Source organism: Pongo pygmaeus, chromosome 6 (genome assembly GCF_028885625.2).
Source record: "Pongo pygmaeus isolate AG05252 chromosome 6, NHGRI_mPonPyg2-v2.0_pri, whole genome shotgun sequence".
NCBI lineage: Eukaryota > Metazoa > Chordata > Mammalia > Primates > Hominidae > Pongo > Pongo pygmaeus.
The window spans coordinates 128067665-128314514 of NC_072379.2; the positions used below are offsets into that span (position 1 = coordinate 128067665).

A 246850-nucleotide genomic window follows, 5' to 3' on the forward strand; every position below is an offset into this window, starting at 1 on the left:
GCAGGAAAAACTGGCGGGCCTGGAGAATGGGGCAGAGATGGAATAGAAGTCCCCGTTGACTTCAGGCATCCCCTGTCTCTCCCATCCTAAGCCAGGAGAAAAGTCCGCTTCCTACAGACGACCTCAGACCAAGCAAGGTGCCCGCCGAGTCTCTCTTTGCAGGTCCGGCCCACTATTTCCACCCATCTCCTTCCCCCGGGCGCGGGGCGGCGGCAGGCGGGGTCACCAGATCCCCCCAGCCCGGGCCCCTCCAGGCGCCAGGGACGCTGACGCTCGCGCTCTTCCTCTCTCGCCTCCCCTCCCCACCTCTCCGCTCCTTCGTCCAGTCCCTCCCCCAGCCTCGGCGCAGGGGGGCCGGGCTTGGCTCCGCGAGGCCCGTGCATTCCAGAGAGCCCAGCGAGCTAGAGCAACAAAGGAGCCGGGTCGTCGGCGGGGAGAGTTCGGGGGGCTGCGGCGCGCTGGGGCGAAGGTGGCTGCTGGGCCGCGGGCTGGCGCGGGGGCGGAGCTGGAGCTTCACTCGCACCCCTGGCCCGCGTCTGGCCTCCCTCGCGGGGCGGGGAGTTGGCTTTAATGGTGGGAGAGGGAATGGGGCTGGGGATTGGGGGCCCCGGGGGCTCCCAGGGCTGAAGACAACTTGGATTGCGAGGCTAGGGCTTGGGGAGTCGTGCATCCCGGTCCAGGCCTCTGCAGCCCAACATGGGCCCCGGGTTCCAAAGTTTGCGAAGTTGGGCGCCGAGGGGCCGGGGCGCGCGGAGCGTCCGGGAGGGCCCGGGCCCGGATTCTCTGGGCGCACAGGTCGCCTGAGCCGCCTCCGCGGCCGCCGGGGTCGTGCGTGTGGCCGGGGGGCTCCGAGGAGCGGGCGGGGGCGCCGGGGCTTTTGCTGAGTTGGCGGGGTTGGCCATGGCCGCTGCCCGCCCCGCGCGGGGGCCGGAGCTCTCGCTCCTGGGGCTGCTGCTGCTGCTGCTGCTGCTGCTGCTGGGGGGCCCGGGCCGGGGGGCGGCCTCGAGCGGGAACGCGACCGGGCCTGGGCCTCGGAGCGCGGTCGGGAGCGCGAGGAGGAGCGCGGCGGTGACCGGCCCTCCGCCGCCACTGAGCCACTGCGGCCGGGCTGCCCCCTGCGAGCCGCTGCGCTACAACGTGTGCCTGGGCTCGGTGCTGCCCTACGGGGCCACCTCCACACTGCTGGCCGGAGACTCGGACTCCCAGGAGGAAGCGCACGGCAAGCTCGTGCTCTGGTCGGGTAAGTGCGGCGGAGCCGGGTCTGGGGGGCGGGAGGTGCTGCGGTAAGACGGGGGCACCCTTGGAAAGAACAGGCTCAGGCCTGAGTTTCGGAGAGGGCGGGGACAGCACCCGGGAGAGTTGGAGGGACAGAGCCCGAAACTTTGGGGGCAGGTTACGTGCAGGATGGGACCCTCGGTCATGGGAAAAGGAGGGCAAGGAAGTTGACGAAGCGGGTCACAAAGGGCCTGAGCTGGTGGGTGAGCAAAGGATGGCGGGGATGAGGGGCCCGTGAGGAGGTGGCTCTAAGCCACGGGAAAAGACGTTTTGTAAGAAGAGGAGATGCTCCACCTACTCTGAAAGCAGGGTGCCGGGGGATTCAAGGAGGTGTTCAAGACCCTGGGGAAATTGGAGTTGGAGAGGAAAAGGGGAGGGATGACGGTGGAAGAGGTTTAGGCATTTGGAGGGAAGGGTAGGGGGACATGATCGAGTGAAGTTTTGAAGGAAAAGAAACCTCCCTAGTGATGAATTATTAAAAGGTAACCAGAAAGTTCTGGAAATCTTGATTTGGGAGACAGAAAGGAAGCCTAGAGAACTGTGATCTTGTCTGGCTTTCACAGGAGATTTCATTCAGTTTGTGCATCTGAAAAACGGGCACTCTGACGCATGCAGGAGGTTATGAAGGAATAAGACCTTTCTAACAATTATTTGTGTGTTCTTTGGAAATTTTGTTACCGAGGCTGGTCAGGGCTGTGGAAGGACGCTTAAGTCTGGAGTGTTGAGAGCCTGTGGACACTTCCATGGTGGTTTGAAGTGGCACTTCACTGGAGTGGCAAAGTGTGAAAAACTGCACACTGCACACCGAACCCAAATGTCCTTCCTTAGCAGTGTGGAGTATACTCTCTCCCCACCTGTCACTTTTCTAGATGAGGCCTGGAGGGTGCTGGGGAAGGGAGCTGGCCTTATCAGCCCTCACTTCTAGCCAGTGTGATTCTAAAACTGTCCTTGGAAAAAGAAAACCAGGAGCCAGGAGCAGAACTGGGAGCCGCCCTCTTTTGACAGGGCTGGGGTACCCCCTGTCTTAGCTCTGCCCAGGGGGCAGGTGAGGGCCCTAATGTAGGGAGTGTATGTAGGCCAGCTGTCATTAACAAGTTCTCAGCCTTTGTCAGATGTTGGACAAGGCCATAAGGTTCCTGGCTTGGTTCAGATGCTGGAGGAGGAGCTTGGAGGATGGTATCCATGGTACCCATGAGGTAGAGCTGCATCCTTTGTGGGGATCAGGTTCTAAAGTCAGCACAGCACATTAGACAGAAATCGTGTGTAATCAACAGTGGCTTTGAAAACTCTGCAGATTACCATAGTGTAAGATCGATGTGGTTTTGCATATACACTCCTTTTACGATGTTTGCATACATGTTACATGTATACTCATATATAAGAATGGATATACATAGAAGATAATGATTGTAATTTTAAAGTTACATTCATGCAAAAGACTGAAAGAATAATAATAATAATAATAATAAAAAGAACACCAAAGTAAGATTAAGCAAGGTTGCTTTGAGCACCACCCGAAATGAGACTTGAGTTAAGGAGCCAGCTATGTGGAAAGTCCAAATCTCTCAGCACTAGAATCTCACCCAGTTCTGAGTTGCTCATGCTGTCAGAGGATAATCTTTCTGTCCCTCTCTTTATTGATTTTGCAAGGACCCATGGTTTAATTTTCCCAAGTTAAATGCATGTTTGATGTTGCCTCTGTGTAGTTACCATCAGATCAAGGAGGAAGGGTATGAACCTCTTTCCAGCCCATACTCTTGAGAGCAGCTGCTGAGCGGGCAGAAGTAGTTTAAGCCGGAACATGTACGAGTTATTACCATCTGCTGGTTGTGCAGGTTGAAATCTCACTATCTGTGCCTTTTGGCAGGGCAGGGTCCTACAGAGACACCAGCACTGAGCCCAGCACCGTTAGTTCCATTAGTTCACTATGAGTTCTTCTCTGTCACTAACCACCATCCCTCAGCTCATTCCTGTTTCCATATGTGTTCTGGTCGCACTCTTTCTGCTTGGGACTTGCAAGTGGGGCAGAAGCAGGTGTTGGCTTGAGCTGGGTAATGAGTAGGTAGAGTGAACCCGAGCCTCATGTGAGAATCACAGCCAGGTCAGCTGCTAGCCTCTGGCAAGTGATTTATCATGTCCTGAGTTAATGATCTTGATTTTGCATTAGACAGGGTCAGTGTTACCTGGCTCTTAGGGGTGTTTTTGTGGGTGAAGGATGAAGGTGATCTAGGTTGACTTCATCGGTAAACTCTTGAAGGTAGGAACTGGGTCTTCACATTTTTTCAAAGCCTCTGAGTACTGAGTACACAGCCATGCTTCTATTCATGCATTCAGTTATGTATTGAATGTTTGCTGTATGTCATATGCTGGGCATGTAAGGATGAAGAATACAGACATGATCCTCTGTCATCAAGAAGAAGACAGGCTGGGCGTGGTGCTCACAACTGTAATCTCAGCACTTTGGGAGGACGAGGTGGGAAGGTTGCTCAATCCCAGGAGTTTAAGACCAGCCTGAGACCTTGCCTCTAGAAAAAAAAAAAAAAAAAGAGGAAGACTTGCCTCTAAAAAAAAAAAAAAGATAATTCAACAGGCTTTAGAAATACCTGTGAAAGGTACTGTGGCATTTTAGGGTGCTGAAAAAGCACAAAGGACCCAAGGAACATCCCCAGAAGAACTGGCATTTAACCCATAACTTGACACATAAGCAGGAATTGCCTGGCCGAGGGAGAGTTGAGGTTTGAAGGGATAGGAAGAGGAAATAGCATGTACAAAGGTGTAGAGGTAGGAGGGCTTGGTGCTTTTGAAGAAAGTATAAGAGTTGCAGTAGAACTGGATCAAAGCATGTGAGGGGTGGAATTGTGAGAGACAAGACCTAAAGAATTAGAAAATGAAGGGATTTATACCTCATATTAAGTTTGGATGTTATCCAGGGGATGATAAGGAGCCATTGAAAGATTTTAAGCAAGGGAGAGATGTAATTGTCTTTGCATTTTAGCTGGATCTCTTTGGGTGTGGTGTGAAGAAGCCATAGGAGCAGGGAAAGCCTGGAGCCTGGCTTCTCGACCAGGGGATGTTGAAGTAGGCCAAGTAAGAGACGATGGCGGTCGGGACTGGGTAACAGGACAGAGGGAGTGGGCAGATCCCACTAACTTTCAGAGGTAGTGCTCTTAGGGCACTGATGAGTTAGATGTGGAGCCTCAGTGAGCGGGAGGCCTCAGGTTTCAGGCTTGGATGGAAGGTGGTGCCATTCCCTTTCACTAAGATAGAGAATGCTAGAGGAGGAAGAAGTTTAGGCAGGAGGTGTGGCTTTTATTTTGGCCGTGTGAATTAGAGATGCTCATTGGACATCTATGTGGAGATTCTTGGCAGATCTGGAAATAGGAATTGCTGGAGAGAGGTGGCCACTGTGTGCTTCCCCTGACTACTGAGGCTTTGGAAGGATGCCATTGACTGAGGAAGTTTATAGCTCAGGTTGGTCCAATTTCTAGGTCTGTATAGACCTCAGGTCTTTCCTCTGTCTTTCATCTCTCTGGCCTCAGGCTTCTTCAGTCACTTAGCATCTCTCCCCTTTACAGCTGGAAATGCCTCCTCCCGGGCGTTCCAAGCTGACCAGACAAACATAATGTCCAGGCTGTGGTCCACCTTAGGCCAAACCTGGTTTAGTAAGTGGGGCAAAAAAGCAGAGAGGCCTGCAGCTGGCAGTGGTGATAGGTCCCTGAGAGCCAGCACGTAGCCTCCTTAACCATTGCTGTGCTCTGTGTGGTACATAAGTGTGTGGCCCTGTCACCTTGCCCACGTGCAGGTAAGTAGGAGAGAGACAAAGGCTGGGAGGAATTTCTTGTTTGCCTCTCACACATTGAATTGAGGGCTGAGAGGAGGAATGTTTTTGGTGATGGTGGGTTATTTTCAGGGACAGATCAGGAAGAATTTCCTTAGGGCTGTTCCCAAACTTGGCTGGTAATCAGAGTCAGTTAAAAAGATATATATGGCCAGGCGCTGTGGCTCACGCCTGCAATCCCAGCACTTTGGGAGGCCGAGGTGGGGGGATCACGAGGTCAGGAGATCGAGACCATCCTGGCTAACACGGTGAAACGCTGTCTTTACTAAAAATACAAAAAAATTAGTTGAGCGTGGTGGCGGGCGCCTGTAGTCCCAGCTACTCGGGAGGCTGAGGCAGGAGAATGGCAGGAGAATGGCAGGAACCCGGGAGGCGGAGCTTGCAGTAAGCCGAGATCGCGCCGCTGCACTCCAGCCTGGGCGACAGAGCGAGACTCCTTCTCAAAAAAAAAAAAAAAAAAAAAAAAAAAAAAGATATATAAATATAGGCTGGGTGCAGTGGCTCACACCTGTAATCTCAGCACTTTGGGAGGTTGAGGTGGGAGGACTGCTTGAAGCCAGGAGTTAGAGACCAGCCTGGGCAACAAAGTGAGACCGCATCTCTAAAAAAAAAAAAATTAGCTGGACATGTTGGCACACACCTGTGGTCCCAGCTACACTGGAGGCTGAGGCAAAAGGATTGCTTGAACCCAAGAGGTTGAGGCTGCAGTGAGCCATGATCACACCACTGCACTCCAGACTGGGCAACAGAGCAAGACCCTGTCTCAAAAATACACACATATATATAGATATGTGTGTGTGTATACACACACACACATATATGTATAGGGAAAATATAAAATACAGAAAAGCATACATGGACCTAAGTCTTTTTTTAAAAAACATTATTTTTAATTAATTATTTGAGAAATGGGGTCTTGCTGTGTTGCCCAGGCTGGAGAGCAGTGGCTATTCAGAGGCTCACTCATTGTGCGCATGGTGCTTATGGTGCCTGGAATAGCTGGCACTACAGGCATGTGTTCTGTGCCAGTCCAAGTCTTCAATTTCGCTTCAGATCTTTAACTTTTTAATTGTGAAATATAACATGTACGCAGAAAACTGCATAAAACACAAAGGTACTGAATAACAAATAATTATAAAGTGACATCTGGGTCAATAACTAGAACATGGTCAGACCCCTGAAGCTCCCTCTGTGTCTTGTCTAGTCACATCCTCCTTCCCTTGCTCAAGAGGTTTTCAGTAATCACTTCCTTTTTTTCTCTATGGTTTTACCTCCTAGTTTTGGAATCCATAAGCAGTATATTTCGGCTTTGCATGTTTTTGAACTCTGTTCAAATGGAGTTTGTGCAAAATAATATGCTGTGCATATTATTTCTTGCTTCTTTTACTTTACATTATTATGTAAGATTCATCTATGTTATTGCAGCTTATTTCTTTTTTGTTTGTTTATTTTTTGTTTTTGTTTTTTTGAGACAGTCTCATTCTGTCACCTAGGCTAGAGTGCAGTGGCGTGATCTCGGCTCACTACAACCTCCACCTCCTGGGTTCAAACGATTCTCCTGCCTCCGCCTCTCAAGTAGCTGGGACCATAGGTGCACGCCACCGTGCCTGGCTAATTTTTGTATTTTTTAGTAGAGACAGGGTTTTCCCATGTTGGTCAGGCTGGCCTCAAACTCCTGACTTCAGGTAAGCCACCCGCCTCATACTGCAGCTTATTTCTTCATTGCTGAATAATATTCCATTATATGAGTATACCCCCAATTGTTTACCCATGTTATTGTCATCTCAAGTTTTTACCCACTGCAAATAACATTGCTGTGAGTAGTCTTTTATGTATATCCTGGTACAACTGGCACAAATTTCTCTAGGTATATGCTGAAGAAGTAGAATTGCTAGATAATAAGGCATGCATACTTCAGGCTTTTGCCAAACCATTTTTCAAAGTGGTTGTACCAACTTATACTCCCACTAGCTAGTAGAAAGTCAACATTGGTTCACATGATTCCCAACACTTGGTATTATCAGCCTTTTACATTTTTGCCAATCTAGTGGCTATATTGTGGCATATATTTGTGGTTTTAATTTGCACTTCCCTGATTACTAGTAAAGTTAAATGCCTTTTTAAATGCTTACTGGCCGTTAGGGTTTCTGCTTTTGGGAAGTGTCTGTTCAAATCTTTGACATATTTTTCTATAGGGGCTATCTGTCATTTTTGTAAGACTTGTAGGAGTTCTTTATATATGCTAGATATGAGTTTATAGGATTACAAAGGAAATCAATTATATTGACATAATAGTTATCAAATATAAAAATGCAAGTATGTGGGCTTATTTATTTATACAATAAATAAGATCTGGTGCAGGTGTAATAACAACTATAATATCAAAGTGATTATAAGCATTGACATTATTTCGAGATATCTGCAACAAAAATATCTGGTTTCCACTTGTGACAAAGCCACAGGTACTATTAACATTATGTACTGTGGGCCAGGCGTAGGCGTGGTGGCTCACACCTGTAATCCCAGCACTTTGGGAGGCCAAGATGGGCAGATCATGAGGTCAGGAAATCGAGACCATCCTGGCTAACATGGTGAAACACCATCTCTACTAAAAATACAAAAAATTAGCCAGGTGCGGTGGCGGGCGCCTGTAGTCCCAGCTACTCAGGAGGCTGAGGCAGGAGAATGGCGTGAACCCAGGAGGCAGAGCTTGCAGTGAGCCGAGATCGTGCCACTGCACTCCAGCCTGGGTGACAGAGCGAGACTCCCTCTCAAAACAAAAAAAAAGAAAAGAAAAAAGAACAAAAAAAATTATGTACTGTGATGTGTTGCTTACATTCATAATTGGAGGAAGGGCCAAATTTTAGTTAGGTGTAATTTTTTTCCCATTGAAATTCATGGGCCTCAGAATTTTTCCAAGAATCCTTTGTGAACCATAGGGTAAGAATGTTACTTACAGAATATCACTATCTAGTACAGAGTCTGAGCTGTTCTTGATCGTGTGTGTGTGTGTGTGTGTGTGTGTGTGTGTGTGTGTTTTAATAGAGACAGGGTCTGACCCTATTGTCCAGGCTGGTCTTGAACTCCTGGGCTCAAGCGATCCTCCTGCCTTGGCCTCCCAAAATGCTCCTTTGTGTTTTAATATAAAAATACTTGGTGATTTTTTACTGGGATTGCATTGACTATATAGATTAACTTGGAAAAAAAAAAAAAGAGACATCTTTACAATACCGAGTCTTCCAAACATTGAACATTTATATATTTCTATCTATTTAGATCTTTCATTTTCTCAATATTCTGCACAGATTTAAATACTTATTGTTTGTTAGACATTCCTAGGTACTTGATATTTTTGATAATGTTGTAAATGATGTCTTTAACATTTATTTCACTTTGTTTGTTGCTGACATATAGAAATAAAACTGGCTGGGCACAGTGGCTCACACCTGTAATCCCAGCACTTTGGGAGGCCGAGGTGGGGGGATCACGAGGTCAGGAGATTGAGACCATCCTGGCTAACATGGTGAAACCCCATCTCTACTGGTGGCAGGCACCTGTAGTCCCAGCTACTCAGGAGGCTGAGGCAGGAGAATGGCGTGAACCTGGGAGGCAGAGCTTGCAGTGAGCCGAGATTGCGCCACTGCAGTCCAGCCTGGGCAATACAGTGAGACTCCATCTCAAAAAAAAAAAAAAAAAAAGAAATAAAATTGATGCCTTTAACGTTTATTTCACTTTGTTGCTGATACATAGAAATAAAATTGATTGTAAATTCAGTAAACTTGCTAAATTTATTCTGTACACATAGTCATATAATTTGTGAGTAATGAGTTTTGTTTCTTTCTTTCCAAGTCTTATACCTTTTATTTATCTTTATTGCTTTACTGAAGGCTTCCAGTACATTGTTAAATAGACAAAACATCTTAATTCTTGACTTTTCTGGATTCTAAAAAGAAAGCTTTTCTACCCTTCACCATTAAATTTGATGTTTGGTATAGGTTTTTTATAATTACATTTTATCAGATTAAGAACGTTTTCTCTTATTTCGAATTTGCCAGTTATTCTTTTGATCATAGATGGATGTTGAATTTTATCAACTTTTATTTTGGAGACGGAGTGTCACTCTGTCACCGAGGCTGGAGTGCAGTGATGCGATCTCGGCTCACTGCAACCTCTGCCTCCCGGGTTCAAGCCATTCTCCTGCCTCAGCCTCCCAAGTATCTGGGACTACAGGCGCATGCCACCACACCCGGCTAATTTTTTGTATTTTTAGTAGAGATGGGGTTTCACCGTGTTAGCCAGGTCAATTTTCTGACCTCGTGATCCGCCCGCCTCAGCCTCCCAAAGTGCTAGGATTACAGGTGTGAGCCACTGCGCCCGGCTGAATTTTATCAACTTTTTTTTGCATCCATTGAGATGATCATATGATTTTTAAATCCTTTAACCTGTTAATGTAGTAAATTGCATTGATTGAATTTTCTAATATTAAACCAGCCTTAGAACAGTGGTACTCGACTAGTCATCAGAATCACACAAATAAAAAGTCTTTTTAAAAGTCTGGATCAGCCAGGCACGGTAACACCTGTATTCCTGTTTCTCTTTTTGTTTCATATTTTATTAAAATAAAAGAAGTAAAATAATACAGATAAAGCTGATATCCCCTCTCTTTCTCTTTTCGGTTTCATATCCTTCTTTTCTCTTCGGAAAGCTTCCCCATCCTAGTAATTTGTGTATTTCTTTATTTTGTTTTTAAGCTCAAGTTTTTTTTGTTTTAGTTTTTGTTTTTGTTTTTTTGTAGAGATGGGGTTTGGCCATATTGTCCAGGTTGGTCTCAAACTCCTGAACTTAAGTGATCCACCCACCTTGGGCCTCCCAAAATGCTAGGATTATAGGCCTGAGCCACCATGTCCAGCCTTAAGCTTAATTACTTTTAAAAAATAGGTTATACATGTACATGGCACAGAATTCAAAAGGAACAAGTTAAGTCCTACTTCTGCATCTAGCTACCCATTTTTCCTCTGCAGAAGTAACCACCAACACTGGTTTTTGTGTCCTTTTGGAAATATCCGACATCTGTCCAGATGTAGAGGTGCTCTTAGTCTCCCCTCTACCGCCCAACCAGTACCATGCTCTATAGACTGCTCTCCACTCAACTGAGTCCATGTAACATTACAACATTGGACATCATTCCATTTCAATGCACATCCTGTCATGCACCCCATAAGGAGATTTTGGTTAACAACGGACCACATGTGATGGTGTTCCCTTAAGATTATAATACCACATTTTTACTGTAGCCTTTCAATGTTTAGATACACCGATACTCACCATTGTGTTACAGTTGCCTGTAGTATTCAGTATAGCAACATGCTGTACAGGTTTGCAGCCTGGGAACCATAGGTTATACTGTATCGCCTAGGTGTGCAGTAGGCTATACCATCCAGGTTTGTGTAAGTACACTCTGTGATGTTCACACAAAGATGACATTGCCTGATGACACATTTCTCAGAAGATATCCTCATTGTTAAGCAACACGTGACTATAGCTCAACCCTGAAGAGTGTTCTATTATAATGGTGTACGTTATTTTACTTGGTTGGTCTCCTATTGATGGATATGGATTCAAGCTGTTTCTACTTTTTTGCTATTACAAAACAGTGCTGCAATGAATAATCTATATTATCTTTGTGAACATGTGAAGTAGAAGTACTAGTATAAAATTTTGGTAGATAATGCCAAAGTGATTTCCACAAGTGTTTACTAATTTTTATTCCTACCAACAAATATAAAAGTGCCAGTTTCTCCCCACACTCTTTATAGTACGGTATTTTCTTTTCTTTTGTTTTTTTTTTTTTTTTTGAGATGGAGTTTTGTTCTGTCACCCAGTCTGGAGTGCAATGGCGATCTCGGCTCACTGCAACGTCCACCTCCTGGATTCAAGCAATTCTCCTGCCTTAGCCTCCCAAGAAGCTGGGATTACAGGCACCCACCACCACACCTAGCTAATGTTTGTAGTTTTTTAGTAGAGACGGGTTTTCCCCATGTTGGCTAGGCTTGTGTAGAACTCCTGACCTCAGATGATCCATCCACCTCGGCCTCCCAAACTGTTGGGATTACAGGCGTGAGCCACCACCATGCCTAGCCTTCTTTATGTTTTTAAAGGCCATTAAATGGCTTTGAGTCCCGGAGTTCAAGACCAGCCTGAGCAACATGGTGAAACCTTGTCTTTACAGAAAAATACAAAAATTTGCCAGGTGTGGTGGTGTGAGCCTGTAGTCTTTGCTACTCAGGAGGTTGAGGTAGGAGGATTAACTGAGCCTGGGGAGCTCAAGGCTACAGTGAGCCGTGATTATGCCACTGTACTCCAGCCTGGGCAACTGTGAGACCCTGTCTCAAAAAATAAAAAAATAAAAAAAACATAAAGAGACGTTTGACCTCACTCTTAATAATACAAATGTGGAATAAACTACAACGAAATAGTCTTTTTTTAAACTTTTATACTTTTTTTTTGAGCTCGATATTATATATTTTTTTCTCATTAAAGGTTCAAAACCAAAATCGGTTTCTCTTTGCAGCAAATATACATTAAAATAGAGTCTCTGTACAGCCAAGGGCTCTGGGCCCTGGCTTGCCCCATGTCCCTGCGCCTCCCTGGCCAAACCCAAAAATAAATATAGTGTTATTGCTCTGCAGAGCATAGAGGCAGTGCTCTCCTACCCCCTGAGGAGGCTCACTGGGAGCTGATGGGGAAGCCCTGGCCACCCCAGGGGTCCAGGGGCTGGAGTCTGCTTGGAGTTATTGCTTCAAGGGCGGGCACTAATGCCCAATGCAAATGATGAGAGGAGGAGCTAATGGGGCATGGGCCTTTGCTCTCCAAGTTCCACTCTGCTCTGAAGAGGGGGTAGGATTAAGCAGCAGCAAAAGCATCACCCACTGGGAGACTGTGGCCTCCTTCCCCTTCCCTCCCTGAGATAGGTTTCTGCCTCCCACACATCCCGTGCAGCCCCTTATGGCTTCCGCAAGGCCCCCTACACTCTGGGGGCACGTTATGGCTTGCAAGGGGTAGCACTGTGCCCAGAGCCTGGACACACGTTCCCAGCTTCTGACACCCCCTAGGAGGGGGAGGAGAGGGCGTGGGGCCTGCTCCCAGGGGCTGATGGCATTGCCCTGGCCCTGCCAGCAGGTTGTGGCACTGCCCAGACCCCAGCTCCACCCCAGCCCTTGGGGCTGACCCCATGCTAGGCAGGTCCTGCCAGAACCCCCACCAGTCCCACCCCTTGCCTCAGTCCATCATGGCCTCGAGCATCTCCAAGAACAGCTTGTGCATGGGCACCTTGCCCTCCAGCTTCACCCCATAGAAATGGGCCAGCACTTTGCCCGCTGTCTGGTGGAGGAGCGGTAGCGCCAGCAGCAGCCTGCCCACCCGCCGCCGCTCAGCACCCCCTCCAGGGCCAGCCCGGCCCGCTTCGTACTCCAGCAGGGCCTCGTGCAGAGCTTCTCGCAGCTGCTCCACAGCCTCGGCATCTTCGATGTGCACAGAGTCTGAATTGGCAAGGGCCAGGGCCTTCAGTAGAACATACTCCTCTCGCTCCAGCCGCAGGGCCTGCAGCCGCCGCACTAGTTGCAGCAGGGCAGCCCCCAGTTCCCCCAGGCCAGCTGCCCGTGCCCCCTCTTCATCCAGGACTAAGTCCTCAGCGAAGGCCAGCTCATCCTGCAGTGGCAGTGAGCGCTGGGCCACACCCAGCACCAGCACCTCCATCCACACGCTCTGCAGTACTGACATCTGGTCAGACAGCGACAGCGATGAGAAGCCTGGGATGCTCTTGGCCCAGCTGATGGTGACCACGATCTCTCGGTCAAAGAGGTCACAGAGGGTAGCCACGGCTGGGAGGTGCCCATCAGGGCCTGCGGGGTCAGGCATGGCATAGAGCTTCTCAGGCTCAACCACCAGCAGATGAGACACCAGTGCATTCACTGGGGCTGTCTTCCGGGGACCTCCAGCGACTGCCAGGGGCCCAGCAGGGAAGGGGCCCGGGAAGGGCAGTGGGTCCACCTCCGGCCGCCGCTTGTACTTCTGCCGCCCACCCCGGACGCAGTCCAGGCGCACTCCCTCCTTGAGCATGCCCATCCCAGACGATGGGCGGCCAGGCAGAGACGCTCCTCACTTCCTAGACGGGGTGGCGGCGGGGCAGAGGCTGTAATCTTAGCACTTTGGGAGGCCAAGGCAGGCGGCTGGGAGGTGGAGGTTGTAAGGAGCCGAGATCACACCACTGCACTCCAGCCTGGGCAACATTGAGCATTGAGTGAGCGAGACTCCGTCCGCAATCCCAGCACCTCGGGAGGCCGAGGCGGGCAGATCACTGGAGGCCAGGAGCTGGAGACCAGCCCGGTCAACACGGCGAAACCCCGTCTCCACCAAAAATACAAAAACCAGTAAGGTGTGGCGGCGCGCACCTGCAATCCCAGGCACTCGGCAGGCTGCCGCAGGAGAATCACAGGAGCCCGAGGCAGGGAGGTTACAGCGAGCTGAGATCACGGCAGTACAGTCCAGCTTCGGCAACAGAGGGAGACCGAAGAAAGAAGGAGAAGGAGATGGAAGCAATAAGGGAGACGGGAGGGAGGGGGAGGGGGAGGGGGAGAGACTTTTATACTTTTTATCACTTAGTGATAAAGATCAAAACATTTGAAAATGTGATCTGTTATTTGTCTTTAGCCTGTGTGTCTATAGAATTATGCAATTTTTACTGATTTGGAGGAGCTTTATGCATATAAGGAAATTAGCTCTTGTGATAAGTATTGAAAATACATTTTTTCAGTGTCTTAATTTTCTTATGATTTTTGTATCAATTTTTCTGAAGTCTTTTGTTTAAATCTTTTATTTCATGATGTGTAGCCTTTGTGTCATTTCAGAAGGCCTTCTCCACTCCAAGGTTTAAAAAATCATTTCCTGGCCAGGCGTGATGGCTCACGCCTGTAATCCCAGCACTTTGGAAGGCCGAGGCGGGTGGATCACGAGGTCAGGAGATCGAGACCATCCTGGCTAACACGGTGAACCCCCGTCTCTACTAAAAATACAAAAAAAAAATTAGCCAGGCGTGGTGGCGGGCGCCTGTAGTCCCAGCTACTTGGGAGGCTGAGGCAGGAGAATGGCGTGAACCCAGGAGGCGGAGCTTGCAGTGAGCCGAGATCACATCACTGCACTCCAGCTTGGGCGACAGAGCGAGACTCCATCTCAAAAAAAAAAAAAAATCATTTCCCATCTTTTCTTCTAAAACTTTAATTTTTAGAAAAACAATGTAGTTATTTTTTTATCCATCTGGACTTTTATGTAAGAAATGGGGTAAAGCTCCACCTTATTTTTTCCCTAGATAATTTCTCAGTTGTACTTTAAGATTTATTTAATAATCTCTCTTTTTCCTGGGGAGTTTTATTTTTAAGGTATGAAATAATATTCACAATGAGGGAAAAAAAGGAATACAAATTACACATTTTTAAAACCTGATTGTTACCACAGATATAAAAAGATTGAGAAAAATTACAGTTTTTTTTGTTGTTGTTGTTTGTTTGTTTGTTTTAATGAGTCTTGCTCTATCACCCAGGCTGGAGTACACCAGCATGATCTTGACTCACTGCAACCTCCACCTCCTGGGTTCAAGCAATTCTTCTGCCTCAGCCTCCCAAGTAGCTGGGACTACAGGCGTGGACCACCACGCCTGGTTAATTTTTATATTTTTTAGTAGAGACAGGGTTTCACCATGTTGGCCAGGCTGGTCTCCAACTCCCGACCTCAAGTGATCTGCCTGCCTCAGCCTCTCAAAGTGCTGAGATTACAGGCATGAGCTACCGCACCTGGCTGACACAACCTTTATTTTTTTTATTTTTCGAGACGGAGCCTTGCTCTGTTGCCTAGGCTGGAGTGCAGTGGTGCCATCTCCGCTCACTGCAACCTCTGCCTCCCAGGTTCAAGTGATTCTCCTGCCTCAGCCTCCTGAGTAGCTGGGATTACAGGCATGCACCACCACATCCAGCTAATTTTTGTATTTTTAGTAGGGACAGGGTTTCACCATGTTGGCCAGGCTGGTCTCGGCTTGACCTCGTGATCCACCCGCCTCGGCCTCCCAAAGTTCTGGGATTACAGGCTTGAGCCACCATGCCCAGCCGACACAACCTTTTTATTAACTGCCTGATGTTTCTCTAAAACATTTTACTCGAGAGGTCCCCCCATTTTAAATATACTGTGCAATAAAAGTAAACATCCAGTAAAATTGACTTTTTCTTTGTTGTACGGTTCTAAGTTCAGACAAATGCATAGACTTACGTAACCAGCCACCACATTCAATTCAAGATAGAGAATCGTCCTTTAACCCCCATATATTCTCTCATGCTACTGTTTTGTAGGCAAATCCTGCCCTCACCCCAATCCCTGGCACCCACTGCTCTGTTTTCTGCAAGTACCCATGTGCTCAGAATTTCTGGTGACTGTTTTTGGGTTTTTCGTTTTTTGTTTTTTTGTTTTTGCGGCAGAGTCTCATTCTGTTGCCCAGGCTGGAGTGCAGTGGCGCCATCTCAGCCCACCGCAACCTCAACCTCCTAGGTTCAAGCGATTCTCTTGCCTCAGCCTCCCGAGTAGCTGGGATTACAGGCATATACCACCACGACCGGCTAATTTTGTATTTTTAGTAGAGACGGGGTTTCACCTTGCTGGCCAGGCTGGTCTTGAACTCCTAGCCTCGGGTGATCTGCCCGCCTTGGCTTCCCAAAGTGCTGGGATTACAGGTGTTAGCCACCGCGCCTGGCCAACTGGTGACTGAATTGAGTCAAGTGGGAACTGTTGCCTGAGGACATTGCTTCTTAACTGGCAGGAACTTGCTCTGCACCCTGGAATATACTCTGAAGGCTGGGAGCAGTCAGAGGCCTCAGACAAATAATCCTAAGAGCTAACATTTCCTGAGCGCTTACTACATGACAGGTACTGTGCCAAGGGCATTTAAAGCATTATATCACTTTTCACAGCAGTTCCATGAGGTAAATCTATCATCCCCATTTTACAGATGAGGCAACTGAGGCTAAAGATAAAGTACTTTGCCCAAGATCATACAGCCAGGAAAGAGTGGAGCCAAGATTTGGACCCAGGCTGGGCAATTGCCATGCACATGCCCCTTACCTCTCTACTATGTTGCCTTCCCCCGAAAAGAGTGGTTGCCTGTCTCTACCACCCCCAGCCTGGAAATGTGACCGGCACCCACGTTGGCTCTCACATCCTCATATTCTCTCCTAATGCAACTTCTTGCTTGGGAAATAGATATTGCTGAAGCAGGGTTGATTCAGGAAGGGCTTCTGTGATGGGCAGGGCGGACGACTAGGCTGGGGACGGGTGCTGGGAGATTGCCGCCTGTTTTCTGTCTTGCTGACAACATTTTTCCCCTCTCCGCACTGGACAGAGCCTCTTCTGTTCCTCTCCATCTGACTTCCTGCTTCCTCCTCTGGCTTTGGAGTGCCTGGCTCCTCTGACTACCTCTTCTTAAGCCCCCATCTCTTCTCTCTCTCACTCCGCTTGGTAAGAGGAACAAGGGTTCTGGGGTCTGGGCAAAGGGAAACATCTCCTGGTTCTAGCAAATGGGCCCCGTGAGGGTTGGGTGCACCCCTGAAAAGGTAAATCCACCCCAGGGAGCTCTACCAGAGGCATTACCACTCCCTAGCAGGGCATCTGGAAGTGGCAGTTATTTTCTTAAAACTTAAATGATAGTAAGCATACAGAATAGCGCACAGATCATGAGCTTGGTTTCCACAAGGTGAATACACTCATGTAATCAGTATCAGATCAGGAGATAGAATATTCCCAACATCCCATGTAACCAGTACCAGATTAAGAAATAAAACATTCCCAGCAGCCCAGAGGTTCCTCTCCAGGCTCTCTTCTAGTCACCGTCCCTAGAGTAGAGGGCTGGGGCATTTTTGTTTGTCACAATCACTTCTGGGTTCTACTGGCATTGAGTTGGCAGAGTCTAGTGTCTGTAATGCATGGGACAGTCCTACAGTATAAAGAACTGTCCTGCCCAGATGCACTGTTGAGAAACACTGTACCTGCCAGGTCTGACCAGTGATGGGCTGCAGTGTGGCAAAGGCCTGGAGGACGGGTGAAGCTGTGTCTGTGGGTCAGAGTGAGGAGGGGCCTTCACTGCGATGCTGTTGCCACCCCCAGGCCTCCGGAATGCCCCCCGCTGCTGGGCAGTGATCCAGCCCCTGCTGTGTGCTGTATACATGCCCAAGTGTGAGAATGACCGGGTGGAGCTGCCCAGCCGCACCCTCTGCCAGGCCACCCGAGGCCCCTGTGCCATCGTGGAGAGGGAGCGGGGCTGGCCTGACTTCCTGCGCTGCACTCCTGACCGCTTCCCTGAAGGCTGCACGGTGAGTGCTCTGTGAGACAAGGTCCAGGCTGTCTGGGTTGGGCAGGACTGGGTATAGGGCAGGGTCCAGTGGGGAGCAGGGGAGCCCAGGGCTTTGTCTCCTGGAGACCCTGAGCCTATAGCCATGGGGTCAACAGGCCACAGACTCAAACTGCAGCTCACTGGCTGGATCCATCTATTAGGGATTCTCTATTTATTTATCAATGATTACATGTTCAGCAAAATGTTTTGAGCACTGACTCTGTTGGGTGTTGTGGTGTTACGGGCATCACGGATGACAGGAGCCTATCAGGAAGTTTCTCATGTATGTTGGGAGTTAAGGCACGAGCATGTGAAACAGCTAGAGCCACCAAGACGGGACGTGAGCTAGTTCTGGGTGATGCAGGAGAGATCTTCAATGAAAATAATAACAGTAATAATGATGGTAATAATACTAATTAGTCCTGTTTACTATATGCCAAATACTATTATAATAAGCTCACACCTGTAATCCCAGCACTTTGGGAGGCCGAGGCGGGCAGATCACCTGAAGTCAGGAGTTCCAGACCAGCCTGGCCAACATGGCGAAACCCCGTCTCTACTAAAAATACAAACATAAGCCTGATGTCATGGTGTGCGCCTGTAGTCCCAGCTACTCGGGAGGCTGAGACACGAGAATCGCTTGAACCCGGGAGGTGGAAGTTGCAGTGAGCTGAGATCGTGCCACTGAACTCCAGCCTGGGCTACAGAGTGAGACTCTGTCTCAAAATAAATAAATAAATAAGCTGGCCAGACACAGTGGCTCATACCTGTAATCCCACCACTTTGGAAGGCCGAGGCGGGTGGATCACTTGATGAGGTCAGAAGTTCAAGACCAGCCTGACCAACATGGTGAAACTCCCCGTCTCTACTAAAAATACAAAAAATTAGCCAGATATGGTGGGTGGGCACCTGTATTCCCAGCTACTTGGGAGGCTGAGGCAGGAGAATCGCTTGAACCCAGAAGGCGGAGGTTGTAGTGAGCCGAGATTGTGCCATTGCACTCCAGCCTGGGCGACAGAGCCAGACTCTGTCTCTCTCTTTCTATATATATAATATGTGTTTATTCATTTAACCCTTAAACCATACCATAAGGTAAGTACTACCATCTTAGAAATGGGGAAACTGGCCGGGCGCAGTGGCTCACGCCCGTAATCCCAGCACTTTGGGAGGCCGAGGCGGTTGGATCATGAGGTCAGGAGTTCAAGACCAGCCTGGCCAACCTGGTGAAACCCCGTCTCTACTAAAAATACAAAAATTAGCCGGGTGTGGTGGTGGGCACCTGTAGTCCCAGCTACTCAGGAGGGTGAGGCAGGAGAATTGCCCGGGAGGCAGAGGTTGCAGTGAGCTGAGATCACGCCACTGCACTCCAGCCTGGGCGACAGAGCGAGACTGTCTAAAAAAAGAAGGAAAGAAAGAAAAAAAGAAAGAAAGAAGTGGGGAAACTGAGGTACAGAGAGGCCAAATAATTTGCCAAGCCAGCCCTGGGATTCAGGTCCCGGAAGTGTATCTCCAGCCACCCTGCCATGCTACCTGGATACCTTTCCCTAAACAAGAGGCTCGCCCCTGAGCTGCCTTGACACTGTCTTTTCCCATCCCTGGTGCCAGAACGAGGTGCAGAACATCAAGTTCAACAGTTCAGGCCAGTGCGAAGTGCCCTTGGTTCGGACAGACAACCCCAAGAGCTGGTACGAGGATGTGGAGGGCTGCGGTATCCAGTGCCAGAACCCGCTCTTCACCGAGGCTGAGCACCAGGACATGCACAGCTACATCGCGGCCTTCGGGGCCGTCACAGGCCTCTGCACGCTCTTCACCCTGGTCAGCCGCGGGAGGGCAGGCCCGGGGTGCCCTCAGCCTGGAACGTGGGAAGACAGCCAGAGGGAAGGGGGGCAAAGAGGTCTTGGTGGGGGTCCCCAGGGAAGGGTCATGATCAGAAGGGTCTGGGGCTCAGTTAAGGGTGTCTGTGTCAGCAGAATAACCCTAACCTCGCAGAACGGCCCACTTCTCTCTTCTAGGCCACATTCGTGGCTGACTGGCGGAACTCGAATCGCTACCCTGCTGTTATTCTCTTCTACGTCAATGCGTGCTTCTTTGTGGGCAGCATTGGCTGGCTGGCACAGTTCATGGATGGTGCCCGCCGGGAGATCGTCTGCCGTGCAGATGGCACCATGAGGCTTGGGGAGCCCACGTAGGTGTCTTGGGGACCCAGAGGTGAAGGTGCAGGGAGGAAGGCTGAAGTGTGCGTTTACCCCAAAGGGGGCAGGTGCATGTAAAACCAAGATCCAGGGCAGGATCTGGCTCTGCCTTACTGCATACTGCACACAAGGTCTCCAGTGTTAGGATCTTAGTTTCAGAATCAGGACCTTCATGGTTTGCATCGGCATGCCCAGCAGCCGAGGGTCTGGGCACGGTGGGGAGACCAGGTAGAGGGAGTACAGAGTGACCACCTTAAATGACACCTTACCTCTCTGCACAGCTCCAATGAGACTCTGTCCTGCGTCATCATCTTTGTCATCGTGTACTACGCCCTGATGGCTGGTGTGGTTTGGTTTGTGGTCCTCACCTATGCCTGGCACACTTCCTTCAAAGCCCTGGGCACCACCTACCAGCCTCTCTCGGGCAAGACCTCCTACTTCCACCTGCTCACCTGGTCACTCCCCTTTGTCCTCACTGTGGCAATCCTTGCTGTGGCGCAGGTATAGTGACTAGTAGGGACGGGAGACCCGGATAGGGTGAGTTTGAGGGAGGGGGCCAGTAACCCACCTTCTCTCCCACCCCTTCCTGCCGCAGGTGGATGGGGACTCTGTGAGTGGCATTTGTTTTGTGGGCTACAAGAACTACCGATACCGTGCAGGCTTCGTGCTGGCCCCAATCGGCCTGGTGCTCATCGTGGGAGGCTACTTCCTCATCCGAGGTGAGTGAAGACCAGGCCAGGACCAGTTGGGCAACAAAATGTACTGGGCACTTGCTGCCAGTACTGGGAGCTGCCAGCACGGGTGCCCCCATGCTGAGACCCCAGCTAGCTCCTATAGGGCCTTCACACAGAGTAGAAGGTGACCCCCTAGGCAGATGAAACACCGTGAGCACTTGCTGCGGGACAGCACCTTGGTACTGGCCAGAAAAATCCATCACTGTCTCCAGGGCCTTGGCCCAGGGCTCACAGCTTGTTTTTTTGTTTGTTTTTGTTTTTGAGACAGAATCTGGCTCTGTTGCCCAGGCTGGAGTGCAGTGGCACAATCTTGGCTCACTGCAACCTTCGCCTCCTGGGTTCAAGCGATTCTCCTGCCTCAGCCTCCCCCATAGCTGAAGTTACACGCACGCACCACCACGTCTGGCTAATTTTTGTATTTTTAGTAGAGACGGGGTTTCACCATGTTAGCCAGGCTGGTCTTGAACTCCTGACCTAAAGTGATCCACCACCTCAGCCTCCCAAAGTGCCGGGATTACAGGCATGAGCCACAGTGCCCAGCCTCACAGCTCGTTAGGTGGAGTTGGGCCAGGATCCAGCCCCAGTCAGCTCCTGTCCGGTGCACTTGTGTGATGAACACCCTGGGTAACCTACTCTGCCCACTTGGACCAACCTGGGTCCTTTGGCTATCTGTGTACACATTGATTCGATATGTACTGTCAGTCTTCTGGAGCTTGGTTTTCATCTTCTTTCTGCCCCCCGGCACACACAGCTCTCACAGCATGCTGTGGTCCCTAACTTTCCTGTCTCATGCTGCCATCCCACAGTAAGCCTCAGTATCTATTTAGCTCATTGTTGTTGGGTTTTCTTTGTAAACCTCAGTTTCCTCACCCTTAACTGCCAGCCTTCTGTTCAGCTGCCTGTTTCCCCTCTTTTTGACATAGTGTCTGGGCCTCTGATTTGTGCTTCGTTAATCATGCTATCCTGGTACGGTAATCACTAGCCACATGTGTTGAACTAGTCCAGGCTAGGTGCGGCGGCTCACTCCTGTAATCCCAGTACTTTGGGAGGCTGAGACGGATGGATCACTTGAGCTCGGAGTTCGAGACCAGCCTGAACAACATAGTGAGACCCCGTCTCTACAAAAAATACAAAAGTTGCCTGGGCAGGGTGGCACATGCCTGTGGTCCTAGCTATGTGAGAGGCTGAGGTGGGAGGCTTGCTTGAGCCCAGGAGGCTGAGGCTGCAGTGAGCCATGATCTTGCCACTGCACTCCAGCCTGGGTGACAGAGTGAGACCCTGTCTCAAAGAAAACAAGACAACAACAAAAAGAAACAAGTCCAAATTGAGATGTGTTGTAAAATGTGAAATACACACTGTATTAAAAAAAAAAACTTAGCGGGAAAAAAATGTAAAATATCTCATTAATAATTTGTTACATGGATTACATGTTGAAATGATTTTATTTTGAATATATTAGGTTTGTAAAATATATTGATATTAGTTTTGCCTGTTTCTTTTAACTTTTTTTAAGTGGGCACTAGAAACTTTGCCATATGTATGTGGCTCACATATTTCTATGGGAAGGCCGGCGTGGTGGCTCACACCTGTAATCCCAGCACTTTGGGAGGCCGAGGTGGGCAGATCACCTGAGTTCAGGAGTTCAAGACCATCCTGGCCAACATGGTGAAACCCCATCTTTACAAAAATACAAAAATTAGCCGGCATGATGGTGGGTGCCTGTGATCCCAGCTGCTTGGGAGGCTGAGGCGGGAGAATTGCTTGAACCTGGGAGGCGGAGTTTGCAATGAGCCGAGATCGCGCCATTGCACTCCAGCCTGGGCAACAGGGTTCCGTCTCAGAAAAAAAAAAAAATTATATGGATAGCGCTGCTCTTGCATCTGTTTTATGCCTTTCCCATCAGAACAGCTTTGATCTGCCTCCTTCCTCAGGGGCAGCTGGGCCACGACCGAGGCTCCCTCTTCTCAAGTGTCTGTCTAGGCTCTGCCCTGGTCTTCTCACCATTTCTCCAGTGTCTCTAGCTCCCCAGGCTTTCAGTCAGCACAGGGGTAATCAGACTTGGGACTCCAGAGCCTTAGGACCCTCCTCCCACTCACCCATCCTTCCCAGCAGGGCAGCTTCACCCCTGCTAATGTCTGAGGTCCCCCTTCTGTTCAGGAGTCATGACTCTGTTCTCCATCAAGAGCAACCACCCTGGGCTGCTGAGTGAGAAGGCTGCCAGCAAGATCAACGAGACCATGCTGCGCCTGGGTGAGTGGCCCCGGGGGACTTCGGTCTGAGGTCCTGGCCAGCCCAACACTGCACCCTCCTGGGGCTATGCGACCAGCAGGATGCATTAAGTCAGTGGGACAAGTTAGCCATGGGGACAAAGACAAGGGGTGTGTGTAGGTTGTAGTAGTAGTGGCAGCTCAAAAGAAGGGGGTCTACTCAAGGGGGGAAGAATTCAATCAGGTTCATGCTGGGACTGGTTCCTCCTGCCCACTACGTCCCACGTGGGCCCTCCCACGGTTGCTTCAAGTGCCCTTCTTACTTTATTTTAGAGAAAGCAGTTCTTGGACTGAGCCCAGCATGAGTTCATCCCAGCCCCAGCTGGGTGAACTTTAAGGCCTCAGTGGGGCAGACTCCCTCCTCCCCACTGCTGCTGCGGGACTGGGCTTGGTAACGTCCTGTCCTGCCCCTGTCCTCCACAGGCATTTTTGGCTTCCTGGCCTTTGGCTTTGTGCTCATTACCTTCAGCTGCCACTTCTACGACTTCTTCAACCAGGCTGAGTGGGAGCGCAGCTTCCGGGACTATGTGCTGTGAGTGAGGGGCATGGAGGCGGCAGTGTTGGGAGCTGGAGCCAAGGCCATAAGGACACCCACCTCCAACCACCAGGCAGCAGGGATTTGCCAGGTCCCTGTTGCACACAGCAGATTCAACGGATGGTGTCTGGGTGCATAAGGCATCAGTCTCTGTAGCTTCTCAAATGTGGCAAACAACCTTCGCATCCCTTCTCACCTCTGCCCTTCCCTCTCCACCCCCTTGGTTGCCCGGCTGGTGCATGTGTGACTGTCAAGCAGCCAGTTCAGCTTCATCTTCTCTGACCGACACTAAGTTGCCCTCTAATTCTGCGTGCTCTCCCACAGAGCCTGCTGTAGATCCCAGCACAGGATTAGTTACCTCTCTGTGATAGGTTAATGACCTGCTAATGTCGGCTAGTTTTGCCTGTGCTTTTTTGGGTCATAATGAGGATGGATTGGAGAGAGTAAGACATCTCTACTGCTGAGAGAAGCTCAGTACCCACTGTTACAAGGACTGTCGCTAAAATGGATGCTAGTCCAAGCCCTGACTGCTTCAGGCTCTTCCTTAAAGGTTCTGGCCTCCAGTCTGGGATGCTTTAAACCACAGTGATGCCTGCGTCTCTGCCCTAGAGATTCAATTTAATTGTCTGGGGTGGGGCCCAGGCATCAGTAGCTATTAAAAGCTCCCCAGTTGATTCTAATGAGCACCCAGGGTTGAGATCAGTGCTGTGGGGCTTAGCCCTTTCTAAAGTTTTTGGATTGATTGTCTGAGTCTCCCCAGTAGACTCAGAAAACCCCACCTGTAGTCCCAGCTACTTGGGAGGCTGAAGCAGGAGATTGCCTGAGCCCAGGAGTTGGAAGCTGCAGTGGGCTGTGAACATGCCACCACACTCCAGCCTGGGTGACAGAGCAAGATCCTGTCTCAAAAAAAGAGAGAGGAAAAGAAAGGAAAGCCTCACCTGTCTACGTTCCCTCACTGTAGGTGTCAGGCCAATGTGACCATCGGGCTGCCCACCAAGCAGCCCATCCCTGACTGTGAGATCAAGAATCGCCCGAGCCTTCTGGTGGAGAAGATCAACCTGTTTGCCATGTTTGGAACTGGCATCGCCATGAGCACCTGGGTCTGGACCAAGGCCACGCTGCTCATCTGGAGGCGTACCTGGTGCAGGTGGGCATGGCAGCCAGCCCCTCCTGCCCCGCCCGCCTCACCCTCAGCCTTGGGACCCCATCTTCAGGTTTGGTCGGGTCCTGCCTCTAGCACAGCCTTGGTCAGTGGTTCACCGCTGCCCCCTGGTGGCACCTCCTGTCCTTGGGTGGCCCGATGCCTGGGCCTGGGCCTGGGCTTGGGCCAAGGGCAGAGCCAGCTGCCATCGTCTTTTAAGAGCGGAGTGATTGGAGGGCTGGGCACACAGGAGCTCTGCATTCTGGCCCCACTTCTTTGCAGAGAAGGCCTCTACTCCTGAGTCCTTGAAGGACTTGAGGCCCTTGGGAGCCTCCTTCTCTGGAAAGAATGGCATCGCTGGCCCTTCCCAAGATTTGATGGGAAGCGGCTGCTTCTTCACGCTCCTTCCCTATCCCTTCTGCTTTCAGGTTGACTGGGCAGAGTGACGATGAGCCAAAGCGGATCAAGAAGAGCAAAATGATTGCCAAGGCCTTCTCCAAGCGGCACGAGCTCCTGCAGAACCCAGGCCAGGAGCTGTCCTTCAGCATGCACACTGTGTCCCATGATGGGCCCGTGGGTGAGCCTCACCCCTTCTCCACCAGAGCCGCCTGGCCCCGCGCTGCCCATGTGCTATTCTCTCCCAGCAGCTGGGGGCACACAGATTATTTGGAAGACCGACTGTGAGGAGCAAGGCGCTCCCTCCATCACTCACACATCCATTCTTCCCCCGGCCCCTCCCACCCTCTGGGGGGCTCTCCCCTCTCTGTTTCTGCCCCTGGGTCTGCTTGCTGGTGCTTGGGTTCCAAGAAGACTCCCCTCCCTCTCCCTTCTAAATTCTCCAGTTGCTCTCCCTGGGCAAGAGTAAGTCAGGGTTCCAAGAACTGGATTTCTGGCCTCCAGTTAGGCCCTTTGGGGACCTGAGGCCCTTCTCTTCAGATTCTGAAGGGGTAGAGATCACCGTGGTTACAGGGTGAGCTTTCTCTGGTGAGCAGGAGGGACTGGCTGTGGGAAGATGAATGGCACTGAGTATGGGAGGCACTGCCAGGGACTGGGAAGTCACTATTCCTTCTCCTTTCCTTCCTTCCATTCCCAAAGCGGGCTTGGCCTTTGACCTCAATGAGCCTTCAGCTGATGTCTCCTCTGCCTGGGCCCAGCATGTCACCAAGATGGTGGCTCGGAGAGGAGCCATACTGCCCCAGGATATTTCTGTCACCCCTGTGGCAACTCCAGGTATGAGAGTTCAAGCTTCTGGAGGAAGGTTGGGGGGGCACAGAGGCTGGGGGCTTCTGGGACTGGAGTACAGGGGCTGTCAGAGGAGGAGGAAGAGGAAGGAAAGGCCCCAGAGGATCTGAAGAGTGGGGCTGAGGTTCTAAGAGTCTAGAGACCTGGGCCCCAGAACTAACAGGTTAAGTGCTCCCAGGGGAGCGGGGGTGGCGTGGACAGAGCCAGGGCCCCAGGCTCGTGTTCTCTCTCCTCCTGTCAGTGCCCCCAGAGGAACAAGCCAACCTGTGGCTGGTTGAGGCAGAGATCTCCCCAGAGCTGCAGAAGCGCCTGGGCCGGAAGAAGAAGAGGAGGAAGAGGAAGAAGGAGGTGTGCCCACTGGCACCGCCCCCTGAGCTTCACCCCCCTGCCCCTGCCCCCAGTACCGTTCCTCGACTGCCTCAGCTGCCCCGGCAGAAATGCCTGGCGGCTGCAGGTGCCTGGGGAACTGGGGACTCTTGCCGACAGGGAGCGTGGACCCTGGTCTCCAACCCATTCTGCCCAGAGCCCAGTCCCCCTCAGGATCCATTTCTGCCCAGTGCACCGGCCCCCATGGCATGGGCTCATGGCCGCCGACAGGGCCTGGGGCCCATTCACTCCCGCACCAACCTGATGGACGCAGAACTCATGGATGCGGACTCGGACTTCTGAGCCTGCAGAGCAGGACCTGGAACAGGAAAGAGAGGAACCAATACCTTCAAGGCTCTTCTTCCTCACCGAGCATGCTTCTCTAGGATCCCGTCTTCCAGAGAACCTGTGGGCTGACTGCCCCCCCCCAGGAGAGTTCTGGATGTCTGGCTCAAAGCAGCAGGACTGTGGGAAAGAGCCTAACATCTCCACGGGGAGGCCTCACCCCAGGGACAGGGCCCTGGAGCTCAGGGTCCTTGTTTCTGCCCCACCAGCTGCAGCCTGGATGGCAGCATCTGCTCCATCGGGGCAGGGGGTATGCAGAGCTTGTGGTGGGGCAAGAATGGTGGAGGCAGAGGTGACAGTTCCCAAAGTGGGCTGTGGTGGCCAGGGAGGCAGCCTAGCCCATGTCTGGCAGATGAGGGCTGGCTGCTGTTTTCTGGGCTGATGGATGCCCTTTCCTGGCAATCTCAGTCCAAAAGTGTTGATTGTGTCATTAGTCCTTTGTCTAAGTAGGGCCAGGGCGCCATATTCCTCTCCTAGGTGTTTGTGGGGCTGGAAGGACCTGCTCCCACAGGGGCCATGTCCTCTCTTAATAGGTGGCCCTACCCCAAACCCATCTTTTGTTCTCCTGTATCCTCCTTCTTCTGTTCTATTTCAGTTCAGTTTCAGAGGTGCCAACCTCTTCGCGTTTCCTTTTTGTTGATGAGGACCCAGAGCTGCTGCATATACTCACCTCCAACCCCCTCCCCTCACTGCTGGGCCCCATCTATACAGGAGAGACTGGTTCAGCTCTAGGGCCTCAGCCTGGAGTGGGATAGGAGCAGTGAGTGACAAGGCCTCTGAAAGATGCATCATCTCTTCCTCACACCCATTCAGTGGGGGATGGGTCCTCTAGACTTGAGGGGCTACCCTGGGAAGCTGCTGTAGCTTCAGACAGGCAAGAAAGCTTCCTTCAACCTGCATAGCTGGTGGGTGAGGAGATTCCCACCTTCCATAGCCTCCAACCATGTTCCCAAGGCCCCACTTTCAAGAATCAGACAGCAGGAAGCCATAGATGCTGGCTGGGTTCCAGGTTATGGGGAGAAGAAATACAGTCAATAAAAGGTTTTTGTATAAACTCTTGGTGTGTTTTTCCTTTTTTTTTCTTTTTCTTTCTTTTTTTTTTTTTAATTGAGATAAAAGTCTCACTCTATCCCCCAGGCTGGAGTGCAGTGGCATGATCTCGGCTCACTGCAACCTCCGTCTCCTGGGTTCAAGCAATTCTCCTGCCTCAGCCTCCTGAGTAGCTGGGATTACAGGTGCCTGCCACCACACCCAGCTAATTTTCGTGTTTTTAGTAGAGAGGGGATTTCACCATGTTGGCCAGGCTGGTCTCGAACTCCTGACCTCAAGTGATCCACCTGCCTCAGGCTCCAAAGGGCTGGGATTACAAGTGTGAGTCACCGTGCCCAGCCAATGCGTTCTTTCTTCTATGGGCTCCGATCCTGGCCTCCTTACCTTGTCTTGGTCCTGATCTTTTTGGTCTTCCACATCTTCCCAAGGCTGCTCTGAAAGGCCAAGAGCTTGGTGCTAATGTGGCCACGGCTGACGGTCAGATGTCAGGCTGATGGTGCCCTCATGTGCTGGCTGTCTGCCTGAGCCAGTCGGCTCTATATGAACAAAAGCTCTTCTGTGACCACGGCTGCCTCGCTGAGCACTGATCACAAGATAATTGAGCACAGGCGTGCAGCTTCCCCTGGGGTGATGGTGTCTCCCTGACGGGAGTGGAGATGGGCAGGACTCCTCGAGGCATTCCTGGACCTCATCTCTGGGGGCCTCTTTCTTCTACCAGGGACGTCCATCGGGCTAGGCGCATTCTGATCCACAGCTTCCTCCCCTGGCCAGTCAGGGAAGCCTGTTAGCCCCACTTCCTCCAATGAGATAATGAGTAGAAGACTGGGAACTGGGGTGCAAGGGCTCAGGATTATGAGAGAAGGAGGTCTGTGTAGCAAAGGGGCTGGTGCCCACAGACTTGGCGGGTATTGTGGAGTACAGACCAGGCTTGTTTGGGGAGTACTCTTTTTTGTTATTGTTGAAATAGAGTCTAGCTCTATTGCCCATGCTGGAGTGCAGTGGCGCAATCTCAGCTCACTGCAACCTCCACCTCCTGGGTTCAAGCGTTTCTCCTGCCTCAGCCTCCCGAGTAGCTGGGATTACAGATGTGCGCCACCATGCCCAGCTAATTTTTGTGGGTTTTGTGTAAGTTTTTAAATTTTATTTATTTATTTATTTATTTTGAGAATGAGCCTCGCTCCGTCGCCCAGGCTGGAGTGCAGTGGTGCCATCTCAGCTCACTGCAACCTCTGCCTCCCTGGTAGTGATTCTCCTGCCTCAGCCCCCCAAGTAGCTGGGATTTCAGGTGCGCACTACCACACCCCACTAGTTTTTGCATTTTTAGTAGCTACAAGGTTTCTCCATGTTGGCCGGGCTGGTCCCAAACTCCTGACCTCAGGTAATTAGCCCGCCTTGGCCTCCTGAAGTGCTGGGATTATAGGTGTGGGCCACTACGCCCGGCCTAATTTTTTTTTTTTTTTTTTTTTTTTTTTGAGACAGAGTCTCGCTCTGTCACCCAGGCTGGAGTGCAGTGGCACAATCTTGGCTCATTGCAAGCTCCGCCTCCCCGTTTCATGCCATTCTTCTGCATCAGCCTCCCAAGTAGCTGGGACTACAGGCTCCCATCACCACGCCAGGCTAATTTTTTGTATTTTTAGTAGAGATGGGGTTTCACCTTGTTAGCCAGGATGGTCTCGATCTCCTGACCGCGTGATCTGCCCGCCTCAGCCTCCCAAAGTGCTGGGATTACAGGCGTGAGCCACTGTGGCTGGCCTAATTTTTGTATTTTTAGTAGAGATGGGGTTTCACCATGTTGGCCAGACTGGTCTCGAACTCTTGACGTCATGTGATCCACCCACCTCGGTCTCCCAAAGTGCTGGTATTAGAGGTGTGAGCCACTGCGCCCAGCCAGGAGTACTCTTTGAATGCTGCTCATGTGATGAGGACACTGCATTTTGACCATGGCCAGATTCCAGGAGAAAGGGAAAGGGAATACTAACCCACAGATTGTATTCCTAGGCACTTTACATGTGTATTAATAATAGTTAACTCTTGGCTGGGCACAGTGGCTCATGCCTGAAATCCCAGCACTTTGGGAGGCCGAGGCAGGAGGGCTGCTTGAGCCCAGAGTTTGAGACCAGCCTGGGCAACAAAGTGAGACCCCCATCTCTACAAAAAATTTAAAAATTAGCGGGGCGCAGTTGTGTGCCTGTGGTCCCAGTTCCTTGGGAGTCTGAGGTGGATCGCTTGAGCCCAGGAGCTGGAGGCTGCAGTGAGCTGTGATTGCATCACTGTACTCTAGCCTGGGCAACACAGCAAGACTCTGTCTCAGAAAAAAAAAAAAAAAAAAGCCAACTCTTAGTGGATGCTTGCTGGGTACTTCTCTAAGCACTTTGTGTATATTAATTAATCAAATCTCACAGATTCAGACCTGTGAGGCTCTGTTAACAGTCCTTAAGATACTGAGGCACAGAGAGGTTCAGTAGCTTGCCCAAGACCACACAGTAAGTGGAAATGCTGGCAGTGGTGCTCCACTGTCTCTTGTTTAATTCAGAGAATAGTAAACCAATCAGAGGAGCTCATTTTATGTGTTAGGTTAATGCAAAAGTCATTGCAGTTTTTGCCATTTTATTTTATTTTATTTTATTTTAAGTATTTTGAGACAGAGTTTCACTCTTGTTGCCCAGGCTGCAGTGCAATGGCATGATCTCGGCTCACCACAATCTCCACCTCCAGGGTTCAAGTGATTCTCCTGCCTCAGACTCCCAAGTAGCTGGGATTATAGGCATGTGCCACCACACCTGGCTAATTTTGTATTTTTAGTAGAGATAGGGTTTCTCCATGTTGGTCAGGCTGGTCTCAAACTCCCGACCTCAGGTGATCCACCCGCCTTGGCCTCCCAAAGTGCTGGGATTACAGGCGTAAGCCACTGCACCCAGCCAGTTTTTGCCATTTTAATTGGAAAATATAAGCTCAGTGAAGCAAAATGACTTGCTCGCAACCTCACGGCTAGTGAGTGACAGACACTAGGTCCAGGCTCTTCCTGTCTCCAGTGTCTAGGCTCTTTCCATGCTTAATCCCACCTTTGATTTTTCTCTCTATCCAGGTTTCCTGGTTCGTGTTCCCTCTGGCCATCCCACATCCTCTTACACCTGCTCTTCTTGTTCTTCCCGGCTGTTACTGCTTCCCTTAGCATTATTACAGCTATTTTTTAGCCTTTATCAACAACAGTATTTAAAATAATGAAAGTTATCAGTGCTGTTTAAGGATCTTTTCTGAAACAAAGGAGAGTGTTACAATGTTCTTCTTTTCATCTCCAAAGACAGTTGACTACTAGTTTTCCTCCCTCCTTCTATCCTTTCTTTAGTGGGATTACTTATGTAAAGGATGGGAGATGGGGTGAAAGGGGAGTTCAATCTGGGCCTTAAAAGCTGAGAAATAGGCCAGGCACCGTGGTTCACGTCTGTAATCCCAGCATTTTGGGAGGCTGAGGCGAGAGAATCACTTCAGTCCAGGAGTTTGAGACCAGGCTGGCCAACATGGCGAAACTGTGTCTCTACAAAAAATAAAAGCCAGACGTGGCGGTGCATGCCTATAGTCCCAGCTATTCGGGAGGCTGAGGTAGGAGGACTGCTTGAGCCCACGAGGGTCAAGGCTGGCCGAGAACGCACCACTGCACTCCAGCCTGGGTGCTGGGCTACAGCAAGCACCACCCTGTCTCCAAAAAAACAGCTGAGAAATGTGACCTTTGTGCAGAGACTCTGTGGCCACTAGGGGGCAATGTGAGCCCACCTTTGTGAATGCAGATGTCCAGCACCATGGACACTCCCACAACCAAGAAATCTTCCAGTAGTATCCCTATGGGAGCACCAATCTCAGGACTGAACAACAGTAACCACCCTTCTACCAAAAGCTCCTGAGTGAGATCCCCAAAGAAACCCCTCAGGATCCAAGGGGAGCCTGGTTTGCGGGACTCCCAGTTTGGGGGACTCCCTGCTATGCTGTTACCCTGAGAACACAGCTCCCCATGCGTGCCCCTCATCACAGGCTCTGCCCTCAGCTGCCTCATTGGGCCTCTTACCATTCTTTCAAATTCAGCTGGCCTTGCCTCTGTTGGTTCCAGCTTCCTTAAAGCAGTCTGTCCACTGCCCATCTTTGTTCCTCTGTCTGCTTTTTTTTTTTTTTTTTTCTGAGACAGGGTGTCACCCTGTTGCCCAGGCTGGAGTGTTGTTCCTCTGTCTGCTTTTTTTTTTTTTTTTTGAGACAGGATCTCACTCTATTGCCCAGGCTGGAGGGCAGTGATGCAATCTCGGCTCACTGCAGCCTCAATTTCCTGGGTCAGGCGATGCTCCTGCCTCAGCCTCCCAAGCTGCTGGGACTACAGGTGCACATCACCATGCCAGCCTAGTTTTATTTTTTGTAGAGATGGGGTCTCACTATGTTGTCCAGGCTGGTCTCAAACTTGGTCTTGGCCCAGGCGATCTTCTTGCCTTGGCCTTCCAAGGTGCTGAAATTGCAGGCATCAGCCACCGTGTTCAGCCTCTGCCTGCTTTTTTATTTTTATTTTTAGAGACAGAATCTTGCTCTGCTGCCCAGGTTGGAGTGCAGTGGTGCAATTGTAGCCCACTACAGCCTCAAACTCCTGGGCTCAAAGGATCCTCTGGCCTCCCAAGTAGCTACAACTACAGTCATGTACCATCATGCCAGACAAATGTTATTAAAAACAAATTTTTTTTAGAGACAGGGTCTGGTCATGTTGCCTATGCTGGTCTTGAACTCCTGGCATCAAAGTGATCTTTTGCCTTGGGCTCCCAAAGTGTGGGGATTATAGGCATGAGCCACTATGCCCAGCCTACTTTTGTTTTAAAGAAATTGAAACGATATAGAAAAGTACAAAGAACAATCTAATAAACACTCATATTCCCACCACTCAGAATTATCAACTTTTTATCATTTTATCATATTTGCTTCCGGTTTTTTTTTTTTTAAGAAAAGTATAACAGATTTAGCTAAAGTACCCTTTGACCAATACCCCACTCCACTCTCCCCGCTGCTCAAAAGGAAAGCAAGGCTGGGCGCAGTGGCTAGCACCTGTAATCACAGCACTTTGGGAGGCCAAGGTGGGTGAATCACTTGATGTCAGGAGTTTGAGACCAGCCTGGCCAACATGGTGAAACCCCATCTCTCCCAAAAATACAAAAATCAGCTGGGTGTGGTGGCCCACGCCTGTAATCCCAGCTACTCGGGAGGCTGAGGGAGGAGAATCACTTGAGCCTGGGAGGCGGAGGTTGCAGTGAGCCGAGATCCTGCCATTGCACTCCAGCCCGGGCAACAGTGTGAGACTCCATCTCAAAAAAAAAAAAAAAAAAACCCCAAAAAACGAAAAACCACAAAAAAACAGGCTGGGCACGGTGGCTCCTGCCTGTAACCCTAGCACTTTGGGAGGCCAAGGTGGGCAGATGGCCTGAGCTCAGAAGTTCGAGACCAGCCTGGGCAACATGGTAAAACCCTGTCTCTACTAAAATACGAAAAATTAGCTCGGCATGGTGGTGGGTGCCTTTAGTCCCAGCTACTTGGGAGGCTGAGGCAGGAGAATTGCTTGAACTTGGGAGGTGGAGGTTGCAGTGAGCCGAGATTGTGCCACTGCATTCCAGCCTAGGCAACAAGGGCGAGATTCCATCTCCAAAAAAAACCAACCAGAAGTTCGAGACCAGCCTGGGCAACATAACAAGAGCCCTACTCTACCAAAAACATTTTTTTTTAATTAGCCAGGTGTGGTGGTGCAAACCTGTAGTTCCAGTTACTTGGGAGGCTGAGGTGGGAGGACTGCTTGAGCCCAGGAGGCAGAGGTTGCAGTTAGCTATGATTATGCCACTGCACTCTGGCCTGGGCAGCAAGAGTGAGACTCTGTCTCGAAACAAAAAACCAAAGTTTTCTTCATATGTCTGGTGACTTTGGTTGTCTGTTCATACTTAAGAATGTGACACTAAATGGTTCATGGAAGCTCTGTGAACATGAGTATGGTCTTCAGGGCGCGTGATCTGGCTGGCTTATTTCCTTTGGAAACTCTCAATGTTAGTATCTTTGTTTTCTCTCTTGGACTGGTCAGATACCTCAGAGAAATTCTTCTTCTTTTTTTTTTTTTTTTTTTTTTTTTGAGACACAGTCTTGCTCTGTTGCCCAGGCTGGAGTGCCGTGGTGCAATCTCGGCTCACTGCAGTCTCTGCCTCCCAAGTTCAAGCAATTCTCCTGCCTCAGCCTCCTGAGTTGCTGGGATTACAGGCGTGTGCCACCACACCCAGCTAATTTTTGTATTTTAGTAAAGGTGGGATTTGACCATGTTAGTCAGGCTGGTCTCAAACTCCTGACCTCGTGATCTGCCCGCCTTGGCCTCCCAAGTGCTGGGATTACAGGTGTGAGCCACCGTGCCCGGCCAAGAAATTCTTCTTTAGTGGCCGGGCACGGTGGCTCAGGCTTGTAATCCCAGCAGTTTGGGAGGCCAAGGCGGGCAGATCATGAGGTCAGGAGATTGAGACCATCCTGGCTAACATGGTGAAACCCTGTCTCTACTAAAAATACAAAAAATTAGCCGGGTATGGTGGCACGTGCCTGTAGTCCCAGCTACTCAGGAGGCTGAAGCAGGAGAATTGCGCGAACCCGGGAGGCAGAGGTTGCAGTGAGCTGAGATCGTGCCACTGCACTCTAGCCTGGGCGATGGAGCGAGACTCCATCTCAAAAAAAAAAAAAAAAAAAAGAAGAAGAAGAAAAGAAATTCTTCTTTATACCAATGTCCTGCATGGAAGTTACATTCCTGCTTGCCAGCGTTCTGAAAGCTGAATGAGCCGGGTGAAGGAAGAAGACCTATAGTCCAAATATTTCATTAAATCGTTCCTAAACTGGTGCTTAATTACCCTGTTTCTAGTATGTAATTTGATTTTCAACTGTACCTGGTGTCCCTCAGCTACAAGGATGGCAGAAGCAGCAGGTATGTAGGGATGGAGTTGACAACAGGTTGAAGAGTGTCCTGATGGTTGGCCCCAATCAGTGGTGGTGACTGGAATAAAACAGGGTATCAGTTTCATTCCAGTGCTCTAACTCCTTATATTTTATAACCACATCACACTGAAGAATTAATTCATCCTCTCAGTAATCAATTCTAGTGGCAGGTAGGCAGCTGCTGCCTATGAGCTCCAACACATGCTAGGTGGCTGTACCGCAGCTCCCTTGAGCATTAGGGGGAAGAATGAAATCATTTACAGAGCTGCTAATCTCTGCTCCGACAGCTGGAGGATGAAGCTCTGGGCTGGTTTCTTTTTAACAGGAAGGAAATTCTGAAAGCCAGAATGTGAAGAAAAAGCTTAAGAATCTCTTGTGTCTTGTGAGCTCTGTGGAAATGGCAGTGCTCAGATGCCTTCCGACATGTACTGTGAGGCACAAATTTGGAGATCAGGAAATGAGAGCCTCCATTCAAGGCACGACAACCACACAGAGTGAACAGATTTCCAAAATAGTAGGACAGGAAAGAAGAAGATCGAGGCAGGTGATTTCTCTCCCTTCTCCTTCTTTTTTTTTTTGAGACAGAGTCTCGCTCTGTTGCCCAGGCTGGAGTGTAGTGGTGCAATCTCGGCTCACTGCAACCTCCACCTCCTAGGTTCAAACGATTCTCCTGCCTCAGCCTCCTGAGTAGCTGGAACTACAGGCAGAAGCCACCACGCCTGGCTAATTTTTGTATTTTTATTAGAGATGGGGTTTCACCACGTTGGCCAGGCTGGTCTCGAACTGCTGACCTCAAGTGGTCCACCTGCCTCGGCCTCCCAAAGTGTTGGGATTACAGGTGTGAGCCACCATGCCTGGCCTCCTTCCTTCTCCTTGCCAGGCAAAACACAGTGACACCAAAGACTAGATGTCTAAAGAGTAGCTGTCCAGTGGCTGCCTGGGTTGTTAGTCTCTGAAACAGCTGTAAACTGTGTGAACCCCTTTGCTCTTGTTTCTCTGAGAATAGAGAGGAACTCCCCCCCATAATCTGTCGCGAGTCAACTGCATTTTGTTTTTTAAAGTATTCTTTTTTTTTTTTAATGAGACGGAGTCTCGCTTTGTCGCCCAGGCTGGAGTGCAGTGGGGCGATCTCTGTTCACTGCAAGCTCTGCCTCCTGGGTTCACGCTATTCTCCTGCCTCAGCCTCCCGAGTAGCTGGGACTACAGGCGCCCGCCACCACGCCCGGCTTATTTTTGTATTTTTAGTACAGACGGGGTTTCACCGTGTTAGCCAGGATGGTCTCGATCTCCTGACCTCGTGATCCGCCTGCCTCGGCCTCCCAAAGTGCTGGGATTACAGGCTTTTTAAAGTATTCTTTACATAAAATCTTATGGCATGTGCAATTTTGTCTCTTGCTTCTTAGCTTAATGTTTTTATCATAAGCATTTATTCTGAAAGCCAGAATGCCTTGATCTTCTTTCCTGTGCTATTACGATTTTGGAAATCTTCACTTCGTGAAGTTGTCCTGCCTTGGAGTCTCTCATTTCCTGATCGCCAAATTTGTGCCTCACACTATGTATGGGAAGGCGTCTGAGCACTGCCATTTCCACAGAGCTCACAAGTGTACCAGACACAAGAGCTTCTTAGCTTCCTCTTCACATTTTGGCTTTCAGAGTAAAGAATGAAAAAGCGAAAACCTTGTTATTAAAAAAGTATTGGCAAACAATTTTCTTTCTTTCTTCCTTTTTTTCTGGGACGGCATCTCACTCCGTTGTCCAGGCTGGAGTGCCATGGCATGATCTTGGTTCACTGCAACCTCTGCCTCCCAGGTTCAAGCGATTCTCCTACCTCAGCCTCCCAAGTAGCTGGGATTTCAGGTGCCCGCCACCACGCCTGGCTAATTTTTGTATTTTTAGTAGAGACGGGGTTTCACCATATTGGCCAGGCTGGTCTTGAAGTCCTGACCTCAAGTGATCTGCCGGCCTTGGCCTCCCAAAGTGCTGGGATTACAGACGTCAACCACTATGCCCAGCTTGCAAACAATTTTCAAAGGCTGTAACAATTTCTCTATTTGTTGGACATTACTTTTAGACAGTTTTTCGTTATTAAAAAGGACGCTGCCGTCCATGTCTTTTTGCTTACATCCTCTAAGTGTAAAATTTAAAAATAATACAGAAAAGTACAAAGTAAAAATCACCTTAAATCCCATCACTTAGGAAATTAACTACTCATATTCACTATTCCTATCCCTCTATGCTGATACATGTATCTGAATTTCAGATTATTGCCCTAGTAGAATTATAGGTCAAATGGTTTGGCCTCGTTTAAAGCAACGTGTAATTCCTCAGCCTTGCATTTTGATCTAGTGATACCTAACTTCTTTGGGGAATGATCGTAGCTTCCAAACCCAGAATGTGCCAGAAAGCGCCACAGCAAGCAAGGTCCTACTTTATCCCTTCTGAAAACAAAGCCACTGAAGTTTGGAAGGGTGCTGAGTCCTCAATTTCACAAAGAAAAATCAAGCCACTTCCAGCCTGGAGCCGCCGCTTCTCCTTTAAATACCCGCCCACGTGATCGTAGACGTGCACACGCGGAGGAACTTCACGCTGTCAGGGCAACGAGCCATTCCTCTACCACTTCCCCTCCCCTAAGGCTTCTTGGCGTTCCCTACCCGGAAGTCACAACTCCTCTGGAGACTTTCTCTTCCTCATCCCCTCCGTCGAGTCACCTATCCTCACTCCTTTCTGTTAGTTGCTGGCCCTAGCGCTCCCTCTCCTCGCCTGAATCTCACTTTCCGGAGGAAAGGCTGAAAGGGACTACAACTCCCAGGGCACGCTGTGGGCCCCGCCCACGGGACGCGCAGTGTAGGTCGGGGCCTGAGGTCCCACGGTCTTCTCGCGGCGTGCGGCCGGGAGCAAACGCACTACAGGTTCCGTGGCGCCTCGCGCGAGGCCAGACAGGGCCGGGGTGGGGTGGGGCGGGGCGGGGCGGGGCTGGAGGGGCCGGGGCTGGCGGGCGGAGAAAGCGGGTGGGAGACGAGGCGATGGAGGGGAGGAGTGGAGGCATGGGGGAGGGAAGAGGAAGGGAGGTGGGAGGCGGGGCCGACCAAGAGCAGGAGCTGGAGTCTGAGCCGGTGGTTGCAGCGGAGGCGGTGATGTCGGTGCAGGTTGTGTCAGCCGCGGCTGCCGCCAAGGTGCCTGAGGTGGAGCTGAAGGACCTGAGCCCCTCCGAGGCGGAGTCGCAACTAGGACTGAGCACGGCCGCCGTGGGCGCCATGGCCCCCCCGGCGGGCGGTGGAGACCCTGAGGCTCCAGCTCCCGCCGCGGAGCGGCCCCCGGCCCCCGGCCCAGGCTCGGGGTCCGCCGCCGCTCTCAGCCCCGCCGCCGGGAAGGTGCCTCAGGCGTCGGCCATGAAGCGGAGCGACCCACATCACCAGCACCAGCGGCACCGCGACGGCGGCGAGGCCCTGGTCAGCCCCGACGGCACCGTCACCGAGGCGCCGCGCACAGTCAAGAAGGTACTGGGGCCGGGCTGCCTCTCTAGGAGAGGAAGGGAGGGGAGGGGAACTGCAGATCCTCTCGGCACGGCGGCACCACCCTCCACGCCCTCCTTTCTGATCGCAGGACCGGAGATACCCCTTGTCCCCTCAAACCCACTCCCTCAGAGATGCCCCCCAGCCGGCCCCTAGTGCTGGGAGCGGAGACTCCAGGAGGCACGGCCGTACTTCGCTCTGAATAACATGGAGGTAGCGCTCTCCCCTACTACTTGGAATAGGCAGCGGGAGGAGAGACACCTAATAGTACGTCCCGCGGCCCCAACACGCTCCCGGGTGTGATTTTCCAGCCTATCGGGGAGGAGACCTCGATGGTATAGAAAAACCTTACCGCTCACGGGAGTTCACCCAGCAATAAGGATGAAAAGATCTTTAATACTTGGATAACGAGTAAGGTGTAGTCACTTTGCATAGAAATCGTCAGAGTTGTCTGGTTTCCATACAGTTGATGACTTTCTGCCTTTCTGTGGCCAACCGTGTCCATACAGCAACACGATGCTGTGCCCTTCATTTCCAGCGACTGCGATCTTCTCTCTTCCCTGAATATGTAAAAGGGTAATGGAGAGATTCTCCTCACTCTTTCATGTTAAGAGCTTTGTCCTCCCTGCTGAGTGTAGTTGGTCACCAGGATTATTAGGCAGTGTATGAAGAGAATGAATGTGTTACTGGTTCCTTTATTATAATCTGCAAGTGATAGGAAGAAATGCTGCTACTTTTGGGAAAGACAATCTTTGTGGGGTTTTCGGTCTTAGGCGTCAGCTTCTTTCAGACAGTTTTGAGGCGGTCTCAGAATACCAAGAAGTAACTGCCTAGATGGATGATAGCCCTGTATTACCCGTACATTGTCTATCCATAGTTGTCTTTCTCTCTCAAAGCTTGTCTCTCTTTCTCTCTTAAAGCTGAATCAGCACAGAAAAACAGGGCAAGTATTGGAAAAGACAGAAGTGTGGATCATATAAAAAGGGCTTACAGCTTCAATTTCCTAGACACAGTATGGGCATAGGGATTAATGTTTTTTTAAATTGTTGTGAATGGTTTTTAATTGCTTAATCAGAACAGCAGCAAAGAGATGGGAAGTGTGCATTGGTCTTACTGTGTGGAACTCAGCTGAATTGGAACCTCGGATCCACCATAACTTTTTGTTGTCATAGCGTCATGATTAAGGTATAGCGGAGAATCCTTTCATCCTAACTATGCAAATTTAGGTGAGAAGTCAGAGGCAAGACTGAAAGAATTTCTGTAATGCTTTAGACAATGTCTTTGTCGTTTGCAGTATGAAACTCCTCTGGGAAGAATTAGAGTAGAAAGAGACAGCATCCTGCAGAAATGGGTTTAAAGAAGAAAAGTAAAGTAAAAAAGAGGCAGCAGTAGCACCAGTGCTGGGAGTACCTAGCTACGAGTCTGGAAATCCAGAGCGTACTTCTGAGTTGTTGAGATACTTTGTAACTTTGGTTAAGTCATTTTCTTGTCATTAAGACTGTTTTTGTCTAAAATTTGTAATTTGGTTAGATTTCTTTAGGCTAAAAGTGTTTAACAAATTGCTTTTAGAGCATGAGGTTTACAGTCAGGCAGATCTGGATTTGAAGCCTAGTACCCCCATTACTACGTTTTGGGTAATTTCCAAATTACACAAATCAGTTTCCTCTTCTATAAAATGAAAGTACTAATTATGATTGAGGATTAGAAATATTTGTAAAAGGTTTAGCATTGAGCTTGGCACATAGTCTTAAATGATATTCTTATTAATGCTTTTATTATTATGAATAATTGATTGTCTTTTATTCCTCCCATCATGGCTTAAGTGCAAGCCCCCAAGACCGCCTCTGACGTACACACAGTTCAATATATTCTGTATAAAGAAGTTAAAAAATCATGGCTCACGTCTGTAATCCCAGCACTTTGGAAAACCACGGCTGGCGGATTGCTTGAGCCCAGGAGTCGGAGACCAGTCCGGGCAACATGGTGAAAACCTTTCTCTCCAAAAAAAAAAAAAAAAAGAGCCGGGTGTGGTGGTGTGTGCATATAGTCCCAGCTACTCAGGAGGTCGGGGTGGGAGGATCACCTGAGCCCAGGAAGTTGAGCCTGCAGTGAGCTCTCTAGCCTGGGTGCTGGAGTGAGACCTTGTCTCAAAAAAAAAAAAGTTAAAAAATCAAAGACCAGCATACTGGAGTCTGTTTTTCTTAATTCTAGATGTGCTTCTTGACCACTTTCCTTGTTGTTGAACCATCTTCCTGTTTTTTCAGCACCAAATGTATGTTCCATGATTCTAGATATACTCAGCAGCCTCAAGGCTATTGGAAAGCAGGGCTGAGCTTGCCTTACAATGTTAATTGCACCAAAAAAACAACTTCTCTGCTGAAAGTTAAGCAGGTGAAGCTCTGGGCAAGGATACAGCTGGATGACGAAATTCAGGGCGTTGCTGAGCTGCTTTTCAGGTGCCCAATCTTTAACCTTCTTGGTATTGAATTGGCTAAATCAAAATAAGTGCCCAAGACTGCCCTTTCCCTAAGTTGAAAGTCATCTCACTAAGGGACTGCAGTGTGACATTTTGATTTGTTGAGCCTTTGTTGATTCTTAGATTGTCTATGTAAATAACCACTCTGACCTTGACTCCTTACTGTTTTTCTTATAGCATACGAAGGAACTGAGAATACTAGTATTGAAATAGCTGCCTTTGGCTGTGGAACTGGTGACTGTTGCATTTGTTTTGTAACTGTCATGTATAAACATTTATTTTAAGTCACATTTCCATAGATGGTTTCCCTTACTTCATTCGCGTATCATCAGTTTTCTTAGTTTTGTTACTCTGCTTAGCCACACAAGGGAAATAAACTTTTTACAAGAGCCAGAATTCCCAAGTGCAGTAGTTAATAAGAAGGAACATATGGTGTGCAGGTTACTCAGTCACATCTTATCTTTGGCACCTGCCTCCGTCCTGTAACTTGCGATGCTCTGGGAGCCAGATCATGTTATGTGGCCATGATATATTTAATTATAATGTCCTTTTTCATAAGTTGACATCAAGTGAACCCAGCAAGCCAAAAATCTCTGTAAGAAGTAATTTGGGAAATGAGAAGATAAGTTCCACAGGGAATGAGGTAGTACTAGTTGAAAGGGATTTCTTCCTTGTGTTCTTGAAAATGAGTGATAGGAGTGTTGGAGCACAGCAGGAAAAACAAGGCAGGAGAGGATTTATTTCAGAAATATTAAAACTTTCTGACAATAAGGCTGCAAGCCCAAGAACCTCAACTAGATTGTGCTTACATCAGTATCAGTAATGACCATGTTCAAACAGACTCTTTATTGCTTTTGGCAAACATATCCACCTTCCACTGGCTTTGTTGCTGTCAGGAGAGAATGAGTTGAGCCATGTTAGCACTTCTTGTCCTGAATTGTTTAAGCTCTTGATTTGGTTAATTATAGAGTACTAAAATGGAATGTTTTGGATAAAGACATGGGAATGTGGGAGCAGTATGACTCCTTTTGCCTGTTACAAGAGTACTGCTCTGAAAAGTGTTCAGTAAGGCAATTGGCAGTTGGTCTGTAATAATAGTTACCAATAATTAGCCTTTTTTTTTTTTTTTTTGAGACAGAGTTTTGCTCTTGGTGCCCAGGCTGGAGTGCAATGGTGCTATGTCAGCTCACCACAACCTCCCCCTCCCGGGTTCAAGCGATTCCCCTGCCTCAACCTCCCGAGTAGCTGGGATTACAGGCATGCACCACCATGCCTGGCTAATTTTCTATTTTCAGTAGAGATGAAATTTCTCCATGTTGGTCAGGCTGCTTTCAAACTCCCAACCTCAGGTGACCTGCCTGCCTCGGCCTCCCAAAGTGCTGGGATTACAGATGTGAGCCATTAGCCTTTTATGTGCCAGGAGTTGTCATAGGGGTTCTGTAATCCTCACAACAATACTATGAGATGTAGGTGGCATTATCTCCATTTTACAGATGCAGAAATGAGATCCCGGGAGGTTAAGTGCCTTGCCCAAGGTTGTACATCTAGAAAGTGTCAGAGGTAGAACTTAAATCCAGGGCTGTCCGTTTCCAAAGCCCATGTCCTTTTCATTATGCCACAGTGATTCTAACTTCTTAGATGCTGAGTTCTTGCTTTCTCCCGGAGGTCTTTTAGAATGCTAAGTGAACTCTAAGGCGTGTCTGTCTGGCTAAGGCTTAGGTCATCCCAAGACCAAAGTAAGGCAGGTCTGAGTCAGAGCTTTAGGAAGAGGATGGGAGAAAATTGTACAAATGTAGAACTTGAAAGAATTGTAAATTTAGAAGAGGAGAATAAAAGCATGTTATACAGAAAAGCATTTCAAGATCAATGATGCAGCTTCACACTAGTAATTTGCTGATAATCTGAGAAATTTATCCATATTTTTAAAGTTATAAACAAATTTGGAGTATCTGAGGAATATACCCTTTCTTCCTTTTCAGCTAACACTTTTTCCCTATTCTTTAAGCCTCACCATCTCTATGAGTCAATCTTTGATAAGAGCTTTTGAAAATTACAAAGGGAAGAATATTTCTAGTATATACCAGGCATTGTACTTAGAGCTTTACATATACTGTTTTATTTAATTCTTTTTTTTTTTTCTTCTTTTTGAGACCGAGTCTCGCTCTGTCGCCCAAGTTGGAGTGCAGTGGCGCGATCTCGGCTCACTGAAACCTCCGCCTCCGGGGTTCAAGCGATTCTCCTGTCTCGCCTTCCTGAGTAGCTGGGACTACAGGCGCGTGCCACCACACCCTGCTGATTTTTTAAATTTTTAGTAGAGAATGGGTTTCATCACCATGTTAGCCAGGATGGTCTCGATCTTATGACCTCGTGATCCGCCTGCCTCAGCCTCCCAAAGTGCTGGGATTATAGGCATGAACCACCACACCCGACTATTTAATTCTTTTAAGAGGCCTCGAAGATAGCTAATGTTCTCCTTGTTTTATTGAAGAAACTGAGTGTTGAAGAGATTAAGGAATTTGTCTCAAGGTTACACAGTAATGTAATGGAACTAACAGAGCCCTAAACTGTTGCTTTTCAATTTAAATAGTACTCTGTTTGAAACTCAGGATGAACCTTCTAAATCTTTTTTTTTTTTTTGAGATGGAGTCTTGCTTTGTTGCCCAGGCTGGAGTGCAGTGGTGCGGTCTTGGCTCACTGCAACTTCTGCCTCCCGGGTTCAAGTGATTCTTCTGCCTCAGCTTCCTGAGTAGCTGGGACTACAGGTGCACGCCACCACGTCCGGCTAATTTTTGTATTTTTAGTAGAGACGAGGTTTCACCATATTGGCCAGGCTGGTCGTGAACTTCTGACCTCGTGATCCGTCTGCCTCAGCCTCCCAAAGTGCTGGGATTACAGGCGTCAGCCACCACGCCTGGCCCTAAATCTTAATCTGTATTTTTTGGGTAGATTTTTTTGTTATTCCACTGACAGTTTCTTTTTATTTACTGCATGGTTGAAGGTCTTACCGTGTGTTTTTGTGAGCATTTATTTTCTGAGAAAGCAGCCTGAGGTGGGCGGATTATGAGGTCAAGAGATCAAGACCATCCTGGCCAACATGGTGAAACCCTGTCTCTACTAAAAATACAAAAAATTAGCTGGGCATGGTGGTGCACTCCTATAGTCCCAGCTACTCAGGAGGCTGAGGCAGGAGAATCACTTGAATGCTTGAATGCGGGAAGTGGAGGTTGCAGTGAGCCGAGATCACGCCACTGCACTTCAGCCTGGCGACAGAATGAGACTCTGTCTCAAAAAAAAAAAAAAAAAAAAAAAAAAAAGCTGCTTAGGAGCTGAAGTTGCAGTTGTGTGTTTGATGTCTTGAGGAAGACAATTACTACTACTACTACTAGTACTACTTACATTCTCAGTATCCAGTTAATTGAAGAAATGGATAGTTCATTAAAAAGGGAGAATGAGTTTATTATATCATTTCCTTGAAAATGATTCCCTCCCCCACAACGAGAGAAAAAAAGTTTGTTTTAATCTTTATTCAGACCCTTTGTCAAGTTTATAAAGAATATGCAGTTTGTTTCATGTTGGTTTTTGTTTAAATAATTTAGAGAGGTACAACTGAGGCAGATGGGAAGAGAACAATCTTGGCAGTTGCCCTGATCCACTGCCCTGCTGTCATGTTTAGGTGGTAGACACAATTAGAGGAGCTGAAATTCCATTCACCCAACAAGAGGTTTGGTAAACTTGATCAGATTTCTATGGAATTTGTAGGAGCTTTTTATAGTCTGAATGACCTATGGCCTGCGATTTGGTGAGAGCAGAGCAGAAAGCAGCAGTGGATTGATGTTTCTTCTGTAACAGTTCCCAACTCTAAAATTACTTTGATTAAATTAGATGATTATTTGTATGGGTTTCAGTCTCCCTTTTGCCCAGCTATATCTTGCAACAGTTCAGTTAGCTATTTCCCTCTTGGACACTTGCGCTAATAGCTGGTGATTTTCTTTTCCTTTTTTTTTTTTCAAGGTTCTATCAGTAGAAATCTATTGGTTTGGGGCACCTAGTTCTTAGCTTAGAACCTATATAAAGGAAGGGTATTTGAACTGCTGATTGAGTTTCTCTGAGTATAGGGCTTTAGCCTTTCTGAATGTTGCAAACCTGAGGCTAAAACTAGCTTCATCTTCCCTACACACAGTTACCTTCTACAGTGCTCCAAGGTGAAACTTTATCTATTGGCTACCTTTTCTTGGAAACTCTTCTCTTGGCTTCAGCGACACTTATAATTGCTACCATTTACTGAATACTTACTCCGTGTCAGGAATCTGTCTTAGCATTTAATCCTCATGACAACTTTATCAGATGAGTAGTACTGTCTTTATATTATGGATAAGAAAATATAGGCTCAAAGAGAGTAATTAACTTGTCCAAGGCTTTGTCAATGAAATGCTGGCCATAGCAATATTGGGCAGCTTTGCCTCTGTGCCAACACCCCTGCTGCTCTGACTAACTCCTACTGAAGTCTGCTTAAGCTGCTGCTAAGACCACTTTGGATCTCACAATCTAGCCTCTTTCAAGGGGAGGCCTAAACACCATGCCTCACATCCCTGTTTGTTTCAGTCACTACCCACCATCCGCCATCCGTTATCTTCCCAATACTAATTCCTTTACCACTCTCTTCATCCTTCAGCTGATTCAATCCCTCAAACTGTTCCACCATGTTCTTTACAATATCCCCCTCCTTAATCAGCAGATTCACATGTAGTATCAGTCTCTAGCAACAAGATCAAGTTACAAGGGCAACAGTGGCAAGTGTTAGCACTTAGTATCCAGAACCGTGATGGTACAAACCAAGCTGCAGCATCTCCTGCTTGACATTAGCAATTGCATCTTTGCCAACCCAGTTCTATAATTTTGAGTGGTGTTTTAGCTGTGTAGCACTTAAGTTCTTCACTGAAAAAGCGACCTCATATCCTTTCTGTAAATTCTTTTTCTGTTTAATTCAGCCATTGTTGACTTCTGCTGCTTGTAGAACTCGGAGTGATGTACGGGTTGAACCTAACCATCTACCTTCTTAGTTGCTGGCACTCATGGAGCTGAGAGTTGCTAGAGAAAATCAGCAAATCAGACAGATCGGTGTCACTAAAAATTTATAATCATCTATTTCATATGCATAATCAGCATTACCTAGCAATGTTATACATTTCTCTGGTTCACTTTCCAGCTCATTGCAAATTATTTCTTCATATTGTCTTTTTCTTTTTTCTTTTTTACTGAGACAAGGTCTCCCTCTCTCACCCAGGCTGGAGTGTAATGGTACAGTCACAGCTCACTGTAGCCTCAAACTCCCTGGTTCAAGCAATCCTCCTGTCTCAACCTCCTGAGTAGCCAGAACTACAGGTGTGCTACCATGCCTGGCTATTTTTTAATTTTTTTGTAGAGACTGTATCTTGCCATGTTGCTGGTCTCCAATTCCCGTGCTCAAGTGATCCTCCTGTCTCACCCTTCCAAAGTGCTAGGATTATAGGCATTAGCCACTGTGCCTAGCCTACTGTCTCTATTTCTTTTTCTCTTTTTTTGAGATGGAATCTTGCTCTGTCCCCAGGCTGGAGTGCAGTGGTGCGATCTCCGCTCACTGCAGCCTCCGCCTCCTGGGTTCAAGCGATTCTCCTGCCTCAGCCTCATGAGTAGCTGGGACTACAGGCAGGCACTACCACGCCCAGCTAATTTTTGTATTTTTAGTAGAGATGGGGTTTCACTGAGTTCGCCAGGATGGTCTCAATCTCCTGACCTTGTGATCCGCCCTCCTCAGCTTCCCAAAGTGCTGAGATTACAGGCATGAGCCAGCGTGCCCAGCTCTTATTTCTAATCTCTCATATTTTCTTCTTTTTTAACCAGTCATAGGCTTTATGCCTCATTATAAAAACCGAAGCTGCTGAATGGGAATTCCTTCATCCTTTTACCTCCCAAGTCTACAAGCCTACGTGCATCTGGGACTCGTCTTTTTCTCCTTCATTCTGTCAAGACCAATCCCTTCACAGGTGCTGTAATCATTCTTTTCTCCCCCTCCCCGCTTCCTCCTCCTTTCTTTTTCTTTCTTTCTTCTCTCTCTCTCTTTGTTTTCATTCTTTTTTCTTCAAGAGATGAAGTCTCACTCTGTAGCCCAGGCAGGAGTGCAGTAGTGTGGTCATAGCTCATTGCACCCTCAACCTCCTGAGCTCAATAGATCCTCCCTTCTCAGCCTCCCGAGTAGCTGGGACTATAGGTGTATGCCACCATACCTGGCTAATTTTTTTAAAACTTTCTTGTAGAGATGGGGTCTCTTTTTTTTTCCCCCTAGACGGAGTCTTACTCTGTCACCCAGGCTGGACTGCAGTGGCACTGTCTCGGCTCACTGCAACCTCCGCCTCCTGAGTTCAAGCAATTCTGCTGCCTTGGCCTCTCAAGTAGCTGGGATTACAGGTATCCACCACCGTGCCTGGCTAATTTTTGTATTTTTACTAGAGACGGGGTTTCACCATGTTGGCCAGGCTGGTCTGGAACTCCTGACCTTGTGATCTGCCCGCCTTGGCCTCCCAAAGTGCTGGGATTACAGGCGTGAGCCCACACCTGGCCAAGATGGGGTCTCTTGCTATGTTGCCTAGGCTGGTCTTGAACTCCCAGCTTCAAGTGATCCTTCCTTCTTGGCCTTTGAAAGTACTGGGATTATAAGCATGAGCCGCTGCACCCAGTCACATTTTAAAAACTTTTTGTAGAGATGGTGTCTCACTTTGTTGCCCAGGCTGGTCTCGAATTCCTGGCTTCAAGCAGTCCTTCTGCCTCACCCTCCCAAAGTGCTGGGATTACAGGTGTGAGCCACTGTGCCTGGCCTCTCCTGTCTTAAAGAATTTCTTCCTTTGGTTTATTTCATCTTTCTACTAGGTCTTTTCCTTCAGAATTGACACTTGCCCTACTGTCTCCCATTTTGAAAACCCTGTCCTTTGACCTGCATATTTTCTGTTGCTGTCATGTTTTTCTATTCTCTTTCACAGGCATGCTTCTTAAAGGAGTTTTCTGTACATGCTATATGTGCTTTTTTCCTCTCATGAACTCCTTAACTCACTCCTGCTGTACTATTCTGTTTAACCAAAACAAAACCCTCTTGCTAAAGTTGTTAATGTCCATTAGATTGGGAAGCATGGGGGTCTTTTTTTTCAGTCCTCATCTTCTTGGACCTCTTAGCAGCATTTGACATTGACTCCTTGTGAAACACTCTTTTCCCTTGGCTTCTGTGACACTGCTCTTTACTAGCTTCCATCTTATTTCTCTAGCTGCTCCTTCTCATTCTTCTTTTTTTTTTTTTTTGAGGCAGGTCTCACTGTGTTGCTCAGGCTGGAGTGCAATATAGTATGATCACTGTAAACTTGAACTCCTAGGCTCAAGAGAGTCTTCCACCTCTGATCCTAAAGGACTAGGATTACAGACATGTGCCACCTCATCCAGCCTCCTTCTCATTCTTCTTCTTTTTTTTGAGACAGGGTCTCACTGTGTCACCCAGGCTGGAGTGCGGTGGTACCATCATGGCTCACTGCAGCCTCAACTTCCCAGGCTCAAGCAATCCTCCCACCTCACCCTGTGGAGGAGCTGGGACTACAGGCACATGCCACCGTGCCCAACTGATTTTTGTATTTTTTGTAGAGATGGGGTTTCGCCATATTGCCCAGGCTGGTCATGAACTCCTGGGCTCAAGTGATCTGCCCACCTCAGCCTTCCAAAGTGAGTTTTATAATAACTTGTATATAAATAAAAGCATACTCTCTATACATTGTTTTGCAGGTTCCTTTTTTATTCAGTAGCACGTCTTAGAGCTCTTTCTGTGTCAGTACCTATAGATCTGTCTCATATTTTTTAACTGCTCAATTAATTTCCTAAGTCTATGTTGTTGCTTCTTAAACCATTCTTCCATTGATGCACATTTACCTTAACTTGTTTTTCTTTCTTTATACATGGTGCTGCAGTAACTATCTGTATGCATTTTTGTGTGTGTACATGTAGAAGTGTTTCTCTAGGATAGATATCTAAAATTTTAATTTTGGGATCAAAGATAGCCTTTTTTTTTTTTTTTTTTTTGAGAGTTTTTTGAGACTCTGTCACCTGGGCTGGAGTGCAGTGGCACGATCTCAGCTAACTGCAACCTCCACTTCCTGGGCTCAAGCAATCCTCCCATCTCAGCCTCCTGAGTTAGCTGGGACTACAGGCACACACTGCCACGCCCAGCTAATTTTTAATTTTAATTTTAATTTTTTTTGAGACAGTCTTGCTCTGTTGTCCAGGCTGGAGGGCAGTGGTGTGATCTCAGCTCACTGCAACCTCTGTCTTTCAGGTTCAAGTGATTCTCTTGCCTCAGCCTCCGGAGTAGCTGGGATTACAGGTGTGTGCCACCACCCCTAGCTAATTTTTGTATTTTTCATAGAAATGAGGTTTCACAGTGTTGCCCAGGATGGTCTTGAACTCCTGACCTCAGGTGATCCGCTTGCCTTGGCCTCCCAAAGTGCTGGGATTACAGGTGTGAGCCACTGTACCTGGCCCGGCTAATTTCTGTGTTTTTTGTAGAGATGGGGTTTTACCATATTGCCCATGTGGGTCTCAAACTCCTGGGCTCAAGCGATCTGCCCGCCTCAGCCTCCCAAAGAGGCATGAAACAGTGCTTGGCCATATTTTAAACTAAATGCAAAATGTCATGTTGTCTTTAAAAATGTAGTACCATTTTACATATCAGCTAACTATACACGAAACAACTCTTTCACCATACATTTACCAATACTGAGTATTTTTCCATCTTTGGGGGAAAGTCTTTTACTGGTCTTTTTATAATATCTGCATTCTTCTGACAGAATGAGGCTGAGAGTATTTTCATGCATATATTGGCAATTTATATTCTTTTTCTTGTAATTCCCTGTTCATATTCATTAACAAATTATTTATTGATTGACTACTATATGCCAAGTGCTGGGGATATAGCAGTGAACAAAACGGATAAAAATCTCTGCCTTTGTATTGGATATTTTTTTTCATGTTGGTTTTAGGAATTCTTTATATATTCTGGATATTAATTCTTTGTGTATATGTTGCAAATATTTTTTCCTACTCCATTTCTTGTTTCTTGTAACATTGTTTATGATTTTCAAAGTTTTTATAAACTTAGATTTACCAATTTTTTTCCTTTTTGGCTTAAACATTTTGTGTCTTAGAATTGCCTTTCCAACCTGAAATTTATAAACAACATCTATGTTTTCTTCACCTGTTTATATGGTTGTATTTATTATATTTTGGTCTTCAATCCATCTGGAATTAATTTTTGTTTGTAATGTAAAATAGGGACTATTTGTAATATAAGATAGCTCTATTTGTTTCCAAATAAAATATATTTTACCTTTTTCTGGTTTGTTCTCTGATTGTTTCTTTCTCTTTAACTTGCCTTCTTAACTGTTTTTCTTTCTTAACTTTTAGTTTACATGTAGAAGATACTTGTGATTGGAGACTGTGCCTATTTATTAATGCAAGTATGACACTTAAAAATTAGCGTCCTGATACTACTGATTTAGTGTTTACGGTGAATTATTCATAGAAATACTTGCTATTTTTGCAAATTTTTCTTTTGTTTAGTTGGTGTAGATTAGTTTATGTTTTGACAGAAATTGGAGCCCCAATGATATCTCAGATACATGTCCTATGCAGTGGTAGCCTACAGAGAAACTCATCTTCTGCATTATACTAAGTTAGAAAAATGTGATACTGTGTGGTCCTTTTCCAAAATGACACTTTATTATTATTAATATTATTATTCTGAGACAGAGTCTTGCTCTGTCGCCCAGGCTAGAGTGCAGTGGCACCACTGGGTCACTGCAACCTCCATCTCCCAGGTTCAAGCAACCCCAGCCTCCCAAGTGGCTGGGATTACAGGTGCCCGCCACCGCGCCCAGCTAATTTTTTTTGTAGTTTTTAGTAGACACAGGGTTTCACTATCTTGGCCAGGCTGGCCTTGAACTCCTGACCTTGTGATCCACCCGCCTCGGCCTCCCAAAGTGCTGGGATTACAGATGTGAGCCACCACACTTGGCCGAATTATTATTATTTTAAGGCCTTGTCAGGAATTGAGTATGTGTGATGAGGCTGTAGGATGAAAAATTTTTGCCCTGGTTAGGTAGATGTGGTCACCTATCTTTCAGAGTTGACATTAACTGCGTTAGCTTAAAGAGGAAATTCTTTTCCTGGAAGGCAAATAAAGATTCTCCTTCAACAAAGCTTTATTGGATATACAGCTCGACTGAGTCTAGTCTTGGGTCACTGAGCTCAGGGAGGTAGAAATGGAATAGGAATTGTACTACATTAATTCATGTCTTTCATTTCTATAAGGGAGAAAAGATGATTGGCCTAATGCTATTTTTTTTATGACCGATGCTGGACTGTATTAGAGAAGTAACTTGACTGCTTCTGGATATTTGCCTAATAATCTCCCTAATACATTGTGAGCTTCTTTTGTGCAAAAACCATTTATTTGTTGGGTGTCAAATACTGCTAAGTGCTAGAGTTATAAGTTAGCAAGATACCATTCTTGCCCTCCAGGAGAGGATAGGGAATACAGACACAGAAATAACTAAATACAGTGTAGTTTGATATAAGCAATATTGGAAACAGGAATTGTAGTTTGAAGAGGTCAGCATTGAAATTGAGGTGAAACCCAAGAGGTTTCACCATGTATAAGAACCTCTGTGGCCGGGTGCGGTGGCTCATGCTTGCAATCCCAGCACTTTGGGAGGCCGAAGCAGGCGATCACTTGAGTTTAGGAGTTTGAAACTAGCTTGACCAACACAGTGAAACCCTGTCTCTACTAAAAATACAGAAGTTAGTCAGGCGTGGTGGGACGGGTGCCTGTAATCCCAGCTGCTTGGGAGGCTGAGGCAGGAAAATCGCTTGAACCCAGGGGTGGAGGTGGCAGTGAGCTGAGATGGCACCACTGCACTCCAACCTGAGCAACAGAGCAAAACTCTGTCTCAAAAAAAAAGAACCTTTGTGAGGTTTCCTTGTTCCAGCTTTGCAAGTCTAGAAATTCACATTTTTATGCAATCAGGGGTCATTTACCTGTTAGGACTGGCTCAGAATAACCAAAATCATGGGAGACTCATATTTACAACAAAATGGTAACTCCTAATTTACAGTCATGTATAACACTCAAGCTAATCTGATAAACGTGTAAATCAGAGGATATTCTGGAAAATCTATATGGGAGGTCTAATTATAGTTAGAGACTGTTTTTATTAAGTTTGGAATCATTTAGATCCTTGCTATTCAAACTGGTCCTTGCTATTCAAACCAGAAGCATTGGTTATCACCTGGGAGCTTGTGAGATATGACCAATATCAGGTAACTCTGGCTCTGTACTAGCGTATACCTGTCAGAACCTCAATTTTGTATTCGTTGTTGAGTAGATGTTGGCTTAGCAATTAGTCTCATTTCATGTTTCTCATTTTTATTAATTTTTTTTTTTTTTTTTTAAGAGATGGGGGTCTTGCTTTGTTACCCAGGCTGGAGTGCAGTGGTGCTGGAGTGCAATGGTGTGATCATAGTTCACTGCAGCCTCAAACTCCTGGACTCAAGCAGTCCTCCTGCCTTAGCCTCCAGAGTAGCTTGGGATTACAGGCACAAGCCACTGTGCCCAGCTTCATGCTTCTCTTTTATGAAACCTCAGAGTAGAGAAGCAAGAAAATAATTTTAGGGTTTTATGGAAAGGTGGAAACTTACAGTAAAACCTGTTATAAAACTTATAACAAAATACTCAATAGACAAAAAGACATAGAAAAATAAACAGGCACAGATATATAGAGACAGACACACCGAGACCCAGAGGGAGAGTTACACACAGACTCCCTACACACAGAGACACTTCCCCCATGTATACATAACAGAACCCCTGCCCCACCGTGCCCAAGCCTCTACCCAGTCCCTTCCCACACACAGAGACCCCACACCCACAGAGAGAACACCACAGCCGGCCAGGCGCGGTGGCTCACGCCTGTAATCCTAGCACTTTGGGAGGCTGAGGCGGGTGGATCACCTGAGGTTGAGAGTTCGAGACCAGCTTGACCAACATGGAGAAACCCCGTCTCTACTAAAAATTCAAAATTGGCTGGGCACATGCCTGTAATCCCAGCTACTTGGGAGGCTGAGGCAGGAGAATCGCTTGAACCTGGGAGGTGGAAGTTGCGGTGAGCCGAGATCGCGCCATTGCACTCCAGCCTGGGCAACATGAGCAAAAAAAATTCCGCCTCAAAAAAAAAAAAAGAGAGAACCCCATGGCCATCTCCACAGAGAGTCTTCTTCATGTTCCTACAGAGACTCCCCACACAGACCACACACACCCTGAGACCCACCCACACACAAAAACACGGGCTCCCACAGAGAGAAATACATACACAGACACACACACTGACATCCAACAGGTAATGCTTAAAACTAAGGTTTTCATGGAGCGTGAATAGTGTTCTCCACAGTTGTTTTGAGGAGAAGGAGCAAGTGTTCTCTCAAAGGTACTTTTAACTGAGCCAGAAAATGAAGCAAAAACAGACGGGCTGCCATTGGGTCTGCAGAACAGGGAATGCTACAAAGCCAGTTTGATTTGGATTCCTGTTTCTGGAACTGCTTGTTCCTGGGCATTGTTTTCAGTTTGATGTACTCAGCATGCTTGGATGGAAAGTCATTCTCTTATTTTCTCTCAGGAGCTTGCATCCTAGATTGCTGGTTAAGCAGAGTTTTATGCTTAGTCTCCTTTGGCGCTAATTAACACACTCCCTTGGTGCTCCCTGAGTCTTATAAGTCTGCCCAGGATTGGAAGATCCAGAAACACTGTGCCCATGTGGAGGAACTCACACTGAGTCCTCTGTGGGTGCGTGGGACCGAGGAATGTAGGGGAAGATTATGTATTAGATATAGAAAGAGATGTAATTTTCATTTTTTTTAACCTGTGGGTCATTCATGGTATAGGTTTGCGTAGAGAGCTTGATGGAACTTAAGAATGACTCAGGAATTATTTAGTTGTAAATTAAATGATTTTTAAGCTACATTGATGTGGGCGGGGGATGGCACTTTGGATTATTTTGGTTGAGAGAGAACGCTGAAACTACATAGCCAGATTTCTTGTGACTCGGGCAGCATCTTCTGAGAATTATCTTGTTAGGAAAAAGGAGACTTGACACATGCAGCATGTTTGTGTATGTAAATACATGAAAGTTTCTATCACACCAAGGGAGCCAGACACCAGAGACATCAGAATAGTTTTATAAACGTTAAGTTCCAAAAAGAACTATTTTCTCTTGTTGCCTGGTACACGTATATGTATTCCTTTAACTAAACCTGTTTAATTTCAAACAGGCTAGGCATGGTGGCTCACGCCTGTCATCCCGGCACTTTGGGAGGCCGAGGCAGGCGGATCACCTGAGGTCAGGAGTTCGAGACCAGCCTGGCCAACATGGTGAAACCTTGTTTCTACTAAAAATATAAAAATTAGCTAGTTGTGGTGGTGTGCACCTGTAGTCCCAGCTACTTGGGAGGCTGAGGCAGGAGAATCACTTTAACTCGGGAGGCAGAGGTTGCAGTGAGCTGAGACTGGCCACTGTACCTCCAGTCTGGGTGACAGAGTGAGACTCCATCTCAAAAAAAATAATAAAATAAAATTTCATTTCAAACAGATGGAAGAGTCATGAGAAAAGTGTACTCATTATCCAGTTTAACAAATGTTTTCATTTTGCAAAATTTCTTTATTTTTTAAAGATGTAAAACATTGGATAAAATTGAAGACCCAGCTGGGCACAGCGGCTCACGTCTGTAATCCCTTTGAGAGGCCAAGGTGGGAGGATCAGTTGAGGCCAGAAGTTCAAGACCAGCGTAGGCAACATAGTGAGACCCTATCTCTATTTTTTTAAAAAACGGAGACCAAAAAAAAAAAAAAAGAACCCTGTGTATTCCTTCCCTATTCATTCTCCTTTATCCCTTCTCTCCTTCCCATAAGGCCCACAAAGGTAACTTTGTGTTTATAACTCCCCTTCAGGTTTTAGTACTTTTGCTATATATTCTTTATCAATATCAATTGTATGTCAGCAGATAATATATGGCATTATTTTGTTTATAAACTTTACATAAATGGTATTTATGTATTCTGCAGCCCTCTTTTTTACTTAACTTTAGAGTTTTAGCCAGTTTGATACATGTAGATTTTCTAATTGATTTGTCTTAACTACTGTGTGGTATTTCACATGTATGAATATACTACAGTTTACACATTCATCTCACTGTGTTACCCAGTCTGGTCTCAAACTCCTCCTGGACTCAAGCGATCCCTCCTGCTTTGGCTTCCTAAAGTGTTGGGATTCCAGGCAGGAGCCACCAAGCCTGGCCTTTTTTTTTTTTTTTTTTTTTTTAACTGAAATGAACAACCTTACTCATGTTTCCTTATGCACATGTGTGAGAGTTTCTCCACGGTGTATCTCTAGAAGCAAAATTGCTTATGGTGACTGGGTGCAGTGGCTCACGCCTGTAATCCCAGCACTTTGGGAGGCCAAGGGGGGCGGATCACGAGATCAGAAGTTTGAGACCAGTCTGACCAACATAGTGAAACCCCGTCTCTACTAAAAATACAAAAAATTAGCGGGGTGTGGCGGTGTGCGCCTGTAATCCTAGCTACTCTGGAGGCCGAGGCAGGAGAATCATGTGAACCCAGGAGGCAGAGGTTGCAGTGAGCTGAGATCGTGCCATTGCACTCCACCTGGGTGACAGTGCGAGACTCTGTCTCAAAAAAAAAAAAAAAACATTGCCTATGGTGTGTTAGCTTATATCAGCTTGACAAGATATTTCCAAATTGCTTTCTGAAGTGGCTTGATTCCTGTTTTCAAATCCTTACTAATATGTGGTGTAGTCAGACATTAAACTTCTGTCAGGTAGTATCTCTGTTGTTTTAATTTGCATTTCCTTGGGTAGTAGTGAGATTGAGTTTCTTCTAATATGTCTGTAGTTCATTTGGATTTCCTTTTTTCATATCCTTTCCCATTTTTCTGTTGGGATCCCAGTGGCGTTTTCTTATCGACTATATTGTTTCTTTTTTTTTTTGAGATGGAGTCTCACTCTGTCGCCCAGGCTGGAGTACAGTGGCATGATCTTGGCTCACTGCAACCTCTGAAGCCCGAGTTCAAGCAATTCTCCTGCCTCAGCCTCCTGAGTAGCTGGGATTACAGGCACCTGCCACTGTGCCCAGCTAATTTTTTTTGTATTTTTAGTAGAGATGGGGTTTCACCATCTTGGCCAGGCTGGTTTTGAACTCCTGACCTTGTGATCCACCTGCCTCGGCCTCCCAAAGTGCTGGGATTACAGGCGTGAGCCACCGTGCCCGGCCGACTATATTGTTTCTAATTCCTTATCAGATATGTGTGTGTGTTGAAAATATCTTTTGGCCTGTGGCTTGTGGCTTTACTTATGACTTTTATTAAAAAGTTAAACATTTTAATATAAAATTGATTTTTAAAAATCATTTGTCCTTTTTGACTCTTGTTTTAGAAACTTGTACCTATCCTGGGGTCATATTTTCAATATAGTCTTCTAAAATGTTTAGTTTTGTGTTTTCACAGTTATGTCTTTTGTTTGTTTTTGTTTTGTTTTGAGACGGAGTCTTGCTCTGTCGCCGAGGCTGGAGTGCAGTGGCACCATCTAGGCTCACTGCAAGCTCCACCTCCTGGGTTCACGCCATTCTCCTGCCTCAGCCTCCTGAGTAGCTGGGACTACAGGCGCCCACCACCACGCCTGGCTAATTTTTGTATTTTTAGTAGAGATGGGGTTTCACCGTGTAAGCCAGGATGGTCAGCCAGGATGGTCTCGATCTCCTGACCTCGTGATCCGCCTGCCTCAGCCTCCCAAAGTGCTGGGATTACAGGTATGAGCCACCGTGCCTGGCCTTCACAGTCATGTCTTTAATCCGATTGAAATTAATATTTCATATGGTATGAGATAGTGATCTAATTTTATTTTATTTTATTTTATTTATTATTTTTTTCTTTTTTTGTGCTTTTTTTAGGTGGGGGGACAGTATCTTGCTGTGTTGCCCAGGCTAGAGTGCAGTGGTGCAATCATGGTTCACTGCAGCCTTGAACTCCTGGACTCAAGTGATTCTTCAGCCTCAGCCTTCCCTGTAGCTGGGACTACAGGGTATGGGCCACCATGCCTGACTCATTTTTTTTTTTTTTTGTAGATACAGAGTCTTGCTATGTTGCCCAGGATGGTCTTGAATTCCTGGGCTCAAGCAATCCTTCAACCTTGGCCTTTCAAAATGCTGGAATTACAGGCATGAGCCAATGTACCTGGCCTTATTTTATTTTTCCGTATGGATAACCAATTGTCCCAGCCCTGTTTGTTGACTGAGGATGTCTTTTCTCTGTTGATATGTGTCATAGTCCACTCAGGTTGCTGTAACAAAAATACCATAGATAGGGAGGCTTATAAACAACAGAACTTGCTTTCTCACAGTTCTGGAGGCTGGGAGTCTGAGATCAAGCACCAGATTCAATGTCTGGTGTGGCCTAGGTAACTGGTTCATAGATGACAGTCTTTTTGCTGTGTCCTCACTTGGGGGAAGAGGGAAGGGAATTCTCTGGGACCCTCTTTTATGAGGGCACTAATCTCATTTATGAGGACTCCACCCTCATGACCTAATCACCTCCCAAAGGCCTCACCACCAAATACCATCACACTGGGGGTTAGATTTCAACATACGAATCTTTTGGGGGAACACAAACATTCAGTCTAGGGCAATATCTAATGCCGCCTTCTGATATCCAGATCCTTTCTGTTTCTGGATTCTCCCTTTTGTTTCACTGGTGTCTTTGTTGACGTCTTTACCAATTGCATGCTTTTTAAATTGTTAGAACTTTATAACAACTCTTGATATTTTGGTTGGGCAAGTTCTTACTAATGTATTCCTTATTTTAAACAGCAAGAGGTAAAATTTACATAGTGTAAAATCCACCCATTACAAATTACAATTCAATGATATATATTTGTAGAATATTCTTTTTTTTTTTTTTTTTAAACAGAGTCTCACTCTGTCAAAGGCTGCCCAGGCTGGAGTGCAGTGGCACAATCTCGGCTCACTGCAGTCTCCGCCTCCTGGGCTCAAGTGATTCTCTTACTTCAGCCTCCCAAGTAGCTGGGGTTATAGGCATGTACCACCATGCCCAGCTAATTTTTGTATTTTTGGTAGAGATGGGGTTTCACCATGTTGGTCAGGCTGGTCTCAAACTCGTGACCTCAGGTGATCGACCTGCCTCAGCCTCCCAAAGTGCTGGGATTACAGGCATGAGCCACTGCACCTGGCCAGAATATTCTGGTTATGGTAAAATGTATACATACAATTTACCGTTTTATACATTTTTAAGTGCATAGTTCAGTAGCATTAAGTACATTCACACTGTTGTGCAACCATCACTACTACTCATCTTCTGAAGTTTTTTCATCTTCCCAAACCAAAACTCCATACCCATTAAACATCAACTCTCTATTCCTTCCTCCCCCAGCCCCTGGAAATCACCATTCTATTCTCTTTTATGAATTCAACTTTTCTAGATACCTTATATAAGTAGACTCATACAGTGTTTTTCCTTATGTCTGGCTTATTTCGCTTAGCATAATATCTTCAAGGTTCATCCATGTTGTATCACATGTCAGAATTTCATTCATTTTTAAGGGTGAATAATATTCCATTTTACATATATATATATATATATATATATATATATATATATATATATATACCACATTTTGTTTATTCATTTGTTAATGAACAGTTGGGTTGATTCTGCCTTTTGGCTGTTGTGAATAATGCTTCTATGAACATTGGCATACAAATATCTGTTGAAGTCAATACTTTGAGTTGTGTTGGTTGTATACCCAGAAATGGAATTGCTGGGTTATCTGGTCATTTTATTTCTGACGTTTTGTGAAACTGTCATACTGTTTTCCATAGCGACTGCACTGTTTTACATTTCTACCATCAGTGTACAAGGATTCTAATTTTTATATATCGACAACACATTTCGTTTTTTGATCATAGCCATCCTAATAGGTGTGAAGTATGTTGAATTTGTTTTTTTTTTTGAGATGGAGTTTCACTCTTGTTGCCCAAGATGAGTGCAATGATGCGATCTTGGCTCACTGCAACCTCTGCCTCCCGGGTTCAAGTGATTCTCTTGCCTCAGCCTCCCGAGTAGCTGGGATTACAGGCATGCGCCACCACGCCCATCTAATTTTGTGTTTTTAGTAGAGACAGGGTTTCTCCATGTTGGTCAGGCTGGTGTTGAACTCCCGACCTAAGGTGATCCACCCGCCTCAGCCTCCCAAAGTGCTGGGATTACAGGCGTGAGCCACCGCACCCTGCCAAGTATGTACAATTTTAAAATCACCTCCACCATCCAGTTTCAGAACATTTTCATTTCCCCCAGAAGTCACTTTTGCCCATTTGTGGTCAGTCCCTGATCCCACCCTCTGCCCCAGGTAATTACTGATCAGCTTTCATTCTGTTTATTTTTATTTTTTTGAGACAGGATCTCACTCTGTCACTCTGGCTGGAGTGCCATGCCGTGAACTCGGCTCACTGTGGTCTTGATCTGCGCTCAATTGATCCTCTCATCTTACCTCCCAAGTAGCTGGGGCTATAGGTGCGTGCCACCGTGGCTGGCTAATTTTTGTATTTTTTGTAGAGATGGGATCTCATCTTGTTGCCCAGGCAAGTCTCAAACTCCTGGGCTCAAGTGATCCACCTGCCTCAGCTTCCCAAAGTGCTGGGACTATAGTTGTGAGCCACCATGCCCAGCCTGCTTTCTTTCTCTTTAGATTTGCCTTTTCTGGAAATTTCATATAAATTGAATTATACAATATGGGGTCTTTTGTGTGTGGCTTTTCCACTTGATTTAATGTTTTTGAGGTTCATTCATGTAGTAGGTTCATTCAGTAGTTCCTTTTTTATTGCTGAGTAGTATTTCATTATATGGCTATACCACATTTTATCAGTTTAGTAGTTGATGGACATTTAGATTATGTCATCTTTTAGCTATTTTGAATAATGCAGTTATGATTAATTATGGATAAATTATTTGGCAGACATATATTTTCATTTCTCTTGGGTAGATATCTAGGAGTGGAATGGCTGAGTTGTGTGTTACATTTATGTGTAATTATTTCATATAAATGTAACTGGCAAACTGTTTTCCAAAGCGATTGTATGATGTTAGATTCCCACCAGCAATGCATGAAGGTTTCATTTTCTCTACATCCTTGCCAATACTTGGCATTGTCAGTCTTTTTGAGGATAACCATCGAAGCAGTTGTATAGTGCTATGTCATTATGGTTTTAATTTGTGTTTTCTCATGACTAATGATGTTGAGCATGTGCTTATTAGCTATTTGTATATCTTTTTTGCTAAAATGACTGTTTACATCATTTTCCCATTTTTAATTGGGTTGTTTTATTATTGAGTTGTAGGAATTCTTTATACAGCATGTTCTGAATACAGAAGATTTTTCAGATATGTGATTTGCAAACATTTTCTCCTAGTCTGTGGCTTGTCTTTTCATTTTCCTGATGATGTGTTTTAAAGAGCTAATCTTTTTAATTTTGAAAAAGTCCAATTTACTACTTTTAAATAGATTGTATTTTTTTTGTTTGTTTTCCCCAAGACAAGGTCTCACTCTGTCGCCCAGTTTGGAGTGCAGTAGCATGATCATGGCTCACTGCAGCCTTGACTTCCCTGGGCTCAGATGATTCTCTCACCTCAGCCTCCTGAGTAGCTGGGAGTACAGGTGTGTGCCACCATGACCAGCTAATTTTTCTATTTTTTGTAGAGAAGGGGTTTTGCCATGTTGTCCAGGCTGGTCTTGAACTCCTGGGTTCAATCAGTCTGCCCACTTCTGCCTCCCAAAGTGCTGGGACTACAAGCATGAGCCACTGCACTTAGCCTTAGATTCTACTTTTGGTGGTATAACAAAGAAATCTTTGTGTAACTCAAGGTCACAAATTTTATCTCCTTTGTTTTCTTCTAATGGTTTTATAGTTTAGGTTTTGCATTTAGATTTTTGGGCTTGGGGTAAAATAAAGTCCCCATTTTTTCTCTTCGTATGGATATCCACTTATCCCGGCACCATTAGTTGAAAGGACTATCCTTTCCTCATTGAATTGCTGTGATACCTTTGTTGAAAATCAGCTGTCTGCAGATGTGGAGGTATGTTTCTAGACTTTCTTCTGTTCCATTGATCAGCTTGTCTGTCTTGATGCCAGTACAGCACTCCCCTGATTTTTGTAGCTTTTTTGTAAGTACAGTTATCCCTTGGTTTCCTTGGGGAATTGGTTCCAGGACCCTCATGGACATAAAAATCCTGGGATGCTCGAGTCCCTTATATAAAATCGCATAATATTACATATAACCTGTGCATATCCTCCCGTATACTTAAATCATTTCTAGATTACTTACACGTAATGTAATGTAAATGCTATGTAAACAGTTGTTACACTGTATTTTTTATTTGTATTACTTTTTATTGTTGCTATTTTTTCTTTTTTTCTTTTTTTTTTTTAAATATTTTTGATCTGAGGTTGGTTAAATCTGTGGATGCAGAACCCATGGATATGAGGGCTGACTGTTGGAATTGGGTAGTATAAATCCTGGATACTATTTTTTTTTTTTTTTTTTTTTTTCAGAATTATTTTGGGTATCCTAAGTCCTTTGAATTTCCACATAGATTTTAGGATAAGCTTGTCAATGTCTACAGAAAAAGCTTGCCAGGATTTTGATAGGGATTTCATTGAATCTGTAGGTCAGTTCGGGAGAATTCCCATCTTAATGGTACTGAGACTTCTAATTACATGAACATGGAACTTCTCTCCATTTATTTAGATCTTCTCTAGCTGCTCTTTAGCAGTATTTTGTACTTTACACTGTATAGGCTATTGTAAATGAAATTGTTTTCTTGATTTTACTTTCAGATTGTTTATTGCTAGCATAAACAATTGTAAAAATACAATTTTTTTTTTAATTGTGGTAAAGTTTACATAACAATAAACTTTTTTTTTTTTTGGAGACATGATCTCACTTCCTCACCCAGGCTGGAGTGCAGTGGCGCGATCTTGGCTCACTGCAGCCTCAACCTCCTGGGCTCAGGTGATCCTCCTACTGCAGCCCGCCGAGTAGTTGGGACTACAGGCAGGCAGCACTGTGCCTGGCTAATATTCGTATTTTTTGTAGAGACAAGATCTTGCCACGTTGTCCAGGCTAGTGTCGAACTCCTAGACTCAAGCGACCCTCCTGTCCTGCCCTCCCAAAGTGCTGGGATTACAGGCGTGAGCTGCTGCACCCAGCCCATTTTAACCATTTTAAAGTGTACAATTCATTGGCATTAAGTACATTCACAATATTACATGACCATTACCACTATCTATACCCAAAACTTTTTCATTGTCTCTAACAAAAACTATGTATTAAACGTTATCTTCTTTTTCCCGCTCCCCCAGCCCTTGGAAACCTCTATTCTATTTTCTGTCTCTATGAATTCGCCTATTCTGGGTACCTTTTCTTTTTCCTTTGGTGTCTGGCTTATTTTACTTAGTATGATGTTTTCAAGGTCCCTTCGTATTGTAGCCTGTATTAGAGTTTCATTCTTTTTAAGGCCAAGTAATATTCTATTGTTTATCCATTCATCTGTTGATGGATATTTGGGTTGTCTCTATATTCTTTTGGCTATTGGGAATAATGCTGTTACGATTATTGGTGTACAAGGCTGGATGCAGTGGCCCACACCTGTAATCCCAACTTCTGGGAGGCCAGTGTGGGAGTATTGCTTTGCTTGAGGCCAGAGGTTGAGACCAGCCTGGGCAACTTAGCAAGAATCCATCTCTTCCAAAAAAAAAAGTTAGCTGGGCATGGTGGTGTGCAATTGTAGTCCTAGTTACCTGGGAGGCTGAGTTCAAGGCCACAGTCAGCTATTATTGCACCACTGCACTCCAGCTGGGATGATAGAGTGAGACCCTGTCTCAAAAACAAGCAAACCAAAAAGTTGGTATGCAAATATCTGTTTTGAGTTCCTGCTTTCAATTCTTTTGGATATATACCTAGGAGTGGAATTGCTTGATTACAGTTGATTATTGTGTTGATCTTGTATTTGCAATTTTAATAAACTTGTGTATTACTCTATTAGTTTTTTGAAGATTCTTTAGGATTTTCTTTGTACAGGATCATGTTATCTACAAATGACCATTTTACTTCTTCTTGTCCAATGTATGTGCCTTTTAATTTCTTTTCTTTTCATATTACACTGTCTAGAACCTCCAGTACAATGTTGAATAGAAGTGGCAATAGTGGACATCTTTGCCTTGTTTCTGATTTTAGAGGACAAGTATTCAGTCTTTCATCATTAAGTGTAATGTTCACTGGTAGTTGGTAGGGCAAATTTCTCCTAATATATCCTTTATAATGTCTTAGTTTTGGCTGACTAAGGGACTGAATAAATTGGCATGTGTTAGTGAATATCACCTCTTGACATTTATATGTCTCTTAGCTATAAGATTAAAAATCCCTTTCTTCCTTCTAGAATGGAGCAACCCTTATGATACCCTGTAAGTTTCTACTTTGAGTCCTTCAGTTTTTGAATTGGTCAAATTACTCATCTGAATTTGCAGTTCATGGTCTGCCTGTCCATATTAAAGTCTAGGGTGTCTAGATTGTGACCAAAACCGGTGAAGCCTTTGTGTTTTCTGATGCTGTTTTAAAGTTTATTATAATTTTCCCTTCTATGGGGAAAGATTCTGTGCTGTTTTCTCTTAAAGTAAAATGTATGTTGTTGTGTGTTTTTAAATAGATGTAGTTTATTTTACAGTCCAAACCTGTTGTTTCATCTATTCCCATAAGATCCACAGGCAGCATCCTTCTCCATTTGGATGGGTACAGTGAGGTTTATATACCTTGATTGGTAAGCCTGTGTCTGATATTTTAAGTGCCTTATCCCTTAAATTGTAAACTCCACAGGACTTAGACCATGTGTGTCTTGTTCACTGTATTGTTAACAGCTGGCAGATAGTAAAGATTTTAAATAAAAGAGTGATTAAATCAGTTAGTTTTGTGATGCTTGTGTGAAGAGAAGTGATTAGTGTAAACTGGCTTTGCTTTAGGGTTTTCATTCTCTAAATTCTTGAAGCATTCTAGAGTAGGGATTGTTGTCTATTTAGTTTAAACAGGATATTTTTCCAGTTTCTTCTTAGTAATTAAGCTATTACCAGGTTTATTATTCTCTTACATGTGTGCATTTAAAAAATTTGAAACACATCTCACCTCCTTTACAGTTTGGTAAAGGCTGCCTTTGCCTCCCAAAGTGGTGAGATTACAGGTGTGCGCCACTGTGCCTGGCCAGCTGAAGTTTTTGATTCCCAGCCTTATTCTCTGTCTTTGCACCTCAGTGATGCTCCAGTAAGCATCATCTGTTTTTCTCAAACTGCTTGATATAATGGTAACTCATATAGTTTGATAATGAGGATATCTAAAAATGATTATTTCCAGTTCAAATACATCCATTAATCTGCACGCTTAATCCTAAATTTTTTCTTGTCACACTGCCTTCTGAGTTATTATAGTGGCTTATACATTTTATGGTTTCTAGAATCTTTTTGAGTGAGAATCGTTGAGAATATTTGTGTTTTTAATCTCTTCTGTTTATCAAGCTGATCTGCTTTTTGTTAATTATTTGGCTGGCTTTTAGTGGATCTTGCACAATTTAATGCTGGCACATAATAAGTTCATAATAAATGTTTCTGATTATCGAGCTGAGCCCCAGTCATGAACCATTGATTTCTAACATACTGTCTCCCTTTAGCAACCTGGTTACCTCTGCCCTTAAATGAACATAACCCCTGATGCCGTGACGTACATGGAGACTTTAGTATTAATTTTCCGTTCTTGTATGTAACACTCTTAGGTAGAGTCTCTGTCAGATGGCACTGATAATTAATCCTTTGGAAAGATCCCAAGGGCTTTCAGGCTCTCTGGCTAGATGTTAACAGGAACAGTGAGTAGTATATAGCAACATGATACTTGACAGTTTTAAAGCAACACTGGTTTTATTTAAGATCATCAGGTTAAACCAGCTAATACTCCTTTGGCTTAAAACCTACTTGTAGTTTTTACTATTTGGTATTCTCTTCTCAGAATTGTTCTTTATATATGTAGCAGAGGCTGCACGTGATGGCTCACCTCTGTAATCCCAGCACTTTGGGAGGGTGATGCAGGAGGATTGCTTGAGCACAGGAGTTTGAGACCAGCCTAAGCAACATAATGAGACCCTACCTTTCCAAAAAGTTAAAATATTGTCTGGGGGTGGTGGCACATGCCTGTAATCCCAGCCAGTTGGGAAGTTGAGGTGGGAGGATCACTTCAGCAAAGGGGTTTGAGGCTGCAGTGAGCTATGATCGTGCCACTGCACTCCAGCCGGGGTGACAAAGCAAGACCTTGTCTCTGACTGATTGATAGGTAGGTAGGTAGGTAGATAGATGATTGATTGATTGATAGATAAATAGATAGCAGAGATCATGACAAGTCTGTATCCCACTTGAAGATTAGGAGACTCAGCAGGCGGGCTCTTGGCTTAAAAAGAAGGCAAAGGTAGCTGGGCACGGTGGCTCATGCTTGTAATCCCAGCGCTTTGGGAGGCTGAGGCGGGCGGATCACGAGGTCAGGAGTTCAAGACCAGCCTGGCCAAGAGATGGTGAAACCCCGTCTCTACTAAAAATACAAAAAATTAGCCAGGCGTGGTGGCGGGCGCCTGTAATCCAAGCTACTGGGGAGGCTGAGGCAGAGAATTGCTTGAACCCAGGAGGTGGAGGTTGCAGTGAGCCGAGATCGCACCACTGCACTCCAGCCTGGGCGACAGAGCAAGACTCTGTTTAAAAAAAAAAAAAGAAGGCAAAGGTGATAGGTGTTTTGGGACTCACAGTCAGACTCATAAAGGCTTTGTCCCAATCTTGAGAAGAAGAAGGGACCCTTAGGAAGATTGGGACCTTGCCAAGACATAGCATGTAGCAGAGTATCAAAGAATACTCTTTTTAGAGCACTTACAAATATGAATTAATTCTTATGGTAGCACTGTGATAAGCAATTGTAGTTTACTAATGGCAAGACCAAATAAAGTGAAATTCAATTAATGTTTGTTAAATGACGTTAAGCACTATACTTAGTGCTTGTCCAAGGCTTCAGAGCTGTAAATGCAAATGGCAAACACTGAATTTTGCTAAGACAGCACCTCAGTTTCTCTGTCTGTAAATATAATCCCAGAGTTATAAGGTTGTAATTAAGAAATTATTTTTTATTTTTGAGACAGGATCTCACTCTATTGCCCTGGTTGGAGTGCAGTGGTTCAGACACAGCTCACTACAGCTTCGACCTTCTGGGCCCAAGTGATTCTTCTGCCTCAGCGTTCCAAAGTGCTGGAATTACAGGCATAAGCTGCTCTACCTGGTCAAAAAATATTCTTCTTGAATATTTAGAGATTAGAACGCAAACATTTCAAAATATACTTGTTTAGGTTTTCATGTTTCATGCATTTTCAAAGGAGTAAAGAGAATTATAGAAAAGAGAAACAAATGTAGTTTATAGTTATATCTTTTCTGCTTAAGTATTATGATTTAGTTAATCAAACACAAGGTAAAAAGCTGAACTTGAATTCTTGTTCTGTAGTACTTTAACCAAGTGTTTATTTCACAAAATCAAAATATGAGCGCTTGGTTTAAGTATTACAGAATAAGAATTCAAGTTCAGTTTTTTACCTGTCTTTGAGATGTTAGTATAACATCTAAATGAAGATGTCTTGCAGATAGTTAGAACTGGATTCATAGTGGAAGTGGGGAAGAAAGGATCAAGAAATAGCTTTAGAAGATATCAGAAAGGTCCCAATCATAATGGTAGCTATACTTTGATTGATAAGGATGACGAAGATGGCTAATTAGAGTACCTTAGGTACAAAGCACCATTAATGGACAGAAAGAAGAAAAGATATTAGCAAAATTACATTATTATCGTACAACAGCATAATTTTACCTTTGTGTAACTGCTTATACCTTTCAAACCAGTAACATCCATTATCTTACTTGATACTGAAATAGTTTGAAATAAAGCAGGTGGCTTCTTAGTACAACATGTTAATTTTAGAGAAACTAGCTAGTACTGTTTTTTCTAGAAACTCTGATTATAGTATAAAGACAAAACCTAGATACTTTACATTGAATTATTTTGTACTTGATTGGTACATTGTTAATATTTTTCAAAGAAATAGCAATTTTGTTGAACTAGAGCCAGGTCTCAATTTTCTGTCTGGCTTTCTTTGTGGCACCATACTCCTATAAAACCATCAATGCTCATTAAGCTGTGGATCACTTTGGCTTTTCTTAACTTGGCTAAAGCAGTGTTATCCACAAGTTTTATTTCAGAGAAGATAGAACTTTGTAAATAACCTGAAGGCACCTTTATAGCTACCCTTCTGTTGTCTCTGAGGGTAGGTCACAGGCTGTGATCGGAAAGAAGAAAAGTATTTCCGAGGTTTGAGAAAAAGTGGTGAGAATTTGAATAGTTTTTTGTGGAGTGTGAGCAACTGAATTAATCAGAAATGTGGTAGGATTTCTGAATTAATTAGAAAGTAAAGAATTAAATTTTCTAGTAGTAGCTACATTAAAAGTAAAAAGGGCTGGGCACGGTGGCTCCCAGCACTTTGGGAGGCCAAGGTGGGCGGATCATGAAGTCAGGAGTTCGAGACCAGCCTGACCAACATGGTGAAACCCCATCTCTACTAAAAATACAAAAATTAGCCGGGCGTGGTGGCACGTGCCTGTAATCCCAGCTACTCGGGAGGCTGAGGCAGGAGAATCGCTTGAACCTGGGGAGGTGGAGGTTGCAGTGAGCCGAGATCGCGCCATTGCACTCCAGCCTGGGTGGCAGAGCGAGAGTCTGTCTCAAAAAAAGAAAAAAAAGTAAAAAGAAACAAGTGAAATTGATTTTAATATCTTACACTTAACCCAGTAAATTAAAAAGTTATCATTTTATATTATCAATATATTAAGTATATTAAATTATATATTAAAAAGTTATTATTTTATATTATCAATATAATATAATAAAAAGTTATTTTATATTATCAATATAATATAATAAAAAGTTATTTTATATTATCAATATAAAAATTAAGATATCTTACTTTTTTAGTTTTGTACTTGAGTCTTTGAAATCTGGTGTATATTGTGTGTTGACAGTATATCTGAATTTGACTAGCCACATTTCAAGTGTTCAACAGTCATATGTGGTTAGTAACTATCTATTGGGCAGTGTGGGTCGAAAGTAATTAAAAATAAATTTTGAACTGCATAGACAACGTCATCTATTTACATGAATGTGTGTGTGTGTGTGTATGTGTGTGTGTGCGTGCGCACGCGCGTGTTTAGCAATTCTTAGGGTTAAGACAATTCATTTGATAGGCCTGGGTTGATGAACTCAACGGAAGTTGATGTGAATAAAAATGAAAGTGAGGGCTTGGCGCAGTGGTCCACGCCTGTAATCCCAGCACTTTGGGAGGCCGCGGTTGGGAGTTCAAGACCAGCCTGGCCAATGGTGAAACCCTGTCTCTACTAAAAAAAATACAAAAATTAGCTGGGCCTGGTGAGAGGCACCTGTAATCCCAGCTACTTGGGGGGCTGAAGCAGGAGAATTGCTTGGGCCTGGGAAGTGGAGGTTGCAATGAGCCGAGATTGCACCACTACACTCCAGCTTGGGTGACAGAGCAAGATTCTGTCTCAAAAAAAAAAAAAAGAAAGTGAGATTGAGTTCAAAGGGAAGTCATTGCTTGCAAGGAGGCAGTGCCAATACTAAACTTAATACCTCCGTCCTGTATAGACACATCCACTTTGTTGAATGGAAAGCTGGCCTCTTACTACCCTTCAACTACTTTATTTTTTCTGATGACTTGTAATAAATACCGTCTAACTGGAAGTCAGTGTGTTACAATTAGAATGTGAGGATTAGAAGAAACTAATATAGGTAGAACTAGGAAAAAATAATAGGTTAGAGTGATAAAGTAAAAATTTTAAGAATACATGCAATAGTATAAAAATCAAAAGATATAAAAAGATTATATATCAAATATAAAGCTCTTATCCTCTAGCCATCTGATTCCCTTCCTTGGGAGTAACTAGAATAGTTTCTTATGTCTTACTTATCTTTTAGGAGTAGCCTATGCATTTACAAGTGTATACATACTTTTTTGTCTTTCCTTGAATAAACCAATAAAATACTTATATCCTTTCGAAAATATACAAAAGGTAGCATACAACACACACCATTTTACATCTTGCTTCCCGCCCCCCCTCCGCCCCCCCGCCTTAATCTATCTTGGAGCTGCTTTGTTGTTTTTAAAGTCTATATAATATTTCATTGTATGGATGTACCATAATTTATGTAACCAGTTTTTTATTGATGGTTATTTAAATTGTTTTCAATATTTTGCCCTTACAATCAATACTGTAGTGAATATCTTTGGGTATATCTGTTGAACACATATGTGAATTATGTGGAATAAATTCTCATAAGTAGAATTTCTTGTTCAAAAGTTTTTTTTTAGTTGTATAAATATTGCCAGATGCAATAAAGGTTTTTACCAGTTAACACTTCCAACTAATAATGTGTGAATAAACTCTTTCTTAAATAAAACTGATTCTACAAACTGAGTCTTAGGAGAAAATAAAATTTATAAATAATAAAATTTTTATTGTGCTGTTGAATTGAAGAGGCATAGATAACCCCCTTTTGTCTTGACATGATCCTTTTGAGCAACCTCAGAGGAGCCCCTAGAGTTGCAGAGGCATAGACTGAAAACACCGATGACCAGCTCCCTTTATTTTATGTATGAAGAAGAGAGCTCTGAAGGGATGAAGCTGTTCCTCCAAGGCCACCCAAAAAACAGAAAAACATGAACTATAGAACCCTCAGATAGGAATAGGAATGGCTTCGAAATGTATCCAAGAGTGTTTTGTGTAACAGGTAAACCCCAATTAATTACTTTTTGAGAATCAAACCTTTTTAAGATAACATTTGCTGTTTGATTTTGTTTTAGTAAGCTTCATGGTTAGTGGAGCCTTGGCAGCCTAAGGGATCCTTGGAGTAGAAAAGGGAACTTGGTGGTCAGAGACAAGTAAGGGAGGAAGTCCTGCCTTCATGTTTCTGACGTGGTGACAACTGATATGAAGAGCAAAAGGGGCAAAGACTAGCAGAAGAGAATGAGGAGGTGGAGGGGCAAAAGGATCTCAAGTACCTACCCAGTGCCTGGTGCATGATGGCTGCTCAGTAATGCTAGTTCCTTACTGGTGGAAGTATGGACTGGTCTAACCATTTTGAAGGATGGTACTAAATCAGATTATGCATTATGTATACCTTGTAACCCAGCAACTTTTTTCTTGTATATATGTGTGAAAGAAGTTCTCACACAGGTTCATAAGGGGTCATTCATTTCAGTGTATTTGTTCTTGTGGAAAGTAATTTGTTGTCCATACCCTTTCCCCAATGATGTGTAAAATGTGATCATAGATTTATACCTCAGTTTGAAGTAATGGTCTAGATGTGCACATGGCAGCCTAAGGAGCTTAGAGACGTAGTGCTGAGTAACAGAAAGAAAAGGAATGAGATATGTAACACAATAGCATTTATATACATTTTAAAATGTGTGTAAGTAAAACATATTACATACTTTACAAGAAAACATGTTAACACATTAAACACATTATAGTGATTGCCTGTGTTGTGGATGATAGGAGTGGAATAAAAGAGAATAAGCAAATAAGAGTAAAAATACACAAATGTAAAACTTCATTTCTGTATTGAGGTGATCTTTAAAGCATCTGTTGGATAATTAGGAGGACACCTACAGATCAGTACCCCTGTGTCTCCCATTCTCCCATTATGGTTACCTTTGGGAGTAAAATTTCTGGTAATGAATTACCATTGGAATATTTTTTGTTGTTAATTTAACTGAAAGTAAATCAGATTCACGGTTCTCAATTTTTTTTTTTTTTGCCTTTAAAAGGAAAAAAAAAAAAGAAGAATCCCCCGTCCTTCACTTTTTCTGTTACTGTGTGTTTTGTTAGATTGTTGCTTAAATACAAAATACTAACCTTATGCCTAATTTAGGTACTACGTGTATACCAGCACTACATGATATCCTTCTTAGAAGATAATACTTAGTGACATTAATAATTCATTGGGAGACTTCTCCATGTTCTTTTAGATAATTGCCTTTTCTGATTAAAGCTTGGAATACCAATAGTTGGAATAAAGCAGTCACTTCTTTGATCTGTTACCCATTATAAAATTTATATTATTTATCTTGCTTTTTTTTTTTTACAAGAATCTCTGCTTATGGCAGATAAAAATACTGACTGACTTCCAGAGAGTTCCCTGAGATACCAGGTAAGATCTTGGATGGAATGGAGTGTAGGAAACAAACAGTTCCTATCGTAAGCAATTTTTGTTGCTAGAACAAAATACTTTTGTAGGTCATGAACTTTTGAGTAGCCTGAGTTTTGAGTTAGCCTCAATTAAGGTTTTTGGTTGTTTTACCACCCAGGATCCAGATTAGCAACTGGAGACAGGAGCTGTGGTGGAATTAAAGTAACCGTGGCAACCATTATAATGTAAATGAGCCTTCTTGGGCAGGAAGTTGAGAGCATGAGCACTTGTTAGGGCATTCCTTTATTACATCTACAACTAGAGCTGAGTAGCATTTTGCTATTTTAAAATCCTGCTCCTTGGACACCATCAAGTCCTGTGTTATTCCAACCTTCTTTTAGTTTTCTGAGAAACTAACACCAAACTAATATGTATATAAAATAGGAAATGAATCTCTGATGTGCTTATCCTCCTTCATTCACATTAAGACCTTTTTTTCGTTTAATAACATTACCTTTTCCCCACTGCTTCTGGCAATAACACTCAGCACCAAGTCTCTGATAAACAAAGAAGGCCACTTAGGTTTTGAGAGATGTGGTGTGTGCCTAGTATACTCTGATGGCCAAGATTTGGCTTATGGTGGAACAAGTGGTGCCAGGGCCACTTCTTAAGCAGCATAAGAGCGACAAATCTTTGGTCTCAAATCTTAATTTTTTGTATTAGTCTTTAAAATTTTAAATTATTTAAAAATTTTTTTCAATAAGTCTTTTGTACTCCTAACCTTTGAATTTCAAGTCATAAGATTCTAAGTTTTAGAGTATTAATGTAGGCTTACTCTTTGTGGATTTAGAGATTAGATGACTGGAGGAGAATAATAAAAGTGAAACTGAAGTAATTACCAAACTGAGGTTGAGTTCTAAGTTAAGTACTGTACTTGTTTACTACCCCACAATGAGTCCAGTGATTTTAACAACAAGGCTTGTAAGCGAGAAGCTTAAGGTTCCTATTCAAGGTTAACTATCGTTATGATGTTGGTGCTAGGAAAATAACTTCCCTCAACCTCAGTTTTTCTCTTTGTAAAGGAAGAGTGAAAACAACGACTCACTCTGTTGTGGGGACATATTTACAAAAGGAAATAAAATTTAACTAGTAGTGTGGTCAAGAATGTCAACTGAGGTTGGCCAGGCGAGGTAGCTCACATCTGTAATTCCAGTGCTTCGGGAGGTTGAGGCAGGTAGATCATCTGAGGTCAGGAGTTCGAGACCAGCCTGGCCAACATGGTGAAACCCTGTCTTTGCTAAAAATACAAAACTAGCTGGGCATGGTGGCATGTGCCTGTAATCCCAGCTACTTGGGAGACTGAGGCGGGAGAATCGCTTGAACCCGGGAGGCGGAGGTTGCAGTGAGCCGAGATCATGCCTTTGCCCTCCAGCCTGGGCAACGTGAGTGAAACTCCGTCTCAAAAAAAAAAAAAAAAAAAAAAGCTGATATAAGACAAATTCTGAATTTTAAGGTAATGTGCCTTAGTTATGCCTGCTTAGCTTGTGCCAGTTAAGGCTTTTTACTTTGATTTTAAGTTTCCTTCCTCCTACTTCATCCTTTTGTTGAGTTGTCATTCAGATCACAACAGATACTCTTGTATAACTGTCTTTGTTGGCTTAGTCTTCAGCAAGTGGGTTGATCTTGGACTTCAAATATTTGAGCATTTACTATATGCAAAGCTTGGAACTGGGTGCATAGGGAATCAATATAAAATGTATACAAGTGTGATTCCTGCCTTTCAATATACAATCATTCAAATACTTGTAGACAGTTCTGCTCTTACTTTTCCTACCCCAGATAGTCTCTTCCCCATGGAAATCATTCCTGCTTCTCTTTATCATTCTTCATATGATGTAGTCGGCCAGGCCATTACTACCATCCTGGCTATCAGCATTACTTGTAAGAGGTCATATTTCAAATTATAATTCTCAGGGTGTTGCTTGACGTGTTTCATATTTCAAATGATAATTCTCAGGGTGTTGCTTGACCTGTTTCGATTTTCTTCCTTGTTCAGGTCACTGTACTGTTATTTTATTAGCTATGAATTTGTATTAACTTTTAAGCTGTCAATTCAGGACAAAGGCCCACCTTGAGCTTACAGTCAACTGAACTCTCATCAACACATGTTAAAATTGGTTTCAATTTTTTTTGAGATGGAGTCTTGCCCTGTCACCCAGGCTGGAGTGCAGTGGCACGATCTAGGCTCACCGCAACCTCCGCCTCCTGGGTTCAAATGATTCTCCTGCCTCAGCCTCCCGAGTAGCTGGGATTACAGGCGTACGCCACCACCCTCGGCTAATTTTTTGTACCTTTAGTAGAGACAGTGTTTCACCATGTTGGCCAGGCTGGTCTCAAACTCCTGACCTTAAGTGATCTGCCCACCTCGGCCTTCCAAAGTGCTGGGATTACAGGCGTGAGCCACCATACCCAGCCTGAAATGGATTTCTTATTCGCCGTATACTTCTAAAAAATAAATGCATGTATATTTACCCTTGATAAATTTTATTTTGTATTTTCAGCCCATTGTTTCTGTATGTTCAGATATTTGATCTTTTATAATCTTTAATGGTATCTCTTATATCTTTAATGGTATTATTTAATCTTTATAGATGGGTTTAGATCACCAGAAAATTTGTAAGCTACCATTTAAATCTTCACAATATTGATAAACATCTACTAAGATAAGGCCAAATAGAGAGTTCTGTGGCAACTGTTAGTTACTTCTGTCCAGATTTACGTTAACAATTGATTAATAATCTTAGAATGGTTGTTCAACCAATTGTAAATCTATCACTTAACTAGCATAAGAAAGTTAATCTTGATTTCAGCAATATGTATTGGACCTGCTTTATGTTATTTCTCTGATCTCTTAGTCTAATACTTTTGTCAAAAGTAAAATGAGGTTAGCATGATTGTTTTTCTTGGTGAACCCCATTCTGACTTACTGTGTTCTCTGTACCCCTTCCCTACCCCACCGTAGGCTAACATAGGAAATCTTTGTTAAACCCTTAATCTATGATTTCAGAGAAAATTAACATTGAACTTTATTGTTTCTAGTCTTCTAGCTTCTCTTCCGTTTTTCATGAGAGATCATGGAGATCTTAGGCTGTAATTTATCTGGTCCTAGATATTTGCATTTACTAAAAGCTACTGGGTGCTCTTTTATTATCTTTTCTCCTATTTCAGGCTTCAGTTTCCTCTTAACCATTTGCATTCTCTTTTCAGTATGGAAAGTTACTCTGGATAAAGAAAATGCAAGCGAAATAAGAGTTAAATACGTTCGATTTTCTGTATTATTTTTTAACATGGTAGAAGGGCCTGTCTCATATTTTTGCATATAACATCACTGAAAAAAGACTATATATTTGCACTTTTCATAAGCTTATATTGATATTCTATTATGTGCCAGGCACTGCATTAGATTCTTGGGCTCCAAATATAAATAAGATATTTATATTTTATTTGTGTTCTCAAGGAGGTCACAATATAATTGGAGAGATACATATTTATATAAATATTTACTGTATAGCAAGAGCCGCTGGCCAGGATCAGAAAACATACTTTGAGGGTTAGAAAAATAAGACAGGGATTTATGCTGAATGAGGTGACGAAATGTACATTTTCAATAAGCTATAGGAGGAGTCATGAATATTTATGAAAGGAGAAACATGTACACACACAGTTGAGCTTCTTACCCCTTTATGGGTTGCATGTACAGAGAAAAGGCAGCATTAGCATGATCCAAGGGTGGAGTTTTTGAGCCTCTGGCCTCAAAAGGTGAAGCAGAGGACATGAAAAGCCTCACTGCGCATCCTCTGTAGACTGGCCAGAACCACTCCGTGGTTGGTGGTCTCCTATTAGGAAGGAATACTGGTTGGTGGTTGTGAGGAAACCACAAAAGGGAGGGGCAATGTCAGGAGATTGGTTTATATTAGCAGTGGAGCAAGTAAAAAGGCTGGTTTCTGTTTAACTCTTAGGAAAGAAGCCTAATGCTGGGCAGCAAGGGATGGGTATAATGAGGTGTGTCTGACCTTTCACCTGGTCATGGCTGGGAACTCAGATTTCAGGGTTTCTCTGGGGTCTCCTTGGCCAAGAGATGGTCACTTCAGTCAGTTGGGGGGCTTAGAATTTTATTTCTCAGGAGGAACAACATTCCTTTTTGTGAAGAATAGCATATAATAAGTTGACATGAAAATGGAGGCTAAAGGCTGACCTGATGTGTGTAGAAATCTTAAAGTAATCCAGGATGGTTGGAATATGGAATAGGAGTCCCAAGAAATGAGGCTGGAGGTGGGACCGTAACAGAAAGGGCCTTATATTCTTTGCTAGAATTTGGACTCCAGGAGGCACAGGAGTATCACCGAAGGATTTTAAGCTAGGGATGTGATCAAAACCAAGCCTGTCTAGTCAGTCCTTCCTTATTACATACTATATAATTAAGTTTAGTCTAAGTTATGTTGTGGTAACAAACAGTCCCATATTTTAGTGGCTTACAATAACAAGGATTTATTTTTTGCTCATACTGCATGTCCATTGTGTAGCTTTGTTCCAAGACTTAGGCTAGGTGCTCCTATCTGAGACATTTTCTCTTGTATTAGAGAGAAATAAGTCATGGTAGAACCACACCATTGCTCTGAAAGTTTCCGTTCAGAAGTGGGATATGTCATTTCCTCTTACTTCCCAGCGTCATTGGCTAAAGCAAGTCATGTGGCCAAACTTGATATCAACTGGACCGGTTGTCTAATTCTCCACCAGGAAGGAGCAGTGATTTTTGAATAATAATGGCATCTATTTACATGTATAAAATTTTATTTCTTTACTTTCCGGGATTACCTGGGAGCATCTGGTGACTGTGTTCCCAGTGACTTGAAGTAGCTTGAGGGAATAAAGCTAGTTGTAGGCAGAGAAACGAGAGACAAGAAAATGTCCTGGCAGCTTTAATTTGTTTCTCTTCTCCCTGGGGCTGTTCTGGTTCCTGAAATTTTCCTTTGTGTCTGTAAGCTAATAGGAGAGTGTCATGATCAGATGTGCATTTTAGCAAGATTACTTCAGATGCAATATGGAGAATGGGGAGAATGCATTCGAGTAAAAGCAGGAAGAACAGTTAGTGCCTTGTGTAGAAAGAATGATTAGTAATCTGTTTCAGATATAGAAGGACAAACTAAGGGCTTGGCAATAGAAATGTAGGATTCTTTTAGAGTTACCTCAGAGTCCTGGCTATTGTGGGGAGAAATAAAAGAGAAGGAAGAGAGTTATGTCCAGGTAAGGCATTTGAGTAGATGGTGGGGCCATTCACCAACATAAGGGGTAAAACAGGTCAGAGGAGAAGATATTTTATTTTATTTTATTTTTTATTTTTTTGAGACGGAGTCGTGCTCTGTCGCCTAGGCCGGAGTGCAGTGGCGCCATCTCGGCTTACTGCAAGCTCCACCTCCTGGCTTCACGCCATTCTCCTGCTTCAGCCTCCTAAGTAGCTGGGACTACAGGCACCCGCCACCATGCCCGGCTAATTTTTTGTATTTTTAGTAGAGATGGGGTTTCACTGTGTTAGCCAGGATGGTCTCAATCTCCTGACCTCGTGATTCACCCGCCTCAGCCTCCTAAAGTGCGGGATTACAGGCGTGAGCCACCGCGCCCGGCCAGGAGAAGATATTTTAGACGTTGAGTTTGAGGTGTCTGTGGAACATTTAAGTGGAGATGACTAGTAGGCAAATTGGATAAACTGGTATCGAGCTCACGGGATGTAAAGAGTGTTATTAAAATGATGGTTCATGGAATGTAAGGGTAAGAAATCACGGATAAGAAGGAAAGGAAAAAAGGAGATGACCGAGAGATTGAAGTAAAAGAATTAGCGAGCTAAAGTCTGTGAAATTATAGTAGAGAAAATTAAATAAGCAAGCTAAAAAGAAGTCAGAGAACAGGATACCCAAATTAGCCATTATGGAGATGTAACAGTTTCTAGTGGTGATAAGGTCTGGAATAATCTTGGTTGTGCTTAGCTGAGTTAGAATGGAGCAGAACGTCATTGAAGATGACATCAAGGAACTCGAAGGCTAAGGTCTTCATGGGCCACCCATGTGGATTGTTGCTTGTTCAGTGTGACAGAGTCTCCTAGTTGTCTACTCAATATCCAGTTTCTACTTCTTCCTTATTAGCAGAACACTAGGCAATATGCATTGGAAAAACTATACATAGAATTAAATTCAACTGCATATAACAGTAACCCCCAATAACAATGCCTTATATTGTATATGGGTTTATTTTTATTAAAAAATCAGCTTCGTTTCACATCTTTTACAGAATTTATGGTATTTATTAGATTCTAACTTGAGTAAGTTATATACATGATTTATTAAATCTGGTCAATTGTAATCCAGAATATATGTACTGTGCTTTATTTATAAAGAAATATAGAGATAAACATTTACAAGATTGGTATGATGGCTCCTCCACAGGGATTAGAGACCCAGACTCCTGTCATTTTTCTCTCCATTGTTCTTAGTATGCTGCTTCCATCATTAGGGATGCTTTCATGGCTTAAGATGACTGCTGGAGCTCAGGGCATTATTTCAACATTATATGAAGGAAGAAGGAGGAAGGGGAAAAAGGCAAAAAGGGCATCCCAGAAGCCCCACCCAACAACTTCTGCTTACATTTCATCTGATAAACTCAGGTTGATGGTGGGATTTAGGATGACTAGAATCTGAGAGAGGAATTTGATAGGTGGCAGTAACTAGGGAAAGAGATGAGAGAATTGAATGGCATGACCTTAAAGGGGCTGCTTTATTATAAGAGAGTGAAGAAGTAGTATTCTGGCAGAGTGTGGCAAGTGCACCGGTTCTGAGGCAGTGTGTGTGGGTGAAGGAAGTTTATCAGACATTTTTCAGGAATTAGCAAGGAGGCACATGCAGCTGGAGTAGAGTAAGCAAGGGGGGGAGAGTTGTGGAGATAAGGGTGGCAGGTAATGAGCCAGTGTCATGTATGGTGTTAATAGGTCATATTTAAGATTATGCTTTAACTTTTGCTTTAAATGAGATAGAAAACCATTGGAAGGTTTTGAGCAAAGAATGACAGGATCGTATTTAAGTTTTGAAAAGATCGCTCTGGCTGTAGGGTTGAGAATAGACTGAAGGGGTCAGCAGACCAGTTAGGAGGTTACTGCAATAACTAGAGAAGAGACGATAGTAGTTTGGAGCAGATAATAGTGGTGAAGATGAGAGAAGTGGCCAGATTCTGCATATATCTTAGTAGAGCAAAAAAGATATGCTAATGTGTTTGATGAGTGTTTGAAAGAGAAAAGTTTTGGATGACTTGAAAGTCTTTGTCCAGAACAACTGTAAATATAAAAGCAATAGGGAGAAGTTGTCCAAAATGAGGATAATTGTATTGGTACAGTGACCTTCTGTAGGTGTAGTCAGTGTCCTCCTGTTTTAGTATATTCCTGTTTCTTGTCTCTTTTTCTTTTTTCTCAGTGCACATTTAACTAGTTTTCAATATATTCGCTATTTTGCTCAGCCAACAAATGACTGTTAGCAATTACAAAGTTGTTTCAGCCTTTATCGGTTAGGCTTCTTCGGTTGCAAAACAAACCAAAATTGACTTTGTTCAATTGACTTAAGCAAAAAAGATGGATGAGAAGGAGGGAGGGGAAAGGATAATGGAGGTAAGTCACAGAATAAGGAAATGCTAAAGAATTACACCTTGGGGCTGGGCGTGGTGGCTCACACCTGTAATCCCAGTTACTCTGGAGGCTGAGTCAGGAGAATGGCTTGAACCCAGGAGGCAGAGAGGTTGCAGTGAGCCGAAATCTCGCAATTGCACTCCAGCCTGGGCAACAAGAGTGAAACTCCGTCCCCCGCCAAAAAAAAAATTACACCTTGGGAGAACCCTGAACTAAAGTATCTCACTGAGATCTAGGTAGCATAATGGACATAATGGTTTTTATCAGGGTAACGTCATCTGGACAAATCACTCATATAATTGAGTATCTAATTTAATAATGGTACTGAGCTAGATACTGAGGGCGGGGAATAGGAGGGGCAATCCAAAGCTGAATAAAATATAGTACATACCTTTAGAGGGTTATAATAGAGTAGAATTAATAAATCATGTCTGTCACTTATTCAAATTAGAACATAATAAATACCATAAATGCTACAAAAGATATTAAACAAAGATGATTAGATGATTTTGTATGACTGACCATAGCAATATTTAACATTTTAGATACAAATAGATTTTAAAGGAAAGATAAACATAAGAAAATGTCAGATAAATTTTTTTTTTTGCCCACTAAAACAACGCAAAATATTTATGTTGTGGAGACATAGTAAATTATGATACATTCATAGAGCGTAATACTAAGCAGCCATCAGAAATGATGTTGCACAAGCATGCCTAATGAGAAGGGGAAATGATCATTTTGTTTTAAGTGAAAACAAAAATCAGATTATGAAATCACACAAATAGAAAATCTGAAATTTAACATGAGTGGGGTGTGTGTATGAGAGAGAGAGAGAGTAGTACACCCTCCAAGTTACTGAGTTCACTCAAGGGGGGGGTGTGTGTGTGTGTGTGTGTGTGTGTGTGTGTGTGTGTGTGTGTGTGTGTGTGTGTGTGTGTGTGTGTGTGTGTGTGTGTGTGTGTGTGTGTGTGTGTGTGTGTGTGTGTGTGTGTGTGTGTGTGTGTGTGTGTGTGTGTGTGTGTGTGTGTGTGTGTACACCCTCCAATTTATTGAGTTCACTCAAGCCTTATTAGGAATTTTTTTTGAGACAGAGTTTCACTCTTGTCGCCCAGGCTGGAGTGCAGTGGCGTGATCTCAGCTCACTGCAAACTCCACCTCCCAGGTTCAAGCGAGTCTCCTGCCTCAGCCTCCCTAGTAGCTGGGATGATTACAGGTGCCTGTCACCATGCCTGGCTAATTTTTGTATTTTTAGTAGAGACAGGGCTTCTCCATGTTGTCCAAGCTGGTCTCGAACTCCTGACCTCAAGTGATCTGCCCACCTTGGCCTCCCAAGGTGCTGGGATTACAAGCATGAGCCACCGCGCCCCGCCCCAAGCCTTATTAGATTTGAATGTTAGTGTGAATAGTATATTGGAGGTGGAGGTGAGGCTAGTATTGAAAGTGAAGAGAGAATAGTCAGGCTATTGTAATTATCTAAGTAAGAGAGGATAAGGACCTGACCCTAAGATAGGAAGTAGAAAAGAGGGAATCTTGTGGGAGAGATGTTAAGATGATGGGATTGATAGAATTTGGTGACTGACTTCTGTATGTGTGTGGGAGTGGATGCTCTGTGTGATAACCGAGAGATGAGTTTCTAGTCTTATATGATTGGATAAATGGTCATACTCCTATTTATTTAACAGTACCTATAACATGGGAGTAGAAAGCTCTGAAAATGGCATATGATCTGTTTTAAGAAAAAAGAGGATGAGGGGAAATAGAGAGAGAGAGGAAAGTGAGGAATTTCTTTTGAAGACTTTTTGGACAAACTTGCTATTTTAGTTCACTCCTTTTTTACTCCTAGTTCTACTAGGAGTAAACGTAGTAGTTTAAACTAGTAATTAGTAATTTAGTAAATTTAAACTAATAATTTCCAAGTCTGAATTTTAACAGTCATGACTGATTTTTAAGCCTCTATGTTATCTTGAGGATCTTGTTTTTACCAGCTATACATTAAAGAAGCTCAGCTTTGAAAGAGCTTTGTGACATAACCAGGTTTTGGAAAGATCAAGGTATGAAAATGCTGTAACTTTGAAGGCAGCATTAGGGAGTTTGCTTGTACTTTCTTTTTTTGTTTTTGTTTTTGTTTTTTCAGACGGAGTCTTACTCTGTTGCCCAGGCTGGAGTGCAGTGGCATGATCTCGGCTCACCACAACCTCCACCTCCTGGATTCAAGTGATTCTCCTGCCTCAGCCTCCTGAGTAGCTGGGACTACAGGCACGGGCCACCATACCTGGCTAATTTTTGTATTTTTTTAGTAGAGATGAGGTTTCACTATGTTGGCCAGGCCAGTCTAAGGCCAGATCCTGACCTTAGGATCCACCCGCCTCAGCTTCCTAAAGTTTTGGGATTATAGGCATGAGCCTGCACCTGGCCGCTTGTGCTTTCTTGGGAACGACATTAATGCTGTGGTTGAATCTTTCCTTTGTTTAAACAAACCAGAAGTAAGATTTGAAGGCTGCTTGGTGGGCTGAATTTCTCTTTTGGTAGAATGTTTTAGCTTTTTGAAAATAAATAGACCTCTTTACTTTTTAAAAATAACTTTATTGAGATATAATTTCATACTACGAAGTTCACTCATTTAAAGCATACAATTCAGTGAGTGATTTTTTTTCATATTTACAGAGTGTATAACCATTACTGTAATTTAATTTTGGAACATTTTCATCATCCCAGAAAGAAACCTTGTAGTAATCATTCCCTAGGCAACCACGAATCTATTTTCTCTCTCTGGACATTTCATATAATTTGCCTATTCTGGACATTTCATATAAATGGGATCATAACCATATGTGTAGACCTTTTGGCTTTCAAAGTTTCTTTTTTTCCTAAATGATTCCTGGGTTTTTTTTTTTCACTTACTCTGTTGCCCAGTCTGAAGTGTGGTGGCACGATGATGGCCCAGTGCAGCCTGAACCTCCCAGGCTCAAGCCATCCTCCCACATCAGCCTACTGAGTCCTACTGGGACCACCATGGTGTGCACCACCATGCCTAATTTTTTTTTTTTTTTTTTTTGAGACAGAGTCTTGCTCTATTGGCCAGATTGGAGTGCAGTGGCACAATTTCAGCTCACTGCAACCTCCACCTCCTGGGTTCAAGTGATTCTCCTGCCTCAGCCTCCCGGGTAGCTGGGATTACAGGTGCACATTACCATGCCTTGCTAATTTTTTTTATTTTGAGTAGAGACGGGGTTTCACCATGCTAACCAGGCTGGTCTTGAACTCCTGAGCTCGTGATTCACCCATCTCAGTCTCTCAAAGTGTTGCGATTATAGGCATGAGCCACTGCGCCTGTTTTTTTTTTTTTTTTTAATAGAGATGGGGGTCTCACTATGTTGCCTAGGCTTGTCTTGGACTCCTAGGCTCAAGCAGCCCTCCTGCCTCAGCCTCTCAAAGTGTAGCCACCATGTCCGGCCATAAATGAGTTCTTTTTGTGTTCTGTAATTTTTAGAGTTCACCTTAAATTTTAGTGTCTATAGATTGATAAATTTGCTTGATACTTAATTCATGCTTATATCCTTCTTATCATTAAATGCATAATATATGTCAAATAAATAATTTGTAATGGATTTTTTATGGACATTAAAATATATTCTTTATTGATATTGTTCCAGTGTCTGACTTTCATTTATAATTTCTTATTACCATTTTTGCTCCTATCTACTACTCACTTTCTAGCTAAAGTGTTTATACTTACAGTGATGGAAAGTTTTTGACTCAGGCCTTCCTTATTCCTGCATATTATTAAATTTTACAGTGTTTGGTAGAAGCAAGGTCAAAAGTTTACTGAAAAGAAAATGAAGCCCATTAGGAGACTATTAGGTATATCTTAATATTTCCTTTCTCAGTTCCTTTAGATCCTTCCTCATTGTATTATCTGGGTCACACTGGTTGAGGGATTCTGCCTTCCTAATGTAATGTCAGTTGTGTTTAGAACTGCCTTGACATAGATACCTGCTTGATTGGTGTCCTCTTCCATTAGTCACCAGAGTACAGAGATACTCAGTTCCAATGGTAAAAATAGTATACATTCCTTTAGTTAGAATCTTCTTAGTGCAAATAACCTTGGACCTATGAGTCCTGTCCATGATAAAAGGCAGAACATTTTTCACTTTTTTCTTTGAGTTTCTCTTCCTGTGACCTCCCCCTCCTTGTTATATGTTTTACATTTGACAAAGGGGGAAAGACCACTCAAGATTCCTAGTCATATGCCAGATAAATATATAATAGACATTATTTTAAATCTATAGCTGAGCTTGTGAAAAAGTAAGGAAAATCTTTAGGGGCAAAAAAAATGATGAGGGCATTGAAAATCAGTGTTAAGTACATAAGCTAAAGCTACGGCTGCTCTGGGTGACTAAGAGACTTAGTTTTAACAACCACATGGGAATAAGAGACTTTTTTACTCCCCTGCAGAAAGCTAAGTTCCTCAAAGGGTTTCCACATTATTGAAAAGATGATCTAGAAAAAACATTGGCTCCATGGCGTCGAGAGATGTCAAGGAAGTTTGTCCACTCCGTGTGGGCTTTAGGTGAGAAAGGTTTCTCTGAGAATTTGTTACCTGGGCTTGTCTTCACATAGGTTCAGTTTAGAATGTTCCTCTTTTTCTGCAGTCCAGGAAACCCAAAGCCAAGAAATTAACATATTCTTGGCTTGAATCTGCCAAGTCCTATGTAGTCTTGAATCTGCAGCAGTCCTATGGCATCAGGCTGAAGCAAGTGCAAAACTTCTCTATAGGGATATCCTCAATCTAGGCCACATCAATTCTCACAGCTAAAGGTGCTCCAAAAAAAAAAAGTTTTGGCCGGGCGCGGTGGCTCATGCCTGTAATCCCAGCACTTTGGGAGGCCTAGGTGGGCGGATCACGAGGTCAGGAGATCGAGACCATCATGGCTAACACATTGAAACCCCGTTTCTACTAAAAATACAAAAAATTATCCAGGTGTCGTGGCAGGCACCTGTAGTCCCAGCTACTCAGGAGGCTGAGGCAGAAGAATGGCGTGAACCCAGGAGGTGGAGCTTGCAGTGAGCCGAGATGGTGCCACTGCACTCCAGCCTGGGCAACAGAGCGAGACTCTGTCTCCAAAAAAAAAAAAGAGTTTTAAAATAGACCTTCAAAAAATATAGTCACTGAAACTTAAAATTTGGTGGACAACATCAATGGTGGAATGGATACATTATGGTATATTCATATAACAGAATACTATTAAGCAATGGAAATGAATAAATTGCTGCTATGCATAAGATCATGGCTGAATAACAATAATGTTGAAGGAAGGAAGCCAGATATAAAATAATATATACTATGTAATTTTATTTATATAAAGCTAAAAACCCGGGTGCAGGTGACATTGGATTTTTGTCCTGGGTGATAGTTACATGGCTGTTTCACTCTGTTATAATTCATTGAATTTATAATTTGTATACTTCCTCCATTTAATAGAAAGCAGATAAGGAAAATGTAATAAATGTCATAGAAAAGATAGGATAAATAGAAAGCATAATAAAAGATGGTAGAGAGAAATCCAAATGCATCAGTAATCATACTGAACGTAAATGAATTACACTTATTGAAACAAAGACAGATTGTCTATTGTAGCATGTTTTCAAGATGGCTGATGTTATTTCCTTCCCTCCACGTATGCACCACCCCCATCTAGTGGTGGAGTTTATTCCTCTGTTCATACCAAATCTGGGCTGGCCTTAGTGACTTGTTTGGTGAAATGTGGCAGAGATAACATTCTGGGACTTTCAAGGCCAGGTCATGAAAAGTTTTGCAGCTTCCATTTAGGCCTCTTTGAACATTCTCTTTTGGATTGCTGTGCTATGGAACATTTAGTCTGGGAACGTAGCTGCCATGCTGTGAGGAGTCCAAGCCAGATGGAGAGGCTCAGCTGAGCTCCTAGCCAACAGCTAGCATCACCTTTCAGCTATGTGAGTGAGTAAAGGAATTATCTTGGACATTCCAGTTCCAGTAGGCATCATGTGGAGAAAAGTCCAGGCCCTAGGCATATGGCTCCCAGTCTAGTTATCCTCAATCAATGAAGCCACCTTACCTGAGGCCCCAGATGTTATAGAGCAGACATGAGCTGTTCCTGCTATACCCTGTCTGAATCAGAATTGTGAGTATAATAAAATGGTTGTAGTTTTATGCCACTAAGCTTTAGTGTAGTTTGTAGTGATAGATAATTGAAACCAAATTTGGTACCTTGAAATGAGGTGCTGCCAAAACCTACAATTTGCATTGGCTATGGAATTTGGTGAGGATTGAAGATGGAGGGACCTTGAGAAGACAGTGAAGACTTGAAACATAGTGAGAAAAGTGTTATTGGAGGCTGGGAAAAGAGTGAACCTTTGTTATGTAGTGATACAAGGTTTATTGGTACTGCCACATGTGGTTACATAGACCATAGAAAATGTATCTAATGACTTCAATATATCTAAAGAGATTTCTAGGCAGAATGTTGAAAAAAATGTTACCTAGTTTTTTTCTAAGTATGATAAGGTACAAATTGATAAATGAACTAAAAAATGAACTACTAAGTTTTAAAACAGAACTTAGAGGAAATATTTCTAACCCAGGAATGGTTGTGTTATTATAGAAAATAAAACTTTTTCTCATCTCTAGTTGCTTCAAATGGCCAATGACTTTTATTTATTACTACTATTATTATTATTATTATTATTATTTTGGGATAGTTTTTCTGTCGGTTAGGCTGGAGTGCAGTGGTGCTCACTGCAACCTCTGCCTCCCAGGATCAAGTGATTCTCCTGCCTCAACCTCCTAAGTAGCTGGGATTACAGGCGCCCACCATGATGCCCAGCTGTTTTTTTGTATTTTTGGTAGAGACGGGGTTTCACCATATCAGCCAGGCTGGTCTCAAACTCCTGAGCTCAAGTGATCCATCCACCTCAGCCTCCCAAAGTGCTGGGATTATAGGCATGAGCCACTGCGCCTAGCCTGACTAGTGACTTCTAAATAAATGGCTTGAGAGCAAAGATAAAATTCAAGATGCTACCAATAAAACATGGCCTCAAAGTAAAGATCTCAGTGATGCAACTGTAAATCCCTTTGCTAAGACTTTTTTTTTTTTTTTCTGAGATGGAGTTTCGCTCTTGTTGCCCAGGCTGGAGTGCAATGGCGTGATCTTGGCTCACCGCAACCTCTGCCTTCCTGGTTCAAGCGATTCTCCTGCCTCAACCTCCCTAGTATCTGGGATTACAGGCATGCATCACCACGCCTGGCTAATTTTGTATTTTTACTAGAGACGAGGTTTGTCCATGATGGTCAGGCTCGTCTTGAACTCCCGACCTCAGGTGATCCGCCCACCTCGGCCTCCCAAAGTGCTGGAATTATAGGCATGAGCCACTGTGCCTGGCCGACTTCAGAAAGATTAAAGACAGTTCCTCACAAAACCTTTCAATTAGATAACGGGATATCTAGAGGTCTTAAGGGAATACTTCTTAGGCTCACTATGTTAAACAATAGGGCTTCTAGGGATCTTAAGTGTGTTTTCATACAGTAGCCTCACATAAGACTTGCGATAGAAAAGGTGGATGTGGCTTTTGTCTGCTGGAGTGAATCCCAATAAGATTCATAGGAAATCCACAAGATTTTAAAGAAATTGTAATAATAAAAGAGGAACAGAGACAGTAGAAAGTGAAAATAGGCCTTTAGATTTCCAATCATCTATAGGCAGGAAACAAGCTAATAAGGCCACTCCATTGCAAAAATTAACTCATCTCTTATGTAAAAAGAAGGTTAACTCAGAAACTCGGAGGGTGGAGCCAAGGGTTGTGGAGAGTCATTCTCAAGGTGTAGGACTTAGCTGTAATAGAGGAACTGGTGATATGTGTCTGATTAGATTTCAGAATTGTTATGGGCCAGTAACTGTTATGTGTCTCCTGTTCCTTCTCCCTTTTTCCTCACATTTTGAATGAGAGTGTCTATTGTGGTTATCTTAAGTCAGTCTCACTATTGTATGTTTGTATGTTGGGTGTGTGGGAGCAGATAATTTGTTTCTTTAATTCAGATCAGGAGGAACTATACTGCAGTAGCTGTACCTGAGGAACTGCATCTGAGGAGCCTCAACCACATCTGGACCTGGTTTAGATATCGAGATTCTGGACATCAAGCTGATGCCATAATGAAATGAGACTTTTGAAGGTCTTAGAAGAGGGTGAGTGTATTTTGCATGTGGGAGGGCCTTGTTGGGGCCAGAGGGTGGTCTGTGGTAGCTTGTCTCCAAAGTGGCCACCACCAGTTTCTTCCCTTCTTGCCATTCAGTGGTGGAGTCTATTTCCCTTGTCCCCTTGAATCTGGGCTGGCTTTAGTGACTTGCTTAACCAACAAACTGTAACTTTCTGGGACTTCAGAGGCTAGGTCATGAAAAGCCTTGTGTCTTCTGCCTGTGCCCCTTGGAATCCTCTCTCTTGGACTGCTTGTGCATAGAACCCAGCCACCATGCTGTGAGAATCCCCAGCCAGATGGAGAGGACACATGTAGGCACTGGTTGATAGCCCCATTGAGCTACCAGCAAAGAGCCAGTATCAACTGTCAGCCTTAGGAGTGAGTGAAGGAACCATGTTGAATAATCCAGCCCTAGCAGACACCACCTGGAGAAGAGCCAAGGTTTCAGACTTATGGCCCATGTTAAGACATCTCAGCCATCTTCATCCTTTCAGGGCACCCCACCTGAGTTTCCCAGACGTCGTCAATCAGAGACAAGCTGTCTCTGCTGTGCCCTGCCAGAATTTGTGGCCCACAGAATCATGAGAATAATAAAATGATTATTGTTTAACACTACTAAGATTTAGAATAGTTTTTAAATTTAGCTGTAGATAACTGGAACATGGCCAGGCGCAGTGGCTTACATCTCTAATTCCAGAACTTTGGGAGGCTGAGGTGGGCGGATCACCTGAGGTCAGGAGTTTGAGACCAGCCTGGCCAACATGGTGAAACGCAGTCTCTACTAAAAATACAAAAATTAGCCGGGCATGGTGGTGTGCACCTGTAATGGTTGCAGGCGCCTGTAATCCCAGCTGCTCGGGAGGCTGAGGCAGGAGAATCTCATGAACCTGGGAGGCAGAGGTTGCAGTGAGCTGAGATTGTGCCACTGCACTCCAGCCTGGACGACACAGCAAGACCTTGTCTCCAAAAAAAAAAAAAAGATAACTGGAACATTGCCAAACTGAATAGAAAATAATCCAAGTCTATGCAGTTTGTAAGAAATACACTTAAGACATAAGGAATGAGAGAGACTGGAAATAAAGATATGGAAAAATCTATTCCAAAAGAAAGCTGGCATAGCAGGTTAATAATAGGCAAAACTGATATGAAGGCAAAAATCATTATTTGCGTTAAAAATTATCAGAAAAAAATTGTAAAAGAAGAATTAAGCAAGAAGCTATAATTCCAAATCAGTATGCATTTTATAGCATGGCCTTAAAATAGATAGATAGAATACAAAATATGTAGATAGAATATAGGAAGAAAATATATAGATACAAATATGAATAAATTTATAAATCTATAAAATGGAAAAATTTAACATGTCTTTTCTAGTAATTGATGGTCAAACAGACAAAAACAACTTGAGAAGATAACAGAAGATTTGAACAACCAACCAACAGGCTTCATGTTTTGGATATATACCAAGCCCCACACTTAATAGATGAGAATATACATTCTTTTTAGGGAGTTTTTAAAAAATTGAACACACACTGAATTCATAAGTCAAGTCTCAACAAAACCAATGAATGGATATTATGCAAACTATTCTCGTACTCAATTCATTTAAGATTGAAATTGAGCAAAAAGATAACCAAAATAATTTTATATATTTGGAAATTTAAAAGCATACTTCTAAGTAACTCATAGATCAAAGAAAAAATAATAATGGAAATTATAAGTAAAGCCGAATGGTAATATAAATACTGTGTATCAGAATTACGGGTTACAACTAAAGCAGCATTTAGAGAGAAATTTATATCATCACAAAGAAGATGAGGGTAAGAAAAACTAATTAAGAACATTAAAAAAGCCAAAGGGAAATTTACAGCCTTACACGCTTATATTAGAAAAAAAACAGAGTTCATTATTTATTAGTCTTAGTATTTGACTGACAAGTTATTTTTAAAAAGAAATGAATAAAAACCAGGAAAGAAGAAGGGAAGAATAAAAAAAAACAGCAGAACTGAATGAAATTGAAAACAGGCTGGGCACAGTGGCTCATGCCTATAATCCCAGCACTTTGGGAGGCTGAGGCAGGCAGATCACTTGAGGTCAGGAGTTCAAGACCAGCCTGGCCAACATGGTGAAATCCCGTCTCTACTAAAAGTATAAAAATGCCGTGCATGGTGGTGGGCACCTGTAATCGCAGCTACTTGGGAGGCTGAGGCATAAGAATTGCCTGAACCTGGAAGGCAGAGGTTGCAGTAAGTTGAGATCATGCCACTGCACTCCAGCCTGGGCAACTGTCTCAAAAAAAAAAAAAAAAAAAAAAGAGAAAAACCACAAAGATATAAAAGAATTAACAGCAACAAAAGTTGGTTTTCTAAAAAAAACGATTAAAATAAGACAAAGCCCTGCAAAGATTAATCAGCAAGATAGAGTGAAGATACAGATACCACTAAGATTGAACAAGAAGACATATCTACAAATACAGCATAGATTATGAAATAACAAATGTATTATTAACAAATCTACGGTGCTAAATTTTACAGCTGAGATAAAAAGAATAACGTTGTGAAAAATATATATAATTTACCAAAATTGACTCAAGGAGGAATACAAACCTGAAGAGACCTATAATCATTAAATATTTTGAATTAATAAGTAAAATACTACCTAATTGAAAAGAGGCACAGATGCAATTTTTACAATAGTTTTATAAAGGGGTATAATTGACATACAAAAAACTGCGGATATTTAAAGGTTACAACTTGGAAAGTTTTGACACATGTCTAAAACCATGAAACTATTGTTACAATGAAGATAAAGAACATATTTATTACCTCTAAAGTCTCTTTTTTTTTTTTTGAGATAGAGTCTCGCTCTGTCGCCCAGGCTAGATGGAGTGGTGCGACCTTAGCTCACTGCAACCTCCGCCTCCTGGGTTCAAGCAATTCTCCTGCCTCAGCCTTCTGAGTAGCTGGAATTACAGGCGCGCACCACCACACCCGGCTAATTTTTTTGTATTTTTAGTGGAGACAGGGTTTTGCCACGTTGCCCAGGCTGGTCTCGAACTCCTGAGCTCAGGCAGTCCACCCGCCTCGGCCTCCCAAAGTGCTAGGATTACAGGCATGAGCCACCGCGCCTGGCCTCTCCTGTCTTTACCACCCAGTTTCATCCCTAGGCAATCACCGATCTGCTTCATATAGTAATAGAGTCTGCATTTTCTAGGCTTTTAGTGGAATCAAGTAGTATGTACTCCTTGGGGAGAGGGGAGTGGGGTAGTTCTGGCTTCTTCCACTTAGCATCATTATTTTGAGATTTATTTATGTTGTTGATTGATCAAAGGTCTTTTTCATTGCTTAGTAGTACCATCGTATGGTTAGACCACATTTGATTTATTCATTCACCTGTTGACAGCCACTTGGGTTATTTCCAGTTTGAGGCTATTATAAATAATGCTTCTGTGAACATTTATTAGAGATATGTTTTTGTTCCTCGTTGTTAAATATCTGGAAGTGTAATGGTTGGATTATATAAGTATACGGTTTAATTTTTAAGAAACTGCCACACTGTTTTCCAAAGACGTTTTGCCGTTTTACATTCCCACCAGGTTTGAATTCCTCCACATCCTCATCAACATTTGGTATGGTCAGTCTTTATTTTTAGCCATTCTGATTAGCATAAAATAGTATTTCATTGTGGTTTTAATATACTTAAGTGACTAATGCTGAGAATCTTTTCATGTACTTTTTGTCATTTGTATGTCTCTTGTGGTAAAGTGTGTATTTAAATATTTTGACCATTTTATTTTATTTTTTATTTTTTTAGAGATGGAGTCTCCCTGTGTTGCCCAGGCTGGTCTCAAACTCCTGGGTACAAGTGATCCTCCTATATCAGTCTCCCAGTGTGTTGGGATTACAGGCGTGAGTCACCACATCCAGCCTCTTTTTACCATTTTTAATTAATTGGGTTGTTTATTTTCTAATTATTGAGCTTTGAGAGTTATTTATATATTCTAGATATAAGTCCTTTATCAGATAGATGATTTGCAAATATTTCCTCCCAGTCTGTGGCTTATTTTTTTTATTCTCTTCACAATGCCTTTCGAAAAGCAAAATCTTTGTATTTTCATGAAGCCCAATTTATCAATTTGCTCTTTTATGGCTTGTAGTTTTGGTGTCATATCTAAGAAATCTTTGTCCAACCCAAGATTAGAAGAGCTTTCTCTTATGTTTTCTTCTAGAAGCTTTATAATTCTGGTTTAACATTTTATACCAGTGGCCCATTTTGAGTTAATTTTTGTATATGGTACAAGGTTTGAATTGAAGGTCTTTTTTTTTTTTTTTTGCATATGAATATCTAATTGTTGCAGCATCATTTGTTGGTAAGACTCTTTTCTCCACTGAATTGCTCTTGCACCTTTGTTGAAAACCAGTTGTCTACAGATGTGTGGGTGTATTTTTGGACTTTCTTCTGTTCCATTGATCTGTTTGTCTAACTTGACACAACTACCACATTATTTTTATAGCTATCGTTTTTACAAGTCTGAAAAACTGATAGAGGTAGTCCTCCAGCTTTGTATTTCTTTTTCAAAGTTGTTTTGACTCTTCTGCGTCCTTTACATTTCCATGTGAATTTTAGAATCAGTTTGTCAGATTCTACAACAAAGCATCATACCATCTTGTGGCCATCTTTTATTTCTCTCAGAAGTGTTTGATAGTTTTTTTTTTTTCCCTGCCTCAGCCTCCCGAGTAGCTGGGATTACAGACGCACGCCACTAGACCTGGCTAATTTTTGTATTTTTAGTAGAGATGAGGTTCGGCATGTTGGCCAGGCTGGTCTTACACTCCCAACCTCAGGTGATCCCCCCACCCCGGCCTCCTGGCCAGTGTTTAATAGTTTTCAATAGGTCTTGCATATCTTTTGTCCAATGTATCGATCGATGTTTCATGTTCCATGTTTCATGTTTTTGTTATTACCCTGGAAAGGGGTCCTGATCTAGACCCCAAGAGAGGATTCTTGGATCTCATGCAAGAAAGAATTTGTGGTGAGTCCACAGAGTAAAGTGAATGCAAGTTTAAGAAAGTAAAGGAATAAAAGAATGGCTGCTTCATAAGCAGAGCAGCCCTGAGTGCTGCTGGTTGGCTATTTTTGTGGTTATTTCTTGATCATATATGCTCAACAAGGGGTAGATTATTCATTCATGAGTTTTGCAGGAAAAGGGGAGGCATTTCCCACAACTAAGGGGTCCCCTTCCTTTTAGGGTAACTTCTGATGTTGCCATGGTATTTGTAAACTGTCATGGCACTGGTGGGAGTGTCTTTTAGCATACTAATGCATTATCATTAGCATATAACCAGCAGTGAGGACAACCAGAGACACCTCTTGGTTTTGGTCAGCTTCTTTACCGCATCCTGTTTTATCAGCGGTGTCTTTGTTACCTGTGTGTTGTGCCAACCTCGTATCTCATCCTGTGACTAAGAATGCCTAGCTTCCTGGGAATGCAGCCCAGCAGGTCTCATTTTACCCAGCCTCTATTTAAGATGGAGTTGCCTTGGTTCTAATGCTTCTGACAATATGGTTGCTTTTTGCTAATATACAGAAATATCAATTGACTTTTATAAATTGATCTTATAGTCTTTAAGTTTGCCAAATTCTTTTTTTTTTTTTTTTTTGAGACAGTCTTGCTCTGTTGCCCAGGCTAGAGTACAGTGGCACGATCTCAGCTCACTGCAACCTCTGCCTCCTTTGTTCAAGCAGTTCTCCTGCCTCAGCCTCCCTAGTAGCTGGGATTGCAGGCGCCCACCACCATGTCCAGCTGATTTTTGTATTTTAGCAGACACGAGGTTTCACCATGTGGGCCAGGCTGGTCTGGAACTCCTGACGGGAAGCAATCTACCTGCCTTGGCCTCCCAAAGTGTTGGGATTACAAGCATGAGCCACCACGCTTGGCCCTAAATTTGCTAAATTCTTGTTTTAGTTCTAGTAGCTTTTTTGTAGATTCCATCAGATTTTCAACTGAGGCAGTTTTTTGTCAACTATGAGTAAAGACAGTTTTACGACTCGCTTTCTAGTCTAGATACTTTTTAAGTTCTTATTTTATTGTACTTTTCAGATCATCCCATACAATATTGAATAGAAGTGGTGAGAGTAGACACCAATAAGTATGATTGGTGACAGCTATGATATTAGCTGTTGTTTTTTTTCTAGATCTGCTTTATCATGTTGAGAAAGTTTCCTTGTATTCCTAGTTTTCTGACAGTTTTCATCAGGAATGTCTGGTGGATTTTGTCTAATGCATTTTCTGTATCTGTTGAAATGATCACATGATCTTTTTAATTTTGTTAACATGGTGAGTTACATTGATTCTTTTTTTTTTTTTTTTTTGAGACAGAGTCTCGCTCTGTCGCCCAGGCTGGAGTGCAGTGGCGCCATCTCGGCTCACTGCAACCTCTGCCTCCTGGGTTCAAGTGATTCTCCTACCTCAGCCTCCTGAGTAGCTGGGACTACAGGCGCCCGTCACCACGCCTGGCTAATTTTTTGTATTTTTAGTAGAGATGGGGTTTCACCATGTTACCCAGGATGGTCTCAATCTCCTGACCTCATGATCCGCCCACCTTGGCCTCCCAAAGTGCTGGGATTACAGGCATGAGCCACCACACCCGGCCCATTGATTCATTTTTAAATGTTAAACTCACCTTGTATTCTTAGGATAAATTTCACTTGATTGTGATGTATTCTTTTTATATATTGCTGGGCTTGGTTTGCTGAAATTTTTAAAATATTTTTTCATCTATGTTCATGAGAGTTATTAGTATGCAATTTTCTTTAGGTCTTTGCAAGGCTTTGGTATTAGGATAATGCTGACATCATAAAATGGGGTAGGAAATGTTTCTTCTTTTCAGTGTTCTAGAAGAGTTGTTATAGATTTCCTTCTGATCTTTATTTTCTTTCTTCTGGTTGCTTTGTGTTTTATTCTTCTGTTTCTAGATTTTTTTTTTTTTTTTTTTTTGAGACAGGGTCTTCCTCTGTCACCCAGGCTAGAGTGCAATGGCGTGATCTCAGCTCACTGCAAACTCTGCATCCTGGGCTCAAATGATCCTTCTGCCTCAGCCTCTGAAGTAGCTGGGACTACATGCCTGGCATCACCATCCCTGGCTAATTTTTGCGTTTTTTGTAGAGATAGGGTTTTGCCATGTTGTCCAGGCTGGTCTCGAACTCCTGTACTCAAGTGATCCGCCTGCCTTGGCATCGTAAAATGCTGAGATTACAGGCGTGAGCCACTGCGCCTGGCCATGTTTCTTGATTCTTGAAATGGAAGCTGAAGTCTTTTATTTGAGACCTTCTTTTATTAATAGGAGTGTTTGTGTTATACATTTCCTTTCGTGCTACTTTAGCAACGTTCCACAACTTTTGATGTATTTTCATTTTCATTCAGTTCAAAACACTTTCTAATTTCCCTTTTGATTTATTCTTTGACCCATCAGTTACTTAGGTGTGTATTACTTTACTTCCTGATATTTGGGAATTTTGCAGATATTTTCCTTTGTTGATTCCTAATTTAATTCCATTATGGTTAGAGAACATACTTTGTATGACTCTAATTCTTTTATATTTATTGAGGATTGATTTATGGCCTCAAATATGGCTTATCTTGGTAAATTTTTTATATGCACTGGAAAAATATTTGTCTATTATTGGTGCATTTTTCTTGTGTTTTTTGTTCTTATGGTTCATTTCGCATCTTAGATCTATGAGTTTATTGTCAATATCAAATTTGGAAAAATTTGGCCACTATTTCTGTAAATATCCCTGTTTTTCCTCTCTTTCCTTCTGGGAACTCTAGTTACATGTATATTAAACTGCTTAAAGTGTTCCCAGAATTCACTCATGGTCTCTTTATTCTTTTTCCACTCTGGTTTACTTTGGGTAGTTTTTATTATGTGTCTTCTAGTTCACTCATCTCTTATGTTTTGTCTGATCTGCCATCAGTCTTATCCAATGCATTTTTCATATTAGACATTATTCTTTTTGTCTGTAGAACTTGGATTTAGGCCTTATTTTCTTTCTCCCATGTTTCTACTTAGCTTTTTGAATATGGAATAACTTTTTTAATTCCCTTATCTGCTAATTCTAACATATATGTCAATTTTGTTAGCTTCAGTTGATTGATTTTTTTCTTCTTAATGGGTCGTATTTTCTTCTTTGCGTGTTTGATAAATTTGTGTGGATTATAAACATTGTGAATTTTACCTTTTTAGGTACTGGATTTTTTTTTATTTGTTCTGTGTCACAGTTAATTTATTAATACAGTTGAATCCTTTCCTTAAGATTTGTTTCAAAAACATAGAGAGAAGAGGGGGAGAAAAAAAAAAGATTTGTTAGGTGGAGCCAGAGCAGTTTTCCATCTAGGGTAGTTACTCCCCAAGATCCTTGAAATACTCTACCTCGTGCCCTGTTAATTATGGGGTTTTCCAGTTTGGCTGGTGGGAACAGGCATTGTTCTTGTTCTGTTTGAGTGCCAGTTAGTGTTCCCTCTACTTCTCTGAGTAGTTCCTACATGCACTCACTGGTCAGTACCCCACTGAGTACTTAAGAGGAGCCCACTGCAGAGCTCCAGGTGCTCCCAGCATGCAGCCCGTTTTCCAGCACTCCATCCTGCACACTCTCTGCCTTGGCCTTCCCAGTCTCTCAGCTTCATCTCTTCAACTAAGATAGCCCTGGGCTCTACTTGGGTTCCTCCTTCATTAAACTGCACCTTGGAAATATTCTCAAGGCAGTTAAGCAGAAGCATTCACAGAACTTACTTCACTTGTTTTCTGTCTCTCAGGGGTCGCTGTTCCTCATTGCCTAATGTGCAGTGTCTTTGAAACCATCGTTTCATGTATTTTCTCTGCTTTTTTTGTTTGTTTGTTTCAGGCAGGTAGGTAAATCTCATATTTGTTATTCTGTATTGGCTAGAAATGGAAGTCCATTATTTTAAATACTTCTTATGTGCTTGAAATGTTTCAGGATAAACATATACACTAAATGGATATATTTGCCAAAGATGAGGTACTGATAGAAATTTTCTAGACTTTAAAATTAAGTTTCACCTTCTTCTCTTCCATCATTTTGAGAGACTACAGTTTTATATTTTAAGTGTTTTTTGGTAATTGCTTGTGCTTTGCTTTTTATCTATAAAAAAATAGGTTTAATATGTTCTATGGTTATGTGAATCAAACAATATAGTACTTTTTGTACCACAGGCCCTGAGGTCTGAACTCAGCATCACTATCTTTTTTCATATTAGCTTCCAGGTAGCATCATGTGGTCATTTTTAAAATTTAAAACCAGTCTACCTATCTTGTTTGATTTGATCTTGTGACCTTAGGGAAGAAACCTACCCAGGAATAGAATAAAGAAACTTTTTACATCCTGAGGCTTTAAAAAACAAAATCAAAATCCAGCTATTTAAAAAATTTTAATATCTTTAAACCTTTCTACAATGGAGTCATTTTTTTAAAAGAAAGCACTGTCCTTTGCCTGATTAATGAATAATGTGAGTACTATTTTATTATAAATAATTGATTTCCAGGACTTCCTGGGGTAGGAAGAATGTGTCCTAGCTGAATAAATTAAGGGAAGTGATAAGGACTGAATTCTGTTAGTGGAGGTAATAAAGGAAAGAAAGGTATGAGGTTGGGGTTGACTGTGAGCAGAGAGTGATTCCATAGTTAAGATGAAGGGATTTGTTAGTCTTCTCAGAGAGGAAGGACAAGCGTGAGGAATAGGAAAATTTCACCTGTAGGTGGGATGGAAAAAGCTTGGAATAGTTGGCCGGGCATGGTGGCTCAACGCCTGTAATCCCAGCACTTTGGGAGGCTGAGGTGGGTGGATCACCTAAGGTCAGGAGTTCACGACCAGTCTGGCCAACATGGTGAAACCCCCATCTCTACTAAAAATAAAAAATAATCCAGGCATGGTGGCGTGTGCCTGTAATCCCAGCTGCTTGGTAGGCTGAGGCAGGAGAATCGCTGGAACCCAGGAGGCAGAGGTTGCAGTGAGCCAAGGAGCCAAGATCGCACCACTGTACTCCAGCCTAGATGACAGAGTTGAGACTCCGTCTCAAAAAAAAAAAAAAAAAAAAAAAAGCTTGGAATAGTTGTTTAGGGGCCATCCTGAGACAATGTGATTCTTACATATGGGAGTATGAAGATAAGGAATCTCTTGGAGAATTCTAGCTTGTGACTTTCACTCCTGCTTTCTCTTTCTTCTCTATGTTCAGTATGCAATTGTTGATTAATTGAAAAGGAGTGGAAATGAAAAAACTAAAAAAATTTTTTTTTCAAACTAGAAAAATATATTAAGAAATTGAAAATGAAATCATTAGTTTCTAGAGCTTTATTTTTGGCAAACTAGAATAATCCAAGTTTTATTTTACTAATTTTATAGAATTATAGCCCTAGGAAGGTAAGCAAATTTCTGTTTTCTGCTATGATATTTTTGTAAAGGTGAAATCTAGTTAAAATATCTTGGAGTATAAAAAATTAGAGAACATGGTACAGAAGAGGCCAGTGCTGCTCAGGGGTTAATAAGACTGGGACAGCCAGCTCTAGCTGTTAGCATATGTAGGTATTAATATACGAAAGGCCGTGAGCTACAGCCTTTGCTTTCTCTCCCATCTATGGCCTCCTTCGTGTATTTATGTATGTAGCCTCCCTGATGTGTGGATGTATGGATGTATTTACAGCTAGCATCAGCTATGGTTAGGGCTGCATTCTTTTCTTTCTCTCCCATCTGAGGCCTCCTGGAGTCATTCTTGCAAGAGTTCACACAAGTTTGTTGAACTGAATTAAACTTTAAGTTTTTGTTAGAAGAATTGGGCAGGGATCAGAGCATAGAGATTCCTGATGGAGAATCCATCAGGCAAGGAAATGAACAGCTCTTTGTGTCCTGAGATGACCAGCTTCTACCCAGACCAGGAAGGATTGTTTTGCCAGTCTTCCCATGGTGTCAGGGAACCAGGATCGAGGAGTCTAAATTTCAGTTTTGGCAAGTTGGAAAAGAAAAAAAGATACAAAAAAAGGAACTTAGGTTGAACTTACTGCCAATCTTTCCCCAGAGGGAAATGTTCTTCCTGACCTTGTAGAATCCATGTGATTAAAGTTCTTCATGTCCTTTTTAGAGTTCTGAGCAGTAATCCTCTATTTTCTTTTCTTTTCTTTCTCTCTCTCTTTTTTTTTTTTTTTTTTTTGAGATAGGGTCTGGCTCTGTCACCCAGGTTGCGGTGCAGTGGCACGATCTCAACCTCCACCTTGCTAACTGCAACCTTCACCTCCCAGGCTCAAGCGATCCTCCCACCTTGGTCTCTTGAGTAGCTGGGACTATAGGTGTGTGCCACCCCACCCAGCTAATTTTTGTATTTTGTGTAGAGACAGGGGTCTTTCTTTGTTGCCCAAGCTGGCCTCAAATTCCTGGGTTCAAGTAACCCGCCCACCTTGGCCTCCCAAAGTGCTGGGATTAGGGGCACGAACCACCGTGCCTGACCTAAATCCTCTATTTAAACCAGGACCACCTTCCTACCCCCAACCTCCACCAAAAAGGAATTTTAGTTATATCAAACCAACTAGTTTTAGGTCACAGTGTCTTTCTTTGGAGGGTGAAAATGAAAGAATTGAGGCTACACAATATAAAATAAATGGTAATGTGAGCATTAATTAGAATTATAGGTGTTTTAGAGCAGTAGTTCTCAAACTTTTTTGTCTCAGGGCCCTTTACACTCTGTATTTTTTATTTTTTTGTGTGTGAGATGGAGTCTTGCTCTGTTGCCCAGGCTGGAGTGCAGTGGCGCAATCTCAGCTCACTGCAACCTCTGCCTCCCAGGTTCAAGCTTCTCCCCATGAGACTTGCCTTGGCCTTTTCCTTTTTTCCCTTTACCTGGCTTTCAAAGACAAATATAAATATGAGAGGAGGGGAGTTAGGTTTTTTTTTTTTTTTTTTTGAGACAGGGTTTCACTCTCATCACCCAGGCTGGAGTGCAGTGGCATGCTTTCAGCTCACTACAACCTCCACCTCCTGGGCTCAAGTGATCCTCCTGCCTCAGCCTCCCGAGTAGCTGGGACCACAGGCACACGCCACCGTGCCTGGCTAATTGTATTTTTGGTAGAGATGGGTTTCACCATGTTGGTCAGGCTGGTCTCGAACTCCTGACCTCAAGTGACCCACCTGCCTTGGCCTCCCAGAGTGCTGGGATTACAGGGGTGAGCCACCACTTCCAGCTCCTTTACACTCTTAAAAATTAAGGATCCCAAAGAGTTTTTGTCTCTGTGGGTTATATCTATATCAATACTTACAATGTTAGGAATTAAACCTGATAATTTAAAAATATTGATTGACTGATTGATTTAAAATAACTATAAACCCACCATGTGTTATTATTTAAAATGGAGACATTTAATAATATTTAAATATTAATAAATTGAAAATAATCCCACTGTATGTTAACATAAGTAATATTTTCATGAAAAATAACTACATTTTCTAAAACAAAGACATTTAATGGGAAGAAAAACATTGTTTTATATTCCTGCAAATCTCTTTGATGGCCAAATTCATAAAAAACTGTTGGATTCTCGTATCTGCTTTTGCCTTATCTGATGTGTTGCCACACATCTTGTATTCTCTGGAAAACTCCACTGTACATTTATAAAATAATAAGAGTAAAAAGAACAAATACAATCTTAGTGTTATTATGCAAATACTTTTAACCTCAAGCACCCCCTCCAGGGATACCTCCAGTAGTTTCTGGACCATATTTTGAGACCACTGTTCCCAAACTGTTTATGTGTGAGAAAAGAGAAACACAAGAGTTATCACCATTACTTCTACGGCAGATTTTTCCTTGTGTTTAATCAGTACTGGCTGTTTAGCCTAATTAAGCAGTATAACATCCAGACTCCAGAATTGAAGTGGGTGGTATAGCTGAAAACTCCAAGCACTGTACTGGGAGTAAGTCTCAGTTTAATGTGCTTTTTAAAAGTAGTTGTTGTTCAGTGTTTTTGTAGGCTATTGCTAATCAGTGGGAGAGGAAAGTTAAGGCAGCTCTCTGGGAAAGAAAAACCAAGGAATTTTAGAGATTAAAAATGACCTTTAAAGATAATCTGGTCATCGAATTTTAGACTATTGGATTTGAAAGTCAGATGCTGAGCGGTCATCTAATCCAACCCTTAAGCTTTTTAGTGATTATAATTAGTACTTGTGATACACAGGCTAAGTTCTTTATGTAGAGCTCCTTCTCCCCACCCCACGTCATTTTGATGTTTACTGTTTCTTATAATAGAAAATGTCGATCATGTACTCCATTACTCACCTTCAACAATTGTGAATTCATGGCCACTTGTTTCACATATAGCCCTATCCACACCATCCACTCCCTGGATTATTGGATGCAAATTGAAGAATTTTATAGCTTCACCTGTAAACATATCACTGTATCTCTAAAGATAAAGACTTTAAATAACTTCACTTCCATTATCATGCTAAAAAATTAGTAATAATTTTCTAATAGCATAAAAACCCAATGTTCACATTTCCCCCATTGTGTTATTCATAAATGTATATTTTTTCAGTATGTTTGAATCAGGATGCAAATGAGTATCATATAGTGCAGTTTGTTGATTTGTCTCTTAACATTAGTCCTCTCTTCTCCCCTGCTTTTTGTTTTGCAGTTTTTTGTTGTAGAAATCAAGTCATTTGTGTTGCAGAATTTCCCTGAGTCTGAATTTTGCCGATTACATCTCTGTAGTGTCTTTTAAACATGTTCCTTTGTTTTTTGCAACTCCTGTAAATTGGTATTTATATTTATTTTAATTTAATTTAATTTAATTTAATTTTATTTTATTTTATTGAGACAGAGTCTCACATCGCTCAGGCTAGAGTGCAGTGGCGTGATCTCGGCTCACTGCACCCTCCACCTTCCAGGTTCAAGCGATTCTCCTCCTCAGCCTCCCGAATAGCTGGGATTACAGGGGCCCACCACCACGCCTGGCTAATTCTTGTATTTTGTAGAGACAGGGTCTTATCATATTGGCCAGGCTGGTCTCGAACTCCTGACCTCAAGTGATCTGCCTGCCTCAGCCTCCCAAAGTGCTGGGATTACAGGCGTGAGCCACTGCGCCCGGCAGTACTTCTATTTAGAAGAGTGCCCAGACTTCTTCATGAGTGGTGTTAAGTACTTCCATCAGAAGGTACATAAATGTCTGCTTGTCTTTTTTGTTTTAAAATTTTGTCTATTTATTATTATTATTATTTTTGAGACAAGGCCTTGTTCTGTCACCCCGGCTGGAGGTGCAGTAGCATGATCACAGCTCACTGCAGCTTCAACCTCCTGGACTCAATTGATCTTCCCACTTCAGCTTCCTGAGTAGGTGCGACTGCAGGCATGCACCACCACGCCTGGCTAATTTTTGTTTGTTTGTTTGTTTGTTTGTTTCTTTTGTAGAGATAGAGTTTTACCGTGTTGCCCAGGCTGGTCCTGAACTCCTGGGCTCAAGCCATCTGCCAGCCTTGGTCTTCCAAAGTGCTGGGATTACAGGTATAAGCCACCACAACGGGCCTATTTTAATTTTTATTTTACTTTTTTGAGTCAGGGTCTTGCTGTGTTGCCCAGGCTGGAGTGCAGTGGTACAATTACAGCTCACTGCAGCCTCAACCTCCTGGGTTCAAGTGATCCTCCTGCCTCAGCTTGCCTAATAGCTAGGAGCACAGGTGTGTGCCACAATGCCTAGCTAATTTTTAAATTTTTTTTGTAGAGATGGGGGTCTCACTATGTTGCCTAGGCTCGTCTTGAACTCCTGGGTTCAAGCAGTCCCTTGCCTTGGCCTCTCAAAGTGTTGAGATTGCGGGCGTGAGCCCCCTCGTCCAACCTGTCTGTTTTTGTGTGATGTTAGTAACTATTGATGATTTTTACTTAGATCCATTAAATCATTAAGAGCTATACAGTGATGATATTCCAATTCTATTATTCTTTCATTTATTCGCTGGAATACTTCTATAAAGAGAAAGCTCCCCTTTTCTAATCTTTGATTTACCCAGTGGTATAATACATATGGGAAAGTCAGGATGAATATTTCGTTCTTTCCCCTTGTTTGCCAATTTTCAGAATACTGTATTGGTTCACTAGCATTCCCCAATTAGGCATTGGTTTTGGTGGGGTTTTTTTGGTATCATAAACTCTTGGGTTTAAACATTTTTGAATATGTTTCAATTCATTGCATTTTTTTCCTTTTCTAGGGATTTTACTTATATATTTCTTCTTTCTTTCTTTTTTTTTTTTTTTTGAGACAGAGTCTTGCTCTGTTGCCCAGGCTGGAGTGCAGTGGTACAATCTCAGCTCACTGCAACCTCCACCTCTCAGGTTCAAGCGATTCTCCTGCCTCAGTCTCCTGAGTAGCTGGGATTACAGGCATGCACCACCTCGCCCAACTAATTTTGTATTTTTAGTAGAGACGGAGTTTCTCCATGTTGGTCAGGCTGGTCTTGAACTCCTGACCTCAGGTGATCCTCCCGCCTCGGCCTCCCAAAGTACTGGGATTACAGGCACCATGCCCAGTGGCATATATATTTCTTCTAATAAACTCAGCTTGATGATGAGGACGTGTCTTAGACATCTTTCTGTCCATGGTGCCTAGTGCATGGCTTTCAATAAATGTCGAATGAATGAGTTGATATTCTGAGCAGCATTTAAAAATAAGAGCTAGTGGCTGGGCACGGTGGCTCATGCCTGTAATCCCAGCACTTTGGGAGGCCGAGGTGGGCGGATCACGAGGTCAGGAGATGAGACCATCCTGGCCAACATGGTGAAACCCTGTCTCTACTAAAAATATAAAAATTAGCCGGGCGTGGTGGCGGGTGCCTTTAGTCCCAGCTACTTGGGAGGCTGAAGCAGGAGAATGGCGTGAACCCGGGAGGTGGAGCTTGCAGTGAGCTGAGATTGTGCCACTGCACTCCAGCCTGGGCAACAGAGTGAGACTCTGTCTCAAAAAAAAAAAAAAGTCAGTTTTGGAGGCATGACAGAGGAGCAAAGTCCAGTATTACTTTCCTGTGTGATCTGAAGAAAGGGCAGTATAACAGTGAAAAATAATACGGTTGCAGGTGAAAGAGAAACACGTTTTTTAAAAAGTGAATGTGGCCAGGCGCGGTGGCTTATGCCTGTAATCCCAGCACTTTGGGAGGCCGAGGCAGGTGGATCATGAGGTCAGGAGTTCGAGACCAGCCTGGCCAAGATGGTGAAACCCCATCTCTACTAAAAAATACAAAAATTAGCCGGGTGCAGTGGCGGGCGCCTGTAATCTCAGCTACTCGGGAGGCTGAGGCAGGAGAATCGCTTGAACCCGAGAGGTGGAGTTTGCAGTGAGCCAAGATCATGCCACTGCACTCTAGCCTGGGTGACAGAGCGAGACTCCATCTCAAAAAAAAAAAAGTTAATATTATTTAATTGCCGTTTGTTAACAGACATGGCATTGTTTCCACCATTGTTTCCAGTGGATCTTTTAATTATATTTATTAAAATATGAAAAAAGGAGTAATTCAGAGTCCTTGTCTTTACTTCACTTGCTGTAAGATAAGTAACATTTAAAAGCCACCTTTCCTCCCCTCAGGTTCTTTTCTCTTTTAATATAAACAGCAAAGAACATACATGTTTATGACAGACATGTTCTCCATAAGTTTATTCATTTATTCTACAAACCCCCAAAAAATTTTGCAGGGAAGTAAAACAAAACTAATTTAAGTACCCACAATATGTGAGGCACTGTTCTGAACATTTTTGCATGGATTATACATATCATTTATTCTTACCACAACTCTATAAAGTTGGTAGGATTATTATCATCGTCTCCTTTTTATAGATTAATTGAAGCACAGACATTAAGTAACTTACTGAGGGCATACAACTAGTGAATATTAGTGCTAGGATTCAAATCATGCATTATTTTACCGGAGCCTCTGCTGTTAAATTACTTTTAGAGACTTTACCTGAGACCTTTTTTTTTTTTTTTTTTTTTGCAGGATGGGGTGGTATTCATAAAAGAATTTTATAATCATGTGAATAATAAAATTTATTGCCACAAAGTCCTATTTTTTTTTTTTTTTTGAGACAGAGTCTCGCTCTGTCACCCAGGCTGGAGTGCAGTGGCGTGATCTCAGTTCACTGGAAGCTCCACCTCCCAGGTTCACGCCGTTCTTCCACCTCAGCCTCCCGAGTAGCTGGGACTACAGGCACCTGCCACCATGCCTGGAAAATTTTGTTTTTGTATTTTTAGTAGAGACGGGGTTTCACCATGTTAGCCAGGATGGTCTCAATCTCCTGACCTCATGATCCGCCCGCCTCAGCCTCCCAAAGTGCTGGGATTACAGGCGTGAGCCACTGCGCCCGGCCCAAAGTCTGTCATTTTATGATGACAAATATGGCTAAGTTTTTTTTAATGGAACTTTATTCCTCCAAAAAATGACTTTTAATTTTTCCCAGGGCATCATTTCATGGTTGGTATTAAGATAAACAATTGTGAAGTGTTGAAGAATTAAGTTCCTATTATTACTGTATTACTGTATTATGTATTACTGTAAAAAAAATTAGAATTCATAGAATTTGCAAATCTTGAACATTTTTAGTAGGACTACTGCTTGTAACAATTTGCTTACCGTCACTTTCCCTTTAATTAGATAATTATAACTTGTTTTGTGTGGTTATAAACAGGTTCATAACATTCTCATACATGAGTCCTAAAGAGGCAGCCATCCTAGTTTCTTCATCTGTCTTTGCTTCATTATCATGAATTTATGTGTGGATAAAGATAAAATAAGTCACAAGCACTATAATAATCAGCAGTGTCACAGCTGTGAGTATAGCATATGTAATAGAGCCCACTGGTTGTCCAAAATTCCTTGCTGACTAGGGCTATATATCATTCCTTTCTCTCCCACTCAGTTAAAGTTAAATGTGACACAAGAATGAAAATGATGTTAAGGCTGGGCACAGTGGCTCACGCCTGTAATCCTAGCACTTTGGGAGTCTGAGACAGGCAGATCACCTGAGGTCAGGAGTTCAAGACCAGCCAGGCCAACATGGTGAAACCCCATCTCTACTAAAAATACGAAAATTACCTGGGCATGGTGGCACACACCAGTAATCCCAGCTAGTTGGGAGGCTGAGGCAGGAGAATTGCTGGAACCCAGGAGGCAGAGGTTGCAATGAGCCGAGATCACGCCACTGTACTCCAGCCTGGGTGACAGAGTGAGATTCTGTCTTAAAAAAAAAAAAAACGAAGAAAGTAAGTTATGTTAATAGGGATTGAATTTACTTTAACTTATTCATTAGAAAGGAACTTAAATATTATTAGGAACAAATTATTTGGGACACAGTTTTATAGCTTCTAGACTGAGAAACATTACTCTTAAAAGCATATTGCTTTGGGGATGATAGAGGAATAAAAAATAAAAGCATATTGCTTACCCACTTTTAAAATTATTTATTTATTTATTAGAGATGAGGTCTCACTGTGTTGTCCAGGCTGGTCTCAAATTACCAGGCCCAAGCACTACTCCCACCTCTGCCTCCTGAGTAGCTGTGATTATAGGCACTTGCCACTGTGCCTGGCTTTCTCAAGTTCATCAGCGAAGACAGAGTTTTTGGGGTTTTTTTTGGTATCTTTCAAAGTATGGCACTGGGAAACTCTTTGTAATGGTTGCGGAAAAGGAATTTTTAAAAAAGGAAACTAAGAAATAATAAATGCTAAACTTATTGTAATAAGTTATAGTTGTTGGTTTTCCAAGACTAAGAGGTTAAAAGTACTCTTAAAGCACATAAAAGTTATATACAAATATATGTATACCCCTTCAACTAATAACCAGAGTCTGGCCTTGAAAATGTTCTAGTAGAAGCCATAGATTGATTGTAATGGAGTAAAACTGGCTGGACGCGGGAGGCCAAGACCGGCAGATCACTTGAGCCCAAGAGTTTGAGACCAGCCTGGGCAACATGGCAAAACCCCATCTCTACAAAAAATACAAAAAAATTAGCTGGGCATGGTGGCACATGCCTATAGTCCCAGTTACTAGTGGGGTGGGAGGACTGCTTGAATCCAGCTGGGCAACAGAGTGAACCCTTGCCTCAAACCCCCCCACCCCCCGAAAAAAAACCCAAAAACTTATTTGAGGAAACCCAATACACACATGACATTTTTTCAAACAAAAATGATAAAAATTGCAACAATTAATTTAAGTTCTTATAGGTCAGGGATCTAACATGTTCAAATTGTTCAAATATTTATAGCAGTAATCTCTTAACTGTCTTTTGGAATATAGTATAATTCCAGGAGAGAGATGGCTTAGTATGAATTTGTATATAGTATTGAGATTAAGACTTGGATGTGATTTGTTCCAAACTAATTTAGAGATTGTTAATTCACTTTTAGGAACTAATTTCGCAGTCAACGTGATTTTTTACTTATTGGTTGTGAAAAGTGCTTTATCTTATTTGGCTTGTTTGGTAGTAATGGAGAAAGATTATTTAGATTAATGTTTATATTATTTCACTTTGGATCTAACCAGTTATTTTGTGGGAAAAGAAACATTCTTCTCTTCTTTATTGGGAGACTGAATGGTGTATTCTAGCTGGCATTTAAATATATATTTAGTTGGTAGAACAATTACTTTGTGTACCTATGATGAATGTTATTTATTTGGACACATTTGCCTTTTCCTATTTTTTTCTTAATTGGTTTGACTGCATCTCTAAAAGCTCCCTTTAGATTGATGCCAAAAAATCCCACATGTCTGAGGGAAGTGCCAGGAAAGTGTTAATGCTTCAATTTCCTTGATTCTTATCCCTTAATTTTTAGGGGTCATTGAAATCAGAAGGGTTAGACTCTCTAGAGGCTGTTGGTCTGTTTAAGGACTATTCCAGGGAAGGAAATTAACACTTACATGCCTGTTAGTATTAGGAATTTGATGTGTTAACTCATTTAATTCTTAGAATTCTGTGAGGTAGATGGTATGTCAATTTTTCTGATACAGCAATTGAAGCCAGTTATCAATTTACCATAAGTCACACACCTGAAGTGGCAAGAGTGTAATCCGAATCCATATCGGTCTCTAAATATCTCTCTTTCTACTACACCATGTTAATCTATGTCCACCACAACACTGTAGCTGTTCATCTGAACAGGATATCTTCTATTAGCAAATATTTTAATAAGATGGGGCAGATATTGAGATTAGTAGACGTACTAAGGAGATTGCAATGAAATGTGATGTATAGAAAAATCCTGGGACTATAACTTCATAAATTAGAATTTTAGATCCACTATTAACATGTGTACCCTGGATAAGTCATATGTTGCCTTTGTTGTAGTTTTCCAGTCTGTAAAAATGAAGATATTAATAATATCTATTCTACCTTCCCAATGGGGTGTGTTGAATGTGTGTTTGCTGGCTTTGAAAATGATAAAACTTTACCAATGTAAAGTATTAAGTAATGTGGTTATGAGGAGTTGTGTAGCTTGATGGATTGGTACCATTCTTTTAACCAAGAAACAATTAGTTGATCTTGGCAGTAGGCCATTGGAACTCAAAGAAATAGCATCTGTCAATCACAGTCATTTCTTGGAAGGAAGAATTGAAAAATGGCACAGGAGTTATTCTCCTTGACCTCTTTCTCTGAAAGGAAATTTGGTTAGGCAAGCTGGTTTCATAATAGAGTTTCTCTCTTCTCTCTGGGGAATTGAAGCTGAGCAGCCAGACTGGTTCTGTGAAGCCAGAGCAATCTGGTTTTAAAGGATTTAACTAAATTCTCTATGATTAAGGTTTTCTGAGGGATGCGCATTGCTGAGCAGCAGCTTTAAAAATGTTACGTATGAGTCAGTCTGTGTCCCTAGACTGAGAACAGAGTAGTGGAACTGGTTTAAGTTCAGGGAATAGTCTTCAACAAGTTCATAGCATCTTGAAGAGAAGCCCAGACTCTGAAAGCTGAAAAAATAGGCAGTAGGAGACCATTGTATAGACTATAGAACTGAGACCCCATCTAGTCATTATTTGGTATTTCTCCACACCTTTGTTAGTGAGCTGACTCAAGTACTTTATAATATAGAAAAATAAAACTAAAGGTCAACAATCAACATATAGTAGGTGTGCAGTAAGGATATGAATATGTAATAAAAATGATTGTAAAATTATGCCTAATTATTGTCTTACAGTGAAGGCTGTGAATGGCCAGAGAAACTACTTAAAACATTTGAGTTTCTGAAACTACAGCCATCCTCAGAGGGTTAATGCATGCTCTAGTAGAACTCAAATGTCTCTAATTAGGAAGATCTTAATCCTTTATTCTTCCAACAGTTGCTGACTTGGCTGGGGGGTTGTTCGTATATATGCAGAATTAAAGCCACTGGTTTAAGTAATTTGGCCAAAGTCAGGATAAAAATAGATTAGTTTCTCTAAAGCTTCTCTGCGTTTGTACTGTTACCTTTATTTGCTAAATAGATTGTGGATAAATATATAGCTGATTTTAGATCTTGGAATCTTAGTACTTTAGACAGCCACTTGCCTTCGCTGCTTCAATCCCCATTCCAGTATGTGTTATTCCAACTCATTGGAGACTTTAGAAATGTGATTAGATGAGTCTCATTTTGGAGGAATCATGTAGGATTACCCCTATGATAGTTACTTAAAATTCTTATCACTATATTTAGGAGAAAACACATTTAGATGGAAGTAAAAAATCAAGGAAATAATAGGAAGAGTAGAAGAGAGGTTGCATAAAGGGAGCCAGTGAGTAACGTTTGTACACCTTAATATTCCATCAACCACAGACTTTTCTTCCAATTAAGTACTTTCCCAAAGAATCACAAACATCAAAGGAAGAAAGACAAAATTATTTTCTGGTGTTATATTGGCTTTCATTGGATTTAAATATTTTGGGGTCAGGTATGGTGGCTCACGCCTATAATCGCAGCACTTTGGGAGACTGAGGTGGGAGGATCACTCGAGCTGAGGGGTTCAAGACCAGCCTGGGCAACATACTGAGACCTCATCTCTACTAAAAAAAAATTAAAAAATTAGTTGGGTATGTAACACGTGCCTGTAGTCCCAGCTACTTGGGAGGCTGAGGTAGGAGGATCCCTTCAGCCCAGGAGTTCAAGGCTACAGTGAGCTATGATCATGTCATTGTACTCTATCCTGGGTGACAGAGTGAGACCCTGTCTCTAAAAAATAAAAATAAATTTAAAAATTTGGCTTCCTAGAATGGTCCATGCAGTTGATAGAGAGTAAATGCCTGGGGTTTATTAAAATGGAAAGGTTAGGATGCTTATACCTATTTTTCACATAATCTGGAAGGTAAAATAAGTAAAAATTTCAGGACATTCTGATACTAGGTAGTTTAAAATGATACTCAAATGGTTTCTGAAAATAGCCTTATAAAGGAGAATTAAACTAAATTGGCTAAGTTAGAGTCCTTACCCTTGCTTGGCGAGTTAGAGTTTTTGGAAGCTTAAAGTTTATGTTCTTTTTGAGATTTAATATATGTCAACCTTTCTGAAGTGGGTAGCCAACTTGTGAAGACTGTGTGTACACATGCACACTGACCTATTGTAGCCTTGGTACATTGTGTGACTTTAAGTAGGGTGATTGGGGATGTGAAAGGTAAAAGGATCATAGAGAGGTGGCTGCTCCAAAGAGGAGGAATTTCTGAAAACATCACTGTTTATTCCGATTACAAATTTTTTGTAGTGCTATGTCCCCTGGTTAATGATGGTGTCAGTGGTTGCCTGTGAGTCCTTTGCATTCTAGTATGCTTTGCTTTGAAGTAAACTTCATCTTAGGACCGGGCTGAGTTATGCATACTGCTGAAATTAAAGGTACTGAAAAAGCATAGGGTAGACAGGCCCCAAGGGAGAAGCAACTGTTGGGAGCTTTGGAAAGCTAGTGAACAGCTCCAGAGCACTGGTGCTTGGGGAGCAGAAGCGTCACATGTTGAGATAGGAAATTTAGAATGCCTTTGCTTGAGACCTAATTGGTCTCCTTCCTCCTGTAGACTGCTAGAAATTGCTATGTAGCTCTGGACTACGGGTCCCAAAGTTGGAACCACCATTCTATTCCTGTCATTTGTAGTATGGAAAAGTACCTTTTTTCTTGTTTATAAAATGAGAAAAATTTTTGAGAAGGATTTTTTTTTATGAGTGAAAGTATATGGTGTTTGATAGGGTAATTTAGAGCCGTAATCAAAATCATTACCTGGCCGGATGCAGTGGCTCATGCTTGTAATCCCAGCACTTTGGGAGGCCAAGGCATGGGAAGATCCTTTGAACCTGGGAGTCTGAGACCAGCCTGGACAACATAGGGAGAGCCAGTCTCTAAAAAAAATTAAAAATTAGCCCGACATGGTGGTGGACTAATCCACTAATAGTCTCAGCTACTCAGGAGTCTTAGGTGGGATGATTGCTTGAGCTGAGGAGGTTGAGGCTGCAGTGAGCCATGATCCTGCCCCTGCACTCCAGCTTGGGTGACAGTGAGATCCTGTCTCCAAATAAACAAATCATTACCTGCTGAAATAGTCATTCCCAGTTTATATAATCAGATAGCTAGAGGGTAACCGTAGACGAGAAGGCCTGTGGTTTAATTTGATAGGAAAGACGCTAACCTCATTGAGAGAAAACGATCAGAAAATATTCCTTTTCTAATGGCAAGAGAGGAAAAACTTGATTTATTTAAACATATAAATTAGGTTCATATTATATAGGGAATGGGGTATTCACCAGCCAGCCTATTTCTGATTCCTTAGTGAAATCTGATTTAGGAAATACAAGGTAGCCTGGTTTTATTGTTGAACTAGGGAAGGAAAAAATCACTTTATCTTATCTAGTTAACTAAATATTTCAAGGTAAGGATATGAAGATAGTTTAAATTTCCGTTACAACTGGTATCAAATTTTGCTTCTCTGCTTTGATTAGACACTGTCTCCACCTACTGGCCGCAATTCGCTTGACATTTCATGAGGACACCTGGTTTTTTGTTTTGTTTTCTTGAAACATGTAACCGCTATGGAAAGTACTTAGGCAGGGTTGTAATGACTAAAATACCTCTATGTAGCTTTTCCTAAAATTTCCAGAAGGGTTTTGGAGTTTTTTCCTAAACTTTGCTTGGGGGATAATGGAAAAGAAGCAATGTAAGGCCTTACAAGAACCAAACCAAAGCAGCACATTTGCAGTGTTTGTTTGATATTTGTCATTCTACCAAGTGAATTGTCTATTTTATGTATTATATTAAACTGTTTAAGCTTTGTTATTTATAATTAAGGTCATTATTTTCCAAATTGCTGTTGGTTTCACCTCTTTTGCCTATTTGGAAATAATTATCACAATCATTACTGAATTATACAATAAAATAAAACTTTTCTTGGTCTAAAGGTAAGCAAGCTTTTTCTGTAAAAGGTCAGATAGTAAGTATTTTAGGCTTTGCAGGCTATATGTTTTTTGTTGTAACTACTCAAACCTGTTATTGTAGCAAAAAAAGTAGCCATAGGCAATACATAAATGAATGAGTTCCAAAAAAACTTAATGGAAACCAAAAATTTGAATTTGATACAATTTCCATGTGCCGTGATATATTGTTCTTTTTTAAATTTTTTGACCTTTTTTTGGGGGAGATTCAGGGACAGACTGGAAATTTTTCAACCATTTAAAAATGTAGAAAGTATCGGGCATGGTAGCCCATGTCTGTAATCCCAGCGATTCGAGAGGCTGAGGTGGGAAGATCGCTTGAGGCTGGGAGTTTGAGAGCAGCCTGGGCACCATAGCAAGTCCCCTTCTCTACCAAAAAAAAAAAAAAAAAAAAAAAAAAAAAATTATCCGGGCATAGTGGCTCACCTGTAGTTTCAACTATTCAGGAGGCTGAGGTGGGAGAGTCCAACTTTTTTTTTTTTTTTTTTTTTTGAGACTGAGTCTCGCTCTGTCGCCCAGGCTGGCGCGATCTTGGCTCACTGCAAGCTCCGCCTTCTGGGTTCACGCCATTCTCCTGCCTCAGCCTCCCGAGTAGCTGGGACTACAGGCACCCGCCACCACGCCCTGCTAATTTTTTGTATTTTTAGTAGTGACGGGGTTTCACCGTGTTAGCTAGGATGGTGTTGATCTCCTGACCTCGTGATCCGCCCGCCTCGGCCTCCCAAAGTGCTGGGATTACAGGCATGAGCCACCACGCCCGGCCAGATTCCAACTTTTAGGAGTACTTCCATAACAAAGAAAACTTGTCAGAAGGGTGTTGTACCTGTTCCGTCTCATCACCAACCACATGGTATAGAAGTACAGAACTTTGTATATGTGGAAGATGATTCTTTACCCATACACGTAGGATCATGACCTGTTGTGGTTTGTTTATATACCCACGGTTTAGATAATTTAAGTTCAAAACACCGAAATAATTTTTTAAAGGAGAAGACTCTTTTTAAAATTTTTGAGACCAGCCTCGAATTTTATACATACAGGAGAAAACTTTAAACAATTTTTTTATTTATTTAAAATTTTTAATTTTTGTGGGTACATAGTAGGTGCATATATTTATGGAGTTTATGGAATATTTTGATACAGGCATATGATGCGCAATAATTACATCAAGATAAATGAGGGTATCTATCAACTCAAACATTTATTGTGTTACAATCCTATTATACTCTTTTAGTTATTTTAAAATGTACAATTAAATTATTATTGACTATAGTTACCCTGTTGTGCTATCAGATACCAGATCTTATTCATTCTTTCTGTTTTTTTGTACCCATTAGCCATCCCTGCCTCCCCCGCAACCTCCTCACTACCCTTCCCAACCTTTGGTAACCATCATTCTACTCTCTATCTCCATGAGTTCAATTCTTTTAATTTTTCTCTCCCAGAAATAGGTGAGAACATGCAAAGTTTGTCTTTCTGTGCCTGGCTTATTTCACTTAACATAAGGATATCTACTTTGATGCATGTTGTTGCAAATGACAGGATCTGATTCTTTTTTATGTCTGAATAGTACTCCATTGCTTATATGTACCACATTTAAAAAGATCTATTCGTCTGTTGATGGACACTTAGGTTGCTTCCAAATCTTGGCTGTTGTGAACAGTGCTACAGCAAACACGGGAGTGCAGATATCTCTTCAATATACTGACTTCCTTTCTTTTGAATATATACCCAACAGTGGGATTGCTGGATTATATGGTGGTTCTATTTTTAGTTTTTTGAGGAATCTCTAAATTGTTCTTCATAGTGTATGAGGGTTTCCTTTTCTCTCTATCCTCGCCAGCATTTGTTATTGCCTGTCTTTTGGATATACACCATTTCAGCTGTGGCAAGATATCTCATGGTAGTTTTTCTGTGTTTTTTTGAGATGGAGTCTCACTCTGTCGCCCAGGCTAGAGTGCAGTGGCACAATCTCAGCTCACTGCAATCTCCACCTCCTGGGTAAGGGATTCTCCTGCCTTGGCCTGCCAAGTAGTTGGGATTACAAACCTGACTAATTTTTGTATTTTTAGTGGAGATGGGGTTTCACCATGTTGGCCAGGCTGGTCTCGAACTCCTGACCTCAACTGATCTGCCCACCTTGGCCTCCCTAAGTGCTAGGATTATAGGTGTGAGCCACTGCACCCGGCCTTGAGCATCTTTTCATACACCTGTTTGCCATTTGTATGTCTTTTGAGAAATATCTATTCAGATCTTTTGCCAATTTTTTAATTCGATTATTAGATTTTGTTTCCATAGGGTTGTTTGAGCTCCTTATATGTTATGGTTATTAATCCTTTGTCAGATGGATAGTTTGCAAATATTTTCTCCCATTCTGTGGGTTGTGTCTTCACTTTGTTGGTTGTTTCCTTTGCTGTGTAGAAGCTTTTTAACTTGATGTGATCTGATTTGTTCATTTTTGCTTTGGTTCCTGTGCTTGTGGGGTATTTACTCAAGAAATCTTTGCCCACTCCAATGTCCTGGAGAGTTTCTCCAATGTTTTCTTTTGGTAGTTTCATAGTTTGAGGTCTTAGATTTAAATCTTTAATCTATTTTTATTTGATTTTTGTATATGTGAGACATAGAGGTCTAGTTTTATTCTTCTGCATATGGATATCCAGTTTTCCCAGCACCGTTTATTGAAGAGACTGTTCTTTCCCCAATGTATAGTTTTGGCATGTTTGTCGAAAATGAGGTCACTGTGGATGTATGGATTTGTTTCTGGGTTCTCTATTCTGTTCCATTTGTCTGTGTGTCTGTTTTTATGCCAGTACCATGCTGTTTTGGTTACTGTAGCTCTGTAGTATAATTTGAAGTCAGGTCATGTTATTCCTCCAGTTTTGTTCTTTTTGCCCAGGATAGCTTTGACTATTCTGTCACTTTTGTAGTTCTATATAAATTTTAGGATTTTTTTTTTTCTATTTCTGTGAAGAAGAAGAAGAAGTGTTATTACACTGATTCTGCTTTAGGTAGGATGGACATTTTTACAATACTGATTGTTCCAATCCATGGACATGGAATATCTTTTTCTTGGTGTGGGAGATATTCTTTTCAATGTCTTGCATCAGTGTTTTATAATTTTCATTGTAGTTATATTTCACTTATTTGGTTAAGTTAATTCCTAGGTATTTAATTTTATCTGTAGTTATTATAAATGGGGTTACTTCCTTGATTTCTTTTTTGGATTGCTTGCTGTTGTTATATAGAAATGCTAGTGACTTTTGTGTGTTGATTTTTCTGAATTTGCTTATCAGTTCTAATAGGTATTTGGTGGAGTCTTTAGGTTTTTCCAAATATAAGGTCATATCATCTACAAACAAGGATAATTTGACTTCTTCCTTTCCAGTTTGAGTGCCCTTTATTTCTTTCTCTTGACTCATTGCCCTAGCTAGGACTTCCAGTACTATATTGGATAATAGTGGTGAAAGTGGGCATTGTTGTCATGTTCTAAATCTTAGACGAAAGGCTTTCAGTTTTTCCTCATTTAGTATTGCTGTGGGTTGTTGTATATGTTTTATTATGCTGAGGTATGTTTCTTCTATACTCAGTTATTTTTAGGGTTTTTATCATGATGTTGAATTTTATCAAATGCTTTTTCAGCATCAGTTGAAATGATCATATGGTTCTTGTTCTTCACTCTGATGATAGGCTCACATTGATTGATTGGTGTATGTTGAACCATCCTTATATCCTTGGGATACATCCCACTTGATCATGATGAATGATCTTTTTAATATGTTGTTGAATTTTATTTGTTAGTATTTGTTGAGGATTTTTGCATAAATGTTCATCAGAGCCTGTAGTTTTATTTTTTTGGTGTGTCTTTGTCTGGTTTTAGTATCAGGGTAATACTGGTCTCATAGAATGAGTTTGGAAGTATTCCTTCCACCTCCATTTTCTGGAATTGTTTGAGTAAGATTGTTGTTAGTTCTTCTTTAAATGTTTGGTAAAATTCAGCAGTGAAGCCATTGGGTCCCGAGCTTTTCTTTGCTGGGATACTTCTTTTTTTTTTGAGACGGACTTTTACTCTTTGCCCAGGCTGGAGTGCAATGGTGTGATCTCGGCTAACTGCAACCTCTGCCTCCGGGGTTCAAGCGATTCTCCTGCTTCAGCCTCCCAAGTAGCTGTGATTATAGGCATCCGCCACCACGCCTGGTTAATTTTGTATTTTTAGTAGAGACCGGTTTCTCCATGTTGGTCAGGCTGGTCTCGAACTCCCAACCTCAGGTGATCCGCCTGCCTCGGCCTCCAAAAGTGCTGGGATTACAGGCATAAGCCACCATGCCCGGCCGACTGAGAGATTTTTAACTTTGACTTTGATCTTGCTACTTGTTATTGGTCTGTTTAGGTTTTAGATTTCTTCATGATTCAATTTTGGGAGGTTGTATGTGTCAAGAAATTTATTCATTTCTTCTAGGTTTTCCAATTTATTGGCATATAATTGCTCATAGTAGCCTCAAATGGTCCTTTGAGTTTCTACAGTATCAGCTGTAATGTCTTCTTCTTCATCTCTGATTTTATTTTGGTCTTCTTGTGTTTTTTCTTAGTCTGGCTAAAGGTTTGTCAATTTCGTTTTATCTCAAAGAAACAATTTTTTATTTTGTTGATATTTTGTATTGTTTTTTTCATTTCAACTTCATTTATTTCTCCTCTGATCTTTATTTCTTTTCTACTAACTTTGGGTTTGGTTGGGTCTTGCTTTTCTAGTTATTTAAGATGCATTGTTAGGCTATTTATTTGATGTGTTTCTACTTTTTTGATATAGGAACTTATAGCTATAAACTTCCCTCTTTGGCTGGGTGTGGTGGCTCACACCTGTAATCATAGCACTTTGGGAGGCTGAGGCGGGTGAATTGCCTGAGCTCAGGAGTTCCAGACCAGCCTAGGCAACACGGTGAAACCCTGTCTCTACTAAAAATACAAAAAATTAGTCAGGCATTGGTGGTGCATGCCTGTAATCCCAGCTACTCAGGAGGCTGAGGCACAAGACTCACTTGAACCCGGGAGCTGGAGGTTGCATTGAGCTGAGATCGTGCCACTGCACTCCAGCCTGGGTGACACAGCACAAGACTCTGTCTCAAAAAATAAAAAATAAAAAATAAATAAATAAATAAGCAAACTTCCCTCTTAGTACTGCCTTAGCTGTATCCCATAGGTTTGGGTATGTTATGTTTCCATTATCATTTATTTCAAGAAATTCCTTCATGTTTGTACCATTTCCAAAATTCTTGTTATTGATTTCTAGTTTTATTCCATTGTGGTCAGAAAATGCTTGATATTACTTCAGTTTTTTGAGTGTTTTAAGACTTGTCTTGTGACCTAACATATAATCTGTCCTTGAGAATGATCCATGTACTGAGGAGAAGAATGTGTATTTTGCAGCCATTGGATGAAATGTTCTGTAAATATCTATTAGGTCCATTTGGTTTGTTGTGCAGATTAAGTCCAGTGTTTCTTTGTTGATTTTCTGTCTGGATGATCTGTCCGATGCTGAAAATGGGATGTTGAAGTCTCTAGCTAGCTATTGTTTTGGAGTCTTATCTATTTAGCTTTAATAATACTTCCTTTATATATCTGGGTGCTCCAGTGTTGGGTACATATATATTTAAAATGGCTACATCTTCTTGCTGAATTAACCCCTTTATCATTATATAATGACCTTTTTCTGTCTCTTTTTATAGTTTTTGTCTTGAAATCTATTTTGTCTGATAGAAATACAGTTAGTCTTGCTCTTTTTTGGTTTCCATTGATATGGAATATTTTTTTCATCCTTTCATTTTCACTCTATATGTTTCTTTAAAGGTGAAGTGTGTTTCTTGTAGGCAACAGATAATTGAATCTTGCTTTTTTATCCATTCAGCCACTCTATATCTTTTGATTGGGGAGTTTAGTCCATTTACATTCAATGTTATTATTAATAAGTAGGGACTTACTTCTGCCATTTATTTGTTTTCTGGTTATTTTTTTGGTCTTCTCTTTCTTCTTTTCTTCCTTCCTATTTTCCTTTTAGTGGATGTGATTTTCTCTGGTGGTATGTTTTAATTTCTCCCTTTTTATTTTTTGTGTATCCACTATATGTTTTTAGATTTGTGGTAACCATGAAGTTTGCAAATAATATCTTATAACCCATTATTTTAAACTGATGACAACACTGATTGTATAAACAAGCAAGCAAAAAAACTAATAAAAACTTTATACTTATGCTGGGCACGGTGGCTCATGCCTGTAATCCCAGCATTTTGGGAAGCCGAGGTGGGCAGATCACGAGGTCAAGAGATTGAGACCATCTTGGTCAACATGGTGAAACCCCGTCTCTACTAAAAATACAAAAATTAGCTGAGCATGGTGGCGCGGGCCTGTAGTCCCAGCTACTTGGGAGGCTGAGGCAGGAGAATCGCTTGAATCCAGGAGGCAGAGGTTGCAGTGAACTGAAATCATGCCACTACACTCCAGTCTGGGTGACAGAGCGATAATCCGTCTCAAAAACAAACAAACAAAAAAACACTTTATACTTTAACTTCATATCCCCCACTTTCTAATTTTTTGTTGTTTCTATTTATATCTTATTGTACTGTGTCTTGAAAAGTTGTAGTTATTCTTTTTGATCAGTTCATCTTTCTTCTTGAAATATGAGTTTACACACCGCAATTACCTAAGTTCAAAAACACTTGAATCTGTGTTTTTCTATGTACTATTACCAGTGAGTTTTATACCTTCAGATGATTTCTTATTGATCATTAGCATCCTCTTCTTTCAGACTGAAGAACTCACTTTAGTGTTTCTTATAAGATAGGTCTGGTGTTGATGAAATCCTTTAGCTTTTGTATGTCTGGGAAAGTCTTTGTTTCTCCTTCATATTTGAAGCATATTTTCGCTGGATATACTGTTCTAGGGTAAAAGATTTTTCCTTCAACACTTTAAATATGTCATGCCACTCTCTCCTGGCCTGTAAGGTTTCCACTGAGAGGTCTGCTGGCAGATGTATTTGGAGCTCCATTGTATGTTGTTTCTTTTCTCTTCCTGCTTTTAGGATTCTTTTTCTATCTTTGACTTTTGAGAGTCTGGATATTAAATCCTTTGAGGTAGTCGTCTTTGGATTAAATCTGCTTGGTGTTCTATAACCTTCTTGTACTTGAATACTCATATCTTTCTCTAGGCTTGGGAAGTTCTCTATTGTTATCCCTTTGAATAAACTTTCTATGTCTGTCTCTACCTTCTCTTTAAGGCCAATAACTCTTATATTTGCCCTTTTGAGGCTATGTTCTAGATCTTGTCGGTGTGCCTTATTCTTTTGTATTTTTTTTTCTTTTGTCTCCTCTGGGTGTGTGTTTTCAAATAGCCTGTCTTCAGGCTCACAGTTCTTTCTTCTGCTTGAGCAATTCTGCTATTAAGAGACTCTGATGCATTCTTCAGTGTGTCAATTGCATTTTTCCACTACAGAATTTCTGCTTTATTCTTTTTTTAATTATTTCAATTTCATTGTTAAGTTTATCTGATAAGATTCTGAATTCTTTCTTATGTTATCTCGAATTTCTTTGAGTTTCCTCAAAACAGCTATTTTGAATTCTGTCTGAAAGGTCACATATCTCTGTCTCTCTGAGATTGGCCTCTGATGCCTAACTTAGTTTGTTTGGTCAGATCATGTTTTCCTCCTGGTCTTGATGCTTGTGGATGTTTGTCAGTGTCTGGGCATTGAAGAGTTGGGTATTCGTTGACTTCTTAGCAATCTGGGCTTATTTGTACCTGTGCTTCTTGGGAAGGCATTCCAGATATTCAAAGGGACTTGGGTGTTGAGATCTAAGTTTTTGGTCACTGCAGCCATATCTGCATTAAGTGGCACCCCGAACCCAGTAATGCTGTAGTTCTTACAGACTCGTAGAGGTATCACCTCGATGGTCTTGGGTAAGATCCAGATGCATTCTCTGGATTACCAGGCAGAGACTCTTGTTCTCTTACCTTACTTTCTTCCAAACAAACGGAGTCTCTCTCTGTCTCTGTGCTGAACTGCCTGGACCTAGGGGTGAGGTAACACAAGCAGCCCTGTGGTCACCAACACTGGGACTGCACTGGGTCAGTCCTGAAGCCAGTACAGCATTGAATCTTGTCCAGGGGGTGCTGTGACCACTACCTGCCTGCTGCATGTGTTCACTCAAGGCCCTAGGGCTCTACAGTCAGCAGGTAGTGAAGCCAGCTAGTCTTGTGCCTTTCCCTTCAGGGTGGCAAGTTCCCTTGGGCCCTGGGCAAGTCCAAGAGATGCTTTTCAGGAGCCAGGGCTTGGAGTTGAAAACCTTAGAAAGAAATCTACCTGGTGCCCTATTCCATTGCAGCTATGCTGGCAGTGAAACCACAAGACAAATCCTTCCTATTCTTCCCTACCCTTTCCCCAGGCAGAGGAGTCTCTTCCCATGTCCACCACTACCACAGGCCTATGAGTACCAGGGCACCACTGATGTTCACTTAAGGCCCAAGGGCTCTTCAGTCAGCTTGTGGTGAATGCTGCCAGGCCTAGAACTCACCCTTCAGGGCAGTGGGCTCCTCTCTGGCTCAGGGTAGGTCTAGAAATGCCATGCAAGAGCCAAGGCCTGGAATCAGGGACTCCAAGAGCCTGTTTGGTACTCTTCCCCACTTTGACTGAGCTGGTACCTAAGCTGCAAGACAAAGTCTCCTTTATTCTTTCTTCTCCATTTCTCAAGCAGAAGGATTCTCTCCTCATAGCCAACAGTTGTGAATTTGCTGGGAAGCACCTGAAGTCAGCATGTCTCAGAGTCTTACCTAAGACCCATGGCATGTACTAGCTGGTTACCGCTGCTGATTATTTAGAGCCCAAGGGCTGTTTAGTCAGCAGGTGATGAATCCTGCCAGGACTGTTTCCCTTCTGACCCAAGATATGTCTAGAAATGTCCGGGAGCTAGGGCCTGGAATGGGGCCTTATGATCCTGCCTGGTGCCCTTTTCTACTGTGGCTGAGCTGGTATCTAAGTTGTAGAACAACATCCTCTTTACTCTTCCTTCTTCTCTCCTCAAGCAGAAGAAAGGGGTCTCTTTTGAAGCTGGGAGCTTCAAGCTGCACTGCCTTGGGTTGGGGGAGGGATGACACAAGCACTCCCTTAGCCACCCTGGCTGACATCTCACTAGGTCATGTGCCCCTCAAGTCCCCTGGCTCCAAGCCCAGCACAGCACTAGGACTTGCCCAGGAGTTGTAGTCCTAGTGGCCTAGACAGCCTTTCAAGTTTATTTAGAACCCCAGAGCACTTTAGCCCATGGTGGCAGGGCTTATGACCGCTGGGTTGGGTGATTCCCCTCTGGCTAGGGCTTTTCTGAATGCTCCCTCTGTGGGTACCTGCTGAGTCCTGTCTGGTGTTGCCAGCACTGAGTTCCAATGCAAAGTTCCACAATCACTGAGCTCTCCCTGCCCCAAGCATACAGATTGCCCATGTGGCTGCTGCCAGGGGATGGGAGAGGGGTGTTGTTGCATTTCAAGATTGTTTTTCCTGCCTTTTTCAGTGCCTCTTTCAGTGATATGTAGTTAAAACCAGGTACTGTGATGGCTCACATGATTTTAATTCTAATTGAAGGTGCTTTTTTTGTGTAGATAGTTGTTAAATTTGGTGTTCCTGCAGGGAGGATGATCAGTGGAGGCTTCTATTCAGCTATCTTATTCCATGTCTTCTCAGGAGAAGATTCTTTATGTTCATTTAAAAAACAGAAACATTCAGATAGTAGAATTATTCTAAGACAGTTTCAAAAAAGAAACTATCATTACAACTGAAGAATAATTTGCTGTAGTGAGGAGCATGTGGGGTTGGTATTGGGTGCCCTGGGCCACATGATCTGGGCAGCATGGTATAGATCATTCATTACAATTTCAGTGTGATGTCACTGTGGTCCTGTGGTGGTTCTTAGTCTATTTTGGAAGATAACTATTTTAAAACATTGAATTAAAAATATTTATGGTTATGGGCTGGGTACAGTGGCTCATGCCTGTAATCCCAGCACTTTGGGAGGCTGAGACCAGGTAGATCACCTGAAGTCAGGAGTTCGAGACCAGCCTGGCCAACATGGTGAAACCCTGTCTACTAAAAATACAAAAATTAGCCGGGCGTGGTGGCGGGCACCTGTAATCCCAGCTACTTGGGAGGCTGAGTCAGGAGAATCGCTTGAACCCAGGAGGTGGAGGTTGCAGTGAGCTGAGATCATGCCACTGCACTCTAGCCTGGGTGACAGAGCAAGACTGTCTCAAAACAACAACAAAAAATTATGGTTATGTGAGGTGCAGTGGCTCACACCTGTAATCCCAGCACTTTGGGAGGCCAAGATGGGAGGATCACTTGAGGCTAAGAGTTTGAGATCAGTCTAGAAAACATAGTGAGATCCCATCTCTATAAAAAGTTTAAAAATTAGCTGGGTGTGGTGGTACATGCCTGTAGTCCCAGCTACATGGGAGGTTGAGGTGAGAGGATCACTTGAGCCTAGGAGTTTGAGGCTGCAGTGAGCTATGATCACACCACTGCACTCCAGCCTGGGCAACAGAGCAAGACCTTGTCTCAAAATAAATAAATGAAAGAAAAGAAAATTTATGGTTACAAATGGTTCATCATTTTAGTTTGTCACATATAAATATCTTCTATTCCTTTGGTTCTTGTCCGCTGCCAGCCCCCGCATTCATGGATCAATCTTACAGTCTGCCTTCTCTGTTTCTGCCTGTGCCTTAAAAACTGAGTGCTGTAAAGTTATGGAATTGCTGCCTCTCTAAGCTCATGTCTCTAAATTCCAATCTCATTTGAGTTCTCTTTACCAGTCACCATTTTTTTTTTTTTTTAAATTTTATGTTAGTTAGTTCTCTTTGCCTTTTCCTTCAGCAGCTGTTACAGACTTCTACTCATCTCAGACCCCGTCCTAATCTCTGTCTCATTGCCATCCAACCTACCTTGGATCTGGGACACCAAAAAGTTTAGGCTTTCTCTTGTGAACTCTTTCAACTTCCTTCTGACTTTCTCATTACATGTCTCTGTTTGACCTCATTTTTACCTTTTTCCTTTCTGTGCCAGAGGAAGAGGTTTAGCTCTTCCCATTTTAGATAGTTGTGACATCTGTCTAAATATATGATTCTTGATACCATCTCATCCACCTCCTTGGTGACTTAACAACATCATTTATATCCTTGATCTTCAGTCTTTCCCTCTCCATTAACTTCATTCCCATTTAAAAAAAAAAAAAGGAAAAAAGATGACAAAATAGACCCCATAAATCTCTAATCCTATCTATACATGCGCTTTTAGATTTATCATTTCAATTTCTGTTTGGTAATAGAGCATTTATCCTCACCTTTTCTCTGAAACCATGCTTGCTAAGATCACCAAGGATCTCCTGTCAAATCATTCATTCTTTCAGTGGAATCACCAGGGAGTTTATATGAAGTGATGGAGACAAGGCTGAGAATGGACCCCAATGGACATCAACATTTAAGGGAATTGGTGAAGGAAAAGATAATGAAGGAAATTAGAAGCCAGGGTTGAAGGAGAAAGCCAGGAGAGTGTGGTATTTAGAGAGTTTTTAAGAAGGAGGGGAATTAAGTGTTAAATGCTATACAGATGTAAAATAAAATCAGTATTGAAAATAATTCACTGAATTTAGCAGCAAAGCAGTTAAGTGTTAGGATAGATGGTAAGGTTAAATTGCACTGGTGAGAGACATTTGTAGGGAAGCAAAACAAGCTGGGGTAGAAAACTGTTTTGAAAATATTGACTGTGAAGAATAAGGGAGTTAGAGTTGCCAGAGAGGGTTGCAAGCTCTAGGGAAAATGTTTTTTAAAACAATATATAACAGACTTGATGGGCCAGGTGCGGTAGCTCATGCTTGTAATTCTAGCACTTTGGGAGGCTGACGTGGGCATATCACTTTGAGCTCAGGAGTTTGAGTCCAGCCTGGGCAACATGGTGAAACCCTGTTTCTACAAAAAATACAACAATTAGCCAGGCGTGGTGGCTCACACCTGTAGTCCCAGCTACTCAGGAGGCTGAGGCTAGAGAATTGTTTGAGCCCAGGAAACAGAGGTTGTAGCGAGCCAAGATCACACCGCTGCACTCCAGCCTGGGCAAGAGTGAGACTCTGTCTCAAAAAAAAAAAAAAAAAAAAGTATGACAGACTTGAATATGTTTAGGTGCCTATGGAAAAGAGTTTGGAAAGGAAGAAAGCAAGATTGGAAGAAGAAGGGAATAAAAATGGACTGAAGTCCTTGAAAAGAAAGGAAGGAACATGATTCAAAGCATGAATAGGACGATTGGCCTTATTTACATAGAAACAGGATATCTTACACAGTAAGAGACCTATTAATATGGGATGCCATGGGGCCAGTCCTTGAATAAGTTCATCTCTTTTCTGTCATGGTGATCGTACCTATTCCCATGGTTTTAAATATCATCTAACCTAAATGCTGACAAGTCCCAAACTCTCCTGAATTCCAGACTTGCATCTCTAACTGCCGTCTTTATATCTTCTTTCAGGTGTCTGTAAACATTTCAAAACTTAGCATGTCAAAACTGAATTCCTCTGAAACTTATTTCTTTTACAGTCTTGTCTTACCCCGCCTCCAGCAACTTGGGCAGAAAGTCCTATTGTCATTGTTGACTCCCCTCTCTTAATACTAATCTGTCAGCAAATCCTTTTGGCTCTACTTTCAATATATTCATAGTCTAACCACTTCTCACCACTTTGGTCTAAGCCACACTGTCACATCTTACGTGGATTATTGCATAGCCTTCCAAATGGTCTCTGCTTCTGTTATTGCTGTTTCCGTCGTCTGTTTTCAGTTTATAGCCGGAGGGAACTTGTTAAAACCTATGTCAGATCATGTCACTCTTAGGCTCTGACTCTTGCAGTGGCTTCTCATGTCATGGATAATGAAAGGCAAAGTCCTTAAAATTGACTATAATTATATTAAACTATGAACTCTTATTTATATTTCTCCTTGTTCATTCTGCTACACTCTTTTTTTTTTGTTCTTCTTTTGGAGACAACGTTTCGCTCTTGTCATTGCCCCAGGCTGGAGTACAGTGGTGCAATCACAGCTCACTGTAGCCTCGACCTCGGGCTCAGGCAGTCCTCCCACCTCAGCCTCCTGAGTAGCTGAGACCAGGCTGGAGTGCAGTGGCATGATCACGGCTCACTGTAGTCTCTACCTGTTGGGCTCAAGTGATTCTCTCAGCTCAACCTCCTGAGTAGCTGGGACCACAAGCGTGCACCACCATGCCTGGCTAATTCTGAAATTTTTTGTAGATACAGGGTCTCCCTGTGTTGCCCAGGCTAGTCTTCAACTACTGGGTTCAAGTGATCCTCTTGCTTCAGCCTCCCAAAGTGCTGGGATTACAGGCATGAGCCATTGCACCCAGCCTCCTTCATTTTCTTTTCTTTCTTTCTTTTTCTTTTTGTTATCTTTTAGAGATGGAGTTTTGCTCTGTTACTCAGGCTGGTGTGCAGTGGTGCCATCATAGCTCACTGCAGCCTCAAATTTCTGGGCCTAGGCCATCCTCCTGCCTTAGCCTCCCAAGTAGCTGTGATTACAGGTGTGAGCCACTATGCTCAGCTCTGCTACACTCCTTCAAATCTCTAGTTCTTAATCATTTTTAGTCAGGAGGTCAATATACAGGATTACCTTTTTGCTACAGTTACCTATAACTATTTAGACTTTTTTTTTTTTAATTGAGGTGTAAAATACACAAATATTAAGTCTACAGCACATACAACACCATACACATTGAGACATTGAACGTTCTCATCTCTCTAGAACATTCTCTTATACTCTTTCCCTGTCGGAAACTCCCTGCCTCTCACCCCCACCCCTATGTAACCACTATTCGGACTTACATCACCCCATAAATTGGGTTTTCTGTTTCTAAACTTGAGCCCTACTTATTTAATACTGTTAGGTGTGATACTATAGCCTGACCCTATACACCAATCCCTGCTTCTGCACTTGCTATTTTTTACCCTGCAGTACTTTTTCTTTCTTCTGTCTCTCTTAACCACTTTGTAACATATAATTTAATATGTTTGATATTTATTGTCTCTCTCCTAGAATCTAAGCTGTACAAGGGCAGGGATTTTTGTTCTGCTATAACCACCCAAAACAGTCCCTAATACACAGTAAGTGTTCGATAAATATTAGTGAAATGAATGAATGAGAGGTCTGGTGAATGGATGTAAATTTGTAGGCAATCCAGATGGGAGGATTCAGAAATTGAAGAAAATCTTATGTTGTATTTTTATGTTTTTAGAGAATAAGGGATGAAATTGTCTTTTGGGAGTGCAGAGGAGGTGATGGGATTGGGGTTTTGAAGACAGTGAAGGAAATTTGAAATGTCAGGAGCATGGGAGATTGAGGATTTGGGCAACGTAGATTTATTGCTTTTTGTTGGAGGCTCAGTGTTCTGGCCGTGAGTGTGGTTCATGTAATACCAGCCAATGTGGTTGAATGACTTACTTCAGCAGAACTTAGCTCAGGTGTAGAAACAGAGAAAGTTGACAGTGTTTTTTGCCATGTAGGTTCAGTGGAAGGCCAGAGAGACAAAGGAGTTAGCCAGATACTGACTGAAGTGAAACTACCTTGAGTTTTGGCTAGCCTGAGAAAGAAGTGATAGGCAAGAAAAACAGATTGGGATAGTACCAAAAGATCGTTTCCAGAGGTATGGTTGAGTTCAAACTATTTCCAAATAGACACAATGAAAAAAATAGAATGGGATATTGATAAAAGGATTAGCAGTTGTCATAAAAGTTAAGATACCATAGTTGATTGGTTTTAAGGAATACTTTCTTTTCCATTTTAACATTTCTAAAGTTGAGATGCCAGTTTAATTGGTAACACTTTCTTTTTACTATTACGTGAAATGATGGTGAATCTTCCAATTAATGGCAGATTTGATAAAATACAGTATTTGAATGTTAGATTCCAGAAGTGTAGCATTTATAGGTACTGACAAGGTTACCAGGGCACAGCCATTAGAGAATGTAACTAAAAAGGAGTCGAGATCAAGTATCTGATTAGATAAATTATGGCCGTGGACTTCAAAGACCCAGAGTCATGAGCTAGTTGTAAGAGTTTTCAGCAAATGACATGGAGTGACTAGAGGTAGCAGATGACAGCATAGAAATAGGTAGATAGGAAAATTCACCTTCAAGTCATCCCTTCAAGTCTCATGAGTCACTTTCTCAGAGGTCTTCCCATAAATCTCCTCTCCTCAAGTCTAACTGTGGTTTTCCTCTGTACTGTCTCATAATATCTTATACTTTTTCTTGTATAATTCTTTATTCATTTCTAATTAATCTTTTATTATATGATTATATTATGTTTTTCTTTCACCAGATTGTAAACTCATTGACTGTAGAAATTATTTTTGTGCATTGCCTAGCACATTGTCTTAGCCCATTCAGGCGGTTATACAAACTACCATAGACTGGGTGACTTAAAAACAACAGTTTATTTCTCATAGTTCTGGAGGCCAGGAAGTTCAAGAACAAGGCACCAATAGATTCAGTTTCTGGTTAGGGCCCACTTCCTGGTTCATAGAGTGCCATCCTCTTGCCATGTCCTCGCATAGTGGAAGGGATGAGAGAGCTCTCAGCTCTCTTTTATAAGGGCACTAATCCCATTCAGTCCTCATGACCTAATCATTTCCCAAAGGCCTCACTTCCAAATACCAACACATTGGAGATTAGGTTTCAGCATATGAATTTGGGGTGGGGGTGGGGTAGGGACACATAGGACACATTCTAGGCACTGAATAAATGAATTGAAATAGAGAACGTGAGCTGTCTGTGACCAGATTAAGGATATATTACTCTGGAATAAGGTTCTAGAAGCCACAAGGGCAGTACAGAGTACATTTTACTAAATTTGATTCTGTTTCAGTGGTTGGCTTATTTGCTGCATTTTTTAGCTTTATCTGTTTTCTCTGAGCCTCAGTTTCCTCCTGTTAGATTAAGATACTAATGCCTATTTGACAGGGTTATGGTAACCATTAAGTGAGTTTAGTATGGAAAGCACATCATACAGCACCTACCACATAGTTGGTGCTCTGTAAGTGATAGGCTGAAATGGCCATCTTCATTTTTTTCCTTCTGAAAAAAACCCTATGTCTTACCTGGACTATTGCAGCTGACACCTGACAGTCTTGCTTTTGTCCCTCTTCCCTGTCTTTTCTTCTCTACACTTATGTTGAATAATTCTTCTAAAACAATTGATCATGTAATCTTCCCTTTTTATATTTCTATAACGTCTGCTCATTGCTTACATGATCAAGTTCAAACTCCTTGGCTTGGAATTCAAAGCACTTCAGGGTCCAGTACCTTGGTTCTTTCCTAATGCCCTACTGTCCTGTGCTGCCATTTCTCTCCTGCCTTTCCTGTTACACTCCATCAACATCATGTCATTTGTTTCCCATGCATCCCACATGTTCAGCACTCTGCCTTTGCTCTGGAATTTCTCTCTGATTGAAATGTCCTCCTCCTTCTAGCTCTGATGGAGTCCTATTCATTCTTAAAGTTACCACCTTTCCCAACCTTTATATATTTTCCTATAATTGCGTGATTACACTGTGTTATAGATGTAAATTTACATGTGTTTCTTTAAACAAGACTGTGAGTTGCTTGAGGGCAAAAGCTATGTATTTACCTTTATCCACAACACCTGTATCCTAGTGGGTGATTAGTAAAAGTTGATTAAACCAAAGGGACTGTGGAGAGTTTACAACCTATTTATTTTACTTAAAACAGTTACTCGAAGGAGGAGATAGGTTTGAGTGTAGGTTTAACAAGGAAAAAATCTTAGGTGGGAATCCAATAGAGAGGGGAGAAAATGGTCAGTTATGAAAATTAGCTGTCAGCCATTTTAGTACTAATGTCAGGCCAAAATATGAACAATATTCATTTATCTAGGAAATTAACAATAGGACACAATTCTACTCTTGTTTCAGAGGCTGAAGAGGAGATACAAGAGATCTGACAGAAAAAACTAAATGAAACCCCAGAGGGCCAGAGAGACTTGACAGAAATGGCAGATAACAAACTTGGTTTGGGCTTGAAATGTGATCTGGCAGTCAAAGGAAAGCCAGTGCTATTCTGGGCAGCTAACAAAGAAGAATTGTGCCACGGCATAGGGAGTTGGCAAGAGCCCACTGGGAGTATTACATTTAGCACAGTGTCAGCATGATAGAAACAGAAGGTGGTGAGCTCTGAGAGCAACTGTAGTGCTGAGGGGGATAAATACATGAATTTATGAAGATCAGTTAACAAATTCAAGCATGCAGGGTTGACTGAATTCCAACTACAAGATCCAGGAGAGACACTCCCAAATATTTGAAGGGTGTTAACATTGGAAGAAGAGAGGAATTATTTAGCCTGGACTACAGAACTTTGTAAGAAGGTGAAACCAAGGGCAGGGCAAATTTATACCTCTCTAAAAGAAATGCCCTGATGTAGTTTTTGGGTGATTCGGGTGCCTTCATCCCCCAGGACTTTTTGTAGTATGAAGCTGTAAGGCCAAAATGAAAGATTTGAGAGTTCTTTCTCTGGAGAAATGGTTGAGAAATATTTTGGTCTTGTGAATAAAGAGTTTTTGTCCCAGAGACAGGTTATGAAGGATTGATTTAATATTTATTAGCCATGCACAGTATATTAAGCACTGTATACAACACAGTACATAGTTCTTGAGGTTCTGAAATAAAACTACTGGTCATTATACGCTTTATGCATTCTCAGTGTGTTTCAGTAGTTTAGAAACTTTGGCAAATTTCCTAAGACTTTCCCTTTGGAATAGAATGATGGAGGAATTCGGCCAAATGTAAATGTAAAACAACAACAACAACAACAGATGAAATCCTATTGAAACGAATGTTTCCTTTCACAAGATGGCAAAACATATATCCTTGAGTCGGGAGTTTCCTCAGTGTTGGGGATGAAGAAGCCTTGAGCTGATAACATGATAACGTGTTTGTTCTTCAGGATATTTTAAATGCCAGATAGAGGTGCTATATTGTCTTCATTGCTGGCCAGGTCTCTCTTATTTCTCAGTTCAAGATAGGTCAAGGGAAAATTCGTTGATTCACTTAGAGACAGTTCTGTTTCCTGAGGCAAAGGTACTTGAATTTTCAAGTGAAATGGCCAAAAAGCCCACAGTATACTTAGATTTTTTAAAAAAAGCTTGTATCTCTTCTTTTACATCTGGGCTTCTTGACTGCCATCTGCTTGTCTACAGAAGCCATCATGCAATTTTAAAGATAATGTTGGGTATGAAGAATGTGGAGTCAGGTTCTATTTAAATAGGCAATTGAGTCTTTCCTCAATTAACTAAATTATCTTATGCTCCCTGTGTCAGTGTGGATCCTCCAAGACAGACTTAGAGGCATAAGATTTGTTGAACCACAAACAATCAGTTGGGAGGGAGCCGGGAGTAGGCAGGGACAGCTTTTTGAATATGGTGCAAGTCTAATACCTGTGAAGGAAGACCGGGAAGAAAAGGCTGGGTAGGAAATCTTGCAGACCACAGCATAGTTGAGAAAATCCCAGCCATGCAGATGTAGAGTCCCCAAGCAAAAGTTGCTTGTTAGCAGAATCCCGTATGGGGCAGGTGGGCAGGCACTACTGCCCCTGCCTTGCTCAGTCACTGGCTGGGAGCAGCTTAGGCAAAGAGTGCTTTCAGTGTTCATGGGGTTGGTGGCCAGAGGCTAAACTGTGGTCCATACAATAGGTTCTCTTGAAGCAGATCTGAGCGACACATCTTCTTGGCTACTACACTTCCCTAGCAAGCTTATTTATTCATTTCATGACAAGGTTCACAAAGTTTTAATGTGTCTTGCCATATAACATTTACAACAGCATAATAAATACTAGGGAAGATAGAAATAAAAGTAGAAACTCAAAGAACTATTACTATTCCTCTAGATAAACAAAAATTTTCTGGGGTATTTTTCAAGGAGGAGTCACACTGAAAATACTGAGTGATAATGACTTCATTGTCTATAATACTCATGCAATAAATATATTTAGTTGTTTTATTTTCTAATGGCTCTTTTATGTAGTGTGTTTTGAAAAAACCCAAGGGTTTAACATTATAACACAACTCATTGATGATAAGTATGTGGAAGCTAAGATTATATGGAAGAGTCAGGTAGCTGACAGTCTGTATGGTTGGAATGGAGAATAGATCTCTGAATTTTCAGAGAAGGAAATGGACTGAACAGCATTTAAATAATCTTGCATAAATATGACTTCTATCAAACAAATTTTATGTTATTCTTTTTTTAAGAGACAGGTCTTGCTATGTTGCCAAGGCTGGACTTAAACTTCTGGGCTCAAGTGATCCTTCCACCTCATGCTCTTGAGTAGCTGGGACTATAGGCATGTGCCACTGTGCCCAGCTTATAAAACAAAATTTTGGTAAAAAGCTTGAAACAATAGACTATTCAAAATTATATTCCTTAAAATAGAAAGTCTATTAACAGACCCAAAACATATGTAATATAAGATAAAGGTGGCATTTTAAATCCATGGTGGTGAGTAAGATTGTGGAAGATAATGGATTATTTAGTAAATGGTGTAGAGAAATTTGGGTAGCCAGTATGGAAAATAAACTTGTCTTCATACCTCACATTTTATATCAGGATAAATTCCAAATGGATCAAATATTAAATGTAAGAAATGGAACTGTGGTCCTAGTAAAGTACTAAAAGAAACCATGGGAGAATTAAAAAACGTAATTTTTTATAGTATAGTGTGATAAAATATTCCAGAAGCCACGAAAGAATAGAGTGTAATTTTTTTTTTTTTAATTTCAGTAAGTTTTGGGGGAACAGGTGGTGTTTGGTTACATGGATAAGTTCTTTAGTGGTGATTTCTGAGATTTTGGTACACCCATCACCTGAGCCAGACTGTAAATTCGACTATATAATTTTTTTTTTTTTTTAATTTGGGGGTAGGGGATGGTGGCATGGCAAAAACTACTATAAGCAAAGTTAAAAGACAAGTGAGAAACTGGGGAAAATATTTGCAACTCACAAAGGGCTGATTTCCCTAAAATATAAAGAACTCTAAAAATCAGTGAGAAAAAGAAGAATAATCCAGTAGAAATAATGCGCAAAGAATGTGAACAGATAGTTCAGAAGAAATGAAATACAAATGTCACTTAAACTTATGAAAATAAACACAGGCTGGGCACAGTGACTCACACCTGTAATCCCAGCACTTTGGGAGGCCAAGGCAGGCGGATCACTTGAGGTCAGGAGTTCAAGACCAGCCTGGGCAACATGGTGAAACCTGTCTCTACTAAAAATATAAAAATTAGCCAGGCCTGGTGGTGCCCACCTGTAATCCTAACTACATAGGAGGCTCAGGCAATCCCTTGAACCCAGGAGGCAGAGGTTGCAGTGAGCCAAGATCGCGCCACTGCACTCCAGCCTGGGCAACAGAGTGAGACTCCGTCGCAAAAAAGAAAAAAGAAAATAATCACTGTCTAACTCTTGATTAGGGGAATGCACATAAAAACGACTCAGAGATACTATTTTGATGTCTCAGATTGGCAAGTACCTGGAAATTTGGTAATAAACTCTATTAGAGAATATGTGGGGAAGCAGACGCACATTGGCAATTACTTATCTGCTGTCTTACCACAATAGATTTGTTTGCATTTTCTAGAATCTTAAACATGCAATATGAACTCTTATCTGGCTTCTTTCACTCAGCAAAATTATTTTGAGATTCATTCACGTTACAGCACGTATCAATAGTTCATTCCTTTATAACTGAATGGATATACTGCAATTTGTTATCAGGTTTACTGTTGATGGACATTTGGGTGGTTTTCAATATGGGGCTATTACAAATAAAGCTGTTATAAACATCCATGAACAAGTCTTTGTATATACATATGCTTTCATTTTTTTTTTTTTTAGGTAAATACAAAGGAGTGTAATAGCTGGGTCTTATGGCAGATTTATGTTTAGCTTTATTAAAAACTGCAAACTGGTTTTTAAATTTGTTGTATTGTTTTATATTCATGACAATAGTATGTGAGAATTCCCATTTCTCCACATTTTAGTCATTCTAATGGGTGTGTAGTGGCTTTTGTGTTTAATTTGCAAATCCATAATGTCTGATGATAAATCCATGTGCTTTTATATTTAGTTATCTTTGTAAAAGTGTGGGTGTCTTTTTGCCTAATTTTTAATTGGGTTGTTTGTCTTTTTGTTGTAAGTGTTCTTTTTATGTTCTAAATATATAAATACATTGCCACATAATATATTTTGTAAATATTTTCTACCAGTCTGTTTGGCACAGTGTCTTTTTATCACCGTTTGTTTATTTGTTTGTTTGTTTGTTTGAGATAGAGTCTTCTTCTGTCACCTAGGCTGGAGTGCAATGGCACGGTCTCGGCTTACTGCAACCTCTGCCTCCTGGGTTCAAGCGATTCTCCTGTGTCAGCGTCCTAAGTAGCTGGGATTATAGGTGCATGTCACCACGCATAGCTAATTTTTGTATTTTTAGTAGAGATGCGGTTTCACCATGTTAGCCAGGTTGGTCTCGAACTCCTGACCTCAAGTGATCCACTGCCCATCCAAAAGTCCTGGGATTACAGGCGTGAGCCACCACGTCTGGCCTTATCACAGTTTAAAAAAAATTGAGATATAAATAATATGCCATAAAATCTTCCTTTTTGAAGTTCGGTGGTTTTTAGTATATTCACAAGGTTGTACAACCATCAGCATCATCTGATTCCAGAACATTTTGCCATCCCCTAAATAAATTCCCCTACCCATTGGTGGTGGTATTTTCCTCCCCGCAACCCCTGGCAACCACTAACCTACTTTCTGTTTCTCGATTTGCTGATTCTGGACTTTCATATAAATGGAATCATACAATGTATGATCTTTTGTGTCTGGCTTCTTTGACTTAGCACATATCAATACTTCATTCCCTTTTATTGCCAAGTAATGTTACATTGTATGGATATACATTTTGTTTATCCAGTCATCAATTGATGCACATTTGTAAAATACAATGAATGTCTATATCTTAACCTTGAATCCTACAACCAAGCTAGACTCATATTAGCTCTAGTACAGTTTTTTTTGTAAATTCCATAGGTTTTCTACATACATAATTGTTTCACCTGTAAATAAAGAAAATTTTACTTTTTTCTTTCCAATTTGATTCATTTCCTTTTTTTATTGCACTGATTAGAACTTGCCATACAGTGTTAAATAAAAATACACAGAAGATTCTCGTTCTCAATGTGAAGAAGAAAGCATTCAGTTTTTCATCCTTAAGTATAATGTTAACTGTAATTTGTTGTAGATGTTCTGTATCAAGTAAAAGCGTTCTGTTCTAGTCTTAGTTTTCCAGCAATTTTTATCAGGAATGGATGGTGGATTTTGGAAATACTTTTTCTGCACCTATTGAGATGACCGTATGGTTTTGCTTTTTTAGTTTGTTGATATAGTAAGTTATATTGATTGATTTTCATATGCTAGACCAATCTTGCATTATGAGATAAACCCCACTTGGTTGTGATATTATTCTTTTCATATATTGCTGGAATAGATTTTCTAAAAATTTGTTAAGAACTTTTACATCTGTGTTAGTGAGAAACATTAGTCTGTGGTTTTCTTCTCTTACTATGTCTTTCTATGGTTTTGGTATATGGGTAATGCAAGCCTTGTAGGGTGGGTTAGAGAGTATTTCTCCTTCAGTTTTCTGGGAGCGTTTGTATGGAATTTGTATTCTTTCTTTGGTTTTTTTTTTTTTTTTTTTTCAGACGGAGTCTCACTCTGTTGCCCAGGCTGGAGTGCAGTGGCACGATCTCGGCTCACCTTAACCTCCACCTCCCAGGTTCAAGCGATCCTCCTGCCTCAGCTCTGCTAGTAGCTGGGATTACAGGCACATGCCACCATGCCCACCTAATTTTTGTATTTTTAGTAGAGATGGGGTTTCGCCATGTTGGCCAGGCTGGTCTCAAACTCCTGACCTCAGGTGATCCGCCTGCCTTGGCCCCCCAAAGTGCTGGGATTACAGGCTATTTCTTCTTTAAATATTTGGAATTCACCAAGTAAGCCTTCTGGGCCAGGTTTTATGTGTGTGTGTGTGTATAGGAAGGTAAGGTTTTTTGTTTGTTTGTTTGTTTGTTTGTTTGAGATGGAATCTTGCCCTGTTACTCAGGCTGGAGTCCAGTGGCGTGATCTTGGCTCACTGCAACCTCTTCCTCCTGGGTTCAAGCGATTCTCCTGTCTCAGCCTCCTGAGTAGCTGGGATTACAGGCGCCTGCCACCATATCTGGCTAATTTTTGTATTTTTAGTAGAGACGTGGTTTTGCCATGTTGGACAGGCTGGTCTTGAACTCCTGACCTCAGGTGTCCACCTTGGTCTCCCAAAGTGCTGGAATTACAGGGGTGAGCCACTGCGCCCAGCCAGGTAAGGTTTTATAAACCACAAATTTAATATCTTTAGTAAATATTTCTATATATTCTATATTTATAGAGCTATTTAGATTTACTTTTGAATGACCTTTGTGCCTTTCAAAGTATTTGTTGAATGTCTTAGCAAAAAGCTGTTCATAATTTTTCTTTTTTCTTTTTTTTTTTTTGAGACAGGGTCTCACTCTGTTGCCCAGGCTGGCATGCGCAGTGGCATGATCTCTGCTCACTGCAGCCTCTGCCTCCTGGGCTCAAGCCATCCTCCCACTTCACCCTCCCGAGTAGCTGGGGCTGTAGGCATGCATCACCATGCCAGGCTAATTTTGTATTTTTTTAGGGGTGGGGTTTTGCCAGGTTACTCAGGCTGATCTCAAACTCCTGAGCTTGAGCTCAAGTGATCCACCTGCTTCAGCCTCCCAAAATGCTGGGATTACAGGTGTGAACCACCATGCCTGGCCTATTTTCTTATTTTTATTTTAAAATTGTAGAATTCTAGTGAGGGTTACCTCTGTCATTCTTGATATTATTCATTTGGATCTTCTCTCTTTTTCTTCTGATCAGTCTGACTAAATGTTTATGTATTTCATTGATCTTCTCAAAGAACACCCTTTGGTTCCATTGATTTTCTCTATTGCTTTTCTCTTTTTTATTTTAAAATTTCTGCTGTGGAAAAAAATCTTCTGTTTGCTTATGGTTTGTTGATTCTTTTTCTAGTTTCTTAAGGTGGAAACTGAGGTTTTTTTATCTGAGACTTTTCTTCTTTTCTAATAGAGGTATTTTGTACTATAAATTTTCCTCTAAGAGCTGCTTTAGATGCATTCCACAGATTTTGATTTGCTGTGTTTTTAGTCTGTTTAAAATATTTTTAAATTCTCTTGTTTGTTCCTTTTACTCCTGGGTAATATGGAAGTATTGTATGTAATTTCAAAATATTTGAGGGATTTTCCAGACATGTTTCTGTTTTCTAATTTAATTTCATTGTGTTCAGAGAACATACTTTGTATGACTTGAATTCTTTTAAATTTATTTAAATTCGTTTTATGGCCCAGAATATATTTTATATTGTTAAATGTTCTGTGTACCCTCAAAAATAATATGTTTTCTGCTCTTGTTGGGTTGAGTGTTCTATAAATGTCAATTAGGTCAAGTTGGTTGTTAGTGTTGTTGAAGTCTTCTGTATCTTTCCTGCTTTGTCTATTTGTCCTATCAATTAATAAGAGAAAGGTATTGAAATTTGTAGCTGGAATTGTAGGTTTGTCTATTCCCCTTGGCGGTTTTATCAGTGTTTGCTTCATGTATTTGAAACTTAGTTATCAGATATATAACATTTAGGATTATGTCTTCTTGATGAATTGACTTCTTTATGATTATGAAATGATATCCTTTAGTCCTGGTAATATTCTTTGTTCTGAAATATACTTTACTTGATATTAATATAGCCCTTTTAGCTTTTTTTTTTTTTTTTTTTTTTTTACAGAGTCTCGCTCTTTCTCCCAGGTTGGAGTGCAATGGTGCGATCTCAGCCCACTGCAACCTCTGCCTCCCAGGTTCAAGAGATTCTCCTGCCTCAGACTCTTGAGTAGCTGGGATTACAGGCACCCGCCATTGTGCCAGGCTAATTTTTGTATTTTTGTAGAGTTGGGGTTTCATCATGTTGGCCAGGATGGTCTTGAACTCCTGACCTTTGATGATCCACCCACGTTGGTGTCCCGAAGTGCTGGGATTACAGGCATGAGCCACCGTGCCCGGCCCAGCCTTCTTTTGATTAATATTAGCATGGTATATCTTTTTCCATTCTTTTTCTTTCAGAATGATTTTATCTTTATATGTAAAGTAGGTGTCTTATAGGCAGCATATAGGTAGGTCTTGCTTTTATCCAGTCTGACAATCTCTGCCTTTTAATGGGGATGTTTAGACCATTTACATTTGATGTGATTATTCATATGGATGAGTGTAAATCTGCCATCTTGCTGTTTGTTTTCTATTTGTCCCACCTCTTCTTTGTTCTCCTTTTCTTCTTCTGTTTCTTTTGGATTAATTAAGCAATCCAATGTAATCATTCAGTTTTACCTCCATATTGGCTTATTACTTTTTATTTTTGTTTTGAGACGGAGTCTCGCTCTGTCACCCAGACTGGAATGCAGTGGCGTGATCTTGGCTCACTGCAAGCTCTGCCTCCCGGGTTCATGCCATTCTCCTGCCTCAGCCTCCCAAGTAGCTGGGACTACAGGTGCCTGCCACTATGCCCGTCTAATTTTTTGTATTTTTTTAGTAGAGACGGGGTTTCACCGTGTTAGCCAGGATGGTCTCAATCTCCTGACCTCGTGATCCACCCTACTCAGCCTCCCAAAATGCTGGGATTACAGGCATGAGCCACTGTGCCCGGCCTGACTTATTACTTCTAACTCTGTTTCCTTTTTTGTAATTGTTTTAGGGTTTGTGGTGTAAATGGTGTACATCTTTAACTTATCAGACACCTCCTTCATGTGATATTACGGCACTTCACATATAGTATGTCAATCTTATAATAGTATACTTCCATTTCTTCCCACTCAGCCTTCACGTTATTATTGTCATACATTTTAGTTCTGCACATAACTCCACAGTACCTTTTTATTTATTTTTCTATACAAACCTTCAAGGATATCTAAATAATTGTAAAAAATGTTTGTATTCACCATTTTTGGTACTTTTCATTCTTTTGTGTAGATCTGTCTTTCCATGTGGTATGATTTTCCTTGTGCCTGAGGGACTTCCTTTAATGTTTCTTGTACTGCAAGCCTGGTAGTGATGCTTTTTTTCCGCTTTTATACATCTGGAAAAGTCTGTATTTTGCCTTTGTTTTTGAAGGATATTTTTACTGGGTATACAATATTAGGTTAACAGGGTTTTTTTGTTTCGGTTTTTAAAGATGTTTCATTGCTTTATTGTCACTTGCATGGTTTCCTATGAGAAGTCTGTTGTTAACCATACTTTTTTTCATTTGCACATAATGTGGGGTTTTTTTCCCCTCTCTATGCTTTTAAGTTTTCTTTATCACTAGATTTGAGCAATTTGATTGTGATGTTCCTTGGTGTAATTTTGTTTATACCTTTGTGCTTGGGGTTTGTTGAGTCTTTTGGATTAATGGGTTTGTAGTTTTCATGAAATTCAGAAAACTTTCAGCCATTATTCTATTTTCTATACCCTTTTTCTTACCTTTCCTTTGGAGATTCCATTTATATGTAATTAGACCAGTTGAAGTTGCCCTCCAGTTCATGAATGTTCTGGGTTTGTTTTATTTTGTTTTGTTTTTTCTGAGACTGAGTTTTGCTCTGTTGCCCAGGCTGGAGTGCAGTGGTGCAACCTCCACCTCCTGGGGTCAAGCGATTCTCCTGCCTCAGCCTCCCGAATAGCTGGGACTACAGGCACGTGCCACTACGCCTGGCTAATTTTGTATTTTTAGTAGAGGCAGGATTTCACCATGTTGGCTAGGTTGGCCTCAAACTCTTGACTTAATGTGATCCGCCCATCTCGGCCTCACAAAGTGCTGGGATTACAGGTGTGAGCCACCTTGCCTGGCTTAAGTTTTTTAAATGTGATTTTTAAATGACTCCATAATGTGTTCCACTTGGCTGAATGTCTAATATTTTCTTCCTTTTTTTCATTAATCGAAATAATAGTGTGTATCACATAAAAAACAAAAAACTCCTGGCCAGGCACAGTGGCTCACACCTGTAATCCCAGCACTTTGGGAGGCTGAGGTGAGTGGATCACCTGAGGTCAGGAGTTCGAGACCAGCCTGGCCAACATGGTAAAACCCCATCTCTGCTAAAAATAAAAAAATTAGCCGGGCGTGGTGGCAGGCGCCTGTAATCCCAGCTACTTGGGAGGCAGAGGCAGAAGAATTGCTTGAACCAGGGGGCAGAGGTTGCAGTGAGCTGAGATCATGCCATTACACTCCAGCCTGGGTGAAAGAGCGAGACTCCAACTCAAAACAAACAAACAAAAATCCTCCTATGAAAACTGCTAGTTTTAATGGCGGGGGAACATTCAACTACTTGAACTCCTATTCTTTAGGAGGGCCAGGATTGCTTGCTTGACACCAATATATCAGAATTTTAAGTGATACTTAAAGAGTAAGAGGAAACTAACCATATGAAGAATAGGGGAAACAGAATTACAAGCAGAATGAACTGCAGTGCAAAGCCTCAAGATACAAGGGATGTTAGAAGAATGGAGAGAAACCGAGGGTAGCTAGAGCATAGTAAGAAAGAGAGTCTGTCCTAAAAGGAGATTGCAGAGAGGCAAGGACTGGATCATGTAGGACCCTGAGGGCCGGGGCAACTATGCTTTGGACTTTATTCTAAGTGCCATGATAAGCCATTGAAAGGCTGTAAGCTGGGGAGTTTATGGTGTTGTGTAGAGGAAGGTGGTTTAGAGAGTGGCAAGAGTGGAAGCAGGATGACCAGCTAGAAGATATGATTCTTTACTATTTCTCGAACACTTTATCATATATATTAATGTATGTTACTGCTATGGACTGAATGTCTGTGTTCCTCCCAAATTCATATGTTGAAGCCCTAATTCCCAGTGTGATGGTATTAGGAGGTGGGGCCTTTGGGAGGTAGTTAGGTTTAAATGAGGTCATAAGTGTGGAGTCTCCATGATGGGATTAGTACCCTTATAAGAAAAGGAAGAAACACCAGAGCTTCCCCTCTCCACCATATGAGGATACAGCAAAACAATGGCTAGTTGTCTGCAAGCCAAGAAGTGGGACCTTGCTGAGAACCAGAGTTGTTGCACTTTGATCTTGGCCTTCCCAGCCTCTAGAATTGTGAGGAATAAATGTCTGTTGGTTAATCCACCTAGTCTGTGGTATTTTGTTATAGCAGGTCAAGCAGACTAAAACATCTAGGAAGTGATAAAGAAGAAAATATATATCTGAGACGGAGTCTAGCTCTGTCGCCCAGGCTGGAGTGCAGTGGCGCAATCTTGGCTTACTGCAACCTCTGCCTCCCAGGTTCAAGCAATTCTCTGCCTCAGCCTTCTGAGTAGCTGGGTTTATAGGTGCCTGCCACCTCGCCTGGCTAATTTTTGTATTTTTTGTAGAGACGAGGTTTTACCATCTTGGCCAGGCTGGTCTTGAACTTCTGACCCCATGATCCACCCACCTCGGCCTCCCAAAGTGCTGGGATTACAGGCGTGAGCCACTGCACCTGGCCAAGAAGAAAGATATTTTAATATTTTAATTTATTATTATTATTTTTTTTCAGACTGAGTCTTACTCTTGTCACCCAGGCTGTAGTGCAGTGATGTGATCATTACTCACTGCAGCCTCAAACTCCCAGGCTCAAGCGATCCTGGTGACTCAGCCTCCCCAGTAGCTGTTACTACAGGTATGCACCACCACGCCCAGCTAATTTTTTAATTTTTCTTTTGTAGAGACGAGGTCTCACTATGTGGATTAGCCTGATTTTGAACTCCTGGCCTCAAGTGATCTTCCTATGTCTGCCTCCCAAAGGGCTGGGATTGCAGGCATGAGGCACCATGCCCAGCTGAGAAAACTATTTTAAAAGTAATGGGAAACTATCACATTATTCCCTTTGGCTAGTTATGCTGCATTTCCTGATTTGGCTTTTTTTGTTTGTTTGTTTGTTTTGAGAGAGAGTCTTACTCTGTTGCCCAGGCTGGAGTGCAGTGGCACAATCTTGGCTCACCGCAACCTCTGCCTCTCGGGTTCAAGTGATTCGCCTGTCTCAGCCTCCCAAGTAGCTGGGATTACAGGCATGGGCCACCACGCCCGGCTAGTTTTTGTACTTTTAATAGAGATGGGGATTTGCCATGCTGACCAGGCTGGTCTTGAACTCCTGACCTTGTGATCCAACCGTCTTGGCCTCCCAAAGCGCTGGGATTACAGGCTTGAGCCACTGCACCTGGTTTTTTTTTTTTTTTTTTTTTTTTGAGACAGGGTCTCACTGTGTCGCCCAGACTGGTGTGCAGTGGCACAATCTCAGCTCGCCGCAACCTCCGCCTCCCAGGCTCAAGTGATTCTCCTGCCTCAGCCTCCCGAGTAGCTGGGATTACAGGCGTGTGCCACTACCACCCAACTAATTTTTGTATTTTTAGTAGAGATAGGGTTTCACCATGTTGGCCAGGCTGCTCTTGAACTCCTGACCTCAAATGATCCACCCGCCTCGGCCTCCCAAAGTGTTGGGATTATAGGCGTGAGCCACCATGCCCGGCCTGATTTGGCTTTCTAATGCTATTGCTGCATACCTAACATTTTTCTTCTATTTTATGACATCCCTAATCAGTATTTAAGCTTTGAATGTTTATTCTCCTGTTTTGCCTAATTTGTTTTTCTCCTTTATTTTCTTAAATACATGGAATCTTTTATTATGCCTCTAATATAGTGTTCTCAAACTGACTTGAATGTGGATTTTAAATTTTTTAAAATGAAATATCTGCCTGGGACACCCTTAGAAAAGCTAGGCCAGAGGATTGGGTTCCAATGATTACCAAAGGCTTATGGTCAACCAAATGAGAGAATGCAGTAAAAGAATTACAACCAAATGCAACCAAAGCAATGAGAGAATACCTTGCAGGAGCTGGTCCTGGAACTGCTATTAATGTTTTTTATTTTGTTTTGTTTGAGATAGGGTCTCATTCTGTTGCTCGGGCTGGAGTACAATGGCGCGATCACAGCTCACTGTAGCCTCCACCTCCTGGGCTCAAGCAGTCTTCCCACCTCAGCCTCTCAAGTAGCTAGGACTACAGGGCAAGTGCCACCACGCCTGGCTAATTTTTTTTTATTTTTTGTACAAATAAGGTCTGCCTGTGTCGCCCAGACTGGTCTCAAACTCCTGAGCTCAGGCAGTCCTCTACCTTGGCCTCCCAAAATGCTGGGATTACAGACATGAGCCATGAGCCACCATGCCTGGTCTATTAATGTCTGTAGATTGATTTCTTAGATAATGATGTAGAGATTATGTTAATCATGAATATGGATATGATATTACATCAGGGCAGGAATGAAGGCAATTTTGTGAGAGGGGAATGGGGCTTTGAAATCTGTGAATCAGGTTAAAATCTGTTTTAGCCTTTGCTAGGCTGAGTAGCCTTTGGCAAGTTGCCTAATTTCTTTGTCTTCAGTTTCTTCATTTGTAAAATGAATAGGATGACACCTACCTTGTGTGGTTTTGTGAAGAGCAGATAAGATGTATAAGGTATAAATTTCTTTATCCACTTTTATTGTTGTTCTGTACCATCTTGGAAGATGGGGATAGAATCTGTTACAATGTTAATAAATTGGAGAAGGGGCAAAGCAAACAAGGAAATTTAGTGAGAATAGTTCTGAATGAGTATAACTATAGCATGTAGGATCAACAGGGTATAAGGGTTTTTTTACTTGGATGTTTGGAATCTTGGGAATAGAAAACCTTTTTTAAAAATTTAATTTTTTAAAAGACAGATGAGGTCTCACTCTGTTGTTGCCCAGGCTGGAGTACAGAGGCACAATCATAGGTAAGCTTGAGCTCACCTCCTGGGATCAAGGAATCCTCCTGCCTCAGCCTCCTGAGTAGCTGGGACTACAGGAATGCACCAGCATGCCTGGCTAATTTGTTTTCTTTGTACAAGTGGGTTTTCACTATGTTGCCTGGGCTGGTTTCAAATTCCTGGCCTCAAGTGATCCTCTCACCTTGGCCTCCCAAAGTGCTGGGATTTTAGGCGTGAGCCACTGCACCCTGCCCAAAAGCTGTTCTGTTTGTAATAGTGAAAAATGGAAACAATAAAGTAACAAAAGAATGATTAAATGAACCATATATAGTATACTCAGGCAATGAAATATTTTCCAGTCTTTCAAAAGAATGATACAGATCTATATATTTGGACATGGAAAGGTTTCCAGGATACTCTGGTACATTTTTTTTTTTTTTTTTTTTGAGATGGAGTCTCACTCTATCGTCCAGGCTAGAGTGCAGTGTCGCCATCTCAGCTCACTGCAAGCTCTGCCTCCTGGGTTCACGCCATTCTCCTGCCTCAGCCTCCCAAGTAGCTGGGACTACAGGCGCCAACCACCACACCCGGCTAATTTTTTGTATTTTTAGTAGAGACGGGGTTTCACCATGTTAGCCAGGATAGTCTCGATCTCCCGACCTCGTGATCTGCCTGCCTCGGCCTCCCAAAGTGCTGGGATTACAGGCGTGAGCCACCACGCCCGGCCTCTGGTACATTTTTTAAAAAAGGAAATTAATAAACCACTTTTGTAGTAGGATGGTATATGACCATATTTGTATTTAAAAAATTATGTTATGAACATGTCTGTGAACTCACAGATAAAGGTTTGGAAGGGTGAACTTCAAATTGTTAGTAATCATAAACAACTTCTATACCTTAGGCTTGCATAAATAAAAATGAGACTGAAAAAGTACTATAAGAAGCCATCAGAGATTGTTTTCTAAATATGACATAAAACCCATTATTCACAAGAGCAATACGTTATCTACATAAAAATTAACCTCCAAATATGGGAAACTTCCAGCAGTTCTGAAGTGATGGGTTTTCTATTAGAATCCTATATTTTTTCATTCTAAAACATAGATTATTAAAAGATTTGCATATTTTTAATGTATAAAACTATGTGGATGAAGGGGTGAGAAGACGAACGTTTTTATACACCCTGATAGAAATATAAATCGGTGCTTTTCTGGCAGGTACTTTGGCAATTGAGAACATGTTATCTCTTTTGACATAGAGTTCTACTTATAGGAATTTATTTTAACAAAAAACAATCACAGAGATAAAGATTTAGATTTAGCATTTATTGCATTGTTATTTATAATATTATAAATTTAGAAACAATAATATCTGACAATAAAGGATTTTTAATAAAGTAGGATACATTTATTCAGTGGACTACTAGCCACATAATGTATTGTAGAAGTGTAAAATTGATGTAACGTGTGTTGTTGAGTGCTTACTATGTACCAGATTTGTTCTAAGTGCATTGTTAATATTATTTAATCCTGGCCGGGCGCAGTGGCTCCACGCCTGTAATCCCAGCACTTTGGGAGGCCAAGGTGGGCAGATCACAAGCTCAGGAGTTCAAGACCAGCCTGGCCAAAATAATGAAACTCCGTCTCTACTAAAAATAACAAAAATTAGCCAGGCGAGGTAGCACACACCTGTAGTCCTAGCTACTCGGGAGGCTGAGGCAGGAGAACCTCTCGAACCCGGGAGGTGGAGGTTGCAGTGAGCTGAGACTGTGCCATTGCACTCCAGCCTGGGCAACAGAGTGAGACTCCCTCTCAAAAAAAAATTTAATTTAATTAAAATATATATATATATATATATATATAAATTTAATCCTTAGAATAAGCAGTGAGACAATCATTTCTTATTTCATTTTACATATAAAGTAACTTGGGCACTGAGAGAGGTTAAATAATTTGTCTAAAACATAGGGAGTGGAAAAGCTGGGACTCACTTTTATCTGCCTGACTTCAAAATTCATACTCTCAATTACTATATTTAATGATTTTATAGTTATAAAAATATGACATACTTACATAAAAAAGTTATAAGATATCTTTTTTTGAAGAAGGATTTATTCTAAAATGTCAGCAGTGGAAATAGTTGAGTATTGGGATAATGGTTGATTTTTGTCTCTTCTTTTATTATTGTTTTCCACAGTGAACATGAATGACTTTCATAACTACAGTTTTTAAGAGATACTCATTTCATAGCAGAAGGATGGAGTGTATTAAAAAAATATTCCTTCTTCCCCTCTGTTTCTGGGTGTATTTCTGAGATATATTTCTGAGTTTGGGTGTATTCAATCCTGAAGTTGCCTATAATTGCCTCTTGGCACTAGTTTATAAAAACTAGAAAGTTGAAACAGTGATGTTATTCTGAGATCTGAAGATGTAGGCAGATGAAATATGTTTAAATAATGGCATTTTAACCATTATTCAGTTTCCTAGATCTGGGACCAGGGCCACTGGTAACAGGATTCAGAAGCCAGAAGCACAGTACCACACAGTGAGCAATTCCCCAGACTCGTCTCTTTGAGCTTTTCACTAGAAAATCCTTCTTCATCTCTCCTTTCTCCCAATTCCTTTTTATTAAGAGTCTTTTAACCTGGATGAACATAATTTGAGCCGATCATAAACAAATAGCTCTCTTTTGTGCCTGACTTTATGCATTTCTGTTGCCATGTAAACCAAATAAAGCTAGCTGTGAGCAAACCAGTTGCTGCCTGCAGCCTCCTTCCCTAGAGGAAGGGAAAGGGTGGTGAAGGTAATTGGGAAGGACTATAAGAAGGGTAGAAATTGAGGGAAGAGAGTATTCTATTTACATTTCTGGTCCTGATTCTCACTCTGTTATTTGGCTATTTAGAATATGATGACTACAGTTAACTTACTCATTCTTCCCAGCAGCTGAGAGATATAGGTGACTAATAATTTTTTCTCTATTAGTTTGCATGTTGGAAATGGTTACTATTGAGGAGTGGAATTAATAGAGTCTAAGCTATATTTCAGGACTGGAAAACTTGGAAAATGAATGGTTGTAGGGAATAGCATGGGGTTTATGATTTTTTGTTTCAAAGAGTTACACTTTGGGTACTGGCATTAAAAAGTAGTTCCAGGGGCCAGGCACGGTGGCTCACGCCTGTAATCCCAGCACCTTAAGAGGCTGAGTCCAGAGGATTGCTTGCGGCCAGGAGTTCAAGATCAGCCCTGGCAACTTAGCGAGATCTCATCTCTACCCAAAAAAAAAAATTTTTTTAAGTTCCAGGGTGTCTAATTGAATGTGCCCTAGAGGCACTGTGCAAAGACTACATATAGGTGGTCAGTGACTGTCAAGCATTTACACTTACAACTGAAAGGACATGACAGCTGAGGCCTAAATCACATGACATAGTAACTAGGTAAGTACTTGGAATCATTAATGAAAAGACAGTGAGGTGTTCACTTAAATTATAAATATTGATTAGGGGTAGTAGAGGTAATACATTATTATGAGAAGAGAAAAGTGAGTGTGGCAGTTACTCAATTAGTTCAGATATGGGGGAAAAAAGTCATCTCTTCTCTGAGCTCAGGAAACTTTGGAAGTCAATCAGCATCAGATACACCAATCCTCAGACCCTATAGTGCCATCCAAAACTAAATATTCTCCTTCAGATGGTCCAGTTCATCCTTAAGCTAGGAAAGAGCAAAAATTAAATAAGAAGAAACATGTAATAATCTTAAGTTTCTTACTGGGCCATAAGGTTGATAGTGAACTTACGTGTAAATATCCAAAAACATTTTTTTTTCATGGCCCAGTCTTCATTTCTTATTGTCTAATTATACAAATATGAGTAATGCATTTATTCATTCCTGTCCCCTTTTTCTTACACAATAGGGTAGTATAATATGAACCTTGCTTTTCCCATATGAGTACAAAGAAAGTTTCCTCTTTTTATAGCTGTATAATATTGTGTTGTTGGATGTACCTCAGTTTATGCAATCAGAACCCTGTTGATAGATAGTTGAGTTGTTTCAAATCATTTTAAGCTGTATTTTTACTGACTTTAAGTCTCTTTTATTAGCAATCCCACTTTGAGGCCAGGCTGCAGAAGTTAGTATATAGAAAACAGATGAATATAAGTAAAAAACTACAAATCCAACTTTAGTTCTAATCTAGGCTGTGGGAAGATGGCTGCCTAAAGTTATGCTACCTTCATGCAGTCCTCTCTATTTTGTTTTTCTTTGCTGCTGTCTATGTATTTGGTGATGTTTGGTTTGTTTTTTGTCTTCTAATTTTTCTTTCGTGGTTACTTCCTGATCCTATCTAATACACCAGCCTTTCTAACTCCTAGTTAGAGCTTTGTTAGAAAATTGTTAGACATGCAGATCTTTGGATTTTACTGTCGACAAACGATAGCAGTTTTCAGTCTAGATGATGATGGGATTCCTCCTATCTACCTTGCTGGAAGCTCTGTGAAAATCTTGATACTTGGATAATGCACTTCTACTATCACTGCTTCCCTGCTAACAAAGTACACTTGGTAAAAATTTGTATTAGTGATACTTAACTGCCCCAGGAGGCTGGTACCTGCTACTGCTGGTGGGATGTCAAAATTTCTTCCTGCTCAGTAGGGGTAGAGACAAGCAGAATTGAGAAATGCTGTTTAAATCTGTGAATTTAAATCTGGGTTCTTTGGAGGAAGGCATAAAGGGGTGATTGATTAATATCATTTTGGCTGCTCTTCTGCCACAAGGAATAAGAGTAGAATAAAGAAAGGAAGAAGAAGATACAAAGAAATTCAGATTAGAGAAGAAACACTGCATTGAGAATCAAGAAGCATGGATTTTGATCTGTATTCTGTTACTAATTTGGTCTGTGATTTGATCTATATTCTGTTAGTAATTTGGTCTGTGATTTCACCTCTCTGGTCGTAAGTTTGTGACCTATGAAATTAGTGGTTTGGAATTAAAAAAAAAAATTGTCTGAAATTCTAAGGCAGAAAAGAGAAGTAAAGTAGCAGGCCGGGCATGGTGGCTCATGCCTGTAATCCCAGCACTTTGGGAGGCCAGGGCGGAGGATTGCTTGAGCCCAGGAGTTCAAGACCAGCCTGGGTAACACGGTGAGACTCTGTCTCTACAAAAAATAAAAATAAAAAAATTAGCCTGGCCTTGTGGCACATGCCTGTAGTCCCAGCTACTGGGGAGGCTGAGGCAGGAAAATCACTTGAGCTCAGGAGTTCAAGACCACAGTGAGCTGTATGATCACACATCTGCACTTTGGCCTGGGTAACAGAGTGAGACCCTGTCTAAAAAAAAAAAAATCCCATATTGTTATTAAATAATATAAAGAGGAGAGCTTGTCTATTAAAGAAAAATACCTATTACAGTTAGTGTTGTTGCATAGCAAATTATTCCCAGAATTTAGGGGCTTAAAGTAATCATTTTACTTTGCTTCTGATTTTGTGGGTCAGGATTGTGGGAATGGCTCAGCTGGATAATTCTCATTTGGGGTTTCTCATGAGGCTGATGTCAGATGGGGCTACAGTCATCTGAAAGCTCAGTTGGGCTAGATGTCCAAGATGGCTCATTCACATGGCTGGCAGTTGATTTTGGCCGTCAGTCAGAGTGTCTGCATGTAGTCTTTCCAGCATGATGGTCTCAAGATAGTCTGGTTTTTTACATGGTGGCTGTCTTCTACCAGAGTGTCCCAAAGAAGACCAGATAGAAACTGCGTGACTTTTCTGACCTTGTCTTGAAAGTCACGTAGCATTACTTCCCCTGTACTATATTGGTTGAAGCAGATACAAGCATGCCCAGATTCAAGGGGACAGGTCCTAAATCCCACTTCCGTGAGAAGAATGTCAGAGAATTTGGGGGCCACGTGTTTAAAACTGCCACACTTTCTCTTCATAGAGTAGATGGCTTCTATTGAGAATAGCACATAAGTACTGAAGTTTCTTTTCTTTTCTTTTCTCTTCTCTTTTCTTTTCTTGTCTTTCTTTCGACAGAGTCTCACTCTGTCACCCAGGCTGGAGTGCAGTGGCATGATCTTGGCTCACTGCAACCTCTACTCCCAGGTTCAAACGATTCTCCTGCCTCAGCCTCCCAAGTAACTGGGATTACAGGCGCATGCCACCATGCCCAGCTAATTTTTTTATTTTTGGTAGAGACAGGGTTTCGCCATGTTGGCCAGGCTGGTCTCAAACTCTTGACCTCGAGTGATCCACCTGCCTTGCCTCCGAAAATACTGGGATTACAGGCTTGAGCCACCCCACCCAGCCTGAAGTTTATTTTTTCTTTTTGCTTGGTTGAAGCACAACCAAGCAAAAGAAATGTGTTTAAAATTATGATCACAGAATAAGTGTTACACATTTTTCAGTGGTAACTTAATCCAGATAGTAATAACCTGAACATTAATTTCTTGCCTTTCTCTTGTATGGAGATTATGCACAGGAGTTTGGACCTTATTCTGTAGACAGCTGGGAATCACTTGAGGCAGGAAGTATAGAAGTTGATTAGAAATAGGTAAGACTGGAGGCAAAAAGAGTAGTGCCAATTCTTTTCTTCCCCAAGCAGTGCAGGTGAGCAGTGAGATCTAGAACTGGGGCAGTGGCAGTTGCGATAGAGAGGAGATGTTTAATTCAAGACATAGTAAAACATTAATAAAACATAATTGTTTTTTGAGACAGGGTCTCACTGTCGCCCAGGCTGGAGTGCAGTGGCACGATCACAGCTCGCTGTAGCCGCAATCCCCTGAGCTCAAGCAATCCTCCCACCTCAGCCTCCCGAGTAGCTGGGACTGCAAGCGCAAGCCACCGTGCCTGGCTAATTTTTAATTTTTTGTAAAGATGGGTGTCTCATCGTGTTGCCTAGGCTAGTCTCGAACTCCTGGACTCAAGTGATCCTTCTGCCTTGGCCTCCCAAAATGTTGGGATTACAAGTGTGAACCACTACATGCTGCCTAACATATTTGTAAATAAATTATTTTTATTTGAATAGGTAGTAAACAAATGAACAAAATTCAAAATGTACAAAAGGATAGATAATAAAAATACGTTTTTTATCATCTCTTCTCCCCTATTTGCCCAGTTTTCCCCTAAGGCTATCACTATTACTATTTTTTTGTGTGTATTTCCAGAGATTCTATGCATATACAAACTTACTTTTATCGTACTGTATTCACTATTCTGTACCTTGCTTTTTTCACTTAAAATATATCTTGGAGATAGTTTATATCAAAACATATATAGCTGCCTTGTTGTCTTAACTGTAGAGGAGTCCATTGTATAGATAGGCCGTAATTTATTTCTTTATTTTTATTTTTTATTTTTTTGGAGACGGAGTCTCACTCTTCTCCCAGGCTGGAGTACAGTGACATGATCTCAGCTCAGTACAACCTCCACCTCCCGGGTTAAAACAATTCTCCTAGTTCAGGCTCCTAAGTAGCTAGGATTACAGGTGCACACCACCACGCCTGGCTAATTTTTGTATTTTAGCAGAGACAGGGTTTCACCACGTTGGCCAGGCTGGTCTTGAACTCTTGACCTCAGGTGATCCACCTGCCTCAACCTCCCAAAGTGCTGGGATTACAGGTGTGAACCACTGCGCCCGTCCATGCCATAATTTAAGTCAGTCTCCTATAAAGATTTACATTGTTTTCAGTCTTTCTTTTTTTTGAAATGGAGTTTTGCTCTTGTTGCCCAGGCTGGAGTGCAATGGCGCGATCTTGGCTCACTGCAACCTCCACCTCCCGGGTTCAAGTGATTCTTCTGCCTCAGCCTCCCGAGTAGCTGGAATTACAGGCATGCGCCACCACGCCTGGCTAATTCTGTATTTTTAGTAGAGACGGGGTTTCTCCATGTTGGTCAGGCTGGCCTCGAACTCCTGACCTCAGGTGATCCGCCTGCCTTGGCCTCCCAAAGTGTTGGGATTACAGGTATGAGCCACCACGCCTGGCCAGTTTTTCTTTACAACAAAAATGCTTTAATGAATATCTTCATTATTTCATACATGGGGAAGTATATCTGTGGGACAGATTGCTAGAGGTGGAATTGCTGATTCCAAGGATGTATGCGTTGTAATTTTTTTTTTTTTTTTTTTAAGAGACAGGGTCTTGCTCTGTCACTCAGGCTGGAGTTCAGCTTACTATAACCTAGAACTCCTTGGCTCAAGCAATCCTCCTGCCTCAGCCTTCTGAGTAGCTAGGACTAAAGGTGTGTACCACCACACCTGGTTAATTTGTAAATTTTTTTTTCTGTAGAGACTGGAGGTCTTGCTGTTTCCCAGGCGTGTCTCAAACTCCTGGCCTCAAGTGATCCTCCTGCCTTGGCCTCCCAAAGACCTAGGATTACAGGAGTGACCTGCTGTGCCTAGCCTACATTATAAATTTTGATAGATATTACTAAATGGCTTTTCATGGAGAATAGAAACCAGTTTATATTCTCACCTGCAGTGTATGAGTAGCTGTTTCCTGCAACTTCATTAGCACTATGTTATCAGACTTTCACATCTTTCCTGTTCTGATGGATGAAAGGTGGTATGTCATTGAAGTTTCAATTTACATTTCTCTTTAAGGCCATTTGTATTTATTTCTCTATGTAAACTGGTGATATGCTCTGCGTACTTGCCTGTTGGATTGTTGGTCTTTTAAAAAATCAATTTGTTGGAGCTTTTGTGTATTGAAGAAAAAGGTTCTTTGTAATATGAATTGTGAATATTTCCCCCAATTTGTCATTTGTCTTTTGATTTTAATATAATTTAATAGAGCTTAATTTCTTAATCGTGTCTTATGTAGTTTGTGTCACATATAGGCCCTTTCCACTTTACGATTATTTTAAGTGATGGGTCTATTTCAAATCTTCTGCACATCCTTTGTGTTCAGATCTCACTTCCTACTTTAATGGGAAAATAGAAGCTATTAAGACTTTCAACTTGCTCCTTTCCTTTTATTTGGAAAGGCATCCTGTTTCCTAATTTGGTATTGATTTGTTATCTAATTCTCAGTGCCCTTATTATATTTCAGGGATGTTGCCACATTGATTCTTTAACTTCTGCCTCAGTTCTAACTTCACATTAGCCATTTAGGTTCTTGTCTCTTATGTTTGCTTATTTGTTTGTTTTAAAGAACCAGTTCTAGGTGTAGAAAAACAGACACTCATACATTCATGGTGGAAGTGCAGTCTTGGTGCAGTCAATTTGGAGAGCAGTTTGAGAGTTAATATCTCTCAAACCTAAAAATGTATGTAGTCTTTGACCAAATTATTTCACTTTTTAGAAATGTACCCTATTGATATACCAAACATATATGAAAAGTATATACAAAGATATGTTACTGCAGTGTTTGTGGTAGAAGAAGACTTGGCAACTGTGTTTGTTATATTTTTCAGTAGTTACGTATCCATCTATGTTTCCATGCCTTTAATGCAGCCATTAAAATTCACACTATTTTGGGGACTATTTTTTGCCATTTTTCTTTTCATTTTTAGAGACAGGATCTCCCACTGTTGCCCAGGCTGGCTCATTGCAGCCTCAAACTACTGGGCTCAAGCAATCCTCCCACTTCAGCCTACCTGGTAGCTAGGACTACAGGTGCATTCTGCCATGCCTTGCTAATTATTTATTTTTTTAGAGACAAGGTCTTGCTTTGTTGCCCAAGCTGGTCTCAAAATCCTGGCCTCAAGTGATCCTCCCACCTCAGCCTCCCAAAGTGTTGGGACTACAGGCGTGAGCCACCTCGCCTGGCCACTAATTAATTTTCTTTTAGAATTTTGAAGGAGTACACTGTTATCCAGTTTTGCTCTTGTTGCTCTCTTTTTCCTTTTTCTCTATTCTTTCTTTCTTTCTTTTTTTTTTTTGAGATGGAGTCTCGCTCTGTCGCCCAGGCTGGAGTGCAGTGACCTGATCTCGGCTCACTGCAAGCTCCGCCTCCCGGGTTCACGCCATTCTCCTGCCTCAGCCTCCCCAGCAGCTGGGACTACAAGGCGCATGCCGCCACGCCCGGCTTATTTTTTGTATTTTTTTTTTAGTAGAGGTGGGGTTTCACCATGTTAGCCAGGATGGTCTCAATCTCCTGACCTTGTGATCTGCCCACCTTGGCCTCCCAAACTGCTGGGATCACAGGCATGAGCCACCGCGCCTGGCCCCTTTTCCTCTGTTCTTTATGACTTTCTGTCCTGATCTGCCAGTTTTAAAAAAATAATTTTTCAGGCCGGGCGCGGTGGCTCACACCTGTAATCCCAGCTCTTTGGGAGGCCGAGGCAGGCGGATCACGAGGTCAGGAGATAGAGACCATCCTGGCTAACACGGTGAAACCCCATCTCTACTAAAAATACAAAAAAATTAGCCGGGCGTGGTGGCGGGCGCCTATAGTCCCAGCTACTCCGGAGGCTGAGGCAGGAGAATGGCGTGAACCCGGGAGGTGGAGCTTGCAGTGAGCCGAGATCGTGCCACTGCACTCCAGCCCGGGCGATAGAGCGAGACTCCGTCCCAAAAAAAAAAAATTTTCTCCTCTTTGTCGTTTTATCTACTGTTTGTAAAATTGTTTTTAACTTCCTCTTCCAATTCTTCTATTGAATTTTTAAATTCCATTATTTTTAATTTCTAAGAACTGCTTTTACCCATTTAAGAGTTTTTTAAAAATCATGAATTGTTGAATTTTATCAAATGCTTTTTCTGTATCTATTGAGATCATATGATATTTTCTCCTTTAATCCATTATGGTGGTAATTCTACAAAGTAGTATTTTAAATGTTTAATCACTCTTGAATACTTTGGATAAGCTTACGTGATCATGCTTTTTTTACATTGCTGTGTTAGTTTGCTATTTTGTTCATGAGCTCATATTTTGTATATATATCTATGTGCATGACTGAAATCAGTATGTAATCTTCCTTTGTTATACTGCCCTTGTCTGATTTCTGAATAAAGATTATGCTGGTTTGATCAAAAGTTGGCTGGGGCTGCAAATTATACTGACAAAAGACGAATTAACAAGAGAAAAACAAAGTTTTTCTTTTCTTTTCTTCAAAGTTTATGCATGGCACATACATAAGGAGAGCTCAGTGATGAGTAACTGAAAGAGGTAGTTAGAACTTGGGGTTACATAGCATCTTAGCAAAGAATAGTAATTTTTTAGAGAAGTGACAAGACAAAGGAAAAGGACATTGAGCTTCTAGGGGTAGCAAGTGTGGGAATACAAATATATGGGGAAACTAGGTAGATAAAGGCTAGTTAGCAAGGTTTGTTTGTGTTGACTCTCAGTGCCATCCTTTCTCCAGTGATGAGGCTTTTTATCTCCTTCCTGGTAAGGGAAGTGGTTGGGGGACACTTTCACAAAGGTAGAGGAAAGGTGGATGTGGGGAGGGAGGCAGAGAACTTCTCCTGTGTCTGCTTTTTCTCAACTGCCTTCAGCGTGAAATAATTCTTATGCCACGGTAGCATACTCTGAACCCCTTCGTTAAAATTAACTAAAAGCATGTAATTCTTTGGTACCACTTACCAGAGAAAGAAAGGGAAAGTATAGGAATGAAGAGATCTGGTGGCGGCAGTGGCTGGCAGGGTGGTGGTGGAGGTGGGAGGCAGATGAAGATGGGAATGGAGGACTGAGTATGTGTAAGTCATTGATAGCAGTAAAAGTGACTATTGTTTCAAAGCTTTCTTGTCAAATGCCTGTGAATTTCGAGGGTGGGAATAACACACTCATGGTTATCATATGAAACCTATTTGGGGCAAGATAGCAGAAATAAAACGAACTGTGTAATCTGTCCACAATCTTGAGAATTTACCAACACTTGGGAAAAATTAGCAAGTGCTTAAAGAGAAGAATATCAGTGTAAAGGAGCATGGACTACAAGTCTGTTAAGTGGTACAGCATTAAACCACTCAGAAGAATGGTTTATCTCCAGGGATATAAAGGTAAAGCTTTATGTGGGAACCAACATGTGCTTTGGCATTAAGAGAAGGGAAGGAGAACAGAAAGTAAATAGAAAGAATTTAATAAGAAGGAGACAGAGCAGGCATTTTAAACTGAGGAAATTATATGCAAAAGTACAGGGGTGGAGTTGGGAAGGGACACCAGTGTTGAAGTATTCCTGTTACTTGTTGGTATCATCATTCACCCTATCAGCTGGTTAGGAGAGCACCAGAAACCCAAGTCTTCTTAGACTCCTCCTCCCCATTAACTCAAAGGTAATATCCAGAAGAAACAAAGAACATTTGTGGAAGGAGAGTAAGAGTCATGACTCAGTTTTGAACCTAAGTGACCAGAATAATAGATTTTTAAAATATATGGGTAGGGAGGTAGTTTGAAGGAGACGATAATGAAGAGAGAGACCCCTTCCTTTAAAATAGGAATAAAGAAGCAAAAGGTAGGTGAATATACCAAGAACTTCCAATTAAAAGATGAGGGGACTTGTAGTAATCTCCCTTTTGTGTGTTAGAGAATGTGGCTATGTAGCTTTGTACCTTGAGGGACTTAACAAGGGTTAATTATAATCAACCATTGGAACACACTGTTCTAAACGCAGTATTATTCACTTGCCACCTATTTTGGGAGTTCATGTATAAGCATATAAAATTACCATTAGACTGTTTCAAAGTGGTAGACCTCTATTTTAAAGTAAGAGCATTTATTTTACTGTTTAAAATAAGGGATATGTAAATCTTCCTTTTCCCCCTACTTACCTCTGCTCACCACAGGCAGTCATTGTTGACATCACCTTGTGCTTCATTCCGGAAAAATTTGGCATATATGTATATAATATTACACATTATGTGTTACAAGTATATATTAACATATATATCTTGATAATGTATTTATACTATGTATCTTGAAACAATTTCATTTATATCTTTTAATTATGTAAAATCTTTTCTCTTTTCCCTTGGCCTCTGGCCCCATTTCCTTTATATAGGGAAGTATACTATGGGGATATAAATTCCAAATACCTGTTTTGTGTGTCTATCCAATTTTCTATTTCATTGCATTCACATTGGATTAAAGTTGCTTAAAATAGCAAAACATTTTCCTTTTTTATTTAAAATTTTTTGTCTTAAAAAGCATGAGGAGAAGGCATGGAAATATTAGTGACATTTCTTGGTATTCGATATTCCTGTGAGTAGTGTTTATTAAAAGCTCATCTTTCTTGCTTGGCATATCCTTACAGTTTCCTCCCACTAGAGGGCACTAGGATATTGTTTGTTTTTAGTGGTCTGTTTATGATGAACTTAGCATTAATTTTCATGTTTTCTTATTTGTCCTGCATTATAATAGGAATTAAGTCATCATGCTGATGTCACTTTGTTAGCGATATATGGACAATTAAGGCACCTTCCCTGCTATCAATTATGACTTCGAAGACTGTTTTGTGCTTAATACTTAAGAAGAAAAGGAGAGGGGGAGCTTAGAGCAATGGGAAATTCCAGAAATAGACCTCTACCTATAGAATGAACTGGATTTTGAAAAAGAAGCCAAGATAATTCTGTGGGGAAAAATTTTTCTTTCCAACAAATGGTACTGGAACAATTAAATACTGTTTGGGGGGAAAGTGAACTTTGTTTCCGATCTCGTTCCAAGTATAGAAGTTAACTCAAAATGGATCATAGACTATAGAAAAAAACAAAGGAGAAAATCTTCATGACCTTGGGGTAGGCAAAACTTTCTTTGCACACAAAAAATACTCTAAAAGAAAATGCTTTGATAGAGTTCTCCAAAATTAGAAACTTCTATTCAAAATACACAGGTAAGTAAATAAAAAGCACAGACTGGGAGAAAATATTCACAATACGTATACAGAAAAATGACTGGTATTTAGAATTCATATAAAGAAATCTAAAAGTCAGTAATAAGATAATCTAGTTTCTTAAATGGATGAATGATTTGAACAGACATAGCACAGTAGATACTATATGAATGCCAATAAGCATATAAGATACTCAACACCACGAGAGAAGTGCAAACTAAAACCACAGTGAGATACTGCACACCTGCTAGAATGGCTAAAATTAAAAAGAGTGACAATAGCTACTACTGATGAGGGTGTGGGACAATTGTAATGATCATGCATTGCTGGTGGGAAACAGTTTATTATAAATTTAATATATTCTTACCAGGTGACCCAGCAATTTCACCCTTACATATGCATTTACCCAAGAAAATGAAGCCCATTCTTCACATGAAGACCTGTACACAAGTGTCCGTGGCAGTTTGATTCATAATGGCCCCAAAGTGGAAACAACACCACATGTCCATCAATAAGTGAATGGATAAATAAAGTATGGTACACCCATGTAATGTGCTACTCAGCAGTAAAAAAGAATGAACTACACATGTAACAGTATGGATGAATCTCAAAAACATTAAATGAAAGAAGCTAGATATAAAAGAGTATTTTATGATTCCATATGATTTGTATGACATTCCATAAAAGGCAAATCTATCTATAGTAACAGAACAGATCAGTGGTTGCCTCGGGTTGTGATAGTATTGAGATGAGTCAGCAACAAAAGAGAAAGTAAACTGAAGTAACCAAAAATTGTAAGTGTTATGAAGGAAACAAAGCAGGTGGCAGTATGTATAAAGGCCCTAAGTTGGAAAAGAAGACTGTTGATGGAGTATAGTGAACAAAGGAGTGAGTGGTGGGAGAGCTAAATAAGGGACCAGGTCATGTGGAAAGAGTCCTTAAAAGGGGCAGGAAGTGGGGAGGAAAAAAAAGAGTTCTTACAACTTGACAGGGAACAGACTACAGCTCAAATAGAAATCCTTCCTTCAGCTGGGCATGGTGGCTCACACCTGTAATCCCAGTACTTTGGGAGGCCGAGGCAGGTGGATCACCTGAGGTCAGGAGTTCGAGACTATCCTGGCTAACATGGTGAAACCCCATCTCTACTAAAACTACGAAAATTAGCCAGGCATGAGGACAGGTGCCTGTAATCCCAGCTACTTGGGAGGTTGAGGCAGGAGAATCACTTGAACCCAGGAGGCAGAGGTTGCAGTGAGCCGAGATCATGCCACTGCACTCCAACCTGGGCCACAGAAAAAAGAAAAGAAAAATTCTTCCTTCAGTGGGAGAGGGTAAGAAGGAAGCTGTGCAAATGAGGTTTGCCTGGTGATTGGAAAGGGAGAGAGTTTACATCAGACATTTTTCTGTTTTCTTATATTTATTTTCTTTTTTATATATAAAGTAAGTCTGCCACCTGAAGGTGAAGAAGTTGAGGGGACAAACATACAATATTCTTTTTGGGAGAGGATAGGGAAGTGTGTGCCTACTAAAGAAACTTTGTAAGATGACTGAAGAACTATTGATGCTCATTAGATGTTTGGGAAGGTGATTTTAATATGAAACCTGTCAGCTTAGTCACACATGGTTTTTCTCTTGCAGCATGTAACTGCTTGGGCCCAAACATGGAATTAATAGTATATGTCATTAGAATTTAGGTTTTGCCTAGCAAAAATAATGAAGAGAGTGAAGGTGTTGTTGTGGTTGGCTTGCTTTTGTCTAGACCATTGATCACTGAGTTAAGGTGTTTCTAGAGTCATTATCAAGATGGACAGGAAATCTAGGCTAGAAAAGGAGGAAAATGAAACTAGGAAAGAGTTCATGAATAGGAAGAGAACGATAGGATCATTGGCTGGAGAACACAGAATTATATACTGGGGCCATTTCTGCAAATGAAATGGTAGGATAGGAGGAAGTGATCTTAGAGTGACTTCCAGGTTTCCGAAATAGAGGCTCAATTATTGACATAGGTAATCCTAGAGGAGGAAGAGCAGGTTTGGGGGGTAAGATGATGAGTTCAGTTTTGGACAGGCTGTGTTTGAGGAACCTGTGGGATGTATAAGTGGAGATGTCCAATGAGCAATTAAGTATATAGATCTGAGAGATGTGGGCTATAAGTAGAGATTTAGCAGTTATCAGCATATAGATGATAACTAAAACGTGGCAACAGAAAAGATTATCAGAGAGGATTTGTGGGATAAGAGAAGGTAAGGGTGTGCAATTTCCTTTTTCCACAACCAGAGTGGTTGTGGTGGTGGTTGGTATTTGGTTTTGTTCCCTTTCCTTCAGTATTGTCTCTCCTTTTTCAAATAAATCCTAGGAAATACAACATGGAGTGATGGTAAGGGCAGAGTTAAAAGTCCTGTCTTTGCTGTTTCCTACTATGTGCCTTGAGTAGTTAAACTTCTCAGAGCCTCAATTTTTTCAACTGTTAAAAACAGTGGTATCAAAAGAATGAGAAGACAAACCACAGACGGAGAGAAAATATTTGCACAAGACCTATATGATAAAGGACTGTTATCCAAACTATGAAAAGAGCTCTTAATAATAAGGACACAAACAACCTGATTAAAAAGTGGGCGAAAGACATGAATAGACAACTCACCAAAGAAGATATACAGATGTCAAATAAACATCTAAAAAGATGCTCAACATCATATGTCATTAGGGAAGTGCAAATTAAAACCATTTGAGATACCACTACTCATCTATTAAAATGCCAAAATTCAGAACACTGATAACACCAAATGTGAATGAGGATGTGGAGCAAAAGGAACTGATTCATTGATGGGAATGCAATATTATACAGCTACTTAAAGACAGTTTGGTAGTTTCCTAGAAAACTAAACATATTCTTACCATACAATCCAGCTATTCCATTCCTTGGTATTTACCTAAAGGAGTTGAAAACTTATATCCACACAAAAACCTGCTCACACGTGTTTATAGCAGCTTTATTTATAATTGCCGAAATTTGGAAGCAATTTTAAAGATGTTCTTCAGTAGGTGAGTGGGTAAATAAACTGTGGTACATCCAGACAATGGAATGTTATTCAGTGCTAAAAAGAAATTAGTGATCAAGCCGTGAAAACATATGATAGAAGCTGAAATGCATATTACTAAGTGAAGTAAGCCAACCTGAAAAGGCTACATACTGTATGATTCCAAATATATGACCTTCTGGTAGAGGAAAAATATGGAGACAGTGAAACGATCAGTGGTTGCCAGGGGCTAGGAGAAGGGAAGGATAAATAGGCAAAGCACAGAAGATTTTTAGGGCCGTGAAATCATCCTGTATAATGCTACAATGATAGATACACATCATTATACATTTGTCTAAACTCGTAGAATGTATAACACCAAGAGGGAACCCAAATGTAAACTATGGACTTTGGGTGATAAAGATGCATCAGTGTAGGCTTATTGATTGACTGTAACAGATGAACCACTCTGGTGCAGGTTGTTGACAGTGGGGGAAACTATGACTGTGAGGGGCAGTGGGTATATGGGAACTCTCTCCTCAATTTTTCTGTGAACCTAAAACTGCTCTTTAAAAGTCTATTTTTAAAAACAGAACAGCTGTGATAAGAAACTGCATGGAGACAGGTCAAATAACTAAGGACTACTGGTCTAAATTCAAAATCACCCTCAGCTGTATAGGTATTTATGTGTTCACTTGCAGCTTAGCTTACTGCTGCTTAATGGGAAAGTTTTGCTTCCCTTCCTCACCTGTTTTTTGTTTTTTTTGTTTTTTTTTTTTTTACAGTGATAGTGAACAATTACAGTCCTTGGAAAGATTGAATTATAGCTTAATGAATGTACAGATATAAATGTCTGGATTTTTTATTGCCAGGGGTAGAAATGACGAGGGAAAACACGCAACCCTCACAATTAAAAGGCGTTTATTTCACTATTCTAAGGAATATTTGAATCTCCTTTCAGTTGTATCCCTTACCTTGTTTACTTTACACCCAAGTAGCATTTCATACTTGAAAGCTTTTCAGATAGTTATTACAGTATCAATCTACTTTGGGTACCAGGACCTCCTTCCCCTGTGGATTCCAAAACAATTTCTGAAAATATGGGAGAAGGATCTTCAGTTATACCCACGTATACGAAATAGCATATGTCTGGATGAAAGATACATCTGGAAATTTATCCTACAGATATTCTCACACATGTAGAATATTCACTACAGCATTATACATTCATATGTAGAATGCATTACATTCACATGTAGAAGGATATTCACTGCAGCATTATATCATGGTGATAAACAAATAGCACAAGGTAGGAGCAATCTAAATGTCCATTGGCAGGGAACTGGTTAAATATTGATATATCTATAAAATAGAACAATGTGCAGAAGTTAAAAAGAGTGAGGTGACTCTATATGGATAGTGAAAGTCTTCAGGATAATGTTGAGGGGGAAAACTGGATGCAGAACTACATGTATGATATGCTACCATCTGTGTAGAAAAAGAAACAATACCCCCCCCAAACACACACACACACACACATGCTTTTATGAAAAGAATGTCTCTAGAAGAATGCACAAGTAGGATTTCTAGAGAGGATATTCAGGTGCTGAAGGAAAAGGGTAGGGACTTTTCATCATATACTCTTTATTTCTCTTGAACTTTGTGCCATAGTTAAAAACAAATGAAATAAAATTCAGATTTTAAAAACCTATCTTATAGGATTGTCACGAGGATTAAATGAGTCATGTATATAATCTAATGCATTGTGTGGCATCTAGTTAAGTAAGTACATAATACTTACTAAATATGATACTTACTAGCCTTTGTTTCTGTCCCTTCCCCTCCAGTTCCATAATTGCTGTTTGGAGGGTTCACAGGATTTATTTTCTTCACCTAGGCCAAGGATTGTTAACCTGAATGGATCAATGAACCTTTGAAATTGCAAATTTTGTGTAAGTGTATGCTTATTCCAGACTTCCTAGAGAGAAGAGGGTCTGTGACTTTAATCAGATTTGCTAAGGAAGGGAAGGTCCCATGGCCTTAAAAAGTTAAAACACACTAACCTAAGCTGTTTTGCTATTGTATGTTTCTTTCCACCAGAAAATACTCTGCTGTCAGATCGTTTTCTCTTTATAGCTAGGAAGAGACTCTGGCTGACTTTTTTCCCTCATAACTTGTATCTTTTCTAAATATATCATGTCTGGGCAAGTAATTTAAACTTTCTAGGTCTCAACTTCTTAACTGTAAAAAGAAGTGATTGATCTGGACAAATTCAAAGGTTCCCTTCATCTTGAAAATGTTTTGATTCTATCTAGGTTTACTATGTATGGGCTTTAAAAATTAGAAATATTGTTATAAACCAAGAAAAACCCTTATGCTAAGAATAATGTTTAGGTAGAGACCTAAATCTTGACTGAGGGATAAAATTGGAGGTTTGTATATACAAATATAAGAACATATGTCAGTCCGGGCACGGTGGCTTATGCCTGTAATCCCAGCACTTGGGAAGGCTGAGGCGAGAGAATCACCTGAGGTCAGGAGTTTGAGACTAGCCTAGCCAACATGGTGAAACCCCATCTCTACCAAAAAAAAAAAAAAAAAAAAAACCCACAAAAATTAGCCAGGCGTGGTGGCACATGCCTGTAATCCCGGCTACTCAGGAGGCTGAGTGAGGCAGGAGAATCGCTTGAACCCGGGAAGCAGAGGTTGTAGTGAACTGAGATGGTATCATTGCATTCCAGCCTGGGCAACAATGCAAGACTCTGTTTCAAAAAAAAGCGTATGCCAACCTGATTCCATATAGAACAGCCATGGTTTATTTTCACACTAGCAATAAAGCTACCTTACTAAAGAGATAGGGCTATGTAAGATGCCCTGGTAGCCCTGTTTACATCTCTGTAAAACCTCTCCCACCTCAAGGTCTTTGCTTTGCTTTGTTTTGGGAAAAGGGGAGAACAGTAGAACCAGTGCGTTGTAGTTCTACACTAATAAAAAATGCCTCTATCAATATTGATCATTATCTGTTACTTGATTGAAGTCCAGATCATAGTTCTTATTTATGAAAAACCAATCTGCATACTTTAACTCAGATGTACATTTAGTTATTCATATTATTGTACAACTCAATTACTCAGAAACATTTGTCCCAAATTTATACTGTGGTTATTTTTGCCTATTGCTTTATAGAAGATGGGATTCTTGACCTACAAGGCAATTCAGGGTTAACACATTCAACAAGCATGTGAAGATAAGGGCATTTCAGATAAAGCATGCAGAGGTACCTGGATTCAGGTTTTAGCTCTATGTCTTCTGAGCTCTGATCTTGGGTCAGTCACTTATCCTGTCCATACTTTTTTCCTCAGTTGTGAAATGGTGATAATAAAAGCGCCTACTATATAGCATTATAAGGATTAAATGAGATAATACATGCCAAAACAACATAGTATTTGGAATGTAGAAAGCATTCAATAAATGTAGTCTTTTTTTTTTTTTTTTTTTTTTGAGATGGAGTCTCACTTTTGTCACCTGGGCTAGAGTGCAATGGCATGGTCTCAGCTTACTGCAACCTCCGTCTCCCGGGTTCAAGGGATTCTTTCACCTCAGCCTCTCAAGTGGCTGGGACTACAGGCGCGTTGTGCCACCACACCTGACTAATTTTTGTATATTTAGTAGAGACAGGGTTTCACCATGTTGACCAGGCTGGTCTTGAACTTCTGACCTCGGTTGATCCACCCTTCTTGGCCTCCCAAAGTGCTGGGATTACAGGCGTGAGCCACTGTGCCTGGCCCCGGCCTAATTTCTTTTTTAAAAGCAAACAATTCATCCTTAAGTATTAGAAATAGCATAAATTTTATTTTATTCTAGAATATTATTAAATTCTAAAATAGCAGTTTTCAATAATTTTAAATTTATGAAAGTTGAAAAAAGTTTTGAATTTTATTTTAAAACAAGTCAAAGATATATACTTATTTTTGGTGTTTCCGCATAGGCATAAGGAACACTTTTGGATTTAAAAAATAACAATTTATTGGATGATAGTGAAGTTACAGAGATTATAGTAGGTATAGCTGGAGATACCAGCAGGAACATAGTAGAAATAATAAGCCAAAAACACTTTTATTTATACTGTAACCAATCTCCTTGGAAAACTTTAGAAAACACAAAAATATACAAGCATACATTCCATTTATTCAGCCTGATGACATCATCACAAATATAGCCTCTGGAAAACCCCACTCTACACTCAAGAGAGAAAGAAAAGTGAAAAAGACAAATGACATTTTAGTATTATGAAAATGCTTTTGACCTCAAAAGCCCCTGAATCAAAGGGGAAGGTGAAAAGGAAATCACCATTGGCAATGGTAGAGGCTATGGAAGATTGGGTCTTGCAAAATTTATTAGAAGACGTTTCTGAAGAGAAGACCTTCTGAGGCACCCCTTTGCAGGTAAAAAACATTCATGTCCTCTTTCTCCACAAAGCTTTTGTTAATCACCAGACCTCACAGTGGTCTCGCAGTACTTCTTAAAGCAGTGGTTCTCAAAATGTGGTGCATGGACTCCCAGGAGTCCCTGATACTGTTTTTCAAGGTCTGTGAGGTCAGAGCTGTTTTCATAATACTACTAAGGTATTTGCCTTTTCTATTGTGTTGACATTTTGCACTAATGGTACATAAATAATGATAGGTAAGTAATAACCATTAGTTATTGTATTTGTCATTGGTGTGTACTTGCAGATAACATCTTTCTTCCAGTTTCACTTAGAATGTTTTTGATGAAGCCATTAAAATGATTAGTTTTATTAAATATCAATCCTGGAGTATAATTTTTTTTTAATGAACTGGGAAGTACACATAAAGTACTTCGGCTGCATGCTGAAATATAATGGTTGTCTTGAGGGAAAGCATTCCTGATTGTTTGAGTTGCAAACTGCACTAGCCTCCTTTTTTTAATCGTGTATCTCTTTTACTTTACAGAGAGACCATGGTTATTCAGGCTTGGGTATCTGGCAGATATTTTCTTGAAAATGAACGAAGTGAGCCTGTCTCAAGGAAACTGACAGTATTTGTTGTCAGTGATAAAATTCAAGCTTTCAAGTGGAAATTAGAATTTTGGAAAACCCAAACCCGCCACCATGAGCTTGACAGCTTCCAGTCAAGCTGTCCCCATTGTAGACCTCGTATTTGAGCTCCAGACTCTCACTCTACCTATCTATATATATACTGTGTCCACATAAATGTTTCATATTCTAAATTTAACATGTCCACAATGGAATTTTTTTTAATTTTTTTTTTTTTATTATACTTTAAGTTTTAGGGTACATGTGCACAATGTGCAGGTTAGTTACATACGTATACATGTGCCATGCTGGTGTGCTGCACCCATTAACTCGTCATTTAGCATTAGGTATATCTCCTAATGCTATCCCTCCCCGTCCCCCCACCCCACAACAGTCCCCAGAGTGTGATGTTCCCCTTCCTGTGTCCATGTGTTCTCATTGTTCAATTCCCATCTATGAGTGAGAACATGCGGTGTTTGGTTTTTTGTCCTTGCGATAGTTTACTGAGAATGATGATTTCCAATTTCATCCATGTCCCTACAAAGGACATGAACTCATCATTTTTTATGGCTGCATAGTATTCCATGGTGTATGTGTGCCACATTTTCTTAATCCAGTCTATCATTGTTGGACATTTGGGTTGGTTCCAAGTCTTTGCTATTGTGAATAGTGCCGCAATAAACATACGTATGCATGTGTCTTTATAGCAGCATGACTTATAGTCCTTTGGGTATATACCCAGTAATGGGATGGCTGGGTCAAATGGTATTTCTAGTTCTAGATCCCTGAGGAATCGCCACACTGACTTCCACAATGGTTGAACTAGTTTACAGTCCCACCAACAGTGTAAAAGTGTTCCTATTTCTCCACATCCTCTCCAGCACCTGTTGTTTCCTGACTTTTTAATGATCGCCATTCTAACTGGTGTGAGATGGTATCTCATTGTGGTTTTGATTTGCATTTCTCTGATGCCCAGTAATGATGAGCATTTTTTCATGTGTCTTTTGGCTGCATAAATGTCTTCTTTTGAGAAGTGTCTGTTCATATCCTTTGCCCACTTTTTGATGGGGTTGTTTTTTTCTTGTAAATTTGTTTGAGTTCATTGTAGATTCTGGATATTAGCCCTTTGTCAGATGAGTAGGTTGCGAAAATTTTCTTCCATTTTGCAGGTTGCCTGTTCACTCTGATGGTAGTTTCTTTTGCTGTGCAGAAGCTCTTTAGTTTAATTAGATCCCATTTGTCAATTTTGGCTTTTGTTGCCATTGCTTTGGGTGTTTTAGACATGAAGTCCTTGCCCATGCCTATGTCCTGAATGGTATCGCCTAGGTTTTCTTCTAGGGTTTTTATGGTTTTAGGTCTAACATTTAAGTCTTTAATCCATCTTGAATTAATTTTTGTATAAGGTGTAAGGAAGGGATCCAGTTTCAGCTTTCTACATATGGCTAGCCAGTTTTCCCAGCACCATTTATTAAATAGGGAATCCTTTCCCCATTGCTTGTTTGAATTTTTTATTTCTCCCACAAAACTTTCTCTCTTTCACCCTGCCCCAGTTTTTCTCATCTTAGTAAATCACCTCCAACCCAGTTGTTCAAACTAGAATTGAAGTCATTATTTCTTTTTCCTCACCTCTTGCTTCCAATCCGTTAGCAAGTCTTTTGAGTTCTGCCGTTAAGATTACCTCAGATCTGCCTGCTTTTCTCCACCTTTGCTATCAGCCTATTCCAGGTTACCATCATCTTGCACTTGATCTACTGCATCAGGTTTCTCATTGGTCTTCCCTTCTTGCCTGTCTCTAATCCATTTTCCACACAGCAGCAGATGTAAATAGAAATTATTTCATGTCATTCCATTGCTTAAAATCCTTTAATAATGCCCATTATACATAGAATAAAATTCAAATTCCTTAGCTTATAAGGCCTTTCATGTTTAGGCCTTTACCTCCTCATTCTTTTTTTTTTTTTTTTTTTTTTTGAGACAGAGTTTCTCTCTTGTTGCCCAGGCTGGAATGCAATGGTGTGGTCTCTCGGCTCACTGCAGCCTCTGCCTCCCGGGTTCAAGCGATTCTCCTGCCTCAGCCTCCTGAGTAGCTGGGATTACAGGTGCCTACCACCACACCTGGCTAATTTTTGTATACTTTTAGTAGAGATGGGGTTTCACCGTGTTGGCCAGGCCGGTCTCGAACTCCTGACCTTATGTGATCTGCCTGCCTCGGCCTCCCAAAGTGCTGGGATTACAGGGGTGAACCACCATGCCCAGCCATTCTTTACAACCTCATTCTCCCTTTCATTCACTAAATTCCAGCCACACAAGTAATCTTTCTATTCCTTAAACATGCCAAGTTCTTTCTTACATCAGGGGTTTTGCAATTACTATTTTCTTTCTTTCATATAGCAAGCTTTCTCTCATCCCTCTGGTCCTAGTTCAAATGTTATCACCTTAAAACTGCCTTTCTTGATTATTCTATCTAAGGTAGTTTCTTCCTTTTATACCTTATTTAGCCTCTTGGTCATTTCCTGTATAACAGCATAAATTTAATTATTTCATCTATCTATTTAATTTTTTATCCATCTCCCTTATTAGATAAAAATAAGCAAATAATTTTAGATGTGTTAAGATGGAGGTGCCTATAGGAATATCATAGAGTGACGCCATCTAGTAGGCCACTGTCTGGAACTTAAGCTCAGAGGGAGATGTTATTAATAGATACAGAGTTTTGGAAATTACCTGTACGTTAATAGTAAATGAAGCCATGGATACAGGTAAGAGGAAGATTTGACTGAAGAGGACACAGAGACTAGAATAGAATCTTCAAGAATTCCCACACTTGAGGGACCAAAAAAAGAAGCCCAAAGGAAACTCAGAATGAAGATATTTTGGAGATCAAAGGAAAGATGAGTATAATATCAGAAAAGCCAAAGGAAGGGAGTCTTTCAAGGAAGAAATATTAATAACTATGTCAAAATCCTGAGAACTAAAGTAAGCTGAGAAGTATCCAATAGGTGTAGCAATAAGGACATAGTAACCATGGCATGAATAATTTCAGTGGATTGGCAAGACAAGACAGACCATAATAGATTGAGGACTGAATGGAAGGTGAAGAGTTGTGGATATACTGTAATAAGTTTAGAAAGCCAAGGAGTTTGGCATTGAAGGCAATCAATCCCCAAGAAGGTGAGAGAGAATTTGATCCAGAGCACTGGTGGAAGGATAGATTTTGATGGGAAGAGAGGATCTTCCATTAAAACAGGAGGGAGATAGGAGAAGATGGATGTGGGGAAGTTTATAGGTTTGAGTATCAAGAAGTTGGAAAAGAAATAGTTTCCATTTAATGATTTTAGTTTTTTCTGTAAAATAAGAGTAGAAGTAATATACTGAGAGTAAGGGATGTTATAGCTGGACATTTGAGAAAGTATAGAACATTATGACAGCTGGTATGGAGACCAGAAGAAAGGGCTGAGTAAGGAAATGTAACAGGATTACTAGGTTGTATTGACCTGTGTATCTGGGTTGTTTTCAGCAGCAGAACAGTCCAGGCGTAGGCATGACCATTTGGTAATGGTAGTCTGCCTATTTATGGTCCCTTGCACATCTTCACTGTGGATGACATTGAGTAAGACTTGCTCTTGCAACCGAACATAGACTCGTTAACACTACAATGTCAGCATTGCATTAAGAGGATAGATTGAACTTCCTTCCACTTTGTCTGTCACTGCTAGACTTGGCAGAAGATTTTGACTAGAGCATCTTTACCTTGTAGAGAACTGCACTTAGAAGCAAAGTTGAAGTGATTTATGGACCTCACAGAAGGGATTTATAGCTCCTGTAGGAAATTATTGGCTCATGACCTTTAAAATTAGAGGAAATTTGCTTTGGAATCATCCAGAGCGAGTGAACACAGCAGCACAGTCAGTCCTCATTATTTTCAGATTCCATATTTGCAAATTTGCCTAGTCAGTAAAGTTTATTTGTAACCCCAAATGAATACCCCCAATCCTTTTGGGGTCATAGACATGCACAGAATGGTGAAAAATTTGTGTCACCTGACATGCATTAAGAAGCAAAAATTGTCCTGGAATACAAACCTTCAAGAAGACCTACAGAGCTGAGGTCAAACATGACAATGGTCTGCCTTCCTGTTTCATCCCTCATACTGTAAACAAGTGTCCTGTTCATAATTTGTTTAGTGCCATATATTTTTGTGCTTTGTTTTAGTGATTGCACTGTGTAAAATGGTCCCCAGGTGTCATGGTAAAGTGTTGTCTAGTGTTCTTAAGCCCAAAAAGGCTGTGATGTGTGTTACTGAGAAAATGTGTGTTAGATCAGCTTAGTTCAGACATGAGTTATAGTGCTGTTAGCTCTGGGTTCAATGATAATGTACCAAAATACATTAAATAAGATGTCTTTAAACAGAAATACATATAAAACAAGATTATTGACACAAATGCTGAGAATCACATGCACCTAACCCTGTATTTTTCCTAGGAGCAGTGGTTCAGTGCTGGCAAATTTAGTGTTCATGGCAACTTTATGGAATGTAACTACCTCAAATAATAAGATTCAATGTATTTTATATATTTATTTTGGAGGACCTTAAAGTATCTCACAGACATTAGCTCATTCATCAACACAACTTCCAGAAATTAGCTGCTAGAGAATGAGTTGTTATTTGGAGGATAAGGGAAAATTCACTCTGTAGGTCTCCCTTAAGGTTTGTATTCTAGGACAATTTTTGCTTCTTAAGTAGACAGTATTTTACCCTTGGATGTAAAAAGATCTGCTTGCTAATTATGGTTATGTTTGATTGATTTGCTTTGGAACTAATTGGAATATTCCCTATTTGACTTCAATGGGGAAAGGTTAAAAGGTAAAGCATTTTGGAAAGCAGTCAGAACTTTTTGACAGAAAAGTACCAGGTAGAGAGAAATAATCATAGTGGTTATTAACACAAATGTAAAAAAGGTAATGATATAAATTGCTGGATACATATTTGAATGTGTTGTGTTGAAAATGGCTACTCACATATATATTATAGGAACTTTTCTCTCCTTCAACTCGGCATTCAAACCTTTGTCTAGATCCTGCTAATTCTTCCTTTATACGATTTCTCAAATTTATTCCTTCTTTTTCATTAATATAGTGATAATCTGGAAATCCAGACTTTAACCATTTTCAAAGTTGACCTTAAAGCTGCTCTCATTTCTTTCAGCCACATTTTCCCTTGAATATAAGAGTTACACAGTAATAAACCATCTTCCTTAAGCATATTTTTATCACATTCTGCAGAGATATTATTGCCCTACTTAGAAACTTTCAGTGGCTGCTAGTTGTCTATTTTTAAATTACTATAAACCACTGTCTCTTCATGTTCCTCAATTCTCCTACAGCCTTTCCACCCTACCCTCTATAATTGATGTCATCTCATAATTCATTGTGTGTGCAGGGGAACCTCTAGGTGTTAATTCCTTCATCTTATTATAACCAAATCTATAAAGTTGCCTGTGTCTATTCCTTTTTTCCCTTCCATTACAAAGGAAAGAAGTATTAGAACATAGGCATCTTTGATGAGGGGCATTATTTTGTCTACCACGCATTTCTTTTTTTCTTCTCAATATAAGAGCAATATATCCTCATTCCAGAAAAATTAGAAAACAGACCAGCAATTTAGGAACTGTGTAGGCCCTGTTGATCTCCTAATGGAAATAGAGATCCTTAGTTCATGTTGATTAAGAAGGGAGGGTCTCTGATTACTTAAGGCCTTTAAAATACTCCAAAAGTTTGTCAAAAGTCACAGAGAAGAAAAGTGTCACCTTCCACATAAAATCCATGGGGAAAAGGAGTACTGTAAGACTCTTGGCAAGGTATTTAGTTTCTCTAGGTCTTGGCTTCTTTATACTTAAAATAAGAAATTGATTTAGCTGATTTTTAAAATTATTGTCTTTTAATATATAAAGGCTGGTACCTACATTCTACTAAAAATCAAAAGAGATGAATAGATAACAAACATAGGTTTGCTAGTTTTTTAATCAAATCAATGTATAGTGTTATTTTGGGATTCAGTCAGTTACATTTTCACTGTCATGAAAGACAAGGAAAGACTGAGAAGCTATCACAGATTGGAGGATACCAAGAAGGACAACCAAAAGCAATGTGGGATCCTGGATGGGATACTGGAACTGAAAAGGGATATTAGTGGAAAAACTGGTGAAATCTAGCTAAAGCCTGCAGTTTAGTTAATAGTTAATAGTATTATTAGGTAATAGTATTGCACCAATGTGAATTTCTTAGTTTTGATAATTGCTGTGATTTTACAAGAAGTTAACCTTAGAGGATCCTAGGTGAAGTACATATGGAAACTCTCTGTACTATTTTTGCAAGTTGTTTCTAAGTCTAAAATTATTTCAAAAGAAAATGTTTTTTATTAATAAGAGTGGGAAAGCAAGCCACGGAGGGAGAGAAGTTGTTTGCAAGATTTATAACTGCAAAGAACTCAAAATCAGAATATATAAATAACTCATACAAATCAGTAAAAGAAAGACTGACAACCCAGTAGAAAAACAGGCAAAAGACTTGAAAGACTCTTCACATAAGAGGATGTCCAAATAGCCAATAAGCATATAAAAATGTGCTTGGTGGGCCGGGCGCGGTGGCTCACGCCTGTAATCCCAGAACTTTGGGACGCCGAGGCGGGTGGATCACGAGGTCAGGAGCTCTAGACCATCTTGGCTAACACGGTGAAACTCCGTCTCTACTAAAAATACAAAAAATTAGCTGGGCGTGGTGGCGGGCGCCTTTAGTCCCAGCTACTTGGGAGGCTGAGGCAGGAGAAAGGCGTGAACCCGGGAGGCAGAGCTTGCAGTGAGCTGAGATCGTGCCACTGCACTCCAGTCTGGGTGACAGGGCGAGACTCCGTCTCAAAAAAAAAAAAAAGAATTGAAAGTGGGGCCTCAAATAGATATTTGCACATTACTGTTGATACCAGCGCTGTTCACAATAGCCAAAAGCTGGAAACAAACACAAATGTCTATCGACAGATGAATGGATAAACAAAATATGGCATAGACATAAAATGGAATATTATTCAGCTTTAAAAAGGAACAAGGCCGGGCACAGTGCCTCACGCCTGTAATCCCAGCACTTTGGGAGGCCGAGGCGGGCGGATCACGAGATCAGGAGATTGAGACCATCCTGGCTAACACAATGAAACTCCCTCTCTACTAAACATAAAAAATTAGCTGGGCGTGGTGGCCGGCGCCTGTAGTCCCAGCTACTCGGGAGGCTGAGGCAAGAGAATGGCGTGAACCCTGGAGGCGGAGCTTGCTGTGAGCAGAGATCGCGCTACTGCACTCCAGCCTGGGTGACAGAGCGAGACTCCGTCTCAAAAAAAAAAAGGAATGAAATTTTGCCATATGCTACAACATGGAGGATCCTTGAGAACATTATGCTAAGTGAAATGTCAGTCACAAAAGGACAAATAGATTGTATGATTCCACCTATATGAGTTACCCAATGTAGTCAAATTCAGAGACAGAAAGCAGAGCATTGGTTACCAGGGGCTGGAGGGAAGGGAGAATGAGGAATTGTTTAATGGGTATAGAGTTGCAGTTTGAGATAATGAAAAAGTTGTGGAGATGGATGGTGATGATGGTTGCACAGCAATGTGAATGTACTTAATGCCACCGAACTGTATACTTAAAAATGGTTAAAGTAGTAAATCTTATGTACTTTTACCACAATTTTTTAAAGTGGTTGTATTGGTAATGGTGGTGGTGGTGGTAAGATATAGATGAAAACCACAGTGTGACACCATTATCTAGAAAGGCTAAAATGACAGAGACCAAGGATCTGAAGCAACTGGAATACTGATATCTTGCTGGTAGGAATATAAACTAGAACAAGTATTTTTGGAAAATTGTTTGACATTATCTAGCTGAACATATGCATACCCCATAACCTAGCAGTTCTCCTCCTAGATATATATCCAGTAGAAATATTTTCATATGGGTACTGAAAGTCATACAAGAATGTTCATAGCAACATTATTTTTTTATAGTCCCCAAGCTGAAAACCAAAAAGCCCATCAACAGAAAAAATGGATTCAGTAAATTGTGGCTGTTCGTGCAATGGGATACTTTCCCACAATATAAATAAAATTTCTGGTAAATGCAACAAACTTGGACAATTCTTAAAAATACATTAGGCAGAAAAAAAGACACCTTAAATAAATATTTTATGATGTTTATATCGGGTTCAAAAATAGGCAGAACTGATCAGTGGTGACAAGACTCAGGACAGAGTTACCTTTGGGGAGGAGTGAGGGTAACAACTGATAGGCGACCTATGAGAAGGCTCTAGGGTACTGGGAATGTTCTAGTTTCTTATCTGTGTAGTGGTTGCATAGGTGTGTTAACTTTTGAAATTTTATCAAGCTGTAGCTTTTTTATTTGTGTACTTTTGTAACTAAGTTATGCTTCAGTAAAAAGTTTATTTTAAAAAAGAATATAGCGAGAAGCACACATTCTACATTCATTTAATGGCATTATGTTTCATTATTTAACCCCCAACCTCCAGCTCAGTGATAAAACTGAGGGCCCTGAATGCAAATTCCTTCCCACTCCTATTCTTGTTGTTTTGAAGTTTAAGAACAAGTTTTCAAGTTTAAGCTTGACTTTTCTTTGAGAACAGCTTTAGCTAGAGGTGCTAACTGTGCAGCAAACTGAACCCTGACCTAAGTGGAGCTCTAATTAGCTGGGTCAGGGAAATTGAGAATTTAAGTCCATACTCCACTCCTGGATTCTACACGTCTTAGGGAGTAGAGAAGGTAGCTTGGTGACTGCTTTAGAATACTGTAATCTTTGTATTACTTAATTGTTTATTTGAGAAACACTGGATTAGTCAGTGGCAAGGAAGTACATTTAGTTTATACTAAGCATAATTTTGTTATAGTGATGTTTCTATTTATAGTTTTGTTAATTTTTACTCATACCCTGTTCTCTTTTCCTTCCTTTTACTCTTCAGCTACCTGTTCTATATTTAATTTATTTTAGGCTTTGCCCTGAGCTAGCTAGCTATTTTTTTTTTTCAATTTTAATTTTTTTTTTTGAGACGGAGTTTTGCTCTTGTTGCCCAGGCTGGAGTGCAATGGCACGATCTTGGCTCACCGCAACCTCTGCCTTCTGGGTTCAAGTGATTCTCCTGCCTCAGCCTTCCCGAGTAGCTGGGATTACAGGCACGTACCACCACGTTCGGCTAATTTTGTATTTTTAGTAGAGACGGAATTTCTCCATTTTGGTCAGGCTGGTCTCGAACTCCCGACCTCAGGTGATCTGCCTGCCTCATCCTCCCAAAGTGCTGGGATTACAGGCGTGAGCCACCATGCCCGGCCACTATTCTTTAAATCATATATTCATCTAGCACATATTCATGGGTTGTTTACTATGTGCTGGGCACTTGGTATACAAAAATAAGACATATAACTTCTGTCCTTAGATTGCTTGCAGTACCAGTGTGGAAAGAGACAAATGATCAATTATAGTATCAATGCTGACATGCACTGTGATAGAGATCAGTCTGGGGGATTACTCAGTAATTCGTGTAATTGATTCTTAACCTAGACCAGGAACTAGAAATGTCTACTGAAGGAAATTACAGCTAATCTATAAATTTTGAAAGACGTGTGTGTGTGTGTATGTGTGTGCATGCATATGCCTATGTGTGCTTTCATTCAGAGTGGGAAGGTAAGGGAATGTAGAGAGCCAAGGCTCCAGAGATATGCAGAGACCAAGTCATTAAAGGTCTTATATGTCATCATGCTAAGGAGTTTCGATTTTATTTTGAGGATAGTGAGGAGTAATTGGGGTGTTATAAATAAGGAAGTGATATGGCATGTATAAATGAATTTAATGAATTGAAGTAGGCTGTTACATGAATGGAATTATCTAGGTAAACTTTTACTTCTCAAAGTGTTGTCCCAGCCATATTGTCATCATCTGAGACCTATTCAAAATGTAGAATTTGGGGACCTATTCCAGACTTTCTAATGCCATCAGAATGGGCATTTTATTTTAACAAGATCTTCACATGATTTAGACGCACATTCAAGTTTGAAAAGCACTGATTTAGACAGATAATGATGATGGTGAGGCTTTATATAGCTGGTCTGAGGAAGATAGGACAGATTGCAAGAGATGTTACGGAGTACATGTTCTTCCCTCTATTTGGAATACTCTTCTCAATTCCCCTGCAACACGCACAAGGTAAGTCCCACTTATCCTTTACCTTTCTGCTTAAATGGAGCTTCTCTGATTCCACGGCCCCAATACACATAATTGGTGCCCTTGCCATATACTCCCATGTACTTATATTATCATTTCTCACACTTTTATATACTTATTTAATTGCCTCTCTCCTTGTACTCTAAGCACCATGAAGATAAAGATCATTTTTCTGTGGTACTTGGCACGTGCTAGGCACCCAATAAATATTTGTGATTTGATTAAATGAATGAATTCTTCATGTATAAGAAGAGAAAATGGATTTGTGTATGTTGGAGAGAAGGATGTACATGCTGTAATTGTTAACAATAATAGTTATTTTATATATGTGTGTGTGTTTGTTTATTTATTTTTGGACACCTGGTCTTGTTCTGTCTCCCAGACAGAGTACAGTGGCATGATCATAGATCATTGTAACTTCAAACTCTTGGGCTCTATCCTCCCATCTCAGCCTCCCCAGTAGCCAGGACTACAGGCGCACACCACTATGTCTGGCTAATTTTTTTTTTTTTAAGAGACGGGGTTTTGCTATGTTGCTCAGGCCGAATAATAGTAAATTTTAAATGGCACTAATAAGTTCCAGGTGCTAAGTGCTTTATCCATATTAATTTATTTGATTATCCCAGTAATCCTATAGGATAGATACACTTAATATCCCTATTTTACAGATGAGAAAACTGAGGCACAAAAAAGGTAAGTAATTTGCCTAAGTTTATGCTGTTGGTAAGAAGCGAGATTCAAACCAGGCAGTTGAGTACTACTCTGCTCTATCTAGTTTTGGACAAAATAGCTTCCTGGTGCTTAGTGTTTTATATGTATTAGTTATTTAATCTTTATAAAACCAATGTTTAGAAGATACTATTATCCTGATTTACAGACAAAGAAACAAAAGTTCAAAAAGGTTGTATATCCTGAGGATACACAGCTAGTAAGTGATGAAACTGGCCTTCAAACCCAAGTCTGTTCAACTTTAAAAGCCTATAGTCTTTACCTGTAATGATGATGCTTCCATGTTGAGTCCAAAAAATACCTGTGAGGTATGAATTTTAGATTACTGAGGAACTGATAAGTAAGATACCTAACATCATTTAGGTTGAGAGATAGGGAGAAGGGCTCAACAATGCCAGTGTCTGTGGTAGCACTGGCATTTTGAGTTTGAAGGAGTAAGGGAGATTTAAGGTCCGGCAATTCCAGCCAGTCTCGTACTTGACCACATTGAGCTTTGAACTCAGGTGGTTAGGAACTTTAGCCTCCATAATAAGCTGAAACTTAGGTGACTAAGGAATAGTTATTGGTTTTTTTGTTTTGTTTTGTTTTTATGGTCTCAGAGAATCCAAATGGATTGGAAATAGTGTCAGAACTGGAAGGAACCAGTTCTAACCTTCCACAGTTCACTCTTCCTTACCTCCCTCTCATTTTATGATAAGGAGATTGAAGAAGGGTAATTAGGTGATTTGCCAAAGTCCAATAAAACAAAGCCAGGAAAAGAAGACAGGGTCACATTCTTGTATTCCTTGCCCTGTGCCTTATCTCTAGGTTCTAGATTCATCACCTTTTGATTAAAACTGTTCTGCCATTGTAGTAACATCTTCACTGCCTGGTTGTTTTTTTAGCTTTGAGCCCTGAAAAGAGTAACTTTTTGTCCCTTCCCCTTTGGCCCTAAGCACATACTCACTGACTTCAGATCATCCGGCAGGCCGTATGCCCTCATGGATGACGATAGTATCGAGTCATCACTTGTGGGAATACAACTGGCACAGAGGATTTTGAGCTGTTTTTGGAGTTAAGATTCTTCTGAGCTATTCAGATACTTGGTCAATTTTTGTACAACAGAAAGCAGCAGGAGCCGATACAGTTTGCATAACTTTTTTTTGAAGTTGCCAACTCCTCACCTACATGTTAAGGGTAATATAATCATATGCAGTGGTTCACTCCTGCCCTGGCTATAGGTGTATCTTCTAAGACGCATTATGGTAAAGTGGAATTATATTGGAAATGAATTTATAACTAGTACGTATACCTATACCTTGTGCCTTACACAGTCCTTGTCAGTTAATAGGTCTTCAGTTCTCAAATGTAATAGCTACTATTTTATTTCCATTTCAGAATTGTTGCAGAAAGATGTAGTGAGGTTGCAGTGTTCAAATAGTCTATTTTAGTTAAAACCTACAGTAAGGAAACAAAAAAAAGTCATAACTAAAAACAACACTTAGTTTAGCCTGCCAAAGTGATATATTTTACTTGTGTTTATTCTTTTATTTATTTATTTGAGGTGGAGTCTCGCTGTGTTGCCCAGGCTGGAGTGCAGTGGCACGATCTCTGCTCACTGCAACCCCTGCCTCCTGGGTTCAAGCAGTTCTCCCTGCCTCAGCCTCCTGAGTAGCTGGGATTACAGGCACCTGCCACCACGCCCAGCTAATTTTTGTATTTTTAGTAGAGACAGGGTTTCACCTTGTTGGCCAGGCTGGTCTCAAACTCTTGGCCTTAAGTGATCCACCCGCCTCGGCCTCCCAAAGTGCTGGGATTACAGGCATGAGCTGCCATGCCTGGCCTATTTTATTTTTAATCTTGTTTCTCTAAAAGTCATTTTCTTCTGTGGTTTAACACTATCATGAAGGTTGTCATCTTCTATTTATTTAATCATTACATAGAGAAAATAGGTTGGGCACGGTGGCTCATGTCTGTAATCCCAGCACTTTGGGAGGCCAAGGTGGGAGGATCACTTGAGGTGAACTCCTGGGAGTTCAAGACAAGCCTAAGCAACATAGTGAGACCCCTATCTCTACAAAAAATTAAAAAATGCGCCAGGTGTGGTGGTGCACACCTGTAGTCTCAGCTACTCAGGAGGTTAAGGTGGCAGGATCACTTGAGCCTGGAAGTTCAAGCAATGATCACATCACTGCACCTCAGCCTGGATGACATAGTGAGACCCTGTTAGGTTAGAATAGAATAGAATATTAATTTTTTTCTTTTACCTTTAAAAAAAATTTTTTTTAACTTTTTATTATTTTTTAATTTTTGAGATGGAGTCTCACTCTGTCACCTAGGCTGGAGTGCAGTGGCGCGATCTCGGCTCACTGCAACCTCTTCCTCCCAAGTTCAAGCAATTCTCCTGCCTCAGCCTCCTGAGTAGCTGGGATTTTAGGCGCGGGCCACTGCACCTGGCTAATTTTTGTATTTTTAGTAGAGACGGGGTTTCACCACATTCACCAGGCTGGTCTCGATCTCCTGACTTCAGGTGATCTGCCCACCTCGGCCTCCCAAAGTGCTGGGATTACAGGCGTGAGCCACTGTGCCCAGCTTCTTTTACCTTTACTTTTTAAAAATCATTATTATTACCACACTAGTCTACACTATCAATATAATCTAGTAATTTTCTTATCACTGAAATATTCTAAGGGTTGGGCTTCACTCTAGCCATAAAATAGACTTTTGGCCTTAATTTGTTCCTAAAAGTTTCATTATAATGCAGATCAAAATGGATTACAATGGGTGCAGATCAAGCAATGGAAAATGGATTGTATATTCCTGCAGAGATAATATTATAATTAAGGACTAAAACCCTACTAAGGACTTCTTGTCAAATAAGTCATATAGCTGTAGTCAGTAATATAAGCCCCTATAAATATAAAACAGTGTTCCAAATTCTATAAAATGGACATAAACATATTGAATACCTAGAGTATGCAAGTTGCCCCCAAAGTATAATTAAGAATACGTACAGCATACATAAATTTTAAATTTGGTAATTTCTTAAGCACCTACTATATCCCAGGTAGTGTAGGCAAATCAAAGTAGGCTAAGCCCCTGAAGAGCCTGGAGACTAACAAGGGGTAGCACACATATATAGGAACTATAATTTGAGGAATGGTGAGAATAGTGATGTAGCCAAAGAACAATATTAGATGAAGGGGAGATTCCTTTTTTAAGGTCACATTTCCTGGTAGAAGTATCATTCCTTTAAATATTTGAAAAAGTGAAGGTGATGGAAGTGAAGGCAGAAACAAATGCATTTTGATTTGAGAAAATGACATAAGCAAAGGCATTGAGGTAGGAAAGAACACAGCATAATAATAACATAATTAAAAGCTACCATTAATTAACTCTTTAGAGTATGTACCCTTTTAAAATCCTTGCATCAGTCCTGTTAGGTAGGTAGCTGTCATTATTTCCACCATACAAACTGGAAATTGGAGTTATATAGAGAGGTAAAAAAAGTGGCAGAGGCAGGATTCTAACCTAACTCTGTCTGATTCCAAAACCAGTGTTCATGGTCACCATACTGTAGTCTTTACATTCAAGAAGTAGCAGATAATACAGTTTACCTGGAGGATAGAGTGTATATATATATATATATATATATATATATATATGGATATGAAGTGGATAGTCTTCTGGGAAAGGATTTGTAGAGGGTTAAGAGGCAGTGAAAATGAACAGAAAGGGACAGGTGAAAGGTTTGGTGGAGAAGGGCACAGAAATAATATCCAAGTGATTGTTGTGGGGACTACGGAAAAGGGGAAAATCGGAGGTGCCTGAGGTTTCATATATGGTTGCCTGAGGACAGTGGCATCACAAACACAAAGTGAGGAGAAGAAAGTGTTGTTTGGAGGGGGGTGGGAAAGGAAAGATGGAGCAATAATTTTTATTGTAGATGTGTTGCATTTAAAGCACAGATGAAATACACCATTGGCAATTTAGGCAACAGATGTGACTTGTCATTTTAAGAAGTCCTCTGGGTTTAAAGGAAGACCAGAGGACAATAACTAGAGGTTGCTAGGAGCTAAGACTTTATGAGTTGACACTCTGACTTCAGTGGGCCTTATCTTCTCTGCATCTCACCACTCTGTGTCCTGACATCACTCAAGTCGCCTCAACTCCATAGCTCCTCTATGACCACAGCTTCCTTTACTTCTGCCTCTGCTGTTCTTATTTCGCCTGCTCTCCACCCTCCCTGTGATCCTTTGATACCTCTGAATGCACCTGGTTCGACAGTCCCTGTTTTCACCTGCCTTTCTCTCCAGTCAAACCTCTGGCCATTCATTTGAATTCTGCCCTCTCTGGCATCTTACAGTACCTCTTCCATAGATATTACCTTCCTCTCCTCCATTCCAAATCCAAAGGGCCATTCTCTTAAGTAGTGAAGGCCTTACAGGGTGATGAACTGTGAACCCCAAACATCTGAGACAGGTCTCGGTTAATTTAGAAAGTTTATTTTGCCAGGGTTGGCTGGGTGTGGTGGCTCATGCCTGTAATCCCAGCACTTTGGGAGGCCGAGGCAGGCGGATCACCTGAGGTCAGGAGTTTGAGACCAGCCTCAACATGGCGAAACCCCGTCTCTACTAAAAATACAAAGTTAGCCAGGCGTGGTGGCGCAAGCCTGTAATCCCAGCTACTCGAGAGGCTGAGGCAGGAGAATTGCTTGAACCTGGGAGGCGGAGGTTGCGGTGAGCCGAGATCACGCCATTGCACTCCAGCCTGGGCAACAAGAGCAAAACTCTGTCTCAAAAAAAAAAAAAAAAAAAAGTAAAAGTTTATAGAAAGTTTATTTTGCCAAGGTTGAGGATGTGCACTCATGACACAGCCTCAGGAGGTCCTGATGACATGTGCCCAAGGTGGTCAGAGCACAGTTTGGTTTTATACATTTTAGGGGGGCATGAGACATCAATCAACATATGTATGATGAACACTGGTTCAGTTTGGAAAGGCGAGACATCTGGAAGCAGGGAGGGGGCTTCCAGGTCATGGGTAGATAAGAGACAAATGGTTGCATTCTTTTGAGTTTTTGATTGGCCTCTTCAAAGGAGGCAATCAGATGTGCATTTATCTCAGTGAGCAGAAGGGTGATTTTGAATAGAATCGGAGGCAGGATTGCCCTAGGCAGTTCCAGCTTGACTTTGCCTTTGGCTTAGTGATTTTGGGGGCCCAAGATGTTTTCCTTTCACAGAACCTAGAATCATAATTATAATATTGTCACTGTTAGCTGTAGAGAAACTATCCTCTTCAATGGGAATTAACACTGTAAAGAGTCCTGGTCCTTAAAGGGACCAAAGCAGGCATAATCTTGTTAGGCTTCCTTTGTGCCTGAAACCTGTGGTACTCTTATTGGATAATATACTCTAGGAATGAACTAAGCAGGTGAGATAGGCTAGCTTACCTTTTTTCTAGTTATGTCTTATTTCCAGTCTTCTGAAGTGTGCAGCAAGGAGGGAGTTGGTATGGAGACATAAAGCAGAAACAACTTCAGAGGTCCTTTAAGGTGATAGTGTACAAGGCTACTGCACTGGCATCCTGTTTCTTCCTGAAACCAGATCTGTGTGTAAAATCCAGCATTGGCTAGGGACTTTGAGACAGCACTAGTCTTGGTTGGAAACCCTGGCTGTCCTCTAAACCTACAGTGTGGTGGCTCCTGACTAGCCTCAGTGAAGCCACTTTGCAATCAGCACCTGTGTCTCTGTAGCTGCGGGCCCTGAGGCCTTCGTGTACGTAGCACAGGGAGCCAGCAGAGGGAGCTGTCGTCCCAGAACTTTCTTGGAGCTGCTAAGAAATTCTGATTTTGAAAAAGATCTTCCTAGGCTCCATCCGAACCTCCCATGCAATAAGACTCTAACTTGAGATATGCAAGAGTTTGGTGCCAGACCCCTGGTGTGAGCAGATGGGGAGCTTCTGCATAGCTGTTTAAACTTGAAAGCCCTAGGAACTCTTGATTTCAAGGAAACGCCTGTTTACTGATCCAAATCAAGCAACTCTTGAGAAATGGGAGTGCCTTCCTGACCTCAGTCTTTATTGATCTTGGTATCCGCACCTCCAGTGACGTGTCCTGAAGGGTGGGAGAGAATTCACAAGTGCCTCACACACAGGGAAAGAAGGAAGTCCAACTATTGCTGCAGAAAGTCCCCACTGGGGAGGTGCGGGTAGTGTTTGGGTAGTACTAAACAGTGAGTGCCCTGTGAGAAGCACAGTGCCTGGGTGCAGCACTTTGCATCAGCTCTGATTTTGAAATCAGAAACAGAAGGCTTTGAAGCCAGCCAGTAAGGGGTTGTCAGGCAGTTGATTAACGCTCTTGATTTGAATCAGAGGCTGCTGTGAAAAGGGATGCAGCTTCTGCTAGCCACTGTGAACTTCTGAATCTCACTAGGGTTGGGTCTGCTTTGGGGCACTGAGATAACCCCAGTATTTCCAAACCAGCTTTCCCTTTTGCTTCAGGACATATCTTACCCAAGCCTGCACTATGGAGAAGTGGGACGGTAATGAGGGCACCTCAGCTTTTGACATGCCTGAGTGGATGGTGAGTTCTCTGGTCGTTTTGTTTCTCCTTCTGTTTCTTGATAATGAGAGGCAACCATTTTTGACGGGTGACAAGGATCACCTCTGAGAAGCTCCTACCAAGATCCGTGGTTGGAAAAACAGTTATTACTCTACGTTTTGATTAGTTCCTAGGTACTAGGTCACCGCTGTTTCTTAATTATCCGTGAAGCTGGGAAAGGTGTGAGAGTTGCCTGGCCAGGGCTTGTTGCCTGGTGGTCTCTGCTGGGCAGGGGCTTTCCTCCAGCTGCTGGTGTGATGTATGGGTTGTGTTTCCTGTGATGGTTTTGCACTTCTGTTTTCAACCTGATGCTTCATTTGTTTCTCTGGGGGTAAAGAAAAAGAACGATGAGGAGAAAAAACAAAAACAGAACTTACAGAAATGGTGCTGTCTCAAGTCTGAAAAGATTGCAAACATTTCTCCCCTCCCTGCCCATATTTTTCCCTTCAGTCACAACATTTCCCTATTTTCCCCCCAGCTATCCTTTATATATATATTTCTTTAAGGCAGGAACTGTAGCTTTCTTGGTACAGTTCTTCAGAATACCATATTTGCCTGATCAGTAGTTTTACTATAATGATAATAAGGACTTATTTGTTGATAAGAACTAGCATATAAACCTATTATATTGGATCGAATGTCAACTTTTAATTCAAAGACAATAACCATCCTTATGTTTCTAAATAGTTTCTTCTAGATTTAGCCTGATTTCTTACAGCGCACACAGGTTTATGTTTACAGGTTTGTGTTTCCCCACTATGGAAAACTAGTTAGACTCTCTAAAACATATTTCAAGTTTTTAGTGTTTATAGAATTATGGATTTGAAGAAATAACTATTGATAATGAGATAGAATATATAGTAGGCCTAACAAAGGCCTCCCTGAGGAACTTACATTTCAACTTATTGTTTTGGGGGAGGTTATTGCTGTTCTTCTTGATGTTGTTTCAGAACATTGTGTTCAGGTTTTGTTGTTTTTTTTTTTTTTTTTTTTTTGAAATGGATTCTGGCTCTGTTGTCCAGGCTGGAGTGCAGTGGCATGATCTCAGCTCACTGCAACCTCCACTTTCTGGATTCAAGTGATTCTCCTGTCTCAGCCTCCCGAGTAGCTGGGATTACAGGTGTGCACCACCATACTGGGTAATTTTTGTATTTTTGGTGGAGACGGGGTTTCACCATGTTGGCCAGGCTGGTCTTGAACTCCTGACCGTAGGTGATCCACCCAACTCGGCCTCCCACAGTGCTGGGATTACAGGTGTGAGCCACCACGCCCAGTCTTGTGTTCAATTTTAAAACATTTTGTGGAAAGAAAACCTATCCATCTACAAGCTTATTCCAAGTAACATAGTGTTTTAGAATTAATGGAAGGATTTATTTAATACTTCTGATTGGGTTGAGTTTTTCTGAATTTCTTGCTACTCACTAATAACAAGAAGAGGGAAAAAGAAATTTGGTTTTCTTAAGGGAAGGGCCACGTTAAGGTATCAAACTTTGGTATTTCTATAAAGGAATATTACAGAAGAATTCTATGAACATTAGTATGCCAACTCAGAATCAATCAAAGTTTTATAGTAATTCTTATTTCTGTCATAGTCCTCACCGTCTTACAAGCTTAGCACATCTCCTCAAAGTTCAGTAGTGGCTCCTACTGAACTTTCACCCATTTACCTTCTTTCTACTTAATGTGAATGGGAAGACTGCCCTAAAGGAGTTGGTGTGACCACTGCATAAGGGATATGATCTAGGGCTTCCCAGCTTTTAGAAAACACTATTTAATAAAACACAGCTCTTTAGTGTTGTGTCTTGGTTGGTAAAAAATAAATAATAAAATTTGCGGCCGGGTGCGGTGACTCACGCCTGTAATCCCAGCACTTTGGGAGGCCAAGGCGGGCAGATCACGAGGTCAGGAGATCAAGACCATCCTGGCTAACACGGTGAAACCCGGTCTCTACTAAAAATACAAAAAATTAGCCAGGCGTGGTGGCGGGCGCCTATAGTCCCAGCTACTCGGGAGACTGAGGCAGGAGAATGGCATGAACCCGGGAGGCAGAGCTTACAGTGAGCCGAGATCGTGCCACTGCACTCCAGCCTGGGCAACAGGGCGAGACTCCGTCTCAAAACAAACAAACAAAATAATAATTCAGAAAAGCACAGCTCTGCTCTGTTCTGTTTTTAATAAGGTATTACTCTCACTTAGGAATTTCTTGGCCATTCTCTCTTAAATAGCAGGAAAATACCTTTGCTCAGTATTTTGAACAGCAATAAAAAGGAATAGGGAGGAGCTGGTCTTCAATAACACGATTGTCTCATTTGCTAGCTTTTCTTTGCCAAAGACTTTTGAGGCTTTCTTTCAGATACCACGTAAGTCATTGACTCCTGACTGGGTCTGAAAGTACTTCATTAGGTTGCTGCTGACAGCCACTTAGCCAAGAAAGCTAACCTCTGAGCACCCTCTAGTGTATTGCCGATGGATTTCCAGATCTTACTTGTAAAATGTTAAAGTGTCTTTTAATCTCCAAGAAAAAAACCCTTGCTTCAGCTCTCATGTTGGGCCAAAGTTTCAAGTGAAAGTTTTAACGAGTGTCTTACTCATGTTCCCATTTACATATTAGTGTAATGAAATTTCCACTGAAACTATCCCTGCCACCAAAGGAAATATGAGAAGCCTCTCAAATCTTCTTTCAGGAGAAAAATTTAGCAGAGAAGGTATATTACAACATCTCTCTTTTGTTAAAAATCACCAGCAAAAAGGGACTTCATATCCCTTAGAGAATAGGACTCACACCACATATAACAGCTGACAGTACTCACATCTCTGATTCCCAGCAGGAAAATAAGCCGGGATGAAGCCTGAAGAACCCCAATCTTAAGAACTGACAAGGTAGACTTTCAAGGTTACATTCCATCAATCACTGGAAAACTTCTCCTGGAGCCTCTGCTCCTCAGCTGTTTTCATGTGAAGGATTTTCTTAGCCCTGTTCAGACAGCTTTACTGCTGAAAGGTTGGGGAACACTTCCTTTTAAAGATTGTCTTTATTAATGTGTTTTACTTCCCCTGAGAGATCTTTAGTCCCTTCTGGTAGTAACCTCGACTGACATGCATGGAGATCAGCAATAACTTTTCCTCTGTTTCTACATTTTAATATTTCCTCCTCCCACTCCAGCTCTCTGTACTTTTCCATAGGAAATCTGGTTGATTGACTTTCTTGAGTATCCACCCAGCTTGATGCCCGATATTCTTTTGGCAAGAAGTAATCCTTTTCGTAGGTAAAGAGTTAGTTCAAGCCGCTCATTTGGCTTGGAAGAGAGAGGTGTTTTGAGGAATATCTGAACCATATCTACTTGGAAGTAGAGACAAAAATCTCCAAAGTATCTGATAAATCGTGGTAGAGGTAGCTTGACTATAACTCTAGGTCAGGATTGGTGCTTAAAACAGAAAACCATTTGAAAAACTGATGAAAACTATAGGCTCTCTCCCCAGGATATTAAAAACGCATAATTTTGCATACTGTTGTAGGGGGTTCTAGACATCCATGGAATATAGGTTAAGAACACTTAATTTGAAAGAATAGAAATATTAATATTTTAGACTTGTATATCAATATGTAGTTTTCAAAACCCTCTCACATCTTATTATCTCAGCATACATTTTAAATAGGCAAAGTAGATATGATTATCCTCATTTTAGAAATGATGACAGACCTTAGGAAGTAGAGACACAGATACATCCTTTGTAGTATTACTTTATGTACTTGAAAAGGAATTAATTGGTTTCTCTTGGCCTTGATCCTCTTTAGGATAAATAGATCTTCTATCCTCCCCATGAGTCCTGTTTTTCTTAATATATTACCTGTCTCTTCTTAAGAGCCTTAAGTTACGGAAATCAGAATTAGACCCAGTTTTCTTTAGACCCTGTTTTGGGTGTAAAGAAAGATCACCTCAGCTGGGCGTGGTGCCTCATGCCTGTAATCTCAGCACTTTGGGAGGCTGAGGTGGACAGATCACCTGAGGTCAGGAGTTCAAGACCAGCCTGACCAACATGGCGAAACCCCATCTCTACTAAAAAGTACAAAAAAAATAAGCCGGGCATGGTTGGTGTGCTCCTGTAATCCCAGCTACTCAGGAGGCTGAGGCAAGAGAATCACTTGAACTCCGAGAGGTGGAGGTTGCATGAGCCGAGATGGCACCATTGCACTCCAGCCTGGGAGACAAGAGCGAAACACCATCTCAAAAAAAAAGAAAGAAAAGGAAGGATCACCTCATTGTATTCTCTGACCTTTCAGATAACCTTTACTTTTCTGCCTGTGAACGTGCCTCCATGGTTATCGCTATGATAGGATAGAATGGTTGGTTAAGAAGAGTCAAGAGAATCAGGGCTGCTTTACTCACGCTTGGAGAAAGTGTTAGAGCAGTGGTTCTCAAAGTGTGGTCTTCAGACTGGTAGCATCAGCGTCTCCCAGGGAGTTACTCAAAACACAAAATCTTCAACCAGAGAATTGGAAGCTGAAAAAAATTTTTTTTTTAAATTACAAAATACAAAATCTTGGGCCCTCTCCAGACCTAATAATTCAAAAACCCTGGTGGTTAAGATCCAGCAATGTGCTTTAATAAGCTCTCCAGGTGATTTTGATGCAGCTAAAATTTGAAAGTTACTGTATTCTATAAAAACTTGTTGGCTGGGCGCGGCGCCTCACGCCTGTAATCCCAGCACTTTGGGAGGCCGAGGTGGGCGGATCACGAGGTCAGGAGATCGAGACCAGCCTGGCTAACACGAAGTAAGTGATGGGACTTTTTTGGTTTTTTTTTTTTTTTAGTAGAAACCCTGTCTCTACTATAAAAAAAAAAAAAAAAAAAAAAACTAGCCAGGCATGGTGGCACGCACCTATAGTCCCAGCTACTCGGGAGACTGAGGCAGGAGAATCACTTGAACCCGGGAGGTGGAGGCTGCAGTGAGCCGAGATTGCGCCACTGCACTCCAGCCTGGGTGATAGAGCAAGACTCAGTCTCAAAAAAAAAAAAAAAAACAGACAAAACTTGTTAAGTGGTAAGGCTTTTCCTGTCAGTCTCCTAAAATGTCTTCTGGTTCTATTTGGTATAGATATGCCGGTCCTTCTGGCTCAAGTTATCTGACTTAAGTCATTGGACCAAGGAGCTCCTTTTTACCTGAGTGAAGGAAAGGGGAACCAGCTTAATACATGCGGACTGGGGTGAACATTCTTGTTAGGAGGAGCAAAAGTTTAGAGATTCATCAAGCAAGCAAATTATCTGTCTCACTTTGTGAAATTATGAGTAAGCGATCAGAATTGCTGTGGGTGATGGTGAACATTCATATTTGAGTTCAATTAATTTCTGTTTCCATTTCTGGTAGTGACATTGAGCAAAGTTGCCACTTAAAGAGCTGTTAGAGTTCTAATTCTTATATAATTAGGTGTTTTAGAATTGTGACTTGATCAGGGCCCCAAGATTATCCAGGATGATGTCATTTCTAAGATGTAATCTGATACGAAAATGAATTTAAAGAGTAATTTTAAATTAAATACATTTAAAGATAAAAGGAATGATTTGGGGCTAGTACACCTAGGACTAGGACCTTTGGTCTTCTGATTAATATTATGAGGCATGGTATAGTAGATGGAGCTTTGGCTCTAGCATAAACACAGGCTCAAATTCCAGTCCCATCACTTACTTGCTGTGAGACCTTGGACAAATCATTTGTTCTCTTAGAGTTACACTTTCCTGCTTTGTCAAGTGAGAATAATACTGCCTAATTCTTAAGATTCTTGTACAAATTAATAGAAGTAACGTATACACAGAACTGTGAAAATAGGCACTTACCAAACTTTTCTCTTCCAGAGATGTCAATAAGCAGTATGCACTATGACCTTCTCTCTCTAAAGATTATCCTTAAAAAAAATCTGCCGGCTGGGTATGGTGGCTCACGCCTGTAATCCCAGCACTTTGGGAGGCCGAGGCAGGTGGATCACTTGAGGTCTGGAGTTCAAGACCAGCTGACCAAAATGGTGAAACCCCGTCTCTACTAAAAATACAAAAAAATTAGCCGGCGGGGTGGCACATGCCTGTAATCCCAGCTACTTGGGAGGCTGAGGTAGGAGAATCACTTGAACCCAGAAGGTGGAGGTTGCAGTGAGCCGAGATCGCATCATTGCCCTCCAGCCTGGACAAAAAGAGCAAAACTCCATCTCAAAAAAAAAAAAAAAAAAAAAAATCTGCCATTTTATGTCCTTTCTTGTGCTCAACAAGCAGTCTTTTTTTTTTTTTTTTTTAATTAAGGAAGAATTGACATCACTTTCCCCCCAATCTCTGTAGCAGACAGTTGAGTGTAGCTTTCTTCTTCACTATGTCTCTTTCAGAAATCAGCAAATAAATAATGTGATTCTTTGCCCTTTTGCTTGAATATTTGGCACGTAATAAGATTGTTGTGATTCTGAGGAGATAAGAAACTTCCCTTTGTAGTCATACCTTCCATGAACACACGTTTTGTGAAAAAAGCAAACTGGGTCACCCTGTGCCAAATCAGCAACAATCTTGAGCTGGGACTAGAAACCAAATGTCAAAACCTGTATAAAAGATGCACAATTCAGAGGAAAGCAGTGAACTGAGAAAATTGATTTCCTTGGTGACAGAGCTGTAATCGGTGTCCCCAGTCTGGCTAATCCAAGGACACAGAGTGTAGGGGAGGGCCTGCCTGAGTACTTGGCACCATTAATTTTTTTTTCTTACTCCTTTAATAAAGTCTCTCATTGTTTTAGTGGCTCTGTGGTTAATTTTTTTCTAATGAGACTAGGTTAACTAAAATCATCTGACATGGAAAAGGAGGAGGTAAGGTTGAAAAGGAACCTAATTAGCAAGTTAATTATAGCGAGCAAGAAAGTGCAGTGGTTATATAAATAAGCTATTGTTATGCGCATGCAAGTTGGGCCTTGTCAAGGGACTTGCAAGGTTTAGAGGTCAGAGGATCCATGTAATTAGGTGTTTAGGAAAAAAATAAATAAAAGCAAAACAGCCACTAGAATTAGGAATGGCTGATGAGCCACTAACAGAAATGCCTTATTAAATTGGGGCTGTACTGCTGAAGGGGTTGTTGGAGCTGCTTCAGGGATTCCAAGGAAGAGTAGTCCCCCACTCCCCAGCCCAAAAAGCTGGCTGGAACCAGAGCCAACAGAATTGCTGATGAGGAAAGTTTAAAGGCCTGATCACAAGGGTCCCTGGACCACAGAGGTGGCACTGGGGCTGGTAATGTCACTATGCTGGGCAGCAAGAAGAAATACATTGTTAATGGCAACTCTGGGATTAAGGCCCAGGTGAGGCTAAGCTCTTATTTACCAGTCTTGCCGCTGCTATAGCCATTATTGTAAAAGACCAGCTGCTTATACTCTTTTTCCCCTCCTTTCCTGCTTTCATCCCTCCCTCTGGCATAAGGTGAGCTACCCCTCTTTTAACAGTCTCTTTCCCTCCCTTGCCTTAATGCCTGTTGGAATTAGGCAGTTCTCTCTCAAATGGAAAAGGAGGATTACCTAAAAAACCCTGGTTCCAGACAAGGTAGGAAAGTTAAGGGTAGAATCTACTAAGGTACCACAATTGGGGTGGGCAGATTACAAAACTAATCCATTACAAAATGAATTGTATATTGGTGTTTAATTATTAAGAGGAGGTAAACACCAGGGAGCCACTTAACTATGTTCTGGTTGTTGGAGAAAGATACTTGTTTCTTGGGGAAAATTGTATAACTTATATATAAGTGGTTAATCTCGCTCTAATATTTTTCTGTCTTAAAGAAACTTGAATTCAGTGTCTAACCAGTAAGCAAGATTTTAGAACCCTATGTTCTAAGTGGAGAAAGCCTTGTACAACCTAGTCTTCTTTAGTATTAAAAGATAGCATGAACTTGTCCCAGGAAGGAGGGATTACTGTAAATAGAAAACACTATAGAGAAGACAGCTTAGCTCAGATAAACTGGTTTGAGATGATAATGCAACTAGATAGCTATATGGTTTATTCACCTTGATCCTACAATCTAGAGAATAAGAGTGACTGGCCCCCTCTAGTGGTGTGTGTACATGGTGTGTGTGCATATGCACCCACATGTGCATGTACGCAGGTGTGTGGTTGTGTTGGGGTTGTGTTGAACATCTGAAACACGGCTTATCTATTCTTCTTTAAAGGGGACACTGGAAAAGTTAGCGACTCAGGGTGACCTTTGAAAAGTTCCATTATTATTCCTTTTCCTGGATGGGCTTCTAAAAAAGAATAAAGACATGTGACTGTTTTGAACAAGGTTGGTGAAACAGAAGCCAGAGTTTGCAGCCTGACTGCTGTCCACCTCCCCAGCTTTCCACCTTCCCTCTTCCCAGCTCTTTTTGCCCTTAAAAATCATTTTAACTTTAGACTTGGTTTATGTTTACCATATTTAGTGAGTATTCAACCAAGTATAGACAGTGAAGATAGAATAGGCTACTTCAGATATATTGATTCAGCACTTGATTGAGTGCCTAGGATTTGTGCCTGCGGATATAAGGGTGAATAAGAATCACAGCTCCTCCCTTTATAAGCCTATAGTTTATAGAGAATACAGGTAAGTAGACAGATAGTTACATTCATTGTGGTAAGTGCTGTGCTAGGAGAAATGCAATACATGAAAGTTCATATACGTCCTATGGGAGTACATAGAAAGGGCACTTTATCTTTTTGGAATAAATTGCTAGTTGAGCAAAATAATCGTCTTTGTCATTTTTTTTAGTTCATGATGAACTTCTTATCCGATGAGTTTTCCTATTGTTGAAAACAATTTGCAAGCCCTAACGCACTTTGCAGGCTTTATTTGTTGTTATAGCTATGAAAATGCTATGAATCCCCCTAAAAGGCAATGTGAAGCTGTTTCAATTTGGCATTGGTCCCCTTGTCGCAATACTCAAGTGACTCATTAGTTACCTCTAACTGCAGGAAGTGGAGCCGTTCCTGCTTTCATTCTGGTGTACTGTATGTTCTGCCCATCAAGGAACCATCTTTTTATCATTAAAGGTAGAGTCACTTGTCAGACCTTTGATCATTTTCATTAGACCTTCCTCTATGCCACCTTGGATCCAGAATAGGCAATTATACAAACAGAGAAAACAAAAAAGTTATTAGTTGAATAAATTGTACGAGCTTTTTTCCCCCAAACAAGTATAGCTTACAAGTGACCTTTGATTTGTAGAGTATTATGAAGTATCAGCTGGAACCTCCAACAATAGGAGAAAGATAAAATTGTAAGAAAATCATTATCAAATAATCATCTAAAATGCAACGTCCAGAGTATGATATGAGGCTTATACATATTCATTCAATTAATCTGCTCCTTCTACATCTATTATAGTTAATGATCAATCTTACTGCTTTTAGGTATTTTATAATATCAAATATTAAAAAATAATGTTTACTTACTAGCCAGGCGCGGTGGCTCACGCCTGTAATCCCAGCACTTTGGGAGGCCGAGGCGGGCGGATCATGAGGTCAAGAGATCGAGACCATCCTGGCCAACATGGTGAAACCCCGTCTCTACTAAAAATACAAAAATTAGCTGGGCATGGTGGCACACACCTGTACTCCCAGCTACCCGGGAGGCTGAGGCAGGAGAATTGCTTGAACCCAGGAGGTGGAGGTTGCAGTGAGCCAAGATCAAGCCACTGCACTCCAGCCTGGCTACAGAGTGAGACTCCATCTAAAAAAAAAAAAAAATTTACTTACTAGTACTGGAAAGCTAACTAATATATTTTAAAAAGCTTTAACAAATTAGAGTGGCTACCTGCAAGAGTTACAAGAGCATTGAACCATAGGGGTTGGGTAGGGAGTAGATTTATTGAATTTCCTGCTATGTTTCAATTTACACACATTGTCTCATTGAACCCTCTCTAAAACCTGTGAGGTAAGTACTTTTATCTCTGTTGTATTTATGGAAAAATGAGACTCACTAAAGCATCTTGAGCAACATCACACAGCTAATGAGCGGCATAGCCAGAATTTAAATGCAATTTCAGAATGTTCATTCTTAATGAAAAGCCTTTTTAAAAATTATTAAATCATACCATTTCCTGAGATTCTTGAAATCTGAATGCAAGTGATTTTGCCTTCCTGTACCTTGCAATTTTCTCATCTAGATATATGGAGCTTACAAATATGATAATCTCAAATATTCTTTCCAGTTTTACTTTTCAGTGAAACTGTATAAAACATTTCTGAATATGACTCAATTTTCTAAAAATTTAACCAGAATATCCCATTCTCTATTTGTGGGGAGTGGGGTGTCACAATTTTATTGTAAAAAGCATATAGTCAAAGAGTAGCCAGGCACACTGGCTCATGCCTATAATCCCAGCACTTTGGGAGGCCAAGGTGGGTGGATCACTTGAGGTCAGGAGTTCGAGACCAGCCTGGCCAACATGGTGAAACCCCGTCTCTACTAAAAATACAAAAATTAGCAGGTCATGGTGGTGTGTGCCTGTAATCCCAGCTACCAGGAGGCTGAGGCATGAGAATCACTTGAACCCAGGAGGTGGAGGTTGCAGTGAGCCGAGATCGTGCCACCGCACTGCAGCCTGGGTGACAGAGTAAAAGTCCATCTCAAAAAAAAAAAAAAAAAAAGTGTATCAAAGATAGTAGGTAAAGAATGAGACATTGCCAGACACAGTGACACATGCTTGTAGTCCCAGCTATGTGAGGCTGAGGTGAGAGGATTGCTTGAACCCAGGAGTTCAAGGCCAGCCTGGGCAATATGGAAAGACCCCATCTCTGTTTTAAAAAAAAAGAAGAATGAAAAAATATTCTTCTCTTCAAAGAGTCTTAATATTCCAAACATAGGTTGATACAATCAGATCAACTGTTAAAGGAAGGTGAAAGCCTATAATACAAGCCTTGAATTGCTGTCTCAAAATGGAGGTTCTTTTTCTTTATATAACCAGGTTTCTTTTTCTTAGCAGATCCAGTTTGCTGACCAGAAGCAAGAATTCAACAAACGTCCCACCAAAATTGGACGTCGCTCTTTGTCTCGTTCCATTTCTCAGTCATCTACTGACAGCTACAGCTCAGGTGAGTACTGAACTGCTGTGGACCCAGCTGTTGAGGCTAATAAGTACGATCTCAATGGGACCTCCTGTCTATCCAAGGCTAATTAAGCATGACCAAGACTGTGCTTTGAATAAATACTTCAAGTCAAAATTTAGACTAAAATTCTGGGTGGAATCTTTGGATTTCTCTTGGTGATTCAGAGTGGAGCTTAATAGAAGCCTACTCTTCCAATAGAGGCAGAAGAGGGTGATTAAGGACATTGAATTCTTTAATCTACTCAGAAGGGTGGGAATGTGTCATTGATGATCTTTCCTGAACAGTATGTGTATATACTTGTGGGTTTTTTTTTTTATCCTTTGAAAATAAAAAAGAAATTCTTCATCCCTCCATCTGGTACTTGCAAATTAACAGGGAAACCTCAATTGCCCCAAGAAGTAATGACACACTGTAGCTAGTTCAAGCAAGTGAGCCCTTTGCCTTCTCTCATAAGCTGTGACATTGGACTTCTTGTTACTCCTCCCATCCTTTGCACTGGCATTAATTCAAATACATGTGCCCTGGGACTGAGTTATCATTTAATGCCAGGTGAGCTGTTACTGTGTAGGACCCCTTGAAGGCATCGGCTAGTATGCTAAACGCTGCCTAGTATGAGTCTGATTTAATATGGAGTTAGTTTATTTTGCTCTTGTGTTGGGATGTGGTAGGGAGCTGAGTGCTTGCCCTAGTTACCTCTTCGCATTATAAATAGTTAATATTCTTTAGAAAATTTTTATCATGACCTGAAATTTTATTTGTTCTTTGTACAAATAGGAAAGTAATATTTGTTATATAAAGTTGAAAAACAGTTGTTTGGGAAGCTGTAGCTTTTAGGCTGGGTAGATTATTTATATACTTTTTACATTTCTCTTTTTACTTTCCCCCCACAGTAACAGTGAATGATGTAAAGCATATGATATCACTTCCTATGGGTTTTTATCTAAAGATACAGAATCTTGTACTACCTTTTTTGTGGGGTAGCACAAGATTTGAGACAGGGTCTCACTCTGTCACCCAGGCAGGAGTGCAAGTGGCATGGTCATAGCTCACTGCAGCCTTGACCTCACGGACTCAAGTGATCCTCCCACCTCTGTCTCCTGAGTAGCTGAGACCACAGGCACCCACCACCATGCCTGCCTAAATTTAAAATTATTTGTAGAGATGGAATCTCGCCATGTTGCCCAGGCTGATCTTGAACTTCTGAGCTCAAATGATTCTCCTCAGCCTCCCAAAGTTCTGGGATTACAGGCTGAGCCACCGCGCCTGGCCAGGAAACCTATCTTATTCTGCTGAAATAAGCAGTGTTGAAAATTCACCAACTGGTTAATGTAACTCTGGAAACCATAATAATTGTGAAAAATGTGAATTGTAAAATAGTTTGTAACATTTCAAGCTGTGGGTTTGTGCATGTTATCTAAAGATTGATACTAAATAATAATAATATCAAATTTTAACTCCAGCTCAGTCTCTCCCCTACACACTAGATATACATATCCAACTATATTCCTTCAGAGGAAACCAATACCTGCCTTCCCACCCAATCCCCATAGGCAGGGAGGGTACTTTAAAAAATATCTATTTACCTGAAAGAGATTAATTGATGCTCTTGGATTCTAAGTGAGCACACAGTGGCTTGGCATAGCTCGTTGGTGAATGATATGGACTGGTATCATCGTGGTAAACTTGGACCTTTTAGATTAAACTATATGAAATTACCATTTTTATAAGTCAAAAATTGTCTACCTAATGTATCTGTTTAATGATATTAAGTTCAGGCACAGGAAGTCAAAACATCCTGGAGATGAAAAAGAACTTAAAGATCTCATTCGGCTTCCCTCTAATTGCTGACCTCTTTGGGACATAGGGTGCTACTTACTATACATAGTTATTTATCTCCTGATAAGTTCTTATATAATCCCTGGAATTTAAAGATTTTATTTAAAATTTGCTGGCTTTGGTTGCCTGATTTAGGGGTATTCCACTGTCCTGGTTACCCTCATCCGGATCTATTTCAGATTGGGTATCATTTTAAAAACATTATGCCTATCAACATAATATTCTCAGTGGTCTGAACTAATCTACAGGAAGTGTTAGTTCCGTAAACTCAGTGCTTTTAAAATGAAACCCAAAATGTTTGCTGCTTTAGCAGCTGCATCACATGCACTGTTGCCTTGTTTTGTTTTTTGTTTCTTTCTTTTTCTTTTCCCCTTTGAGTGAATGGTTGTCAAGCCCTTTTAAACAGACTCTGACTAGAAATGCCTACTATCCTGATTATTGGACTAGGAGTTAGGAGAGACCTAGTTTCTAGTCTTTGATCCATGTTTGATTTGTTGTGTGATGCTGGAAAACTCTTGCACCTGGCATCTTCGTAACACAGACAATGGAAAGTTATATCCAATGATAGAAAAAGAGCTTCATGTGCATCGAATGAAAAGCCAAGAGTAATGGAACTGACTCACAACTCTCTAAATATGACAAGACATATATGCAAATGTGTGTCAATAAGAACTTGGGGCCCATTTTCAGCATACATTATAATTTAAATGACTAGGCTGGGCACAGTGGCTCATGCCTGTAATTCCAGCAATTTGGGAGGCCAAGACAGGCAGGTCACCTGAGGTCAGGCATTCAAGACCAGCCTTGCTAACACGGTGAAACTCCGTCTCCACAAAAAATGTAAAAATTAGTCAGCTATGGTGGCGCAAACCTGTAATCCCAGCTACTCCGGAGTCTGAGGCATGAGAATCGCTTGAACCCAGGAGACAGAGGTTGCAGTGAGCCAAGATTGTGCCACTGCACTCCAGCCTGGGCAATAGAGCGAGACTTTTTTTTATTTAATAAAAAATAATAATTTTAGGCAGGGCGTGTTGCCTCATGCCTATAATCCCAGCACTTTGGGAGGCTGAGGCGAGCGAATCACCTGAGGCCGGGGGTTCGAGACCAGCCTGACCAACATGAGAAACCCCATCTGTACTAAACATACAAAAATTAGCCAGGCGTGGTGGCACATGCCTGTAATCCCAGCTACTCGGGAGGCTGAGGCAGGAGAATTGCTTGAACCCAGGAGGCAGAGGTTGCGGTAAGCCAAGATCGTGCCATTGCACTCCGGCCTGGGCAACAAGAGTGAAACTATGTTTCAAAAAAAATTAATAATTTAAATGACTATAGAAATTAACACTGGAAAGCCCCAAAGACTGATCCTTGGACCTCTTCCCTTCTCAGTTTATGCTTTCTCCCTAGATGAACTCATTTATCTCATAGGTTTAAATATCATGTATTGGTGTTTGATTCTCATATTTTATCCCAGCTCAAATCTCTCTCCTATATACTAGATTCATATATACAACTGCCTGCTCAGTCCTTTCACTTGAATGTTTTATAGATATCTCTTTTTATTTTATTCTATTTTTTTTTTTAAGAGACAGGGTCTTGCTTTGTTGTCCAGGCTGGAGTGTAGTGGCACAATCATGGCTCACTGTAGCCTCGAATTCTTGGGCTCAGGCAGTCCTCCCACCTCAGCCTCCCCAGTAACTAGGACTACAGATGTGTACCAACACATCCGGCTAATTTTTAAAAATTTTTTGTAGAGATAGGGGTCTCACTTTGTTGCCTAGGCTGGTCTCAAACTCATGGCCTCAAGCAATCCTCCTCCCAAAGTGCTGGGATTACAGGCATGAGCCATGGCACTCAGCCCACAGACATCTCAAACCTCCCATGTATTAAAAACTGAACTCCTCAGTTCCAACCTTACCCGCCTTCAGTCTATTCTCAACACTACAGCCAAATGTATTCTTTTAAAATAAGTCATGTCATATCATTTCACTGCCTAAAACCTTCCAGTGGCTTCCCAATCTCACTCTTAGGTAAAGCCTAAAGTTCTTAACAATGGCCTACATTTCTGTTCACCTCTCTACTTCCCCAAACCTCTCCCCTCCCCGAGATGTTCATTTCACTCTGGCCTTACTAGCCTCCTACTGTTATTTTGAAACATGCCATGCACTCTCCTGCTTCGAGACCTTTGTACCTGTTCCCTCTGCCTGGATGCTCTTTTTCCAGATACATGCATGGCTGGCTACCTTACCTCCTTCAGTTCTTCACCAAAAATTATCGGCTTCTCACTGAATCCTATCCTGGCTACTCTTTTAAATTGTACCCAACATGGTGACTATAGGTATAACAATGTGTTGTATTCTAGAAAATTGCTAGGACAGCAGATTTTAAGTGTTCTCACCACAAAGAAAATGATAGGGATATGAGGTAATGCATATGTTAATTATCTCTGTTGATCCATTCCACAATGTGTACATATCTCAAAACATCATGTTATACACATAAATATGTACAATTTTTGTCAATTAAAAATTAATTCATTAGAAATAAATACAGAACTCCACCCAACATTCTCTATCAAATTTTACTCCTTTATTTTTCTTCATAGCACTTATCATATAACATATATATGTTGCTAATATGTTTTGGTCTTTTCCCTTCTATTTAAATGCAGGATCCATGAGAACAGAGATTTTTTTTTTTTTCTGTTTTACATTGCTCTATTCCCAGCACTTAGAACTGTGTTTGACACAGAAGAGGTACTTAATGAATAAATATTGGTGAAAGGTGTTCAGAGACGTTATACTTTTATACCCTTGTTGAGGTCTCCAATATACTCAGTATGTATGAACGACAAAAGCAGGTTTATGAGATTTCAGAAAAAGATACTTTCCTGTCCAAAGTGCTTGTTTTGCTGAAGATACTCAGAGGCTTACGTAGGCTGTAGCCTCGTCTCCCTTCCTAAGGATCCTAGTACTAAGTTTTGCCATGCTTTCATTTAGGAACCTCTGCCAGCTTTTCTCAACCAGGGATCCTCATCTGAATCACAGAACACAGAAAATGATTTTATAGACTTTTCTTAATTTTCCAAAAGGTGATACATAACTAGTACCTTTCCAGATGCGTAGGAGAGAAGTTAATTCATTATGTACAATGGATGCTTCAAGGCGTTAGGACTTAATTCTAGCAGAACCCAGGTTGAAAAACACTGCATTAATCCATGAAACTATTTTATAAGAAGCAAACTTCTAAAAAACTCTTCCCCTAAGGAAAAAAACCTCATAAAAACAAATGAACAGAAGAGACTTTTTTTTTAATCAGACCATTCTCAGTGATATATTTCTGAATAAGCTGTTTTTGCAATGAGTTACTTGGTTAAGGATGAGGAAAGAAGACAGAAGTCCCTTCTTCACGATTGGTTCTTTTTTTCCCCAAACTCTACAATTCTTATAAAGTTTGAGATATTTTCAGATGTTTCCGAACAACAAAGTTTTGTTTGTTTGTATTTGGGATGCTAGCATAGCTTTTTACACATTTCCAGAGTGTTACTCATCAGTGAAGTCTGCTATAACCCGACACACAGGTCCCTACTGTTATTTCCATTACCAAATGAATAGGTTAGGCCCAAGAGGAATTGCCTGACATAAAATAGTCTAATAGGACTAATTCAGTCAGGGTTCTGACTGCTGCTTCTCCTAGCAGTAACCCACAGTATCACAGCTGCTGAGAGGTAAAGCTTAATCAGGCTTGAATCATAAAACGTGTATACATGTTCTGTGAGATAGATTGTGGATTCTTAATTCATCATGTTGTATTTTGATTTTGGAAAATAATGAAACAAGATAACATCCCATAGTAAAGTTATATTGTACTTCATACTACTGTTATATTGTACTTCATACTACTTTTCTACGTAGAAACTGAACCCTTTTGGTTATCATCTCATTTATTCGTAAGATTTTTCTGGTGGTAGTTGAGGGAAAGAGAGAGCATAAGGAAAGAGGGAATCTGTTACAGTTTACAGTTGGATAAATTGAAAGTCGGTCACTTAACCACTTAGGGTTGAAGCTAGATCTAGGATCTCACGACTACTTTAGTAGGTTATTGGTTGTTCTTGTTTATTTAAATTATGACTCTGGGCTTTAGAGTATGCTGACAATTACAAATATTTTAGAAACTGTTCAAATGTGTTTGTACATATGTGTTGGGATTCTCTAAATTTTCCTAGGAACAGTCCTTAATACTATCTCAACTGTCATCATGAGTTTGTTAATCTGTGGCAGAAATGAGTACGGATTCAGTAAATTTATTTATTCATTTATTTATAATTCATTCATTTATAATTCAGCAATAACCTTTCCACTGTGTTTGCAGAACTAATAATATATTCTCTTGGTCTGGATCTGTCAGCCATGTCGTATCTACATAGTAGTACAATCTAGACAACTGATATTTTTGGTTCTTACCTGATAGCAGGTCTGTATAAAGGGCTCTTTGAGGCCGGGCATGGTGGCTCAAGCCTGTAATCCCAGCACTTCAGGAGGTCAAGGTGGGTGGATCACCTGAGGTCAGGAGTTCAAGACCAGCCTTCCCAGCATGGCGAAACCCCGTCTCTACTAAAAAGGCAAAAATTAGCCAGGCACCGTGGTGGGCGCCTGTAATCCCAGCTACTAAGGAGGCTGAGGCAGGATAATTGCTTGAGCCCAGGAGGTGGAGGTTGCAGTGAGCTGAGATCATGCTACTGTGCTCTAGCCTAGGTGACAGAGTAAGACCCTGTCTCAAAAAAAAAAAAAAAAAAAAAAAAGGGCTCTTTGAAAACAAATACATTTTGGCTCAAAGAAAAACATTGGTTGAATTAACTGTAACTACTTGACTACTGTTAAGAAAGTAAAATACTGTTTTTTCCAGGTTTTAGAATAGGGAAGTGGTGTAAAGATTTTTTTTCTTTGAGTTGGGGGGAGGAATGGTAAAGCCAGAAATTGGAATGCTTCTCTTAAGGGGAAATTTTCAAATTTTGTTTTGCTTTTTGGTTTTCTTCTGACTCATTCTTAGAAACTAAAGAGGCATAGGAAGGGCGATCTCTTCTGGGTAGAGTTAGGACTCCAGTCTCAACCTCTCAAATCACTGCCAGCCAACCACCTGCTGTTTGGGTAGATTAGTAGGAGATGATGGAGGTATAAAAAAAGATAAACTGCTAAATGATAATGTATGTATATCATTCTTTTCCCATTCAAAATCTTAAAGCTGAGTAAGAACCCTTAAAGATGTTATATCTGGAACTGAATTTAAAATATGTGCTAAAGTGGGTAATATCAGGTATCATTTATTGAGTGCTTAATTACTGTATGCCAAGCATTGCAGTAAGCACTTTACATACATTATTTTACTTAATCTGCTTAACAACTTGACTCTGACAAGTCATGTTCTCCTATTATATAGTCTTATGACATCCTGATTTCTGCTTTATAGCACACATTACAAATGTATTTTTTTAAAGCTCTAAATAATTAATTTTGTAACTAGTTATTTCTTTTTTGACTCACTGACTAGACTGAAAACTCCATGAAGATAAGGACCATCTATATCTGTCCTGTATTTCCAGCACCTAGGCTATGCATAGTACATAATAGATGCATAATTAAAATTTGAATAAACAACTGAGTGTGTGAATGACTGAATACGTGAATAAATCAACAACTCTTTCAAACGTATCAGCTCCACTTTATACACCCAAAAACAGAGACTGAGACTTAAACCAAAGACTGACTCCAGAACCCATGACCACTATATTTAAGTGGCCATTGGGAAGCATAAAAATCATCATGAGTGAAAAAGGATTTGAGATTTCAGGATATTCTGAATACGAACACTTTCTTCAAAAGTAATTTTCCATAAATCTGGATCAGGATTAGAGATGGCTATTATCTATTTATCTCTCAGGTGGTAGAAGCATTGTTCCCCTAAGCCTCTAATTTATTAGGTATTTCTGAATATTGATTAGTAAAACAGATGACTTCCCAGAAAGCTGTGTCTGGGTTCTGTTGCCAAAAGTACTTTGAGCTTTCACTCACCCTAGGAGAGGGAACCACAAATTTTGTACAGATTAGCTCCTTTCAAGAACAAAAGTCTCTTTGGGGATTTACTAATTCCCTCACCTCCCCTGGTGCCCATGTTCATTCCTGTTGCCTCGTGTTAGGACTTTGCTCCAGCTCTAAAAGAGATTCTCAAGCCCCTGCTGCCCAAATGGTTTGTAGTGCCATGCCTGATTAACTGGGCAAGGTCAGACTTGCCTTTTACAGCCCTCCCAGAGATAGACCCTTTGCTAAGAAATCTCAGAAATGCCTTAATTCTCTGCATATAAGTAGATCAGAGCATCGTAGACCGTAGGCACTCTGAGCTTTCACAGTTTTCTACCCTTAAAAGTGATGGCAGTACTTATTCCATTGAGAGATACAAAGCGTTTTCTAGAGAGTGTTTCTTAACCCCCCAAAAAACTTGGGGGTTAAGAACTATCTTCAGAAGCTCAAACACAAATCAGGGAAGGACACTGCTTCAAATAATCTAGCAAATGGTTAGTAACTACAGAATCCTATGAAGACTAAAAAGACTCCAGCTAAGCATGTGAATAGTAGTAGCAGCAGCTGCCTGTTAGCCACGATAAAAAGTTTTAGACCTTTCACACTCTAGTATATGTTGCTAAATGGATTAGTTATCAGAGCATTTTATTGTACCAAAGGAGGATTTATTCACTTCTTTGGGAGTCTAAAATGCCTAACGCCGGACCTACTGAGGCCAGCAAGAAGGGAGAGCACATTGAATACTTCATTGTCAATGTCTAATTGGGTCTGCAGGCACAATTCAGCCTCATCAGAGTCCGTCTTAGAAAGCTCTGTTAGGTCAGACAAATACTTTTTGTGTGGTTCTTAATTACTTTCCCATGGATTCCTTGTTTTCTAGGTCTTATCTGTTCAGTAATTATACTAAAACACAAATTATATCAAGTATTTAAGCAGCACACAGAGCAGAGTAGCTAGAATCCCAAAAACCCATATGTTAATGACCATGACCTTGCATTAGGAACGTTAACCTAATGCTACCGTGGTGTAACCTTTCCTTTTTGCATATTCAAGGACCTCTGCATGTTCTGAGGATAAAGTTAGCCCTACATTTCAAGTTAAGGCTATCCAGGAAGAATGTCTTTGGCAATCTCTTTCAGCTTCCGTCTTCTGGCATGTGTATAGCATGTAGGTACTTAACAAAGGTAAAAAATTTATATGGCGCTAGGTGGCTAGAGAAGCTTCATTCGCTCCATGGTTTGGAATTTTAGAGGAAGCATTTCTTTTTCCCTGAGTGTTTTTTATTCTGTCATTCCAGCGGCTTCATATACAGATAGCTCTGATGATGAGACATCACCCAGGGACAAGCAGCAAAAGAACTCTAAGGGAAGCAGTGACTTCTGTGTTAAGAACATCAAACAGGCAGAGTTTGGACGAAGAGAAATTGAAATTGCTGAACAAGGTAAAGAAAACAAGCACCTTTTCCTTCTTAACCTGCCTGTGTTTTTTTGTCCATATTAATCCCTTTTTATGTCTGGGGTCTGGTAGCTTGTGAAATTTCTATGTGATAAGAATACTTACAACAAAAGAAATATGAGTTCAGGAAACACTGGGGAAATCTGGCAAGTCTAGAAGGAACCCTATATTTAAAAAAAAAAAAAAAAGGTAGAGACTGGATAAGGACTGAAATATAGAGAATCAGAACCCTGGAGCATTTGTCTCCAAAAGCCCTTTGTGAAGGAAAATACAGGTTTAATGTCTTGATCCCTGGAGAAACCTAATCTAACCTGATCAGGGGAAGGATCTTAACTCAAGAAAATAAGTTTTTCTGTTTGTTCTTTTATCTCTTATTCCCTCTTCTTTAATATTGCTGTATTTATTGGGCCTTTTCAGAAATGCCTGCATTGATGGCTTTGAGGAAGAGAGCTCAAGGAGAAAAGCCTTTGGCTGGAGCCAAAATCGTGGGTTGCACACACATCACTGCTCAGACTGCTGTGAGTTCTTTTCTTTTCTCCTTTTAATAACAATAGTTAATAATAGCCACGAGCTACTGAACGCTTACAACATGCCAAGCACCGAGTTAAGAGCTTAACAAGTATTAGCTCATTAATCCTTATAATGGCCATATAAAGCAGGTATTCTTGTTTCCATTTTATAAACGAAGAAGCTGAGGCTCAGAGGGCTTAAGATATTTGTTTAAGGTTATACAGCTAGAAATCACAGAGTCAAGATTTTAACTTCATTATACAGTAGTCCCCCTGCCTTGTCTGTGGGGGATAAGTTTCAAGACCCCTAGTGGACACCTGAAACTTCAGACAGTACTGAACCCTATATATACTATGTTTTTTCCTATACATATATACCTATAATCAAGTTTAAGTTATGCAATTGGCCCTGCATATCCACCAGTTCTGCTTCCTGAGGATTTGGCCAACTGCAGATCAAAAATACTCAGGAAATAAAATAATACAACAATACAAAATAACAGATAAGAAATATAACAACTATTTACATAGCATTTGCACTGTATTGGGTATTATAAATAACCTAGAGATGCTTTAAAATATACAGAAGGATGTGCACAGATTATATGCAAACACTGCATCATTTTGTATAAGGGACTTGAGCATCCTCAGATTTTGGTATCCATGGGAGTCCTGGAATAAATCCCCTGAGGATACTGAGAGACAGCTATAAATTCAGCACAGTAAGAAATGAACAACAGTAACTCAAAATAAAAGACAGCAATTACAACAACAGACTGTAATAAAAGTTATGTCACATAAAGGAATTTATCACAGTACATAGCAGAAAGTCCAAAGGGAAGGCAGACTTCAGATGCAGGATCTCAGGGCTCCAGCTTCACCTCTCTGATTCTCTTGGAGCTGCCTCCTCAGTATGCTTACTTCACCCTCAAGCTGATAGCAAGATGCTTACAACTATTCTAGTCATCACAAACTGACATGAAAAGGAAGAAGGACCATTTCTTCCTTGCTCAAGAGAAGTCCCTTCAGGATACTCCATCGTGTCTCATTGGGCAGAACTGGATCATGTATCTGTGCTCCACCAGTCCTACCCAAGGGGTGTGGAATTACCATGATTTGCTTACACCAGTGATTCCTACCTTACTCTCATGAGTTTTAATGTCCCCTTTTTATTAAAAAACTTTTTTTTTGCAGTGTCCCTGAATTACCCTGAAATGAAATTCAGATATAACATGTCTAGGTACATATAATCTTTAAAAAAAAAAAATAAAATCTTAACTGAAATATGAAGGAGGAATAAAAGAAAGTACAATACTTAATGTGTATTTCAATATGTAAATACTTGAGGACAACTATAGTAGGACAATCAGATATTTGTACTATTTCACAGTATTATTTGAAATAGTATTATTTGAAGACAGAAATAAATGTGTTATTGATTCCAGAGCATCAGAGCAGCATTGCCATGATTTTCTGAAATAGTAAACAACTTTTTGTAAACTTCTAAACAACAAGAACAACAAAAAGTATGAGTTTTCTCTTCATTTACATAGCTGTTACATTCCTGGAAAAACTGTTGTTTTGTATTAAAACTACAAAACTACTTTTTGCTAATTTGTAAAGTGGAATTAGGTTCTAAACTCAGATCATTGTAGATAGGTTTTTCACCCATGTGAACTTTCATTGGGACATTTGAAAATTGTACCAGCTGCAACACAGTTTTTTGTTGAGACACTTTCAAAATGTCCAGATTCCTGGTCCTGCCCACTAAATGCCAATAGCACTCCCCTTCCAATTATTGTGGCAACCAAAAATGCCCCCACAATTTTCTAGATCTCCTCTTTTATCACCAGAGATGCAATATATATGGAGTTGCTAACCATAATGAGACCACTATCGGGAAATTGTTATATTGAGCAATGGTCTGGAATCTTTTATGGGGATTCATAAGATCTGGGTCATCTGTGTGGCTAGATCAGCTTTCCAAAGATTGTCTCTCCCAAAGCACAACACTTATGTGGTCACATTCCTGATTAAGAACATTAGAGATTCCTCAAGGTACAGACAGCTTCTATTGGCATCTTCACTATGAAACTTTTCTGGGTTACATGTTCTCTGAGGACAAGAGTACCCTGACTGCCCAAAATTAATATAATAAATTGAAAAGCTATCTGTTTTGGAGCTACAGACTAATGAATCAAGACAGAAACACTCTTGAGTCTTTTTTGGCCTGCTCAGTCAGCGACATGAGACTTCAGTGTGGTAGCTTAAAATAGTAAGTGCTTCTCTACTGTCTCATGTTGCTGAATTACATCTAGTTTGTTTTTTACCCTTAGGCTCACTGAGCATTACCACCCTTCATGGTTCCCTTTCTATTTTTTTCCTGAATGGATTAATCACAATTAGCTTACCAATTTTAATATTAATTTATTTTTTCACCCCAAATTTTTTTCCTTTAAAAAAATAACGACAAAGAAATTATGCTTTGTTTGCCAACCTAATACTGTTTCACCCTTGTCTTAGTTCATTTGGGCTGCTATAACAAAATACCTTAGACTGGGTAATTAATAAACAATAGATATTTATTGTTCACAGTTCTGGAGGCTGGGAAGTCCAAGATCAAGGCGCCAGCAGATTCAGTGTCTGGTGAGCGCCTGTTCCTTATAGATGGTGCTTTCTATGTGCCCTCACATGGCCAAAGGGGCAAGCAAGCTTCCTCAGGCTTGTTTTATAAGTACACTAATCCCATTTGTGAGGGCAGAAATCTCATGTCTAATCACCTTCCAATCACTTCCATAATCACCTTTTAATACCATCACCTAGGGGATTAGTTTTTAACATATGACTCTGGGGGAGGAGAACATACATTCAGACCATAGCAATCCCCAAATACCTTAGTGTATATTTTCTACAAACAAGGACATTTTCCTGTACTACCAGTATAACCATCAGAAGTAGAAAATTAACATTGATTCATTATTACCATCCAATCCTTAGATCCCACTGGAGTTTCACTTGTTGTTCTGATAGTATTTTTCTAACAAAAGAATCCAGTCCATGGTTATATGTCACATTTAATTGTCATGTCTTTTTAATCTTCATTAGTACAGAACAGTTTCTCAGTCTTTCTTTGATTTTCATGACCTTGACACTTTTGAAGATTACAGATGAATTATTTTGTAGAATTTCCTCAATTTGGATTTTTCTGATGCTTCATCATTATGAGATTCAGGCTATACATCTATGGTGGGAATTCAGGGAAGTGATATATCCTATCAGGTGGCACATGATTTCAGTTTGTCCCAGAACTGATGATATTCACTTTAATCCCTTGATTGAGGTGGTGTCTGCCAGGATTTTCCTCTGTAAAAGTTTTTTTCCCAGTTTATAATTAATATGTTTTTTAGGCTGGGTGCAGTGGCTCACGCCTGTAATCCCAGCACTTTGGGAGGTCAAGGCTGGCAGATCACTTGAACCCGGGAGTTCAAGACTAGCCTAGGCAACATGGTAAAACCCCATCTCTACAAAAAAATACAAAAGTTAGCCAGGTGTGGTGGCGTGTGCCTGTAGTTCCAGCTACTTGGGAGGCTAAGGTGGGAGGATTGATTGAGCCCGAAAGGTAGAGATTGCAGTGAGCAGTGAGCTGAGATTGCACTGCACTCCAGCCTGGGTGACAGAGTGAGACCCTGTCTCAAAAATAAATAAAAATAGAATTAATATGTTTATGTGAGATAGTACTATGAAACTGTAAATATCTCATTCTTTATCTTATTTTGATTTATTCATTATTTTTATTTGTATGGAATCATTGTTTCCTATTTTATTTAATAGGTTATAATCCATTACTATCATTACTTATTTACATGATCATCTTGTTCCCAATTTGACCAGGGAGAGCCTCTTCAGTGTGGCTTCTGTGACTTCTTTTGTCTTTTGACATATCCCTTTCATTCTTTGAATATTTCCTTGCTTTTGGTACAAGATCACCTAAGCTCATCTTGAACATTCCATGCCCTACTCTTGGAACCAGCCATTTCTCCCAGAATGCCTGGTTCCTTTTAGTGGATCTGGGCACTAATGTGCTCTTTGCTTTTGGAATGTCATTGTTCCCAGATCCTGGTTTTCCCCTCTCCATACATGTAACTGGAGTTCCAGAAGGCAAAGAGGGAAAGAATCCATAGATTCCCATAGACCCCATAGATTTTGAGCACTCTGTTGTGATTTTTTTCTGCCAGTCTTTTTCTTTTTGTATTTCAGTTCAGTAATATCTTTTTTTGTTGTTGTTTTGTTTTGTTGAGTAGGGTCTCACTGTGTCACCCAGGCTGGAGTGCAGTGGTACAGTCATTGCAGGCTCAAACTCCTGGGCTCAAGCAATCCTCCTGCCCCAGCCTCCCAAGTAACTGGGACTACAGGCATATACCACTATGCCCGGCTAATTTTTTTAAATTTTTTGTAGAGATGAGATCTTGCTATGATGCTCAGGCTGGTCTCAAACTCCTGGCCTCAAGCGATCTCCTGCCTCAGCCTTTCAAAGCGCTAGGGTTACAGGCATGAGCCACTGTGCCTGGCTCAGTTCAGTAATTTTTATTGGTCTATCTTCAGGTTCACTGATTCTGTCCTTGGATGTGCCCGGTCTGATGATAAACCTGTTGAAGGAACTTTTAATCTGACTTTTTTTTTTTTTCTGGCGTTTGTATTTGACTTTTTTTTTTTTGAGACAGAGTTTTGCTCTTGTTGCCCAGGCTGGAGTGCAGTGGTGCAATCTTGGCTCACCACAACCTCCACCTCCTGTGTTCAAGCGATTCTCCTGCCTCAGCCTCCCAAATAACTGGGATTACAGGCATGTGCCACCAAGCGGCTAATTTTGTATTTTTAGTAGAGATGGGGTTTCTCCATGTTGGTCAGGCTGGTCTCAAACTCCCGACCGCAGGTGATCTGCCCACCTTGGCCTCCCAGAGTGCTGGCCTTTACAGGCCTGAGCCACTGCGCCCGGCCTGTATTTTACTTTTTATTGTTTCCATCTCTGCTGAAATTTTCTATCTATTCATAGATGTTTTCTGTCTTTCTCAACTAGATCCTTTAACATAAACATATTAGTCCAGCCTGGGCAATATAGCAAGATCCTCTGTATAAAAAAAATAAATAACATAAACATATTAATCATAGTTATTTTAAATCTCCTGTCTGATCAAACATGTGGCTCATCTGAGAGCCTGCCTCTGTTGTTTACTTATTTCCTGACAGTGGTTTTTTTTTTTTTTACTTTTTATATGTCCTGACATTTTTAATTGAGTGGTAGTATATTAGTTTTCATTATAGTCATGAATTGGGCTGAATTTAGAGTTTGTTGTATACCAACAAAGGCTTCAAATTCCTCCAGCAGTGGACTGCTATAACCTTGTGATTTGAGGTTACCAAAGGACATTCCTCAGTGCTTCTACTTTACCCTCAGCCTTCAGCTACTTCTGCACATGTGTGCCACAGAAGTGTCCTCTTTTCAAGTACCTGCCTCATATGCTGCACTAGACTGCTGCTCCTTGTTTCCTGGGGCTAAGCACACGGTGAGGGCAAGTGGGGTTCTTGGATCTCTGGTGCAGTCTCAAGTCTTAGGCAGACCTCTGTGAGGGGCAGGGCTTTCTCAATATTCCTGCCTCTCCTATCTGTAGCAGCCAAACTTTGCCTTGAATCTGTGGTGGGTCTTGGGCAAGACGTATTTTCCTGCCCTTCCTGGAGAGCTGGAGAGGTAGCAGATCCTTACTTTGTATCAGTGAACTGTCCTGGGCCCAAGAGGTTTTCCTGTGCCTCTCCCAGAGGCAGAGTTTTTGCTTCTGCCTTTCTCCAGAAACAGTGGATCTTTGCCTAGTCCCTAATGGCAGGCCCAATTCCTGCTCTTCCTACAGCTCGAGGCTTTGGTTCCTATGAGAGAAGAGTGTAGGGAAGTGCCCAGGTTTCATGTCTGTTTCTGAGCACAGCCAGTCAGCTCCCTGCCCGAGTCTTTCTTTTGAGCACTGGGTGGAAGCCTCTGGAAAACAGCCTGCATGTGAATGGGAAATCTACTTGTGCCTGGAGCTTCAAAAACTTCCACACTGACACACTTTCCCACACCCAGCCTTTCGTAATTGTTCAAAAGTTTAGCTGATATTTTCTTATCCTCATCTGTGGCAGCCGTTTCTTCCTCCCATGCGCTGCCACAGGTGAAACCGTCTCCCCTCTCTCTTTAAAAGGATTTGTCACTCTTTGGAGGGCAGTTCACTTCTGTGCTTTACCGCCTCAAATCTTTGATGGGCTCAAGAAGAGTTTGGCTTTGTAGATTACCCAGTTTTGGGGGTTTGTGTGTGTTTGTGTGTTTATTTGTTTGTTTGTTTGTTTTGTTCTGTTTTGAGATGGAGTCTTGCTCTGTCGCCCAAGCTGGAGTGCAGTGGCGCAATCTCAGCTCACTGCAAGCTCCACCTTCCAGGTTCACACCATTCTCCTGGCTCAGCCTCCTGAGTAGCTGGGACTACAGGCGCCCGCCACCACACCCGGCTAATTTTTTTTTGTATTTTTAGTAGAGATGGGGTTTCACCGTGTTAGCCAGGATGGTCTCGATCTCCTGAACTCGTGATCTGCCTGCCTCGGCCTCCCAAAGTGCTGGGATTACAGGCGTGAGCCACCGCGCCCCTCCATTTGTTTGTTTTTGAGACAGAGCTTTGCTCTTGTTGCCCAGGCTGGAGTGCAATGATGCAATCTCAGCTCACTGCAACCTTCGCCTCACCGTTTCAAGCCATTGTCCTGCCTCAGCCTCCCGAGTAGCTGGGATTACAGGCATGCACCACCATGCCCGGCTAATTTTTCTGTATTTTTAGTAGAGATAGGGTTTCACCATGTTGGCCAGGCTGGTCTCAAACTCCTGACCTCAGGTGATCCGCCTGCCTCAGCCTCCCAAAGTGGGATTACAGTCATGAGCCACCGTGCCTGGCCGTGTGTTTGGTTTTTTGGAGACAGGGTCTCGCTCTGTTGTCCAGGCTGGAGTGCAGTGGCACAGTCACGACTCACTACAACCTTCATCTCCCAGGCTCAAGCAGTCCTCCCACCTCAGCCTTCCTAGTAGCTACCCAGCTTTTTCCTGTCGTTAAGGTGGGAGCTTCTCTTGTAGCTTTGTATATTCTAAGCAGAAGCAGAACTGTAAATCTGTTTTTTCAGAAAAGTTTTGGCTCTGAAGTCCTTGGTTTATTAAATCTTATGGGGAAGCTTAATTTAAATTGGTAAAAACATAGAGTCAGCTGGAGCCTCCCTCTTCCCATGGCTTCCCCCAATACTTGCCTTCTTAGAATACTGAAGAGGTTCTGTAGAGCCCAATTTGAAAATCATTGGCTTAAGTCATTCCTGTTGTATTTTCTGATTGTAAAATATATAAACTTTATCTCCTTGACTAGTTGTTTGGCCCAGGCTTGCTCATACCCTGCTTTGTCTTTAATACAGGTGCTTATGGAGACTCTGGGTGCTCTGGGGGCCCAGTGCCGATGGGCTGCCTGCAACATCTATTCCACTCTCAATGAAGTGGCTGCTGCTCTAGCAGAAAGTGGTAAGAGCTTGTTCTCTGTGCCTTTGGCTAAAGTAAGTCTATTTGGAGACTTACTTTATGTTTCAGCGTGAATCTTTAAAGAAGGTTGACAATAAAAGAACTATCTTGGAAGAAATGGATCTCGATTCTTCATGAATTTGCTCTTTTTCTGGCCTCCGCTTGTCAAATATGATCTAGTTAACTTTGCTGTTTTACAGTTGACAAATATCTACCTATGTCTAATATTCTATTGTTAGGTAATGCTTTGTTTTAACTCACTAATTCACTAATAGCAGAGCACTAGTGAACACTACTCACTGAGGTAACATGGATTAAAGGAGAAAATGCTTCAGCCATAGTTTTGTGACTCTGTTGGTTTTCCAGCAAGTAATTTGCCCTGACTTAATGTTTGGTGTTTCTGCTTCAGGAGTAAAGAAGACTTGACCTGGCAGATTAATATTTGATCACAGTATCCACTGGTACTTGATGGACAAAAGAAATAGAGAAATTTGGACTTTGCCAGCCTCTTGCCTTTACTCTTTGGCAGTACAGCTAGCACTCTCAGCATTTCATTTGTTCTTTCATTTTAATTTACTTATTTATGAGATTTTATGGCTGTATATATGATAGAAAAATATTTAATACTTTATAATACAAATATTAAATGTGTACCCCAGTGAATTGTACATACGCATTCATTTCTTTTCCTTTTTTTTTTTTTTAAGTAGAAACAGGGTCTTGCTCTGTCACCCATGCTGGAGTGCAGTAGTGCAATCGTGTTTCACTGCATCCTTCAATTCCTGGGAACAGGTGATCCTCCCACCTCAGTCTTCTGAGTACCTAGGACTTCAGGCACATGCCACCATGCCCAGCTAATTTAAAAAAATTTTTTGAAGACACAGGGTCTTGCTGTGTTGCTCAGGCTGGTCTCAAACAGCCGTCCTCAAGTGATCCTCCCGCCTCATCCTCCCAAAGTGCTGGGATTACAGGTGTGAGCCACTATGCCCAGCCCATTTCTTTTTTTTTGTTTTTTTAATTTAATTTAATTTTTATTTTTTATTTTTATTTTATTTTTATTTTTATTTTTATTTTTTGAGATGAAGTCTCGCTCTGTCGCCCAGGCTGGAGTGCAATGGTGTGATCTCGGCTCACTGTAACCTCCACCTCCCGTGTTCAAGCGATTCTCCTGCCTCAGCCTCCTGAGTAGCTGGGATTACAGCTGCCCTCCACTACACCCGGCTAATTTTTTTTTTTTTATTATACTTTAAGTTTTAGGGTACATGTACACAACGTTGAGGTTAGTTACATATGTATATATGTGCCATGTTGGTGTGCTGCACCCATTAACTGGTCATTTAACATTAGGTATACCTCCTAATGCTATCCCTCCCCCCTCCCCCCACCCCACAACAGTCCCCAGAGTGTGATGTTCCCCTTCCTGTGTCCATGTGTTCTCATTGTTCAATTCCCAACTATGAGTGAGAACATGCGGTATTTGGCTTTTTGTCCTTGCAATAGTTTGCTGAGAATGATGGTTTCCAGCTTCATCCATGTCCCTACAAAGGACATGAACTCATCATTTTTTATGGCTGCATAGTATTCCATGGTGTATGTGTGCCACATTTTCTTAATCCAGTCTATCATTGTTGGACATTTGGGTTGGTTCCAAGTCTTTACTATTGTGAATAGTGCCGCAATAAACATATGTGTACACCTGGCTAATTTTTGTATTTTTAGTAGAGACGGGGTTTCACCATGTTAGTCAGGCTGGTCTCGAACTCCTGACCTCAGGTGATCTGCCTGCCTCGGCCTCCCAAAGTGCTGGGATTACAGGCGTGAGCCACCGCACCCGGCCGCCCCATATATATTTTTTTAAACAAATGCTTACTGACCTACTCTAAGAGCTGTAAGGGCAAATGAGACAATGTCCTTAACCTCAGAATCTTATATTTTGGTGAGATAATACACATATATAAATAATGATACAAGGACATATATAATAAATGCCATGACAGATTATAAATCCATATTCTCAGAATCTTATATTCTGACCTAATCTAAGAGCTGTAAGGGCAAATGAGACAATGTCCTTAACCTCAGAATCTTATATTTTGGTGAGATAATACACATATATAAATAATGATGATACAAGGACATATATAATAAATGCCATGACAGATTATAAATCCATATTCACTACACAAACAAGAGGCTTGGAAAAGTTCAGATTCCCACTTTGGGAGGCTGAGGCAGGTGGATCACCTGAGGTGAGGAATTCAAGACCGGCGTGGCCAACATGGTGAAACCTTGTCTCCACTAAAAGTACAAAAATTAGCTGCGTGTGGTGGTGCAGGCCTGTAATCCCAGCTACTCATGAGGCTGAGGCAGGAGAATCGCTTGAACCCAGGAGGCGGAGGCTGCAGTGAGCCGAGATTGCGCCACTGCACTCTAGCCTGGGTGACAGAGCGAGACTCCATCTCAAAAAAAAAAAAAAAAAAAAAAAGGAGGCTGGGCACAGTGGCTCACACCTGTAATCCCAGCACTTTCGGAGCCTGAGGCGGGCAGATCATGAGGTCAGGAGTTCAGACCAGCCTGGCCAATATGGTGAAACCCTGTCTCTCCTAAAAATACAAAAATTAGCTGGGCATGGTGCCACACACCTGTAGTCCCAGCTACTCAGGAGGCTAAGGCAGGAGAATCGCTTGAACCCGGGAGGCAGAGGTTGCAGTGGGCCGAGTTTATGCCACTGCACTCCAGCCTGGGTGACAGAGCAAGACTCCATCTCAAAAAAAAAAAAAAAAAGAAAAGAAAAGTTCAGATTCCTTGAGAGCTCATTTCCAGCTGGGTTAATCAGGCTTCATTAGGAACATGACACTTAACTGGGCTATGAATTCTAGTAATGTTTTAGCAAGTGGAGAAACACGTAAGGGTTTTTTCCTTAATAATAGGGTGGAATGATTAAAGTATAGAAGCCAGAAAAATTAAAGTGTAATTGGGAAATGGTGAGAATGCCAGTTTGAGTGGATCAGGAAGTACCTGTTTCTGGTTTTTCTTTTCCCTCTAATCACTTTTTTTTTTTTTTTTTTTGGAGACAGAGTCTCGCCCTGTCACCCAGGCTGGAGTGCAGTGGCACGATCTTGGCTCACTGCAACCTCCGCCTCCCAGTTTCAAGCAATTCTCCTGCCTCAGGCTCCTGAGTAGCTGAGATTACAGGCATGCACCACCACACCCAACTAATTTTTGTATTTTTAGTAGAGACAGGTTTCATCATGTTGGCCAGGCTGGCCTTGAACTCCTGACCTCAGGTGATCCACCTGCCTCAGCCTCCCAAGGTGCTGGGATTTCAGGAATGAGCCACCGCGCCTGGCCCCCTTTCATTACATTTTAAACAACTGTCATACCTTTGTCAATTCTGCTTGTCCTCCTTGACTAATAAGAGCAGAATGACTATCAAAGACAAAGGAATGGATAAAGGAGCTGAAGGCAACGCCAGTCAGTGAAGAATGTCAATCCAAGGAATATAGCAGAATGAGAGAGTTGGAAATTAGGAAAAACCAGAATCTTCTCACTAAAATTAGGGGGTCAGCCTTTTTTGGTCTTTAATGGTTTCTCTTTGTTCTTTTTTCCTCAGGATTTCCTGTTTTTGCCTGGAAGGGAGAGTCAGAAGATGACTTTTGGTGGTGTATTGATAGATGTGTGAATGTGGAGGGCTGGCAGCCAAACATGGTGGGTCAGATTTCTGCTAACACAATTCTGTAGGGGTCAGGAATGGGGATGGGAGGAGGTTATGGCCTCGGAGAGGGTTTCCCAACAAGAAGGAAGGAAAATGGCTTCATTTCTATCTGACGTACCTGGGTTTCCAGCAGAACTAGATTCTTATGCTACGGGTACCCCAAGAGTATTGAAGCTCTTATAACCTCAGAGTGCCTTAATTATTGGTTCTAATGTTGGAAGCATTTATATTCATTAGAAACATTAAAGCGCTGCCCAGGATTCACGTGGCTGGTTAAAAAACAATAGTAATGAGTTTCCATCCCCTGCTACTGCCTACTTCCCACCCCTTACAACAACCAAAAAACCCGAACAAACCACCCCAGAGTTCTGGAGATACTTAGCCTTCTCTCTAGAATCCATATACTTGTTATGTTAGTCAGGACTAGAAAAAAAATAAAAATAATAAAGTTCATATAATGAATTTATAGTAAACCTGAAGAGCTTCCAAGTTCAAATTTCTTCTCTTTATATTCTTTCCCCACATTAAAAAAGACAACGAGGTGAAGTTTTGGGGTTTTAATTTTTGCTTCATTTTTATTTTTGTTTTATTTTTTAGAAGATCAAATCTTGAAGCCTGATAGCACATTAGATTTGCAAAGAGGCAAAAAGCTACAGAGAGGGCCGGGTGTGGTGGCCTGTAATCCCAGCACTTTGGGAGCCCAAAGCAGGTGGATTCCTTCAGCCCAGGAGTTCGAGACCAGCCTGGGCAACATAGGGAGACACTCTCTACAAAAAATACAAAAATTAGCAGGATGTGTTGGCATGCACCTGTAGTAGTAGTATTCCCAGCTACTTAGGAGGCTGAGGTGGGAGGATCACTTGAGCCCAGGAGGTGGAGATTGCAGTGAGCCGAGATTGCGCCACTGCAGTCCAGCCTGGGTGAGAGAGTGAAACCATGCCCCAACCCCAGCTCCCCCCCCCAAAAAAAAGCTACACAAAGTATAAGGTACTCCTATTTTGCAAATAGGAGTTTTTGAAATTAGGGAATGTACTTACAAAAGAATCCCTGAAGCTCTAGGCCAACCGTTGCTTGCTGCTGAAGGCTGCAGAGCAGGCCTCACTTGGTGCATGGCAGAGAAGTAGCTTCTTTCTGAATTCTGTGATCCAGGTCACACTGCACCAGGCTTGTTTGAGGAAGCTGGGTTAGAGCTTCATATCCTAAAGGGGTGGGGGAGCAGAGTTGACAGTGGCTGTAAGATGAGTCAGCTCATTCCAACAGTTTTAATAGTGACACAAGGGAGTGTGACTGACAGATGCTAAAGCAGATATGCCAGGGGGTTTCTCCTGGGAATAAAACATTGATTTTTAAAGTCAGGAACCCAGGGAGGACATTAGGATTGTACCTGGAGAACTTTTACAAACTGTAGAACCAGCACAAACTGCTAGGAAGGTTAATAAAGAGAGTAAGACAAGGACGAAAACAGTTGTCACCCCAGAAAACAGGACCCATACCTCTTTGGATTCTGTCAAGATTTAGTACTTCTCCTTGCTTCCCAACCTCGGGAAGATTTCCTGATGACAAGAATTTTCTGCAGTAGATTTACATGGTGAGAATTATGGGCAGCATCCATTAAGTAAATCTTAGAGACAGCAGTTACTGTCTCTAATGGATGAGAATAGTGAGACTTACAACACAAGAGTTTCCAGTTGTTCAATCTGTCTTGTCTCTTATCTTTTCTGTGGAAGGGAAAACTTCATGAGGGATTCCATACATGGAGAATGGGAGAGAGAAACTCAGAAGAGCGTTTTGCTTTCGTGGGGCATCTGTTCTGGGGGTTTCTACTTGTAGTATGGAGCAAGTACAAGAGCTTTGATGAGAGTCCTAACTTGGATCCTGGTTCTCAAGCAAGGTTTGAGTGAGTGAGAGAAAATAGGTCAACAGCAAGAGCAAAAGCAAAAAAGAGATCAGGTGGTAGACATGAGGTTGGGGATTTTGTGTACTCTGGGGTCCAGAATGGCAGTTTTGGCACTTATAGTAGAGTTGATAATTGATGGGACTGCAAGATGGGTGCATGTCAGCAGAGGGCAACCCAATTCTGTGGGACTTTCCAGGAAGATGGGTATAACAATTTGCAGAGTCCTGCTAAACACTTCTGACAGCCTAGAGAAGGACTGAAGTGTCACAGCCTCGTGCCTAATAATGTTCTAAGCTGGTTTTTCTTAAGCTTTATAATTCAAAAGCTTTTCTCTGCTGATGAAAGCTCCAGTGGGCACAGCGTTGTGTTTATCTTTAATCCCAACCTGAAATAGTGATAGATGAGCTGTTCAGAGGCATGCTTGCACACCTACATGCTGCACGGTTCCCTGGTTATTTTTAATTTGGTTTGTACAGAGTGTGAGGTTGTGCTAGGCAAAACCCTACAGTGCTGCCTGATATTTTGGGTGGGAGAGTGCCTATACTTGGGGAGAAGAAAAGGATTAAGGAATACGGTTTTATAAACCATTGTTCTGAGAGGGAGACTTAATTATCTGACCATTTATTGATTTATTTTTCTTTTTTTTCTTAAGAGGCTCTGTAAACTGAGGCCTTTTATTTAAACTAAGTCTTGACTGAATATATTTAAAGTCCATTTAGGCTTTCTGAATACCTATAGTAGATTCAAGATCTAGTGGCCTAGATAACCACAAGTTATCAATCCATAAGAAAATCCTCAGTTAGTTGCTGTATATTTTGATACAGTAGATATGTCATGGGGAGGGTCGTTTGGCTGTGTGAATTACAATTGGCCTTTCTCCTCTCATTGTCTTTTACTTCAATATAATGACTATTTGGCAGATTATTGCATTTACTCTGGCTTTAAGTTACTTTGCATAACCATATGGGAAATTTGAAATATCTGCAAATTGCTAACTAGATTGGGATGCAAGACCCAGAGAAGCACTGAAGCCTTGAGGCTTCAGCAAAGTGAATGATGTTATTGATGCTTACTATTGCAGATCTTGGATGATGGAGGGGATCTTACCCACTGGATTTATAAAAAGTATCCCAACATGTTTAAGAAAATCAAGGGCATAGTAGAGGAGAGTGTTACTGGAGTTCATAGGTAAGATTTGACATGGGCATACCTGGTTTTATGCAGTCTAGACATAAAATCTTATAAACACATACCTATAAAAACACATGTTAAAAATTGGAGTCTGGGCTGGGCATAGTGGCTCACGCCTGTAATCCCAGCACTTTGGGAGGCCAAGGCGGGTGGATCACGAGGTCAGGAGATCGAGACCATCCTGGATAACACGGTGAAACCCCGTCTCTACTAAAAATACAAAAAAATTAGCCTGGTGTGGTGGCGGGCACCTGTAGTCCCAGCTACTCAGGAGGCTGAGGGAGGAGAATGGCGTGAACCCAGGAGGCGGAGCTTGCAGTGAGTGGAGATCATGCCACTGCACTCCAGCCTGGGTGACAGAGGGAGACTCCGTCTCCAAAAAAAATAAAAAAATAAAAAAATAAAAAAAATAAAAAATTGGAGCCTGCTATGAGGTAACCACATCGCAGCTTGCTATGAAGTAACCACATCTCAGCTTGCTATGAGGTGAGCAGATCTCTCTTGTTTTGTTTTTTTTTTTAATAACACAAATAATGAACGTAAAATAGAAGGGGGCAGGTGGGAGAACAAATGAAGTCCTCATGTTTTCTAGTGATTGTAAACAATTAACTTCTTGTCCTTTTTGGACACATTTATTCATTCATTCATTCAACAAATATTTATTGAACTTCTACAATGAATGAGGAACTGCTCTAGGTGCTAGGAATCTAGCAGTAGACAAAACAGACAGAAAAAACTCTGCCATCTTAGAGCTTACATTCTTACATGGAGAGCAAGGATGTAGAGTTCTGCTTCTCAAATGAGCAATAATTCTCTGAGTAAAATTGGAATTATTTCAGTTCAATTTCTGTGATCATTTCTATGATTTATTTCACCCACAAAGAACTAAAAGTATGAAAAAAAAGTTTTAGGGAAGTAAATTCTGAACCAGCCACCATCACTGCTTCAATACATTATCATCTTTTTGAATGTACAAAACTGAGGTCAGGAGTTCAAGACCAGCCTGGCCAACATGGTGAAACCCCGTCTCTACTAAAAATACAAAAATTAGCCGAGTGTGGTCGCGGGCGCCTGTAATCCCAGCTACTCAGGAGGCTGAAGCACAAAAATCGCTTGAACCCTGGAGGCAGAGGTTGCAGTAAGCCAAGATCACACCATTGCTCTCCAGCGGGGACAACAAGAGTGAAACTCCATCTCAAAACAAACAAACAAACAATAAAAACACAAACAGCCAGGCATAGTCTCATGTACCTGTAGTTGTGGCAGGCAGGGAGACCAGTGCAGATTTAGTGAACATTGTACCTAGCAGGTAATTTTTCAACCTTCAACCCGCTCCCACTCTCCCACTTTTTGTAGTCTCCAGTGAAGGCCTTAAAATTTAGAGGTGGGTCAAGGATTTCCCCCACATGACTTTTGAATAAAATCTTTATTGTGAAGCTATATATGCAGGCTCTAGAAAGATATTCTTTATTTCTCAGTGGCCACCTAATAGGATGAAACTAGTCATGTCTCATGCTCTCATGCCTAACCAATCAACGTATTTCTGGGGCCTCCTATGAAAGCAATGGTAGACTGTAATGTCCTGATGTTTTTTGTTCTTGGCTTCCCTCATCCTCAGGCTGTACCAACTGTCCAAAGCTGGGAAGCTGTGTGTTCCAGCCATGAATGTCAATGACTCAGTCACCAAACAGAAATTTGACAACCTCTACTGTTGCCGTGAATCAATTCTTGATGGGTAATGTTTATTATCTTTGAGATGAAGTTGTGATGTCAAGTTGAGATTCTAAGTTTTTTGGCTGTGGTTATTTCTGGAAAGGATTCATGTAGCACCTCTGGATAATGTCTCCATTAAGCCAGAGCTTTGTCACCTCGTAAATTAAAATTACATTATTTTTATTTTCTCCTTTGTATCTTTTCTATTTCTAAATATTTTCAAAATATTATCTAATAAATGTATGTTGCTTTTATGTTTAAAAGTTACTGTGTTATCTACATCTTCTTCCTTTCTGCACCACTTGCAAGAAAGGGGAAAAAAAAAGGAAAAAAACCCTTACATATAGGGTTGGTTAGATGGCAGGAAGTGAGAAAATATGTATTTTATTTAACCTTCCTTTCTGGTCATTAGTTTCTCTAGGATAGAAACCAGACTTTCAGTGTTACAGCTCTTTTAGAATTTGTCTAGCAGGTTTTCTGGTCTTTACCAGAAAACCCCTTTGAAAAAAAAAAGAAACCAGACTTTCCTTCAAAATGAAAAACCAACCAAAAAACCCCATGGAAACAAAGAGATTCAATCTAACCTCAAGGGAGAAACAAGAGAAGGTTTTTCTGATTTAATGTTTTTTTTCCCCCTAGACTTAAAAGGACAACAGACATGATGTTTGGTGGAAAGCAAGTGGTAGTCTGTGGCTATGGAGAGGTGAAGTTTAACCTTTCATTTATTAGGTGTTTTAAATGGATTTTGTTGAAATATTCTGGAATTTTTTATTTGTATGGACATATGAGTACACTCTTTACCACTTTAGATGAGAAAAAGAATTTCAGAGGCCCTCTGGTTGAAGTAGACTTTCTTTTTCCCTTTGCGTTGCCGCCATTCTTCCTTAAGTTGATTTTCTGACTTGCTGCAGTACCATCGTTTGTGATGTTCTTTTTAGCTTGTGTTTTGATTATGAATCGTGAGTGTGGGTGTTCTTGTGCACATGAATGCAATAAGCAGGAGCCAGGGGTTTGTTTATGAGCTGCATTCAATTATTTGTTCTTCTTGTTTTCCCCAAGTATGAATCTATTCAGTGAAATTCCTCTTGGGGGTGGAAAGAGGGGGTGCACTTTACCAGAAGCTTTGAAAAGTGGTTTTCTCAGTGACTTTCCTTAATATGTGTGCTCTCTCCCCTCTTCAGGTGGGGAAAGGGTGCTGTGCTGCCCTGAAAGCCATGGGCTCCATTGTGTATGTAACTGAAATTGACCCCATCTGTGCCCTGCAAGCCTGGTAAGCCTCTATGCTACCATCTCACTTGCAATCTCGGAGCTGTCTCCAAAGAATGGTCTGGTTGATGCCACACTTTATTTTAGAGGAGCCCAGATCCTCAGAGAGGCTGCCACTAACTCAAAGCATCTGTCTTTCAAAAAGGTCAAGGAGCTCTGCTTGGAGAGAGCAGAGACTATCAGAAAAGCAAAAATTTAGAAATCCTATGGAGATAGTAGCAGGGATTCTGTTAGCCAGAGAACAAGTAGCCCCTTACCTTCTCCATGTGTAATACTTGCCTTTCAAATAATGATCAGAAAAGAAATTGGCAGGCATCAGATGCCTTCTGATGTGTTACACTGAAAATAGCCCTTCTGTGGTGTTCCTCCCAAAAATTTATAACCTGAATCTAATTGTGAGGAAACATTAGACCAATCCCAGTTAAGGGTAAAATCTACTAACTCTGAGTGAAGCATATATGAGAATTATTTACACTAGTATTATAATTCTTAAGTTTGAAATGATTCTAAAATTAAAAGTTAAAACTTTTCTTATCTATAAAATGTGGGTAATCATACCTACCTCATAGGATTGTGAGAGTTCAGTAAAATAATAATTAGCATAGGCTGGGTGTGATGGGTTCATGCCTGTAATCCCAGCACTTTGGGAGGCTGAGGCAGGAGGACTGCTTGCACCCAGGAGTTCGAGACCAGCCTTGGCAACATAGGGAGACCCCATCTCTACAAATAATTTTTTTTAATTAGCTGGGTGTGGTGGTGCATGCCTGTGGTCCTAGCTACTTGGGAGGCTGAAGTAGGAGGATCACTTAAGCCTGGGAGGTTGAGGCTGCAGTGAGTTGTGATTATGCCACTACGCTCCAGCCTGGGTGACCCAGCAAGACCCGGTCTCAAAATAATAATAATTATTATTCTATATTATACATTATATAACAAATACATAATTATATAAGGTACAGAGCTGCTGCCACATAATATATGCTCACTAAATAATAGATGTTATTAAAATTGTCTCTTGCCATCCTCAGCAGGGTGGGAAATACCACTGTTCTTAAAAACTATTGCAGAGTCCAAGTGTCTGTAGCCTGGGGGAACCATCATCCTTCTGGTACACTAAGGGTTTAGGAACCTGAACATGTTTTAATACAAATTGTGATACTGTTCAGATTATCCTATAGACATGAATTGATCACTTACTATGCATTAGATACTATGCTATGTGCTGAGAATGAATAAGATGAATATATAAATGAGATAAGGTCCTGCTTTTAGAAGCACACAGATAACCACTGTGCAGCAAAGTAAGTGCTGTCATGGAGTTAAATGGCACATGCTTCTGTAGGAGCATAAAGGAGAAATTGCTTACTGAAGAGCAAGGGAGCAGGGTAGAAAGAGATGTCAGCAGAGCTGTCTTGACATTTGTATAGGTGTTTTCTTAGTTTGGAAGTATATTCCAGGTACTGGGAACATGTGTGTTGTCTCCAAGGAAGGAGATAGCATGGCAGATTTAAGAAGCTGGAAGTATTTTAATGTAGTTGGCAGATGAAATACATTTGGGGGAGTGGTACTATCTAAGGTAGGAGTCATGGGAGTCATATGTCAGTATAATCACATATCACTGTAAGTATTTGGGTCTTACTCTAATCCTGCCTTATCCTTAAGAACAGGCAGTCTCACTGAAGTATTTTAAGAAAGGAAGTGACATGATCCAAATTGCATTTAGGAAAATCAGTCTGCAAAATGATTTAGAAAGATGTAAACCTGCAGGCAATGAGATTGGGCCAGGTGTTACTATAGTAATCTAGGCAAGAAGTAATAAGACCTAAACTCAAGCAAGGCCAGCATGTATTAGAGAAGAGTAGAGAGATGAAAGAGACGTTTAAGGAATTAAAGAAAAAGAGTCAGCCAGATTTGGTGACAACTTCAATTCGGGAGAGGCAGCAAGGACATTCTTGTTTATATGGCTCATTCAGTTGGATGAACAGTGATGCTCTTGATCAAGATAGAAAATATAAAAGAAGAAATAGATGAGATTATGGGTACAGAGAAAATAATAAGTTTATTTTCAAACACAGTAAGTTTGAGATCCTTCTGGGACATTGATGAGGTGCTATCCAGTGGCTAATTTGATCCTTGGCTATGAAGCTTCAGAGAGATCTAAGCTAAAGATACAAATGTAAAAATCAACCATCTATAAGCAGTCATTTGCAGCCAAAGGAAGAATGTGGTTCTCTATACTGAAAGAATAGAGAAAAGAATAAAGGCATAACCCTGCAGAGCACCAACATCCAAAGGTTGGCTGAAGTTGAGGAGAGGCAATTAAGAGAAGTAAGGAAAACCAGGAGAGATGTATCCTGGAGTCCAAGGGGTATAGAGTTTTAAGAAGGCAAATAATGTTTAATGTAGTAGAAGAAATCAAATAATATAAGAGTCTAAGAAGTTGGGCATGGTAGCGTATGCCAATAGTCCTGGCTACTCAGGAGGCTGAGGCAGGAGGATTGCTTGATGCCAAGAGTTAGAGGCTGTAGTGCACTATGATTATGCCTGTGACTAGCTATTGCACTCCAGCCTGGGCAACATAGTGAGATCCCATCTCTAAAAAAAAAACACAGTTAAGAATCTAAGAAATCTTGGGTTAGGCCTTCGGGGGATCACTGATGATCTTGGAGAGAGCACTTTCAATGGGGTAGTTGGTTAAATGGCTAAGTGGCACTTTCTAGTTTCTAGAAATTTGGTCAGGGAATCTCATGGTAGCCCCTGGCTCCCTATTATCAGGAAGAAATAAGTTCCATGATGCAAAGGAACCTTTATTTCTGTCTTGTATGAACTAAGTAAATTGTCTGGATTTTTCACTTCTAAGAATAGTTCAGCTATCTCAAGAAATGACAGCAACTTGATATTAGCTTTTGAAGTCCTGTGTTAAAAGGCTCCCCAGCTGCCTGTTTAGGTTAATGGGTCATGCTTTATTTCAACAGTATGGATGGATTTCGACTGGTGAAATTAAATGAGGTCATCCGACAAGTGGACATTGTTATTACCTGTACAGGTATGATAATGACATTTTAAATGGGGTGGCACTTGGGAATGTTTTTATGGAGCAAGTGTAAGATGATTGGAAATATTCTGAAAAACCAAACTCTAAATCTAGAGAGAGAGAGTACCCCGCAAAGCCAGCCAGTCTTTCACATTCTTCCTAATTCTTTAGAGCTCTGACCAAAGGTATACGATTAGGTCATTCCTATGTAAAAATGTTTCTCTTCACCCTTGAAGACAACTGTTATATCTCCATTCATCCTAGGAGATAACTAGAGATGAGATTCACTTATAAAGTTTTATTTGGGAAGCCAGATCTTAAATGTACACTTGATTTTTTATTTTACCTCCAAAAGTGATGTATGTTTCTTTCTAGTATGTAATTAAGGCAAGGCTAGAGAGAAATTCTTCATAGTTAGAGAAAGTAGAAGAGGTTATTCTGTTAATTTCCAAAGAGGTAGATTTTGAGTTTTAAGGAATATGCAGAAATGGCTAGTTTCCTCTAGGGTAAGATACTTATTTTTATGTAGAACCATAAACTACAGGAACACTGGTTTTCTTTTATAATTCTATTTTAGAGGGGGAAATCAGACAGAATAAAAAAAAATTTGTAGTTGTAGCCTTAGGAAGAAATAGGGGCAGAGAAGAGGGACCATAAGAAGCTGTTCATGGTTCATATCAATCCCCTGGATCTCTTTTGTTGTTTTAAATAGAGATGAGGTCTCACTCTCCAGGCTGGTCTCAAACTTCTGGCCTCAACGTGATTCTCCCACCTCTTCTTCCCAAAGTGATGGGATTATAGGTGTGAGCCACCCTGCCCAGCCTGGACCTTTTTTTTTTTTTTTTTTAATTGCTTTTTTGTGATCTGTAATTCATTCACTACACATTTCACACATTTAAAGTGTTCACTGTTTTTTAGTAATTCACAGAGTTTGTACAACCATCACCACAATCTAATGTTTTTACTGAGTTGTAATTCACATCGTAATGTTCACCCCTTTAAAGTATGCAGTTCAATGGCTTTTAGTAAAGTTGTGGAACATCCCAATTATCGAATTTTTATCACCCCAAAGAGAAACCCCATATCATTAGCAGTCACTCCTTATTCCATCCTCCATCATCCGCCAGCCCTAGGCAACCACCATTGCCCTATTCTGGACATTTCATATAAATGGAATCATAGCAACACCTGTGAAAAGAAGGGGAAAAAATAATAATTTTTTTAAAAAAGGAATCATTTATGGCTGGGCACGGTGGCTCACACCTGTAATCCCAGCACTTTGGGAGGCCGAGGTGGGTGGATCACCTGAGGTCAGGAGTTCAAGACCAGCCTGGCCAACATGGTGAAACCCCGTCTCTACTAAAAATACAAAAAATTAGCCAGGTGTGGTGGCAGGCGCCTGTAGTCTCAGCTACAGGAATGTGAGGCAGGAGAATTGCTTGAACCTGGAAGGCGGAGGTTGCAGTGAGCCGAGATTGTGCCATTGCACTCCAGCCTGGGCAACAAGAGTGAAACTCCTTCTCAAAAAAAAAAAAGGAATCATTCAATATGTTTTCAGGGCCTCCCCATGTGATGGCATATATCAGTACCTTATTTCTTTTTATTGCTGAGTAATGTATCATTGTATGGTTATACTGTATTTTATTTACCCATTCATTAACTGGTAGACATTTGGGTTGTTTTCACTTTTTGGCTATTAGGAATAATGCTGCTATGAACATTGAATACAAGTTTTTATGTGGACATATATTTTCAGTTCCCTTGGGTGTATACTAAGAGTAGAATTGCTGGATCATATAGTAACTTTGTTTTTAACATTTTCAGGCTGGGTGTGGTGGCTCACACCTGTAATCCCAGCACTTTGGAAGGCCGAAGTAGTCAGAGCACTTGAGCCCAGGAGTTCAGACCAGCCTGGGCAATATGGCAAAACTCTGTCTCTACCAAAAAAAAAAAAATACAAAAATTAGCCGGGTGTGGTCCCAGATACTCGAGAAGCTGAAGTGGGAGAATCACTTGAGTGATTTAAAACAAAAAAACAACATTTTTAGGAGTTGCCAAGCTTTTTTTTTTTTTTTTTTGGAGACGCCCAAGCTGGAGTGCAGTGGCGCGATATTGGCTCACTGCAGCTTCCACCTCCCATGTTCAAGGGATTCTCCTGCCTCAGCCTGCCAAGTAGCTGGGACTACAGGCGCACGCCATTTTTGTATTTTAGTAGAGACAGGGTTTCACCATGTTGCCCAGGCTGGTCTCAAACTCCTGACCTCAGGCAATCCACCTGCCTCAGCCTCCCAAAGTGTTAGGATTACAGGCATGAGCCACCGCGCCTGGCTGGAATTGCCAAACTTTTTAAAAGTGACTGCACCATTTTACAATCCATCAACAATATATATGCCTTCTAATTTCTCCATATCTTCACCAACACTTGTTATTGTCAGTCTTTTTGATATTGCCATCCTAGTGAGCGTAAAGTGGTACCTCATTGTGGTTTTGATTTCCATTTCCCTAATGACTAATGATGATGAGCATCTTTTCATGTATTTATTGGCCATTTGTACATCTTCTCTGAAGAAATGTCGATTCAGATCCTTTTCTTTTTTTTCTTTTGGAGACAGGGTCTCACTCTGTCACCCAGGCTACAGTGTAGTGGTGCAGTCACAGCTTACTGCAGCCTCGACCTAAGGGGCTCAATCAATCCTCCCACCTTAGCCTCCTTAGTAGCTGGGACTACAGGCACATGCCACCACACCCAGCTTATTTTTGTATTTTTCTGTAGAAATGGGGCTTTGCCATATTGCCCAGGCTGGTCTCAAACTCCAGGGCTCAAGTTATTGATTCTGCCTCAGCCTCCCAAAGTGCTGGGATGACAGGCATGAGTGAGCATGCCTGGCCTGCTTTTTTTTTTTGAGAAAGAGTCTTGCTCTGTCACCCAGGCTGGAGTGTGGTGGCACGATCTTGGCTCACCACAAGCTCCACCTCCCGGGTTCATGCCATTCTCCTGCCTCAGCCTCCCGAGTAGCTGGGACTCAAGGCACCTGCCACCACGCCCAGCTAATTTTTTGTATTTTTAGTAGAGATGGGGTTTCACCGTGTTAGCCAGGATGGTTTTGATCTCCTGACCTCGTGATCCGCCCGTCTCAGCCTCCGAAAGTTCTGGAATTACAGGCATAAGCCACAGCGCCTGGCCTGGCCTGCTTATTTTTAAATTGTCTTCTTCTTATTGGGTTGTAAGAATTCCTTATAACAAGTCCCTTATCAGATATAAGATTTGCACATTTATTTTCTCATTCTGTGGATTATCTTTCTCCACTGCTGCTCAAACCTCTCTTCTGTTTTTAAGGTAACAAGAATGTGGTAACCAGAGAGCACTTGGACCGTATGAAGAATAGCTGCATCGTTTGTAACATGGGACATTCCAACACAGAGATTGACGTGGTAAGATCAAGTAGCTCATTATTGGGGGCTTTTTTCTCTCCTTCACAAGAAACAAACTGGAAAATGAGAGAGCAGGGTCACAGGCCATCCTAAACATGACTATCCTGGCAGAGTTGTCCACATCTTTTCACTTACTAGCCCTATAGCCTGTGTTTTTGGAGACTATAAAGTTTCTTCATCTCAATTTAATAATTTTAAATGATTGTCATCTTCTATTCAAGCTCGATGCCTGTTTACACCATAAGCCTTATCTCTATGTTTAGGATTGAGAGCAAGATAAACTCAAAACTACAATGAATGATACAAACTCAAAGCTAAGTGATACAATGAATGTGAATCAGTATGGTAGTCAGTATTTTGGGGGTGTTTGGTTTTACCATAAAGATAAGTAGGTTGGTCCAAGGAAATAAGGGAGAGAAATCTATGGGCTGGGATGATTATGTTGCTTTGGATTGACTGTGTGTATCAAATACTGTGGTTTCTTCTTTTATCCCTCTCTTATTGGGCGAGGTCACCGCTCACATGTTTTCCAAACTATAGTAATTGTGTCTGTAGATGTCATAATCAATCCAGCGCCATTGTGTAGTAGCCTGTGTTCTTCAAACCTGGAAAATATATCACTTTGATTCTCTAATTTGGTTATATTCACCCTAAAATTTTCCAATCCAAAATAGCACTTGGTACTAATAAGTTGCCCAAGTAATAGTTAATAGAAATGTTGTTTCTTTTTTTTTTTTTTTTTTTTTTTTTTGAGATGGAGTCTCGCTCTGTCGCCCAGGCTGGAGTGCAGTGGCGCGGTCTCGGCTCACTGCAACCTCTGCTTCCTGGGTTCAAGTGATTCTCCTTTCTCAGCCTCCAGAGTAGCTGGGACTACAGGCACCCGCTACCATGCCTGGCTAATTTTTATGTTTTTAGTAGAGGCAGAGTTTCACCATATTGGCTAGGCTGGTCTCAAACTCCTGACCTTGTGATCTGCCCACCTCTGCCTCCCAAAGTGCTGGGATTACAGGCATGAGCCACCACACCCAGCCAAGTGTTGCTTATTTCTTTTCAGACTTACCAAAGTATCTCTCAGTGTGACTTTTACTCTGGTTTTAAATTTTTCTGACATTTTTATGGCACGCTTGTATTTCTCTCTGGGTAACTGGCTCAAGCAAAGCATGCTTTCATCTCCACTGAGGGCTGCTCTGATTGAGCTTCAGCATTGCCAGGTAAGGACCAGCTGGTGTACTGAGAGCTTATTGGATAATATTTATTATATATGGTTTCCCTTTTTTAAATTCTGTGCTCTATTCTTCCATTATTAAAAATAGCTGGCAGAACAACCTACCAAAGCCTCTTTCTACCCTGGGGTGTCTGAGTGGTATGGCCTTATTACTCTCTCTTACCATGATATTTTGCTTACAATGAACAATTTAGTTGGTAGTTGGTTCTTTATTTTTCTTTTGCTTAAGTTTCATTTATGTGCCATACTGCCTCTTTGCTGAATGATCAAGGATATTAGTATTTCTAAAACTATCCAGCAAATGATTCTCATTTCCTGGATGACTTTGCTTCTAGAGCCCCCAAAGGGGAAAGGCCTAAAGGGAAGTATTTATGTCATGCCCTGGGCCCTAATGGGAAATCTTCAGAGGAAGGGAAAGGGAAGGAATTTTCCTTTCTAAACCCTCAAGAAGCTCTGAAATAAAAATAATTCCAAATGCAGTCATGTACCTTTTGTATTTTTACTTTATCTCATTTCATCTTTTTGACCACTCCATGAGGCATTATTCTTATTCTTAATTTTCAGTTGGGAAACTAAGAAGTTAACTACCTTGTCGGGCATATAATTGATTCAAAATGAAACTGGTGCACAGGCCAGGCACGGTGGCTCACACCTGTAATCTCAGCACTTTGGGAGGCTGAGGCAGGTGGATCACCTGAGGTCAGGAGTTCAAAACTCCATCTCAAAAAAAAAAAAGAAAAAGAATATGATGTTTGAGACCATGTGTGGTGGCTGACACCTGTAATCCCAGCACTTTGGGAGGCCAAGGCGGGATGATTACTTGAGCCCAGGAGTTCGAGACCAGTCTAGGCAACATAGTGAGACCTCATCTCTATAAGAAATTAAAAAAACAAAATTAGTTGTGTGTGGTGGCTTGCACCTGTAGTACCAGCCTGGCCAACAGGATGAAACCCTGTCTCTACTAAAAATACAGAGATTAGTTGGGCTTGGTGGCGCGCAACTGTAATCCCAGCTACTCCAGAGGCTGAGGCAGGAGAACTGCTGGAACCTGGGAGGCTGAGGTTACAGTGAGCTGAGATCGCGCCGTTGCACTCCAGCCTGGGCGACAAGAGCGAAACTCCATCTCAAAAAGAAAAAAAAAAAAGAAAAAAGAAACCAGTGCACAAAATCCAGCGATTTTTTTACTCCTAGTCTAGTTTTCTTTGTTTTGTTTTCCTGTGTGTTGTATTTATTATCTCCTCATGACTTGTGGATTAACTTCAAATCATGATGGTAATCTCTCCTTCAGAGGCAGCCCAGACATAAGTAACCTCCCAGGATAAAGACCAGAAGACTCTTCACTTTCAATTACAAATATTTTTTGTATGATTGCTATATGCCAGGTGTTGTTCTAAATGCTTGGAGTCAGTGAACAAAACAAGCAAATATTTCTACCCTCATGGAGCTTATATCTTAGTGAGAAGAAAAACAATAAACATAATAAATATGTAAAATTTATACTATGTTAGAAGGCAAAAGCACCACAGAAAAAAGAAAAAAGTAGAGCATGGTGGGAGAATTGAGCACTGGATTATAATTTGAAATAGATCAAGCTGTGACCCTTATTAAGAGTATGATGGGCCGGGCGCAGTGGCTCATACCTGTAATCCTAGCACTTTGGGAGGCTGAGACGGGTGGATCACCTGAGGTCAGGAGTTCAAGACCAGCCTGGCCAACATGGTGAAACCCTGACTCTACTAAAAATACAAAAAAATTAGCTGGGTGTGGTGGTGGGCACCTGTAATCCCAGCTACTCAGGAGTCTGAGGCAAAAGAATTGCTCGAACCCAACAGGCGGAGATTGCAGTGAGCCGAGATCGCACCATTGCACTCCAGCCTGGGTGACAAGAGCGAAATTCCATCTCAAAAAAAAAAAAGAAAAAGAATATGATGTTTGAGACGATGTGTGGTGGCTGACACCTGTAATCCCAGCACTTTGGGAGGCCAAGGCGGGATGATTACTTGAGCTCAGGAGTTCGAGACCAGCCTAGGCAACATAGTGAGACCTCATCTCTACAAAAAATAAAAAAAAAACAAAATTAGTTGGGTGTGGTGGCTTGTACCTGTAGTACCAGCTATTTGGGAGGCTGAGGCAGAATCACTGGAGCCTGGGAGGCAGAGGTTGCAGTGAGCCAAAATCGTGCCAGTGCGCACCAGCCTGGGTGACAGATAGAGACCCTGACTCCGGCAAAAAAAAATTTTTTAAAAAAGATGATGTTTGAGGCAGACTGGAAGGAATTTGCCATGTGGATTTTTATGTAAACAGCATTTCAAGAAGAGAGAAAGGCCAGTACACGTGCCCTCAGGCAGGAGTGTGCTTAGTCTGTTTGAGGAACACCAAGGAGGCCAGTGTGCTTGGAGGAGAATGAGCGTAGGACAAGAAAGAGTGGAAGATGAGGTCAGAGGGGTAACAGGCCAGATCCTAGAGGGCCTCATAGCCCATTGTAAGAACTCCTGATTATACCCTGAGAGAACTGGGGAGCTGTTGAGGGTTTATAATCTGACTTAAGTTTTTAAAGGATGGCTTTTATTTTAAAAGGATTGCCCTGGTTGCTGTGTTGAGACTAGACCAAGTTTTGCAGGTATTGCCAGGTGGCCCCATATCTACCAGTCACATGAGCCAAGGGCCATCTCTCACTTCTCTTTGTGTTCTTCTTGGCGGAAGATGTATAGCTAAGCTAAATGATCCAGAAAAGGAGATGCTCAGAGGAACTTTTGAAAAGTTAAATTATTCAACCTTTGGTGATAGTGTCACAGGGCATGTAAAATGAAATTCAAGGAAATATCAAACTCAACTAGTAATCGAAACCGAATTTTTATTCAGTGTTTAGCAAATTTATATTGAATACCTGCTCTGCTCTGTGCCAGATACCAATTTACTAAACAAATGACAGTGAACAATATCCCGTCTCTCAGGGAGCATATATTCTAGTGTGGGAGACAAATAATAAAGAAATAGATTGTTATTTATTAGTACTTAGTGTTGAAAACAAATAGCAAGATAAGGGTATTGGGGATTCCGTTTTAGTTAGGGTAGTCAAGGAAGTCTCCTTGAGGAGATAACACTTTAAAAAACCTGAATGAAATAAAGGAGCAAGCCATCCAAGCATTCTGTTCAGAGAGAATGGCAGGTAAAAGACCCTGAGGGAGACACGTGCTTGATGTGTTTGAGGAAAAGAAAAGAAGTCACTGTAGCAGGAACACTGGGCAAGGAGGTGAGGAGAATAATTAACTCAAGGAGGTATAGGCTATGTAGAGCTTTACAGGTCATGTTAAGGACTTTAGATTTTATTCTGAAAGAAGCCATTGGGAAGTTTTGAATAGATGAGTGACAAAATCTGACTTAGGTTTTTATTTATGTATTTATTTATTTTTATTTATTTTTATTTTTTGAGACAGAGTCTTGCTCTGTTGCCCAGGCTGGAGTGCAGTGGTGCAATCTCGGCTCACTGCAGCCTCTGCCTCCTGGGTTTAAGCAATTCTCTTGCCTCAGCCTCCTGAGTAGCTGGGACTATAGGCGCTCACCACCACGCCTGGCAGATTTTTTGTGTTTTTAGTAGAGTCGGGGTTTCACCATGTTGGCCAGGCTGGTCTTGATCTCCTGACCTCGTGATCCAACAGCCTCCGCCTCCCAAAGTGCTGGGATTACTGGCGTAAGCCACCACGCCCAGCCGACTTAGGTTTTTAAAAATTACTCTGGAAGCCAGGTGTGGTGGCTCATGCCTGTAGTCCCCAGCTATTGAGGAGGCTGAGGTGGAAGGATTGCTTGAGCCTGGAAGTTAGAAGTCAGCCTGGGCAACATATTAAGATCCTGTCTCTAAAAATAAAATTACTCTGGCTTTTGTATAAAGAAAACACTCTGGAGCTTGACTAATGATAGGGATAACAGCAGGTTCTTTCAGTATTTCTGACTGTAGAAAGTGGTGGCTTGGATTAGACGGGCAAGTGTTAGAGGTGATAAGTGAAAGGTTGTGACCAATGGAATTTGCTAAATGGATTGGATGCACACTGTGAGAAAAAGAGGGAAATCAGTACCAATCAACTCCGTGAAACTGTAGGAGAATGATTTGGTAAGTGTCCAGATATTTTTAGTAATCAAAATTTTTAAAGAGGTTTTTTCTTTCCTTTTTTGGTAGGAATTCATAGTTTAACCTTGAGATGTTGCCTGCTGCATATTTAAGAAGGAGTAGCTCATCAAAAGAGTTGGTCATTTAGAAAGCTGCGTTTTTTTTCTGAGAAATATGAGCGCTGTGAATACTGAAGGACCTGGGATAGGGATTATGCTCTCCACTGCCTTTTGGCCATATCTTTCTTTTATATGTTTGCTTTGTCTTAAAAGCAGACCTTCAGCCAGGTGTGGTGGCTCACGCCTGTAATCCCAGCACTTTGGGAGGCTGAGGTGGGCGGATCATGAGGTCAGGAGCTCGAGACCAGCCTGACCAACATGGTGAAATGCCATCTCTACTAAAAATACAAAAATTAGCTGGGCATGGTGGCGTGTGCCTGTAGTCCCAGCTACTCAGGAGGCTGAGGCAGGAGAATCGCCTGAACCCGGGAGGTGGAGGTTGCAGTGAGCCGAGATCACGCCACTGCACTCCAGCCTGGATGACAGAGTGAGACTCCGTCTCAAAAAAAAAAAGCAGACCTGATTACCCATGTGCATCACATAGAAGGCCTGTGTAATTGTAAGCTTCACAATTCAGGTGGTCAAACCATTAAGTACATAGGCTTTAAACATTTGTTCCAGCTGAAGAATGATTTAACCTGAGACTTTGTGCTTTACAGGACTAGAACTACAGTTGTTCTCTCTGAAAAAAAAAAAAAAATCGGATGTGCACTGTTCAGAATTATATAAGACCAATTTGTGCAAGCATAATGAGTGGCCAGTTTATGGTGGGATGTACACCTGGTTTGGGAAGGTAGTCTGCACAGGAATACCTTTTCCTAGTAGGTTGTTTAGTGATTATAGGTCCACAGCAAAGACAACTGGATGTTTTTAAGAGAGATTCTTGTCAAGCTGTGCCAGCCGTAAGGTAGGAAACCCTTCTGCTCTTGAGGAATGTGACTGCTGACTAGGCCTTAATAGGCAGGTTATTGGAGCTTCCTGGACAGTGGTAGAGATAAGTTAACCAAGTTTCTCTTCAAACCCCTTTTTAAACTTGCTGTCAGGCTTTCACCTACAGCATAGCCATTCCAGTGCTCTGGTAAACTACCTCTACAAAGCATTGGTTATTTTCTTATGTTCATAAGAAGTGTCCTTTCCTTGATTCTGCCATATCTTTTCTCCCAAGGAATACTTCCTAAGATGGGTTTTAGCTCTTAGCTCCCAATCACCAAGATTGTTTGGCCTCTGGAAGATTAGGGGTGTGAAACACTAAGAACCTGAAATACTTTAAACTCCCGTCATCTCAATAAAAACTGCCATTGTCCCCAAGAGTATCTCTTGACTCTTTGTGGTTATTAACCTCCATGGTACTAAGCTCTAAAGGCTAATGGATTCTACTTTGTATATCCTTAACTTCTCAAAATGGTCTGTTTGCTTAAATTCTTTTTTTTTTTTTTTTTTTTAAAGACAGGGTCTCCCTCTGTTACTGCCCAGACTGGAGTGCAGTGGCACAATCTCAGCTCACTGCAGACTCGACTTCCCAGGCTCAAGCATTCCTCCCACCTCAGCCTCCCGAGTAGCTGAGACTACAAGCGCATACCAACATGCCCAGCTAATTCCATTCTTTTTTTTTTTTTTTTTTTTTATTTGGTAGAGACAAGGTCCCACTATGTTGCCCAAGCTGGTGTTGAACTCCTGGGCTCAAGGGATCTTCCCACCTTGGCCTCCCAAACTGTTGGGATTACAGGCGTGAACCACTGTGCCTTTCTCTTAAGTTCTTTTTAACCCTTATATTTACAGTATTTATTTATAATATTTATTTTTTTAAATTCCAATTTTAAAGTAATACTTGCTTAGTTTAAAAATGCAAACACTATAAATATGCTTAAAATAAGCAAAAAACTTCCATAATTGAGATTACACTACATTGTTCTGCAACTTGATTTTTTTCACTTAATAGTGAGTGGGCTGGGCGCGGTGGCTCATGCCTGTAATCCTAGCCCTTTGGGAAGCTGAGGCAGGCAGATCACCTGAAGTCAGGGGTTTGAGACCAACCTAGCCAACATGGCGAAACCCCATCTCTACTAAAAAATACAAAAATGAGCTGGGCGTGATGGCGGGTGCCTATAATCCCAGCTATTCAGGAGGCTGAGGCAGGAGAATCGCTTGAACCCAGGAGGCAGAGGTTGCAGTGAGCCAAGATCATGCCATTGCACTCCAGCCTGGGTGACAGAGTGAGACTCTGTCTCAAAAAAAAAAAAAAAGAATAGTGAATGGTTTTCACGTTAACACATATATGTCTGTCTTTTTTTTGGAGCTCCTTGCTGTAGTACCTTTTTTAAAAAGAGTTGTATAATATTCCATTATATGGAACTATCCTCATTTACTTAACCATTCCCTTATTGATTTACATTTTTCACTCTTACAAATAAGGCTGGATTGAACATTCTTGAGCACTTATATTTCTGAACTTGAGCAAGTGTTTTTATTGGATAGAGCCCTAAAAAAGTGAAACTGATTGGTCAAAGATTAGGTACATAAAAAATTTTGCTAGCTGCTGCCAAATTGTCCTCTAAAAAGGTTGAACCAATTTATGAAACTTGACATTTCAAGAAATTGTGTTTCCCATCTACCTAATAAAGAAATGGTCCATACCATTAATATAGTTCTGAATGCACTGAAATATAATTGTATATGTCTTTCCCACTAGATTGGTACTTCCTCAGGGATAGGAATCATGAATTTCTAAACTTTAGCATCCCATTGTTTGCTTAAATAGACCTTGAAATACAAAAATGAAAAGAGGGTACTGTCTTTGTCCATAAATGGCTCACAGCCCAGTAAAGGAATCCACAGTCTTATCTATATTCATGCTCTTTACTACAATGCCTAGAATATGGTGTGTACCCTGTAAATCATTACTGTATAACTAAAAGTGTTTCTGTTTATTTGTCTAAAAACTATTTGGCAGAACTTCTTAATTTTATCAAATGAGCCAATGGGTAGTTTTGGAATATGAACTCACTTTCTATTTTAGGCATTGCCTATTGGAAGAAAGAAGGTGTTGTCTTAACTCTACACCCCGTGGCTGTTATTTGATTGCTGCTGTTAAAAAAAACATAACATTTTTTCTCATTTTCTCTGAATATACAATATACAGAAATGGAAGGAGGGTGAGCCATTGGGAGCTTTACTCTACCATTAAGCATTTCTTTAAAGGCTACCTCACATTTGCACTTAGGTCACAAAGCTTCTGTAACTAGGGTGAACCACCATCCTTGAAAAGGTGGAACCTGGAACCTTCGGATATGAGGGCAGAACCTTGGGCCCCAGCATGCTATGTTTAGGACATTTGGCCTCTTACTAAACCCACTCAGCTGTGTTCCTCCTTTTTTTCTTTGTTTCTTCAGCACTTATATATTCAGTTTGCACTGTATTAATTTGCACTTGTTTGCATGTTGCTTTGTAAGAATTTTAAGGGCATTTTTTTCCTTTCACATATGTATTGTTTTGTGTCCCCGGCTAAAGTATAAGCTTTTTGAAGGCAGAAACCATGTCTTTGGTTTCTTTTGTATTTCCCATAGCACCTTTTACTGTGAGAGTGGGCACACAGTATATGTTGTGGAATGACATCCTGAGTGATCCCTCCCTGGCTGGGCCTCAGATTAAATTCCCTGAAATGGAACAGTCCTAACCAACACAGGACAGGTATTCTCCATCTGGCATGTTGGTTGCTCCTTTCAACCTGCTATTTGAAATGGCTCCCTTCAACATCTTTCTGTCCCCACAGTGGGGCTTGCTATGGCTAATGCTGTACTTGCTGTATGTGTTCCAGGCGAGTCTGCGGACACCAGAACTGACCTGGGAGCGAGTGAGATCTCAAGTTGACCATGTGATATGGCCTGATGGCAAGAGGATAGTACTGCTGGCAGAGGTAAGGCTGAGACTGGCAAAAAATACTCCCCCACGACAGGAGAGACTGCAATACCCAGGTTCCCTCCTCCTCATGTTCTCGAATACTTTCAACTCATCTGTTAAGCACAAGTTTGACTACTTTCCCAATGGATTTTACTTCTAATTGTGAAAGATCTTTTCATTCAGCAATTAAGAAACTATTTTGGTTCCCCACTTTTCACCAATTATCCTGTCTCTCCACGTCAATCCACAGGTTGAGTCAGATAATTATTACTGTAGAAGGAATTCACAGATAGAACCAGTGCCACTTTGAGTGATGCGTACAAAGAGATAATGTCATTTGTGGGATGCTTTAATCACTAAGCACAAAGTAGATATTCCCGACTGTAACCAGGACTATCTTAGGCAAGTTCTGGGAATGTATGTTTTTACTGATAGATTCCCTGTTTTTGAATGTCCATTCCCTTGAATTGAGCCAGATGTGTAGTAGGTACCTACCTAGATATCAGTTGCTCAATTGATATTTCCCCATCCTAGCTCCTAGCTCACATTGACACTATTGACTTTCATTTTTATTGGCTTCCATGTCAGCGTTTGACCACTTTTCCTTTCTTAAAAGCTCCTCTTCCCTAGTCCTGGATTCCTGACAGCTATAATATTAGATGCCTTCTATTCTTACCTTGAAGCTTTCTCTTCTTCAGAGAAAGATACCAAAATATCAAGGAGGATAATAATACTTTTCTTAATTTTGATTTTCAGTCAGTTTTTTTTCTTTTTTTATATTAAAGAACTGGAATATGAAAATGTAAAAGATACATTGTCTTTATCTAGGGGCCCATAAGTTAGGGGTTTTTAGTGTCCTTACTGTTCTCTTCACGTTTTCCTCACTTTATCTCATCTTCTCAGATACTTTAGGGCATTCGTAAAGGGACTGAACTATTTCTTCACAAGGAAGGAGTATATATGAGGAGGAGATGGGCAGATTGCCAAATAAGCATTAATAGCTTTGATGTCAGTCTGCTGACTGATGACTTATTTCTAGCTGCCCTAGGAGGTCCCACCTGGTAATTTTGGTGACAAAAGCAAGTACCATGGGTGTTTTTGGCTAGATGGTTGAGCAAAAAGGTGGTCAGGCTTCATAGGAAACAAAATAGGAAAGGGTGGCATTGGGGGCAATTTCTAGTTCTTCTACTGTCTGAATCACCAACTCAAAATACAAGGCTGACAATGCTGTCTTTGAATTCCGGAGAACCAAACTGAAGGAGAAGCACAAAAATCATCACAGCTATGGGGAAACCCTGTCTCTACTAAAAAATAAAAAAATTAAAAAGAAAATACAAAAGTTAGCCAGGCATGGTGGCACACACCTGTGATCCCAGTTACTCTGGAGGCTGAGGCAGGAGAATCACTTGAACCCAGGAGGCAGAGGTTACAGTGAGTCAAGATCATGCCACGGAACTCCAGCCTGGGCAACAGAGGGAGACTTCATCTAATCAATCAATCAATCATCACAGCTTCCTAAGTCCAAGGATATCTCCCCTCACAACCTGGAGAGATTGTCCCTGGATTTGACTGATCATTGTTTATTTGAAGACAGTCTTTCAAAGGAATGCCGATCCTCAGAAGGAGGATATTTTGCTATGGAGAGTGGAAAATTCAAGAGAAATACACTGATATTTGGCATAAGCCTCAGTGTCATATGACCATCTGTATTCCTTTTTAAATAATTCCAGAAATCTTTTAGCTATTAGTTTCATCAGATTTTCCAGAATTTTAGTGGTTTCATTTAAATGTCAGTCAGTTAGTTCTTATATATTGAATAGCTGCTTTTTTTCCAGCAGTGTTAGTCAGGAAGTGTTTGGAAAATGGTGGTCATGCTTCTCTTCCCTCACTTCTCAAAGGCCAGCGACTTTGTCCTAATCCATTTGTGTCTTCACCTTTGATCACTAGGGCCGCCTGCTGAACCTTAGCTGCTCCACAGTGCCTACATTTGTGCTCTCAATCACTGCTACTACTCAGGTAAGGCTTCCAGAGTGGGATAGCAGTAGTCTGGAGAGGGTCCTCAGACCCACCAGGTTTCACTTGCTTGGGTAGATTGCCATGAATGGCACATCAGCATCCATCTCTCTACTTTTCTAGGCTCTTGCCTTGATAGAGCTTTACAATGCTCCTGAGGGTCGCTATAAGCAGGATGTCTACCTGTTGCCCAAGAAGATGGGTAAGTATTTACTCTTCCATCTCCATCCTTACCAAAGTAGTTCAGAGTCTGAGGCTACAGGAAGTTTGGGGGCATTAACTTACTTAAGTATGGGGGAAAAAAGATACCTTCATCTTGTAAAGTAGGAGTTAGGATTCCTAGGTGCCATTCCCAGTTATTTATCCCATTTTCTACATGTGTTGCCCTAGTGAAGTTGTGACATTATGCTGTGATTTATTTTACCTGCCTGTGAATTTTAAGGATTTTTTTTTCTTAAAGTATCTTTATGTGGGAATCTCAAAGGAGAAAAATATCTTTCCTTAAAAGAGAAGAATCATCTCCTACCTTGTGACATCTGACTTATTCCAATTATAGGCTGCCAAATAGCCCCTACCAAACTTTTCTCAGACGACACAAGACTTTCTTACTACAGCTTCCAACACCAATCCTAATGCTTCAGGCCAAAGGAGAGATGTGGAATAGGAGCTATTTAGTTATGTGGGTGTTTTGTATAAGAGAAACATTAACCTGTCTTAAATTTTTAAAGAGCCTGCCTCAAGCACCTGAACTGATACAGTGTGTTTATAAACTCCTCAGGCAAAGATCAGGTAATAAATAAGCTTCTGGTTTTGTTTTGCCTTAGCACTAGGTATATAACAACCGTTAAAAGTTGATATATTTTCCCTTTAGTAGACACTTTAGAAGGATATAAAAGCAACAGCACAGTCCATATTCTGACGGAATGTGTAATGAAGTTGGGAGACCAAACAAATACGCAGGAAATGACATAAGATTATGAATAAGTACTATGTAGTCAGATAATAGAATGTGAACAGAAACCCATAAGAATTAAGAGTACTAAAAGCAAAGCAAACAGTTCATTTATCCTGTTTAGTATCCTTTTTAGTTTTTCCATTCAAGTTTCCCCAGGCATTAGTTGTTTTAAATGACCCAAAGTATGGAGTCCAAGGCAAAACTCAAGTTGGAGCTTCCCATTATTTAGTTCCCACATTATCCTATTCCTTCTTTTAAATCTTAATGCCTGTTGTTTCTTTCATCTCTCCTGCACTTTTCTGGAAGGCAGGGTTCAAAGCTGAGTTAGTAAGGATGAATTGTTAAGGCTTTGGAAAGCACTGGGCTTGAAACTGAAGGCAGCTATTCCTTAAAATTGAGGACCAGTGAGCAAAGGTTGAACATTTTTCATTCAGCTCCAGGAATTAGAATGTGTCTTTAAACTTTTTAAGGCCTAGCTTGGGGACAATAGCCATCAGATAAAAGACATGAATGCTTATACCAGGGCTTCTGTGGTCTGTTCCAGATGAGTATGTGGCCAGCCTACACCTGCCTACATTTGATGCCCACTTGACAGAGCTGACAGATGAACAAGCCAAGTATCTGGGACTCAACAAGAATGGGCCCTTCAAGCCTAATTACTACAGGTGCCTTGGGCTCCCCAGAAATCAGGGACACCTGGGCAGTGATGAGCTTCCTGCATTGGAATTGGTCTTTGCATCCCCAACCACATACGCTTACATGAACTCAGAAAAATGAACCCACTTACCCTCACTGCCACCCTCAAAAGTCTTCAAGGCCTTAAATAGTATTCCCCTTCCTGAATTTGCCTTTTGGAGATAGAGAGGTGGAGTTTGGGTAAGTGGCTATTTGCCTCATTAAATAAAGTTCCCCTTCCTCAATTCCTTTCCCCATTTCATCTTGTTGCTATGATTTTTATCTCTTTATGGAGAAATATTGGCCTTTTTCAATGATGTGAAAAGGAGACACAGTTATTTCCTGTCACTGTACACTCCAGAAAAGTCTCTGCCTCCCTGTTACACCTTTAGGCAGGCTCTTCATGTCCCAGCATCCCCATTAGCTGATAACATCACAGTCTCATCTTTCTTTTTCCCTCCAGGTATTAAGTTCCTGTAACTCAAACCAGAATTTTTAAGGAATAGAACTCCAAGCCTTTTCTCCACTACTATACAAGAAAGAATTTAGCAAGCTGCTTCTCCAATCAAAGCTGCCTGCCGTGCTCACCCTGTGTGTTAGGTTGTTTATTTATTAAAATCAAGAATCCTGTGCCTGTAGCGTTGGCCCAGAGTGTGGTTACTGCCCTGAGGGCCATAAGAGCCACAGAGGACGGGCTGAGGAAGGAACGAAATGGGGTCACTGCTCCCAGTGCATCATTTGCATCATTCCCCATTGATGCAATGGGGATCACTGCATCCCTGAATGCAGTGCACTGAATCCTCAGCAGTGGCCGTTTTTCCTCTTGTCCAGGCTCACGAGTTAGTCCAGGGATTCCATACTCCCTATTCCCTGGAGTTTTCTGGAATAAATTTTCAGCACCTGCTTTCCTCAGCTTTGGCCTTTCCCCGGGTGAGGCCGTTTGGAATTAACATGGCCAGTGTTTCACACAAGATTGGGTTCCCAATCTTGACCATCACTATCACTGCCTTCTTTATATAAAGGCTAATAAGGAAGGAGTGTTATTTATGGCTTTGCCAAGCTACATCAAGAACTCAGCTGTGCTGTGCCTACCAGGGGTCTCCTTTCTTACCCAGGACTCCTTTCTTCTCCTTGAATATTTATGTCCATTTTAACACTTTCTGGTTGCAAGAGGGATGTGCCTCCATTATTTCCTCCACAGTTTTGGTATTTGTCAGACATTTGTTTTGCTGTCTTTCTAATCCAGCCGACCTCTGCTCAGGAAGTGGGGCCAGCTCCACTGGGACCCATAGTTTTACTTCCTTATCATTTGATTGGATAGTTTCCAAGGAAGCCCCTCCAGATTGGCACTATCTCAGAAAAGGAGAGCTTGTTGTGAAACACTGCTTCCTGAAACTTCCTGCTATTGCCTAAAGCTACGTCTGAAACTGAGTAGGGAAAGGCATACTTTTCCAGGGACTTAGGGGGATAGGCTTTGAAAATGGGACAGGTCTTTCAGACTCACAGCTTGATACCCTAACAAAGCAGAGTATATTTATTTGTTTCCCAGGAAGGCTATTGCAGTTTGACTGGCTGAAGGATACAGAGATGAAATTGTAAACTGTATCCAGATTATCAAAGCTAATTTGACTAGTTTGAACCTCATCAGACATTCATTCCTTTGGCCATTGCCATGGATGAAACAGAGATCTGCAGTCTGATCTGTGGTCTTCTCTGCTGGCATATCTTTTATGATTTAACCTCTTCCATTTGATGATTCTGTATTTCAGAGGCAGTTTCTTGAGCAACTCCAATGCTACAAAAAGAATTAGTAATGTGGTGTGGGCAGTGTGACATTTTATGTCCCACCCAAAAATTGGATTCCTTTTGGAGACTGATCTGTTGGTCTCAAGCATTTCATTAGGACCAGATTGGTTCTAAGAGTTAGTCTGGAGTGGCCCTAGGAAACTTGAATTAAATAAGCCTCTTCCCCTTACCGATCCTTTTTAACACTCTCAGGTTTGTTTGTTTCCCACTTTTTTCCTATGCTGGTCTGCCTCAAAGTCTCAAGACCAAGGTGACTCAAGGAAACACCAGACCACCCATGATCACCAAAACCTTCCCATCCTGATTCTCTTCTTCTACCTCCACCCTCTCCAGCTTCTCCTGGTCTTCACATATACTTTCAGAGCTAGTCTGAAAGTGACCTTACTTTTGGAAGTAGGGAAGTGGAACTTTGGTAAATGACTATTTGCCTCATTAAATAGTATACAGGTTCAGCCCATAGACTACAGTTCTTCAGAGGCCATATATCTCAACAAGTACTGGTTATATTCTTTTTTTGTAAGGAAGATCATAAATGCTAAAAATTCCACTAAGCCATTCAGTTCTTCCTTTTGCCTACCTAGTCCTGATTTTTGTATTAATTGGGTCCCTTTAGCAAGAGATTCAGATCTTTGTACCTTATCTTATATCCAGAGCAGATTCCATTAGGCAGATATATGGTCTCTAGCCCGTTGTATTCTTAGACCAAAAATCATAACCTGCTGTTTCTCAGCAAAGCCTTGCTCTCTGGAGCTTACTATGTGCTGGTACTTAAAGAGTACATTCTGCCTTGCTATAGTGAAGAGACCCACTCCAAATAAAAAAGGAGCCACACTGGGCTTCTAAGTTAGGTTGCCTCTGAGTTTCAGATGACCTCTCTGTAGGGACACTGTGTTATCCACCATTAAGAAGAAAGAACCACAAGCCTCCCAAGTATTTGGGTTCTATCTTAGGGTTGAAATCTGGTCATTATTCCCTCTACCCTTGGAATCAGAGCAATGTGTCTTCTTTCCTTCAACCTCTTACCTTAGATGCATCCTGGTTATCTGGAAGCATGGGAAAGAAGGCTAATTATCTCTTTGTATGTGGCTCCAGTCTGTGAGGATACATAACATTTTCTCTACAATGAATCTGTGCTAATATTTTGCCTTCTTTCTTTCTTTTCTTTTCACCCTTAGAGACAGGGTTTCACTATGTTGCCCAGGCTGGTCTCAAACTCCTGGGCTCAAGCAATCCTCCTGCCTCAGCTTCCTGAGTAGCTGGAACCACAGGTGTGTGCTACTGTGCCTGGCACTTTTTTGCCTTCTTAATGGAGATATTCAGTTTTCTTTTTTTCATTTAAACAAAGAAAAAAAAAATGTTTCTATTCTACCTTCCCTCTGCTCTCCTCCCTCCCTATCTTACTTGCCCATATGAGCGCGGCTCCCCATGGCCACACACTCCTGCAAAGCTTTTTTGCTGCTTCGCTTTTCTCTGAACAGATCTGATATTGCTGCTCCTGTGGTTTTCTCAAAATTAACTTTGCCATGGTTTTTAAAAAGGAATCAAAATGCATTGTTGCATTAAGCTTTTTCAATAAAGGAAAATTACGGAAGGAAAATAGGCAACACCAGCAAATTATATGTGGACAGGTTCTAAACTCTATATATACATATATATATATATCTATATACGTAATCATCTAGTTCTGTCATCTTACTGAAAGGAATAAAACTTCTAAAGATCACCATTTCTGAGAAGTTCTTGGAAATCTTTATGTCTAAGTGATTGTATTAGATCAGCAATAATGACTATGTAATCTCAAAAAACAAATAAAATATTCTTAACATGGACTCTTAAGGGTATTTCTTGTTTCTGTGAACTAGAAATTCAGAGATGAGAGAGATCTCTGGGCAACAAACTAGAGATCCTGCTGTAGGGCAAGGGTGTGAAAATGTTACCAATAGGCATGTTTGACCTTAGTTAATAAATATCGTGTTCCCCTCCTACCAGCCAGCACACACGCGCATCCTGGCTGTGTGTGTAAAGAAACTGTCTTCTCAGAACCACCACCCTGGGGAGTCGAGGACTGTAGGCTTAACTCAGAGAAACTAAACCATAGTTCTAGGTCCCTGACTCCCTTTTAGTTGAAAAGTGCAGGAAAGCAGCATACCCCAGTTTGGGACCAAAGGACCTTGATAACTAGGACCTGATTATATCCAGCCAAAGGGAAGAAAGAAGTGCATCAGGCAGAGATTTGTCTCTAAATCAAGTTGCCTGATTTAACCAAAGGATGAATCCAATTGCCTATTATTTCTCAACTGCCAGTAGGGTAACCATCTTTGAGTAGCTTTCTGATAGCCACCTTCTTTAGTTGACTACCTAAACTAGTTCTGCATCCTATATGCAAGATGTTTTCTTTTCAAAGCAGAATCTTCTGCCACTTTGGCTTCTGATTATTTAGATTAAGGGACACAGGGCTAGAATAGTCTGGGCAGTCGGTAATCCTCAAAGTTAGTGAATGCAGCAGCTAGCAATGAAGCCGGTGAGTCAGCTCAAAGGTTTGCTCCCCTGCAGTAGGGCTTGACTCCTCATTTGTGAAGGATGGAACCTTGGGTGCCTGGGTCTTCATTTCAGAATCATAGGGTAAGCCCAAGCTGTCCACTGCTGCACAAGTTTCTCCACCTCAGAGTATTGTGGAAAAGAACTTGAACTTTAAAGCAGGCTAGCTTGGATTTGAATCCCAGCTCTGCCATTTACAAGTTATGTAACTTAGTCAAATTACATAACCACTCACAGCCTCGATTTTCTTGCCCGTGAAATGGATACTGCTTATCTCCTAGGATAAGGATTTAATGAACTGATACATAAAAAGTGCTGCTTATTTACAGAGCCTGGCACGCACTGCTGACTGCATACACATCATTCCTTGTCTCAATCTAGAGCCCTACAACCTCTGTTGCATCATTACACCCACACGTGCCCTTTATGGAGAGAGGAGGGTGTTCTATCCTTTTTTTACTAAATTATCCTAACTGTCTGATAGCCACAAAAAGCAGGTACTTTAAAATTTCCTGCGTCTTATTAAGATGTCTCAGTGCCAGGTGCTATCCATTTAGTCAAGTATCTGACCTCTGTGGATTAAAGTGGAGTGCTTATATGGGGAAAAGGGTATATGTGATTCTTGTAACTATACCTATTTATACCTCCAACCCTCTGCTGGCAGCCTGAGTTTTGGGACAAGGGAAGTTGGTAATGTAGGTTTTTTAATAATGTCAAATATAACAGCATTGGAGCCATCTCTGCAAGATGGAGAGACTTGACCAGCTTTGACTAGCTCCCAGGTATGGGTGCCTCTGTGGTGAATGGTATTGATAACTATCATGCCTTTGTTGACAAATAAGCTAAAATAAATTGAATGTGTGCCAATTCCATGGCCTATAGTTTCAAAGTTTTCACTTACTCTGTGGTTTCTTGTTACATCTTCCAGTTGTTTCCAGATATCTTCCTCCTTATTTAGAAATTTTGAACATCTGGGTCTATAATGAGCACACAGGTGTCTGATCTTAGTAAAGGTCTTCTATTCCACTGAGATGTGGAAAAGATCATGGATTGAGGTCTCTCCTCGTGTTGACTCTACGCAATCTTCATAGCACCAGTTTTACACATTCCTTCTCTGAAATTAAAGCCAGATGGAGCTCTAGGCTTAGCAAGTGGCTTTAGATAGATACCAGAGGGGACTTGCAAGCTGTCCTCTATCCTACTCCCCAGATCAGTCTGCCCTTTCCCCTAGGAATAGGCAGGAAAAGGAATAAAGCGTCAAAACTGGCCACTCCTGTCTGCTACCACTGTTGGGATCCTGCTGATTGATTAGGCTCACAAAAGAATATGAAGTTCTGGGCCTGTTAACCTTAGGGCTCTGACTGCTTCAGGAGGAGAAGTACTGGGAAGAAGAGAGACAGAATAATGAATTCTTTTTATTAAGAAATCCCAATGGGCTGTGCTGTGGCAGGTTTACCACACTGAAGCACTGATGGGCAAGGCGTGGGTTGTGAATTTTAAAGCAGGGTGTAAATTTTTAAGAGTTTAACAAATTATACCCCGAAAAAAATCCAAAGTCAAGTAGTTCAGGCCTTGAGCCAGGGACTTTCTTGGAAATTCACATCAATTCAGTTCTGTAAACGCCACACCCCCCCCCCACACCCCCCCCAACCCCTCCACTGCCCCGAGACATTTTTGGTTGTCGCACTAGCGGGAGGATACTACTGGCATCTAGTGAAGAGAGGCCAGGTATTCTGCTAAGCATCCTGCGATGCACAGGACAGCCCCCTACAATAAATATTCAGCCCCAATTGTCAATAGTACAGAGACTGTGAAATGCTGCATTAAACGTACATAAATTAGGGGCATACAAAAATGAGCTAAATTTGGTCTTACACGCTAGGATCCTATATGTGGGTGGGGAGAGGAGTGGGACTGGAAGAGGAAAGGGAAGATGGGAAGGTACAGTAAGGAGATACTGGGGACTAGGGTGAGAAAACCCAAAAAGCTCCAAAGAGTGCTCTCAAACTTGCCTTGTTCTGTCGCCTATGAACTGGCAAAGGGAAAAGTGAGAGAGAGATGGTAAGAAAGGGACAGGGTTGTCCCTAAGGTATGGGAAGGTGGAGTAATTCCTCTAGGCCCTTTGCTTTGGGTATATCGTGGAAAATGTTAGGATTTTGGATCTAGGCAGAACTGGTTTGACACCAACACAACCTGAATGAGTTGAGGGCTAAAAGGAAAGCTTTGTGGAGGAGGAGGAGGTGATAACTAACTAGAATCTTTATGAGAGAAAAGGAATCAACCAGGAGAACAGAAGACAGTCTCCTCCAGAGAACAGCATAGGCAAGACCCTGAGACAAGATAGAATAAGATACCTTGGAAACCGCAGGGAGGAATCTGCAAGTGCCGGTTTCCTCATCAGTACCATTGGATTCGTAAAAATACCCTGCTGGGGAGAGGTATGATGTGATATCTGGAAAGCGCCTACTGCAGTGCCTGGCACTAAGCTCAGTTCAATAATTCCCCAGACCCTTCCTAAAGCAACCAGGCTGGGGAGAGCGATTTGGTCCCACCTGTTCCCCTGAGCCTACGTCTTTGGGGCTTCAATTACCAAGACAGACTGTCTAAATATTTACTACAAGCTGCTTTTTAAATTCAGGAGAGGGCAGATCAAACAGCCTCTTTTGCCCCCAGTAACAATGAGCCCTTAGGAAGCATCTTAGAAAAGAGAGGAAGGAAAGAAAGGACTGGCGAGCAGGTGAGGGTGGGGGCTTGCTCTACCCTCAACATTTACACACCATGAGGAAGAGGCCCCCTACAGCAGAGAAGGGCAGATGACAGGAGCAGCCCTCGAGGGCACCACCAATTTCAGCGACGGAAAAACGCCCCCATCCAACCCTTAGACCCCCAGTCTCCCAGCCAAGCCCTAGCTCCGGGCGAGATGCGTTCTCTTCAGAAAACCGCTGAGAATTCTCAGCTTCCAGAGACAGCGAGTCCCTGGTTTCGGGCGATGTCCCTGGCCGCCTGGCGGTGCCATCCCTCCCCTGCGACTAAGCGGGATATGGGACGTGTGCAGGAGCCGGGATATGGGGGCCGGGTCGGTGGTAACAGGGAAACGGAGACTGCAGTGGAGCAGTAGGCGGAGACT

At 41.6% G+C, this 246850-nt stretch overlaps 3 protein-coding genes and 1 non-coding gene across 8 annotated transcripts; 3 read left to right on the top strand and 1 right to left on the bottom strand.

Annotated features, from left to right (window-relative positions):
* Positions 1-310: 310 nt before the first annotated feature.
* Positions 311-27413, top strand: SMO (smoothened, frizzled class receptor). The gene is made up of 12 exons (XM_054497239.2): positions 311-1240; positions 17312-17517; positions 19143-19352; positions 19550-19722; positions 20011-20230; positions 20325-20448; positions 22621-22713; positions 23154-23262; positions 24227-24412; positions 24835-24983; positions 25502-25636; positions 25890-27413. The coding sequence occupies exons 1-12, from the start codon at positions 901-903 to the stop codon at positions 26315-26317; spliced, it is 2373 nt and encodes a 790-aa protein (XP_054353214.1). The 5' UTR covers positions 311-900; the 3' UTR covers positions 26318-27413.
* On the bottom strand, positions 11194-14337 carry LOC129041723 (steroid hormone receptor ERR1-like). Its single transcript, XM_063667813.1, has one exon. It carries the CDS (start codon positions 13235-13237, stop codon positions 12392-12394), a length of 846 nt encoding a protein of 281 aa, XP_063523883.1. The 5' UTR covers positions 13238-14337; the 3' UTR covers positions 11194-12391.
* A 9600-nt stretch (positions 27414-37013) lies between the features above and the next one.
* On the top strand, positions 37014-243014 carry AHCYL2 (adenosylhomocysteinase like 2). 5 transcript variants are annotated; one of them, XM_063668449.1, is made up of 18 exons: positions 37014-37293; positions 37531-37881; positions 192647-192758; positions 201978-202121; positions 202553-202653; positions 210106-210208; positions 213819-213913; positions 216899-217005; positions 218627-218743; positions 219361-219424; positions 219903-219991; positions 222960-223030; positions 226356-226450; positions 235654-235752; positions 237684-237752; positions 237873-237951; positions 239249-239369; positions 239843-243014. In XM_063668449.1, exons 2-18 carry the CDS (start codon positions 37639-37641, stop codon positions 239847-239849), a joined length of 1716 nt encoding a protein of 571 aa, XP_063524519.1. In that variant the 5' UTR covers positions 37014-37293; positions 37531-37638; the 3' UTR covers positions 239850-243014. The 5 variants fall into 5 exon arrangements, with proteins under 5 accessions (XP_063524519.1, XP_054353221.1, XP_054353217.1 ...); XM_054497246.2 differs by having other exon boundaries at positions 37014-37228; XM_054497247.2 differs by lacking the exon at positions 37014-37293 and adding an exon at positions 181578-181659 and having other exon boundaries at positions 37749-37881; positions 192650-192758.
* On the top strand, positions 219160-219221 carry LOC129041795 (U7 small nuclear RNA). The gene has a single exon (XR_008503941.1). It is a non-coding gene; the product is annotated as a U7 small nuclear RNA (small nuclear RNA).
* Positions 243015-246850: the final 3836 nt, after the last annotated feature.

Excerpts from the sequence above, each read along its gene's own strand:
- LOC129041723 (XM_063667813.1), bottom strand. The coding sequence starts at position 13,237 with ATGGGCATGCTCAAGGAGGGAGTGCGCCTGGACTGCGTCCGGGGTGGG.
- SMO (XM_054497239.2), top strand. The coding sequence starts at position 901 with ATGGCCGCTGCCCGCCCCGCGCGGGGGCCGGAGCTCTCGCTCCTGGGG. Across the intron at positions 19,723-20,010 it reads ATGAGGCTTGGGGAGCCCAC|CTCCAATGAGACTCTGTCCT; the intron begins GTAGGTGTCTTG and ends CTCTCTGCACAG. Across the intron at positions 24,413-24,834 it reads TGGAGGCGTACCTGGTGCAG|GTTGACTGGGCAGAGTGACG; the intron begins GTGGGCATGGCA and ends TTCTGCTTTCAG.
- AHCYL2 (XM_054497242.2), top strand. The coding sequence starts at position 37,429 with ATGGGGGAGGGAAGAGGAAGGGAGGTGGGAGGCGGGGCCGACCAAGAG. Across the intron at positions 213,914-216,898 it reads AGGGCTGGCAGCCAAACATG|ATCTTGGATGATGGAGGGGA; the intron begins GTGGGTCAGATT and ends TTACTATTGCAG. Across the intron at positions 219,992-222,959 it reads ATCTGTGCCCTGCAAGCCTG|TATGGATGGATTTCGACTGG; the intron begins GTAAGCCTCTAT and ends TTATTTCAACAG.